This window comes from Leptodactylus fuscus, chromosome 11 (assembly GCF_031893055.1).
Source record: "Leptodactylus fuscus isolate aLepFus1 chromosome 11, aLepFus1.hap2, whole genome shotgun sequence".
NCBI lineage: Eukaryota > Metazoa > Chordata > Amphibia > Anura > Leptodactylidae > Leptodactylus > Leptodactylus fuscus.
This window is the reverse complement of record NC_134275.1, coordinates 37,146,141-37,416,120: the sequence shown is the minus strand read 5'-3', so window position 1 is coordinate 37,416,120 and position 269,980 is coordinate 37,146,141. Positions and strand designations below refer to the sequence as shown.

The following is a 269,980-nucleotide window of genomic DNA, read 5'->3' as shown; positions in this document are numbered from 1 at the left end:
TTGGGCAGAGCAGACTGCGCATGCCCACAGGCCACAAGAAAATGGCCGCTTACAATACTGTGCAAATGGCCATTATCTCGTGGCCTGTGGGCATGTGCAGTCTGCTCTGCCTGAGCCCTTAGAAGTTACAAGCCACCGACGGAAGAAAAGGCTGAAGATGACGCCCGCCCCCAGTGCTACAAGAGAGCTAATTTACATACCAAGAAAAGCTGTGGTTGTAGGCGAACGGCGGCGCGGAGAAGACGACTAAAGGGAGACGAATAGCCTTTCTTAAGGCTATTCCGACGTGGTACCTACAAAAAATTGTGTCTGAATGATAGGATCTCTAACAATAACTAATTTATTGAGATATTGTCATTCCTTAGGGAGAGACCATCATGTAGGTGTGTGGAGTCTTACAGAGTCCTTTTCGCTCCACTGTGGGGGATTATGGGAAAAATATGCAAATTTGTTTCCCAGGATGTAAATAGGGAAACACTGCCTCTTTATGCTGCCCTCTATGGGAAGCTCCCTTGAGCATCATGCCTGACTTTCCAACAAGCCTTTATTGCAATGATGCGGGATTTTGCCAAGTCAGTATCATCTGATGATCTGCTGATGAGATCCAATCAGATCCACAGTTGGGATGATACTGACTTAGCAAAATCCTGCATCATTGCAATTAAAGGCTTGTTGGAAAGTTGGAGCTTCCCATAGAGGGCAGCATACAGAGGCAGTGTTTCCCTATTTACATCCTGGGAAACGTATTTGCATATTCTTCCCTTAACCAGAACTAAGCTACAAAGAGATCATGTGACCCACAAATGTGACATCACATGGCCTGTGAAACAAAAGGGTGTTCATGGGAGTTCTGCAGTTGCTTACAACAGATGGTCTCTGTCAGACCCCGGCCTAACTTATGGTTAGGGTATCAGTATTTTAGTCCTGGAAACCCCCTATAAGCCCAATGCAGATGAATGGGAATGTTGTACCGGTAGAAATGTCTAAAATGTATCTGACACCCTATAAAGTGAAAAATCACTCTATGCTCCTGTTATCAAGATGACATGGTGCAAGAACCAGCTGAAAAAGGAGCACTATAGGGGTACATGCACACAGGACTTATCTGCTGCTGCGGAGGAGCGGAATAACAGCATTGCTCCTGCCGCTGCTGGCTTCATGCAGGGCAGGAGCATAGCAATGTTGCAGGCATCTGTGCTGGCATCTAACCCTCCCCGGCATTCACCTCTCTATTACAGCGGATGCCGGGTCTGTATTGGCGACCCCTTCCCCCCAAAGGGTAAACTACCCCCCCCCCCTTCCAGGCTCGCTCCCGTGCACTTAGCCCCTCCTCCCTCCCCCCTGAGAGCAGGCAGATACATCACTTGACTTATGAGCAGATAAGTCCAGGGATGTGTCAAAAAAAAATGAATAAAGTAAGATGGTGGACAAACAAAGCAGTTTTGTTGAAGCAGTGTATTTAGGAAAAGTCTTACATTCACATTAACAAGCAGTATAGATAGGATCCTTGTGATGGGACAATCCCTTTAATGACATAATGCGGACAGAATTCCTGTATCCCATATCAATCTGTCCTGCAGGGTCTTGTGCAGAAGGTGGATGAGATTTGCTCAGCCTCTGGCCACTTTCCTTCTACAACACATCAGATTATTCACTGGAAAGTCCACTGCACGAATCCACTGAGACAACAGCCCATGTGGACTCCCCTTTACCAAACAAGCACAAGTAGCTGAAGGACTTTCTCTCCCTGAGTATATTCACACATGGCAATTTTTTTGCAAAAATTTCTTGAGCCAAAAATCAATACCATTTACATAAGTGGGAGCAGAACTGCAGTAGCATGACATAGGGACTATACAACCCTCTGTGTCTGACACTGAGTAGATATGCGGGTGGGGGTACCAAGGGCTGGAGCTCCACGTTCTGGGTGATCGAAGGACAGTCTGTATCTTCTATGGACTGAATAGTGACCCACAGCCACCAATCGGCTATCATAGGTAAATTGCGCACCCTGTCTTTAGGATTTGTGGATGCCCCAGCACTTGGATTGACCCCCAGCATTGCAAATATGCTTGCTTGTATGTTTAGTTACATGTGAATTGTGATTCAGATTTAACCTATTCACTTCAGTCTATAGGGTATACATGAGACCCCAAGCAGTAGGGCTATGCTTCAAAATGGCACTTATGTCTGGAGATTTTCTCATCATATGCACTGAATGAAAAGTCCAAATGCGAGCCCCTCCTACCTTGTGGTATTTAGAATAGTAGTATATTTTATGTGGTAGAGGGTCATTTGGGGCCCCCTTAGGGGCCAGGGCACAGTAGGAACTACTACTGCTGCACCTCCTAAAGCTAAACCCTGCCATGACATGATACATTTTTTTTTTTTTTGCATTGAATGCTTTCCCCAGCAATAAGGGACAGTGCTTTGCAATGTCAATTATTAAAGGGGTATTCCCATTACAGACAGTTATAGCATATCCACAGTGTTTGTGATAGGTGCAGGTGTCACCATCTCCAGAATATGAGGCCTCTGACTGCCATTATGTCTGGTGAATGCAGTGGTGGTGAGCATGAGCGACAGTTTCTTTAACTCCGTCTCTGTTTCTGCCCTACATGAAAGTGATGACAGCCATGGAGTTCAAGGGTTGGGGGGACATTCCAGAAGTATGACCTGCACCTATCAGATATTTATGACCTATATTGTAGATATCCCATACAGTTTGGTTATGGGGATGCCTACCACTTTAAAACCAGGAGATGGGACTGCTTACAAGGGATGGATACAGAGGGGCAGAATAACCAGGAAGACCTATAATAGGAGGGCAGAAGAAAGGTAAGCATATGGAAGTAAACCGGAAATGAGCTGGTGGGGAGGAATGAATAGTTTTTTTGAGGTGGGGGTTCTTGGCTGTAGCTCTGAAGAGTACATTTTTGGATTTTGTGGAATGGTGTCAGCGGAACCACCTCTGGACTAATGCTGGGAAGACCAAGGAGATGGTGGTGGACTTTCATAAGTCGACATATGGAACTGAAGACCATGCAGAATATTGTATTAGTGACAAGTGACCACTAGATGGCCCCAGCACCTTTAAAATCACTTTTGGAAATGTTTACAGATTTCAAGTGTGTGTTCCTGGATCCTACACTCAGACATTGACATTGATAGTGATTGATGTCTTTCTGACATATTTGCAGTAACTTAGTAAGCAGATTGGGGATATGATTGACGCTAAAATGTACAAGATGACTGTTCAGACTTGGCACCGAGCTAGACGGAAGAGATTTGTAAACTTATGATGGGAGGTCTTTATATTAGTATATTCTAAGTTATACTTTAGCTCCAGTATGTGAGAATCAGGCAGTAACCTGCAGAATTGAGGGGCTCTAAAGCACTCCCCTCCTTCCCACACAGGCAGATATCCCCAAGGTACAGCACTAACACAGATGTGTCTGGTGACAGAGACAGTGATCCAGGAACCCCTTTGCATTGTAGTACCACAGATGTGACCGGGAGGTCTCCCGCCAGGAGCTGTAAACGAAACGGGTTACTTTACACTGCATTTGCAGGTTGCGGTGGTCAGCCCATCAATACTGCTTGCCTATCTGAGAGTAACACTAGGGGCTCATGCCATGCTTCTAATAACATCACATGTAATGATGACATCATGCTGTATAAGATGTGTACACAGTTTAGCAGTTATTTTTCTGGTATAGGTGCATCTGTTGTATGTGGGGGCATCTCTGTCAATGTAGACATCTGTGGTACTACTACTGCATATGGGGACATCCCTGTCATTCTGTCAGCCGCCGGATATATCTGTGGTATTACATTACATACGGACATATCTGTCACTGTGTCAGTCACCGGATATATCTGTGGTACTACATTACATGGGGAAATCTCTGTGACTGTATCAGTCACTAGATACATCTGTAATACTACTGTACATAGGGACATATCTGTCACTCTGTCAGTCACCCGATACATCTGTAGTACTACTGCACATGGGGACATATCTGTCACTGTGTCAGTCACCCGATACATCTGTACTACTACTGTAAATGGGGACTTGGTGCTAGTGGTAATCTTTATTGTACTCAATTTGTGGGGCATATCTAACATTAGATAGTGGCATTTCTGGTACTATATAGGAACGGTCTGATCATTTCTAGCATTGTGAATGGGAGATAAGATAAAATAATCCTTTAATTGTCCTACCATGGGGAAATTCAGTGTGTTACAGCAGCATGGATAATACAGTAATATATTACAAGAAAAGAGCACATACAAGCCGAGAATAGCAGATAGAGAAAGATACTAGGATTCATAGAAACTAAAAGAAAGAATTCAGGATCATTTAGTTCTCTGTGCGGAGTGATCTCCGCTTAGCCCGATGTTGATTATACAGCCTGACCACGGTTGGGAGGAAGGACCTCTGATAATACTCCTTCTCACACTTGGGGTGAAGCAGTCGGTCACTGACAGTACTGCCCAGTGCTATCACGGCCTCATACATGGGATGGGATTTGTTCTCCAGCATGGAGCTCACCACAGACAGTATCCTTCTGTCACCCACCACCTATACTGGGTCAGGAGGCTCTCCAGGACAGAGCTGGCCCTTCTAACCAGCCTGTCAAGACTTTCTGACCCATGCTGGTATGCTACTCCCCCAGCAGGCCACTCCGAAGTAGATGGCTGATGCTACCACAGAGTTGAAAAAGGCCCTAAGAAGTGTCCTCTGGACTCCAAATGCCCTGATCCTCCTGAGCAGGTAGAGCTTACTGTGGCCCTTTCTATGCAGCACCTCCAGGTGATCAGCCCAGCACACCCAGGTACTGATAGCTGTTGACTATCTCAATGCCTGTCCCCTGGATGTCCACTGGTTTTGGAGCATATATCTGCTGCAAAAGTCCACCACCATCTCCTTTGTCTTCCCAGCATTAATCCTGAGGTGAATCCACTGGGTCCACAAAATCCCAGTTTAAGTTTCTGTATTCCCTGTTGTGTCCATCTGTCATGAGGCCTACTATTGCAGAGTCATCAGAGTACTTATGCATGCAACAGCTAGATGAGTTGCACCTAAAGTCAGCAGTGTACAGTGTGAAGAGGAAAGGGGCAAGGGGGATAGTCACATGTATGATTTTTTGACATTTAAAGGACCATCAAAAATAGGTCATGTCCTATTTTTTCCCGTTTTTACGGTTACCTTGATAAGGTCAAATGTTTTGTGATCTGTGAAAAAGGAGGCCTCTTGGATGCAAAATAGACACGAAAAAAATCTATTTTTTATGGATATTTTGTACCACGTTTGTCTGAACTGTCACTTAACAAGTAGGGAATTGGGTGGGCACAGCAGTATGGGTGCTGAGCATGGCTGTCATACTAGCTCATACATCTGGCGAGTGACATTCTTCTATGAGGCTCGACTCTATGCACATATTGGTTCCAGAGTCCTCCCTAGTCCTCCACTACCATGTGTGACCTCACTACATGCCTGTGCCCAGTAAAGGATCCGTGGAAATTATACTCAATCTTTGGCAACTCTGACATAGCCGTGCGCTTGTAAATGTAAATGAACTTCCAATGTTTCCTACAGACATTACAGTTTTAAAAGGAGAGCCCAGAAAAGTTGTAGAACAAGGAAAACATTCCAGACGTTAATGGCGCGGTTTATTATAGAGACAAGGTACGAGTCTCGAGCTGTCAGAACTGCAAGTTCAGTGTGACCTTGGGGGTTGATTGTATTATGGGATTCCACAGCTGCATTTCCTGGAGGACCCTCTGAAATTAGTTTTCCTATTCCAGGGACCCCCTAACCCTCATTTTGCCCCAAAATAATTGTGCCAGGAATTGGTTAAAGCATTCCATAATTACCATCAAGCGCTAGGCAGCAGCTAAAGCTGACCATACACATTGGAGGTGTATTGTTTAAAGGGTCTTTCCTTAGGATAGGTAATCAATTTCTAGTTGGAAGGGGCTGAGATCTGGGACACTAATAAGTTCTGCGGCCTCTTACATGTGCCAATAGTGTCATGTTCATCGGACACATGATACATCAGCTGCTCAGTCCCATTCAAATAAATGGTGCTGACCTGCAATACTAAACAAAGCCCCCCACGTCATGCTTGGTCTTCAGTGAAGAGGCCGCAGTACTCACCTGAACTCAGCAGCCTCTGGACCCCTGTTTATCACAGATTGATGATCTAATCTAAGGATGATTGATCAATATCTAAGGACCCGTTCACACGGGCACAGAGGGGACGGATTATGACACGGAATCCACGTCATAATCCGCCCCCTCACAATGGTGGTCTATGGAGACCGCTAGCGTTCTTTTTTCCGTTAGCGGCATGTTGCCACTAGTGGAAAAAAGAAGTGAGCTGCCCTTTCTTCAGGCGGAATGCGTGGCTGAATCAGCCGTGGAGTCGACCTCATGGCAGCATGCTCCGGACTAGGCTCATTCATTTGGAAGTCGCAGCAGGAGGATTTTGGCCATATTCTGACGTGGCTTCCCGTGTCGGAATATAGTCAAAATCTGCCCATACGCCTCCCGTGTGAACTAAGCCTCAGTCTCAGAAAGCTCCTTTAGGCTAAGGCCCCACGGGACGACCTGCAGCTATAAAGCCACTGCGGGAAAAAACGTGGTGGGAACACATTGCAGTTCTTCCCGCAGCGCTTTAAATAGAAAGTTCACAGAGTTTTCCTCCGCGGACTTTCTGTTATATCTACAGGTAAGCCACCGGTGTTTCCGTAGATATAATTGACATGCTGTGTTTTCCTAAAACCGTGCCTGAGTTGCCTTTCTTAGTGTTTACCGCAAAGTGGGCATGTGATTCATAAGAATCCCATCCACTTTGCAGTTACTGTAAAACATTGCGATTTTTCCAGCAGCGTTTCCGCCGCTTTCAAATCAAGACCTTTACAGCCCATGGAGCCCCAGCCTTAAAGCCAACAATTTTGACAGGATTTGCAGACTGTCTGATGTGTAGGGGGGGATTCTGAATCTCTGACAAAATCTGCAGAATCAGGCAGTTAAGGACTGGGATTAGCCAGGTGTCTGGCAGTGACTTTCTCCCTTTGCCAGTTTAGTAGAAATGTGCTGCTCAGCTGAGCCAAGTGTGCATGTATATGGGTTAATCGCCAACAGCTAGACCATTAGACGCGAGAGGTATGTTGCTTACTTAAAATGACCCCATCAGCTCCTCATCCAGACACTCTCCATGCATGAACATCCTGCTTAGCCTGTGATAGACTTATCTTTATACACTGCAGCCAATCAGAGGAGGCAGAGTTACAGGAGGCGGAACAGAGCAGCTGCCTGAGCCAATGATGAGGTAGAGGGTGTGTCTCAGGCTACCTCAGACCTTCTAAGGGCTCTGTAGCCACAGGGAGACTTAATGTATGTATATATCAGGGCATACGCTAAGAAAGGCAACTCCACTGCAAAATTAAAACGGGACCCCTTGGCCTCACAAGTACTGAATATTGCCCTTTCACAGCTACCTAATACTCGGCAATACCATTTTCATTGTTTATTTTCAGGTTTTATTGTAAAGCACTATGAAGGTGATGTCTCTTGAATACCATAGGTCCGACTTCTCTCAGTCTACTGGGTATGGTCACCATAACAGACGTCCAGAAAGGTTTCATCCCATTGAGTCATAAGAACCTTCTATATGACTGGACCCGGAAGCTCCTTTGGTTTGGCAGTGTCTGGATTTTTGTTAGGGTTATACTATACTTTACACTATGCAGATGTTTCTGAGATATCTTCATCTCATTTATCTATAGCAAATACTGGGTAACAACCATTAGTGGTAGCCATTACAGTGCCCTTTGGAGTTGTCACTGGATTTTTACATATCTTTAATATGAAGGTACATGGAAAAGGGATGGAAATATGTTAATTTTTAGTGCCTGTTCAAGTATTTTCATCTTAGAAGGTCCTTTGGTCTTTCTACAGTGGCTGGGACAGCCATGATTAGATGATCCCATGGTGCCGGTGAGGGGGACACGGAGCAGCGTGGGATACAGGGATAGTACATTTACAAAAAATTATATGTCTAAGACTGGCATCCCAGCTCAGCTATATATGTCATATGAACACTTGGCATGATACTGCTGGGTTGTGGCTTGTAAGGTTTAGATTTAATGGTTTACAGAATATATGAAGCTTCTGGACTTGGATCTCTTTCTGTAACTACCATTAGAAATAATTAGGAGCAGTAGCTGAGATAGTTCTACAGGGAATGGTACTGGATATACTACTGGTATACACAGGGTGGGCACTCAGCTGGCACAAGCTGTTGTTATCAGCCGGTCACATCATTAGGAACGCTGTGCTGTAAAGTCAATGCAGGAAATACATTAAGACTGGCTTATCATATGCCAAGCCTAATAAAGTTCCTGACTGGCGTATATCACTCTTGAATGATTAATGAGATTGTCTAGACTCTACACATTATTCATACTGATGACCTAACCACTAAGTAGCAGCAGCCTTGCTTCTATTCAGGTAAAGGGGAGCAGAGCTGCACTTCCATATGCCAGCACTACAGTGTAATCTCCCTACACTACAGCGGTGGTGCCTGGAACTTCAGCCCCAATACCAAACACTTGAGCAGAGCTGCTTCCGGCCATTTACTTACTATACGGATTCTGGCAGGAAATTGGGTTTCGGACCCCGACTGATCTGATACCAATGACGTATCCTATCCTTGATAGGTCATCAATATAAAAAATGTTTAAATCTTGGAAAACCCCTTTAAGAGGCCGGCCTCTTAATACATCAGGGACACTTGCATGTGCTACAGTGGAAATCTACACCAGTTCTGAACTGGCATAAATTTAATGTATAACTCACATTAGCTTTCTGGTGTGAGTTAAAAGAAATTTGTCAGCCCCAGGTGTCCCCAAACCAGCATGCCTTACTCTTCGCTAACTTTTGCAAAATGTAGTGAGCAAGGTGCAGAATGTACAATGTGGCATATCTTTGGTGCCAGAAAGGGCCATGTGCTAAAGATATACTGAAATTACTCCCATCTATGCTAGAAAACTGATGTAGATGGGTTCATAAATTCCCCTCAATGTATATAATCCTATAGAACCATGTATCCCCCAATATAGCTAATAAAAAAATCTGTTTGGAATCATTTTCTTAATATCTCTTTTTAGCAGTCAGAGCTATGTTTTTTTTGATAAAGAGCTCCAAATCCACAAATATTATAAAATTCTGATAATTCAGATAAAATTCTGGGTTCTTCCAACCCCCACTAGAGGGAGTTTAGGAGATTACATCATAGTATTTATACATTCAGGGGTTATTCGGGACTTGAGTGTTAATGATGACCTTAGTATATCTTAGTATAGGTCAGCACTATCAGATCAGCGGTGATTGGACTCGCAGAAACCCCACAGACCTGCTGACTGCAGTAGCAGAACCACATTTGTTCATGTGTTCATTCACCAAGTGGTTTGTGTTCACTTAAATGGGACTGAGCTGCAACATCAAGTGAAGCCTCTATACAGTGTATGCCGCTATTCTTGTTGAGAAGTGAAGAGGCTGCAGAACTTGTCTGAATTCTTCAGTCTCTCTGGCACCCTCACTGATCAGATCTTTGTAGAGGTTTCAGCATTTGAACGAGCCTTGTGGCCTCTTACCTTACCAGGCATAGTGCTTGGTATTGCAGATACTAATATATTGATAAATGTGGCGCTAAGTCTTTGTAGTTGGAGCTGTAGATCAGTAAAAGTAATGGAGTTAAAGGTGGACACCAGGCCACATTCCTACTTAGTAAAGGGGTGTTCTGGTATCCACAGTTTAGGGGGTACCTTGCTGATCGGTGGGGTCAGACCACTTGAACCTCAAAAGATCATGAGAAACGGGTTGTTTTGACTCCAGTTTGAACAGAGATAGTGATTGGAAATGTGCATGGCCACCTGCAGGGATAACTGAACACTGTAGTTCAGCTAGGTCCGGCAGTCCCTTTGTCTTGAATGGAGCGGAGTCGCTATTTTCCCAGCACCACCTCTGGTCAATCAGCCCTGGTTTTGTGATTGGTGGTGGTCCCAGCAGTTACAGCAATTTACCCCCTTTCCTGTCTTTTTATGTTGATGGATAATCCTTAAGATAATCAATAACAGATTGGTGGGGGGTGTAATTTCTAATACCCCTGATGGACAACTGATAGAAGGGACCATGGTGCTTGGGCCTCTTTGCTGTATACCATACACAGTACCATAGATTGTACAGAAGATGTGCTAGGTGTTGCACAATGTTAGTGAGCCACCATAAAAACATGTGACTAATTAAGCTGACTCCTTAATTATGAAGCATGGGTGGCAGGGTTTGCCCAAGGGTCATGACCATCAGTGGGAATGCTGAGAGTCAGACCTCCACTAATCTGATATTGGCCTATGCTAAGAATCGGTCAGCAGTATAAAAATCTTTGCATGCCCCTTTAATATCTTGAGATTACGGCTAAGGCCCCACATTGCGGAAATGCAGCTTTTTTGTTGCAGATGATTTTACTGCGGTTTTTTTTTTTTTTTTGGCAAACCTAGTAGTAGTTACAAAGGGAATAGGAAATGTGTAGGAAACTCTTATACTTCTCCCTTCTGCTCAACCCACCCCTGGCTTTGGCTCAAAAAAATACAGTAAAATCTGTAACAAAAAAAAAAGCTGCGTTTCCACAACGTGAGGTTTCAGCCATGCATAGGTTTTGTAAAGGTGAAGACTGAAGACAAAGCTTGGGAACCTTCAGCTAATAACTGTTTGTCTTGGCTCCATGATGCCCACCACTAACCAGGTCATACCTCCCTTCAAAACCTCAGGCACCTGAAGACCACTGCCAGCTTCCTTTCCCAAGAAGTCCTGCTAAAAGCAGTGCATATGTCTGCACTCCTCTGGAGGGAGAGGACCACCCTCTATGTCTCGGGAAAACAAGGTAAGACTGTCTTTGAACATTAAAGAGTTAATTACAGCAAAAAAAAATAAAATGCAAACAGCCACAAAATTACAGATATTAGGACTGACACCCGCAGGAAACTAATCATCAGGTTGCAGAAATAGAGCCATCAAAGGGAAGCTGTTAGATAGTACAGACTAAGCAGTGTGCGCAGCCTGAGCAGGAAAACACCATTGGTATGCTGGGAAAAAAGCAGCTAACTTCAAGATTCCAGGGTGCAAATATCAAAGAAATTTCTAAATCTTTGGATTTACGACAAAACATCAGAGATCAGCCATATATTAAATACCTGCAGATCTAGGGCACATTCAGATTTCTTGTTAAAAGTACCAAGTCCCATAACTCCATGAGTGTATGTGCAGGACATTAAAGACATGTTTCCTCACCCACACTACTTTGCTGACATTTCGTGGTGGACCTAAGACACCTCCTGTGGTTAGTTGTACCCTCTCTGGTCTCCGACTATATACAGCCTGTAATTCATATGTGCGTCATTGCTGGTGGGTTCCCTTCTTTACTAGTTAACCGAGTATGTTTAGAAAGATGTCAAGTTAGATTGGTTTAGACATGTCTTATACTTGTACCTGTACTACAAGAAAGTGCCTGGTTATCAATAAATGGGGTCTGTCCTCTGAGACCCCTGTGGATCATGAAAATGAAGGATCTGCAATTCTGATTTAGAACTTCCTCACAGTTTTTTTTCCTGTACACTGATGCCCCATCTTTTCGCTGCACAGACAATCTGCAGTATGGCCCCAATCAAATTAATGGGGCCACCTAGAGTTCCCACCACAGCTAAGAGGGCAAAAGCACTGCTGCACAGGGAAAGGACCACAGCACTTCAGTCTTAGGATATCTGGGGGTCTTAGAGGTCAGGTGCTCACTAATCATAGAATTGGCTTATCCTAAAATAAGCCACCACTATATGACCTAGGTATACACATACCCAGTGCCAGACTGGTCCACCAGAGTATCAGAGGATCCTCCAGTGTGCCCAGTCTCTTACCCAGTAATGGCCTAACAGAGGATTCCTATGTTTGAAAGGAACTATGGTATATTACTTAGAGATTTCAGGTGGGTGGGCCCCAAAATTATTTTATCTGCTGGGTCTAAGGATCCTTCGTCCAACACTGCATATAACTCATTAGTGAATAATCAGTTAAGGGGGGGGGGGGAAGCCTCATTCAAGACCATCAGAGGAGTCAGAGTAGAGAGCCACTGAAGGACCCAGCATTGCCATACTTTACACAGATAGCCCATTGATTCCAAATGGCAACTTGTAATGCTTCTTTTCCCCTGTGGTAGTGCTGCAGCAAAACGGAACACTTGCTGCCACATTCTTCCAGAGATTACAGCTGATCTAGAATTTTCCCAGGCAGATGTCCCTTTGAGTTTGGAGCAGTGGCGTAACTACCGCCATAGCAGCGGAGGCAGCTGCCACAGGGCCCGGGACATTGGGGGCCCGGTGACAGCCGCTACCACTGCTATTATTATACTCGGGGGTCTTTTTGGACCCCCGAGTATAATGATTGGCGTACCAGGAGAGGTAAGAAACATAAAAAACATGTTACTTACTAGAGATGAGCGAACAGTGTTCTATCGAACTCATGTTCGATCGGATATTAGGCTGTTCGGCATGTTCGAATCGAATCGAACACCGCGTGGTAAAGTGCGCCATTACTCGATTCCCCTCCCACCTTCCCTGGCGCCTTTTTTGCTCCAATAACAGCGCAGGGTAGGTGGGACAGGAACTACGACACCGGTGACATTGAGAAAAGTAGGCAAAACCCATTGGCTGCCGAAAACATGTGACCTCTAATTTAAAAGAACAGCGCCGCCCAGGTTCGCGTCATTCTGAGCTTGCAATTCACCGAGGACGGAGGTTTCCGTCCAGCTAGCTAGGGCTTAGATTCTGGGTAGGCAGGGACAGGCTAGGATAGGAAGGAGAAGACAACCACAACAGCTCTTGTAAGAGCTAAATTCCAGGGAGAAGCTTGTCAGTGTAACGTGGCACTGACGGGCTCAATCGCCGCAACCCAGCTTTCCCAGGATCCTGAATGGAATACACTGTCAGTGTATTCCCGTATACCCGATATATACCCCCGATACCCGTTCCAACGGTGTGCCCCCCCACCTTCACCCCAGAAATACCCTGCAAGTCCCCTAGCAATAGAATTGGGGCTATATACACCCACTATTTTTGCTACTGCCATATAGTGCCATTGTCTGACTGGGAATTCAAAGAATATATTGGGGTTACGTGCACCCACAATTTTTACTACTGGTATACAGTGCCAGTTTCTGACTGGGAATTCAAAGAATATATTGGGGTTATAAATACCCTCATTTCTTGCTACTGCCATATAGTGCCAGTTTCTGACTGGTAATTCAAAGAATATATTGGGGTTATAAATACCCTCATTTCTTGCTACTGGTATATAGTGCCATTGTCTGACTGGGAATTCAAAGAATATATTGGGGTTACGTGCACCCACAATTTTTACTACTGGTATACAGTGCCAGTTTCTGACTGGGAATTCAAAGAATATATTGGGGTTACAAATACCCTCATTTCTTGCTACTGCCATATAGTGCCAGTTTCTGACTGGTAATTCAAAGAATATATTGGGGTTACGTGCACCCACAATTTTTACTACTGGTATACAGTGCCATTGTCTGACTGGGAATTCAAAGAATATATTGGGGTTATAAATACCCTCATTTCTTGCTACTGCCATATAGTGCCAGTTTCTGACTGGGAATTCAAAGAATATATTGGGGTTACGTGCACCCACAATTTTTACTACTGGTATACAGTGCCATTGTCTGACTGGGAATTCAAAGAATATATTGGGGTTATAAATACCCTCATTTCTTGCTACTGGTATATAGTGCCATTGTCTGACTGGGAATTCAAAGAATATATTGGGGTTACGTGCACCCACAATTTTTACTACTGGTATACAGTGCCAGTTTCTGACTGGGAATTCAAAGAATATATTGGGGTTACAAATACCCTCATTTCTTGCTACTGCCATATAGTGCCAGTTTCTGACTGGTAATTCAAAGAATATATTGGGGTTACGTGCACCCACAATTTTTACTACTGGTATACAGTGCCAGTTTCTGACTGGGAATTCAAAGAATATATTGGGGTTACAAATACCCTCATTTCTTGCTACTGCCATATAGTGCCAGTTTCTGACTGGTAATTCAAAGAATATATTGGGGTTACGTGCACCCACAATTTTTACTACTGGTATACAGTGCCAGTTTCTGACTGGGAATTCAAAGAATATATTGGGGTTACAAATACCCTCATTTCTTGCTACTGCCATATAGTGCCAGTTTCTGACTGGTAATTCAAAGAATATATTGGGGTTATAAATACCCTCATTTCTTGCTACTGGTATATAGTGCCATTGTCTGACTGGGAATTCAAAGAATATATTGGGGTTACGTGCACCCACAATTTTTACTACTGGTATACAGTGCCAGTTTCTGACTGGGAATTCAAAGAATATATTGGGGTTACAAATACCCTCATTTCTTGCTACTGCCATATAGTGCCAGTTTCTGACTGGTAATTCAAAGAATATATTGGGGTTACGTGCACCCACAATTTTTACTACTGGTATACAGTGCCATTGTCTGACTGGGAATTCAAAGAATATATTGGGGTTATAAATACCCTCATTTCTTGCTACTGCCATATAGTGCCAGTTTCTGACTGGGAATTCAAAGAATATATTGGGGTTATAAATACCCTCATTTCTTGCTACTGCCATATAGTGCCAGTTTCTGACTGGTAATTCAAAGAATATATTGGGGTTACGTGCACCCACAATTTTTACTACTGGTATACAGTGCCATTGTCTGACTGGGAATTCAAAGAATATATTGGGGTTATAAATACCCTCATTTCTTGCTACTGCCATATAGTGCCAGTTTCTGACTGGTAATTCAAAGAATATATTGGGGTTATAAATACCCTCATTTCTTGCTACTGGTATATAGTGCCATTGTCTGACTGGGAATTCAAAGAATATATTGGGGTTACGTGCACCCACAATTTTTGCTACTGGTATATAGTGCCAATTTCTAACTGGGAATTCAAAATGCGCAAGGCTCCCGGAAAGGGACGTGGACGAGGCCGTGGGCGAGGTCGGGGGAATGGTTCTGGGGAGCAAGGTAGCAGTGAAGCCACAGGGCGTCCCGTGCCTACTCCTGTGGGGCAGCAAGCATTGCGCCACTCCACAGTGCCAGGGTTGCTTGCCACATTAACTAAACTGCAGGGTACAAACCTTAGTAGGCCCGAGAACCAGGAACAGGTCTTGCAATGGCTGTCAGAGAACGCTTACAGCACATTGTCCAGCAGCCAGTCAGACTCTGCCTCCTCTCCTCCTATTACCCAACAGTCTTGTCCTCCTTCCTCCCAAAATTCCCAAGCTTCACAGAACAATAACCCCAACTGTCCCTGCTCCCCAGAGCTGTTCTCCGCTCCTTTCATTGTCCCTCAACCTGCCTCTCCACGTCACGATTCCACGAACCTAACAGAGGACCATCTGTGTCCAGATGCTCAAACACTAGAGTCTCCTCCATCTCCGTTCGATTTGGTGGTGGATGACCAGCAACCCACCCTCATCGACGATGATGTGACGCAGTTGCCGTCAGGGCATCCAGTTGACCGGCGCATTGTGCGGGAGGAGGAGATGAGACAGGAGTTGGAAGAGGAAGTGGTGGATGATGAGGACACTGACCCGACCTGGACAGGGGGGATGTCAAGCGGGGAAAGTAGTGTGGATGTTGAGGCAAGTGCAGCACCAAAAAGGGTAGCTAGAGGCAGAGGCAGAGGTCAGCAGCTTAGGCGAAGCCAGGCCACACCCGGAATCTCCCAAGATGTTCCAGTTCGTACCCAGCCCCGAAAAACTCCCACCTCGAGGGCACGTTTCTCGAAGGTGTGGAGTTTTTTCAAGGAATGCGCCGAGGACAGATATAGTGTTGTCTGCACAATTTGCCTCTCGAAATTGATTAGGGGCTCTGAGAAGAGCAACCTGTCCACCACTTCAATGCGCCGTCATTTGGAATCGGAATCAGTGGCAGGCAGCAACGGCAGGACAAAGGCCGCCTGCCGTTCACGCCACTGCCACTGCCTCTGCCACTGCCTCTGCCACTGCCACTGCTGACTGTGCTGGCGATGCACTCCAGAGGACGAGCCAGGACACCACTTCATCTGCCTCCGCCACTTTGTTGACTTCTCCCTCATCCTCCCCTGTTCCTGTCTTATCTCCTTCTCCTGCACCATCAAAGGCACCATCAGGCGCTTCTTTACAACAACCCACCATCTCTCAGACATTGGAGCGGCGGCAGAAATACACTGCTAACCACCCACACGCGCAAGCCTTGAACGCCAACATCGCTAAACTGCTGGCCCAGGAGATGTTGGCGTTCCGGCTTGTTGAAACTCCCGCCTTCCTGGACCTGATGGCAACTGCGGCACCTCGCTATGCCGTCCCTAGCCGTCACTACTTCTCCCGGTGTGCCGTCCCCGCCTTGCACCAGCACGTGTCACTCAACATCAGGCGGGCCCTTAGTTCCGCGCTTTGCACAAAGGTCCACTTGACCACCGACGCGTGGACAAGTGCATGCGGACAGGGACGCTACATTTCACTGACTGGGTGAATGTAGTTGAGGCTGGGACTGCTTCCCAAACTGGCCCGGTGTACCTCGTCTCCCCGCCTAACATTCCTGGCAGGGACACGAGAAGAACACCCCCCTCCTCCTCCTCCTCTACCGCCTCCTCCTCCGCCACCGCCTCCTCCTCCGCCACCGCCTCCTCCTCCGCTGTTAGATTGACCCTAGCTACGAGTTGGAAACGTTGCAGCACTGGCGTTGGTAGACGTCAGCAGGCTGTGCTGAAGCTGATCAGCTTGGGGGACAGACAGCACACTGCCTCCGAGGTGAGGGATGCCCTCCTCGATGAGACGGCAATATGGTTTGAGCCGCTGCACCTGGGCCCAGGCATGGTCGTTTGTGATAACGGCCGGAACCTGGTAGCAGCTCTGGAGCTTGCCGGACTCCAACATGTTCCATGCCTGGCCCACGTCTTCAACCTAGTGGTGCAACGTTTCCTAAAGAGCTACCCCAATGTTCCAGAGCTACTGGTGAAAGTGCGGCGCATGTGCGCCCACTTTCGCAAGTCGACAGTAGCCGCTGCTAGCTTAAAATCTCTCCAGCAACGCCTGCATGTGCCACAACACCGGCTTTTGTGCGACGTCCCCACACGCTGGAACTCAACGTTTCAGATGTTGAATAGAGTGGTTGAGCAGCAGAGACCTTTGATGGAATACCAGCTACAAAACCCTAGGGTGCCACAAAGTCAGCTGCCTCAGTTTCTCATCCATGAGTGGCCATGGATGAGAGACCTTTGTGACATCCTACGGGTGTTTGAGGAGTCCACAAGGAGGGTGAGCTCTGAGGATGCGATGGTGAGCCTTACAATCCCGCTCTTGTGTGTTCTGAGAGAATCCCTGATTGACATCAGGGATAACTCAGATCACACAGAGGAGTCAGGGATAGCATCCGATCCGTCACAGCTGGAGAGTAGGTCCACACATCTGTCCGCTTCATCGCGTTTAATGGAGGAGGAGGAGGAGGAGGAGGAGGAGGAGGAGGAAGAAGAGTTGTCCGATGATGTGATGGTGATACAGGAGGCTTCCGGGCAACTTCGAATCGTCCCATTGTTGCAGCGCGGATGGGTAGACATGGAGGATGAGGAGGAAATGGAGATTGAACTTTCCGGTGGGGCCAGAGGAGTCATGCCAACTAACACTGTGGCAGACATGGCTGAGTTCATGTTGGGGTGCTTTACAACCGACAAGCGTATTGTCAAAATCATGGAGGACAACCAGTACTGGATCTTTGCTATCCTTGACCCCCGGTATAAAAACAACATCTCGTCTTTTATTCCGGTAGAGGGGAGGGCCAATCGCATCAATGCTTGCCACAGGCAATTGGTGCAGAATATGATGGAGATGTTTCCAGCATGTGACGTTGGCGGCAGGGAGGACAGTTCCTCCAGTAGGCGACCAAGTTCTCACCGGTCCACACAAACGAGGGGCACACTGTCTAAGGTCTGGGACACCTTGATGGCACCCCCTCGCCAAAGTGCCGCCACAGAGGGTCCTAGTGTCACCAGGCGTGAGAAGTATAGGCGCATGTTGCGGGAATACCTTTCCGACCACAGCCCTGTCCTCTCCGACCCCTCTGCGCCCTACACGTATTGGGTGTCGAAGTTGGACCTGTGGCTTGAACTTGCCCTATATGCCTTGGAGGTGCTGTCCTGTCCTGCCGCCAGCGTCCTATCTGAGAGGGTGTTCAGTGCAGCCGGTGGCATCATCACTGACAAGCGCACCCGTCTGTCAGCTGAGAGTGCCGACCGGCTCACTTTGATAAAAATGAACCACCACTGGATAGAGCCTTCATTTTTGTGCCCACCTGTGTAAAGCACCCCAACATGAAACTCCATGTCTGTACTCAACCTCTCCAATTCCTCCGCATCCTCATACTCATCCACCATAAGCGTTGCACAATTCTGCTAATACTAGGCTCCCTCCAACATGATTTCCCCCAACTCTGCTGGTTAGAGGCTCCCTCCACCCTGATTTCCACCAACTCTGCTGGTTAGAGGCTCCCTCCACCCTGCTTTCCCACAACTCTGCTGGTTAGAGGCTCCCTCCACCATGAATTTGCCCAAACTGGGCTGGTTAGAGGCTCCCTCCACCATGAATTGGTCCAAATTGGGGTTTTTAGAGGCTCCCTCCACCATGAATTTGCCCAAACTGGGCTGGTTAGAGGCTCCCTCCACCATGAATTGGTCCAAACTGGGCTGGTTAGAGGCTCCCTCCACCATGAATTGGTCCAAATTGGGGTTTTTAGAGGCTCCCTCCACCATGAATTGGTCCAAACTGGGCTGTTTAGAGGCTCCCTCCACCATGAATTGGTCCAAACTGGGGTTTTTAGAGGCTCCCTCCACCATGAATTGGTCCAAACTGGGCTGGTTAGAGGCTCCCTCCACCATGAATTGGTCCAAACTGGGGTTTTTAGAGGCTCCCTCCACCATGAATTGGTCCAAACTGGGGTTTTTAGAGGCTCCACCATGAATTTGCCCAAACTGGGCTGTTTAGAGGCTCCCTCCACCATGAATTGGTCCAAACTGGGTTTTTTAGAGGCTCCCTCCACCATGAATTGGTCCAAACTGGGGTTTTTAGAGGCTCCCTCCACCATGAATTGGTCCAAACTGGGGTTTTTAGAGGCTCCCTCCACCATGAATTTGCCCAAACTGGGCTGTTTAGAGGCTCCCTCCACCATGAATTGGTCCAAATTGGGGTTTTTAGAGGCTCCCTCCACCATGAATTGGTCCAAACTGGGGTTTTTAGAGGCTCCCTCCACCATGAATTGGTCCAAACTGGGGTTTTTAGAGGCTCCCTCCACCATGAATTGGTCCAAACTGGGTTTTTTAGAGGCTCCCTCCACCATGAATTGGTCCAAACTGGGGTTTTTAGAGGCTCCCTCCACCATGAATTGGTCCAAACTGGGGTTTTTAGAGGCTCCCTCCACCATGAATTTGCCCAAACTGGGCTGTTTAGAGGCTCCCTCCACCATGAATTGGTCCAAATTGGGGTTTTTAGAGGCTCCCTCCACCATGAATTGGTCCAAACTGGGGTTTTTAGAGGCTCCCTCCACCATGAATTTGCCCAAACTGGGCTGTTTAGAGGCTCCCTCCAGCATGAATTGGTCCAAACTGGGGTTTTTAGAGGCTCCACCATGAATTTGCCCAAACTGGGCTGTTTAGAGGCTCCCTCCACCATGAATTGGTCCAAACTGGGTTTTTTAGAGGCTCCCTCCACCATGAATTGGTCCAAACTGGGGTTTTTAGAGGCTCCCTCCACCATGAATTGGTCCAAACTGGGGTTTTTAGAGGCTCCCTCCACCATGAATTTGCCCAAACTGGGCTGTTTAGAGGCTCCCTCCACCATGAATTGGTCCAAATTGGGGTTTTTAGAGGCTCCCTCCACCATGAATTGGTCCAAACTGGGGTTTTTAGAGGCTCCCTCCACCATGAATTGGTCCAAACTGGGCTGTTTAGAGGCTCCCTCCACCATGAATTGGTCCAAACTGGGTTTTTTAGAGGCTCCCTCCACCATGAATTGGTCCAAACTGGGGTTTTTAGAGGCTCCCTCCACCATGAATTTGCCCAAACTGGGCTGTTTAGAGGCTCCCTCCACCATGAATTGGTCCAAATTGGGGTTTTTAGAGGCTCCCTCCACCATGAATTGGTCCAAACTGGGGTTTTTAGAGGCTCCCTCCACCATGAATTTGCCCAAACTGGGCTGTTTAGAGGCTCCCTCCAGCATGAATTGGTCCAAACTGGGGTTTTTAGAGGCTCCCTCCACCATGAATTGGTCCAAACTGGGGTTTTTAGAGGCTCCCTCCACCATGAATTGGTCCAAACTGGGGTTTTTAGAGGCTCCCTCCACCATGAATTTGCCCAAACTGGGCTGTTTAGAGGCTCCCTCCACCATGAATTGGTCCAAATTGGGGTTTTTAGAGGCTCCCTCCACCATGAATTGGTCCAAACTGGGGTTTTTAGAGGCTCCCTCCACCATGAATTGGTCCAAACTGGGGTTTTTAGAGGCTCCCTCCACCATGAATTGGTCCAAACTGGGGTTTTTAGAGGCTCCCTCCACCATGAATTGGTCCAAACTGGGCTGGTTAGAGGCTCCCTCCACCATGAATTTGCCCAAACTGGGCTGTTTAGAGGCTCCCTCCACCATGAATTGGTCCAAACTGGGCTGGTTAGAGGCTCCCTCCACCATGAATTGGTCCAAACTGGGTTTTTTAGAGGCTCCCTCCACCATGAATTGGTCCAAACTGGGGTTTTTAGAGGCTCCCTCCACCATGAATTGGTCCAAACTGGGGTTTTTAGAGGCTCCCTCCACCATGAATTGGTCCAAACTGGGGTTTTTAGAGGCTCCCTCCACCATGAATTTGCCCAAACTGGGCTGTTTAGAGGCTCCCTCCACCATGAATTGGTCCAAACTGGGTTTTTTAGAGGCTCCCTCCACCATGAATTGGTCCAAACTGGGGTTTTTAGAGGCTCCCTCCACCATGAATTGGTCCAAACTGGGGTTTTTAGAGGCTCCCTCCACCATGAATTTGCCCAAACTGGGCTGTTTAGAGGCTCCCTCCACCATGAATTGGTCCAAATTGGGGTTTTTAGAGGCTCCCTCCACCATGAATTTGCCCAAACTGGGCTGGTTAGAGGCTCCCTCCACCATGAATTGGTCCAAACTGGGCTGGTTAGAGGCTCCCTCCACCATGAATTGGTCCAAATTGGGGTTTTTAGAGGCTCCCTCCACCATGAATTGGTCCAAACTGGGCTGTTTAGAGGCTCCCTCCACCATGAATTGGTCCAAACTGGGGTTTTTAGAGGCTCCCTCCACCATGAATTGGTCCAAACTGGGCTGGTTAGAGGCTCCCTCCACCATGAATTGGTCCAAACTGGGTTTTTTAGAGGCTCCCTCCACCATGAATTGGTCCAAACTGGGGTTTTTAGAGGCTCCCTCCACCATGAATTTGCCCAAACTGGGCTGTTTAGAGGCTTCCTCCACCATGAATTGGTCCAAATTGGGGTTTTTAGAGGCTCCCTCCACCATGAATTTGCCCAAACTGGGCTGGTTAGAGGCTCCCTCCACCATGAATTGGTCCAAACTGGGCTGGTTAGAGGCTCCCTCCACCATGAATTGGTCCAAATTGGGATTTTTAGAGGCTCCCTCCACCATGAATTGGTCCAAACTGGGCTGTTTAGAGGCTCCCTCCACCATGAATTGGTCCAAACTGGGGTTTTTAGAGGCTCCCTCCACCATGAATTGGTCCAAACTGGGCTGGTTAGAGGCTCCCTCCACCATGAATTGGTCCAAACTGGGTTTTTTAGAGGCTCCCTCCACCATGAATTGGTCCAAACTGGGGTTTTTAGAGGCTCCCTCCACCATGAATTTGCCCTAACTGGGCTGTTTAGAGGCTCCCTCCACCATGAATTGGTCCAAATTGGGGTTTTTAGAGACTCCCTCCACCATGAATTTGCCCAAACTGGGCTGGTTAGAGGCTCCCTCCACCATGAATTGGTCCAAACTGGGCTGGTTAGAGGCTCCCTCCACCATGAATTGGTCCAAATTGGGGTTTTTAGAGGCTCCCTCCACCATGAATTGGTCCAAACTGGGCTGTTTAGAGGCTCCCTCCACCATGAATTGGTCCAAACTGGGGTTTTTAGAGGCTCCCTCCACCATGAATTGGTCCAAACTGGGCTGGTTAGAGGCTCCCTCCACCATGAATTGGTCCAAACTGGGTTTTTTTAGAGGCTCCCTCCACCATGAATTGGTCCAAACTGGGGTTTTTAGAGGCTCCCTCCACCATGAATTGGTCCAAACTGGGGTTTTTAGAGGCTCCCTCCACCATGAATTGGTCCAAACTGGGGTTTTTAGAGGCTCCCTCCACCATGAATTTGCCCAAACTGGGCTGTTTAGAGGCTCCCTCCACCATGAATTGGTCCAAACTGGGTTTTTTAGAGGCTCCCTCCACCATGAATTGGTCCAAACTGGGGTTTTTAGAGGCTCCCTCCACCATGAATTGGTCCAAACTGGGGTTTTTAGAGGCTCCCTCCACCATGAATTTGCCCAAACTGGGCTGTTTAGAGGCTCCCTCCACCATGAATTGGTCCAAATTGGGGTTTTTAGAGGCTCCCTCCACCATGAATTGGTCCAAACTGGGGTTTTTAGAGGCTCCCTCCACCATGAATTTGCCCAAACTGGGCTGTTTAGAGGCTCCCTCCAGCATGAATTGGTCCAAACTGGGGTTTTTAGAGGCTCCCTCCACCATGAATTGGTCCAAACTGGGGTTTTTAGAGGCTCCCTCCACCATGAATTGGTCCAAACTGGGCTGGTTAGAGGCTCCCTCCACCATGAATTTGCCCAAACTGGGCTGTTTAGAGGCTCCCTCCACCATGAATTGGTCCAAACGGGGGTTTTTAGAGGCTCCCTCCACCATGAATTTGCCCAAACTGGGCTGGTTAGAGGCTCCCTCCACCATGAATTGGTCCAAACTGGGCTGTTTAGAGGCTCCCTCCACCATGAATTTGCCCAAACTGGGCTGTTTAGAGGCTCCCTCCACCATGAACTGGTCCAAACTGGGCTGTTTAGAGGCTCCCTCCACCATGAATTGGTCCAAACTGGGTTTTTTAGAGGCTCCCTCCACCATGAATTGGTCCAAACTGGGGTTTTTAGAGGCTCCCTCCACCATGAATTGGTCCAAACTGGGGTTTTTAGAGGCTCCCTCCACCATGAATTTGCCCAAACTCTGCTGGTTAGAGGCTCAATCCACCCTGATTTTCAAAACAAATGTTGGTGCCAACCTCAACTTACTACAAGGGCCAAATTCACTGCTGGTGACAAGCTCTCCTCACTGCACGTGCCAAATACACATGTTTCAAGGTGTTTTCCTACTGTCAGAGAGGTGGTATTGAGTGTGTAAAGTGTGTAGTTGTTAGGCTGTGATGTTGGGGTAATAGAGGGTCTTTGGTGTGTTAGATGCCCCCAGACATGCTTCTCCTGCTGTCCCAGTGTCATTCCAGAGGTGTTGGCATCATTTCCTGTGGTGTCATAGTGGACTTGGTGACCCTCCAGACACGGATTTGGGTTTCCCCCTTAACGAGTATATGTTCCCCATAGACTATAATGGGGTTCGAAACCCGTTCAAACACACGAACAGTGAGCGGCTGTTCGATTCGAATTTCGAACCTCGAACATTTTAGTGTTCGCTCATCTCTAGTAAGTAACAGTAGTTTTTTTTATGTTTTTCTCCCCCCGGGTCCCCGATTATTATACTCTGGGGTCTGAAAAGACCCCAGAGTATAATAATTGTTTATGGGTGTCCACAGTGGGACATAGTACTGTGTGCGGGGGCAACTATGAGGGATAATACTGTGTGCAGGGGCCACTAAGGGACATAATACTGTGTGCAGGGGCCACTATGGGGGATAATACTGTTTGCAGGGGCCACTAAGGGACATAATACTGTGTGCAGGGGCCACTATGGGGGATAATACTGTGTTAAGGGGATACTATGGGGCATAATAGAACGCACAGAAATGCATAGGAGGGGGGCGGTCGAGGTCTTCGGCGTCGGTCGAGGGGGGCCCATGTCAAAAGTTTGCCACGGGGCCCCGCCATTACTAGTTACGCCACTGATAATGCCTCAACTCAGCACCCACACAGTATTATGCCCTCAGGTACCACACAGTGTTCCCAGTCCCACAAAGTTTAATGTCCCCAAATCCCACACAATATGGGGAGCAGAAAGTGTGTGGTGGAATACTTCTCAATACTTACCACTCTTATGCTAGATTCCCAATAGATTTGGGTTTCCGTTCTTTTGGGTCCAACTTTAAAGGGGTCTGTTGGGTTTCACTTCTCAGACGGAAAAGGGATCCCCCTATAGGAAACTGCTTTTACAGACTAGGACCCAAGGGAGCAAAAAGAAAACATAACTTTTAATAAATATGATTAAAATATCCCAAAAATCATCAGCCCTATGAGTGCTATGATAAATAATCTAGCTGCACTCTCACTTTCAAAATATTCAGAAGCCAAAATGGGAGTAGTCCCCTCAAAAACACAGGGCAATATATTCAATCTGATTCCATATGGCCCAATGTTGATATATACAAAGTCTGGGGGTCTTTAAACAAATGAATCAAGGTGACGCTATAATAAGAATGCATCCCATACAATACTCCTCCTAGGTTAGACAGCCCACACTAATAAATGTCCAAAGGTCAGCCTTGTTACGAATACCGGGGCTCACCATCGGAGCCCCGGGAACTGCGGTTTTCACTGCAAGTTTGTTATTTTCACCGACGATTACTATGCTCCTGATGAACCTAATTATGAATTAGTTAGGGCAAATGCGTTGAGCGATCTTACAGAAATTAGATGTACTCCCTTTGTTTAGTTCCACAGTGGATGTGGGGTGTGCCCTCCTAACAGACCACCAGCTGTAGCAGTCTCCTGGGCACATACAGGTTGATGATAGATGGCATAATAACCCAGTCTCACATTGTTAGTGGAGGTCCTATATGTAGAGCAGTGGTTCTTAACCGGGGTTGAATCGAACCCTAGGCCATACGCACAGTTCATTTTGTGTACCAGTAAAAAAACATATACCTATGTCTTGAATTTGGAAAAAAATCATATTTGATTTATCACTAAAGAAGGGTTCGGTGAATGTGCATATGAAACTGGTGAGATCGGTACCTCAAACAAGGTTAATAACCACTGATCTAGAGTCATGTGGTGGGGACAGACACCATAGGACACCACTGTGTTTTTGTACCATCTGGGGGTATACCTATAGGTATTCATTATATTGACCTATGTTTATTAGTGTGGGCTGTCTAACTTAGGGGGAGTATTGTATGGGATGCATTCTTATTATAGCATCACCTTGATTCATTTGTTTAAAGACCCCCAGACTTTGTATATATAAGTATTGGGCCATATGGGATCAGATTGAATATATAGCCCTGTGTTTTTGAGGGGACTATTCCCATTTTGGCTTCTGAATATTTTGAAAGTAAGAGTGCAGCTAGATTATTTATCTTAGCACTGACGATTAGGGCTGACGATTTTTGGGATATTCTAATCCTATTTATTAAAAGTTATGTTTTATTTTTGTTCTACTGGGACCTAGTCTGTGATAGCAAAATTGACAGAGAGAAAAAGTGCTGGTCACTTACTTTTTTCTCCCTATATTTTAAGTGGAATAGGTGGCAGAGTCCCAGAACGGTCACCCAACGCTGGTGTGACCACGGCTTTAGGACTTTCAGTTCCTTCTCCACTCCTGGCAACTGTGTACACCACATCACATCAACATCACCGAAGAGATGGAGTTTAGAATCCTGAGTGGTGAGTAGTGAGAAGCATACTCTCCTCTTATCCCATGGGCGCTGCTGGTAACCAATGATTGCTTCTATCAGTAGTGATGATTCTTCATCAACATCATTCATGAGAGCGATGGCCAGCATCAGCAAGGTTTTCTATATTTCACACATGACTGTATTACTGAATTGCATTGTACGGGTCTGTAATATGAGGCCCATAATATGTTGTGAATACAAACAGTCCTGCTGTGCATCTCCATATAGATTTTTATTTTTTTTCGCCATTCTGTCAGTCCCATGGAATTGAATGGAGCAGTAGCTGAGCCTGTGCACCACACTTCATTTACATTGGGCACTCTGAGATCCCTATCCTTGGTCAGTCTAAGTAATCCACAGAGGATAAGATAGAGTATAAGTGTTATTACAGGCACAACCCCTATCTAAAAACCAAAGCTGCAATAGCAGAAGAGGGGTATGACTACATTAAACAAGCCTTTTGTGGCCACTGTTACTTCCATCCGTCCATCCAAATGACAATGAGGGGTTTTGAGAACCTCCAACCAGACAAGAGTCCTCTGTTACCAATGAAAAGTTTAAATAAGGAAACATTTTGAAAGTGTCTTGGCACCAAAGTTGACAGCCATGTAATAAAAAACTTGTATGGGCAACTTTTCCCCCATTGTCCCCATTGCTATATGTATGGATGTGGTTGCATTCATCTATAAATACCCTATGTGTGGAGTTACTACACAGTGGCATTATTGTGTCTGCTGCCTGGTATCCCGGCACTGACTGTGTATGATGGGAATTCACAGGAAGGTGTGAGTGACATCAGACACAAGTGGAGAGAAGTGGACTCTGCAGCCTTACAGCATCCTGAAGGTGCTCCAACAAGTCCGGCTAATGACAGGTCTCCATGTACTAAATGCTACGTTGTACTAATGACCCTGGACTTTGAAGTCCATAAATGTAGCACTAGATATGTGTGTGCCCATGGACATGTCTGTCTGCACCAGTAAACACCATCCATGAGCCTTTGTTGCTGAGCAGACAGCAATTACTAAGATACCTTGATGATATGTTGTGTCAAGTCAGTATGAACTGTATGGAAATAGCACTTAGAATCTTAAAGGGGTTATGACTCCTTAGCCCTTTATCACCTTACCACTGGCTAGGTGAACAATGTCTAGTTGCTGGAGGTTCCATCATTGGGACCTCCACCTGTCACTGGACTGACCTGAACCCCACATACATCCGCACTGCATGGATCATGGAGGAGTTTCAATGGTGCCATGATCCAATATGTGCCCTGCCACTCAATTCAATGTCTATGGGGATGATTGTGCACTGAGGAGTAATCATGGGGGTCCCACAGTGATCAGATCCACCAGACATATCATTTATCACCTATTCTGTGGATAATAAATGTCCATTGCAGCACAACCACTTTAAGGTTTATAAGAAAATATTTGGTCAGGTTGAATTGTCCAATATATATATATATATATATATATATATATATATATATATATATATGTTTACAAGTTGGGGTGCGCCAATAATAAATTCGGGATCTGGAGCTTTCCTGCCTGTTCACATAAAGTCTGTTTTATGACAATCTGCAGCTCCATAGGCAGAAATTGGCTGACCGAGTTATAGGGAACACCATCTACTATATCACAGCATTGCTAGTTATGCAGTTTCCTAAGGTCATGTTCACATAATAAAAATGTAACTACATTTTGGCAAGTGTACCATGTTGAAATTTGCCCTGAAATTTGCATCCCATTGATTATAAATTAAATCTGCATTGCCAGTATTGAATTGGATTTCGTGTGGAGGGTTGCCACGCTCCTATAGGCCCCATAAAGGGGCTATTCTGGGTGCAGGTCCAAGTGATTCCTAAATCAATGGGTCTGGCCTGTACGGAGACAGACTTTACTGTACTACCCGCCTGCGCTGCTTGTTGCTAAATTTCAACTTAATTTCTGGATCTACAGCGCTCCGAGCCAGTCCAGAGTTGTCACCCAGCACCCTCATTTTGCAGCTGCTTGAACACAACATAATATAATGCTAATAGTAAATACCATTTTTTCTGGGGTCTTTGTTTTCTAGGATTCTGCCTGAACTTGAATCATTCCAGTGGGAAATTATCTAATGGAGTCAGTCTTCACGACTGTCTCTATCAGCAAGATGGTTGTGCACCCTGGACAGTGTATGCAGGGGTCAGCCCCAGGTTCTAATGTGCACAGGCACTTGTGGGGACCGTAGACCTGGGCCGCATCCCTCAGCACAGGTATTATTCTTGTCGATTATGCTCATTCAAGTTTATGGGTTTGTGGAAAAAAATAGTTATCCGTGTCATCCATGTGCGGTCCATTCTGTTCTTCGTGGAATGTAGCTCTTAAAGAGGTTGTGGAGAAACAAAGCTTAGTAGTTTATTCCCTTGACTGGGTAAACTTTAGTACTAATATATATCCAGGATCCGCAAAGTCCCAATCATTACTTTTACATAAAGCAGCTGGGAAGCCAGAAGTCTTTGTGTGATGTCATCAACTCTGCTCTACTCCTGCTGCAGGTCTGGTCATATGACCAAGAGTTGGAGCATGAGCAGGGGATGTATAGGAACGAGACTTCCCGCCCCCCCTTGCTGCTCTCTGCTAAGGTACTCATCAGGTTTTCAGGGACCTGTGTATATATTATATATTTGTATATTTTAACAAAACCTAGCAGATGGGATTAGATTGATGAGATGGGAGTACTCCTTTAATAAATGGGAAGGAACATTTTTGATTTTGATTTTTGATGTTTGCCTTGTCATTCCCTGTCCTGAACGTTCAAATTCGCCACCATGTGGCCTCAGCCTAAAAGGGATTCTGAGACTTTAGTATTAATGTATTCTTAAACTAGGCCGTCCTTATCAGGTAGGTGGGGGGGTCCAACTCCTGACATCCAGTCAGCTGATTGGAGTGTCTGCCGCAGATTCTTCATTATTAGGCGCAGTGCTGTGGTTGTGCCATGTTCTACACCTAGCTGTGCCCCATTAACTTATATGGGAAGGAGATTCAGCAAACCTTCAATGCTACCGAAATACACAGTAAAATGTAGTGTTGTGGATCCTTCAATCAGCTGATCTGTGGGGCTGGCGGGAGTTGGACCTCTACGTATCTGATACTCACGTCCTATGTATATCTATAGTTACATATATTATAGTTACATATATAAATGTGTGTGCATGTATGTGTATTTATATATGTATATGATGAGTGTGTGCGTATGTATGTACGTATATGTATATATTTTTGATACAGTCCTATGAAAAAGTTTGGGCACCCCTATTAATCTTAATCATTTTTAGTTCTAAATATTTTGGTGTTTGCAACAGCCATTTCAGTTTGATATATCTAATAACTGATGGACACAGTAATATTTCAGGATTGAATGAGGTTTATTGTACTAACAGAAAATGTGCAATATGCATTAAACCAAAATTTGACCGGTGCAAAAGTATGGGCACCTCAACAGAAAAGTGACATTAATATTTAGTAGATCCTCCTTTTGCAAAGATAACAGCCTCTAGTCGCTTCCTGTAGCTTTTAATCAGTTCCTGGATCCTGGATAAAGGTATTTTGGACAAACAATTCAAGTTCAGTTAAGTTAGATGGTCGCCGAGCATGGACAGCCCGCTTCAAATCATCCCACAGATGTTCAATGATATTCAGGTCTGGGGACTGGGATGGCCATTCCAGAACATTGTAATTGTTCCTCTGCATGAATGCCTGAGGATTTGGAGCGGTGTTTTGGATCATTGTCTTGCTGAAATATCCATCCCCGGCGTAACTTCAACTTCGTCACTGATTCTTGAACATTATTCTCAAGAATCTGCTGATACTGAGTGGAATCCATGCGACTCTCAACTTTAACAAGATTCCCGATGCCGGCATTGGCCACACAGCCCCAAAGCATGATGGAACCTCCACCAAATTTTACAGTGGGTAGCATGTGTTTTTCTTGGAATGCTGTTTCTTTTTGGACGCCATGCATAACGCCTTTTTTTATAACCAAACAACTCAATTTTTGTTTCCAAAATGAAGCTGCCTTGTCCAAATGTGCTTTTTCATACCTCAGGCAACTCTATTTGTGGCGTACGTGCAGAAACGGCTTCTTTCTCATCACTCTCCCATACAGCTTCTATTTGTGCAAAGTGCGCTGTATAGTTGACCGATGCACAGTGACACCATCTGCAGCAAGATGATGCTGCAGCTCTTTGGAGGTGGTCTGTGGATTGTCCTTGACTGTTCTCACCATTCTTCTTCTCTGCCTTTCTGATATTTTTCTTGGCCTGCCACTTCTGGGCTTAACAAGAACTGTCCCTGTGCTCTTCCATTTCCTTACTATGTTCCTCACAGTGGAAACTGACAGGTTAAATCTCTGAGACAACTTTTTGTATCCTTCCCCTGAACAACTATGTTGAACAATCTTTGTTTTCAGATCATTTGAGAGTTGTTTTGAGTAGCCCATGATGCCACTCTTCAGAGGAGATTCAAATAGGAGATCAACTTGCAATAGGCCACCTTAAATACCTTTTCTTATGATTGGATACATCTGGCTATGAAGTTCAAAGCTCACTGAGGTTACAAAACCAATTTTGTGCTTCAGTAAGTCAGTAAAAAGTAGTTAGGGGAATTCAAATCAATAAAATGATAAGGGTGCCCATACTTTTGCACCGGTCAAATTTTGGTTTAATGCATATTGCACATTTTCTGTTAGTACAATAAACCTCATTTCAATCCTGAAATATTACTGTGTCCATCAGTTATTAGATATATCAAACTGAAATGGCTGTTGCAAACACCAAAATATTTAGAACAAAAAATGATTAAGATTAATAGGGGTGCCCAAACTTTTTCATAGGACTGTATGTATTTTTAGATGTATTTTTTTTCAGCTTTCAAAGATCACCATTAATGTTACTTAAAGTTGGATGAACTACAACTCTCTTCATCTTCAAAGCCTTGGGACTGCAGGCAGGAAGCATAATCAGTTCTTGACTTCTGTGAAGGTGACTGCCGCTCGGAGCTGTAAGGATGACTTGTGAATGTCTTGTTTGTACACATGCATCCTGCTCACTCCCCTCTGACTGTACCCCTGGAATTAGCCGGTGCCCCCCTCCCACCCTCCTCCTTCCCAGAGGAACCTGTTTGCTTTCCATTCCGTTGTTATGATACGTTTTTGTCTTTTGTATATCCCCAATCCCCTCCGCCTTGATGTTTGCTGCCTCTGTCCACAGACACTGGTACTCCTTGTATTCCTGTATGCCACAAGGACCCTCCCTTTTCGGAGGCAGGATTTTTGCTTATTAGTTAAATGTTTGCACTGAAACCAGATACCTGGTTTTTAAAAAAGGCCCCTCTCATACTGACTGCATCTATTTAAAAGGACAAGGCTAGGTTTATAAGACCCCGCGTCTTCATGTGCCCCTATGACAGGCGCTTCAAAGAGTTTTTTTTTTTTTTTTTTAACTTTTTTCCCCTCGTGCCTTGCTGTGTCAAATGAGCATCCAGCAGGCATACCACTTAGGTACAGCGCACCAGTTTAAGACCAGTGCAAGCGTATAATTTGCCTGTTTCACATCCTTCCCTTGCAGTATCGCTTGAACCTGCCTCTCCAATGACCCAGGAGACACACGGTGCTTTCCGACTCTCTAACCAGGAGTCAATTTAAAACTTCAAAAACAATAATAAATAACACACAAGAAAACAAGGAAAAGAAGCAAGATCTTAGCTGCTGGGACAAATGAATACAAATGAATTTAGGGGCTGGAAGGAGAGATTGTACTTCTCACCAAGCCACCAAGTAAGTGTCATTATATTACCATGAGGTAGCAAGAGCTGAGTTTGTGACTTGACTATGGGAAGCTGCATTGCCTGTGATCTCATACAGAGGACAAACTCAGCCCTGCTACATCTGACTTTTGGAAACGGATTATTTGTGCTTCAAGTGCTAAAATGGGGAAATGCATATTCTTATATTTGACTGGGTAAAACCTGCCACATGGCAAATGATGGGACTTAACAGGGTTAATTTATTGTGTTATAGATATTACTTTGCAGGTATGTAGCAATTTTTTGGAATTTTTCTTTTTATGTTAAATAGGAAACGGCATGGGTTTGATGCTTTACAGGTTACATGGCACTGTGTACATTACATGTTGTGGCACACAATTGCTATATCACATTTTATTTGTGCTATGAAGTAGCGATGAAGGACACAGGAAAATATAATTTGTCGAAAAATGTATTTTGCCTTGCCGTACCTGTCTCCTATATTGTTGTGGATATTGCATTACGGTATATTTAGTATGGGCCGTTATAGCACCAGACACATGTACCGTTCCCTGTCCTCATTAAGACTGGAAATCTGCTTTCCCTGTCTGACGCCTACTGGTTTTAAGGTTCTTCACCCCAGTCCGATCACATGACCTTTCTTTTCTGGGAATCCCATGTATGACGTCCAGTACGCTGCGTGACCGCGCAGGTTTTTCCATGTCTTAGCCTAAGCCTGTAATCCTTACCCCGTATTATTATGCAATCCGATACAGAATCCATCCCTTACATGCCTATGGTAGAATATTGAAAATGTTTTTCCAGATGTGACATAAGGTAGTGTCCTCGGAGACACTGCTTCTTTAGATGTAGAATTGTGCCCTAGACTGTGTGCTCGGCCACTGTGTACTGACCTGAGAAGGTGATATGTGTCAGTAATCCAGTGCATGAGGTTGGTGGAAGCCGCAATGTGAACAGCAGGCTCCTTCAATGGAGTTTTACTACATGATAGCAGATTTGTAATGAATTAGATGGGGAGACTGGTGACTGATCTAATCATTGACTCATACAATCTAATATTTGGGAAGAGGAGGTAAATGGTTAAATCATTGGACGTGTAAACTTAAGGAAAGTGCCGAACAATGTGAGCCTGTATGAGCAGAGCAGAATTAACCTGTCCTACAGGAGACTGACTTGTATGCATAGTGCAGAACAGTGCACAGCTCTGTGTATAGTGCAGAGCGGTGTAATATGTAGATGTATATTGCAGAGCACCGTATATAGTACAAAGCAGTGTAATATTTAGATGTATAGTCCAGAGCGGTGTAATATATAGCTGTATAGTATATTGCAGAGTGGTGTAATATGTAGCTGTATAGTGAAGAGCAATGTTATACGTAGCTGTATAGTGAAGAGCTCTATACATAGCAGTGTACAAAGGGGTGTAATTTGTAGCAGTACATAGAAGTGTAAAGTGATGTAATATATAGTTGTATAGTGCAGAGCGGTTTAATATGTAGATGTATAGTGAAGAGCTCTGTATATAGTGCAGAGCGGTGTAAAATGTAGAAGTATACTGCAGAGCTCTATGTATCGTGCAAAGCGGTGTTCTGTATATATACCTTGTCACCTAGCAAGATATTGTGACTGGTCTATAGATCGGATCCCTTTCAAAAAGTGGTCAATTGGAAAATGAATGAGTACAGCAAAGCAGATGGTCCTGTGAGCATGTACAACGCAGCAAAGTGCCTTTTAGTGTATATGGACATTTATATTGCAGTGTAACATTTCTTCCTGTTTGTATTTGTGCAGTGAGGTGTATTTGTGTAGGAATATAATGTTGTTTCATGTGCAGTGCAGGTGGATTTTCTGCTGTGTGTGCAGGAGCACAGTGCAGAGGAATATCCAGCTGTGTATGCATTGACAAAGGATTATCTGTGATGTGTCCTGCCTTAGATGCAGTGAAGAGGATTCTACTATGTCCTGTGCAATATAGAGGTATGCCCTTTTATATGGGTAGTGCAGTGCTCTGGAATGTTCTATGGTATGTGCAATGTAATGTCCAGCTATATGTAGTGCAGAGAAGTGTCCAGCTAGATGTAGTATGCAGCAGGGAAAGAGCTGTGGCATTAAATCAGAAGATTAATAACCATTATTATGTGCTGTGCTGGGGGTGCACACTGCAGGGGTATGCACTACAATCATTCTATGGTGCTGGGGAATGCCCAGACCTATGTGCAGTGCTGGGGGTGCACACCGCAGGGGTATGCACTACAATCATTCTGTGGTGCAAGGGAATGCCCAGATCTATGTGCTGTGCTGGGGTGCACACTGCAGGGGTATGCACTACAATCATTCTATGGTGCTGGGGAATGCCCAGACCTATATGCAGTGCTGGGGGTGCACACTGCAGGGGTATGCACTACAATCATTCTATGGTGCTGGGGAATGCCCAGACCTGTGTGCAGTGCTGGGGGTGCACACTGCAGGGGTATGCACTATAATAAGTCTGTGATGCAGGGGAATGCCCAGACCTATATGCAGTGCTGGGGGTCCGCACTGCAGGAGTTTTGTACTATAATCAGCCTGTGGTGCTGAGGAATACCTAAACCTATGTGCAGTATATGGCGGGTATTTTAATTACAGCTGTATATGCACTGCCAGGAATCTTCTGGAAATGTCCAGTGCATAGGTGTATATAGATTGCAGAGTAACACCCCTGCTGTACATGCAGTGCACTGGAATGTTCTGTGGTATGTGTAGTGTGGAGGAATGCCCTTGGTGTGTGCAGAGCAGAAGAATGTACAACAGCAGTGCAGGGGAATTTGCAGGCGTATATATATGTACTGCTGAGTAAAAGTCTAAACTATATACAGTGAACTGGAATGTGGGTATGGTGCCATGGTGCAACGCAGTGGAAAGCAGTGAGCTGTTATAAACACAGTGCAGATGAATGCCTTGTCTATGCAGTCCAGAGCAATATTTCATGGTGGCTTGTGGATCTGTGGTCAGAGCAGACCTAAAGCCTTGTTGTCCTACAAAGTACTTGGAATTTGCTAAGGGAGAAATAAGTGACCACATCACATGGTGGTACCTGTGGGTATTCTACACAAGTTCATCCAGTTCATACTTTCCACATACAGAGGATGGCAGCAGACTGATCCACACAGAGGGTCAGCTACAGTCCTGAAATCTGTACTAACTAGTGCTATCTACATGTATGCAGTAATAAACAGTCAGGGGGTTTGTAATAGGGGGCAGTGTTTGGCTGTTTTAATCTCTAGACACTTGCAGTAGGGATTGAAGACTGGCTGGATATAGTAAGGATCAGTGGGCTACTGTTTGGACAAATACCTGTCTGTAGGTAGTAGGGAGCAGTGTCTGGCCATGTGTAGTACAGAGAAATGTAAATCTTTATGTCATAAGTAGCAGTGTCTTGCTTTATGAAGCAATTATCAAGTAGCCTGCCATTGCCTGCTTCATTGTGTAGGGGCTAGTATCAGGTTGTATACAGTCTATAGCTCTGGGGCACTGTCTAACTGCATACAGAAGGAGCAGCCTATGTATCTATGCAGTAGGGATCAGTTCAAAGCTGGTTGCAATTGGGAGCAGTATCTGGCTGCATATAGTAGGAAACAGTATGACAGTGCAGGGCTACAGTAGGGAGCAGTACCTAGTACACATGGGGCTGCAGAGGGAGCAGTACCTAGTCGTATACTACAACAGTATGTGGCTACATGTTGTTATGATCAGTGTCAGGCTGCAGTAGGAAGAAATATCTGGTTACATACAGTAGAGAGCAGTATGTGGTACATGCATAGGCATCAGTGCCAGGCTTCTGTAGGGAACTGTATTTAGTTGTACACATAGCTCTATGCAGTAGGGATCAGTACCAAGCTGCAGCAGGGGGCAGAATGCCTTTGTACACACAGATGCGTTCAGTATGAATCAGTAGTAGGCTGCAGTAGAGATTGGTATCTAGTTATGTACATGGATGCATGTACTAGGGATCAGAGCCAGGCCGCAGTAGGGAGTCGTACCTAGTTGTATACATGGATGTATGCATTAGGGATCAGTGCCAAGCTTCAGTAGGGAGCCATATCTAGTTGTACACATGGTTCCATCTAGTAGGGATCAGTGTCAGACTGGAAAAGGGAGCAGTATCTAGTTGTAAACACAGATGCATGCAGTAGGGATCAGTATCAAGCTGCTGTAGGGAGCAGTCTCTAGTTGTACACATGAATTCATGCAGCAGAAAGCAGTGTTTAGCTGTATACGTGTGTTCATTCAGTAGGGATCAGTATCTGGTTACAAAGCATATAGTATACAGGTTACAGGGTATGAATTCTTCTGTCCTATAGAAGCTATGGCTAGGGCTGTATTTGTTGCTACAGCTGCTATACCTAGAGGTGAGCCTGTATATAATGTCCCCGCTGCTGTTTTAGCAGGGTTTCTTCAGAAGAGTCAATGATGAGAGTCATGACGTGTATATTATGGTTGGACAAGGCCCCCCTTCCCCTCCCCCTCCCTTTACCACACTGCTGTCAAAAATCTCAACTGATTCTAATTAGTAAACATCTGTAAGTAAATCTCCCATTACAGCCATGGCAGTGGTGAGGAGGGGGCCCTGGCAGGTATTGGAGCCACATTCACTAATTTTCTGGCTATCCCAGTGGAAAATCTGGAGCCTGAAGTAAATACAGCCATTAGGATTTATAGGCTGGTTTAGACTGCTGTTTGCTCAGGCCACAAACTAAACAAGGAGGGCAACATGAGAAATGATCATGATGACCAGTATGGATACAGTATGGACTATACTCCCTATAGAAATTCACTGTTATAGTAAATAGCTCCATAGTTAAAGGGATGACACTGAAAAAGTTCATGTAAAAAGTTTGGAGCAGAGAATGCAGCGTGCAGTATGCAGAGCGGCCACTAGAGGGCAGTGGTGGAGCTGAGCGCAGGCTCCCGGCTGTATTATATCCCGTGCATTGCTCTGAACCTTCCTTTCCCTGTGCCTCGGGTCCAGCAGGGAGGAATCTCCGTGTGCAGGCAGGGCAGGGACCCCCCTAAACTAAGAAGAGGGGGTGCACAGGGATCTGCCAGGGCTCAGGCTGCCATGGGTCCCAGCTCACCCCAGACCTGCCCACTGCCCCCCTCCCCAGGTACATGCAGAGTCCCCGGGGGGTGAGTGGCACTAGGTAGCAGGGTGCCCGGAGCGGGACGTGATGGACGTAAAGCCCCCGACCGAAAGAATGAAGTAACCGTGATGGAGCCGGTATCTGCCCCGGGCTCCAGAATCAGAGCAGCCGCGTCCAAGGGGTGAGTACGACCGGCTGGAGGGAGGGGGCGGCATGCTGTGTACAGGGGGCTACACTAACTGCACCGGGGATCCCTGCAGTGTGTGGGACCCCCTCGTGTTACATGGTAGTCTATGCAGTGTCTACTGAGTGCTACTGGCTGTAGGGACCATTCATGATGTAGGTGTGTGAACAGGGACCTATAATGAATGCTACTGTATGGTGTAGGTGAGTGAACAGGGAACTATAATGAATGGTAATATCTATAGGGACGACCATGTATGGTGTAGGGACTTATACTGAATGCTAATGTCTGTAGGGATCATGTATGATGCAGCTGTGTGAACAGGGACCTATACTGAATGATAATGTCTATAGGGGCCATATATGGTGTAGATGTGTAAACTGGGACCTATATTGAATAGGATCAGATTGGGACCATGTATAGAGGAAGCAGTATCTCTATAGTCCTATACTGAATTCACATTGTGTAGGGTCTGAGTAGGACCATGTATATGTAGGTGTGCTTACAGGGTCATTTTTACTGAATGTATACTGTCTGTAGGGTCACTATTTATAGTGTATGTTTTGTCTGTAGCGTCCACTATTGGATTCTGCATTCTGTAGGGAATTGTATGCATTGGTGTGTGAATAGGGTCCTTTACTGAATGCTACAGTGTGTAGGGGCTGACAGCGGGACCTTGTAAAGTGTAGCAGTGTGAATGTATGTAATATCCACTGTTGAATGTTACTGTCTGAGGAGGCGGATTGGTACCATGTATAGTCTAGGTGTGTGCACAAGTCCTATGTTGAGTACTACAGTCTGTAGGATCTGATGGGGTCATACATATAGTGTATGCAGTGTCTATAGGGTACTATACCGAATGCACATATACTATAGAGACTGGTTGGGACCATGTATAGTCTAGGTGTATGCATAGGGCCCATTACTGAGCTCCTGCCATATTGCCAGATGTAATATGCATAGTATGCTTACTGAATACAAACATTAGATGTCTTCCTTATAAAGCGTATATGATGTCCCCTGCAGACTGCACATCTAGGATCTGCACGTGCGCATATTGTAGTTGTCTGCATACTGTATGTACACAGGGAATGTAATATACATATGACTCCTACTGAATGCATACATTAGATCTCTTGCACGAAGAAGATTCCTTTATAAAGTTACAGACTGCACACCTTCTGAGTACTATATGCTGTTAGTATCTGTTTTATACATTCACAGGACCTTCTGTATACTATATACAGTAGGATCCTCTTCTGTATGCCCTCACTGGAACCCATGGATAGTGTAGATATGTGCTTAGGTCTCCTTACTGTTTAGTATTCCTTGCAGACTGTACTCATAGTGCCACTAGTGTTGTATATGTGCTATGTACAGTGAAGACTGATGTGGTCCTGATGGTGTCTATGCATTGGATACTGAATGAATTCATAGGGTCCTATATGTTCCCATGCATTATGATTTCTGAAAGTGTGTTAGACTGAATACTCTAATAGGAATATTATTATGTATATGGATGAATCTCCTATCCAGTGGGAGTATCAGAGGAAAGCGTGAAGGGACAGATGTGCTCACGATGGAAGGGATGTCCTGGATGGCTCATACGGAGGATTACCTCGCTGAATGAGTGATCTGTGCCGCAGCACTATGGGTGCACTGTGTATGTGCTGACCTATCCTGCCAGTGACCATAACAAGACTCATACTGTAAAATGCATTAGCTATATCTGCGTATATCCCAGACTTGGATCTGTACAGGAAATGTGCGAGTGCAGATGGTCAGAGCCCCGTGGACACGCCATAAAAAATCCTTCCCCAACATAAACATCTAAAATCTCCATCAGATACAGCTTTGAACTCTATAATCACGTCTGTAGGGAGCAGGATTAACTTTTTACCCAACCAAGCGCGAGTTACAGTGATCCCCTCAGCCGGCTTTCCCAAGGGGATATCATTGATATTGTCTAGTTCTTATAATTACCCCACAATTACTTCCCTGTGGATGAGATTAACATTGCAGCAGATCTAGCCTGTGTGAACAGTGCCCAGTCCCAGACGAGACGTTGGGTCCAATATCCGCTTAGTCCTCTAATCCCGTGAATATATCCATGTGAAAAAAATCTGTTGATCCTTATTACAGTCCATTAAAGGATCGGGATAAACTTTCTCCCCCTATAGTGGTTTCCTGTTTAATGCTGCATATAGAAGAGCGCTATTGTATATGTTAGTGAACACGACCTCAAATCAAGCGTCTTGGAAGGAGACAGCTGCTCCTTGAGCTTTTATGGAGAGTCCTTTGTATTAAGATGGTGGCAATATTTGTATATAGACACTCCATATAAACAGTATGAATAAAAAGAAACATAGTAAATTCTGTAGGTTGTTTACAGCGAGTCTACAGATGTATACACAAGTGATCGGAACGGGCCCCTTACTCAGTCTAGGTTTATTTGCTATATTTGGCGAAATTCAGAACGGTCGGGTATAAAGAAAAGCAATAGCTTTCAGCAAGGGATGAAGTCGACCATAAATTTATGCAAGTGAAGCCAGAGTGAATGACATGTGTATCCCTTAAAGGAGGAACAGCTAAACCTTAAATTGCACCATAGGCTGTGCTCCAGGGGGCCCGTCTTAGCCCAACAGACATGACTGCAGCAAGAAAGGATCAGTCATTCAACACTTTCCCTAGATGACACATTAATCCTTGCGCTATATGTCAGGATCTGGAAGTGACTGGAGCAGTACGTCTTGGGAATAGCAGACTGTCTGGGAGAGGGTGTCCTATGAAGCGATGCCATGCACTCATAACGGTGGCGGGGGGAGGTTGGTGTCCAGTGCAATACAGGTATAGATATAGCAGAGCTATATTATGTCACAATAAGGCAGGTATGCTCTATCTGATGGGACACTACAACTCCCAGCATTCCCTATCGACCTGCAGCATTTAGGCAATTCAGGGAGTTGCAGTTTACATATGGTTGTAGTCTTTGCTAAAACTGCTCAAATTTCACAAATGACAAACTCAGCTCTGCTACCCTGCCAGGTAACCAGTAGCTGTACAGTGGGTAATTAGCGAATGCCCTGCAGTGATACAGCCGCCCTGGATTGCACACCTAGACTGGAGGGGATCCCACGTCCTGAAGTGTGCCAGACACACCCTTGCCACTACCTGCCCTAACCCCTTTGCACCTGCAGGGCAAGGATTAACCCTTCATTGTGGTATTTTGCCAGTCTGGCCTAGGGATTTCTGCATGTCATTCATATAGACCAGTGTGTCATAGGTCACTACTACCCTGCAGCAGTTCAGGGAAGGGCTTGTTCACATCTGCGCCCGGTCTCCGTTCATGCAGGTTTCCGTTTCCTACACAAAACTGAGCAGGAGACGGAAACCTGCAGGACTCTTTCTAACCCATTCATTTGAATGGGTTTGAAAGATGTCCGGCCGTGAGCGCCGGTGAGCGTGCAGAAGACGGAAAGCTGAGAACGGACTCCAGGCGCTAGTGTGAACCTAGGGGAAGTGCAGCTGAACCTATAGCTCAGTGTCAGTATGTTCTTCCTGTCCTTACTGATCCAGAGTTACATCCTGTATTATACTCCAGAGCTGTGCTCAGAGCTGTGTCTGGTATTACAGCTATGACCCATTGACTTTCATCAGAACAGTATTAACAGGCACAGCCTCTAACAAATATACGGCACCTAATAAACAGTGAAGGGCTTATGGCACTGAGCCGTGTCCTTTTATTCAGCTGATCCCTGGAGGTACCAGGAGATGGAACAAAGTGACCCGATACTGATGTCCTGTCCTAAGGCCATTGACATCTCCCTTTTCCCTAGTGGTAGAAACAAGTAAATGCTCAGAGTATCTGATAATGTGAGGGGCACTGCCAGGCCTCCTAGTAGTTGCATGGTCTTAAATATATGTCTAGTAAAATGGTGTTCACATGTGCCCGTGCCATAGATAGACGTTGTGCCCCTATAACCAGCATAGATTCCCCTTTCATGATATGAATCTATCTCCTGTACCATGTTTAGCCATCGGCTTTTTCTCTGTCATTCCATGTTTTGACTTGGATCTAATTATACTTTGTTTTCTCATTTTCCGAACCAAGGACCCCCCTGGAATGTGTTTCTGGCTCATGCCGTAACTTGTATAACGTATTCAGTACAGTATGGAATAGCCGCATTACCCTATAGAGTGATCTGTGCCTTGTCGTAGGCCATCTGCCTTCCCACATCATCTCATAACAGGATACAAGGGACTTATTTATGAAGGCCGGGCACAGTGCCAGTCTGTATGTCGTCTTTTCCATTGTTTGCATGTTTATGTGCATTCCTGCTAATTGCATGGCATTAGCCTGTGCCCATTATTACTGGTGGCCAGCACCTCTATGCATCACGTTTTTTCATCGATAAACCAGTCATTGTGCTCTACCTTATGTAAATCGGGATAGGCAGTAGCAAACCTGGTAAGCCATTTTGGACGCTAGGTACATGGATTTTTCAGTCATTGAGTCACAGGATGCATACAAGTACACACAGAGGTTTTCCTCTACTCTCCTCTCACCATGTCTTTAGTCTTATATACTGTATATGACAGCTATAGTCAGGGGATAATCATACACATTAGGGAGAGTGTGTGCCTACATAAGCAGTACGGAGACTTACAAGTCATTCCTGCTCCACTAGGGATATATGACAGCCATAGTCATGACTCCTCAAAGTGTAAGAGGAGGAATCCTGGGTGGGACCATACAGAAGAAGTTGATATGGGTTGTACCTGTGGATTTGGGCAGCGAGACGCAGCAATCGGCAAGATTATACAAGATTCCTATACAGAATTTATTTATTTTTTGCTTAACCATGGATTGCGCCCCTTTCAATATAGCTGCATCAAAATCCACTCATTATACGTGCAGGATCTACACCACATTTGTGTCAAAATCTGCCAAGTATGGACCACCCTAACGCTATCCATTGGTCCACAGTCATGGCCTTAGGCAACAATAGTCTGGAGTTGACTCATTGAGGTCTAGGGGAGACCTTTCTAGATGTGCTCTGTGAAGGTTGTAGGAGTGGATAAGCAGTGACCTCACCTGTTGTCAGTGGTGTTATATATAGAGTTGTTATCATCTTTAGCAATCCTGTCTGTGATGTAAATGAGGCAACTGCTGTTAAGAAAAAAAAAAAGACCTACCTATGGAGATGGTAAGTGTCAGCCTATTAATAGGCTTGGTGGCCAGAGTAAAAATTTTAACAAATTGTTGGATTTAGTATTTTTATTTATTTTCTATTTCAATCTATATGGTGACATGGAATTTCTTTTTTTAACAAATATCATTCAAAATTCTTAATTATGTTCCACATGAAAGTGAGTCATTTTCTGGCAACATATTCCCTTTAAAGGGTCAAAAAATAACTGGCTCCATGGCCCCCTAAGCGTCCATTCACACGGAGGAAAACTGTGAGGAATTTAGTTTGGAATTTCAGTGCTAAAAAAAAAAAGCCTCCCATTGAAGTCAATGGGTTCCTTTTTTCTGGAAGAAAAAGAAACCCATTGAAGTCAATGGGAGGCTTTTTTTCAGCACTGAATCTGACGTGGATTCCACACCAAATTCAGCGCCATTTTCCTCCATGTGAATGCACTCTAAGGGTCCATCCACACAGAGTTTTTCGGCGAGGATTTTGGCACTGAATCCGTGTCAGAATCCACATAGAAAAAAAATCTTCCCCTTTGGGGGCATTCACATGGTCTAACGTGTCGCTGATTCTTGCACGATAACTCACGCAAGAATCAGCTCTGCAAAACAGAATCCCATTGACTTCAATGGGTTCCGTTTAACACACGTAACACATTGAAATCAATAGGAGGCTTTTTAACCCATTGATTTCTGCTAGCGGAAAAAAAGCTTCTTTCAGGCGGATTCCGCCTGCAAAAACCAACGCAGTCAATGGGATGCGGAAATCCACGTGGAATTTGCAAATTTCCTAATTCCTGAAGCAGATTTTTTCCTTGCCAAAAACTCAGTGTGAATGCACTCTTATATGTTGTACTAGCCCATGGACTTATCCAGTTCAGCCTCATTTACTTGATTCCGCTGATCAATGGGGGTCTTGGGGTTTGACCCCTCTGATCACACGTTGCTGGCTTAATAAGAGTTCACATTAACTTCTTCCATTCAAGTCCCCTCCCTCCAGAAATGCATGCAAAGACATTGTGAAGATGAAAGAGTCTTCAAAGCTGGTACACAACATCCCCGGAATCATCATTAGACCATCTCAGTGGGTATGCTGGATTCCTAAAAGTTTTTGGCTAAAGGAACCCAAAAGAGAAACAATAGTATAACAAACAGATGTGTCTCACCATTGCCTTCATGTAAAACTTCTTTTCAGCTCTAAAGTTCTGCTAATGAAAGGATTTAGCACAATCTTGTATTGGACGCTATTCACATAAACGTTGGTGGTCGCAGTTTCTGTTGAAAATGACAGAAAAATAGCACAGCGTGCTGCATTATTTTATTGCTAAGTTTTTGAATCCAGTAAAGTACAGACAACATTACATATAACGGGTGCCAGATGGACCCCAATGACTATAAGGGGCCATCAGGTTCCTATCAGTTGGCATGCTATGCTATCTTGTCCAGCATTTTCAACCGGATCCTCAAAGGACCTCCAACACAGAAATTCATTTATACTGAGTTGCAGCCTGAATTATATTCCAGATCAGAATAATTTTATTTTTCTGGTTGTTATGAGAAACCGTCAACATGCTTGTTGTCAGATACGTCCAAGAACTTACCTTTTCCAGATCACTGTACCGTATTTGGGGTGAATACTGCACTTTTAAAACCCCTAGAAAAAAATGGTCTACAGACCTGTAAACAACAATGAATAAAGGCAAATTTGAGCTCTGAAGCCAGCAGAATAGTGAGTGCAGCTCTGGAGTATAAAACAGGATGTAACTCAGGATCAGTACAGGATAAGTAATGTAATGTATGTACACAGTGACTGCACCAGCAGAATAGTGAGTGCAGCTCTGGAGTATAATACAGGATGCAACTAAGGATAAGTAATGCATGTACACAGTAACTGCACCAGCAGAATAGTGAGTGAAGCTCTGGAGTATAATACAGGATGTAACTCAGGATCAGTTCATGATAAGTAATGTAATATATGTACACAGTGACTGCATCAGCAGAATAGTGAGTGCAGCTCTGGAGCATAATACAGGATGCAACTAAGGATAAGTAATGCATGTACACAGTAACTGCACCAGCAGAATAATGAGTGAAGCTCTGGAGTATAATACAGGATGTAACTCAGGATCAGTACAGGATAAGTAATGTAATTTATGTACACAGTGACTGCACCAGCAGTATAGTGAGTGAAGCTCTGGAGTATAATACAGGATGTAACTCAGGATCAGTGCAGGATAAGTAATGTAATGTATTTACACTGACTGTACCAGCAGAATAGTGAGCACAGCTCTGGAGTATAATACAGGATGTAACTCAGGATCAGTACAGGGTAAGTAATGTATTCATAAATTTTGCTTGTTTACATATGCATTGCCTAGTTAGACTTTACCCCACAGCTATAAATGAGTGAGGTTCCTCTGATATCTTGGTTCTCTGTTATTATAAGAGCTGAGATGTGATGTCCTCCTCATTGTCAAACTTTATATTAATTTAATCCGGGCTTTGCTAGATATTCCCTCTCTATGTATTGAGATCCTTTAGAGTTTATGCTGGCTTGGTATACAGAAGCCAATCTATACAAGTAGAGCAACAGTGTAAAGCCTGGGGATGGTGTATCATCGTAGATTTCAGACTTACTTGTCTGTAGGCAGTCAGGTGGCGCTGCTCATGGCGATCTATCATCATTATACCACTTATTATTCCTACTCCATGCGCACATGTATTGTTTAATTAGCAAATTATAAAGCGTCCCGACCTTCAGGTTCCCCTCATGGGCGGCTGCTCTAGTCTAATCCTCATGCTGCCTCCTATAATTTGGCTCATACACTTTGCACACAGCAGATATATGTTGCTGCACCTTGGGGATCTAAAGTTCTGTGAATACATTTCTGTGCCCTTGAGCCTTAACTATAATTGTAAGTTTGAACTTTGCCCAACTTGAACTTTTTAACAAAGTTAGATGCGCATTGAGGTTGCTTCACCAATAGATGGTGCCAAGTAGGACAGAAACCTATAAATCAAATATCTACCCTTGGACCATTGAAAATTGATGTTTGCAGATCAATAAAAGTTCTTAAAAACCGCAGGAATTCTATTTAACCATTGTCATGATGGCAACTTAAGACAGTGCCCGGGTCTTCTTCATCTACCAGCCTGTATGTTTGCATTGAAATGAAATCCCGCTTAGGTATGTGTAAATCTTTGTGTGAAGCAGCAGGGTATTTGCCTTTCACTCCTTCCAGCAGTGTCCTCACACAGGTCTTGTCATGGCCATGTGCTATAAATGGTCGAATTGACAAACACAACAAATCTTGGCTTACTACTTAATGTTTGGTAGTCAGTGGTACACAAGGAGCTGGAGTGACACTGAGATGACACCAGGCCTCAAACTGCGAACCTCCCACTTCAAAGACCTGTGTGTTTGCCATCAGCCATCTCCTCCTTTCCACCATCACCATGTAAAATTTGACACCATTCCCAGCTACGTTCGTATTGCAGTATATTTTCATGAATGAGCGTGTAGGCGTGTGAATAAAGTACTACAATATTTCCTTGTCTTCTAGTGTGACCACTTTTTTTTTTTTATTACTCTATACACTTACTATACAAAGAGTGTGTGGTGTTCACAACCTCCATGGTTATTCATGAAAAATTGGGTAAATGGACAAAACTCATTATGTGTTATACCTATTAATAGAAAAAATTGTTAACCTCAGCTTACCACATTTCATGCAGAAGTACTTCGGGGTGCGGGACCAGACTTTAGGACTTAGAAAGCACAAATATATAGTAGAAAAAAGGGAGTTGCGACCTTCCTTCCCTTTTTTCTGTTATACCTATTGCAGGGACTAAGAGGACAGGACATGACAGGATTCAGAGAATCTCTGTGTTACACTCCATGTTGTGCCTAGAATCTTCCTTCTAAAAAGGTTGTCCCACCATAAGCTATACACAAAATACACTCAGTGGCTAAAAGTCATGGGAAGGTATTGGATGCGCCGTTAATAGCAGGTCCTGATAACTGCAGCAAGACAACGAGCCATGGACTCCACGAGGTGTTGGAAGAGGGATTTTGATCCTTGCAGTGTGCACTGCAGCCCACAATTGGTCCTGTGTAGTTGGCGCTGGGTCCATGAAGCGGACATTGGTATCCACAGCATCCCATAAATGCTCAATGGGGTTGAGGTTGGGTAAGTGGGCAGGTCAATGGAAGGTCATTGGTCTGTTCATTAAGCCAGTCCCGTGCCACCAACGAGTGTTGCATTGTCCTGTTGGTACACAGAATCCCCAGCAGGGAACTCCAGTACCAGAAAGGGTTGCAGATGGTCTGCCATAAATTGCACGTATTGATCACCAGTCATTGATCCCTGCACCCGGACAATGGGGCCCAATTGCGACCATATGAACATGACATGCAGGATCCATGGCTTCATGGGGCATACGCCACACTCTCTCACGCCCATCGGCTCTGTATAACTTGAACTGTTTTTCATCAGACCATGCCACATGCCCCCACTATTCCATGGTCCAATGATGGTCACGGGCCCATACCAGTCTTCAAGTTCTGTGTTGCGGTGTCAGCAAAGGGACATGGGTCGAGCGTCGACTGTTGAAACCTATGCGATGCAATTCTCGTCGTAAAGTCCTGGTGGAATTGAGGTCCTGGCACCCCACATTCAAATTGGCGGCAATTTTACCCACAGTAGACTGTTGAGAGCCCTGTACGACTCTGCGGAGGTGACGTGACGTCCGTTCATCGAACACTTATGGTCAACCGGTGCGCTGGTTTACGCGACTGCCAACGTTGTCTCTGCGATATTGCAGGTCCACCTGAGACACTGTTGACCTCGGAAGCTCAAATTCCCGGGTAATCTCCAAAATGCTATGCCCCATGTGTCTTGTACCGATTATCATCCCACATTCAAAGTCACTTAACTTGCGACGTGCTGCCATGTTCACGAGACACCTGTCTGCATCAGACTGCTAGGATATCCTGGCGACACTAGTGCCATAGGCCACAGCGCATCACACTGTTTGAGCATCATATCCGACACAACCAGCACTGGGACACGCCTTCCCGTGACTTTTGGCCACTGAGTGTAGGCAATACGTGTGTCTGGGACCAACACCTATCACAAGCCTCCTGTTTGAATAGCGTGACACTCCCAGATGTCCATGGGACCGAAAAACATAGCCAAGTGACCTTGGGTGTCCCAGCCCTTATCAGCACTTGGATTCTGTGGATTATGGTGTAACAACCGCTTTAAACGGGTTTTCACGACCCAGCCAAGTTGGGTACTAATGACCATAGTATAGGTCATCAGTATCAGATTGGTCATGGTCCAACACCAGGACCCCATGCTAATCGGCTGTTTCAGCCACCAGAAAAGGTATCTGGCAAGAAGCGGCTATTACTGGCTCCCATTGAAAACAATAGAAGGCAGATTCCAGATGGAATATAGAAGCTGATTTTGTGGCGGAATCTGCCTCAAAGTCAGCTCCAAATTCCTCCTCCTAAAGTGCCCATACACATTAGATAATACTTGTCCAAACCCATATATCATATTGGGCTTATTCTCATTCTCCTTTCCCCATTGTATATACATCTGTACATATTATGCTGTTCAAAAATTCTACTGAGTTCTTTTTTTTTAAAAAAAATAAAAATAAAAAAAGTTGCTCCAGAATTGTTATTTCGATGAAAATACACAGTTTGCCAAAAGGATATGTCAGAAGGGCGGACGGGTCCTCATTAGGCCGCTTTACATGTGACAGATTTGTTGTGACTTTCCCTGTAGGTTTCCCATGGTGGGCTTATTGTTCTTCCATGTTTGTGGTTATGGATTGATCATTGTAGTTGTGCTACAGCGTGTCACTGGTTAATGCGGATTTTGGATGAAATTCTCTCACTTCCCTGACTACCAGATTCTCTGTGCCAGCTGTCATCACCCGCTCCCTCACTTGTAAATCCTGTTCTTGGCCCCTCATCTGTGTCGCCCCTGTCCCTCCTCGCTTTTAGGTCACGGAAATCCTGAAGAGGTTGCCTTTTGTGCGTTCTGCTCCTGCAGCCTTTACAAGTCTTTACAGTGACCAACCGTACGGCTGCCCAGTATATTGTAAAGGTGTAGCACCATTTTTGTGGCCCTCAAGTTTTCTTGTGAAATGGGTATTTAAAGTGTTATGGGGATCTTCATCTTTGTCAGAGTGGTGACACAGAGTGTGTGTTGCTCAAGGAGCTGTCCTGTCCTGCATTACAGAGGTAACCCATTGATTTTAATGGACACTATGTAAGGTGGAATGGGGACCACATCCCATTATCGGTCTAAGAAGCCTATAGAAGGACGACAGTCTGGATAAGTTACTCGTAACCATAGCTTTTTAATATAGATCCGCCTGATGTTGGATTTTCTTCAGGAGCCTGAATATAAGTCTTTCAGCGGTCTCATGTTATGTACATATAAGCCCCTAGGAGTATATACTTCATTTTTAATGTGCCCTGAAATCACATTTACATCCTCACATTTTTAGTCTTAGTCAAACTTACTGGCATGGGTACAGCCTGTGGCGTAAGTACTTAGGTTTGGGCTACATGAAGCTGAGCTGGACTATATAATGTCATGTATGGTTTTATTTTGTCACTATTACCTCCATTTTTTCCATAGACTATAATAGGATTCGATATTCGACCGAGTAGTTTTAGGCTCTACTCGAAACGAATATCGAATCTCGAATATTTAACTACTCGCTCATCTCTACTAGTAATCAGCTGTGCACCTGTGTGCTCATCACATGACCATGGACCGTAAATCACATGACCATGGACAGTAAATCACATGACCATGGACAGACTTTTATCTTCTAGAAGTAACAAAAAGAATTATAGTAAGCAGAGATGTAGAAAACTGAGGAATTGATACAGAAAGTATATTGGAAAATTCAATATCGTTTTATTGTACAAACAATAACATTGGTTTCTCAATATTGTTCTGACAGTGGCCAACCCCTTTAATGTTATATTATTCTGACCTTCTGAGAATAACATGTCCATTTTCCTTCTCCAAAATCATGATATCACTTCCCCCGTGCAGGGGAGGTGCAAACTCCTATCGCAGTTACTGCTGATCTGTAGACAGACACCTCTCATACAGTTATAAGGAAGGCCCTGCTAGATTACGGTGTGTGATCAGAGCAGACAGGAGACTGAACTGCATGGAGATTTTATATACAGTATATATATATATATATATATATATATATATATATATATATATATATATATATATATACACACACACACACACACACATTGGACTGCCAGTTTCAGCAGGACTAGTTGACCATCTAATGTCAAGGCTGAATATTGACAGGTAATTGTATTACTTAATTCTGCTCATCTGGAAAAGTTGCGCACCCTGGCCCTATTTGTAGGGCGGCACATAAATCTGGCCTGCATTAGCATGCTGTCATCAGCCTTCATTGTTCTGGTACCTGTAATTCTCTTGGGGTAAGAGGAGGAAGGAGGGGTGAGGGCTGAACAATGTTCCCAATGAGACCATTACCTCACCGGCTATTTCCACGCTCCGCTCAGAGGTTTCCAAGTGCAATATGGAAGCAATATTGTATGGATGTAGCCAGTGCCTTGTTTGGTTTACACTGATTCAACTTGATGTGCATTTTCCATATTCTTCTCCATTACAAAATCCCACACACACTAAATGCTCTCCTTTGGGAGTGTTGGCCTCATCGGCACATGGCCCCGAGTATCTGAAGCTTGGTGCTTCCTGCACGGTATTTTAACTCAGTGATGAAGAACAAGACCCCGGGGCTGTCCCGTTCCTCTAAACGTCCATATGGAAAAGTCCAGAGATGAAAAGGACTAAAAAGGAACTGTTTATGTTTTACCTTAATGTGAAAGCAACACTTGGATAAAATGTAAATCACAGAGCACTCTGCGCCGGCTCTTGGCAGCCGACACTTGGAGAGAATTAAGAAATTGAGGCCGAGCGGAGGATGCCTTTTGGCTGTTTATAATGACATACACTGGAGAAGTGGAGTGAGTGTACTCCAGGAAGGGACCTCATAGGCTTCCTGTCAGCCCGCTTACCAGATCAGCATCTCGTCCAAGTACTTCTTTATAAATCTATCTGATAGAGCGGGTCCCCCCTGTGTCTGTGACCTTTCATGGGCAAAATAAGTGCGACTTCCTTCCCATTCGTGTGACTCTCTTCCGGTTATTGTGTGGCCGCGTGAGCGTTTCAAGTAATATGTCTCTGACAGCAGATGATCTGATACAAAGCTAAGAAGTTCCTTCATCAGCTGTGGTAGAGGAGGAATTCTGTTAGGTAACATGGCTTTTTGGATAGTCTTTTTTTTAGGCTTTGGTCACGTGACATGAAGGTTGCCATCAGGGCTGTGGAGTTGGAAGGCCAAACCACCGACTTCGACTCTGTTTTTCCACAGCCTGACTCCAACTCCTTTATAAATGGCTGATATCCATGATCTGTCAAAAGAAGTAAAAATCCTGTACTTCATTAAAAAGCCAGTGATTGATTCCTGTGAAAATGTAACAATCCAGAATCAGGAACTTTTCAGAATTGGTCTCTCCACAACCCTGGTTGCGGTGATTGGCAATATGGCCCATAGCATAACCATGATACAAAACTTGTACAGAATCCAAAACTTCTGGCTTTGGCCTTGCAAGTCACCTCAAACTTTGCTGACATGGACCCCAGTGAAAAATACACGAGATGTCTAACAAATCCTATTTCTGAAATAGTCGCACAACAGCAAATTCCAGAACACTTTCACACTGCATAGACCTAGCCGTAGGGGAACAAATGTAACTCCTTTGGTCTCTCTTGGATGGTCACGTCCCTGCCAGGAAAAATGGTCTGTGTATCAGCCAGACTTACTGGCATGAATGTGATTTAGTTCAGCCAAGCCGTGCTTGGGCTGATGAATCTGACCGATACCTAGACACCGCTATGTAAATCAAGCTTAAATGGATTAAAAGTGTTGTCCAGGATATAGTTCGTTACGAGCTGTAAATATCTGATCAGTGTGGGGGCCGGATCCTGTAAGTGGTCCACTTCCAGTGTTTGCACTATATACAACTCAGGGCTGGAAGCCTATATCTCCAGTCCCTGTATAGTAGTCAAAAACAAAGATTCCTTCTTCCAAAAACAGAGCTCCAGGTTGTATGTGGCGTTACGGCCCAACTCTATGCACTTTGATGAAACAAGGCACTGTTTGTAGAGCAAAGTAGCCATGTTATTTCCAATCTTGTACAGGCCCTTTTGCCAAATGTTCCTAATATGTTATTCACATATCCACAACAGCACACATAATAATACTACCATATAGTGACTGAATAATAGGTCTGTATTGACCAGATAGTGCCATACTGTGGCCAGTATATATTGCCAACCTACATTGCCCATATAAAACAAGCATATGTTTGCAAATAAATCCCCGTGTTTAGGCCCCATTCACACAGCCCTTTGACGGAACCTTTCATTTCTATGGGCCCTTACACACAACTGCATTTTTTACAGCCGTGTTTCTGTGCTGTATACAGGGGCTGTAAGTTATGAAGCCACATTTGTGGTGCGGATGAGCCTATTATAGTCTATGGGCACATGCACATTTTGGTAAAGCTATGGTTCACATCTATGGCTTCTCCTCAACTCAGACAGATACGGGGGAAGTCCTTGTTGTGGGTCTGCAACTGCACAGTGGTCTGCAATTGTGGACATTGCGGCAAAGATGTGGATGACTTACTGAAGACCTTCAGATCGCAATTTGCAGACAGTATTTTAACTACGGTCATGTAGCCTAGAGGGCCCCAATAACACTACAATATACAACCTGCCATATTGGTGCCCACATAAAAGAACCTTCTGTAGTGCCTTACAAGTGTGGTCTGCATAATCTTCTACCCCACCTTATGGTGTCTGTATATGTATGAATCTTATGAATCTGCATGTGTTTATGTAGATATATATTTTGCACAAGCATTGAAAGATTGGATGAAGTGCAACCCAGCATTGGAATAGAAGGAGAGAATTCTCTGCATATTCTCAAGACGGTTGGAAAAAGCCATCCATTACCAGCAGACAATTAATACCCTTCATTAGTCACTGACCGGGCATCTCCGAGCTGGATTAAGTTTTTCCACTCTCTTGTTATTCGCTGCCAAAGTGTGTGTTTCAATGTTTTGGCACTTGGCGCTTTGCCAGGAACGTGTAGAGCATGCTCCGTGTTGCGATCCTCTGTTCTGCTCTCACTTCTGGGAAATATTCCCTTTTGCTCAGGCTAAATCAATATGACAATACATTACATAGCTGTCCTGGACAGACTTGTATAGGTTGCTTTCCCTTAGTGTTTCTTTTTTTGTTTTTTTTTGGCTGGATTGTTGCCGATGTTTTATGAATGAACAGAAAGCGTTACATGAGCGACTCTTTGTGGTTTGCAGGAATTTTTAATCTTTGTTGTAATAAGAGTTTTCAAGCCCAGAGATTGTGTAGTTTAGTTGTTGAAGAAATCCCAGGTCAAGGAAAGAAATCGTCCTATCAACCTCTCTACTGTACACAACCTTCATGTGTACCTTTCTCTACATGTATAAGGCAGAGAATGGGGCCTTCAGGCTCGCTCTTGTGTTGTCTCTTTCTGTTTTGCTCTCACACTCTTTTTGCACTCTGTCTGATCTTTTTTTGTCATTGCTTTACATGGGTGGCCCACTGATTTCATTGCAAACTGTGCTATACATTATTTTTACCTGCGCAATACATTACTTGTGGTTGGCTTACTTTATAGATGGATCCAGCAGCAGGACACCATCTTATCAATATATACTTAAGGAAACAGGTAGCTGCCAGACCATGTTACTGAAAATTCACTTGAATGGGAGCTAAGCTGCAGTGACTCGGTTCAGCCTCTAGTCGGAGAACAGTTCTGTCTGCTTCCTGCTCCATTCTCTGTGTATCCGCTGCTGACAACAGCTGAATGGTGAGAGTACTGGGGGTCAGACCTCTATTGATGTGATATAAGTGACCTACACTCACCGGCCACTTTATTAGGTACACCTGTCCAACTGCTCGTTAACACTTAATTTCTAATCAGCCAATCACATGGCGGCAACTCAGTGCATTTAGGCATGTAGACATGGTCAAGACAATCTCCTGCAGTTCAAACCGAGCATCAGTATGGGGAAGAAAGGTGATTTGAGTGCCTTTGAACGTGGCATGGTTGTTGGTGCCAGAAGGGCTGGTCTGAGTATTTCAGAAACTGCTGATCTACTGGGATTTTCACGCACAACCATCTCTAGGGTTTACAGAGAATGGTCCGAAAAAGAAAAAACATCCAGTGAGCGGCAGTTCTGTGGGCGGAAATGCGTTGTTGATGCCAGAGGTCAGAGGAGAATGGCCAGACTGGTTCGAGCTGATAGAAAGGCAACAGTGACTCAAATAGCCACCCGTTACAACCAAGGTAGCCAGAAGAGCATCTCTGAACGCACAGTACGTCGAACTTTGAGGCAGATGGGCTACAGCAGCAGAAGACCACACCGGGTGCCACTCCTTTCAGCTAAGAACAGGAAACTGAGGCTACAATTTGCACAAGCTCATCGAAATTGGACAATTGAAGATTGGAAAAACGTTGCCTGGTCTGATGAGTCTCGATTTCTGCTGCGACATTCGGATGGTAGGGTCAGAATTTGGCGTCAACAACATGAAAGCATGGATCCATCCTGCCTTGTATCAATGGTTCAGGCTGGTGGTGGTGGTGTCATGGTGTGGGGAATATTTTCTTGGCACTCTTTGGGCCCCTTGGTACCAATTGAGCATCGTTGCAACGCCAAAGCCTACCTGAGTATTGTTGCTGACCATGTCCATCCCTTTATGACCACAATGTAGCCAACATCTGATGGCTACTTTCAGCAGGATAATGCGCCATGTCATAAAGCTGGAATCATCTCAGACTGGTTTCTTGAACATGACAATGAGTTCACTGTACTCCAATGGCCTCCACAGTCACCAGATCTCAATCCAATAGAGCATCTTTGGGATGTGGTGGAACGGGAGATTCGCATCATGGATGTGCAGCCGACAAATCTGCGGCAACTGTGTGATGCCATCATGTCAATATGGACCAAAATCTCTGAGGAATGCTTCCAGCACCTTGTTGAATCTATGCCACGAAGAATTGAGGCAGTTCTGAAGGCAAAAGGGGGTCCAACCCGTTGCTAGCATGGTGTACCTAATAAAGTGGCCGGTGAGTGTATGTTTAGGACATCAATATTTCTTCAGTCTGGAAATCCCTTTATTTCCTCTCTAGTGTGGTTTGTGCAGTAGGAGAACGCCTTACGTACATGGTGTAGCCTCTATGAAATTGCTAAAGGAATTGTCCAAGGATTGATTGATTGATTTGTGTTGTAACTTGCTTCTTCCAGGGTTTTTAGATCCATACCCTGGGTCATGTGATTGGAATATAGCATATTACTCATGATGTATAAACCTGAATTGCTATCCCTGCTACATTTTTTTGCTGCTCTATATGTTCTAGTGTCAGTCTTTACTATAGTTTTAGCATTCTCTTTGTGGACCAAGATGAGCAAGAGCTGTACGGGCCCGTAGAGTTACTAGTCCAAACCACCGACTACGACAACGCTTTTTTCCCACAGCCTAACTCTGACTGCCCGACTATGACTACTAGCCTACCCTTTCACTTCTATAGGTAGTTCCAAGAGGAGCAAAGCAAATAGGCATGCTGCGATTTGCAGTTCCACAACAACTGAAGTGCCTAAGGTTGCATGGACTTGAAATCTATACACTGGTAAATAAGTGTTTCACTATTATGGGTATGCTGCGCTCCCTCCATGCCTGCTCTTTATGTGACTTCTGGCATCGCTCCATAAGGACTCCTAATCTGTATAACCCTCATCTGAACCGAACTCTCTAAATGACAAACCCCCATGGTGCCAGGGTAACAATGGATTGTGTTCTGCAGATCTGGTAGGGGTGGGTGTATATTGTCATCATTTTCCAGGGTGCCCTTTGTACTCCTGATGATGTAGTGTAAGCAGCTGTATTAGTAGAATGGACATCTCAGTCTCCGTGACCTTTCTCAGCGGTGACAGTGACTCAGTGTCACAGCCTGTGACCTTCACCACTACTATACCGCGGGTAGTCTACTCATTGTAAGCTACACTGGAAATTTCCAAAGATTTTTACATTACAGGACACTGAATTGCCTATTATGTCTGTAAAATTTGTCCTATAAATGTCAGGATCAGGTTGTACCTAGGTCCCAAGTGCACCCCTACTTCAGGAGGACAGGACCCTCAGCAGTAGTAGCTATACTGGCTATATGTGGAAGCACAATGGCATATGATCACCAACCATGATGTAAGCATGCTATATAGGGTTATCTCATTACACAAGACCATCTGTGCCATCTCTTGACATGTGGTTTTAGCAAACACGTGTATTCCCCATGACTTAACAATTCCAAAGCATTTTTACTTACGATTCTGCATTGTGATTTCCCTCTCTTACTCCTCTTTGAAATATATGAATAATTTGACATATAGGTTTTACCAGTTAGGGTGTAGCAAGACACTCTGACATTATGCAATCTGTGCTGCCAGTGTCAGTTCGGGCAATTCCCCTCTGATAATGGGAATGGTAACTCCCAGTTGTCAATTTCTTAATTTCTAGGAGGAATAACAGAGGAATGGCACAACATATTAAGAAATATAATGTTCATTGCTCATATGGCCTATTTTAATGAAACTGAACCACAATACAAGAATAGCCACTCTGCTTTGTACAGAGCTGTATTCTTTTCAAACAGAGGATCTCGGGTGTTGGACCACTTTATTGGTCTTGTCTTTCTTGCCCTGTGGCCATTACCAAGCATCAATTTCTCACTGATGATTTTGTTCTACCCCGGCTAGTAAAATCAACTTTTTATACATTCATTTCCTTATCAGGTTTCATTGGGCTTGTGCTTCTACACACTGCAGCCAATTTGAATAAGCCGAGCTGCAGTGTAAAGCATGGTCTAGGGATAGAGCTACAGTGTAAAGCCTGATGGTCTAGGGATAATGCTGCAGTATAAAGCATGATAGCCTACAGTAGGGATAGAACTGCAGTATAAAGCTTGGTCTAGAGATAGAGCCTGTCATGAGTGGGATGCTGAGATAGATGCTGTACGTTTTTGTATTTTCTGTAGCATTTTTCTTCATTTTCATGACTTTCTTCTCTTCCAGGAGATCGCTCTTTCTTTGGATTCTTTTATATGTTTCCTGTTGCCTGGATCTTTCTCAGGGAGCAGCTGAAGGTAAATGATTTTGGTTTTCTTACTAATGAATGTGCAGACATGGAGGGTCAGAGGCCTGTACCCTATGAATTGCCCGCTCTTCCCAGGACACAAACAACTGTCTGTCTGTTACATTCTTTTTTTGCACCGTCTGCGCCGTAATTCCCAGGATATTGAATACTGTATTTTAGGGGTTTGTAAGAAAATGGCCACCTCTAATTGCCATAGGAATCAAGGAGGGGAACATAATGCATTTCTTTTGTGATCATAAAAAGTCTCGTCTGGTGGTCCGTCTGAGGGGGCGGGCATGCTGACAAAGGAACCAGACTGGATGAAAGGGGGATAGTGGATATAATGGGGAAGTAAGAAACCCAGTAGTGTTATGCTCATATATTACAGATTAAACTGGGATAACCAAGACCTTTGTTATGTAGACCATATGTCCATTGAGCTCTTATGCGTAGTCATAGACTACAAGGGGGTCTATCTTAAAAATATTGTGCAAGACTATGATATTGATTGCTGTGTCTTCTACACTATTTACCAAGCTCTACAACATCTATAGGCATGGCAACACAGCTCCATTCATTTGTATGGGACTGACAGGTAGCATGGCTATGTGATTGTGATGTCACTGACCTGAGAGAAGGAGCTCAATATCATAGACCCAGACAATCCCTTTAGGCTACCATCAGGCCGGGTTTTTATGGCACAATAACTGCATGAAGCTGAAACCCCACCAATGGCCTAAGAACTTCAAGGGCAAACTGACCTATTACCCAGAGATTTGCCCAATTACCTATTGGTCACCGTGGGTGGTCAGAGTCCTGGCCATGTGTGTTTCCGCACTATGGAAACCTAGCCTTTTGGGCCACAGTCATCCTTCATCCAAGATGCAGCCAACAACACTATGAAGTCATTACCAAGCAACAAGGAATTAACAATCATTTCATTTGCTGCTTGTGCTGATATAGTGTTTTTAGCTGGATAATGGTTTACATCTCAGTTGTGGAACACCTGTCCTGTTCAGGTCTTAGGGTTGGTTCATATTAGCGCTTGTATTCCGTCCGCAAGGAGTCCGCATGGAGACCCCCCCGGACGGAATGCAATCGCAAGCGATGTGCTTGCAAAGCACATGAAGCCCATAGACTATAATGGGCTCCGTGTGCTTGCCGCGCATTGCCCGCCTGAATGAATTGTGCGGGCAGTGCGTGGCAAGCACACAGAGCCCATTATAGTCTATGGGCTCCGTGTGCTTAACTGTGCAGCGCTTGCATTAGCGTTGGTATTCCGTTCGGTGGGGTCTCCATGCGGACTCCTTGCGGACGGAATACAAGCACTAGTGTGAACCAACCCTTAGACAAGCTGAGTGCATGGATCCTGTGCGGTGGCATGCAATTCCTAATGGCACTGTATTGCTCACACATTGGCACTCTCCAAGCCATTACATGGTGACGCTGGTGATGTATTTTCCTGTAGAGTTAGTTCTAGGAAAGAATACCTTCATAAAACAGAAACATATAGGAACATTCCAAATGTGAATCTATAATACAGAATTGTGTATGGACACTTGGGTAACAGCAACTGCAGGGATGTCAGATTTCCCACATCAGCAGAAAGACTTTAGGACTGAAATCCCATAGACCTGTATAGCATGGAGACTAAGCATGTGCACCACTGCTCTGTTCACATTGGGCATTTGCAGACTGCCATTCTGAAGACAGCTGGGGTTCCAGCACTTACCCTACTCCCAGTGATCAGACACTTATCCTCTAATCTGTGGTAAACGTTATTAGTTGGAAAAATCCCTTCACCTCTGATGTCATGGCCTTTATTAATAACAGAAGCCATCATAGAGTGACAGATCTGTCATTGGATTGATCAAAATAATTGCCATCGGATCCCATAAACTTGAATGGAGTCTGTTGGGATTCAGTATATTTGATGCTGCAAACTGCACTATTCTTGTTATTGCCTGAAATGAGGTTTATAATGCAGATGTGAACAGAGCTTTATGCAGATGCTGACAGTGACTTGAACATAAGTGTGTGTGTGTATGTATATATATATATATATATATATATATATATATATATATATATAATAGACATGGAGAACTAACTATCTAGTACATACAAACATAGTCTAGAAATCACACAGTAGAGATAGCGAGGGCGTGCTGCAGGTCCAGGAGGCACTGCCTGACTGTATACTGTGCATAATCAATCTTTCATGTCCATTTTCCATTTTGAGCTCATTCCTTTATCTCTTACATCCTGATACGTGATTGGCATCTTGACCACAATATAGAAGGAAAAGGAAGTCTGAAGGATTGCCTGGGGGCGTCCATACCCCGGGACTGGATCTTGTTAGAGGACAGAAGCAGCCACAGCTGCATGTCAGCCATTCAATAGGATGCACCCTAGGCATGTGAGACTGTGTGTATGTCTGCCTGATGTCTGCTTATCCACCGCCATATAGTTCATCTTTATCACACTTGTTCTGGATACAGTCACAGATCATAACATATTGATGTGTTTGGTTTTCAGATGTGGACGTTCTTCAGAAGTTGGGCCTCATGGGAAGCAAGCCATCCAGCCGCCCAATTCCCGAAGGGGTCATACCAATTAAGTCTGGAGTCATTTTGACACAGCGAGCGCGGATAGAGGCTCCGATCTTCGCCGTCATTCCGCCGAGCTTAGGAACGAATCTCACCTTGGTGCTCAGCCTCTGCTCGCATCGCATTAATGATGCCTTTTTATTCGCTGTCAGAAGCAAAAAGAAAAAACTTGAGCTCGGGTTGCAGTTCATCCCGGGTAAAATTATAGTGTACGTGGGTCACAAGCAATCTGTATATTTTGATTACAATGTCCATGATGGCCGGTGGCACAATATGGCCGTTGATATTCAAGGCCAAAAGGTGACTCTATATACTTCTTGTGGGAAGCAAAGAGTTAATGCCAGTCTGCATATAAAGAAAGATGACACTTTGGATTCTGATGGGGTATTCATGCTGGGTAAGCTGAACCAGCAGACTATACAATTTGAAGGTGCTTTATGCCAGTTTGATATTTATCCTTCCGCCAAGGCAGCTCATAATTACTGTAAATATCTCAAGAAGCAGTGCAGGCAAGCGGATACCTACCGGCCGAACCTGCCGCCTCTGATTCCACTGTTACCCCAGGAAGTCAATTTGCCTCCGATCCATGAGGTATTGCTATCTATACGTACTGTTTCCACCATTGCTACTCAGACAGAGTTGTATAAAGCAAACTTGACCACCAATGCCAAAGTTAAGATTCCTTCTGTGAAGTTAACGACAAAAACGCCAGCTTTGCCACCCTCGACGTCTCCAACTCTACATAAAGCTGACACACAACTTTCTTCAAGCGTCTTAACCAGGACTGCCACAATGGCCCTCAGGATATCCGCCTCTTCTACTGCGCCTCTGCTATCGACAACCAAACTCAGTGGATCACCTGGCCAGAACGCTGCAAAGATCAAGAAGCAGCCGATGCCATTAGAAAAAACCACCAAGCAGACCACCTACCAAAAAACAACCACCAGGCCTCCGACACCAACTGCCTCATCTAAGCAGGTTAAGAAAAGCACCGGAAATCCCAGGAGTACAAATACCACCACCTCAAAGCAAGCATTGGAGAAAAGGACTAGTACGCCGACTCCAAAGCATCACACCATGAGCCCTAAGGTCTACTCAACAGCCACTTCAGTACCCTACACAAAACCGGGATTTGGGTTTCATCACACCACCTCAACACCATTTTCTACCATACCTTTCAATCACGATTACCTGTGGCTCGACCCAACTGCATTTCCTTATTTGATGGGTCCTCCTGGACCCAAAGGGGATATGGGCCCCCCAGTAAGTGGAGCAATGTTTTCTTATGTATGATGCATGTAATAAATATTTCTGTATAGTTTAAATCTTACTAGATAATGCTTGACAGTAAATTGCCAGGGGAGCTGATTTAATGCTGGGTCTCCTTCTAAGTTTTCCCTACATGAAGAGCCTCTGGTAATCCACTGTGCATGGAAAACAGTGAAAGTAATCCAGAGGATCATCACAAATGATAAAATGATGGCATATATAGCGACATGTCACAGTGTAACATGGGAAATCTCTCTTCAATAGAATGTCTTCGAGTGGAGCTTTTAATTGCATTAAAGGGGTATTTCTATCTTAGACAGGAGGCAGACTTGGCTGTTCTGGTAACTCCCATATAAGTGCGTACTGACTGAATTCTGGATAACTACTAGATGATTGGGGGCCTGTGTCAAAGCAAGACTGTGGCCAGGAGAATCAGAGTAGGTTAGCAGTCTGACATGCACTTTGCAGCTCCATTCAACTCTGTGGTAATGTCTAAATAAGCAGAGTATGGTGTTCAGCTATGTCCAGAAGTCCCATACAGTTGAATGGATTGGCACTACAACCAACAGCTCCCCTGGGCCGTAGTCTTAAGGCTAGGGGAACAGGGGACCCCTGTTGTGGCAATCAGTGGGGCTTCCAGTGTTCAGACCGATCCAGTAATCTAACAATTATCACCAATCCAATTGGTTACGGGAATACCATTTAGGGCTAAGGCCCCACAGGACGTCCCACAGCAATAAAGCGCTGTGGGGAATCGGGGTGGGAACGCATCATGGTTCTTCCCACGGCGCTTTAAACAAAGTTTGCGGAGTTTTCTTCCAGCAACTTTCTGTTACAATTATACCTATGGGTAAACCGCCAGCATTTCCATAGATATAATTGACATGTTGCGATTTCCAAAACCGCACCGGTTTTGGAAATAGTGGCATGTCCGCACAGCGTTTTTTTTTACCGCAAAGTGGGCATGAGACTTGCTTGAATCCCATCCACTTTGCCTGTACTGTAAAACACCGCAACTTTTCTGGCCCTTGGAGCCTCGGTCTAAAGGGGTTTTCCAGGACTTGCACATTGGTGACCTCTCCTTAGGGAAGGTCATCGATATATGATCGGTGGGGGTGCACGTCAGATGCAGTGCTAGCCCTCTTATATGTATGGTGCTGTGCTTGGTATTCAGTGGAGTCTACAGCACTCACCTGAACAGTGAAGTTTCTTCAACCAGTGCTGTTCTCTGGACCCCAACTGATCACGTATTTATGTTCTATCCTAAGGATAAGTCATCTATATGTATGTCCAGGAAAACCACTTTAAAGCCTGTTATGGAAAAGACATCAGCAAGTAACTTTTTCAAAACTTCTAATGCCTCTTGTTTCATTGGAAATATTGGGTTTAGGGTCCTCTTTCTACATTGTGTTGGGTGATCTAGTATGCTGTCTGTTATATAGTGCTGTAGGGATCGGCATCTTAAGTTGGTGCCTGGTAGAGATGTTAAGAAAAATCGGAAAGCAGTTACTTTAATGGACTCTTCTTTAATCGAGCAGATGTTACATTTGTGGTCTATAAAGGGATTTAGTTCTTGAGTGAGAGCTAGAAAAAGGGATTATTACTGTGGAGTAAATAACCAGCAGTAGTCAGTGACTGTATCATCAGAAAGGTAATGCGAAAAACATGGGATACATACGGTGTAGAATAGGAAATAGCCCCGACAGATAACTGGTGGTCTCACATCCATTGGGATGCTGTTGGACTACTATAATGTGCATCATGCTTTTGAAAGCCCCGTTGTTTACGGCTTGTTATCAGCAAGGTTTACATAATGATTCCCTGATGATGGACCTGTCAGAATATCCGTAGTGGAATAGCATTTATTTTAGTCTATAGGTTTATGAACCTGCAGCACCATTGAACCCGACACTTGAGCCTAGAGAGCCATACTAGTACTGTGTCCTCTCTTGCTAAGCAGTGGCCCAAATACATGTATTACCAGGACATTGCTTGGCAGCCAGTGTCAATGAAATGAAATGAAAAATTATTCCTTAGGGAATCTTTACTGGCATTGGCTATGAAAAGTGATGTGCACACGTGTGTGTGTGTGTGTGTGGGGGGTGGATTTGTTGTTGCTGCATCTTAATTTCCTATATGTAACTGGGCATGGAAGCCCCTTACGGAAGATATGTGCATAGCATGTTTAGTAGCCACACTATAGAGTCACTATAATAGAAGCCACTGTGGATGCCCATCCATTCTAGTGTAGCAACTCAACTTTCTTGTTCCTTTCCATACAAATGAAAGCCCTTAGATATCAGGAGCATCTATAGTACCTTCTTGTAGCTTCTGAGATTTATTCAGTTAGAGGTCGTTGATCTCTTTTTAGTGTAGTGATGCCCATAGTGAATTGAAAATGTAACTTTTAGAACATGTCCACGTGGGATGTTTCTGCTACCGATTTTTGGAAATAATTTTTCTGAACTCTGCCGTGCAAAAACTGCCCAAAATTCTTCAGAATTCACAGGATAGTCTGAGGATTGGCTGCAACTTTTTCCCTTTGTGTTGCAAAGGCTGAAATTTATGATAAAATACTGCAGCAGAAATTGACTCGCTGTGGCTGGAAAACCTGCAACTTGTGTCAATTTTTTGTAGGCATGTAGTGTAGGCATGAGATCTGTCTAAGAGGTGACACTGATGCATGTATTGTCTCCATATTATAGCTTTGCACCCTGGGTCCGCTAACCAGATCTTGGAGCATCATAGATCAGTTGTGCCAGCTTAGGGGGCGTTCACACTAGTGTCGGTTTCCGACAGCTAGTGTCTGATGCTAATGTCTGCAAAATCTCCTAGGATTTAGCCATCCGCTAGAAAAATCGGACATCTTTGTAAACGGACACTTAAGGACAGACACGGACAGTAAAGGACACTACATGATGTCCCATTTAAAATAATGCAAAATGTAACGGACACAGCTAGTGTCCGATGCTAATGTCCGCGCAAGATTTTGCACGGACATTAGCATCAGACACTAGCTGTCGGACACCGACGCTAGTGTTAACACTGCTTTATAATTCAGAAAGCAGATTTTTGAGTTGTGCATTGCCTCAGATATCACCAAGTCTGCAGCAACTAATCCGTTGTATGTCCCATGTGGACCGCCTCCAAAATGATTTCCGCCGTTGTTGTAAGCAATTATGTAGCCTATATTGGTTGTTCATTTGTTAAGTATACAGTAAACCAATGTAAACGAAATAGGGTTTCGTTACACGTTATTATGTCTATAGGCGAGATGTAGTCTGAAATCCCTAGATGAATTTATAGTTCCGGAGCTCCAGGAAAGTGACTCCATGACAGCGCCGTGAGCCCAGGTGCAGCCATAGTGTCCATCAGTTGACAGAATACAACATAGTGGTGCGCACTGGCCGGGGAGTGACTCACACACATTACTGGCAGCCCATACTGGTGAGATCACAGCTCATTTCCTCCTGGTCTCGACCAAGGAATCACTTTTTTTTGTCAATTGTTCAGCTGTGAACATTAATTCCAGGGAAATCCCTAGTACTTTCCCTCGCTGGGTCCAGAAGAAAACAGCGGCGCTCTTATTAACATTTAATGAGTGTTGTGTAGGAGTACGTACGGGCGTCTGTATGGTATCTGCAATCTCTTATGTTACATTATCAGGCTCCTTTATGATGATCTGCAGATGGATAATAATGGGGGGATTGCAGTTATTGTGCGACGTGCACTGCAGTCTGGAAACTGATAGTCACCCCATATGTTCAGGGTGGTCTGCAGATATTTCACAATACGTTATGCCTAGCGTCTATAGCAGGGGTAGGGAACGTACGGCTCTCCAGCTGTTGCAAAACTACAACTCCCAGCATGCATACTGGCACTGCTGTTCTGGGAACTCCCATGGAAGTGAATGTAGCATGCTGGGAGGTGTAGTTTCACAGCAGCTGGAGAGCCAAAGGTTCCCTACCCCTGGTCTATAGCATCAGTGTGGAACGTATGGCTACCAGCAAAATACTTTCTGTATGTTGACTTTCCAAGTCGCATGTAATGTGAACAATGCGACTTTTTTTTCTTTTGCAGTTTTATTGGTTAATTATTATCATGTGACAGCTGCATTATCATCTATTATATATAGAAGATATAATCTATAGGCTACATTGTAGTTGTGCACTGACTATTTGCAGCCTTTTCTGGTGAGCTACGGCTACATAACCAGAACTTTAAGGGTATGTTCACATGAGGCAGACTTGTTGCAGAATTTTTTGTTACTGTCCCATATACATGAATGATCTACAAAAATCCACATGCAGACTGGTAAATCAACCAAGTTAAGATGTATAGAATGGAGTTTTAGTTGCCGAAATTTGTGCAATAGGTTTTCCATGTGTGAACATACACTTAAAAGTACGGTAACTTCGGGCAATCTCTGATTCATGATAAAACCTACTGTTTGGAAAGGGGCTTGACAATTGCATAAGGGCGTCTCAGCTTTATATATGACCCTGCATTACTGAACAAATCCATCTCGTAAATCGAGGCCATATATAAAGTAGAGAAGGGAATATGTTCCCTACAGCTTAAAGGTGGTGTTGCCATGTGTCTGGGCTCTCAAATCCAGCCTTAAAGGGTCACTACAGGGTAAATGTAGCATTACATGCTGGCCATTCATGTAGTACTAGGACGTGCCAGGTATGACGCGGATCTCCTTTATGGGTTATAGAAGAAAATCCAGGATGGCAGACCCCAATATCCATATACTTGTATAGAGTATGATGGCTAACCCATAAAGTGGTTAGAAATGGGGTTGTTGTAATGGGATAGCACACTTAAAGGGAACCTGTCAGCAGGTCCACAGAATGTACCATGCATGTTTTATAGATACAGTCTCCACCTCTGGGCTCTAGATTGGGCATTAGGTACCTCCGATCCCACAGTCATTGTGAATGGTAAGGTGGCTCTCTCCATTCACTTCTATGGTAGATCTGAGAAGTAACTGAGCATGCTTGTTCTATGGGAACTCCCATAGAAATGAATGGAGAAATGCCATGATGGAATGGAGATCCCTGTCCTCCCCCCCCCATTATTTAACATAGGTGAGGGTCCCAGAGTTGCACATTCATAAGTGTCTGTTTTGAGGTCTGGGATGGGAAGACACCTTTAAGCTTTTAATAATGGGTGACAACCAATATGGCCCATACTATAGTTTCCAGCAACCCAGCTTTCCAGACTGTTACCCCAGAGTTCCTAGCATATACATTTTAACATGGACAAGCGACGTGATGGGGTCATGTTTATTTGTGCATGTTTTGTGGCGCAGTTGACTGAGAGGAATATTCCTTTCAGCTGAGGTGTATTTGTCAATATAGTGCTGCCATATTGATGAATTTGCCACAATCAGCGTAGAAGATTAATACTAGTGAATGGCTCGGGCCATGCTAATATTCGTATGTGTGTCCCAGTATGTGAATGTGTTATCATATTGCCAGGAGTTTTAGTTTTTAATACATTTTCTTTACTATTTTATTTGATTACATTGTAAATGTTCATGACCATCATTGCCTCATGGCTTCTCTATGAGTCTTTTCATTTTGATATATCTCAGTGAATAAATACTTAGGGATAGTCTATGTGATGGACAGAAGTAGAAGAGATATGTAGAACAATATCTGGGCACACAACATAATAAGAATGTTATATTTATTCAGCATTACATAGCTTTGTATGTAAAATGGTGGAGCACCAGCTGAGGTGTTTCCCATGGCAACCAATCAGGATACAGCTTACATATTCCCAGTGCAGGTTTGGCAGTAAGAGAAGTGTTCTAATTGGACGCTGCTCACTGCTGCTCTTTTTGTTGCTGATGGTGTCCTTTACCTCAGGGACTGCAGTGATAAAATGGCTGCCCTCCCTGAGACTTCATTGGTTCAGTTGACTGAACAATTGCATTGATTTGAGTCAGTTCCCTCCTTACATAGTATAGGCATATATTTTTTTTATTCAGTGAGTGAAAAATATTCTAGTTTTATATCACCTCTGACAAAAATGGCAGACGTGAGTCGCAGAGGAAGGAAGTCGTGTAAGCATAAGGGTAAGTATTGAGTAATTTGAATAGGAAATCTCAGTAGTAAGTATACTTCTAAATACTACTAAATTCTTTCATTCAAGCTATATGGCTGCCATTATGGCTACCTGAGGGGATGACTTGGCTTATCTAGAATCCTGAATAGTTATACACTAGGGAATATATCAGGATATTGCTTGGTATATATGTCATTCAGGAGTCACAGGGAAATAAATAATGGAGCTGTTAATGGTGGCCATCTTGGTTGTAACCCAGCTTTTCCAATATCAGAAGGTGCTGAATACAATTGTTTTTTTTTGGTTTTTTTTTGAGGGAATTTATTAAGTAAGGCAAGCCAGAAAATTTGTCAAACTTTTGCGCAAGCAAACCTTTACACAAACAATGTAAGACTTTGCCCCCTGTATGCCCTCTTCAGAAAAGTATGATGAAGGATACTAGCCGTAAGCTATGTTCATGTGAGCCAAATTTTATTTTATTTTTTTTTTAGTGAGTTTATCCGTTCCTCGTGCTTCAGTCACTGGTCCACATACAGATCAAGCCCTATATAATGGGGTTTATCTATGTGTAATTTGGTTTTAGAAAACTATTTTCAGCACAAATACGGTGCCAAGAGAGACCATGTCCAAAGGAACTCCAAAATCCACTTACAGAAACCGTTAGTGTGAACATACCCTTATGTGCTGTGTGCACGAGCCCTGATTATTCTTTGATTTTGAGGTTTCAACATGGTGTCCATTTATCAGGACCAAGCCATTCAATAGACATCTCACCAGAAAAGTCGCTAGCCCCTTCAGTAAGCTATGTGCACTGATATCTACTCCAAGCACTCCACAGGCCACGCTTCACACCAGGTGTGCAAAAAGTGAAAGCTGTGTTTGCATTTTTACATTATAAATACCTATGTGCACGTTTATTGAAGCGCCCGGCACAAGCGGATAAGTGAGCTGTTTAATGCCGCCTCCTCGCACAGACTGTACTACCCTCCCAGTCGCAGATGTTGTGTATTAAATCCATATGTCATAACAAATATTTCCATTTTGTAGTATATCCACAGTCGCAAACTGGCTCCTTTTTTTTTTTCTTTATCCCCGCCGTCTCAGCATTTCACACTTTGAAGAGGGAAAATTCACACATAAGAAAACATGCTGGTTCTGCCCAGTAATGTGCTTTACAAGTATGCCGAGGAGGCGAAGCTGACAAATTACCAAGTCGTGCTGTGAATCATGGCCAGTAGTTTGGCATCACCCAGTGGGGACGTCAGTAACCCAGTAAACTTTTGCCATAAACTGTTGCATAAATAGCGATGCCCTAAAATAATGTTAATGAAATCTTCTCCAGGAGTGATCCATAACTACAGGAACCCATAAGTATAATGGAGTGCATCAGTTTTAAAGAGATCCATATTCCTCCATAGGTTTGCACCAGCATAAGAAAAACATGGCTGCCTTCCTCTAGTTACAGCACCACAGCTGTCCATTGGCCATTTCTGGTATTGCAGCTCCGCTCCATGAAAGTGGAGACAACCTTTCTTGGAAAAGTCCTCTGGATTTCTTATAGTGGTGCAACCCCTTTAACGGATTTATCCCATCTCGGTGACCACTTTTTGTATCACCATCATGACCATTGGAGTTCCTGTTTTTTGGTAAAAAGCTTTACTTACCCATTGGATCCATTTCTGACTTTGGCTCAAAAAGCTGCATCAAAATTGCCAGTAGTGTCCCTCCCCCTCAGATAACACTGTGTTTGCTGGGAGAAATATGGTATATGTAATACATGGTCATACCAAGCCCTCCAAAGTGAAAGCTGCACTTTGCTGTGGTTGCCCTTTGTAAGTAACATATTAGAATCCATTTAAAGAGGTTTGCTTCTCTTTGCATATGTATCCTCTAATTGTAGGAAAGAGTGTAACTATCTGATTGGCGGGGCGCTCACCACCAAGGCCCCTACTGATCCTGAGAATGGGGGTGTTTTACCTCTGTCATGAATTCAGACTGCATACAACCAGGCTGACTATAGGACATGCCCCTTGCTGGACAGGACACATGCACACTTCCATTCACCTAATGGGAGTGCCTGTGAGGGCCGCTATGGATAGAGCATAAATATGCTTTGTGGCTACTCTTCTTTCTGGATGACCCCCATAGGCTTTGCCTCATCCATAGATCTTTCAGCCGACAAGTTATAGGGGCAGCTTGAAGAAGTTGTCCCAAATGGACATTTGGTTAACTGTTGATATTAATCCCTTATAAGGAGGACTGATCAATGACAGTCATGTACCTAAAAATATTCACGGCTATGCCAAGTTCAGTTGAAGCAGTGCGCCAATCCACAGCTATGCAAACTACAAGTCCAAGGCAGGAATCTGAGAGTCAGACACGTGTATCTGCGGCAGCTTATTTTTCAACTTGAAAACCAAACATGTGAACAGACCCTTAATGCTTAGACAGACAGTGCAGTAGTAAAAGGGCAGGAGAGGAGGAGCGCTATTTTATATTATGTTTGGCATCTGCTTGACAACCTATATTGGCCTCAGTAGAAATTGTCAAAACCAACAAAACAGATCACCTGGAAGGAATAGTAAACGTACGACTCCTATCCCTGGAAACATTTTTTTTTCCTTAAAAGGGTGTAGAAACAATTGCTCTTGATGTTACTGCATTCATGTTGTTTGTTCTTGGCACCTATGGCTTTATCCACCGCCTTTAATATAGAAATAATTATGGATTAAGAGTGATTAACATTGGTGTAGTAAGGTGTGGTGTCCACAGTCCTGCGGCAGTACATCTGTACATACACACATCTTACAGCAGGTATGACTAAAATAATCCATCACTTTTTATAGTTTAACCCTTTATTACAGCCCAAGTTACTGATGTCAGAATACACTGCACTTCTTCAGAGGTTGGATTGGTTCCCAGAGGTCAGATTTGAAAGGTCACGGGGCAGAAATAGTAGTCCTGCTGTGGGAGGCAAGGAGGGTACCCAGAGATAAGAGGCTGTATTGCAGACTTGACAGAAGTGTAAGGATGTAGGAATTGAGTAGAAACAGACCCAAACAGAATCTTGGTAAGAGCTGAGGTGTAATATGATAGGAGATAAGATCTCCTGCATCATAGGAGCGAGGGGGAATCTGTGAGTCAAAACAGAGCATGGAGCAAAGATGTGCACTTTGTATATAAGGGAAGATGGTGGCAATGTCATGAGACATCTTCAGTCCTATAACACATAGACAAGGCAGGAATATGTGTCTTCATTGGCCACCATTGATGCTCAACTATAACTTCATATTTATGTAAAGACATTTGATAGAAGGGAAATGCCATAGTAGTTAAACTATAATAAATGGGAATTCCAGCTGCCAGTGATCCCTCATCCATGGGATAGATGGTAAATGTTATCAGTGGAGGTCCCATACAACTAGTTCTCATAGCCCCCACAGAATGGGAGAGTACACGCACCACCACTTCTTCATGCAACACCTCCACCCTAGTGGTTGGGGTTCCACCAGTTGGTCCTCACAAACGTTTATCATCAATGTTAATGGCTGGAGGAATATACCTTACATTTAATCTGGTGTAACCTGTACCCTAAACTTGTGATTGTGACCTAATATACTGAGAATCATGAGAATCAAATTTAGTGCAAAAGAGTAACACATTATGAGCTACTAAATTCATTCAGAAGTGTGTACAGAGAAGCCTGTGCATATTACAACTTTATCTTTAAGGTTTGCATGCAGCAGGGGCTATCGGTGGCCGTCAGGCTGTAGCTTTAGGTCATCACATAGACTTAAGGTTGATACTTATGATAGCTATTGTCTTTAGTGATACATTATAACAACCCTCAGATATAAAAGTAACACTGGGCCCACACTCCAGCATTCTGGTGGTCTTGTCATCTGTCATGTGATTACTGAGGCCAATAGACAAGCAACATTAGGTGCAGAAACTCAATACTACCCGCCTGTATAACTGTCTTTAGGATCGCAGTGGCTGACTTGTGACAATCTGCAGTAAGGTCTAAAGATGTAGCTGCACAAGATGCAACCTTACAAACTCCAAATTATATTATTATATGTATGTATTATATATATGACCATATGGTCATATAATATAATACATATAATAATATAATGTATCACTAAAGACAATAACTATCCCATCTTGGGATTGAAATGACTCTCAGGGGCCAGTATGATCATATTGTTGTGTTATATTCTAAGAATATGAAAAACCAATAAAGAAAGAAATGCAAATTAATGTCCGACTGACATTTGACACTTTCAGACTTTTTTTAATGTAGATTGTGAGCCCCATATAGAGCTCATAATGTACATTTTTTTTCTCCTATCAATATGTCTATGTAATATGGGAGGAAATCTATGCAAACATGGGGAGAACATACAAACTCCTTGCAGATGTTGCCCTTGGCAGGATTGGAACCCAGGACTCCAGAGCTGCAAGGCTGCAGTACTAACCACTGAGCCACCATGTTGCCCCTATCTCATTCTGACTCTTCATGTTTGTTGTATGATTTTTTTTCTTTTACTTGCATTGATCAATTTTATTTTCTTTGCAGGGACCACCTGGCCCATCAGGACTTCCCGGACCATCTGGGAAAAGAGGTCCGAGAGTAAGTAACCATAGTTTCATCCCTTTAAAGTCTGTGTTACTCAGTATTTTACTTATCAGATGTTACTGACAAGTCTGAACTTAGAAAATGTTAATCATGATCTGAATCTTTGCTGTGGGCAGCTTATTTGCCTGCTTTAGTTTCTATGTATGAGATGTAATGAATTATCATCATCAGATGTCTGGCAGAGAAGCAGAAGGATACTGTATGGGTACATACTGTACATGATGACTAACTTATACAGCATTGTAAATGGGAATTTCCCTCTACATCTTGACAATGTATTCAATATGTATCTGTATTATATGGTCACATGAGCTGCACCCTAAATGTACACCAAAAATATGCATCTATCTATCTATCTATCTATCTATCTATCTATCTATCTATCTATCTATATCAGACGTAACTGCCATTGTACTTTGAAAGGAGACTGATAGAGGGTAGATTGCTTAACATGCATTAAGCTGGCCATACTCTGAAGGTGGCTATCGGCTGACAGCTATTCCTTTCAATCCCCTAATACACATCACATGCACACTCAGCTTAGCCAAGTGTTCATATGTATTCTTAAAGGGAGAGTGGATAAGCAGCTGCCAGACATCTCTGGCAGTAACTTATCTTACTAGAGAACAAAAAGCATGTTAAAATCCAACAGCTAGATTCTTCTTTTTGCCAACTTATGCCATTAGGAAAGAGTTGGGAGCCACTCATACACAGATAGTTGACCAGTCTGGATGCATCATATGAAGAAAACGTGACTTGCAACACAATAATGGGTTCTGGAGTTGGTCTGATGTCCTCTCCCCTCCAGAGTTCCACAATGTCTTGTGGTGGGCCCAGGTCTCTGAATCCTATCTACTGTCGACAAGGGGTCCAATGCAGAGGCCCCGTATAATAGACTATATGGAGAGAGGTTATCCTAAATGTACTCTTTTTAAAGGTATTCAGCTTGCAGCAAGTTTAGAGGAACACTCCATGCAAAACTTGTGTAGTTGGTTATGCCAAATCAGGTGATGTATCATACCAAGCCCTCAAGCCTAGGCATAAAGCAGTCGATCAATTTTGTCCAGATTATGAGGGTTATCTTTTTAAGCTAGATGATATCCTTCCACTTGACTCCTGTATAGCTGAAGGGAAGTGTCAGTTCCTTTGAATGCCACATAATGGCTTCACCTATAGATTGGCGCGTAATTAAGCAAAGTTGCATTAATAATAATAAGATTGTGTTGCAAACAATAAGACTTGGCCCAGATCTCACAAATTAATCCACAGCTATGAAATTTCCTCAAATTAACAAACATTAATAAACCATCAATAAGAATAAATGATTTCACTCCTTATTTAGTTTGGCAGATGCATAGAAAATTCCAAAATAACACTGTAGGTTCAATCGCATATTTGTTAAATGGTGCAAACTGTGTGTCGTAATTCACTGATTCACACAATGAGGGGCATTTATAAATGTCAGTGCTGGTAAACACATGGGTGGTGCCAATACATTATAGTTGTCATCTTATTTCTAGTGCAGGCTGGGTAATAAATCAGGCATCTGACTAGTTGCCATTGGTGACTCTACTGTTTTGCCCTTGAACTAGCCTGCATAAATGTCCTCCTTTGTCTCCAAGACCAAGTCATAGACTAAACTTCTTTGTCGTACTGTAAATGAATCTACTACGAAGCCATAAGGTAGAAGAAATATTTAACACATGTGTGCAGGATTCCTGCAGCATGTAGCTGTGTAATATGTCCTTGGTAACGGCCTGTTGTAGCCATGAGTCAGTAGTGGATTCACAGTTCAGTCTTCATCTCCGCTCATAGCATTGGAAAGCTCCCTTGGATGAGTGTGGGGTTTGGAAAGTTTTCTCATAGTTCATGTCCAATGTTTTATTCCCTGGACTTTACTGCAGACATATTGTAAAAGGGTGAGGGGAGAATCAAATCTCAGAGGATGTAGTCCTTGCGTGCAATTTTTATTATGAAGAAAGATGATCTAGTGCATGCAGATGTACACAAGAAAGTGACATTTCTTTATATTTCTTTGTAGTCCTGTGTAAATCCAGTGCACATGCTCAGTCAACACTCTCATTCATTTCTATGAGACAGATTTAGATGGTCATCCTAAAAGTCTCATAGAAGTGTTGGCTGAGCAAGCACCCTACCATGATAACTAAGGTACTCACTCTTCTGATAGGTGGCGCTCCCACCAGTCCGACCCCTCCAACAATGAGACACTGCTTATTGCTGTGGATAGGTGATAAAACAGTTTTCTCACTAATGACACTTAAGGCTGGCCATGCCAATTAGCTTTATGTCGGCCCACCAATTTCATGGTAATCGGTTAACCATTTAATGTTTGTGGGGCCTCCTGACTTTTCCCTTTCCCAGGAGGAAAAGGGACATGTTGGATGTCAGCATGCTCCATCCTGTTGTTGTCGGGGAAGGAAGGGGGGATAAGCCACTGCCAGAGGAGCCTGTTAACGGCTTCTGCCCACTCTCCCAATTTGAAAATACCTGAACGTTCTTCTGAGCCAAGCATGCATGCGTATAATGGACTCTGGAAGAATAGATGTATGGCCAACTTTAGACTAGGGGAGTTGTAGTCTAGTGTTTTGCATTCTGGAAGCTGCGGTGTTTACACCAGACACTGTACTAGACAGTCAAACTATTCCCAACCTTTTAGGAAATTGGCTAAGATGTTGGTAGGTTGTCTGTCTACAAGCTTGTTGACACATTTTGATAACTAGCAGAATTGTGCAGTAGTATGATACAGGCTGTAACTCCAGCGGAGACCATTCTTATTCTAATACCAGAAAACCACTGAAATCTGATCTCAAGCAAAGTAACCAGTCAGAAATTGTTGCAGTTTAGCACATGTGTGTATTTGCTCTTGTTCCTGATATTAAAAAGTGTATACATTTTCTATTTTTTTCTTTTTAGGGTCCTCCTGGCCCTCATGGAAATCCTGGCCCACCTGGATACTCAGGTCCAAAGGTCAGTATTTATTGTCATAAACTTATCTAAGGCAGCAAAAAACATCTATTTACAGTGTATACTATATATTTTCTCTGTGTTATAACAGCCGCCTTCACCTCCTTTCCCATTCAGGTGTTTCCTGGTTACTCTCAACACACAAAAAATGACCACTCAGCCCATCATTTGCTGTAGTCCTGTGAGTGATTTGCTGAGAGGTCCTTTTTTGTTTGTTTTGAATGACCAAAAAATAGATACTGGCAGGGAAAGTGTGAGTATTTATTTATTATTCATTTAAATACGTTTACGTCGGTATCCCATAGGAACAGTGTTTCCAGGCTAGAATACAGTTCATGGCCCCCAGCAGTTGTACTCAACTGCTGTATTCTAAGTAGCTGCTCAGATTTCTGTCCATGAGAACTTTTCTGTTCTCCTAGATAGAAACAATTTATTCCTAAAAATACAAGAGACAAGTGTGCACGTGTTTGTGAGCTGGACATATAGTAGCAACAACAGAAATGTACATTAAGTGAGGTGATGAGCTACTTTTCTATGTAAGGCCCATTCATACAGCATAATCTGCCACTGACTTTTGAGGCAGATTCTATCTCAAAATCAGTGGTAGACTCCATTCTGGTTCGGTCTTTCCCTTGTACCCAATGGGAGGCAGACATTGGAGCAGGACGCTGAATAAATAAGCAGCCCGCTGTTTTAGGCCCATTCATCCTGGTTTAATCTGTGGCAGAAGGCGATGCTCTGCTTTGGCGGAATGCGGGGGGTGATGAAGATTAATTTCAGACTAAAATTCCTCTGCATTTTCCAAAGTATGAACTGGGCCCTAAGTCTTCATGCTTTCATAGAGTATACACACCCTTTTCCCATTGAGAAAAACATGCTGATTTGGCCAAACCGAGTATCCATGTGTATAGGGATGTTAGAAGGAATAGCTGTCAGCTGAACAGAGTCTCCCAGTTTATAATATATAAAGGTGCCATCCAAACCAGGCAAATCCTTTAAAGAGGCCTAAATAATATAGATATACATTAGCCTTCTATAGATTTATGCACAGCATGGATCTTATTCTTCAGACTGGTTTGACCTATCCTGTATGACCATGGAAGTCTCCCAGTCTGTGCAGATCGCCATCTAGTGGAAACCACTGGCTTCTTTCCAGTAGCTCCATTGATCAAGAATGTGCCTGTCAATGTAATGTGTGTGTCAGTGAGTGTGTGCCAGATCTAAGACTCCATTTGTAACATTTTCCCCTTTACCATGTCCATAGACTATTCCCAGTCATCCCCAGCCCTCACAATGTACTCTCCCTGCAGCCAAGTTTAGGTTATAAATTATTGGTGCAGACATAACTTGTCTATTTCAGGAAGGGATCAGTGTGATAAAGCAGGGCTGGTGGCCAGACTTCAGAATGTCTACCAGCTATAGCGTATAGTAAAATCTCAATACACTTCTGTGTCCTCCATCCTGGGGCGTAGGTGGCAGAGATCCGCAGGGTTGTCAGGTTCAAGAAGTGAAGCCATCAGCATGGATTCCTATTATTGTGTGTGCTTTTCAGTCATGTATGTACAGATGTAGCAAACTTTGAGTCTGTTTTGCGATGACGCTATTTATATAATGCTGCCACCCCTTCACTTTGTATGGAAAGTCATACTATGCAATTTGTATAGCAAGCCATCGCGCATTAAAAAAAAAAAAAAAAAAGTCTTTTTGGCATGGAGAATGTTAATTTGGCAAATGCTCCATCTGTATATCAACTTTATTGCAGTTGTTTAATGTGTGGCTTTGAATGATCCCCGGTGTTGAAGATCTTTCGAGTCCAGGCTTTTAATAATTTCCAGTAATTTCCTGAATAAATTGGCTTCTGAACTAGAAACAAGCACAGTCGTCTTTTTTTTTTTTTTCCCGTCTTTGTCCTTACAGTACTTAGGCAGAAAATTAATTGCATGGGGAATCAATAAAGTTCTGTAAATAATGAGGGGGAGGGGGGCGAGCTGGTGTGTATATAAGATTCATCAATTTTTCAAAAGTTGCAAAAATTGTCAGTTTAACTTCTTATGGGGAGAGGGCTGTAGGAAGTGGAGGAGCATCTCAGGACACAAGGGACAAATTTATCAGACATTGGGGCCACACGGTGGCTCAGTGGTTAGCACTGCAGCCTTGCAGCACTGGAGTCCTGGTGTTCAAATCCCGCCAAGGACAGAAAAACCATCTGCAAGGAGTTTGTATGTTCTCCCCATGTTTGCATGGATTTCCATCCCATATTCCAAAGACATACTGATAGGGAAACATGTACATTGTGAGCTCTATGTGGGGCTCACAATCTACAAAAAAAAAAAAAAATTATCAGACATTGCGCAAATTTTTCTACATTTGACAGACATTATGGCAACGCAGGCTCCAGCAAAACTGACTTTAAATGGTCACCTGTCAAGTGATTCATGTCCATTGGTTTGTCTGATTCATTTCACAGCAGCACTGTGGTTTCCATTTGTAATGGAACCCACAACACTGTCCTGGATCTATAGCATGACACCCGCGACACCCAGTGGATCCCACTAACTTACCATGGGGCCCATTGGCAGGAAATATTGTGCCATATGACAACAGTTAATCCCATTAACACAAAAGATGAGAAAAGAAACAACTTATTTTGAATGGGCAATTTCAACATGGACCAGCCCTTGCTTTATCTACTATGAGGGCAAATACCAGAGATGTCTTAAAGCTGCTTATTCCCCTCTTCCCATTAGAAACACATGTATGCACATCTGAGCTGAGCATGCATTCATATGAGGAATTGAAGGAATAGTTTTTGGCTGAGTGATTGTTAGTCCGACATCTTTTGGAGGTGACCTTTACCCTTTTGGCTAAGTTTTCTTGACTGATTGTCTTCTGTAGAGTTTAAGTCTCAAGTGTATCTGTTTCCAGGACCAGTCTCTTTTAAATAAAGGTCCCAACTGCGTGTGTGATATTGGTATGAAAAAGTCATTGACTAAAATAGTCAAGAATATATTCTGATCGCAAAGCTGTTGTGTTATGGGAGTAGGGTTAAAAGTAAGCAAGCTGGAGGACTGGAGTTTTGGACAGGTGCCAAGCAGCGGTGCTCTGATATCAGCAGTCGGCGAGATTACCCATCTGAGCTTGGCAGCGCCCACTGACATTCATTCACAGATATAGTGCATCTGTGTCAAATCATCCTCTGCCTCTTGCTGCTTAGACTCATCCAAGAAAAGCTAATTAACAAGCTCTGGGAGCGTTTATGGGAAGCTGGAAAGATTATAAGCACGTACCTGCTGAGAATGCAGCCCGCAGAGCCGACAACAGCTTTGCTTATCATTCAGATGTGTTACAGACCCACCACCGAGCTTGCTTGGTCTACAGCAGCAGGCAAACGAAAGGGTAGCCAAGAATTGATCATGGATCGGTGATTAACTACTAACACCATGATAGAAATAGAAAGTTTTGCGAACTCTGGCAATTTGTTCTCTGTTCCCACAAGTCTCTGGAGTCTTCATTCGTCCACAGATTTATTGAACAGATGCGGCAAGTGACGGTGTCACTATTCATTTTGCGTCCAGTATATCTTACTCAGTGACTCCAGAGCGAAAACTGTTCATAAGAAAAGAAGCTGATTTCGGCAGTTGTGACTATGACTGTAGTGAGTTACTGTATTCTGTTTGTTAAATGTGGCTCTATACTATGACAGAACTATAAGAACTGAGATTATATAGTGCTTTGACTTAAAGGGGTTTTCTGGGCTAAAGATATTGATGACCTGTCCTAAAGATGAGATCGGTGGGGTTCAGACACCCCCAACAGCTAATATACAGAGAATGGAGTAGGAAGCAGATATCATTGTTCTCTGTTTAGTGGCCAGGCCAGGTACTGCAGATCATCTTGAGAATATATGAATGGCCCTGTACATTTACTGCTCAGAGAACAGTGCAGTCTGCTTCCTCTTCCATTCTCTGTGTCTCAGCAGCTGAGAACAGCTTTTGGTGTTCTTTAGGTCAGATATTTTTCAATCAGCTGTTTGAAGAGGCCCTGTAGGTCAGGGTAAGCGCTGTGCACTCTTCATTCAAGGATACCACATAGTAGTAGCTGTGCTGGGTATTGCCAGAGAAAAGCACAATTCTGTATTACTCCAAACAATCACTACTCTATATTGTGCAGGAGCGCTGCATATAGAGCGCTGTGGCATCTTAAAACAGCTGATCGGTAGTGGTGCTATGAGTTGGACCCCCATTGACCTGATATTTATGGACTATCCTACAGATAGGCAATCAATATTATAAATCCTTTTAAGGGTAACATATTATAGGGGCATGTTTGCCTCCTCCTGCCCCACTTGTCATTGATGGAAGGCTTCTGCTGGAGATGACCGTCAATCACTAGTGCGGTGGACAGAAGGATACAGAGGGACGGAAGTCTGGTGTGTTCTTTAGTAGTTCTTAGTCAAATGTACAGTATTTCTGTGCCCTTTGGTCTACTAGTACAGTGAACCTGTCCTTCAAATATGCTGACAGATTCACTTTAAAGAGATATCCTAGGTACCCTGATTGCAAAAGTCAGGTATCCTCATTGTGCTCAGTAAGGCATGTAATACACCTGTAATCTGTGTAGATGCTTACGTTTTTTTGCCTTTTCAGCGATTTTGAGCATTTTCTCAGTTTGTGCTAGAAACTGCAGCTGCTTTTCTCAGCTTGAACAAAAAATTAGATTTGTCTGTGTGATCCCTCTTATTGACAAGATATGTGAAGGAAGTTTTAATATCTCCCTCTATTAAATGGGCTCTTTAATAGGTTCTTTGCTGAAACTGGGGAGGGTGGAGAGGAGTTTTCATAGGAAAAAAAAAAGTAATCCTGATTTCTAAGGCTAGGGCTACAAGGCGACTTCAGTCGTGTGACATCACATTTAATGGTTTTCAGTGAGGTTGCGTTTTAGCCATCAAATGCTACATGAAAGTTGCACAAAATCCAGTCACTTGCCATACTAGGTTGCACCAAGTCACATGTATTTGCACTTTCCCTGTGACCATGGTCTTGGACTTGATGTTGACTAAGCAAAGTAGTCCTATTGTTCTAGCCTTAAACAGCATCAAACCTGCACTGTGTGAACAAGCTGCTGTGAGCTAGTAATGTTGCTGTTTTTCCCGTTCTAGTTGCATTTCTCGAGCCTTTAGTATAATAAGCCTTTGTTATAGTATTAATATATACTAGTAAGAATGTAATTCTGAGGCATGTAAGCATATATCAGCAAGTGGATAAAGCAAAGTCATTCACACTCCTCCTCTTTCTATTTCTGTTGAATGTTCTATTTCTTGTATTTTCCAGGGACAAAAGGGTGATCCTGGCCTCTCTCCAGGAAAAGCCATGAATGGATTAAAGGTATTCTCATCAACTTATCTCTTTGCTATGTAGTCAAAACCTTGGCAATCGCTTCCAGGAAGTGACACCATGTCCTGCTAATGCCAAGAAGAATTTCCTTTTACTTTATAGTATATACTGTTGTATACTGTTGATACCAAGTGGTTACCTAGCAGTACTGTTTATTGCCTAAACAGCAGTTTAAAGGGATTTTGTCATTAAAGGCAAGAGATAAGTGTCAGATCACTAGGGCTTCAACTGTTAAGACCAACAGCAATCAGGAGAACAGGGGCCCAAAAGTCCTTCTGAATACCTTCTCCATGAAAATGAAATTCAAGTGGTATAATGGAAAATCCCTTTAATATTACTATAGATTTATTATGAGATTGGCTGAGTAACGGCATTAACTGAATTAAAGGAAACCTATTGTTTTATTAATCTGCAGGCAGCATTGTATAGAGCAGGTGGAACTGAGCACATGCGTATATAGCTGTGTTTAAAAATATAAATAAATAAATTCTGTTTAACTTGACATCCATTTTCTAAAAGTCTTCTATATTTGGCACTAAAATGGGTTATAAATTATCCTGCAATGGATAAGCCTTCATACTAACATATATATTGATCCCAGATTATAAGTTTTCAGAGTGCATCGGGCGCTGGTCTCTGCCTGCTGCTGCTCTGTCTCTGCCTGACTTTGCTCTACTCCAGCTGTATGTCTGTAGAGTGGAGTCAGTCATGTGACCTGGAGTCAGAACGACAGCACGGGTAAAGGAACAAGACTTTCATCCTCCCTACTGCAATCTGCACAGGCAATAATCAGGTCTCTGGGTGTCCTAGGTAGAGTGAGTCCTCATAAACCACATTTTCTGTGATGGTTTTCCATACTAGCCATAGTCCTTCAGAAGACCACCTCTCTAGAAGACCTTTATGCAATTTTGGTTGGTCCTTGCAAAGAAGTTTTAGTGTATATATTAGTAATAAAAGTTACCCAGTGCTAAGGATTTTTCTCTCTTTAAGGTACCCCTGGTTATTCCTACTCAAGGACTTGTAGAGTTAATGCTGACAGTTGTTGAGTGGGCTCCTAGTCACAAAATGGCTAGAATTTTAGATCAAAAAGTGACCAATTTACGTAGATCCCTTTCTCCCAAAGCTATATATCCATCTACTAAGCTTCCCCTCCTTAGTAACCTGCTGCCTACAAATTAGACATCAAGTTTACCATGACAGGTTCAGTGTCATGGGAGTGACAGTGGGAGCCTTCCAATAATACAGTTTCAAGTGCCCCACTCCTTCCTGACAATGTATAAATGGACTACAAGCTAAAGAGAAAGAAGCTGGATGGGTGCTGTGGGGGATTCAGATTTTTCCATCAACCTATTCCATTGCTGAATTCCTTCATGCTGACTCTAATAGGAGTGAGCCATTTGTCTTTAACAATGGTAAGGTGCTGCCGCCGACTTCCGTGGGACATATAAATCTCTTGTACATTAGACCAAGTGACATAACATATCAGACCATGAGGCTGAAATTAATAAGGAACATATCTTTTTCTTGGATCAGTCTAGGATGGCTGCCTGCTTTACATTTCCTGTAAGCAATGTACTTATTGTTTTCCTTCTCTAGGGAGACCCTGGATTGGCTGGTCTGACGGGCGTTCCTGGGCCCCTGGGTCGAAAGGTAAGTTGTGTTTCTTTTCAGTTTTATTTTCTAAAAGATAATGAGAGGTGATGTGTGAGGTGCTATTTGGGTGATTTTTTTCTTAACCCATGATGTAGCACCAGTTCTTTTCCAGGTGGGCACTTGAAATCTGTCGCCATCTATTACCTTGGATTGTAGGATCTGGATTAGAGAATGTCTTTGTGACTGTTTGGCCATACACATTAGATAAATGTAGGGTGAACCTTCTGATTACAGTAGGACTGACCAACCACCTAACATGTAAGGATCCTTGTGACTGGGGGTAGAAAACTGTCAGGTATTTCTCCAGGCCCTGTACTTTTGTTCTCAGATAGATTAACCAACGCTAAAGATGTGTGCAATATACTGTGGGATTTACCACTGACGGACAACCTCAGGGGAACAGCAAGTCACATGCTCTGTCTCAAGGTTCTTGTATGTTGTCACATGTCTAAGGTCACTATTTATCTATAGCCTAAGAGTATAGTTACATGTATTGGTATAGATGCAGTATACATGTGGTTTTACGTGTCAACATGTAAACCCAATCTTAGACTGAGGTAGACTGGAATAATTTTTAACTACAGAGTCTCAGATATGGCTGCCACATACTGGTTACTGAGTCCCATAGTGTTCTTTTTATTCTCTCTTATGCAGTCACGCATTCTCAGTAGCTCCTTTACACTGCCCAGACTCTTTTATACACGGGCAGAAAGGATTTGTGCAGTAGAAGTGGGTTCTTCTCACTGCCACTGGACACATTACGTGGTCATTCTTAGGGCATGTTCAAATGGCAGAAAATGGATTCCACGAGTGAACATACCGCGCAGCTAGCTACGACGGAATGCTGATGCAACTAACTAGCAGAAAAAAGAAGCGAGTGGCTCCCATTGAAGTGAATGGGAGCCGTTTTTGGCAGCGGATTTTGAGGCAGATTTCACCTCAAAATCCGCTGCCAAAAAACTCTGTGTGGACTAGCCCTTAGAGGACATATTAAAAACACCAGGGGGCAACATAACCATAAAAGTCTTTTACATTTTTTTTTTAATGATTCCATTTAAAATCTTGTTATGTCTCTATAATAATATTTAATCCTGGGACAACCCCATTTCCAGAAAGCCTGCCTACGCGGAAGATAGAAGTAACAGTGCAGGGAGAGTTGGCAAGGGAGTCAGGGGGGAGGAGACAAGCTCTTGGCTCTGTGTACTCACTACCTTGTGACTGCAGTGACTACCAGGTATTGCGCCTCCAGTGACATGTAATATATTACTGTACAGTCCACAACCTTGGAACGATCATGGCTTTCCATAATCAGCTGTATGTCTTTGTTAGTTGGATGATTATCTTGTGTATTTATTACATATATATCATTCCTTGGCTGTCGGACATTGGGAAGTACAATCCATAAGGGAATTCTTTACTGATTGGAGATGCTGTTTTTGGCTCAAGTAGAAAATTATGAGCACATGGTGGGTTACATTAGTATTTTATTTGGAAGTTTATGTCACGCAAGAGAGAAAACAACACAGACACATACGGTATATTACCAGTGAGGGCTACTAGGAAGAGGGGAAATGTTTGTATACCTTACAGAGTTTTGTGAAGGGCAGTATGACAGGTAGATAGAATATAGATAGAATAATTACCTATGACTACTGCATTGGAAAGTCTGGTACAAGTAACTAGAATTTGCAGAGTGGATTGGGCACCCTTGTGTAGGATACTCTAGGTTTTGGGTTGTCAGACAGGTGTCATTGATGGCATGTAATACATGTAGACAAAGCCTCCTGGAACAATTAAATCATGCGGGAGAACTACAAATTACTGACCTGATGGTTTCGCTGTCCCACCCTCCTTCACAAAATCTATCCCTCGATTTCTGACCATTGTTAGCTCTATGGTATCGCGGAGGGTTCCCTCCTCCACATTTGGTGGGATTGTAGGGAGATCCAGCCTTTCCGGTCTTCCGTGTTTTCCCTGTATGGGAAAGTGTCTGGTCGCATCCTGACCCCTACCCCGCAGATTGCTCTTCTCTCCCTCCTCCCTGGTAGGCTTTCCAGTGTTAAGGGCGATCTCTTGCGCCACTTCCTCACGGCCGCCAGAACGGTTATCCCCCACCATTGGCGCAGCCCCACCCCTCTGTCCCTGCTAGAACGGTTGCAGGAATTCCTGCTTATACGTAGAATGGAGTACCTCATGGCTATGGATTTGCCTGACTCCTCTAAGTTCGAGACCCCCTGGCGGCCGTGGGTGGTGTTTCAAGAATCTTCAGAGTTTTCAGCCCTGTTCTCCTGACTCCCTTGGTGTCAGGAGAACCCTGCTTTTCGTAATCCGCCCCTTTGTCTTTGTGCCCTCCGCCTGTTTTTATGTTCCTCCCCCTCTTACTTGTCTGTTGTCTTGCCCTTTCCTTTTGTCTACCCCTCGTTTCTGGCTCTGCCTTGGTCCTCACCTTTTTGTCTTTTTGATTTGCGGCCTATTGTGAGGCTTTGATTCTCTATTGGGTTTTTTCCCTTCTCATTTTGCGTTATGGCCCTACGTGGCCACCTTGTTGTTATTTGGGATATGTTGTCCCCCTCTTTATTTGTTTGCTTTTCATGTTTGTATCTGTTATACTGTTGTATTCAAAATCTTTAATAAAAATTGATTACACCTACCGTATTTTTCGGACTATAAGACGCACCTAGGTTTTAGAGGAGGAAAATAGGGGAAAAAAATTTTGAAGCAAAAAATGGTAAAATATTTAATATATGGGAGTTGTAGTTTTGCAACAGCTGCAAGGCCACATTGACAGGTGACCCTGCAGCTGTACGGGGACGCATAGAGTGTTTTTTTTTTGCGGGGCCAGCTGTACTTTTGAGTTATTCCATTTTGGGGAATATCTATTGCTTAGATCACCTTGTATTGAAAAAAAACCCGGTGGTTTATGAGATATATATATATATATATATATATATATATATATATATATATATATATATATATATGTATGTGTATATATATATATATTTTTTTTCTAGGGACAGGAGGTGATTTAGAACTTTTATTTATACTTTTAAAGCTTTTTTTTTTTTTTTTTTTTACTATTTTATTCCCCCCCGGGGGCTTGAACCTGCGGTCACTTGATTGCAAGTCCCATAGACGGCAATACAACTGTATTGCCGTCTATGGGACATTCTGTCTATTAGTATTACGGCTGGTCATAGAGACCAGCCGCAATACTAATACAGCAGTGACAGGCCTGGGAGCCTCATTAGGCTCCCGGCTGTCACCCGAACAGGTCGGCTCCTGCGATATCGCCGCGCAGGAGCCGGCCTGCAACTTCAGAGGTACGGGGCCGGTGGGGACCGGCCCCGGGGGAGAAGGGCCAACCGATACTGACCTGGCATCCGCTGTACTAGAGAGGCGGATGCCGGGGAGGGATAGACGCTGGCACAGGTGCCGGGCCTGAGACATCGCTGCGCTCCACTGTATATAGCATCACTCCTGCCGCTGCTGGCTTCATGCAGGGCAGAGGAGCGCAGCGATGTCTCAGGCCCCGGCGTCTATCCCTTACCGGCTTCCGCCTCTCTACTACAGCGGATGCCAGGCGCCACATTCGGACTATAAGACGCACCCTTCTTTCCCCCAAAATTTTTGGGGAAAAAAGTGCGTCTTATAGTCCGAAAAATCATGTGGGAGACTTCTTAATAATGGCTTCTTTGGAGATGACGGGTTGCATGGATTTTGTGTCTTATATAAGTGGTACTGAACATTAAATCTCCATCCTAGCAGCTAGGAAAGCTAACTGTGTAGCCCTGGCCTGGCCTTTGTACATCGACCAAACAGTACTAGGTCCAATAGATGAAGACTTGGTGGTCAATTTATCCATAGAGTATTAAGCTTGGGTCTGTCTGTCAATTGCCATATTATAGATGGATTGTCCCCTAGAAATATTGCTTGTATGGAAGAATACAATGCCGTACAGTGGCACAGGGATTGTCTGTGGTTTTGTGATGTAGAACAATTGAGAACCTTTGTGCTGTTGTAGTAAAATAGCCATGTTAGCTTATGTAGTTATCATTTATTATGATTACTATGATTACTGCTTATGGCCTCCCCTGATAAAGAGGTTAAGAAATGTAGAAAGTTATTAAGCTGCAATTGTCTTTTTCATAGAAAACATACAGCATTTTCAAAGCATATAGAATGGATTACTTGGGAAACTGGATGTGATTGAGTATAATACACCAGCTTTTACTGAACTCTGTCAGTCCCAGAGAGCTGAATGGAGCTCATGATTGTTGTCATATCCAACACCCCCACTGATCAACATGTTGAAGAGGCTGCAGCATTCAGACGAGTGCTGCGATCTATTCACTTACCAAGCACAGTGCTGTATGTATCAGTGCTGTGTACTTGAGCTCAGCTTCATTTGCTTGAATGGGACTCTGCTGTAAACAGGCCACGTGACCAATGAACATGATGACTTCACACGAACTGGAAATTGTAAGTGACCAATCCAAGCACCGCTGACACTTAAGTCAGATGGTCAGACGGGTTGTTGGGTGTCAGACTCTCAGGTTTCTGACACTGAGGACCTGATATTGACGATAGATCACTGAAAAACCCCTTCAATCTTAGCTAGTACAGGACAGCAGCTGTCTTTACATTGAGTATAAACATGAAGAGAGGACTTTGTGCCTCACTAATTTCATGTAGAATCTGCATATGTATATTGGTCTATTATTCAAAATGGCTGCCACGTCCTGATCATGACCTGCTTGCACAGGTGCCAAGAAACTTCTGATACTTTGTGACTTGTACACTTGTGAGACATAGTCAAGATTTTCACCTTTGGGGTCTTGTATATGGCGAAGGATTGTTACATCAGTTGGGTCAAAAAGCCATTATTCTCCATTATATAGTAATTGAAGGATTATGCAGATTTAGGAAGACGTGTCCCCTTGAAGTAATAAGATTTAGAATCACTGATCAAGAATTTATCAAGAACTTTTCGTGACTTCTTATTGACTACTTATATGACCTTGCTTCTTTTTAGGGACAGAAGGGTTATCCCGGACCCCAAGGTCATCCTGGTGAACCGGTAAGATGGGCGTCCTCCGTGTAAATGACAGTCACAGTGCCTTTGTTTCTCAGCTATTTAATACAGGTGACAAGGAGTTTTCGTGAGAGAAAACTCAATTTTACAGAGTAAAAAAAAACAAAAAACTTTCTTGAGATGGTCATGACCTAAAAATACGACTCCTCTGGCGGATTTGGGATTTCTTAGTACCCAGGTCATAAAAGTAGTTTCTAGTATCTTAATGTATGGCTCCTAATCCCATGCAGAGTAGTCTCTTAAGAATCTTTTACTACCTGATCTGTCATGAGCGGCCGCTTCCTTCGCAGGAGTCTGTCTATCCTGTCCCTGGAGTACTCTGATAATGACAGCCAGGAATATTTTCAGAGTTATACAGAATAAATGTGTGTCTTTTTAACGTGACGTTAGTGGAAATCGCCAGCACTCAGTGTTATCCCTAATCCATTCATTAACCCTTCCAGTTCCTCTGCACCACTAGCCAGTGACAGGATTAATGCGCACACTGTAACCCTCTTGTTCCCCGCACTCCCCCCTTCTTGTTTGGATAAGTTCGGCTGCGCAGGGATGGAAATGAATAGTAGGGTTGTTTCAAGAGAGGCCATTGACTCTTTAAAGCCTCTTGGCAGAGAGCGAAGGCCCCCAAACTGTTCCATGTGTTATAGATAAAGATTTAGCTGACACCTTAAAGGAACTCATCTCATTTCAGTCATTTGGCTTAGGAGCTGGCATAGGATCTGGCTGATTCTGTGACATTCAAAGGGTTAAAGTGCCATTTTAATAACCAATGAGTATTCATGAAGCTGCTCTTCATTTTTCTTGCAGGGTGAACAAGGGCCAGAAGGAAGTCCAGGGGCCAAAGGTTATCCTGGCAGGCAGGTGCAGTAAATCTTACCATGCTGTGAGCAGGTTCTCTCTGCAGGGTTCTGGGTGATAGGTAGATATGCATGTAGTTTTGTATATAGATATGTTTTTTTTCTTCTTTTTTTTTTTTTTTTAAAAATCAATGTTAAAAAATAGATTCATTCAGTTTTAATATAACTTGAGTCTCAAGGAATGAGATTTCTGCCTTTGTTTCTTGTTTATTAGTTTAGAAATTCCTTGTGTGCCAGTCCACAATTCATCTGAGGGTACATTACATCTGAATATAAAATACTAAGGCTAGGTTCACACTGTGTTCTTCTTGGTGTTTTTTATTTTAAGAGAAATACTCATGAGAAATACTCATTGGAAAAATCTGATTCTGCTCTTGCCTGTCTCTACTGTAGTTTCCATAGGGATTACACACTGATTATTGCAACTTCAGCATCAAAATCTCAATATTTTGAACTTTTTTTTTTTTTTTTTTTTTTTTTTTTGTATAAACAGTGGTAGGCAGATTGAACCATTTTTAAGCAGATATTGAGGTGGAAAGTGCCTCAAAATCTGCTCCAAAAACAATGTGAACGCACTCTGAAGGTCTATTTATACATGTCAGATTTGGAATTCCTTTCCATTTAGGCTAAAGCCACACCGGACGGATCTGCTGCGGGATTTCCATTGTGGAAATCCTGGAGCAGAAACCCACTGTAGTTGGCTGGTTTCCACCTAGTTTTAATATGCTATTTTCCACGCAAAAACATCCACGGCTTGCTCATACTGTTGCAGGAATGCTTCAGATTTGAACTGTGGATTTCATCATTTTCAGTCTATTGCGGGTAAAAAAAAACTAGCAAATCCACATTTAGGGCTCAGGCAACATGTTGAGCAAAAACTGCTCTTTTTTTTTGTTGCATATTTTTCTGCAGTTTTTTTTTTATTGTTTTGTTTTTTTAGCCAAATCCAAGAGGAATACCTAAAGACTACAAAAAGAATGTGAAATATAAAGGTAGTGCTTATGCTTCCCCATTCTGCTAACTACAGTCTTGGCTTTGGCCCAAAAAAAGTGGAACAAAATCTGCAACAAAAATGCAGCTTTTTTGCCACCTGTGGCCTCAGTCTTAAACCACATAGGCTTAACATCTAGTTTCCCTGAGGACCTACTAAATAAATTAGGCCACTATGGAAACCTGGCATTAGAGGTCCAGGTGGTAAGCCCATAAACAGGACGCTAAAGTACTTCCAAATTTTGCCAATTGGATTGTTGAAGAGGTGTTTAGGAAACAAATATTGCAAGTACAAATGGATTCTCTGTGCATAGTTGTATACACCACCAGTTTACCCCTGCACTGCACTGACACATACACAGAAGTGGACGGAGCGCAGAATTATGGATGGATTTTGGAGGAGTGTCTGCCATGTAAAATAATTGTACAAACTGTTGATGTTTTGTGGGAGAAAAGTGACCTACAAATGCAAAGAACACAATATAGAACAATAGCACAGCTTGATGATCAAGATTTTGCCAATTTCTATTTCCATATCAAATAAAAACAGATGTCCACATAAAGCAGAGCTCAGACAGGATATCTATGTGTCTCTCCAGATTACATTGTATCTCTGCTTGGATAGGCTCCAGAGCAGAATATTTCAGATTTTATAGCAAAGTATGTAGTTTTGAGCATAAAGTATAGATTCTATCATTGCAGCTTGTGACCAACTCTTCTTCTGCTCCATTGTTATTGTAATTGGTCGTTTCAATAACTATGGTGTATGAAGATCTGTCTTATTTACAGCAGACCTGAATAAGTGCCCTATGGATTAGTAGGATGTTGATCTTTGTAGTGGTGAAAACCTGATTTAGATCAGTGATCCAATGCACTTTAAAGTGAATCTGTAAGGTGGTTTCTGGTGATCTATCTGAGGCCAAGATATGATAGAGGGAGAGAAGCTGAGCTCTGTGATATATAGGGTTATATGATGGCGAGAGAAAAGCTGAGCTCTGTGATCCCTGGGCGGTAAGAAACGCCTACTCTGACAGTACAGCACTATGGACTCTACTGTCAGGAGGGGCGTTCCTCACAAACTGTCAGAAACGCCATTCTGACATTGAAGAGCTACAGTAATGGCACCGATAGCTCTTCAGCAGGGGCACATAACAGGAAAGCCGAAAGCTGAATTCAGCGCACTGTCTGCTTTCTAGCGGTGTATAATACTGCATGTGCCCGAGGACATGAAAGGTCTTCTTTAAATTCCTCCCAGGACTCTTAGGAGAGATAGTGAGAGTCCTGATTCAGCCCCCATACACTGATTGCTAGCTCTCCCTTATTAGTGTGTACATAGAAGGCCATCAGTCCTGTGTAAGTAAGTCCGGTGCAGTAATCAGGACTTTCTTCATCTCTGTATGGAGTCCTGTGAGGATTTACTCTGCTTTGTACTTACCGTAGTAATCCGCCTCCAAATCATATAAACCTATATATCACATATAGGATATAGAGTATATCCTTCAAGGATGTCCTGAAGTGGATGGTTAGGAGTATCGTAGAACCTTTTATATCTTTTCTTTGGTTTCCCCTTTCTTTTATGCCTGTTCTCCCTACTCTTGTTAATTTACTTATTTAACAACAAGGAAAGTTTCCAAAACTAGATTTCAGAAATTACTAAAAGGATTTTCTCACGAAGATATTCCCTAAAGTGAAATTGGCTGATCACAGCAGTTTGGCTTCTCTCACCCCCAGCTTTTAGTTGTTATCACTGGGTATAGCTATGGGCAACCACACATTTTCTATGCCACAGCCACCATAGGGTAAATGTAGTATTACAAATGAATGGCCCTCCATCTATTACATGGATGGGCGCCATCTACCTGCAGGAGACATTCTCTGCTCAGAGACGTACAGACTGGTCCCCAGCCTCTCTGGAAGAAGACTGGAAGCTGTAATAGAGGAAAGTAATACTTTTATCTTCTATTTTTTGGATTTTTTGGATTCTGTATAATTTTTCATTTATAAGGAACCAATCATATTCTAGGCAGTTCAGTCATATTGTAGAGCAGGAAGAGCTGAGCAGCTTCTGATTTCTTACTCTTTATTATCTGGATGGCTTATGGTACTCTGTGACAGTTCTGAATGTTTTCCTCTTTCTTTTTATGTCTTTTCTCCAGGGATTACCAGGACCAATAGGAGCTCCCGGACCAAAGGGAAGTCGGGTTAGTGTCATGACCCCCACGTACCCCATTTATAGCCGTCTAAACAGGCATCTCTAGGATAGCACAATGGTTAGATTACACAGTGGAAATTGCAGCCGGCTTGTTAAATTTGATCTATAGATTTTCAGTGTATGGTCATGTTCCTCATGTTGAGCAATAACTGCAGTAATACAGAGTTAGCCATCTGTAAATAACACTGAAACTAAGAAGGAATTGTGTCTACTGGTTTGGGCCCTGAGCCATGTATAGATAATTAGCTGTGTGTATTAGATACATGTCTCAATCCTTGAATTCATGTCTTATTGATATTGTGTGTTTTTATTTCAGTCCTGTTAATGGTTGCCAACATGGACAGATTCTGTAATTACATTAGGTATCGGGAGTCAAGAACTGGATTTCCAATTATAGCCTCTAATCCTGGAAAAAATGTGTTCATCAGAGTTTTTGGTTTGTCTAATAACTTGGAAGTGCAGGGATGTCTTGTAAGATGTCATTGAATTTCTTCAGTATAGTGTAGTCAGACAGTGAGTCTTCAATGTTTTTACTGCCCTCCTGTTCCCTGTTCTTGTCTTCACAATGGTGTGACATGATGTCCATGGTTAAGTCAGCTTTAGGCCCATGTGACCAGTCATGGCATGCCACACTTATGGTATATATTAAGATGTGTTCACTAATATGTGTTGCCTATATGCTGGATAAAGCTCCTGATATATAACCTCCAACAGAAGGGTGTGACCTATCCGGCTATATAGTGGGGTACATTGTCTTAGGGTCACATTGTGAACACAACTTATATTCTCACTTTCCTTTTCTTGTGGAGTTCTGGAACTTTCCCTGACATACACTCAGATACCCATACAACACCAACCGAATGTGAACAGGGCCTTTAAAGGGGTATTCCTGTCTTCGACAAAGATGATATATCCATATCCCAATAGATTCAGGTTTCTACCTCTTATCTCCACACCTATCTTGAGAATTCTGTTGCCCATCCCCCTCTAATTCTGTTCATTTACTTCTATAGGAGATCCAAGAGCAAATAAGCATGATTTCTGCAAAACTGATTTTCTGCACGACTTCCACACCCAATCTTGTCATCATATTTTTCGAATCTCCCTTGTATTATTTTCTGGACTTTTGTAATGCCTGCGTTGCACACAATTGGCCACTACGTTAAAATTACTATACAAAAACTGTGGGTGTTGCCTGTAGTAACCTCTTCTGAACAGATATTAGCTTGGGGCCATTGTCAGTGGTTGCCATGGTTGATTCCTCTATTTTTTTGTTGCATATATGAGACATGTCATATTTCTAGAGAACATATAGTACAAAGCTGTTTTGCTTGTAGTCTTATTTTATATTCTTTCAAGTTGCCTTTTGTATCATCCATAACTTTTTGTTCCTAGAATGGATGATTTCCACGTTCTTCTCCCCAGAAAAGCCCTTTAGATGTTCTACTACTATCCCTTTAATTACACAGATCCACTGGGTTCACAGTTCCTCCACCCAGTCACTCTAGAGACGCTTGTGATGTCAGCTCTTTAATCTAGGGGCAATAATTGTACTCAAAAAACGTGGCTCAGAGAGTTAAGAGACCGTCAACAGAGCAATCAAAACCAAGAAAACATCTTGAGGCCACATGCAAATGAGACTTCGAGGATTTCATCTTCACCCTGATTCATTTCGTAGGGTCTCTGAGACTCTTTTAAAATGAACAGACTGTGCGACTTTTACAAGACATTGCAAAACTGGGCCGAGGTGGTAGTACTTCTACTCCTGTAATGTTAGCTCTGTTGCCTCTGGTGCACTTTAACAGTGGTCAGGCTGCAAGGCAGATGTTCACTCCACACTCGATCTCACATCTTAAAGGGCCAACACTGTTTAAACACATGTAGCATGCAGAAGCAGTTTTTAGATTTAGACGTAAAAGATTCCATATACTTATATATTGTATAGTGACGAGAACAAGTTTTGCTTCTCTTTCATCAGCTGTTGTGCGCAGAATGAAATGTCTTTTAGCTGGAGTTTGCAGCGTATAAGAACATATGGCTATCCACAGCTGCAGTTTTATTGGATGCTATTATATATAGCTATTGAGATGATCTATATTATACAATTATGTGTTTGATAATCTGAACAATGACGGCCCTGTTATATAAGCCAGCTAGTGTTTCCGGATTACAGTAGTTTGCCATAAAGTGCCAATATTCTCCATTGAGCTATTTCATTTGTGTGCACACAGTCAGTATGTGGCGCTAACACAGGCATGAAGGTTGATGGTTAAAAATTATTTAAAAAAAAGAACTTCCCATGATGTATAAGTGAAGCTGCTGCACCTCTTAGCTTAGTTTATGTTTTTATCCCCAAGAACCTTTATGGGATCCATGCTGCAGTTAGGAAACCTTACAGTCATTAAAGGGGCCTGTCTTGTGTTTTAGTGCATCATCATTGCTAAAATCTCTGATTGCTGTCAGTGAACTGGAAAATTTGTGTTTCGATCTATAGATGCAGAAACAAAGATGTGAAAGTTGCTGATCAATTGTAGCACAAGGGGGTAACTCAGGATCCCCACAGATCAGCTGCTTTAAGCAGCAGCGGCATGACATGCGACATCACATTCGTTCGTTGTGTGGCAAACGTTCAGGACTGTGTTTTGTATTCAGTGTAGAGGCCCCTTCAAACAGCTGATTGATGGGGGTCTTGGGTTTCAGATTCCCACTGATCAGATTGTACTCTTGAAAACCTCTTCAATCTGAAATGTGCTAGAGAATGTTGCGATAAATTTAGTATGGGCCGCATGTCTTTTAATAAATTTGTTATATCTTTGGCTGTCCATTTATCACAAAATCAAATAATAACTGGCCTAGAATTGCTGTTAAATTATATTAACTCTGTCATTCAACTACATTCATCAAAATATACAAATATGCAACCCACTTCTTACACATGTGGCATCTGTAAGAAGCAGATCCAGTGCCTAGAAGGTGTGTAACCAATCAAGATCTGCTGGAGTGAGAGCTGCAAGCAAGGTTCTCTCCTCAGTCAGTCTGTCCCCTGTATTTTGGGGGAGCTTCTTATTTCCGTAGCATAAGTCCAGTCTTGAAAATGTAGCGGATAAAGTAAGCCTTTCTCTGCGGTTAATATCAGTGATCTGGAACTTATTACAAATCGATTAAACTGAGAAGTTCTCTAATCTCATCTTCTGATACCCCCAATTTTTTTTTCTCCCATGGATGAACTTGAAGATTAGTTGCAGAACTGAATGGGCTGCCTTGTCCTGCCTTGGTTTATAAACTGACTAAGACATTTAGGGAACATAAAATATCTCTAAATATTCAAGCACTTACTTAATCTCCAGTATAAAGCAGGGAGCAGACGTCTTTTATGTCTCTAGTCTGTGGGGTTATTCTGACGTTATCTGAGCTTGTTTCAGGGTCCACGCTCTTTACTTTGATTTATAAATGTGGTTGGTTTATTATTAGCAGGTGAACTTTTTGCTTCTGTACTGTTGTTTTTTGCTACAACTAACAGAAAGGATGATGTGAACTTTGTCGCCATTAACCCTTAACTAGCATTTATCACTACAGGTCCTTGCAGGCTGCACGCCCCGACTCCCTTCTGCATACCATGGTCCCTGGTGTGAGGGTATGTGCCCTTGGACTACATCGTGGAAGCCAGCACCATGCAGTCCATGGGCATATACACTTGCCTCAAGGTTTATCTCATCACGGAGGGCTGCAGAGCAGCGCTGGAGGAGAAGTGGCCACCGTCAAGAAATTGATGCCCAAGCAGACAAGATGTTAGGTATTTTGACCTTAATCTTACATTGTTTTTTTTTTCTTTGCATCTTAGGGCTATATTGGCCTTCCGGGATTATTTGGCCTACCTGGAGCTGATGGAGAACGTGTAAGTACATTATTGTATTCCAGTAGAATTTGTAGACAACATATTGTATTCTTTATGAAATTTTTCAGTTGCTTGAATCATTCGTTCCATTGAATATTTACTTTATTCTTGCTTGTATCCACTAAGCCTCCTTCTTTACATGGTTATCTTACATTTAAATTTTTTTTAAAATGGCCTGTAAATGGCATAAACTAAAATAAGAATCAGTAAATATCTCTTTTTTTCCCAAGGTGTCCAGCACTGACTCAACAACGATCCTCCTGGAATGTGTTTACTTGTGGACAACATGTAACCATTGCAGCCCGTTAATATGACAAATATCATACTTACTGGCATTGTGGCTGGGTATTGGAAGCCACAGTACCAGCAGGATGACCATGGCTGTACTGGTCACATGCTGTCTGCAAGTGAAGAGAGCCAGCGCTCAATCAGTGAGGGAATGGAATCATTCTTTTTTTTTTAGGTTTTGCCATTTGCAGCTCATTTTACATGATATCCGGGATTTCCAGAAATCAACTATTCAAAGCGTCAGTGGGGCTCAAATGAGCTTTACTTCACAGGGCATTGACAGTCATGTGGTCTGTGTGCAGTTCATTCCCATTTAGGTCTATATTGGTGACCTATTTTAAGAATATGCCATCAATATAAAAGCCCCAGAAAAAAACCTTTAAGGGTATGTTCACATGGAATTTTTTACAGGCTGAAAAAAATTTACTTCAGGAATTAGGAAAATAGGTTTTTTTTTTTTTTTTTAACTTACTCCAGCATACTGTATGGAACTGGAAACTTTAATTTAAAAAAGTTTGCAATCTTTCATGCGGTTTTTGCAAAAACACGTCAAAAAAGTATTGCAGGTTTTTGGTTTTTTTTCAGTTTTCCATTTATTTCAATGCCTTTTTCAAGGTGTAATCTGCCTGAAGATAGGTCATGCCAGCAAGAGAAAAAAATCTGCTACGGACTCCCATTGCAATGAATGGGAGGTGTTTTTTGAGACAAATTCCTCTTCGAAATCTTTCTGCAAAACACACTGTGTGAACTCGAATAAAGGTGCCTGTTCCTGGATGCTGGAATGATCTGACTTATTGACATAAGTTTTTTTTAGGAAGCCCCTTTCAACCAAATGTACATTTACAACCCAATGTGTTACACTATATCTGTGTAGAAAATCTGCCCAAATTGGATCTCTAGATCACTTTCCCAGACAGAGTAAAATATTTGTGTTCCCATGACATTTGGAGGTGCTTTGGGCCTAAATGCAGCTTGAAATTCGCCATTTGCCTGATGTAAGAGGCAAGCTGTGTGATGTTCAAAGGATTATCAGAAGCAAGCCTTTATCCTGCCCTCTAACCCATCAAACGTGTAAATAAACATGACTGCCCAGAATTCCCAAAAGCACCGCAGGCAGGCACCACTCTCCTAGTACACAGACTGGAGATGTTTTGTGGTTGCTGCACCGGTCAGACTGTGGAGAATCGATAACCAAGTGCCTGTTTTATAGATTTGTTTTACTCATGAGGTGTTCAATCACTTTAGAGACTTTTGGGCGCAGCGGGTGAGACTTTTATAGGGCAATCTAACACAAACAGGGAGTGTGTAAATTGAAAAGAGCTCTGCTAAGTGGGCAGGAAGTCATGACCCTCTTTTAAAGAGGCCGAGTCCTCTGAGTAATTCTGCTGGTGTGTCTGTTTATTCTGTTACCATGAGCTACATTCATCAAGTGGTGACAAAAGGATGAGTCTCTATCCAGTAATGCCCGGCAGATGAACAGGGTTGTCTAACCGTAGGAGAATGTGGTTTATTAGAGTTGAAAGACTATGTATATTTATTAATGTCACCATAAATGTTTGAGGCATAGTTATACTACCGAGTGTCAGCCTTTTTGAATCTACACAATGAGTCTACTCCAAATCCCAGAAATGGCCACCACCTTCCCAGATTACCCTGTGCTATAATAGTCTGAGACCGTCTCCACAATTTTGGATGAACTAGACCAAAGATCAAAGGACATTTCTCAGACTGCAAAGCAGAGTAGTCTGTAAGCTGGTGGCCATTTAAAGGGATTTTTCAAGACTAAGATATTGACTATCTATCCATAGGATAGGTCATCATTATCAGATAAGTCGGGGTCTCACACCCAGCCCCACACTGATCAAGTGTTTGAACAGACCACAGCATTCCAACAAGTGCTGCAGCCTTTTCACTACCTGACAAACACTGTGCTGTACGTTGTATCGCAGCTCACCCCCATTCACTTAAATGGGACTGAGCCACAGGCCATGTGACTGATAAATGTGACATCTCATGACTTGTTAAGTGGAAGCGGCACTCACCAGAGCACTGTTGGCATATTTATCACCTACTCTTTGGGGTTTTCCAGCAAGTCTAATATTAATGCTAATCCTAAGGTTAAAACATCAATATTTTTGTTTTTATATATTCCAAAAAGGTTATAAACAAGGGCACCAGGAATTGTAACTACACATTATTCATTTATTATTACATTTTTATTGTAAATCCAAGGGCACAATTATCTGCCAATGTCAAGAAATCTCAGATCAACAAATGTTTCTTAAAGTTGTAAATCCACAAATTGCAGCTTTGTGATACCTTTGTTCTACTAGATCTCTGCCGTTGACTGGGTCCTGACTCCTCTTCATGACTAATATTAACAGTGCAGATATGTACGTTCTAAATGTCCAGTCTGTCGTTTCATGAGTAATCTACCTATCATAGATATTTTGTACATGGGTCTCCTAGCCTGGAAGCGTCTCATAAGCAGCACTGGCACCTGTAATGGTGTGGAACAAACACTACAGAACAGACATTGTGGGTAATGACTTACATTTATTGAGACTGTGTAATATTTAGACTATGCACATGGTTGGTTTATACTTCAGCATTATTTGCACCCTTGGATTTTCCCATATCACAGACTCAGCCCTCCTATACAGAGAGGCGGGGTTTTCTTTCAGGACCTATTATGTTGTAGTGGATGTGCAACCTCTTCTATCATTTTCTTTTTATTGCCTTTCCACATAGATGTCTTTGTGAACTTGTAACCTTAGTCGTCTTCTTCTATTTCCACACAGGGTTTGCCTGGAGTTCCCGGGAAGAGGGGCACGATGGGTAGGCCGGTAAAGTTTTTCCTTGTCTACTTTGCAGTCCTAGTGTAATGAAATGGGAAACCAAGTCTTCCTACTGCTAAATGTAATAGCGTGTATTTTCCCTGTGTGCAGCAGATTATTAACAAGATGTGTTCATGTCCGTGATAGCCCTTGTGATGTCTTCCAGTCGTCTTCTCATTTCTGTCTAACCTGCCTCACAGACAAAGATAGTGCTATTCATGCTCCCAGGGAAGAATGCACAATAGCAGTAGGCAATCCAAAACTCCCAGCATGCAGCAATAAAAGGGGCCATAAGTAACCTACCCTTTTGTTGAAGAAACACAAAAAGCACATTTATTAAATGGAAATGTCCCTAAATAGCCCTATTTAACAATCACCATGAACTATTATTGCATCACATTACACAGCTATGAATTTAATGTCTATCATAAGCAAAATCCCATATAAATAGTGCAGAGGAAAGCTTCAGCACAGATTCAGCTTCTTAAATTGGTTACTTAAATATTAAAGGGGCATTTCAGTTATTACAAGTTACCCTGTATCCAAAGTATTGGGGTTAACATGCTGACTGGTAGGGATTCTACTGCTGGGACCCCACAGATCACAAGAATGGATGTGAATGGCCCCTCAAAGGAATGGTGTCTCTGGTCACACACGTATGAGGCTACTTTGTTCACATCTTTGGGACTGCCGTAGATAGCCAGTCTCCAGCAGTTCTATAGAGAATGAACATACACTTGAGCTGCCACTCCATTCAAGTAAGCATAGTAAATAAAAATAAATTCAGACAAGTAGATTAGATCACCATTCTTGTGATCGGTGGGGACTGAGCAATCTGCCCTTATGGATAACGTGAAATTAATGGAAAAAATAGTTGTCTGGTATAGAAAACCTATTAAAAAAATCTGTTGGGGAATACTGCATTAATAGAGAGAAGTCCTCCGTTCAGGACTTTCATCTATTAGCAATAAGCTCTGGAGGTCCTGCTAAGTCCTTACATTAAACAATCATCAAATTGCTTTCTGTGGGACTAGTATTCACCTGTGGAGGCGCTGCGGTTGTTGAGTATATGCTGCTGGGTTCCATCCCAGATTACAGCTGTTCTCTGAGGGTTCTGCAACTATTGCAGACAATTCAACCACCATACCGCCAAGAGTTTATGAAGATACTGTAAAATAACTCTATATTGCCTCAGATTATATGGTGCAGTGGTGGTGCAACTTTCTGCCATACCTCTACAGGTAGATTCTTACGTGGTGTTTTCATACCTCATATACCGTATTTGTTCACAGTAAATGACCAAAATCCACTAATTCTGCAACAGATCCACACTGAGATCTGCTGTCGAATTTGCTGAAGCGATATCCATGGCATAAAATTATGCCACGTCTGAACCCAGCCTTAGTCTTTACGAGACTCAATTTTGTTTTGTTTTCTTTTAAATCTAATTCTAAAACAGCTTGCGATCTCTGCAAATGCTAGACATACTTATACTTTTATGTCATGTGGATATGACTCTAAATAAAGTAGCGCAACCTGTATCTTCAAAAAGACAGCAATCTTTTAGATCTTCTGTATATAAGTGGTCACAGACAGCAATTTATGGTGCTGGCATAGAACCCAGAACATTACGTTTCTTACTGTTAGAGCCTTTCACATGGTGCATTATCCTGGCAGAGCCAGGAACACTGTATCCTACCACAGATGTTCAGAGCAGTAAATACATAAAACCTGCTCCAAATCATATAGACCTATATATCTCCGAGCTCAGGTTCACTCCCTCTATCATATAAACCTTTTTATTTGAGAGCTCAGCTTCTCTCCCTCAATCATATAACTTTGTACGTCACAGAGCTCAGCTTCTCTTCTCTATCATATAATCCTATAGATCAGAGCTCAGCTTCTCTCTCTCAATCTTATAATGTTGTACATCACAGAGCTCAGCTTCTCTCCTCTATCATATAACCCTATATATCACAGAGCTCAGCTTCTCTCCCTATACCATATAACCCTATATATCACAGAGCTCAGCTTCTCTCCCTATACCATATAACCCTATATGTCACAGAACTCATTTTTTCTCTTCCTCTATCAGATGCACCACGTGACAACCCGGATATATAGGTTTATATGAATGTGTTATGGTCACACTTCCCTGATCTCCTCAGGTCCTATTGAACTGAACTTAGATAGGACTCTAAGTTGGGTTCAGTAGAATGACAGCAGTGGGCCATAATACAGCAGTATCATAACAAGATTGAAGAATCCAGTATCAGTAGACATGCAGAATTTGTTATTTATATTACATCTTTTTGTTTGTTTTTTTGGATTTCAGTTTTGCTTTACGTATAGTGTGGGATAACGGCATTGTGACCACTTTATATCATCTTTATCACTTCTGTATTCAGGTTGTATGATTCACATGTTTGTCATCAATTTTGGGGTATCTTTCTCAGATACATGATCCTCCTGATTTTAATTGTATTTTGTTGTTTTATTTGTGCTACGTATGTGTGATATTCAGTTCACCTGTGGTAGATACTATTTAACATACGTGAGTGTAGTGGACGTTTGGACTATGACTAAGGCACTTACGTGCTGAAACGCGTCAGTCAACGCCATTTTTTGTATCTCGGTGTGAAGGGGTGGGGATCACCTCTGGTCTAATGGACTGTCATGTGTTTTAAAATTTGGACCTAATAAAGTATTGTGAATTTTTACCGATCGTGGATGCTGGATTCTTCAATTTTGTATGGACTGCTCCGAGTCGACGGGGAATTTACTTCCGGGCACCCGATACATGTATCTTCTGAACCGTGAGTGTGAATGCGACCTACAGATGCGTTTTTGATAAATGTATGACACAGAAACATCTTATCCAGCGTGTGGATTTAATGGGACGATTTGTACATCTGTGGTTGTCATCTCGCATATAAATTTCTTAACGCAAAATTGTTGCACTACTGATTAAGTAATGCGTGGAAAAAGTTTTTGCCTGGGCTGTGTACTCCCTTTTCCCTATATCCTTTACTAAGCTGTATCATAACAAGGCCTCTCTTAAGCCATGAATAAGCAGGCACACGCAGCCATTTGGCTATTTGAAGGTTCCTTTTGCTAACTTTTTACAGAGCTGAACTTGCTATGTGATCCGTATTGGCAAAGCTCTTGTGGTTTGTATATTGTGCCTTGTTTATGGTTGGCAACTTCTGCAGGGTAACTATTCCTAAATCATTCTTCAATAAAATCTAGCTGTGGTATTGAGGAATGTGCAGACAAGGAGTAGTTGTAGAAAACTGCTACAAACCCATTTGAAGACCATGCAATGCAGGCCGAATTGCCTAGAAAGTGGTAAAAATTTATGAGTCAATAACCTATTATAAATCTATGTGTCTTTCCAGATCATGGCTGTCCAAACCGCTGGTAGCTTGGCTCCTCTGCCAGGGTTCTTGGAGTTGTATTGTACTCCTTTGTATTGTGCATGGCTCCATGCTCAGGACATTCAGACCTTATGGTATAGCTTTGTGTACCCATAGGTATATTTGCTGCTGGATATTATCTTTACGAGGCACAGTATTCTTCTCTAGAATCAGCGCTTCCCTAGGATAATCTCTCCCTAATACAGCATTCATTACAGCATGCCATATGTTTTTTTCTTAGCAGTTAGTGGGTGCCTTCTTACAGATCCATACATAGTGTCACTGCGTATATAAGCTCTAAATTTGTTTCTTACCTAAAGTAGTACACTTCGAGTATTGATAATAGAGTTTTCCAGAACTTGCATATTGGCCACTTATCTTTAGGGACAGATCATCATTACCAGATCATAGAGTATCCAACACCTAAGACCCCAGCAGATCCTAAAGACCAGATTGTTTGAATGAGAGTTGCACAGGGGTTGTGTTTGTTACTGCAGCTCAGCCTCATTCAGTTATGGCAAATGAACAGAATGTCACTGACCTGCAAAGTGGAAGTGGTGCTCACCTGAGTCCTGCCGCTTCTGTTGTGGCTTTCTGCTACTGCTTTGCATAGATGATTGGGCTTTAATCAGTGGGGAATCATGCTGTGGAATCTGCGGTAAGATTGAGAAGGGCACTTATTTTTTTCAGCATCCTGCTGCAATTTCTGCCACCCATTTGATAACTATGGGAGGCAGAATCGGAGTGGAGTGTGCTGCAAAATCAGCGGCAGATTCAGCCATGTGAACAGGGCCTTGTGCAAGATTTGTAAACCGTAACCAATAGGAACTAGGTTTTATAAATGTAACAGCGGGAGTGTGATACCAATACAACAGAATCTTGTATTGTTTTTTTTGTAAATGTGGTATCTTTTCCATTTTGTGTGTTTATACCAAATTTCTGCACCAGTCTTCAGAGTAATAGTTTAGTTTCTTAGGGTAAGAGTTGGCCTCTTCTGTTTACAAGGTAGCCTCAAAGGCCATAGTAGGATGCAATCATTATGGAGGCAAAGCTATTGAAAATTCAGTCAGTTACCATACTAGAAATTTTATAGAGACATGGACGTGGAGAATTACATCATCCATCTCCCCTAGTATTTTCCATCCCAAGTTCCTACTCAGCATTTACAACATTCATAACTTTGCTGAAAGCGAGCCAGAAAATGTAAAGCATTCTGAAACCACTTGAGAAGATCCTAACTCTCATGCTCTGGGTTTCTGCCAGGGCTGTCAGTGATTTTTAGAACATATATTATATCCAATCTTTGGACCTAGTAATCATATCTGAAGGCAGCGTGGACAGACAAATTTCATTTCAAGTTGCTGTTTCTTATTTGAAGAAAATTTCCGCTGTACTCAAAATGCACAAAACTGCCACAAGAAAATTCTGACATACTGTGTTTTATAGAAAATATGCTTTGGCCTCAGTTTAATGGAGATGTCTGTAAGGTTAGAACAAGATAAAGGCATATGTTTCAATATCATCACATAGTCACATCACATTCTAGTAACTAACCATTGCATTGTATTGGGTACTTGAATTTTTATCAGAAGTTGAAATATATATCTACAGGGTCTTGCTGGATATTCAGTTATCTGGCTGCGTAAGCCTATATATGGGATGTCCTATCATTTATATTTGTTGCAAATAGCCCCATTATATCTGCAGCACATTTTTCATTTCTCTCAGAGGCAGGGGCATGTGCAATACACCATCCCCTATTCATTATTACTATCACTGGTTTATTTACATGTAATCCTGCCAAGAGTAACTGTACATTAGGAAATATCGAGCTGAGAAAAACTCAAGTAACCATAATATTCATCTATGGACACTGGACTGTAAATCCATGTTATGATGTAGCTTTAAAGATCCCTGACATAAAAAAAGAAAAATCTGAGCATAATTCAGAAAGCTGACTAACACCCCATCAGAAATAACACAAGCAGCTAGACAAAAGTAAATAGATTCTTCTTAGGCAGGGTTCACACTACCATTGAATTCCGTTATGAAGGTGTCTGTTATTAAAAAAAAAAAAAAAAAAAAACAACAAAAAACGGACACCTATCACAACAGACACTAACTGATGTTAATGTGTTGGTTTTTTAACCGGTCCATTCTTTAAATTTAATTTAAAAAAAAAAAAAAAAAAATGGACACACTACCATCAGTTTACTGTCAGTGTCTTTTTTTTTTGTTTCTGTTTTCTGAGCATGCGCTGAAAAAAACGGACACAAAATAACGGATAGTAACTGATGGCTATCAGTTACTGTCCATTATAAGTCCTTTGCCCATAGACTTCAATGTTAAAATAATAACGGACACTTGCCGTCCGTCAAGAATACGCTTTTTCAAACTGACACAAAAGTCCTGCATGTAGGATTTTTTTAAAAAATTCTTTATATATAACAAAAATAAACAGAAAAACAAGACATAATGAACAAGACAGAACACACAATAAGAAGGTCCACAAATAAAACAAACCACAACAAACGAAGACAATGCAGGGTAAATCATGCATCAAAATTAGAAAAAGAAAACAGGGAATTCCCGGCAAGAAAGGGGGAAGAAGGGGGAGCGAAGAGAAGGAGGGAGGACCAAACAACAAAGCGGTATAACAGGCAAAAAGAAGAAAAAAAAAAAGGGGGGGGGTGTAGGAAGGTGAGCAACTCCATCCACCAGAGACAAGGATGCGACCAGTCCCGTGGCTTCAGCACATCAGGTCAGGTAGGCCTCCATCCCCTGGAAAAGTATCCACGGAGTCCAAGCATCCATGAAAGCCCCACGAGCATCACGAAGGGAAGCCGTAAGGTCCTCCATGGTATGGATATCCTCCACCTGACGGAAATTCGAAAGGTGGAGCAGGAAGAAGGCAGGGGTGTAAGAGATAGGGGTCTGAAAAATCTGACTGAGTAATCTGTGAACACCATCCCAAACTCCCCTCTGCACCGAAAAACTCCAGAAGACATGCAGGAGTATTCCCTCCGCCAAGCCACAGCACCAACAGATAGAGGAGGAGGACGCTAAAAACCTGTGCAACCTGGATGGAACATGGTACCGCTTGGTGAAGATTTTATAACCCGCCTTCTGATACTTGCAAGCTATTGAACTCTTGTGAGCAAACTCAAGAATTCTAGCACATTGCGAATCTGTGAAAGACAGGTCCAAGTTCGCCTTCCACTTAGAAAAGGAGGGGGGTCTGTGGCCTGGAGGAGGGGAGACCAAAAGCAGGTAAAAATGTGAGAGAGAATCCCGGGTCAGACCAGAGCCAGAACAGGCCTTCTCGAAACTCGTAAGAGTCCTGTCAAATTCCGTGGAGATGGGGATTGATGAGATAAAATGTGAGAGCTGCAAAACTCGCCAAAGACCCAAAAGAGGAAGATCTGGATCTGAAAGGAGATCTCGGTAGGAGCACCAAGAACCCCAAGTATGAAAATGCATAGCCCTCTGCCTGCCTCCCACCACCGCCAGAATGGCCCCAGGGAGAGGCCTGCCGGGAAGGCTGGGTTGCCCAAGATAGGATACATAGGAGAGGGGGATGAAGATACCTGCTCCTTCCGAAAGAGGAATTTTCACACTGGCAGAGTGGGCCCTATAGTGGGGTGAGACCGCAAGGGGGCAGGGAACGCAAAGTCCAGCCAGGAGAGCCGGAGAATCACTTTCCAAGGTGACCCTCTGCTGCATGTAGGATTTTTTTGTCCACACGGATTTCTGATGGATTGGGTTTAAATGGCACAAGATAAAATCCCATTGAAATGAATGGAAATTTTAATGGATTACTGATGGTTCAGCTAGTGTCCGTTGCTAAAATCTTGTAATGGACTATAGCTATGGACACTGCTGACGGTCACCAACGGTAGTGTGAACGCCCCCTTACACTCGCTGTGAGCTGTGTACAGTGTATAGTCAGGAGATGCTGTGTGTAAACATGAAGAGGCTGTGAATAGAGACCTGCCCTTCCCCCTCTGTTTTCTGTGTTCACATCTTGAGCTTGTTGGTTTCTAAAGATGGACAAACTAAGAAAGCTCTTATGACCCTTCTATATCTAATAAGATAATGTTCTAGCACTGTACATAAAGAAGCAATAAATTCATAACTAGATGGGAGCAGCCTTCTCCACTCCTCTCCATAGACTTCTCTGTGTGAGGCTTTATAGAAGTGCTATTGGAGGTAAAAGTCTGAGTGTATGGATGGAAGGAAATAATCTTCATATCACTACTCATGTATGGAAAGTTGTTTTAGCACTGGAGGTATGCATACATGTTAGTGTAACCATCAACCACCGTCTGTCTAACTTACCCATACACATTTTAGTCCATAAGGGCCATAACAGTCTGTCCTAACACTGGTGGTGCTAAAGGCACAGTTCTCTATGTCTTTGAAAGCTAATTTGTCTAAAAAATTTCCCAGAGGAATATTCCATGGACTGTAAGACTCTTTACACCTTCATGGCACCCTCCCTCTGGAGAAACAGTAGCCCTAGATCTACTCTAGGATAAACGTGGTAGGCCATGTCCTACCAAATTATGGAGATCATCAGTCATGTTCCCTTTAGATGGATCTCCGCAACCAGTGGTCAGCCTTCTGTTTCATAGTATTGAATGTTATCTTACATTACAATCTTGAAATTTGCCAAAGGTTTTCCACTTTAGTTCAAGACCAAAGTAAGCATGAACTTGACCTGTAGAGTGTCGTCCTCCAGCTGCTGTGAGACAGTCCTTCCCATTCACCAGAGTGCTTCCAAGCAGCACGTCATAGTTGATCTGACACCATCCTTATGTCTTCTGACTTCTATTGTGATTCATTTAGAAGAAATTATTGGAAATGGTTTTCTCCGACTTATATGGGAGTTTGATGATTCATTTTTGTAACCTTAGCAGGAACTGTGCAGAGGAGGCCTGGCAACTACGCAACTGTCCTGTCCTAGTCTAAGCACACAGTGGACTGTGCAGGATTGCAGGCAGGCCTGGCCAGGGTCTGATGCTTGCGATGAACAAGCTGTTCTTCTCATCTGAGGGGGGATTCTTTCATAATTTAGGGGAAGTTAGGCAAACACTGATATATCTGCTGGCGGAGAAGACATTTACATAGTTCTTTCCAATGCAAATCATCATTTTGAAATCTTTTTTCCTTGTAAGATCCTGTAGCCTTTAATCAGAGGTCATGTCTCATTTATGCATTCCCCACATGTAGGTGTCGCCATCTTGTTTATTTCACGTACTTCAATGCAACCAGAGGTTTATGCAACTCATTTATCTCAGCATATTTGTTGCTCTGTAACAAGTGGGCTTTATTAGGATCTGTGTATACTGTCAGAGCCCTCTAGCAAATACTTCAGAAGAAGCTGTCTGTGACAGGGCTACTTTAACCATAGGGCAAACAGTGCAAAAGAGGTAAATTATGGGCTCACCAACTGATCTGATCTTGCAAATCCCATCCCCACTTTGCAGAAAAATAGGACACACTGCGATTGCCAAAACTGCCAGCGGTTTCCATATAGGTGTATAATTGAAGTAGAATATCCGAACCTCTGCATACTTTTTGTGAAAAGCGCTGCGGGATACTACGTGGGGCCTTAGTCTAAGAGTGTTTAGTGTAGCAGATTGTATATTCGTTTTTGTTCAGGTTTAAAATGTATGTGTTGCATAGTAATGGCTTTGGTGAATTTATCCTGTGTCGGGTTGTATTTAGTACAGAGAGAAGCTTATCGTTCCTACTGCCAAGACTACAGTACAGTTAAAGTTTGTGGTTGCAAGAAATGTGCCCTGTCTGGGCAATCATTTTGAAGATCGGGATTTTATTAAGCGCAGGAAATGGGTTAACAGATTCAGGGCTACAGCGCCCCATTAGGGAATTGGATCAGTCGCGCCTTCATCTTTAACAAATACAATGTAAAGAAATGTTTTATTCTTACACAATAAATGTTCACCTGGATTAAGCCAGCTGGCACGCTGCACGCATTTCACGTACAAGACTGGAAGGCTGACTGGGTAATCGCCTACCCCTGAGCCAGCAGGAAAACGCAGGCCTATTTCTGGATCCTGATTGTATTGGCAAAGTCCATTGTAGCATCTGCCAGATTAGCCATTCCTCCAGCCTTCAGAGAGGGAGCATTAAACAGAATCAGATGTTTCTCCATACACACAGCTCATCCTGTACTCAGGACCGCACTACCCTGTAGTGTAGGACACGTGCCCTTTTCTGAGGCCTTTGATCACTACTTTATGTTAGAAGTGTGTTTCATTATTCTTCAGGAAGGCCCAAACTACTGTCTCAGGGTTGGTGGCTTGTGAAGTGTGTTTCATATTATGTTTTATTATCTTCCGGTTTGGTTAGGTATAAATTTGTGATATCATGTAAAATGAAATCCTTTTATTGTGCTTAGCAAATTACATCCATATAGATAAATCATGAAAGGGCTTTCTCATCTCATAAAGTAATGGTATATCCCACTGATATACCATCATAACTTTGTGGTTTGTCCTACCTCTCAGACACCAATTGGGATTGAAGCTTTGCAGATCCTCCTCTGTTATTCTGTTCATGCGGTTGCTTTCACTTATAATTGTGATGCAGTTTCACAGTGTACAGTATGGCTTAGTAGCTGCAGTATTTGTGTGTTTTTGTTTCTCTCCATAGACTTCAATATTAAATGTATTTCAGCCTGATAAATGTAGAACAAACAATATTTCTTTAATATGAAGATGTGTTAAGGAAGTTTTATAGTATCATTAGAGATACACTTTAACAGGATTTTTCTTAGCTAAAATTCTTGATGACCTATCCTAAAGATGGACTTTTACTAATCTGATATTGATGACCTGACACCCAGCAGCTCCTCAGATCAACTGTTATAAATTAGACAGCTTAGGGAGCGTTCACACTACCGTCGGTGTCCGATAGCTAGAGTCCAATTCTAATGTCTGCGCAAAATCTTGCACGGACATTAGCAGCGGACACTAGCTGTGTCCGTTACATTTTGCATTGATTTAATTGGACATTGGATGGGTTCTTTTACTGTCCGTGGGTGTCCTTAACTGTCCGTTCACAAAGATGTCCGATGACCGCTTGAAAAATTGGACATCTTTGTGAACGGACAGTTAAGGACACCCACGGACAGTAAAAGAACCCATCCAATGTCCATTTAAATCAATGCAAAATGTAACGGACACAGCTAGTGTCCGCTGCTAATGTCCATGCAAGATTTTGCGCAGACATTAGCATTGGACTCTAGCTATCGGACACCGACGGTAGTGTGAACGCCCCCTAAGACACCAGTTCTGCCAACAGCTATTCCTCCCAACTTTTAGACTGGTTAGGGTTCTACACCCGGCATCTACTATATCATATTGGTTAGGGTTCTACACCCAGCATCTTCATTGATCAGCTGTTCTCAGCAGCAGATACACAACAATACAACAGGAAGCAGACAGCGCTGTTCTCTATGTAGTGGCCAACTGAGTATCACAGTTCAGCTTCCATTTACCTGAACCTCCATTGCTTAGGATAGATCATCAATAATTTCAGCCAAGAAAAACCACTTGAAGAGGTATTCCCACGAACATAACCCTTTTTAAATTTGTAGATAATTAAAAGTTAAACATTTTTGCATTTTGCAGAGTTGTAAAGATTTTCTCTAAATATCTAGTGGTGACAAGTTGTTGTCTTGATCAGTTGCCAGTGGATACGACCATGAATACAGGAACTTTCTAAGGTCAGAAAATCAGCCATGGCTTCCTTATTGTGACTGGGATATCTTCTCATACATGTAGTGTCTCTGCCTCATAACTCATCTGCAATAAGAAAATCATGGCTTGGTTTCTGACGTGTCCCAGACTACAGAAAGCTTCTGTATTTGTGGTCGTATCCTTTGGCAACCGATCAAGACAGCAACTTGTGATCTAAGATTTTTAGAGAAAATCTTAGAAACCCTGCAGAACTTTTAATTACTTATATTTACAAAAATATGTAACTTTTAATTATCTGCAAATATAGTAATGTAATAAGTAATTATGTTCATTGGAATACCCCTTTAAGGGCTCTTGACCTTCATGGACTATCCTTAGTAGAGGCCATCAATTTATGAGCTAAGTGATTGTGGCCTCTTAATACAGTAACACACCCACCATCCATGGGGGTCTGGAGGGGTCTGCGAGTGCACCATGGCTGCATTATTCTGTTTTGATCCACTTATAAATCCTTCAAGCTATAATGAAAGGTAATATTATAGTAAAACTGCTGTAATATAGTATTATTAGGATCTAATCTAATAAGTATATAAAATATTCATATAGGAATATAAAGCCTTGACTAAAGCAGGTAAATGCCAATACATAATACCACAATTTTCTTATCAGAGTCCTCTCCTAAAGGGTACAGTACTCTCTGCTCAGTTCTCGGATTCTGGTCTTGTGAAATTCTGAATGATCAAGACATTTCATTGCCAGATTATCACAATGTGCAGACGTTATTCATTGAATATTTTCAACACATATCCCATATTGTTGCTGACACCTCATTTTAGAAGAATTGCCTTTTGTCTTCATTAGTTTGTTTCATGAGTTCACATCTCATGTTTGGCATGAGCCCCAAGATGTACTCTGTAGGACTGTTATGTATCTGGAGAAGGTAGTATCATCAGTCTGCCTCCTGGCTGTCCGTGACAGATTTCTATATAGAAAACGGCAGGGGTGTCCAATGCATCTCCGTCTTACCATCACAACATTATACTGTGCTACATTTTATAATCCCTGGGTCCCGGATCACTTGCCTGATTTATGACAAGGGGCGCAGGTGTGTAATAGGGGCATAAACTGGTGACAATAAATGGCTCCACTCACCACAACCCCCCTCATTTTTTATGGAAAGTGGCAAGAGCTGTACAAAAATGTCACTTGTGACATATTTAGACACACAAAAAAAACAACAACAAAAAACAAAACAGTTTTATTTTATTTCATATCAATTCAAATCCATTCCAGCCCAGTATATTGACCCAAGTTTTGTGACTTTTATACCTCAAAACCGGTGGTGGAGATTAGTACCTCAGATTGGGCACAACTATCCTGCTGACAGGTTACCATTCATAAACACCATATACGGAAATACACAAAAAATGCGACAAATTGCTCCCACCCCCCAAGTGCTGCTTAAAGCAGCTGATCTGTAAGGACTTAGCTACCCAAGAATAGGTTAGCAATGTTAGCATATATATATATCCACTACCAAAGGTCAGTTTCCAGTCATTTTCTTATATGCATATATAATATACATAATTGCAATACAGCCTATTCTAGCTTCCAGGAAAAAAATCCTCTGCAACACATCTGCTGAGGGAGTCGGGATCTTGGAGTTCTTCCTGCTGTATAGAAAGGAGGAAAAGTGCATAGACAGGAAGTCGAGCCGTCATATGTCACATACGTTTGGATGTATAGTGATGGCGAAATCTGGTCAGAGTTAGATGCACCAGAGATGACCTGACGTAACCTGATGTGTAATGTGTAGAGCTCCAAAAATCTGCTGTAAATGTCCGTTGTGCTAGATTATAAAGAGGTTGTTTTTTTTTTCTAGTTTGCAGCCATTATTTGACTTTGTGTTTCCTTTTAGCATTTTTTTCCCCAAAAAACTGAGGAAGCCTCATGAAATGACTGGTCCACTGCCAATGAATGTTTTACTGCTGGATGCCCCTACCGATTTATCTAACCTGAAGGGAGTTGAAGCAACAGGACACTACAAATCATGATAATCTAGAAATCTATTTAGTTTGTATATATGTGGCTGTTTATGTGAAAAGGGCCCACATTGTCGATATGGAGTTCTTGGTATCATTGTAACGGTTATGGTGTAACATTGTCCGAAACAGCAAAAATTTTTTTATTGAAAGCACAATTACGAGAAAAAAAGTGAAAAACACAACATACCACAAGAAAGTCAATTTCGAGAAATTTGTTTTGGACTATTTTCTCTATAATTAGTATCGACGATCTGGGCCCTTTTCACGTAAACAGCCACATATAGTAACACCCAGTGATAACATTGTAGTATCTGTTGTCACCACTATGGGGCAGTGCAATAGTCTCAGCCACGAGATACTTCAGTGGTCCATTAGTTTTTATAGGTGGATTTCCACAGATGAAAGACGTCATCCATTAAAACAAACCAGTAAAAAGTAATGGTAATTTGGATTATATTGCCTTTTGCTGTCTAGCTGTAGGTAATATGACCTTTGCACATTGTGCTGGTGACGTCTTCTAGATCTAAGGCCGAATCACTGTCCTTCCCATAAAAATGACGACTTTGACTTAATCCTAGTCATTCCAGAAGAAACATATGTAAACCCCAACAAGACCTTCATATCATTGCCTGCCAATAGTGTACACTAGGCTGAGCCAGCTGGCAGAGAGGGGGTTAATGATGCGCAGCTCATTAAGTAAGACATAATTGCTGTCACGCTGAGTTTTTGATGCCTTTTTCCATTCCAGTTTCTCAATCTGATGTTTTTGTGTTAATAACCCCAGCGTTACTTTCTTCTCATCTCATTAGTCGACGCCCCCTCCTGGCAGATTAATTACCCACCAAAGATTTGTTAAAATTACTTTGCGCAATTACAAAAAAAAAAGGAGGGGGCAAGGGGACAGGATAATATGTAATTGGGCCATCTGAACAGCAACTAGAACAGGTGGCTGCATCTTCATTCCATGGAAGTATCTCATGATGAGGTTCTGTATGTTGACTTAAGAGATGATGTCATCGGCCAAAGATGACATCACTGCAATTTTGCCATTGCAATGACTTCCAGTAACACTGCTCTCTGGATTTCCTACTCCTCTTCCATGGAACATTACCATACAAATGTGAAGACATTGTCCGTCTTGGGATCTTGTTCACACGCTCACATCAGGGCTGCTGAGTGTCGGCTGACAAAATGAGTTAGCTTAGCCAGCCAGCCCAAGAGGCCTTGTGGGCTTAAGTAAATACTCTGACATGGTGACTCTGAATTAAGCCCTAAACTATGTTGATACATACAGTCGTGTACCTGGCAGACTTACTACTCGGCTCAAGGAAGGAAATTTTTAGTTCTGTTGACGTGAACTGCTAAGAGTTGATCGGTAGGCTGTTGTCTGATCTAACATGTCATAGAATACAGCACTGTGGGGAAAAAATGGCCAGGAGCCGGTTAAGGCTGCGTTCACACGGTGCAGTTAAAACAGTATCTGAAAATGCTTCATGCCGTTTTTAAATTTATAGGAAAACCCATTTACTTAAATATACTAAGATATTGATGAAATATTATTGGGATAAGTCATCAATATCAGGTTGGTGGGGGTCAGACAGCTGGCACCCTACCGATCAGCTCATCCGTATTGTTCAGGTGAACACTGCAGTGACTTCACTGCTTACCTAGTACTGTATTGTACATTGAATAGTCGCTGTGCTTGGTATTGTTGGCCTAATATTAAAAGTCAAAAAGTGCACCTATCTGCACCATATGAATGTACCTTAGTATCGTATTTAAAGCAGTGCATAGATCTGTTGTTCATTCGCAGTTACTGGACAATATAGTGGATCAGTATATAGCAACAATGTCCAGTATTGATATATATTATATATACGTTATGCAGGAAGAGACAAGGTATACAAAAGGATATGCTGCAGGCCCCACACAGACGTGTGACCTCTACACAGGGGTGACCTCAGTGATGTTAAGAGTTATATTGTATTCTAGTGTTCAGAGAGGTCCTTTAAACATTTTTAGGTCCTAGGTCCAAACCCTTTTTAACCCCTTCATGCACCGTAATATAACATAAGGATAAGAGAGAATTCTTCTAGATCGCTGGCGTGAGTGTGGCTGTGTATTACTGCACTCCCACTGCAGCATTGACCAAGGGGGGGCATTTGTGCTAACCTGCTCTGACCATCCCTTTTTATCTATTAAGAATAGCTGATTGATGAGGATGTCGGTGACAGATCCTCACCAGTATGGTTATAGATGATCTATCCTTAGTAACAGTATCTAAATACATGTAAGACGTTGGGGGGAGTAGTTGCTGGCAGAATGGGTCTTCTACTGACAGCTGTCTAATGTATATTATGACCTTAGAACTGACATGAAGCCAGTAGGTCAACAATTGAATACATGTTTCCAGGACCGCTGCATTTCTACTTGTCACCTTTTGAGCTGCCTGATATAATCCAGGGCAGATAATCGTCAGACATGGAAAAGTCTAATTGAGCCATTAACTTCTATGAAGAGCAGATGTGCAGCGCGTAGAGAACACATCGGAGATCATCACACCAATAGACAGAATAGGAGATATAGCAAAGAACTGACTGTATTACTACACTACATGTTCTATATCCACTGGAACTAGAAGGGTTACAAGATTAGACTATATATTAATATATACAGTGTTAAACCTACAAGTGTGATCCAAATTTTGTTTCTAAATCTGTTTTCTTTTTGTCCTGAATTTTTAGGGGGGGGCTGTATAATTGCTCACCTCATTTGAAGTGCACCCCCTTTTCCTAAAACAAAGAGCTTTTTGTCTGTATTACATATGGCCCACGTGCATGTGTGTTACAAGCCAGCTCAGAGCTTTCCAAGACACTGGGAGAGAGTGTGAGGGGCCAGGAAAAGCAGCGTGTTGGCTGCTTCCCATTTTTCCATCCGTCTATTTTGAACTCTTTCAGCCTCTGCCAGTGGAGAGGAAGAGGCCTGACCCGAATCAGCAGTGTACCCCACTTTTTACTGGCATACTGACCTCTATAGTAAACTTTAATGGCCTGTAGTGGGTTTATCAGGGGAGGTCATATTTTGGTTTTGTTCTGCATTATTAGGATAAGGTTACGCCTTCATTCACACTTCAGTATTAGATTAGTATTACTTAGCTGTTTTCTTTAAAGCCAAAACCAGAATTGGATCCTAACTAGAGAGAAAATATAATGGAAACACTTCTTATTTTCTTTCTTGAATCCACTCCTGATCTTGGCTTTAAAAAAAAAAAAAAAAAAAAAAAAATCGTTATTAGATAGTGACTTGGGAAATGATGCCTGTGACTTAATAAATGGAGTCTATCACCAGAAAACTCAATACAAGACCAGCCATGGTGCTATGCAGGTAGCATTATACTGAGCACCATCATACAAGTAGATTCAACATTTCCTTAAAAACATTTTTTTTAATGAATATGCAAATGAGGCTCAAGTACAATGGATTGTGCCAGCATCACAGATGGTCAATCCTGAATACAGAGCCCTTGGAGGATCAGGCATGGCCCTGGTGACTGACAAACTTCCTATCCCCACCCCCCCAAACATATTCAATGTGTCCATGGCATACATTACAGTGCTAAATAATATACCGGTACCTTTATTATGTATGTTTTGTAGATTTGGAGAAAACCAACTTGGCAGTCTTTTGCGAATAAGGCAGTTTGTGCACTAGGGGCGGGCTTACAGCTCCTTGGAGCATTGGTCTTGCCACTTAGACCCCTTCCATCTCCTTCCTATGTCACACAATGCAGTGAGAGGCGATCCTACCACAGCTATGACATCACACATCCTACTTGAGCAGCAGGAGTAGTAGACTGCCCTTAGTGCACCAAATGCTTCATTTGTATAAGACTTCATAGTTGTTTCTCTCAAAATCTACAAAAGTAACCTAAACGAGGAAAAATATTATATGGTAGGCAGCATTTGTGCAATATGTCATGTCAGGCAAAAGTTCTTGACAGGCAGATCAGATTCTGGTAACAAACCAAGATATACACTAGAGAATATAAAATGCCTTCACTGGGTCTAGGAACCTTGTTGCTTAGGGAGTCTCAATGGGGGAAGGTGACTTAAATAGTCCTTAGGTGCAGGAGAAAATGGCTGGCACAAGACTACAAGTGTCTTCAATGGTGGTCACACCCTACCAGAACCATAAGGCCTCATGAATATGACTGAGCATGCTTTCTGAGGGGGCTTCCGATGCTTTGTTCTGATGGTCCTACCCTGCTCTATAAAGTCTGAATGGATATGAACCCCCCCCATTGAAATCATGAAAGTCATTTGAGTATGAGTGTGTTGTGCAAAAAAAAAAAAAAAAAATTTGACCACCCCTCGACCTGCACAAACTGTCATATGCATGAAGCCTTAGGCCCCGTTCCCACGGAGTAACGCGCCGCTCATTCTGACACGTAAACAGGTGTCAGAGTGAGCGCTTCAAAACAGATCCCATTGACTTCAATGGGGACCGGCTTACGCGCGCTACACATTGAAATCAATGGGTTAAAAAGCCTCCCATTGATTTCAATGTGTAGCGCGTGTAAGCCGGCATCCATTGAAGTCAATGGGATCTGTTGTGAAGCGCCTCACTCTGACACGTGTTTACGTGTCAGAATGAGCGCCGCGTTACTCTGTGGGAACGGGGCCTTAAGAGGGCCATAAAGTGTCTCTTCACAATATGAGGAGACCAGTGCTATAACAATACACTAAAGGGGTGGAGGTTCTGGTAAACATTTTGCATTTCAGCCCAGGGTCTTCATGTTACTACATTGTTGTCTACTGCTTATATACCATCACTATTCTGTAGCTGTGTGTACCCAATGTGCACTCACAACCGTATCCACCAGATAGTAATATAGAGTTGGTGAGCCTATCATAATAAGAAGGATGATTTTGGAGTGTGTGAAAACTCATGTATTGGATAATATTTTGCATGTCAATGTCATCTTTAAACCCATGACCCCAGGAATACGTGCCCTCCTCCCTAAGTCATGCTCCAACCCTTTTGACCTAAAAAGATGCATGATGGAACAGATCTGATGTGTGATGTAAGGGGGCTGTAGGTTTGCTTGGCTAATATTGTTAAATGTGCATCATAAATATAATATAACTATGGCCTTGTTCCCATTACTAACTGGCCTTGATGTTTGCATCTAGTCCATGAAGGTTTTTTGGCAATGTACACCCCAGTATTGTTCAACAGGTTTTCATACATCAGTGAAATGAATAACAGACTGCAGGAACGAGTAACTGGAAATCGTAACCAATAAAAGCAAATTTCAGACTATAAAGCAGGTTGATAGGGGTGAGCGTCGCCATATGAACAACATACTTGTTCTGTTCTCTCTAAGGCACCGTTCACATCTGCCTTGGAGTCTCCATTGCAGATTCCATCACATTTACTTGGGGATATAACACCACATGCAGACCTGTATTTTCTGGCAACATGATCGACACTTCAAGGAATCCTGCAAGTCAATGGGGTCGACTTCTGGTGTCTGCCTGAATTATTAGATTCAGTGGTACAAGTACTTTTACTAACTAGTGAGGACTGAAATACAGCATTTTTTTGTATTTTATTTTTGAGCTAGGATCTGATGTGGTGTCCCTAAACCCTTAAAAATGGGAGGAACCCCTATAGTTGAATAAAGTTTTATTTATTCCATATTACTATTACTGTCCAAGAAAACTAAAACCTGGCATTAGTGATCTGAGGTCTGCAAGCAATATATTTATCATCAGGAAAAGCTTACTATCCCCAGCGGTTGGAAATAAATGGAAAATGTTTTTTTTTTGTTTGGTTTTCTTTTTTTTACCAGTAATCCACAAAAGTTCTGTATAACGTGGCTAGATGTAATGGACATGTATTGATGCTTAGTACTTGTAAAATTTCTATTGTTTTGGGTAGAGTTACCAAGGTAAAATGTGAAAGTAGAGTATAACACAGAGACCTGGTCATCTACGGATAGTAGAAGATGAGACTGACTTTATCATGCAATGATATTTGAAGCATAACTTTAAGGCCCATGGACATGGGGCAATCCGGACACAAAAAAATGTATGAATCATGCCGACCGTAGAGCTTGCAAGGAGGCATCACAGATGATGACTATGTAGGGAGTCCTGTCTCCTGACAAGGTTCGGACTGGGAAGTACAACTAATGTATGCACTGGATTTTCAAGTCCAGATAGCCCTATGTGCGTAGGACCTAAAGGGAATTTTGACTCCTTGACTATGGAGTTGGATCTGTCAGCACCATACTTTAGAGCAGAAGGAGCTGAACAGATTGATATCTAGTTTATGGCAATTCATTCATTCATTCATTCATTCATTCATTCATTCATTCATTATGGGTTATAATTTATTGAGTGAAATCTCTACCCAGGAGTCCAGTGGGCGATCCAAATCAGTGATTGACAGAAAGCTGGCAGTCATTATGGAGACTATAAATTGCCCTCACAGAACACATATACTGACACCTAATGCACCTAGGACAACCATGGGCCTCCAGCACCCTACATGACAGGTGCTTCTATAAGTGCACCTGTCTGGCAAATCCAGACAACCCTGTTAACCATCTTATAGGTGGATGAACTTTTCAGAACTATAGTCCTACAAATCCCCTTCAGCATTAATCTGATATTTCCTCCAATACAAATTGTAATGTTGTGTTGGAAATTCTCAGTAAATTAAATCTCTAATCTGCTAAAAGGGTTAAAACACTTTCCCTTGTTTCTTCAGAGCGTAGGTCATCACAGTATCTGTACAGTACTGTCCAGTTGCTGCCTATGTTGTGTATTCTGTATGTTGTCGTTTTGTGCAGTACTTATTGTTCTTTCTGTATGACATAATATAGCTGTATGGGATTTGTCTATATGTTTTTATTCTCTTCCTTTTTAAAGGGCTTCCCTGGTGACTTTGGAGAGAGAGGTCCCCCAGGACTTGATGGCAACCCTGTGAGTAATATGTAGTCCAACACAAGAACCATTGTCATGAAATGAGGTGTCTAATTTTTTGCAGGAGGCTATTAAATGGGATCTAGCAATAAGGAATGTTCTTAGTCACGCCGTGCATGAAGAAAGCATATAAATATTACTGATCCGCAGTGCAGTATAAATAAATGAGGAGGCATATTCGCTTAAAATAGAATTTGGAATTAGGTTGGACATGTAGAGAAGTGTAAAATGAGAGATTTCTGACTTTTAACCCCTTGTTTACATTCTGGGAGTTGCAGTGCTCACTTGCCGTGTTTTTCATAGTGGCCATTATGAGTACTGCATCAGTGTCTCACTCAATTGTATAGGACTGCTGCTGTAAATAGACAGCAAGTGAACACTACAGCTCTCCTCATATAAACAATACTGGGAGTAGTGGTCCTGTGAAAACAGTTGACCTGCAGTGTGCCTGACAATATCACTGATCTAAAATCGGTGGCCTAATTTAAGGATTGGCCATCAGTCTTATAGATTGTTGTCAGCTGAACCCACCGATTTTGCCAAGAGTGGCCAACTATCTAATATGTGGACTCTTCCCCAACATTATTTGTGAATTTTAACACCCTCTCCTTGGCTGGAGGTAAGTTGCTACTTTCTCTCCATTAAAAACATATGCTTGCTTCGACAAACCAAGCATATGTGCGTATGGAGCAGCATGGAGAGAATAGTCTAAAGTGTATGACTGAAAATGCCTCAAACTCCAATCAGATTAATCGGCTCTTTAAGATTTTATACAAACTCTTTATTCACTTAAATCTGTAACTTACAAGATGACTATCAATGGGTTGTTTAAGATCACATCTGAGGCCCCATTCTACTCAAAAATCGGTGAAAGTTGTGTATTCTAACTCCTATCACCTTCAAATCTGCTTCGATGAAAAAAAAAATTGACATGTCATTTCTTTTGGAAGTATACAGTGGACCAAAACCAACCAGGATGGTGGAGTGGAATGATTAGCGCTAACCCAAATGGCTGTCAAGTAATCCTTTGTTATTGGTGCCAAACACAACGCGTTTTGAGGTGTAACTACCTCTTTACCAAGTGTAAAATATAGGCATGAACATGGCTTACAAACAGGCATCTTTATATAGGCAGCCTAAGATGTTAAGAAACACCTAGTGGGTATGTCTCCACATCTGCACAGCAAACTCACAATACCAAAGATAGAAATAAAATTACATGTACTACAGTGGAGTGAAAAGAGTTAATAACTACTAATTATTATAGGTAAGAATTGTGGGAATTAAGTAACTGATACTGGCATTGTCTTGCAATTAATTTGCGTGTCCAAGGATAAATACTGCCACTATAAAGTTATGAAGCAGCTGGACAAAACTAGCTTGTTTATGCAGGTGCAGGACATGAATGTGGCCAGCTGATGCTCTGGCCATTCTAGGAGAGATGCCACTTGTCTGCGTTGGTACCAAAGCCTTGCGCAGGTGCAGCCAGTATTACTGAACAATGCCCCGGTTAGCAGGTGAGCTCACTGCTGAAACCGGGGAGCGCCTGCGCTGATGAAAGAAGTTTGCTAAGGTGCTCTCGTACCCTAGCACCTTGCTATGCTGAAGAAGAGCGATGTAACAAATAAATAAGCCAAGGACTATGTAAATAGATGGATAAATGAGATGGGTGGCTTATACTAAATGTACAGTACTGAGGAGTAGATGGGTGTATATTTGCTTATGGTACTTGAAATATAAACTGATAAAAACAGATGTGAGTGGTGTATGAGGATGTATAACAAAAGATCAGAATACCGCATATACTCGCGTATAAGCCGAATTTTTCAGCACATTTTTCGGCTTATACTCGGGTCAGCAAAAAAAAAAAAAAAAAAAATTATTTAGGAAGGGGGGGGGTCTATGACCAGCCGCAATATCGATGTATAGAATAGAATCTCCCATGAAATAGTGGGAAAAAAAGAAGCTTTAAAATAAAGTTGTAAATCACTCTTTTCCCTAGAATACCGTAACTATATTGGCTGGTGAAATTGAATAATAATAATAATAGAGAATAGTGTATATAAAACCTATAGATTGTATATGACAGGACACATATAAGAATAAATAATAAATCTATTTATATTACATAACACTTTTGGTAATGCATGCCTATATTTTACACTTGATAAAAAAGTAGTTGCAGGTCGGTACGCGTTGTGTGTGTTTGGCACCAATAACAAAGGACTACTTGACCCATCCATGTGGGTACATGCTGATCATTCCACTCCACCATCCTGGTTGGTTTGGTCCACTGTATCCAATTCTTTAGGCAGTGTCTGTGCAGAAAGTGTTGTAGGTAGCCACATGGAAATAAACCCTGAAAAGGGCACTAATGTGAGAGCTGCAAAACTGTGGCAGAAATCTTCACTGATTTTCTGGGTCAGATTTTTTTTCTTCTTTTGGTGTTTTGTGTACATGCTCTTAATCATTAAAATGAACCAAATATACCTTCTAATGGTTGTCCATGATTAGAAAAACATGGCTGCTTTCTTACAGAGACAGCATCACACCTATCCATAGGTTGTCAGGTATTGCAGTTTAGCCCCTTTTCAATAGGGTCAATCTGCAATACCAGACAAAACCCACAGATGTGGCGCTGTTCCTGGAAGAAAGTAGCCAAGTATTTCTCTTCCTGAACATCTCTTTTTGAAATGCATATTCATTTGGAATAAAAACTTTGACTTGGGGTCTATAGTGGAAAGTGTCTATGTAAAGGGAGAAGTTTACTAACCAAGCTACTGCAGTTTTCTGGTGTAGATGGGTGTAAGTTAACCCTTTCTTTGGTGCACGGTTCCTTCTTGCACTACGGGTGAGCCACATTGTTCTTTCTACGCCCCGCTTGTCATGTCTTGCAAAAATGGGTGGAGACCAAGGTGGAGATGTCAAATAGATTTACTATAACTCACACCAGAAAGCATGAGTTATACCTGAAATCCACTAGTTCCTGAATAGTGTAGATTTCTATTCTGGCTCACAGGATTGAATTCATTAGTAATAATTGACGTCAATGTATAGAGCGCCAGTTTCAAAAATTACCGCTTAATATATTAGGTTTGATTTTCTAAAAAAAGTGTTTTCTTTCCATCATTATAGGGTGAGTTGGGTCCCCCAGGTCCTGCTGGTGTCCCTGGATTCATTGTAAGTACTGTGTCCAAATAACATGTCTCCTTACCAATATTTGTTGGTGTGTTCCCCTCCAGGCGCTGCTGTAAAGTGCTTGCCTTACAAAAAGTTACTTCATTATTTATTAATCTGTCCTTGAATTAATTTTCTTTTACCCACACTGAGCTTGCGAGTCTTTACTCCTAGCAAAGGAGGTGTTTATAGCCCATGTTTCCATCATAAAATACCAAGTATTTTAATTAAGGAAGCCTTGTATCCGCCTCAAGCGCGGGGCAGTGGGCGTCATTGTGGGTATAGACTTTCATGGTTCTTTAGAGGTCGGTAGTATTCTCCATAGTCTTTTGAATGTTAGTTTATTTATTTTCATACATTCTGTTGGCAGCTTTCCACCAAAGAAGTGGCTGCCGGAGTTTTCTTCTACAGTACGATAGGTTCAAATATTTATAGTCGTGGCGCTTGGCGGCATACGTTTAGTGAAATCTAATAGCTGTGCATAGCAAGGCATGTTATGAAATCACCCATTTTGATAGTAAATGGGCACGGGTGCTAATGCCTGCCTCCTGAAGGAAGTCTAGTGTTCCCTTATGTCAAGCCATTTTTGAGGTGGGGAGTGGCGGACTGTGGTGTCCTTGATTGTCATTAGTGACTGTAAGCCTTGAAGAGGTTTTACTCATGGCTGTCCACATTTTTCCCCATGACATGACTTGTGGCGATGAGGTATATGGTGCATAAAACCCCAACATATACCATTGTGCTGTATAGTAACATCTACCTGTCTCTGACACCCAAAGAGCACACATGTGCCTTTTTTTCATGGAATCCCTTTGTATTAAAAATAGAGTAGCTTAACTATCTTTAGCAGGCCAATAGAGGTGGAGTGCGACACTCCTGCCTGATCTTCAACACCATTCATGGTGGAAACCCTTTTCTTATGATCAGTGGGGGGTCCCAGTGATCAGAAGTCAAGTTATCACCCTACTTTTGAATAGGATTCATAACTTGGCCCAACCCTTTTAGATGTGAGGGCCATTTCTATCTAATGTTAGGTTTACACTGAGTTGTTTTTTTTTTGTTTGTTTTTTTATAAAGGCAGATTTTTGAGGCGTAATCTGCCTCCAGAAATGCCTCCCTATTCATTTCAATGAGCTTTGCAAGGCTAGAGAATAAAATCTCAAAATCCACCTAAAGAAAATTTAGGGTGAGCTTTTCTTTAAGCATTTATGGCATAGCCACAGGAATGGCCAAATCAGATGGCAGTATCTGTGTAAGCTGTATGCTGACAGCCCAGATTCAGGTGCAACACTGTGCTGCCCAGGGAAAGAATATGCAAACACATTTCTTTAATGCCTGTTTTTTAAGAAATCTTTTGATAGTATCTTGGATTACAGTCAAATCAGAATATCAATATATCCTCCAAAAGGAAGAGAGACCTGTCCACAGGCAACGGTTTCAGGATTATTACTCCTTATCAGAGCAAAGCAAGCTACTGGATGACTGGGTGAGATATACTGTATATGTGAGGTCAAAAAGGGTATTATGTCTCCCTAAGGAGACTGACCTCATCCATGATGTCTCGCCTAGCCAACCAGTACCTTGCATCATGCTAACCTTGAAACAGCTGTCTGTGGATGAGCCTCTCTTCCTTTTGGAGGAGATATTCAGGTTTGGCCTTAATGCCAAATCATGTCAAAAGGTTTCTTGGTTCATGGATCTATGGAGCTACTTTCTAGAAGGTGGCACTAGAGTGAGTCTTCCTTTTTCATCAAGGAGAATTTATTTACATATTCTTTCTTCAGAATTCTTAGCAGAGTAAGGGCTGGTTCACACCTGCACCCAGTCTTCGCTTTCGGGTTTCCGTCGAAACTGGACAGGAGACGGAAACCTGGCGGTCAGTTTTCAAATCCATTCACTCAACCCGAAAGCGGAGACCGGGCGCAGGTGTGAACCTGCCCTAAGCACAGTCTGTCCAAAAGGTTGCCTGCAAATGAAGTGTCCTTTATGCTGTGAAGAAAATTTATCTTCTATCCATAGGATGGATAACTGAACGATGGGGGTCTTACCACTGAGACGCCACTGACTGTACCCATTGCTAGACAAGATACATCTTCATTTCCATTCACTTAAATGGGAGTACCAGATATAACCAAAGTACAGCACTTGGTTATCGCCGACGTTTCCATTCAAGTGAATGAGCATGTGGATTCACTACATTCAGGCTGAATTCACAACAGGAGCAAAATACCCCTGTTTTCAGTTTCATGGAGGAATCTCAGGAGCCAGACCCCTCCTCCCTCACAATCAGATATTAAGGCTGTATCCTATGAATGGAAGATAAACATTCTTTGTGCCATCATCCCTTTAAAGAGATCTGGTAGCCCTTCTGACCACCAGTGTGGCACCTTTGATGCACAGCTTTTCAGCGTCTTTTTTTTTTTTTTTTTTTTTTTTTAAGAAAAAAACATTTTGGATATGTTCACACTAGCACATGTACAGTGGATTTCCCATACCAATTTGCAGCAAAGTTTCGCCAAAACTCATCTGGATACTGCAAATGAAACCCAAGCATATATTATCAAATACTGAATCCACCACAAAATCTGCATATAATAATGTTTAAAGGGATTTTACCATTAAACTACCTTTTTTTCTAATTACCACGTCGGAATAGCCTTAAGAAAGGCTATTCGTCTCCTACCTTTAGATGTGGTCTCCGCCGCGCCGTTCCATAGAAATACCGGTTTTAACCGGTATGCAAATGAGCTCTCCGCAGCAATGAGGGCGGGCCCCAGCACTGAAAGGCCGATGAGCGCATCCCTATTGCTGCCCGAGAGCTCTTTCCTGCGCCGCCTCCTTCTTCTGCAGCAACTCCGCCTCTTCTGGCTTCTCTTGCTCTTGTAGTTCTATAGAGGAGCATAGAGAGGCCACCCCAAAATGGCCGCTGGCCAGCTTCTGTATTGAACTGCAAGAGCGGGTGGCCTCTCTATGCTCCTGTATAGAACTACAAGAGCAAGAGCCCTTCAGTGCTGGGGCCCGCCCTCATTGCTGCGGAGAGCTCATTTGCATACTGGTTAAAACCGGTATTTCTACGGAACGGCGCGGCGGAGACCACGTCTAAAGGTAGGAGACGAATAGCCTTTCTTAAGGCTATTCCGACGTGGTAATTAGAAAAAAAGGTAGTTTAATGGTAGAATCCCTTTAACCAGTACGTGTGGACATAGGTTTAATGTTTCCTAGAGCTGAGAGAGATCTGAACCTATTGCACCCGCCTGCACTGATGCAGGACTTCTCTAAGGAACTTTTGTATGTAGTTGTCAGTCTTGAAAAATGTCCCGAGAACTCTATAATAAGGATACAGAATCCACTGCAAAAGAAAAAAAAATATTGTCAGGAAATTGTACCTCGAGTCTTGGTTGGAATTTATTGCCTCAACTCTGAAGTTAACCACATGGAAAAATATTCCTTTCCCTCAGAAGCCCTTTCATCCCTTGATAAGCAGTCAGGAAAGGGGACCTCACATTTTTGGAAGTGTTTTTGGATATCCAGTGCCTATAACGTGTAAATGACTGGGGAATACACGTACCTTCTCATTTCTAGGTTTCCATATTATTTGGTTTTTTTCAATCTTTTTCTTCTTTCTTTTGAACACTGGCTTTATTGCCCTCATCCTAGGCTAGTGGTTGTCTTATACATTGTTCCCATCATGTCAAAAATTATTTAGAAATATTGTTTGTAAGTTTGTGAATCCTAAACCGATGAATAGTAGTCATTTTTGTATACAGACTCAGTGAGCAAGGCCGCCCACTGGACTCCTTATGTCAGGTTCACTGATAGAGTATTGCTAGGATATGCCATCACTTCATGATTGTAGAGGGTCTAACCCCTGAGCACTCCTACTAATCCGGAGAATGCCACAGTGGTGCAGTTCTGCATACCCTTTATTTTTCTCTACTCCATTTCTCTCTGGCTATTGATAATTGATTACCTTGTATGTCATCATTATGAGTTAGCCATTAAAAAAGGTATCATCTACTGAAGACTCTCAAGTTTTTTTTGTTTTTTTTTTATATTCCATACCTTTCCTAAGTGATAGGTCATCAATTTAAAAGTCCCAGAAAAATACCCCCCCACCCAATTATGGTTCACAAGTGCAGCATGGTTGTTCCCATTCAACAAATACAAATCTTTTTACAACTTGCATACTGCCATGTATACGTGGGGGTATAGATGCATTTGACTTTTTGGATCCATAAAAGGTCCCCATGTCCACACTGCATGTGACAGAAATAAGAAGGAATACACATGAATAGACTAGTCAGTAGTGCAGCCTCAGGCAATGAAGCTATAGCTTTAAGTTCAGCATGGCGATGGCTATTAAAAAACATGTTTTAGTGTTCACGGACCGTGTAGGCGAATCTGAAGAAAAGACTAGTCTAAAGGTTATGACCTGAACCCATTAATAGTTATAGCTACATAGAGAAGCAGCATCACAGATTGATATGTTGTGTCCTTGGTCAGACCTAAAACTATATGGAAAATGCACAAGTAGTTTACAGTAACTGCTGTGGACCGTCCCCAGGCAGTGCAGTCTGGTTTACAGTACCTGAGAGAGGACTATATCTATCAGAAAATAACTGTACAGGCTATGGGCAGGCTCATACTCCATTGATGCTAGAAATTCTTTACGACTGGAGGACTGACCACCCAGCAACGGGGACCGAGGTCAATATTATAAGGGAGGACCCACACACACAGCACACAAAAATCTTATGCTGTTAGATGAGATGAAAGATAATGCCCACAATCTGGATAGTAGCAACAATTTTGTATGTGCTACCATACAAATGGTCAGTCATGCTGGGCCTGCTAGTCCTAGAGCTTGAAGTGACTACCTTCCAGTGCACGTGTATCTATACAGTGAAACTACTGTATGTTGTATAGGATCCATATACATATTTAGTATAAATATTCAACATGAACATCAGGTCGGTAGGGGATCAGACTCCTGCTTCACCCCCCACAGCGATCATCTGATTCAAGCAGTCACTACTATCACCTCCTTACTAAGGAGTCCTTAGGTCACATGGCCTTTTTGTAGCTCACTCTCATTCAAGTGTTGCAGTACACAGCCGCTGCACAGGTGATCAGATTGGTAGTAGTATATGAACAAGTTACCTGGGTGGTGCCACCTGGGTCTTTCTCTGCACATGCTCTGACACCCTTTGACATTAGTTGACACCCATTTGTCAGTATTTTCATACTATGTTTCCAGTAAGAATAATGGGAACAATAGAAAACACAATTCTATGTAAAAATCCTCGAGAATTATGTATGTAGTATGATACTCCTTACAGATGATACCTGTTGGGTTCTTAGCTTTATGTGCAAATAATAGATTAGGTTGCATTCCTATAGGGCAGATTTGATGCTAGTTTGGGGGATTTTTTTTTTTTTATTTTACTGCTGAAACATCAAGTATATGTTTTAAAATTAAGAAATGGTGTATGTATTTTTTTTTCCTGGGCAGTTCTAACTGCACCATTTGAATGCTCCCTTAGCCTCAAGCTTCCCTCAAGCCCCTTTAGCCTTTAGCTTCTTCACAAATTGAGTTAAATGTACATTTATCTTTCCCTTTACCACACTTGTAGATGAAATAAATCCTGTTTTTATACAGAAAATCGATCACTTCCTCCGTTAATGTAAGAAATTAATAAACCTAGAGCCAGAGGGGAGGAATAAAGAAAATAGGGCCGTGTATATAAACACAGGAGTCAATGGGCTTTGTGCTGGTCATTACCATGTGTTATTTCTGTCCATTAAATATTCATTTTCTTCATGCCTATGGTAATGAAGGGCGCAGGGCTCCTGTTTCACAAATATTGGCACAAGCCCCTCCATCGTTGATTTGGGTGACAGTTCGTGCAATGTCTCTGAGGCTGAATTCCATTTGTCCTAGGCATTTGTGGATGTCCGCAGGTGGCTTATTCCCGAAAAAAATCTTATTAAAGGGCAGCAATTGGTGTAACATGAGCCTTGTGTGGTTGTAAATAGCTGGGGTCTGTCCTGTATAAACAGAAGCCTGAAGAGGTCTTTATATGAGGCAGTACAAAGAGCAGGCTTGTTGTAACATCCACCCCGAGCTGCTTCCCTGGCTCTGTGCACTGGAGCTCAGAAGTTTGGCTCAGCCCTGTAACTTTCCCTGGACTCCGGGTGATTCACAAAGCTTCGCACTGTGATTCACAGGATGATATTGGACAGCGCTGCCTTTACCTGCACTCTTGATGTGCGTAAAAATGCAATATTAATAGTTATTTATGGATATTCTCTCCATGATGTGCTGTAACCTTACAGTTGCCTTAGGGCCTACTTATACTGCAGCAATCAATACTGTGTCTTACCATTAGGTCCCATGTACCTAGCGAGGCTCACAATATTTGTCCTTTAGGTCCAGTTTCCTAAGTAACCAATATAGGCTGTGTTCACATCACATTAAAAGCCTTTGTATACACCTGTAAAATTAAAGGATTTATCCCATAAAGGCCAAAAGACTGACCTATTGGCCTCCATGGCCTGGGAAACAGCAGACTGCATTATTCCATACAAAGGTATACAGTAACACAAATACCATGCAATATATATTGGGAAGCCTAAGGGCATCATATCCAACTGTATGTCTGTACAGAGAGATACATTGCAGCTTTGCATCAGAGGATCTCCTGATATATACCACCAACTTAGGCTCCAAATAGTTTCTTAGAGTAGCAAACTGAAATACCTGGAGGTGTCCAAACAGAGAGCGTACATGTATGTTCCTCCTTACTTTTCCGCTTGGCTGGGCATGTCTTGAGATTAACAATTTGTCTAGACAATATTGTTTCATGACATTGTGTCACAAATTGATATGCTATAGGTGTCTGTCTGGGGCCACCCAGTGGTTGTGTTGTACATTTACAACCTTTTAGGCTTTTTGTTAGCATGTTACTATATTGTATTGAATAGGTTAAATGAGAAACTGGAGAGCTTAAAGGATCTCATCCGCGAGTCAACAGTTGATAACTTCTCCTTTAAATATCCTCAATATCCGATCTGTGGGGATCCAGTGCTCAGGAATATTGCTTGAAGAGAGAAGAGCCTTTGGGTTAGTGCTGCAGCCCTTTCTCTACTTACCAAGTACAAACCATATCTCAGCTAGTGGCTGTGGTTAGTGTTGCAGCTCACATTCCCTTGAATTGGGGCTGAACTGTAAACTGGCCATGTGATGAGAGAACATGAGCTGCGCTCAATCAAGTGTCATTTCCACTTCAAGTATCTGATTTTTGGGGGTCCTGGATATTGGTCCTCCAGAGTCGCATATTGATGACAAAATTCAACCCTTTCAACGGGTACAATAATAGTACATTCCTGACCCCATACCTGCAGAGATCTTAAGCCTTACCTTTGGTGATATTTTATCACACATCGCTTTCCTTACCTGTCAGGTCTGAATACCAGCCACCCTGTAGGATAGTATTAACCTAAAAACATGAAATGCTCAGAAGCTTTAACCCTACTATATGTCAGAGGACTTGCTTGCGTGATCCATTACTTAAATATTTTGTCTGAAAAGCCATTCATAGTCAACTTCCCATCAATCCCTGCTAACCACATCAGAGGAAGATAAAGTAGCTCACTTCATCGGTACTGATGCAAATAATATCACAGCTGGAAGCGTGCGAGCCTGCAGAGTGTTCCACGTCGAGACAGTCCCAAACCTTTCAGTAGATCAAGTCTCCGGTACAATACTGGGTCTACTGATTCTATCTGTCCCAGTCTTGTTGAAAAATGAATGGGCACAGCTCCTGTTTCTTTGATCTTTTGCCTCTCCTGCTCCGCTTCAGTTCCTACTAGTCAGCAGCAGTCGAGCCAGGTAGCGACCAGACAAGAGGAGCCTTCTACACTGGTCATAGGAAGCTCTTTCAGCTACTTACAGAATATGAACTATCCTTGGCGTTCAGCCCGTCCTCAAGCCACTGTACACAGATGGGAAGATCTCCGGTGCTGATAAAATAATAGTTGGAGACCTCACTTACCACTGAGCTGTAGGAAATGCATAGATGGGATTGAGAGATACTGTTTAACCATTGAATTGCCTCTTTACTGTATTCTTGTGCACTTCATTGGGTTGAATAGGTTGCGCTTTCCATTGATTTTCAGTTGTTTTCCCAAGTTGTCTATTTTTTACAAGGATAAAAAATGGTTGCTTTTGGTAATATCAGTTTAGACTTGTATGATTTTAAGACGTTTTTGGCTACTTTGTGGTGAGGTGCAGCAGTTTTATCAAGAAGGTATGGTCAGGAGAGACTTGGATTCATTGGGCTCTTAAGCTTCTCCCTTCCAGTACCCTGCTAAAGTGGGGTTTACTGAGATACAACAGCCATTTACCCCAAATTATCTAATTGTTATGCTATGTATATACACTGTTTCACAATCAATCTCTTTCATGGCCTTCCATGTTACTCCTGGACACGAGAGGTTACTTATACCATGATGGCAGTGGCAACTTACTTTACCTTTCACTGATAACTTGCTGCCTATTTTTTGTTTATATGTCACTTTGCGTTGAGGTTTGTTAAGTATTGACACCCATGTTGGCCTATATTAGACCTGAATTATTTGTACAGGTCATCACTCAGTTGGACACACATTCATTATTATTTGTTGATATCTGGTGCACTTCAAAGGTCATTGTCCTTTATCTCCCTGATCATAGTTAACATTTTTAAATCTAAAGCTGGCCATATACTTAATTGATTACCTATTTTTAGAATAGGTCATTAGTTGAAGATTTGTGGGAGCCCAACACCCAGGACCCGCGTGACCAGCTGATGGAATCCACAGCAGTGCTGCTTTGGCTTTACAGACCATGTGACGTCATGTTCATTGGTCACATGACCTGATTGCAGCTGAGCCACGATACCAAGCACAGCCGCTATACAAACGCAGCCCCTTAAAACAGTTGATCGTCTGAGAACCTGGGTTTCAGGCTCCAGTTGATCTTTAATTGATGACCTATCCTAATGATAAATCCTCAATTATAAACCTGGAACAACCCTTTAGGATGTAAGCCTGCAGCCATTTTTCCCATCCCTCTCGTTCACACTCTGCTGAACTGGGCATACATGTGTTCTCTGTAAGAGAAGGGATGAAGTTAACATAGGCCACCCTTGTCAGTAGCTTACCCAATACTATTGTTCTTGGAGAGAGATGTTCTAATCCAAGTGCCTGATCTGTATTTCCCCCATCACTAAGTCACTGCACACATTAGACAGTCAATTGGTTCTGTTGGAGTTCATTGAACATTCATGGAATATGTACAATATGGTCAGCTTTATCCAGTTATACTACAGAACTAGTAATTATCTGATGTGCTTTATTGTGTCTGTTTTATACTTAGCAACTCTTTTCTGAAAAGGTTATTATTTCCTACTCTTTCAGGGTGACATGGGTGCTGTTGGACCTATAGGTTTTATGGGACCCAAAGGTTTAAAGGTAAGCTCCCCATTATAAATCATTCACTGCTGGCCCACAAATAAGCAGATACATCTCTATGTAATGATGTACACTGAACTTTCCACAGTGCATTTCTTCAATGCACCTCCTCTGTATGGGGACTGACCTCCTCCTAACATGGCAATGTGTGTCAGGACAAATCTATTATTTACTTATCTTAGAACTTAATACCGCCTGTAGTAATGCCAGCCTGCCTTCCCACTTAGGAACTATAGAGATTATTACTGGAATTCCTGGTGGTATACAGTAATAAAGAAATTGATTCTTGGTCTTGAATAGTAAAGTGGTAGTCCTCATTCCTGGTGGTCTAAGGGAGTGGGGTTAAAGGGCTAATACCTTGTATCCAGTGGGATGATAGCCACCCCACACACGAGTCTGCAAAATCTGAGCTGAAGCAAAACACAGTGTTCTTATCATGAACATCTCAGAGCTTTGTGAAGGTCAGGGATGGAGAGCACTATGCAGCTCTAATGCTGCTGCACAGTTTTCTCTGTGACTGGGAAGGCTGCTTCTTGCAGACTCAGGATTGGTAGGTCTGGCACTGCCAGATCTGCTAGACCTCAGAGACTTGCACAGATCTTTTACCCAGTCATGTGGATGGCTCTGTATCAGGATCACTAAAGTAAATGTAGGTTTCAATATCTCTTTGCTGATTAGGTTTTCATATTGGCTCTCCTACTGTTTTGCAGGGGCTGCCGGGGAACTCAGGAGAATCTGGACTGAAAGGTGATAAGGTGACCAGAATACTCCCTTACTGCATTGTGTTTTGCATGCAATAAATCCGGTATCTTTGCCCCTCTCTCTTACATATTTCTATCCAGTAGACTGTGTATAAAATTACATCTGACCTCAACAGGTAAAAGTGTGCATAAATGACATCCCCCTTCCCCCCAAGAGAGTTCTTGGAGTACTGGCTTATTTTATGGCCTATTAAATAATACAGATTTAAGTTGGACAAGCCATGGAGAATGGTAGCGGTTAAAGAATAAACCATACCCATCCATTAAATTTCGCCCCCTCTGCTACATCATTCACATGACCACATGATGCCTGCATGTTCAGCACATGATCAATACGGCCAGTGATTGGTTGCAGCTGTTACAGAAATTATGTCATTGCTGGACGACTGACAGGGACAACCAGAGCAGAGACGCTGGCGAGCAATGGGAGGATTTAAAGGCAGTCTACAATTTACTCTTTAATTTATTCCCTTGTAGGATAATTTTTATAAAAACCTGGAAAGCCCCTTTAAGGCAATGTGTATATCTCATTTTTATGTCTAGGCTATATATACATTCAGCTTCTACATGTATGTTGTGATATTATTTAAGAAAATAAGAATTTGCCTTGAGGCTATTTATATTGCTAAATTTAAATGCACCCACATGAGACTGATATACTGCAGTTGTCCACACAGAACTGATATACTGCAGTTGTCCACACAGAACTGATATACTGCAGTTGTCCACATTGGACTGACATACTGCAGTTGGTCCACACGGGACTGATATACTGCAGTTTGTCCACATGGGACTGATATACCGCAGTATATCCTCAGGGGACTGATATATTGCAGTATGTCCTCAGGGGACTGATATATTGCAGTATATCCTCAGGGGACTGATATATTGCAGTTTGTCCACATGGGACTGATATACTGCAGTATGTCCTCAGGGGACTGATATATTGCAGTTTGTCCTCAGAGGACTGATATAATGCAGTTTGTCCACATGGTCCTGATATACTGCTGCAGTATTTCTGCAGTAGTAAGGGGGCATTCACACTTGCGCCCATGTCTGCCCGCTGGGTCTCCTTCCTATTCCCCAGTGAAACTGGATAGGGGACGGCTACCTGGCAGGCAATTTAAAAACACATTAATTTAATGGCTTTTTAAAGCAAACCGCTGATGTCCGTATGCAGCCTCTCTGCAGGGAAACAGTTTTTTTTGCGGGGATGGACACAAAGTCTTTCATGTCTGGCTTTGTGTCTGTGCAAAAAAAAAACAGTTTCCCCCGCAGAGAGTCTGCATACGGACACCGATGGTTTGCTTTAAAAACCCATTCAAATCAATGGGTTTTTAAAACTGACCACCGGGAAGCCGTCCCCTATCCAGTTAACCCCGGGAATGGGACAGAGGCCCAGTGGGGGAAACACGGGCACAAGTCTGAACGCCCCCTAAATCTGCAAAAAATGTACCAAATGGATTTGTTATTGCTAAAGGTTTATGACTTTCTGCATACTGCAGAAAATCTACAGCAAGTCTGCTTCATGTTTTCCTGTAAAAATATTACCCCAGCAGTTTGTAGGAAAATTTTTAAAAATCATACTCTCCTTTCACAAATCCACTACTTATCTTAATTGACACTACCCAGTCCTTGCTTGACCTGACTTTCTGGTGTCTCTTGATATACAGGGCAATACCCAACAGTGCTTGCTCAGCCAATCACTGACTGCAGCAATGACCCGCCTCAGTCAGTGATTGGCTGACCTGCCATGTTCCGGTGTTTCCTGTATGTGTTAAGACGATCGACAATAGATCCATATACATGAGGAGATCAGGCGGTAATCCTTACTGGTCTAGTGGATGATTGGTTAGAGATGGGTTTGGCTTTTTCTTATTTTATTTTTTTCTGTAACCTGCTGGATACATTTAATCACTTTTTTCTGGACATTCCCTTTAAGTGTGCATCTAAAATTCAGTTGCTGGTAAATACATTTGCAAAGAGGACTAGAAACTGTTTTGTTTTGTTTTTTGTTTCCATTATGTCAGTTAATTTCTTAAAGGATTTCTGTCAGCAGGAAAATTGGTATGAAACGAAGGACAGTAGCTTATAAGGTGGCTTCTAGACTACACTTCTAGACTGCACATGTTTAATTCCAAAAATATTGAAGTAGATACTCCTCATACTTTACTTTTGGTTTTGAAGTTAAGGCAAAGGTGACCTACTGTGTAATTGGGAACAGTGCCAGGGAACCTGCATAGTTGGTGTAGTATATAGTGTACACTGGTGAACGAATAGGCGCTCTCTTAGCAGATGACGTACAAGATACTCTCGTAAAATACTTTGGACTATTTTGGACAACATCCAGAGTTTGATGTTCTTGTTCAAAAGCACATGAGAATTTTTGAGGCCTGTTGTGGTTTGTTTTCAGCTTTTCGTTCTCTCTGATCTTTGCCTACCAGCAAATTGTGAGCATAAACTAGTCCCTCTTCCTTCTTGTACAGCTTATTCTGTAAGGCACAGTAGGGTCACCCAGTTTTTTATGTGGCCAGTCACTGTGGTTGATACACCCAGAACACACACTGCTAAAAATAATTGTGACATTTATTGCTGTGTAAAATCACAAGTAAAAATATGGCGATTTTCTTCTCCATTCAACAAGTCTTGTTGGGCTCTTAAAGCTTGATGCTGGGTCATTTAAATCAATGACAAAAATATAGGATTGTAAAAAAAAAGGGGAATTTCTAGGAATTAGGTTTTTATGGACTATCCTTGGGGTAAGATAGGTGGGGGTCCTATAGGTAGTACCCGCACAGATCAGCATTGCAGGGTCTGTACTGTACCTAACACTGGGCCGGAAGCCATAGTGTCTGGCCATCAATACTGCAGCTCAACTCCCATTGACTTCAATAGGAGCTAAGTTTCAGTACAGGTGTCCGACCATTAAACAAAGATCAGAGCTTTGTCATCCCAGCCCAGTGCTGTGAATAGTATGGTTGCCAGAAGCAGCACCATATAGCTGAGCCATTCAGTGGCTGCTGGTTGGACCCCCACTTATCTTAATGATAGTACATAACAACCTAAATCCTGGTCAACCCTCTTAAAAATTTACCAGACCAGATTACTTTACACAGTGAACAACGCTGTCTTCTTCTAGCTCCATTGTCTGTGTATTGGCTGCTGGAAATGGCTGTTTTCCGGTTCACACATATAGGTCTTCAATATCAGACTAGTGGAGATATGAGACCTGGAGTCCCCGCTGATCTGATATTGATATACTATATACAGTCCTATGAAAAAGTTAGGGCACCCCTATTAATCTTAATCATTTTTAGTTGTAAATATTTTGGTATTTGCAACAGCCATTTCAGTTTGATATATCTAATAACTGATGGACACAGTAATATTTCAGGATTGAAATGAGGTTTATTGTACTAACAGAAAATGTGCAATATGCATTAAACCAAAATTTGACCGGTGCAAAAGTATGGGCACCTCAACAGAAAAGTGACATTAATATTTAGTAGATCCTCCTTTTGCAAAGAGAACAGCCTCTAGTCGCTTCCTGTAGCTTTTAATCAGTTCCTGGATCCTGGATAAAGGTATTTTGGACAAACAATTCAAGTTCAGTTAAGTTAGATGGTCGCCGAGCATGGACAGCCCGCTTCAAATCATCCCACAGATGTTCAATGATATTCAGGTCTGGGGACTGGGATGGCCATTCCAGAACATTGTAATTGTTCCTCTGCATGAATGCCTGAGGATTTGGAGCGGTGTTTTGGATCATTGTCTTGCTGAAATCTCCATCCCCGGCGTAACTTCAACTTCGTCACTGATTCTTGAACATTATTCTCAAGAATCTGCTGATACTGAGTGGAATCCATGCGACTCTCAACTTTAACAAGATTCCCGATGCCGGCATTGGCCACACAGCCCCAAAGCATGATGGAACCTCCCCCAAATTTTACAGTGGGTAGCATGTGTTTTTCTTGGAATGCTGTTTCTTTTTGGACGCCATGCATAACGCCTTTTTTTATAACCAAACAACTCAATTTTTGTTTCCAAAATGAAGCTGCCTTGTCCAAATGTGCTTTTTCATACCTCAGGCAACTCTATTTGTGGCGTACGTGCAGAAACGGCTTCTTTCTCATCACTCTCCCATACAGCTTCTATTTGTGCAAAGTGCGCTGTATAGTTGACCGATGCACAGTGACACCATCTGCAGCAAGATGATGCTGCAGCTCTTTGGAGGTGGTCTGTGGATTGTCCTTGACTGTTCTCACCATTCTTCTTCTCTGCCTTTCTGATATTTTTCTTGGCCTGCCACTTCTGGGCTTAACAAGAACTGTCCCTGTGGTCTTCCATTTCCTTACTATGTTCCTCACAGTGGAAACTGACAGGTTAAATCTCTGAGACAACTTTTTGTATCCTTCCCCTGAACAACTATGTTGAACAATCTTTGTTTTCAGATCATTTGAGAGTTGTTTTGAGTAGCCCATGATGCCACTCTTCAGAGGAGATTCAAATAGGAGATCAACTTGCAATTGGCCACCTTAAATACCTTTTCTTATGATTGGATACATCTGGCTATGAAGTTCAAAGCTCACTGAGGTTACAAAACCAATTTTGTGCTTCAGTAAGTCAGTAAAAAGTAGTTAGGGGAATTCAAATCAATAAAATGATAAGGGTACCCATACCCATTTCTTTCTACAAAACAATTCAAGTTCAGTTAAGTTTGATGGTCGCCGAACATGGACAGCCCGCTCTCAAATGATCTGAAAACAAAGATTGTTCAACATAGTTGTTCAGGGGAAGGATACAAAACGTTGTCTCAGAGATTTAACCTGTCAGTTTCCACTGTGAGGAACATAGTAAGGAAATGGAAGACCACAGGGACAGTTCTTGTTAAGCCCAGAAGTGGCAGGCCAAGAAAAATATCAGAAAGGCAGAGAAGAAGAATGGTGAGAACAGTCAAGGACAATCCACAGACCACCTCCAAAGAGCTGCAGCATCATCTTGCTGCAGATGGTGTCACTGTGCATCGGTCAACTATACAGCGCACTTTGCACAAATAGAAGCTGTATGGGAGAGTGATGAGAAAGAAGCCGTTTCTGCACGTACGCCACAAATAGAGTTGCCTGAGGTATGAAAAAGCACATTTGGACAAGGCAGCTTCATTTTGGAAACAAAAATTGAGTTGTTTGGTTATAAAAAAAGGCGTTATGCATGGCGTCCAAAAAGAAACAGCATTCCAAGAAAAACACATGCTACCCACTGTAAAATTTGGGGGAGGTTCCATCATGCTTTGGGGCTGTGTGGCCAATTCCGGCATCGGGAATCTTGTTAAAGTTGAGGGTCGCATGGATTCCACTCAGTATCAGCAGATTCTTGAGAATAATGTTCAAGAATCAGTGACGAAGTTGAAGTTACGCCGGGGATGGATATTTCAGCAAGACAATGATCCAAAACACCGCTCCAAATCCTCAGGCATTCATGCAGAGGAACAATTACAATGTTCTGGAATGGCCATCCCAGTCCCCAGACCTGAATATTATTGAACATCTGTGGGATGATTTGAAGCGGGCTGTCCATGCTCGGCGACCATCTAACTTAACTGAACTTGAATTGTTTGTCCAAAATACCTATATCCAGGATCCAGGAATTGATTAAAAGCTACAGGAAGCGACTAGAGGCTGTTATCTTTGCAAAAGGAGGATCTACTAAATATTAATGTCACTTTTCTGTTGAGGTGCCCATACTTTTGCACCGGTCAAATTTTGGTTTAATGCATATTGCACATTTTCTGTTAGTACAATAAACCTCATTTCAATCCTGAAATATTACTGTGTCCATCAGTTATTAGATATATCAAACTGAAATGGCTGTTGCAAACAACAAAATATTTAGAACAAAAAATGATTAAGAGTAATAGGGGTGCCCAAACTTTTTCATAGGACTGTATGTTTAACCAAGAAAATCCCTTTAACTGCACACAAACACTCCATCTGAATTGATCATGAATTCAGCAGTGAGGTTTATGTTGCAGTGGGACAGACCCCTGTAAAGATCATTTAGTGAAATCAGATGGAGGGTGGCCCTCCATAACTTTTTCCATGTGATGGCCCTTGCTGACTGTCATGGATTTGGAGATAATTACGGGTCTTTTACTATTCCACATCTCTGGCTTGTGCTTCTGGCACTTCTTGTTGTTTTCCTATCTAAGGGTCCGTGGCCTATGTTCTTATAACTTTGCACATCTCAACTAGTAGCGGTAATCTAGAAAGCAAGTATAAGTCCTCCCTTACAAAGATCGACTTTTTACAAAGCTGCCAATAGAGAGGAGGAAAAGGGCAGCTCCTTAATCCAATTTTTCCCCCTTTTAACCATGAATCATGTCTTGGTTGTTCGCTTTCAATTGGATACAAATGTGAGACAGAATCAAACAAGTAAAAATGTACTATAGAGAGTTATAACACATACTGAACCGACATCTGCCGAGCAGCTAATTGGGAAGGCATTTTGCGCTAATGTTTACCAGCCGGTACAGTCATAGTGACTAACACATATTTTAATATATTTCAATTATTTACAATCTCTATCATCTATCATGAGTCCAGTCAAGTTGTAGGTCATGCTTGAGATTATCTCTTCACATTTGAGGTTTAGCATGCACTTTTTGAAGCCAAAACCATGAGCAGAGTTTTACAGTATCAGCAAAGTGAATGCAGCGAGTTATTTTACCTTTGATTGCTGCAAAAATGAGGGAGGTATAAATAGAAACTGCAGCATTTTGTTTTTTTCTAAGGCAGTGTCCTGTAGCTACACTACCAGCACCTGGCCTATCCAGCATCACTGAACTCTTCCTGCCTGGTTCTGACACATGGTCATGCCACCCGTGTCTCTCCTTCATATTGCCTGGTGTGATGAGGCTGACTCGTTAACTGGAACCCGTTGAAGTCAAAGAGAGTCTTTTTTTCAGCGCTGATTCTTTACTCGAGTTATTGTGGCAAAATCAGCACCACAAAACTCTGTGTAAATGCACCCTTAGAGTCCAGACACAGTGTCCACAGATCCTTAGAATCTGTTCACACAGTTTTTTGCCAACGTATTTTGACGCGGAATCCACCTCAAAATCCGTCTGCAAAAACGCCTCCCATTGAAATGAATGGGTGCTAACTTCTTTTTTTTTTCCGCTAGTGTTTTTTTTTCTTTTCAGCTAGCGGAAAAAAAAAGCAACATGACCTATCTTTAGGCGGATTCCGCCTAGAGAAACCCATTGAAGTCAATGTGAGATGCATTTTTTTGGCGTGGTTTTTGACGCGTTTTTTTCAAAATCCGCTAGCGTTTTTCAAAGCGAAGTTTCCTGGTCCATACACTGTGCTGGAGCAAAAAAACCCCAAAAAACTAAAAACACCTCAAACAACGCCTCATGTTAAAAAAAACCTTTCCTAATCCTGAAGCAAATTTTTTGTTGCGCCACGGATGCACGGGAAGAAGGGGCATGTCGCTTCTTTCTTTCCGCTACTAGCTAACAGAAAAAAGAAGCGAGCAGCTCCCATTGAGGTCAATGGGAGCCATTTTTGGCAGCGGATTTTGAGGCGGATTCTGCATCAAAATCCGTTGCCAAAAAACTGTGTGTGAACTAGCCCTAAGAGTGACATTTCCAGACAGGCTGCCCTATGTATGTACATGTGGAGTAACACTATTTATGGCCATTGTATGGTTAGTGTTCTTCATATTCCAGATTCTGTCATGGTCAGTCTTGGGAGGCCAACACTGGTTTATAAGAGATTTCAGATTGAGTGAAGAGATAAGGAGAAAGAAGGAAAACTGCCTTTGAAGTAAAGAAAGCTTTTTTTGTTCTGATCAGATATATTACAGTTTCTTACGTCTGTACTATTGATCTTTGCAAGGTTTATTGTAAACTTAGTGACTATTTGAAATGAGAATGGACCATGAGATGGGTTGTAACTCCAGATCAGTGCAAGATAAGTCAATGAAATGTATTTATATACTAACTATATATATCATTTTAAAGTTATATCTACAATAAATTATAAAATGATGCACAAATTGTAAGTGGATACAAGACCGGATACAATACTTAGGAGCTGAGCAGTTGTGCAGAGTATTTCATCCTTTTCATAAACTGAACTCTTTGGTATTCTCACTGTTTATGCCAGAATATTTGTAGGAAAGCTAGATAAGAAGCCTGTACTGTGCAAGCCGACATGTTTAGTTGAAAGGGGCATTGAAGAGCCAGCTGTATTACTTTTAGCTCTGATGGAAAAGGAACGCCGACCACAACGTTTGTCTAATTAATAGGTCATTATAGAATATAAAGGGACAAATACAGCGCACCCTGTGTTATTAGCAGAGTAGTGCAGCCTGTTCTAAGGAGTGAGACTTCTATTAGTCACTGTTTGTTTTAAGCTTTTTGGGTGGGAGAAAGGGGGATAAAACTGAGAGCACATATTTGTATTTGGTCTCTACTTTGGAGGAAAATTTTGCAGCCCGTAGGTTCTTCTTCTTTACAAATGGTGCTACATGAGTGTTTCAGGAAACTGACCAAGAAAAGCAAGTCTTGTATTCGTTCAAGTTAATATGACAATTTTATAAAACAGATTCCTCTTTGAGCTTCCAAAAAAAGAAATAAGAAGCTGACACATTTTCAGTGTTATTCCTGTTCACACCATTAGTTTTCTTTTGGTACAATTTAATAAAATATCCTTGACCAAATATAAATCATATCGAAATGATGATTTCAAGGTATGTACACCTTATAAAATATTATTTTTGTTAAATTTCACCTATTTTTGGGCTAATAGGTTTCCAATGAAAAATTCTGAACAATTTTTATGTTGCAGCCTGCATAAGTTATCCAGACAGTGCGGACTGTCCTGTTCATTGAAGCCCTTCTGCTATCCTAGGGGAGTTCTAAACATTCATTACAAGAATGATAAGCATTCAGCTGCGTTATTTGTTGCAGGTTTTGCTGCCATTTTTTCAGCCAAAACTTCTAAAGGAATGGGAAATAGAAAGAAAGCAGCAAAAACTGCAACAAACTATAGCTTTTCTGCAACTTGTGGCTCCACTTTCAATGAGCCCTCATGAGTACCTTTTATTTGTTAGTCCTCCCAACTGTTTTTGAATTAGCCCACTTTTATGGATATGCCGATTAGCCCCCTCGGAGCACTCTGGAAGTTCACTGAGCGCTATGTGTAAACAGGGGGGAGGTGAGAGCAGGGAAGGCTGATGAGTCACATTTAGCAGCAGCAGCTTTGGCTGCTCTCACCTCCCCTTGTTTACACACAGTGGTGCTCAGTGAACATCCGGTGCTCCGTGGAGGCTAATTAGCATATCAATAAAAGTGGGCTAATTCAAAAACAGTTGGGAGGACTAACAAATAAAAGGTATGTCTGGAATAGCCATTCGAAAGACTATGCAAATAATTGCTTAGTTAAAAATGAGTTTTCCCATTGATAGAATCCCTTTAAGACTAGTGGTTTAACCTTCCTGTGTCTACACCCTACCTTTACTTCAAATATTGTATAGATGCATAATGACATCCTGCTGATAATCTGTTACATCTTACCATGCATTTTGTAACCTGTCTTGCTAATGTGCATTTAGGGCATTCAGGGATTTCCAGGGATACCCGGAGAAGTGGGATTTCAAGGCGACAAGGTGAGAACTGGTTACATTTCTTGGTGCAGAAGAGCTCTGTTATTTAGTTGCATCTTGGAGGTTTGTACTATTGCCCTGCAGCGCTGGGGTCTTTGGTTTAACCTAGAGCAACATCTGTTTGGATTTTGTATGTTCACCCTACATTTCATTAGAGTTCCCTCGAGTATTCTGGTTTCCTCCCACACTATAATAACATATGGATAGGTTTATTAAGGTTTTTGATTGTGAGCCTCAATGGGGGCAAGATCCAATGTCACTGATGACAGTCTCTGTACCACACTGAGGAATATGTTGGAGTTATATAAAAAAATATATATATTTGGAAAAGTGGTTTGAAGTGGTTTTCTGTTTATATAGCACTGACATATTCTACAGGTAGATGATAAATATATACAGTCCTATGAAAAAGTTTGGGCACCCCTATTAATTTTAATCATTTTTAGTTCTAAATATTTTGGTGTTTGCAACAGCCATTTCAGTTTGATATATCTAATAACTGATGGACACAGTAATATTTCAGGATTTAAATGAGGTTTATTGTACTAACAGAAAATGCGCAATATGCATTAAACCAAAATTTGACCGGTGCAAAAATATGGGCACCTCAACAGAAAAGTGACATTAATATTTAGTACATCCTCCTTTTGCAAAGATAACAGCCTCTAGTCGCTTCCTGTAGCTTTTAATCAGTTCCTGGATCCTGGATGAAGGTATTTTGGACCATTTCTTTCTACAAAACAATTCAAGTTCAGTTAAGTTTGATGGTCGCCGAACATGGACAGCCCGCTCTCAAATGATCTGAAAACAAAGATTGTTCAACATAGTTGTTCAGGGGAAGGATACAAAACGTTGTCTCAGAGATTTAACCTGTCAGTTTCCACTGTGAGGAACATAGTAAGGAAATGGAAGACCACAGGGACAGTTCTTGTTAAGCCCAGAAGTGGCAGGCCAAGAAAAATATCAGAAAGGCAGAGAAGAAGAATGGTGAGAACAGTCAAGGACAATCCACAGACCACCTCCAAAGAGCTGCAGCATCATCTTGCTGCAGATGGTGTCACTGTGCATCGGTCAACTATACAGCGCACTTTGCACAAATAGAAGCTGTATGGGAGAGTGATGAGAAAGAAGCCGTTTCTGCACGTACGCCACAAATAGAGTTGCCTGAGGTATGAAAAAGCACATTTGGACAAGGCAGCTTCATTTTGGAAACAAAAATTGAGTTGTTTGGTTATAAAAAAAGGCGTTATGCATGGCGTCCAAAAAGAAACAGCATTCCAAGAAAAACACATGCTACCCACTGTAAAATTTGGGGGAGGTTCCATCATGCTTTGGGGCTGTGTGGCCAATTCCGGCATCGGGAATCTTGTTAAAGTTGAGGGTCGCATGGATTCCACTCAGTATCAGCAGATTCTTGAGAATAATGTTCAAGAATCAGTGACGAAGTTGAAGTTACGCCGGGGATGGATATTTCAGCAAGACAATGATCCAAAACACCGCTCCAAATCCTCAGGCATTCATGCAGAGGAACAATTACAATGTTCTGGAATGGCCATCCCAGTCCCCAGACCTGAATATTATTGAACATCTGTGGGATGATTTGAAGCGGGCTGTCCATGCTCGGCGACCATCTAACTTAACTGAACTTGAATTGTTTGTCCAAAATACCTATATCCAGGATCCAGGAATTGATTAAAAGCTACAGGAAGCGACTAGAGGCTGTTATCTTTGCAAAAGGAGGATCTACTAAATATTAATGTCACTTTTCTGTTGAGGTGCCCATACTTTTGCACCGGTCAAATTTTGGTTTAATGCATATTGCACATTTTCTGTTAGTACAATAAACCTCATTTCAATCCTGAAATATTACTGTGTCCATCAGTTATTAGATATATCAAACTGAAATGGCTGTTGCAAATACCAAAATATTTAGAACTAAAAATGATTAAGATTAATAGGGGTGCCCAAACTTTTTCATAGGACTGTATATATATTTATTTGTACATATATATTCTAGCAGAAGTATCCGACTTTACACAGGTATATTTCTTTTTTTTTTTTTATTTTGTGTAGTGGCCCCATAAGAATTGCCCAGTTTTGCACTGGTGTATTTTGTATTGTGTGTGTGCGTGTGTTTGTATGTTCATAAGCGTCATGTGATCATGTGTGTCTCAGTTTGAATATCAGTGAAAAACCTGCAGTTGTTTATGGAAACCTGGAGTAAAGCTGTGTGTATGTGGCCTTGTGTAACTGTGTCATCCACAGCGCCCTGCCCCTTTACAGTTCACCTACAGCAATGAAGAAAAATGGCTGGGTTGTTATGTAAACCTGGAGTAAAACTGTGAATGTTTAGACTAAGCACCGGTGAGCTTCTATTAGCTGATAAGGGACATGTGACCGTGTGTATGCTGTGCGAATATGATTGAAAATTTGCAGGCTTCTATTGGCTAGTGCAGGTCATTGTTTTGGGAATACTGTATCTCAGGAATGGTACGTTCTAGAGAGCTGAGACCTGGTCTAAAACTTTCCCGGACACATGATATACAGTCCTATGAAAAAGTTTGGGCACCCCTATTAATTTTAATCATTTTTATTTCTAAATATTTTGGTGTTTGCAGCAGCCATTTTAGTTTGATATATCTAATAACTGATAGACACAGTAATATTTCATGATTGAAATGAGGTTTATTGTACTAACAGAAAATGTGCAATATGCATTAAACCAAAATTTGACTGGTGCAAAAGTATGGGCACCCCCACAGAAAAGTGACATTAATATTTAGTAGATCCTCCTTTTGCAAAGATAACAGCCTCTAGTCGCTTCCTGTAGCTTTCAATCAGTTCCTGGATCCTGGATGAAGGTATTTTGGACCATTCCTCTTTACAAAATAATTCAAGTTCAGTCAAGTTTGATGGTCGCCGAGCATGGGCAGACTGCTCTCAAATGATCTGAAAACAAAGATTGTTCAACATAATTGTTCATGGGAAGGATACAAAAAGTTGTCTCAGAGATTTAACCTGTCAGTTTCCACTGTGAGGAACATAGTAAGGAAATAGAAGACCACAGGGACAGTTCTTGTTAAGCCCAGAAGTGGCAGGCCAAGAAAAATATCAGAAAGGCAGAGAAGAAGAATGGTGAGAACAGTCAAGGACAATCCACAGACCACCTCCAAAGAGCTGCAGCATCATCTTGCTGCAGATGGTGTCACTGTGCATCGGTTAACAATACAGCGCACTTTGCACAAGGAGAAGCTGTATGGGAGAGTGATGAGAAAGAAGCCATTTCTGCAAGCACGCCACAAACAGAGTCGCCTGAGGTATGCAAAAGCACATTTGGTCAAGCCAGCTTCATTTTGGAAGAAGGTCCTGTGGACTGATGAAACAAAGATTGAGTTGTTTGGTCATACAAAAAGGCGTTATGCATGGCGTCCAAAAAAAACAGCATTCCAAGAAAAACGCTTGCTACCCACTGTAAAATTTGGTGGAGGTTCCATCATGCTTTGGGGCTGTGTGGCCAATGCCGGCACCGGGAATCTTGTTAAAGTTGAGGGTCGCATGGATTCCACTCAGTATCAGCAGATTCTTGAGAATAATGTTCAAGAATCAGTGACGAAGTTGAAGTTACGCCGGGGATGGAGATTTCAGCAAGACAATGATCCAAAACACCGCTCCAAATCGACTCAGGCATTCATGCAGAGGAACAATTACAATGTTCTGGAATGGCCATCCCAGTCCCCAGACTTGAATATCATTGAACATCTGTGGGATGATTTGAAGTGGGCTGTCCATGCTCGGCGACCATCAAACTTAACTGAACTTGAATTGTTTTGTAAAGAGGAATGGTCCAAAATACCTTCATCCAGGATCCAGGAACTGAATAAAAGCTACAGGAAGCGACTAGAGGCCGTTATCTTTGCAAAAGGAGGATCTACTAAATATTAATGTCACTTTTCTGTTGAGGTGCCCATACTTTTGCACCGGTCAAATTTTGGTTTAATGCATATTGCACATTTTCTGTTAGTACAATAAACCTCATTTCAATCCTGAAATATTACTGTGTCCATTAGTTATTAGATATATCAAACTGAAATGGCTGCTGCAAACACCAAAATATTTAGAACTGAAAATGATTAAGATTAATAGGGGTGCCCAAACTTTTTCATAGGACTGTATCTGTGTGACAAATTTGGTGAGGATCAGTCGAGTCGTTTGGTCGTGCATGAGGAACAGACAGACAAAAAATTCATATATATATATATATATATATATATATATATATATATATATATATATATATATATATATATATAGCGACACATTCATCCTCTTACGTCAGTCCTTGTGTCCACTAGAGTCATAATTTAAGTTAATATGTCTTAAAGTGAAAATGCAAGCTGTATAAGGATGTTGCCTTTGTCAGAGTTCAGTCCAGTGCTACCCGCCCAGCTGCCATGCCATTTCTAAGTATAGATAGCTCTTCTGTGATGACCTGTATTAGTCACTATCACATTAAAGAAATTGTCCAGCGGGATAAAGTTAAATCGGTGAAGTATTGCTGCTTCTTATTCTGTTATGTATGTATTTATTTTTAAATAAAGGGGTTCTCTGTTACTTAAATATTGTTGACCTATCTTTCGGATAAGGTCATCAGCATCTGATTGGTGGACATCCAACCCCCTGGACTCTTCTGCAGGTCAGATGCATGATCAAGGTAGCAGTGGCACTCTGGCCAGGGTCACTTCTGCTTCACAAACAAACAATCCTTTTTTTTTTTTTTATAAAGTACTTACTGGACAACCCCTTTAAGAGCTTTCTATACACAACTCTCTTGTTTGTCATATTAGTGGCTCCGGCAGCAAAATACCTATTACTCCATGAAGTCATGAGACTTGGTGATCTATCATTGTCCAGGTTGAATATGCCAAATAAATTCTGCACCAATAAACGTACAGTACCATGATTTCTAATGTCAGTTGATAATTCCCCCGACTTTTTACCTTTGTTGCAGGGCAGCCATGGTCTCCCAGGGCCACCAGGACTGCGAGGAAAGACAGGACCTGTGGTAAGATCTGCTTTTTTAATCACCGGAGGTTAAAATATTGTCCTTACATTACCTCCTTCTTTTTTCTGTTAATACAGTCCACATTATTACATTGCGAAATTCTCCACTAGGCTTCCACTCCTGGTGCAATGTTAAATATAAACCACTGAGGTTCTTGTCATTTTTTCCAATGTCTTGTTAGAATAAACACAGCACAACAGAATGAGAAATCTTCATTAAACTGATGTGGCGGTGGCATACCTCAGCAATAAATAAAGCATAATAGCCACTTATTGTTGTGCGTTTGGTCAGGGTTATTGTGGATGAGACATTTCAGATTGTTGGCAGATGGAGAGATGCAGTTCTGCATTACTCCGGGATATTTTGTGGTGGTGCCATAGCTTCTTATTACTACTGCATGAGCCTCGCCAGCCAATGTTCAAGTACATATCCCAGTATTCTGTGCAGACTGGAGACAATGCAGATGATCAGGTATGTTGCGTGTTGTAATAGGGTTCAGATAGCAGAGTACCCACACTTGGTAATATGCTGACCTTAAAGATTTGGGAGGAAGGTTGAGGCACAGGCTTTACATGTCATTCATATGCCATATGAGGCTGTATGGACACATCCCATGTCTGCAAAATAACCCTCCAGTGTCTGCTTTACTCTAATGATCAACTCTCATTGACTACAATTAAAAGTGAACCTGACAGATGAGTTTGGGGTGTGGGACCAGTTAAAAATTTTATGAAGAGATGTATACCTCACCTGAAGTAACGGGATTGGGGTTTTACAATTTCTAATTAATTGGGGCTCCCAATAACTATGCCATTAAGGTTAATGGTAGGAAAACCCCTTTTTATGGGAAAATCCCATAGCCTGTTACATTATGGCTGTATTTTTATATACTGTAGAATATTTTATTCTATATGCTTTATGCAAAACTGATTATAGATAACACAAGTTGTTTTTTTGTTTTTTTTAGGGTAAACTGGGTGACAAAGGATTTCCTGGGGTTCCAGGTCCTCCGGGTCCTGAGGTATGTTGTGTCTAATGACTGTAAGGACAGGAAGTGTGTGAGCTGTTTCTTATCAAGTTGCTTCTTTTATTTCTTATTAATTTGTTATCACTAAGGAAGTTTGAAGGTCCTGTATAATCGATCAAGAAAGGGTTTTAACAGAATCCAGGGGTCTCATGGTAGGATATACCAGGATATGAGTACCAGCACGGCATTATCATGGATTACATTGGTCAGTCTATGGTGTGGTGTCAGTGGTGCAGGATATTGCCTTTTTGTTGGATGAATCTGAAACACCCTGCACTGCTGCCATGAAGGTAGATAGATCAATGTAATCAGGGCTGCAGAGTTCGGCCAAGTGCTGCAGCCCCTTTAAATAGCTGATAGTCAGGGATACCTAGAGTCGATCACTAATCTGATATAATGGCTTATACTAATGGTAGACCCTTTAATACTCCCCTTAATATACTGTTTCCATTGATCTGCGCTTTCAGTTTCAGTAACCTCTTGTTCTAACCCCAGACTACCGATAAAAGACCTTAGCTAGACTAATACAACAATCAGGGCATAAACCTAATATTTCATAGCTTCCTTTATCACATTTGGAGATTTAGCACAATGGATGGACTTATTTCTACTTGACAACAGACTGCCTGTGACTGTGGGATGCCCTAAATTCAGTAGTAGATGGTTTCTTTATCTACAAGGTCAATTTTAAAGGTATAGTATCATGCATCAGTTGCTAGTGGAGAAAATATCACATATGTCCACAGAAGTTTGGGTTCTCTATAGATGGCATTGGTTGACAGAGGTTAGCAGGTTCATTTCCAGTCTCCACATATGATGCTATTAGCTGGCAGGTCCGCGACTCCATTACTGTACAGGGAGTAGACTGGGAAGAGCCAATGGAAAGGAAGATGTTTACTGCAGAATGACGACACTATATGGTGAGACTGGATCTTCTGGGCAGTATGTATAAAACCAATTTAAGGTGTTTAGTTTGGACATGTCGGTGACATAAGATGTGACACTGAGTCATCAGCTCTTGGGGGGGGGGGGGGGGGGGGGTACTGTGTAAATCTCTGTAACCCTACTGCCCCAGTATAGTGCTCAGTGATGTAGCAGAGGCACAGCGGCAGCCAGCGGATTGTAAAAATGTATTATTGTGATTTGTCCACACACCAGAGCCAGAAACGGTTAGATCATGGGCTTGGCAGACTGCATTGTGTTGTGTACATTGAAGTTGGACGTCATTCTTTAAAGGACTATCCTGTTACAAGAGAACAGCCTCTGCCCTTTCCAAATTCATATTTCTTTATGCTTTTTAGCATAGTGAAATTAAAATTAAGCTTTTAAACCCAACAAACAATGAAAAGAAAGCAAATCTGCAAATTCAATGCCTACTCTCCAGTATATGGGCATGTGTACATTTTTTGAATATTTTTGGACCTTAAATTTTCCTATAATCATGTATGCAGTATGTTATTTTATTTTTGGATGCATATGCCATTCTTCTTTAGTATTTATCAATATGAAGTCCAGAAATTGTCATAAAAATATGCAGAACATACAGCGACAAGTATATGATAACGGTAATTCCTCTCTGGATTTCTATGTCTAGGGCTGTCTGGCAGTTCATAGCACATGCTTGCTCTAATCCATTGCATTACATGGCAGTGATATATCATTTTTAACATAATCTTATGGAGCAGCATGAAAAAGTATTCCAAACTGATATTCCATAACTATGCGAACCCCAATTAAAAGGTGGCTGTGTATTTGCAGGGGTTAAAGGGGTTGTGCAGGACTCGAAAACATGACTGCTTTCTTCTTCTTCTCAAGAAGTAACATCATGTACATTGGTCAAATAGCCATAATGCTGCTCAGTCCCATTTATTTTAATGGAACGGAGATGTGGTATTGCCACAAAGATGGACTTTCATCCCATTGAGGTATCAGGTTATGTGGTGACCATAGAAGTCAATGGAAAGGGGTTGAGCAGGAGGTGGAGCTGGTGGAGAGAGACCAAGACAATTCTGCTGATTTTAGTAAGAGTACCTCACCACAGTGCTGTATTCTTAGCTATAGTACCCAATACTGCTGCATAATGTCCTTCCTACTGCTGCCGCGTCTGTGCTACAGAGAGTTACAGGAGCACAATCTCCTCATTGTGCAGTGTATGGGAAACAACATAGCGGCCAGCTCAGAAAAAGCTGAGAATTAGAGAGAACCTGCAGAGATTCTGGTGATCTATGCCATGTATATGGATACAAGTCATATAATGGCCAGAAATAGTGTTAGTCCTCATGTACACAGAACACCTTATTCTGAACATTCAGCCCAAACACCGGGTATGCTTTAAAACTTCTGGTATGTCTTCTTAATAAAAAAAAGAAATAATCCTCAGAAACCACTGATCATAAATTGTTATAGTATTTTATATGTATTATAGCACCAGTTGTATATGCACATACAGGTTCCTTTTATCCTGGCTATATTACAGCCATCATTAATATTTCATGCCAGATACTCTATTTTAGGGCAGACACAAGTTCTTTTTACTCTTAGATGTTGTATTTGGAATGCACCATTACATAAACAACCATCATACAGGTGGTTTATTTTATTTCTGTCTCATGCAGGGCTTTCCAGGAGACATTGGACCTCCAGGACAAAACGGACCGGAAGGATTAAAGGTGAGATGTCCTCATCATGGCATGTACCCGTGTCCCTAGCTGCTATCGAAAAAGAAAACGGAAAGTGAGATTCCTGGAGATTGTATTGGCAGAACCCACTTCTCGACTGTTTGTATTGAGGCTCCTCCAAAACTCTCTCTTCCATGAAATTGATATTGGATGCCGTCCCATGGCAGAACTGAACTGGCGCTCCATCACTTCACTCTCTTGCTCGTCTGAAGGGATCCTAAGGGATTTGTCCTTATTTTTATGAGACCCTCATTCTTTTTGTTGGTTTACAGGGAAAGCCAGGGGCAAGAGGTTTCCCGGGACCCAGAGGACAGCCTGGGCTAGAGGTGAGTCATTTCTAATAGACATGTTTGGTATGGTAATAGATATGTTCAGAGAATGGTTGTAGTGCCTGTACACTATAGATATGGTACCATGATGGCTAGGTGACTACTTCATGGAAACATTTTCCTGTAACTCTGTTATGCTTCCTAGAGATTTATGAAGAAATTGACAGCTGGTTGTACCAGTGGGGGGGGATGTGTCTCTACACTGTCTGATACTATCCAATCAGGGCTGACAGTATTAGATTATGTAGGGACACATTGACAATTGTCAATTTAGCCATAAATTTCTAGGAAGATTATTCTATTTCAGTTTTCATGTATTTTTTGAGACTTTATTCTAGAATAAAACAGGCCTAACCATTGTCAAGAAGTCTTCATATTTTATATATATACTTTTTTTCAACAGGTGTAGCAAAGTTTAGCTTGACACTGATATCTTATTATATAATACAACAAAAGTTATTGAAAAAGTTGAGCAAGTAGTTAGCGGTTTTCCATGCTAGATAATTGATGACCTTTATTTAGGATAGGTCATGAATTAATGATCAGCAGGGGTCTCACAGCCTGGCCCCTGGCCAGTCAGCTATTTGAAGAGGCTGCAGCATTTGGATGCAGCGTCTACATTTTTTATCAAGCACAGCGCCGTATATTTGTATAACAGCTAACATTGGTGGTGCAGCTCAACCCATTCGTGTAAATTTGACTGAATTGTGATCCATGTGTCTATTGAACGTGATGTGACATAATATGTGAAGACGCTGCCACTTCAAACAGCTGATCTGCATGGGTCCTGGGCATTGAACACCCACGTATCTTTTATTGATAGCGCCTCAAAAAAAAAAAAAAAAATCTCCCAAAACACCCCTTTAAAATAATGTTAAACTTTGCCACATCTGAACATTCTCTTAAATGTATGCCTGTGTTTTTATGTTGTTCCAATATATTAATCCCAGCCCTGGTCCAAGACTTTTATTTCCATCAAGTGAATGATTACATGTAGTATGTGGTGTAAAGTGGGTTTGGACGAAGTGCCTTGCATGCAGAGCCAATAATGGCTTTTAGCCACAACTTGCTTGAGGAATCTCAAGATATCTTTGCAGAAATAATCTTTGTCAGATTTCAATTTTTATGGAAAAAATAGCTCTTCACATTGTGCTATTTTTGCTGTCAAAAGTACTGTAAACCCAGATGGAGACCTTTAAAGGGATATTGTAGCTCAGAAATGCTGGCTAGGATATCAATTTAAGGAGTTTTCCCACAAAATAAAGCTATTGCCCATCCATAAGATAGGGAATACCTTGATTTGTGGGGGTCCAGCTGGGCACCTAGCAAGTCAGCTATTGTGTACGTCTTCTTCAGTTGTTACCAAGCACATCGCCTGCTATCTCAGGGGCTCCCACTGAAGTGAATTAAATGCACATTCTGCCCAACCTCCACACCATTCAGGGCGGGGGAAGAAAGCCACTGGTTCTCCTGAATAGTGGGGGTCTAAACAGTCGGACCACCACTGATTTGGAAGTTATCCCCAATCCTGTGGATAGGGAATAACTTGTTTTGTAGGGAAAAATCCTTTAAAGGAGTATTCCAGTGATGTAAAATTTATTTTAACAGAGCTTACAATGGGCATGTGATACCCCACATCTGTGGTTCAGAAGTTTTACAGGTCCCCACAATCCTACACTTCAAATAAATGGTTGATGGTACCCACTCCGTTACCACAATGGTGACCACTGCAGCTAATGAATAAATATATTTATTTGCTGTAAAACACCTATGATGATCAGTTTGGGTCTGACATCAGGGACCCTCAGTGAACCTGAAAGTGTTAGGGATATGACTCCATACACTTCCCTGTACAACACCACACTGGTACACCTTATTTGTAGGGATGCGGCAGCACAGCTCCATTCAAGTGGTTGGGTAGCCAAGACCACTGCTGTGCAGAAGAAAACAGTAAGGCTAACATGGAATGTGCAATAGCAGCAAAGAGTAACTACACAATGCAATAAAAAAAACAGGAAGCCACAGCATGTCAATGTATCTAGCCATCCTTCACCGTCAATTCTGCCACAAAAGCCCCCACTTTGGGTGCTTTTGCTGTGTTGGAATTCTGATCAAATCCACCATCCAAAAGGAAAGTTTCCATAGTTCTATATAGCTTGATGGAAATTTTTGTTTTTTTATATATTGCATTTCATGTGTCAATTTTTGTATCTGATATATATATATATATATATATATATATATATATATATATATGGATGGAAGTGGCTTCTTACGGAGGAGGAGAAGGTGTAATTTTTCATATTTTATTTTAGAGACCTTCCCATATCTGACATATCCTGTGTGCATGCACTGAGAATAAATCGTGTTCCTTCCTTGGCACTTGTGTTATAATAACATGCTGTCATATATAACCTGTGCGGGTAGGTGTCATCATTCCTTCTAACCTGTCATTTTGTTTCCCTTTTAGGGAGAGGAAGGGCCAATTGGACCACCAGGATCTCCCGGTCTGGAGGTACAAATTTAAGATGTTACTCAATTAACCTGTTTAGTATTTGTAGACATCAGCAGGAAATGAAGCATTTTCCTGCTGAATGTTTTTCTAGCCTAATATATAACAGCCACGCCACCTACGGGAGATGACACCAGTCAGGATGAAATCAAGGCAGAAATAGAAGCCCCTTTATGTCTGGAGGGTTGCTGTCACCTCACTCGAAAGGGTGCTGAACAGAGTACATGGCTGTCCCTTATGTCCTGCTGGAAACCTGTCTGCATCTCCCTCTATAGTCCACATAGTCTGCCCCACCTGCTGTCACCAGGCGCCTGCTGATTCTCTGTAACTCTTAGATTTTGGCTTCTTTAACAGTTCATCTTTGATGGCTCATTTTGTGTAATAATTTAGACTCCCCTTTTAATAAATAAATTTGTAACTATGCAATTTACTACTGACCCCCGCCCATGTCTTCAGCTGTGGGAGGCCACCCTGCTGGTGTCTATTAAAGACAAAAGATGTCAACTTCAGTGAATACTAGATGATTTCATTGAGTAGTCAGTAATTCTTTGTATTCTTCTTTGCAACACTGCTTGTAAAGTGAGCCTATACTGTACGTTACAGTTCCCACATCAATAGCAGCTGGTGTTGCAGACTCCAGGGAGTCATACCCGAAATCACGGGGAGTTGGCAGGAACACATAGTCAAAGCTGGCTGCCCTTGTGTGTCCACAAACCTGTAGTCTGCTTACCACACAGGAAGGACAAATTGCAAAGTCCTGGTTACTCCATGATTTACTTTATTACAAGAAGTCATGTTCATTCACTTCACATTTTTTAGAGCTTTCCCACCACAATCCCAAATTTCAATTTACAGGATGGGTGGGTATGGTTTAGGAAGTGAGATCCTGGAGTTCTCTATGTGCACATACATGACCATCGCACCATTTAGTTCTGTGGAACGGTCAGAGACATCAGAATACAGCACACTACCAGTCCCATAGAAGTGAGTGGTCATACAAGCATTCTACTGCTCCATTCACACAGGAAATTTGGGGAATCCAGTTCTCATAACTGCTGGTATTCGCAGATCAGACACTTATTCCCTATCCTGTGGATATGGGATTAGTAATGTTTGTGGAAAAATTAGTTAAAGAGGACCAGTGACCTTTTCTAAAATGCCTCTTTCCTGATATAACAATTCAGAACCATGTAAACTCTGCATTGTGCTGTTCCTCTGTTATTCTTCTTAGAAATGTATGTATAAATTTACTGTACAGCTTGGCGTTACCAGTAGGGGGTGTCTCTGCCAGTGTCCAATCAGCACTGACCATTTTAGACTGTATATTTGCCAAGGGGAGAGGTAACACCCAGATCCCCAAAAGAGTGTTCTAAGAGAAGATACTGCAAAATTGTTGTTTTGTGGGAATACAACATCTCCTCTTTAAGGATAAGGCTGCACCTTGTTAAAAAAAAAAAAAAAAAAAGTCTCGTTGTAGAAGTGTATTTCATTACGTATTTGCTATGTCCTACAGCATTTCCACATATCTTCCTCACTCCTTAAAAGTCAAAGGGGAAAAAAAAACAGTGATTTTCAAAAATGCCTAATGCTGTGTTTTCTGCATTGTGTGGATAAGGTTAAATTTCATACACTTTGCTGGGAATGTAAAACCACAGCGGGGGTGATTTATTATTTTATGTATACAGTTTTGCACCTTTTTGTTGGCATGCCCTCTTTTTATGCCTCAGCATTTCGTGCACCTAATTTATTAAAAAAGTGCAATAAATTTTGCACTAAATTCCAAAGCTGTCAGACATGTTGGATTTATTCAACCCTTTTTTTTTTTTTTTTGCAGTGTAAAATATTACTCCAGATAATCTGCACCCACATTCCCCAACAAAATAGCAAAGTGAATGGTGTAAAAGTCTTAAAGGGGCTCTACCATTGGAAAAAAGTCTTTTTTTACTAATCACATCCTTGCATAGCCTTTAGAAAGGTTATTCCACATGTACCTTTTGTATGTAAATTGCCTCAGTAGATTTCGAATAAGTCCGTTTTTATTCATAGGCTAATTAGTTTCTCGGTGCACCCCAGAAGTCTTTTGTATATACAGCACAGGCTGCTGCTGACTCCTCCTCCCTGCTCTCACACATAGCACACAGAGTATAGGGGGGCTGACAACTTTCTGTGCACCGAGAAGGCAATTTAAATACTAAATGTAGGTGAAGAATAGCCTTTCTAAAGGATGTGATTAGTTAAAAATGACTTTTTGCCAATAATAGAGCCCCTTTAAAACACATGATAATCTTGAGCACACAGCATAAATCCCCAAATAGAACCAGAATTAGAAGAAAACAGCTACAAAAGGCTTGGTAAATGCCGCCCACTTTTTTTCTGCTGCATTGGGTATTTCCATTTCATTATTTTATGGCACGCTAAAAGGATTACACCTGTTATCCCCATACACCTCATAGGATGGAGCAGCAACTGCAGCCACTTCAGCACCAAAATGGATGCGATAGGCTCCCTCCTTGCTTCAGCAAGTATGTCTGTGCATTTATGGAATACTTTGTGTATACCCCTTTTATAGATAGTTAAAAGTCTGGTACATTCTCCTATGTATAACTCCCAATGTTTATCAGGTGAAGATATTGTGCATTAGAAGGCTGCCATGTAATGATATTAAGTGTACATTTTTCTAAGGTCTGTTTATTTCTAGGGGTATCCAGGCAGAAAGGGATTTCCAGGTATACCGGGAGCAGAAGGACTAAAGGTAAGAGAGGGTGGTACATAGTACTGCCCTATGGGTTCACGGCACATAGTGAATCTGCTCAGAGTTGAGTTGATTTTGCAGCATTTAGAATCTCGCTTTACTTCTCCGGACACTGAATGAAAAGGAAACAAGCGGGCTTTACAACTGAAGTGCACATGTATCATTGAGAGGAATCGCTGAGAAAAAAAAAGTCTGTGTGTTTTGAGTCTTTTCTGCTGGCCCTTGTGCTGCGTGTAACAAAGAGTTTCTTTTCTTTGGCGCTCATTGTTAGTCTGGGAGGTTTGTAACTCTTCAGACCTGGCACTTGTTCCTGGCGTTACTCGAGGGTGAAGAGAAATGCCACAAACTGACTCAGATTTTTACACATCCTATTTCCATATGTGCGACAAGTAAATCCTGCCGATCACTTCCAGCTCACACCAACAAATTATACGCGTATGATACAACACAGCAGCAGCCAAGGGCGGATTAAGGCTTCGCTTCAGGCCCCTCCATCACATAGGCCCATCTATGTCTGTCCATGAATCAAGGCCTTATGCCGATTTGTTATTTTGGGTTTTTTCCTAATATGCTGATTTTTCATAGATTTTTTTTCCCTTACTTTCAGTGTATAAATTTCTTTCCATTTTAAGATGGCATGGTATTCATGAAATAAACCAAGATAGTAATTATTTCTAAACTGTTTTCATATCCGTATGAATACCATCTCATTCATGTTATTTTTACCATTTTGGGAGGATTAGAAAGCATCTTCCAGGAGTAGCGCCTCTCTTGCTCAATATCTAGTATTACAGCTCTGCTTTATTGCTTATATCTGCTCTATACTTGCAAGAGTGTGTTATTTCTGTAAGTGAACAGACATGTTCTCATATAACCCCTTTAATACCATATAGCTCTATATAGACATTCAAGCTTTAATTTTCCCCTTGATAAACCTTAAAGGGGTAAAGGCTAAAAATTTTGAAGACCTATCCTAAGGATAAGTCATCAGTATCAGATTGTTAGTGAATCGGTACCTGTCCTCTTGACCACTCGGCTGTTCTCAGTAGGTGATACACAGAGAATGGAGCAGGAAGCAGACAGCGTCGTTCTCTGTATAGTGGACAGACTAGGCTACTACAGCTTAGCTCCCACTCAAGTGGAGTTTTTCACATTTCTGCCATGCTGCTTTTATTTCATTCAATTTTAAGATATCTGTTTGCTGTCAGTACTTTGGAATAAAGTCTCAAATATACAGAATGCTAAATGCTAGAAGTATTGCACTATACTCAGCAGAACTTTGGGGTGTATAATATGTAACCAAAAATAAATTGATATATCTGTCTCATGTACAGTCCAGTATGGCACAGCATAAATAAGTATGGGATGGGGCTAGAGACAAACAATAGCGCTCCTCACCAGTAACTGATAATGCAGTTATTTTGGATAGAAACAATGTCTCTTAGTGATTCATTAAAGGGATCCTATCATTCAAAAGTAATTTTTTGTCCCTAACACGTCAGAATAGCCTTAAGAAAAGCTATTTGTCTCCTACCTTTAGATGTCTTCTTGGCCCCGCCGTTCCATAGAAATACCGTTTTTTGCCAGTATGCAAATGAGTTCTCTTGCAGCACTGGGGGCGTCCCCAATGCTGCAAGAGAAATCTCCAGCGCCACCTCCATCTTCTTCAGGAACGTCTTCTTCCAGCGCAGGCTTTGAAAATTGTAGGCCTCGGGCAGAGCCTACTATGCACGCCCACAAGCCACAAGAAAATGGCTGCTTACTTACTGTGTAAGTAAGTTCTCTGGCAGCATTGGGGACGCCCCCAGTGCTGTTTGAGCGCTGGGGCCCGATTAGCACTGTTTTTTTCACGTAAAGATTTGTAATGTGCATTACAGAAAAAAATGAGCATGTGCATACTTGGAGAGTAATCTGCACGGAATTTGTAGAAGGTAACCACAGGCAGATTAAATGGTGTTAATCTGCATTTGGATCCATGGTATATCAATCTGCAAATCTTGACAAGGGTCAGCCTCATATTTCTGACACAGATTTTTGTTGGCCTAGTATTTTGCCTGAACAAGCCCTTTATTAGCATAGGAAAATGGCTAAAAAAAATGAAAAAAACAATAAGGGTCAGTTCAGACATGGTGGTTTAATTTCTAATTTGCCATGCAGATTTTTCCTTAGTATGCTGTGGATACTATGCTGCATACAAAAGCTTCTGTGCCGTCACATTGTATCAGGTCTCCGCAGGATGTTTTGTTGCTATATTTTGATCCTCACCCCATATAGTGCTGGTAGGTAATATCCACCCGTGCTATAAATCTCATCCCCCAAAAAGGAATATGGTTTAAAGGGCTTTTCCAATCTAAAAACTATTGATGTTCAAGTCTAAAATTATGTCTCTCTCATCAAATCTTTGAGGTTCTGACACTTGTACCCCTATCAATTTGCTGTACCCGGCAGCTGATTCACAGAAATTGTAAGCTCTTGCGAGCAGGACCCTCAATCCCATTGTGGGAAATTACTTTCTTTGTAATGTATCTTTCTGTCTGTATTTGAATCCTACAAATTGTTCAGCGCTGCGGAATATGTTGGCGCTATGTAAATAAAATTTATTATTATTATTAAAAGGAAACAGCTCTGTTCTCTATGTAGTGGCTAAGCTGAGTCAATGCCGATTAGATCCCATTCAAATGAATGAGCGCTGATTTGCAGTACCTGGTCTTGCCGCTACATAGAGAAAAGAGCTGTCTGTTTCTTGCTTAGTTCTCTTTCTATCAGCTGCTTAGAACAGCTGAATGGTGGGGGTGTCTGTTGTCAGACCTCCACACATCTGTTATTGATGATCTATCCTTAGTATAGGTCATCAATATTTGTAGCCTACAAAACCCCTTTAAGGATTTAATTGTGCCAGCACCCACTGGATGTCCATGTTTGCCTAGTAAGCTTCATTCAGTATGTAGAAAGATGTGATTTACAATGTGAGATCAGAGCTTTGTGAGTGACGGTGTTCCTATCTTTTCCTTATTTCAGGGTGAGCCAGGAGACACAGGAAGAGCCGGGAAGATTGGTGAACAGGTGTTGTAAATAGTTTTACCATTGCTCAAGACTGTGTTCTGCATATCACCATAAAGCTGCACTACTGTCACCATGAATAATTTAGTATAAACAGCCTCCGTATCTGGCTTCTGAGACCTCCGTCACTAGCCAGCATAGCTCCAAACTTTTCCACCTGACTTTCCTTTTAAGTGCTGAATTGCAACCATTGATCCAAATCCATTGGATCATTCAAGTCAATGTAGCTGGACAATGATATACAGTAGATGTCATGGCATTTGCTTGTGGTTTGAAGAAACCTATACAATGTTTGGGGCATGTGATGAATAGAGGATTTGTACTTATTTCAGTATAATTTCAATACAGGGACTTCCAGGATTTATTGGTCCTGTCGGGGAGACTGGAATTCCAGGTGAAAAGGTAAGGGTAATGATATGTAGACAGGGAGCGCTGACTACATCACATTATAAATGTCTAGTATAATATTTTGGAAGTCCTGTACTAGTGATACTTTGTTTTTTTGGGTTTTTTTAGGGAGATCGAGGCAGTATTGGGGCTCCAGGACCTCCAGGAGAGAAAGGAACAACGGTAAGCATCAATCCATTACTGAAGCTTTTACTAGATTTTACAGAATAAGAATACATCCTGTGCGTGTACTTGTATGTACACATTGTGCAGATATTACTCCCATAAGACATACAGCAGGCTGTGTAGTGTGTATGTTACGTAAACCTCAATCCAAAACACAGTTCAAGGCGGGATCTCCCTATAATTCCCAAAATAAATGGTATGAAAGTTGGCAATGTATCACTCTGGGTACATGGCCTTTAATTGCAGGTTTACATATAGTAACCACAAGTGCATGCTGGTAAATTCACACGTGTGATGTCTGCCGCTCACTGCTGTCATTCTTCTCTGGTAGCCATGTGCTTGGTTGGATTCCCTCTCAGAGAGCGTCTGTCCATGTGTTTGGATAGCTCTGGCCTCGTGTGTTTGGCTTTCTCTGTTTTCTTTAGGGGAGTGTATTTTTCTAGTGCGGTTGGATACCTGTGTGCCCTGACGTCTGCACCAACGAAGTATTACAGGGGCTTCTGTTTACCATAATTACCCTGGCTTTTTACCCCCGCCCTGTCTGTTTATGTGTATTTGAACCAGGTATTTCCTGCGTGGACAAGGCTTCCACTGAAATGCACTATTTAAAGCCCCACTTGGATGAGCCACAGGGTGTAATCTAAAAGAGGCCGTCCACCAAATAGACGCAGTGAATGTACCCATTTTACAAAATAGCCTTAGTCTTGTTGTTGGAGAAAGCCCTTTGGCAATCTTTGTGCTTGGAAAGAAATGAAGAGTACGACCATGTACAAAAATGATAGTCAATGAAGGGTCAGTCTTTCTCAAAAGCTATTAAAAATTCACGATCAGAAAGGACTAAAAATTATAGAGGCAACAAGCGTACTCCAGACCTGGTGCTGAGGGGCCCATGGATTATAAATGATACACAGCAGGTGGAGGGACCCAGTTCAGACTGGGATCCGGGAACCCCAGTATTGGTAAATAATCTAGTGATGTCCCATCCAGATATGTAGGATAGTAAATATTTCACTTAATTTTGGAGAATACGAGTGTTTTACTTACTTCTAGAGATGCAAATCTGTTTTTAATCTATTTTTTAACTAGCCACATAAGGTTTTCATGATAATAAAAATGTAGTTAAAAATTCCATTACCTATTGCTGCTCAGTAGCTACTTTCTGCATAGTAACCCCACCAGATGTCCTGCTGCAACTACATGATATGATAGCACCGCATCAGAGTGCCCTGCCCACAGCAGTACACATCTTTGTCACAATGACCACTATAGAAGGAGATTTTTTTTAATTTGACAGAGCTTCATCTGAAAAGACCGACTAGTTGATAGGGTATTGTCCATACGGGACATACTCGCAGTGGACTAGCCACCACACAGTTTCGGGCATAATCCTCTATCTTGTACAGTATCATCCAAGTGGATGAGATTAAAGGCTGTTTTTATTTGGAACTTAAATATTGATGACCTATCCTTAGGATACCTCACCATTCAGCTTTTTTGTAGTGACTGTCATGTTAGGATCAGCGCTGTGCCTTCTCCTCTGCTTACTTAGCACAGTGCCGTATTTTGTGTAGTGGCTATGCTTGGTATTGCAGTTCGGCAAAAAAAACATGTCACTAATAAATGTGATGTCACTGGCCTTTAAAGAGCAAGCTAGTTCCAACAGTTGACCTGTGGGGGTGCCGGGTGTCGGACCCCCATCAGTCTGATAACTATGACTTATCCTAAGAATAGGTCATCAATATTTTAGTCCTGGAAAACTTCTTTAAACAGATTTTATTTATCGTCTACTGGAAAATCAAAAACTGTCCTTCCTTTGTGGATGTATTCTTAAAGGGTTTGTACCATCTCAAGGATCCTATCTATACTGGTAGCTTATGTAAATTGAAGACTTTTCCTAAATATATTGCTTTAGGAATGCTGCTTTGTTTGCCTGCTATATGAACTTATTGTTTACATATCATTACCATAACCACAGACCATTTGGTTAAGTGATGTCACTTACCACTCTTGCTGTTTAGCTAATTGCAGTCTGCTGATAAAGCCCAGTCTGTTTTCTCTCTTTGTAAACACACAGATAACACTGAGTCCTAGACAACAAGTATGTGCATAGTATCTGATCTGCAGAAGTATTGTGATCCTTCTCGGGCCAGTTCAGCAAGAGGGAGGTGGAGGGAAAAATACAGGAAGTGAGAAGAAGAGACTGCAGGCAGACTGCTGAAACAGATGGGAAAACCCCTTTAATGTTTACATGTTCATTAGACTGGTTTGATAATGATAATGTTCCTCATAAAGATGCAAATAGAGAGCATGCTGGAACCAGATCTACTCAGCATAATATTTCTTTCATTCCACTCTTCATTTCATCCACTATTAAGTAACACAGGATATGTTACATTTATAAAATATGTGCAAGCTTATCAAACCCTTCTTTACAATTTTAGGGTCACACTGGTAATCCAGGGCCACCAGGTCCTCCGGGTCCTCCAGGACCACCGGTAAGTGTTCTCTTTGTCTTATTCCTTGCCATAAACCACCGTAGTAGGTTCAACCATTTTAATGGATGATATGGTCAATTATTCCGAATGGTCAGTCATTGAAAGTGGATTCCAAATGGAAACAATATAGCTGAGTATTGGCTGGAGAGCCACATCATATACAGGATCATTAGATTAGGTAAACACAAGCACCTTATAGTCCACCAAATTCGGTATCTGTTGTCTGTTCCCTGTGTGGCAGTGAACAGACACCTGTGTGTACATTATCATGTACATTTATTCTACAATATACGTATATTTTGATGCATTTCCAAATGTGTTTCATCAAGCCTTTGTTCTGTCCTCATGTTTTTTAACAGGGTTTGCCTGGATCACGTGGGTCTCCAGGTATACGAGGTCCAAAAGGCCGAAGGGTAAGTGGAAGTATTATTTTTCTATTCACTTGTTGGAAGATTGTTTGATTACTGATTTTCTTGCTGGGAACATGAAATAAATAGATCATTGCACTGCTGAAATCCTCTGTAGTGAAAATATTGTGGAACTTTATTTACCTATATACAATGTTTTCATCCCACGTGTGTGTGTGTGTGTGTGTATATATATATATATATATATATATATATATATATATATATATATATATTATTTATTTATATATATGGTACAGCAACTTCTTTTAGTGTGCTCACTCAAAGTAGTTAGATTGGCAAAGACCAGCTGATCATTCATTTCCAGTGGACACTGCTTATGTCTCATAGGCCAATAAAGTGGCTGTTTGCTGCTCAATCCAATCCAAGTGAATGGAGCCGAGCTGCAGTACCAAGCATAGCCAATGTAAAATGTGTAAAAGGAAGAGGCCATAGTGCCCATTCTTTGACCTCTTCAAACAACTGATCAGTGTGGGTGCCAGGAGTCAGACCCTGACCATCGATGACGTATCCTTAGAATCTGCATCTCATATGCAAGTCTGAAAACCCCTTTAAGAATATTCCTTTCTTTCTTCATCCAGAAAACTCACTTCTGGGTCCTGGGAACGCTGTTTCTTGGTAAAGATTTTATAAGAGTGCTGACCACAGACATGACAGGTCTTTACCACCACCACCCCCACTTTCCATGACTACATGAGTCATCTCTGCACACTTTAGCTACTTTGGATAAAACTTGTGATTGGAAAAAACCTAATGAAATGAAACCCAAATCTGCAAAAAGGACAGCTTGTATTTACATGGTTTGGCAAATAGAAAACCAATGGGATTCCAAACATGTAGGGGTGGATGGGGATGCCGCCAGCGAATGTTTTCATGGGATACTAATGAAACCATATTAAGTAGGGTGTGTTTATAGTGTCCACTGTAATTGCCCTGTTTCTCTTTATATCTGTGATTGGCAGTGACATAAAGGAGTTCTTTGGGAATATCTAAACACAGCTTACTGGATGTACACGTATTTCCTGTTACACACAATAGTAAAATTCACTGGATGGGAACATTGACTGAATTCATACGTAGATCTGTTTGGAAGGATCTAATGTTTGAAGATATGTTAAAGGGGGATGTCCCACAATGACACCTTCTCACCTATTCACAGTCTATGGGACTGCTGCTGAGTGCATTGCTTTTCTATCTTGGTCCATAAAGATTGAATGGAGTGTCAGCTTTTATGCATAACTTCTGGTCCATTCACATGGGAAACACAAGACCATGTTCAAAGAATGATTGCGCACAAGATGTTTCACAGTCTCAATGAAACTGGCATAGCCGAGTGCAGTGCTTGACTATGTTAGTTAATCCCATAGGGAATAAATTCAGCATGAGCATACATGCACAGCTGTCTGTTCATTCAATTGGAGGACTCAGGACCATCATTCTCATTATCAGTGGGGTCCCAGTGGTGGCTACCCTTTAATTCATTGTCAATCCATTAAAACCATTGTAGCCTGCTTAAGGATATCAACCTATCAGCTGTGTCCGAGTTCTTGTTCCTCGCTTGTAGAGAGTAGAGTTACGGTTTCCTGCATCGGGTTTAGACTTAGATGCATCTCCTGGAAGGTGCTGGTTCCACTAGAGAGATTGTGAGGTAATTTGGACTCTATTGCTACCTGCTATCTGTAGTTTGCTCTGTAGTTATCATGTATTTCTCTTTCATGTTCTACATGTATTGCATTTTTCATGTAATCTGTTTTTCAGTAACCAATGACATTTGGCAGTAAATAAGCTCATATCACATAATTATCCTGTCTTGTTCACAGGATAAAAAAGGAGGAAGTAATCCAGCAATGTTACATAAATAGATTAGATACATGTTTCAATGCAGATTGGCTGGTATGGGCTTTTATCAGAGCATTTGGCCAGGGCCCACTTTGCTTGGAACAATAATATTGGAGTAATAAAAGAGAGAATCCTGACTATTGTTTTTCCTCAATGTTTCTTGGACCACTGGCACACCACCAAAAATAAAAAGAAAGAACTGTAAAGCCTAGTCTTCCATATGCCCCTAACCAATGGTTATTAAATCACTAGTGTTAATCTGAATGTATTTTTATTTATTAAAGGGTCACAATCTTTTTATATTTCAATGGTATAAAATGCCTCTTGCTTCTCTTAATTGTCTCCTTTTCTCCTCCCCCTACCTCTTTAACTCTTAATCACTCTGAAATCTCCTGAATCTGTCCTGGTCTGTCCCCAAGACAGAATGCAGCTCCTTGAGGTTTATAGAAAGGGGAGAAGAGGCTGAGTCGAAGAAAGGCAGAGGCAAACACATACTTCTTGCTATTAGCAGTACATTTTCAGTACTTTATTTACATTAGTAGTATTAAGTACCGCTGTTTAATGTCCTCCATGCAGCTTCTGTGCGAGTGAGTTATGGAGCAGAATCTCCTGTGCCGTCTATGGTAGACACTGTAGCAGCTAGTCTGCACCACCAGAGAGTGAGCCTGCAGAGGGGAGAAGTGCTAAAGAAAAATGCAGGATACAAATCATATCGTGGCCAGATTGTCATCACACATGGCAGATTATCCTAGCAAGTCACTTTAACTAAAATAAAACCCCATCAACATTCAGAGTCGACACACAGGTATTGTATCTCAGTCTTCTGCAGCAAAGAGCCATGTGGTTGGTAAAAATATGCTGGATGGTTAATAGAGTAAACTACAGTGTTCTGGGAACTGATAAGGCCAAGCACTTCACCCATTTCATCAAGATACAAACTTGTGTTTAGTTGAACATCCCTTTAATCTTCCTTATAACTGTTACCCAGAAAGACCTCAGGAGATGGAGTGATTCAGAGCTTTTATGGACACATCACAAGCGCCAAAGACACACTCAGCCAGTTACGACTCAATGTAAAAGCGGAGGGTTATTTAGGTTTAATGTTTTGCTCAAAAATTCTTGAGCATGAAGCCACATAAAGGGAGGCTGTTAAAGAGGTATTAGACTGCAGACTCCTTTCCAGAGACTTTAAGAGTGGATTATTCTGAGCAGGACTCTTTAAAGATGATATCTGCTCCTGACCCATCATGGGCTCTGTTCTTCTGTCCATTCTTCAGTGCTTTACACTGCAGCTCTGCCTGTTTACCAAAAGCCTTGAGGAAACCTATAGTGGTCAAGTTCAGACTTAAAGGAACACTAAGCCTAAAAATGTATATGTAAATGTAAGTTATACTTGCTTTCACATTTTCTGCATTGTTCTGACACAGTCTTGTAGAAGTCCAGGGTTAACCTCCTGCTGATCAGTTCAGTCTGTGGCAGAGGTTGGGCTTGGCAAAAGTAGGATTTGATGATCTATTAACAAGGCAGATGAGGGGAGGCTCCTGCTGCAGCTAGTCTTACAGCCACTCGCAGGGTACATAACTGAGCTCCTGGAACACACAAAGAAGATTTTTTTTGTACAAATAAATATATATATATATATATATTTCTTAACTTTAACTGTAATATATAATATTTATTTTTTTGTTGCGTTAGTGGTGGGCAATCTGTTGCCAAATATGACAACTCGCTAAACTAAAGATAAAGAGACAAAGTTAGCTTGCGCTAGCATTTGGCTTCAGGTTCCTGAGGGTTAGTGGTGTAGATCATGATTTGTAGTAATATACAGTTTCAGCCAGCAGCTGAATATAATTTACCCAGCAATCTTTTCATGCCTGAATAACCGGTATATAAAACCGGTTTTAGACAGTAGCGTCCCTCTGGATCCAGGTGGACAGACGTGCTGCAGATAACATCCATCACCCACACACAAAATATGATTAAAGCATACCACAGAATTGGCTAGGATGTGGTACAGTAGTTGGCTCAGGCCAGAAGATATGACAGATTTACGACTAACAAAGATTAATCCGGATGAGAACTTCTTAGGACATCAGTATTTTAGAAGGTGCATACTGATTGTAAGTAACCTAATCCAGGCAATGCAAGATCCATCAGAAAAGTCCTGGACAGTACATTTTATGAGGAGGTATTAGATTGATGGCCTATGTACCAAATCTTTGTGCAAAGCAGCATCTTAAACCAGTGCCAAAATGATGGACAAGGCTGTCTTCACACTAAAGCTGTGACAGAAACCACAAGAAATTGCTGTGTCCACCCAGTAGCAACAGGGCTCATCATGGTGTCTCTCATTTTGACAACAGGAATAATGCTGCATGCTGTACATGTGACTGTTCCACTTTGAAGGGAGTGTGAACCTACCTGGAATGGAGCCAGAGCAAGGGCAATGACCCTTTGCAAGGATTGCCTTCTAATTTTCAGGATCCCTTAAAGGGACATGGCAAGAGTGTGCAGGGGATGGGACATTGGCCCCTGCCAGATTTTATAATCATTTACAACAGAAATCGGAGGTAAATGATGCTGGAAATCTATGCCAGCTGCGAGCGGATTTCCCTTCAGGCGCAGGGCCTGGGGGGGAGGGTGTCGTACCAGATTTATAAGGAAATGTGCATCTTATTTGAAGTGCACTTTCTGTTGGTGATGGCATTATATTGTTACAGACAATGGCAGTCTTTAGGAATCTCCACCATTGACTTCATTAGTTATTTGGACATAGCTACTCTGGGATAAAGACCCTGCTCATATTTAGAACTAAAATGATTCCTCGGCACACATTTAGTAGTCTCTCGCTGTGGCGGTCTGTGCTTGGTTTATGAGGTGTCATCCATGTTAGTCAACACAGCAGGGGCTGGCTTAGTATTGAACACCTAAGGAACACTTAAGCACTAACTCACATAGCTCTTCACATGTCCTTTGCTAAGGTAAGCGGTGCTAGTCAGGATCTATAGTTATAAGAATAGAAAGGTACATGCTTGTCGTTCATCATGGTGTGAACAAGAGGTTCCCTTTAGGACCATCTTCCCCCTGTTGCTTTGGACATTTCCTTATGTAACTACGCCAGAGTCTGTCTTGCTGTGTTTTCTTACCCTGATGTTATCTAGATACCATAGTTACGTCCCACCTTTACAATGTTTTTATAACTTTAATCGCATACCTGCTGTGAATCACTTCAAAAGGCTGAAACCACCAAGATGGCTGCTGAGACGATAATACTGGATATTCTGGGTGTTTCAAGAGTGAAAAGTTAGAAGGAAATGCTGGAATTTAAGCCATCATTTCCCTCTTTGTGCTATTTCAACTTTTCTGAAGTTCTCCTAGAATGACAAGAAGTATCATCAGTCATAGTATTACTGATCTCATATTGTCATCAGATGGTCGTCTGTCATCACACTGGCTGCTCTGCATCACAGACAAGAGTCAGAACAGTACTTCATTCACTAGAATGGCTGTCAGGGCTTTCATACAGCTTTCTAACTGCTTGGATTCATACATAGTGACATAATAGAACTAAAGAATAGTGGCACATAGTGAGATTTGTAATTGGGTAAATTGGTGGTCTTAAAGGGGTTTTTTCCTATACACAGGATAACATGAGTAGGGGCCCCAATTCTCTTTTGTGAATGAAGCTGTTATGCCTTAGATCACCATCATTCCATTTACATCTGTGGGACTGAGGGAGTACTGACAGCCAATTTAACTCTTATAATACCTACTTTCCTGTGTGGTGGTGCTAAGGAAAAATTGCTTGCCAATTCCCACACAGAATACAGCCGTTCACTGGGCACCCTCTTTGTAAGGACGCTTTCCTATCTGGGGTTTGGATGGCATTACCTGTGGGTCCTATCTTGAAAATGGGGGTCCCTGGCCCATTATGGAACTGCAGTAATCTGTTGCCAAATATGAGTACACCACACTGCAGATCTCTTCTTCCACTTCTAAGAATAGCCAAAATAGAAAATCTCTTGAAGATCCCATCCACTGGGACCCCCACCGATCATGAGAGTTGAGGTGCTTTACTATCTGACCTGTCACTTCTTCCATTTGAATGGGACTGTTTTTTGGCTATTTGCTGTGGTCCCGTTGAAATTAATGGATCGGCATATGGTGTCCAACCTGCCACTCTATTTAAAACTAGGATGCAAGGCACCTCATTTCTCATGATTGGTGGGAATCCCAGCAGTTGGACCCCTAAGAATCTGAAAGTTACCTTGCTGAGAAACTTTCTTTGACTGGAGTACCCTTTAACCCCTTAGCGACCCTTGACGTAACTGTACGTCATGGGTCGCATGGGGATGTATGGAGCGAGCTCACACGCTGAGCTCGCTCCATACACGGCAGATGCCGGCTGTATAATACAGCCAGGATCTGCCACTAACAGCAGCAGTCGGTGCCCGAGCCGATCGCTGCTGTTAACCCTTTACACACTGCGGTCAAACGTGACCGCAGTGTGTAAACGGCGCCGGCGGCATGGGCGCCGCCATGTTTTGCCGATCGCCGCCCTCCTGAACGTCACAAGAGGGCGGTGATCGGTTGCTATGACAGCCGGAAGCCTATTGAAGGCTTCCAGGCTTGTCTCTGCCCGAGATCTATTAGACGATGCCAGAGGCCAGAGGCATCGTCTAATAGAAGTGCTGCGATTTTCCTATTCACTGCAATACTGTAGTATTGCAGTGAATAGTATGAGCGATCAGACTCCCTAGGTTTCAAGGTACCTAAGGGGTCTGATCATAAATGTAACAGAAGAAAAAAAAAAGTTTTTAAAAGTATTAAAAAAATATAAAAGTTCAAATCACCCCCCTTTCCCTAGATCAGCTATAAAAGTAATTAAAGAACATTAAACATAAACATATTAGGTATCCCTGCGCTCCAAAATGCCTGAACTATTAGAATATTAAAACATTTATCCCGTACTGCGAACGGCGTAGCGGCAAAAAAAATAAAAACAGCCAAAAAGCGTTTTTTTCAACACTTTGCCTCCTATAAAAAATTGAATAAAAAGTGATCAAACCATCGGATCTTTCCCCAAATGGTATCAATAGAAACGTCATCTTGTCCCGCATAAAAAGACACCACAACCAGCTCCATACATGGAAATATGAAAAAGTTACAGGTGTTAGAACATGATGACACAAATTTTTTTTTCTATTTTGCAAAGTTTATCATTTTTTAAAAGTATCAAAAAATTTCAAATACTATATAAATTTGGTATCACCGCGTTCGTACTGACACGTAGAACACAGGTAACATGTCATTTGTACCAAACAGTGAATGCTGTAAAAATTAAACCCATAAGAAAATGGCGCAAATGCATTTTTTCTCCAATTGCGCCTCATTCTGAATTTTTTTCCAGCTTCCCAGTACATTGCACAGCATATTGAATGGTGCCATTACAAAGTACAATTTGTCCCGCAAACAATAAGCTATCATGTGACTCTGTGAACTGAAAAATGAAAAAGTTATGGCTCTTGAAATGTGAGGAGGGAAAAACGAAAATGCGAAACCAAAAAATGGCCTGGTCCTTAAGGGGTTAAGGGAAACTGCAATGAATTGACAGCTGTTTTTTTTTTTTTTTTTTTTTTTTGTTTGGATCGGTTCTGCTTGCAAACCAGCCAAACTGAAGTGAAATTGGATTACGTGCAAGCTCCTAATATAATTTTATTAGTTCCCTCCACTCTAAATGATCTGCACTTACCAGATTATAAGTTTGGTCTCCCTAAGCCATCCTGGACATTTGATAGCCTCAGCGGGTTTCTAGCCCTGCCACCCCTAGAAAAGGCCCGTGAGGCTTTGCCGAGTAAGAAAACCAGACCTTGATAGGTTCTTAGCATGACTCATTGTAACTTTGCATCTATAAATAGATTTATAGCTCCTGTTATTTTTGGTGATTCTTTCCCTGGCTCCCGACCAGAGGATAGTACTGACTAAATTACAGTGGGAATAGAAAAAAAAAAAAACTCAGCAGAAATGTTGTAATAGAATCTTTGCTGATTCTTCTAAGAGCTGACGAATCCGTCCATGCCTCCCACACATTGCTTGAGCCGGCTCCAGGCTTTTAACACGTTATGCAATGTTCTGGACGCGGCCCACGTACAGTGACAGGGATCTGTTTAGTTCTCCACACCGGGCAGGCGACCACAGCATAAAGGCTACTGTGCAGCAATACACCCAGGCTTTTCATTCTGCATCCAAACCAGTTCGTGTTTACTGGAACGCTTATATTTTTGCAGGGTTGTTGATGGATCCCAGACGGAAAGACATAGTTTATGACATTAGCCAGGTTTATTTTGGAGCTTGCTTTAGGTGTGGCTGTTTGCATACCAGTTTTCAATGTTTTTGGCTAATTTTTTTCCATTTGGTAGATTAGGTTTGATAGCCTAGCAACTGGGCAGCCATTGTGTGGCTTCAATTCAGAAGCCTAACACAGGGCAACTCAGGATCCGTGTCTGGGAAGTGTTTGTCATGTGGATGAGTAACTCCACAGAGTAAGTGATTCAGTAGTGATTCACAAAATCTCTTCACCTGTCTAACCAAAACTCAGTAGATGAAATCACTTTATTATTACCAGACGTGGAAAAAAAAACTAGTATATTGTGCTGAGCCAGCTTATCTGGTTCCCATTGTTTTATGAGGCTGCAGACATGCTAATGCTATGGCATGCAATGGGCGCTCTGCCCACCTGCGTTTGCCCATGATGCCATGATTTTGAATACCTCAGACTTGGCCAGATATAGCATCCCTCACAGTCATTTGTACAGCTAGGTGAATCCTTACACTCTCCTATATAGCAGAACTCAGTACTGTGGCTATATTTGATATCCTTGGCATTGTGTTCTCTGTAGATAAAGGGCTGGCTACTTTTAATACCCCATACACACGGCTGAGAGTGCTTCCGATGTGGGGCCAAGTTTGCAGCGGAATGCAGCCAGATGACACTTGGAATGACACCCAAGTTTTGTCAGAGTACATTCTGGGGGCTTCTGATCTTTTCCAATGGCACGGATAATTATAAAGCAAAATCCTGCTGTGTGTCCATAGGAATGAATCGGAAGCCCCCATAGACTTAAATGCATCACAGAATATACTCTGATGTCTTTCAGAGCTTCATCCAACTGCATCTGCTACAAACTGGGAAACGCACTTAGTTGGGGTTTGAAAGATGTAAAACTTTACTATAGCCTATGCTAGAAGACTAGGTAACTGACTAACTACCCTCTCCTGGTAACTATGTTGTACTGCACAATCTTCTTTTTGGGCTTAGTATGCTGTACTATAGAATTAGTTGTTCGGTGTTGCACCATGTCTTCAACTCTAAACCTATTTACAGGATTGATAAGTGGTGATTAGTTCAAATCTGACTGTTGGGACCCTACCAGTAACGTGAATGGGGGGGGTCTGTGTCTCCTGTATAAATGGAGCCACAGGTTGAGCTTGTCCACTGTTACAATATTCATATTTAAAGGATTTCCAAATATGGTGGAATACCTCTATTTCGCTGTCCCATAGCGAACACAGTGCGGTAGCACACATAACTGAACTGCCACTGCATATGGCGAAATATGGGGCTCCCTTTTCTGTGATTGCTGGGGGTCTGACCTCTTGGACTTATCCTATGGATAAGCTCCTACTAGTACTTTGAGGTGTAAACCAGGGATGTCATAGCAGGACTAGAACTTGGTACCAGTGAGAAAACCGTATTAATACTAGGTGAGAGCCATATTAAATGGTCACATCTAGTGCTGACCACACTAAAAGCCATAGATAATGAAGTAAGCATGTAAAGTATACCAGTGATGATACATAGTAGATGAGGTTGGATAAAGACATTAGTCCATCAAGTCCAACCTATAACCCTACAATCTCTACAGTGTAGATCCAGGGGAAGGCAAAAAACCCCATAAGGCTCATGCCAATTGCCCTATTTCAGGGGAAAAAATTCCTTCCCGACTCCAAATCTGGCAGTCAGTATAAAAACCCTGGATCAACGTGTCCTTAAAATCTAGAGTCCATAACCTGATATATTGTTCTCTTCAAGAAAGGCATCCAGGCCCTCTTTGAACTTGTTTTATGAATCCGCCATCACCACTTCCTGGGGCAGAGAGTTCCAGAGCCTCGCTGTTCTTACTGTGAAGAATCCCCTTCTATGTTTCTGGTGAAACCTTCTCTCCTCCACACGTAGAGGATGTCCTCTTGTCATTGTCACTGGCCTAGGAGTAAAAATATCCTTAGAAAGTTCTTTGTATTGTCCCTTCATGTATTTGTACATTGTTATTAGATCTCCCTGTAGACGTCTTTTCTCTAAACTAAATAACCCCAAGTTTGTTAATCTATCGTTGTCCTCCAGTCCACCCATTCCCCTAATCATTTTGGTTGCCCGTCTTTGCACTTTTTCAAGTTCACTTACGTCTTTCTTGTATATCGGGGCCCAAAATTGCGCACAATATTCTAAGTGTGTCCGTACCAGTGATTTGTATAGAGGCATAACCATGTCCTTGTCATGAGAATCTAGACCTCTTTTGATGCATCCCATAATTTTATTTGCTTTGGCAGCAGCTGCCTGGCACTGGTCAGTAAAGGTAAGCTTGCTGTCCACCAAAATCCCCAAATCTTTTTCATTGGCAGTCTTACCCAGTAATTTACTATTAAGTACATAGTCATATATTTTATTACGTCGCCCAAAGTCCATTACCTTACATTTGTCAACATTAAACTTCATTTGCCAAGTCTCCGCCCATGCTTCCAGTTTCCTTAGATCCCCTTGTAATATTCTACTATCCTCCTCATTATTGATTACCCTACAAAGTTTATCATCTGCAAATATAGACACCCTGCTTTGTAAACCCTCTACCAGGTCATTAATAAAGATATTAAACAAGAGAGGACCTAATACTGACCCTTGCGGCACCCCACTGGTGACTGTGGCCCAGTCTGAATATTTACCATTAACAAGTACCCTCTGTTTTCTATCAGTGATCCAGTTGCTAACCCAAATGCATATGTTTTCCCCCAGTCCAAACAGTCTCATTTTGCATACCAACCATTTATGTGGAACAGTATCAAAAGCCTTTAAAAAGTCCAGGTACACCACGTCTACTGCATCACCCATGTCCAGGTACACCACGTCTACTGCATTACCCATGTCCAGGTACACCACGTCTACTGCATCACCCATGTCCAGGTACACCACGTCTACTGCATTACCCTTGTCCAGGTACACCACGTCTACTGCATTACCCATGTCCAGGTACACCACGTCTACTGCATTATCCATGTCCAGATACACCACGTCTACTGCATTACCCATGTCCAGGTACACCACGTCTACTGCATTACCCATGTCCAGGTCCACCACGTCTGCTGCATCACCCATGTCCAGGTACACCACGTCTACTGCATTACCCATGTCCAGGTACACCACGTCTACTGCATTACCCATGTCCAGTCTTGAACTGACCTCTTCATAGAAGCTGATCAAATTAGTCTGACAGGACCGATTCCTCATAAACCCATGCTGATTGGGTGTTATAAGATTATTTACATTGAGATACTCCAGGATAGCATCTCTTAGAAAGCCCTCAAATATCTTTCCCACCACAGAAGTTAAACTTACTGGCCTATAGCTTCATAGATCATAGTTTCTGCATGAACATAGTTGCTCTCTAGTGACAGGTCTAGAGAGTCCAGCCAGGAGACTGCGACAGCGGTCACTCGAGCAGAGAGGATGGCTATCGGTGCACATAGAAAGCTTTATTACTCTAAATGCTTTAAACTACACTTTGCTTTCCTCTTGGTGGCACATTTCCTGTGGTTATCAATATGCTATTTTATTGGGCATGTTTAAGATGAGAAAAACACAGCTTTAGATGCAGCGCCATTCTTGTCCATGGGCTATTTGTGGTATTACAGTTAAACCCCATTTAATTGATGACTGTGATTCCACACAAAGGCAATGGACAAGGGACTCCATTTAGAAGATGAAATGGAGTTCTGCGCTCTCGTCTTTGGGTGTTGTGCATGGTGGATTTTGATTGGCCAGTGGTTGTATAGCTGTTTCTTTTAATGTGGACCCGTGCATAGTTCTTATCCAGCATCCACGGCTATGAAGAACACGGTGTCCGGGCCATAGCGCTGGCTCGAGGTCACACAGTACATTCCAGTCATGCTTCAGAAAATTCAGACTTCAGACATCTCCAAACCCCCCTGAGGCTACTGTAAGCGCAGGGCATGGAAACAGTCACTTCTCTAGAATTACATTTTCAAAGTCTCTTATTCCCAGGAACAACTTAAATGCCACATGCAATAAAGAGGCATTCACGAGCTGAGGAAAGCCGTTTCAGCACCAACAAAGCCTTCTCTACTGTAATGGTAGCCCTAGCTACTAACTAAGCATCTACTGACTGACCATAATGAGAAATGGGGGTAAACTCTCCAACATGAGCAACACAAATATACAAATTTATAAATAACAGTAGTTCTAGCATCTGTATTGAAGATTGCTTTCTGCAGAAACACTGCCACTCCTGTTCACGGACTGAGTCTGGTATTGCAGTAGCGTTCCAAACAAGTGAATGCAATACCAGGCACATGCAATGGACAGCAGTGGTACTATTTATTGTTTATAAAGATAATAAAGATGTAGTCCATTATTTTAATATTGATGGATACTTTAGAATAGGACGTTAGTATTAGATCAGTGAGGGTCCTACTCTTAGTACCCCCAACTGATCTGCTGATTTAGGGGCTGCATTGCTTGTGGCAGTGACATCTTCACTTTATACCAGGCAGAGCACCATACATTGTATACATTGTATAGCAGCTGTGTCTGGTAAATGGGACTGAGCTGCAGAAGAATCCAAAGCTCCTTAAGGGTCCATTTACACGGAGTAAACACACCCTCATTTTGGCAAAATACACGAGTAAAGAATACGCGTGTAAAAATAAGACTCCCATTGACTTCAATGACATTTTTTTTACACGTGTAAAAAAAAAAAAAAAACCGCATCAAAAAAACGGGTTGCGTTTTTGGGGCCTTTTTTACATGTGTAAAAAATGTCGTTGAAGCCAATGGGAGTCTTATTTTTACATGCATATTCTTTACACATGTATTTTGCCAAAATGAGCACGCGTTTACTCCGTGTAAATGGGCCCTTAGTTGGATGATCAGCGGGTGTATGTGAACTGCAGCTCCTTCAAGTGGCTGATGAGCAGGTGTATGTAATCTGCACATCCTCTAGTTCCTTTACGGGCTGCAGTTCTTGGCTGAGCATAGTGGCGTCTTCACTGTATACCAGACACAATAGCATACATTGTGTAGTAGCTGTGCCTGGTAAATAGTGAGCTGCAGAAGAACCCACAGCTTTTTCAGTCGGCTGATTAGCAGGTGTATGTGATTTTCAGTGCCTTTACTTGGCTGACTAGTGATTGTATGTAAATTGCAGTTCCTTTAGTTGGCTGATCAGAAAGTATATGTGGCGTTCAGCTCCTTTGGTTGCCTGGGTGTAGGTGAAGTGCAAAGGTTTTATACATTACTTTAAGCTAAGTTGTAACTTAAAGGGGTTATCCCAAAATCAGAATTTATCTCCTGTCTACTGGTGGGAATCCTACTACAAGAATGAGGGTCCTCTACCCCAAATTTGAATGGAGAATCAATTGTGACTCTGGCACAACCCTTTTTAAGATCAGTACAATATAAGTAAAGCAAAGCATTATCTCAGATGCACAACATTATATGTACGGTAAGTTTTATCTAATGGATTCTGATGTTTTTATATGTTTTATCTGTAGTGTACGATAGTGCTTTAGTTTATGGTTTCTACCGATTTGGGCTCAGTACTCTTAATATTACTACTGCTTCTGTGGAGTGAGAAACCGGCGGCTTGTACATCATGATTCTTTCCAAGAAGACTAGTCAGCGGTAGTTGATACTTGGCAGCATTAATTTAAAATAAAGGATTTTGCTTCTCGGAGGAAGCGGAGATCTCATCTTTGGCCCGTCCACTAATGAAAAAATCCTTGGAGACGTGCACATTAGATCTGCAATTTCTGGAGGCTCCTGGATGTCACACAACTGACTTTACTAATCGAGCCGAAATACTTCCTAGCTTGTCAGTTAGTCCATTGTTTCGGTGTATGTACGTCTGGATGTGGAGTTGTCCTGTACAATGGACAAGTATGGAGAAGTAGAAATAGCCCTTCGAGGCAGTGCTGTTTGAAGGTTCAGAAAGCGTTTTCCTACCTACAACATGCTACGACTTCTACTCCATGTCTCACTGCCATTGTGTACATTCAGTATTTTTTATATGCACAAAAATGATCCTGTTATAATGGTAGGCCATGCCTGTGGTAGGCCATATTCTTAACTAATGGACATCAGAAGTCAGGCTTACATGGACAAAGCTGATAAGTTGCTGACTGAGTCCTGAAGACCATAAACTTTGAGGTGAGAGTTGGGCCTCTTTATGTCAGTACTAAGTTAGCCGGTCACTGAAACAAAAGCTTTGTCTACTCTGACCACCAGCAAGTTTCTGCATTTAGAACCAAGTGTTCCTGGAAGGAGATCTCTTAGTGAGAAGATGTGGACCAAAGATGGGCATAACAGCAAATTTAACAAATGATTTCATGGAGGTTCTTCAGAATACTCCAGATACAGGTGCAAAACCAAAAAGACTCGGCATCAAAGAAGTTGTTAATCCAGTACTGGCAAGATGCAATGGGCAGCTAGAGATGAGCGAACAGTAAAATATTCAATATTTGTTTCAAATAGCAGGTCAATATTCGACTATTCAAACGAATATCAAACCCCATTATAGTCTATGGGGAAAAATGCTTAGTTTCAGGGGATCCCACCATTCGACTCAGGAGAGTCACCAAGTCCACTATGACACCCCAGGAAATGATGGATGAAGCATGTCTGGGGGCATCTAACATGCTCAAGTCACTGTATTATGTCAGGATCCCTGTCCGCTTGCGATATGCGCGAGCTGACTTTTTCCCATAGGAATGCATTGACCAGCGTTGATTGGCCGAATGCCATACAGAGTACGGCATTCGGCCAATCAACGCTGGTTCTTCCGGAGGCTCGTCTGTGGAGGCGGAGTCTAAGATCGGACCAGAATGGAGACTGCTGTGGACCGCTCTTAGACTCCGCCTCCACCATCAGAACCAGCGTTGATTGGCTATAGCATTCGGCCAATCAACGCTGGTTAATGCATTCCTATGCGGAGATGTAGCAGTGCTGGCACTGCTACACCAGAGATTTAGCAGAGCTGAGTGTGCGCTGAACCCTGCTGCACACTCAGCTCTGCTGCATTGGACTGCTACATCGGCCAGCACTACTACATCGGGCCGTGTGCTCAGCTCGGCTACTCCGGATATGCAGCCAAGCAGAGCGCACGCCCAGCACTGCTACATCAGAGATGAAGCAGAGCTGGCTGTTGGTTGAGCTCGGCTACTCCGGAGTAGTCAAGCTGAGCGCACGGCCCGATGTAGCAGTGCTGGCCAATGTAGCAGTGTCCGATGTAGCAGAGCTAAGTGTGCAGCAGGGTTTAGCTGAACCTGCTGCACACTTAGCTCTGCTGCATCAGACTGCTACATCGGACACTGCTACATCGGCCAGCACTGCTACATCGGGCCTTGCGCTCAGCTCAGCTACTTCGGAGATTGCAGCCAAGCAGAACGCACGCCCAGCACTGCTACATCAGAGATCGGACCACAATGGAAACTGCTGTGGAGGGATCTTAGACTCCGCCTCCTCCGGCAGAACCAGCGTTGATTGGCCGAATGCTGTAGTCTTTATGGCATTCGGCCAATCAACACTGGTCAATGCATTCCTATGGGAAAAAGTCAGCTCGCACACATCGCAAGCTGACCGGGATCCCGACCAGATAGAGCCCCAAAGAGCTGGGTGAGTAATATTCCCCCCTAAATAAAGGTTATCCCTAGCTAACTCTGCCAGTACATCTATCCCTGTCTCACAGTCACATAGTTCACAGTCCCAAATTAATCGAATGTTAAATCCACCATTCGTCTAAATTGGAGGTCACCTGATTTCGGCCGCCAATTCCTTTCTCCGATTTTTTTTCGATGCCTCCGTTGTCGTAGTTCCTGTCCCACCTCCCCTGCGGAGTTATTGGTGCAAAAAACGCGCCAGGGAAGGTGGGAGGGGATACAAATTTTTACTGCGTTTGCCTCGTGGTATTCGATTGGAATCGAATACCTCGAACGGCCTGATATTCGATCGAATATCTATTCGAATGAACGGTGTTCGCTCATCTCTATGGGCAGCTAATGACGTGGTAGGGAAATGTACCACTAGGAGATACTTTGAGGGCCCCCAAGCTCCAAACTTTTGTTTACCAGGCTGACATCGTACATTGTGTAACGGCTATGTCTGGTATTGTAGCAGATCACATTCACATCATTGGGATCAATCTACACGGATCATCCAGATGACTGATGGACGTGATATCACAGTTAGGAACAAGAGGCAATGAAGAGGGATATGTGTATTGACCCTTCAAACAGCAGATTAGTGGGGTGCTAGGTGTCAGCCCACACCGATCTCATATTGATGACCTATCCCAAAGAAAGGTCATTACTGTAGTACTAATGTTCATAAATACCCATTAAATGTTCCTCCCAACGCATAGGAAATGAGTCAGGCACTGAGGCAGGTTACTGCTGAGGACAGTGGTCATTTTCTGTAAATGAAGAGGGAGCAGGCAGTAGACTTCAGCAGAGGACGTGTGAGACTTTGGAACTGGAGCAGCAGGTGACCAGACAACCCATTTAATAGTGGCCCTAAAATATTAATAACCTTTCATAAGAACAGTGTGACTTCTCATGATAGTCCTCCTACTGAATTCTTACTATGTGAAGGCGAGCTTTACCAGAGCCCATTACTGTGTTATACCTAGAGTGTAGGAAGTTTTGGGAGAGTGTCAGCTTCTCTTCCAAACATGTCACATCCTGCACGAAGCTCCAAGACCTCACTAGCGATGACAGCTGGCACTAAGTCTTTAATTCCCTTTGTATCCGCTTCTGCTTATAATGAAAGCTTTCTGTTATTCTAAATCCTATTCCCTTACATTATATAGTACTGGAGCTCCCCCTCTCCCCATAGTGGATGTCTGCTGTGTGTTACGTTGATACCTCTGTAGTAGCCAGTGGGACACCTGTGGGATAAGGCATCACTTTCCAGGTGGTGGTCACTGCTTTATACCACAACACCTCTCTAGTAGGTCTATTATAAACCTCTCTAGGCACTGCTGTATGCGGACCAATTAGCACATCAGTCATTATGACAAGCTCACAGAAAACACTGCCGACTGGGAAGACATCCGACAATTAAGTAAATCTTCAGGACTTGTGTGTATATAACCTTATCTGCTATCACTCAACATTTGTGCAAATTTTTCGCTTCTTCAAGGGATTTTGCATTCATGATCGTATCTGATCCACCCACTGGATCCCCTAGTTATATTGAGAGCAGGATGTTCCCTGCCCCTTGTAGAGGTGGTGCACTTCTGTGGCCACTGGTTCGATCACTTTAACCTGTCCCTTTAAAAGTGAATGGGCACACATTGGTGCCACTATTGCAATCACATGGAACAACTAGGAAACTTGTGAATACCCATTCTTCTGGTGCAATAGGGCATAAGTGTCTACAGTTAGGGGCAGCATGGTGGCTCAGTGCTTGCAGCTCTGGGTCTGTGTTTGTATGTAATTCCCATGTTTGCTTGGGTTTCCTCTCGGTAATGCTGCCTTCCTCCAACATGCCAAAAATATATTGATAGGTAAATTGGCTTTTTGTAAAACACCGAGTGTTGGGGATGAGCACCTATTTGGCAGCCACTAACTCCCTTACTCCACAATTCTCCCTGTGCTTTGAGTCTCCATGAAAAACGTCCACTACAAATGTTTGTCATAGTCATAAAGTGGGAGCCATATAGGAAAAGAAAAAGAGGATTAATTTCATTAAAATGGCATCTATCCACAGCTGAGGTGTTATACCATGTAAATGGACAGGTGTCACACTGTTAAAGGTTGTTAGAATTGCCTGCACTACTGATTTATGTAAGGTTTGTTAGTAACCTTACCTCTGTGGCCATTGGTAGAAGAAGACTAACAGAGAAACTTCCAAGTGCCCAGTGGACATTTCCAAGCATAGCAAGGACGCTGGCTGTCCTCACAGAACCCTCCGCAATGCTTCCATCTTGATGTTGGTTGACGGCTCCAACATGGTGCTTCATTACATTATTGTATACAGCACAGGATGCTGAGACATACCTGCAGGGAAGCTTTGTGAAAGGTTCAGTGAGCAGAGTCAGAGCGATTTACATGCCCACTAGGCACTTGGGAGATCATTTGCATGTGAAGGTAAAATTCACTTTCTATGCAGGTCTACCTCTATTAGTTGTTTCCACCTCAGAGATTCTATTTGCAGGAGGGTTGGAACTGAATTTGCTAGGCCATAGAATGAAATCTTATAGGCTGGCTCACCCCAATCCTTTAAATTTAACAGTATTCTTTTTGCATGTCTGTATAGTAGCTGTCATGGCTCTTAGAGCCCTTTGTGTACCATGTATTGTATTTGCTTAACCCCTTTCTATGCAATATGGCTCCTGCTGTGTGTGGGCAGGTGAGATATAATATCCTGTCATTTTAACTACTAGATGGCCAGAAAACATAACTATTCCAATATCTCGTTCACGTTTTCTCACGACCTTTAGGCATTCCTCTTAATGAGATCTATTGTAAGGGCAGTTGTCATGTGACCTGTCTGTAATATTGTCTATAGGAAGGTTAAATTCTTTGAGAACCTTCCTTAACCTTAATCCTAAGCACAGACAAAGGATCCTTCAGAGCAAAATTAATATTTTACTATTTATTTCCACTTGGCTGATCTCACCCGATATCCAGACTTTTGTGATGTCCGCCATCTTAAGTGAGAGAGAAGGCTACCATGAACAGAAATGTGTATTTTTACAGGTACCGCAGGGTATGACATACGGAGGTGGTGGGAGCAATTCAATAAAAGCAAAGATAGTACATGCAGTCCCCTCTGTCCTGGGAGAAGTATTAGGCTTTTATGTGTTTTTAGAAATTGTCTATTTTCTACAGCAGATGAAGCTATAGAAAATAATGATGCATCTACAATATCATTGATGGGCATCATGTGCTAGACACCCATGCAGTGCACAGTGTTATTCAGTGGAGGCCACTGCTGGATAATCACATGCCCCTCCATTAGCAGCCATCTTGAGAGGGGAGAGTCGGGAAGTCAGGGCCGCAGACGGTATTACACAGGGGCAATAGTGCTCTGCTTGAGACAACCACCATGGTGGCCTTTCTACAGTATATTATCCTAGTGCTGTTTTCAGCAAGTCTGTAAAAGTTAGTCTGAAGTTTGTTTTGAAGATATCATCTGTCCATATGTCCTATTAGGTCATATAGATGTCATAGAGGGGCATCCCCTACTCTGTGGGCCACAACAGGGAGCCATTTTGTCTTTTTAGAGGTCTTGAGCTTCCCTCACATCACATGAATGGTCATTCCTCAGTGAACGCCATGCAATACTATATCTCACCTGCAGGGGCTGCTGCAGGAAAAATGCCTTGCTGGGATTCTCTTTCCTGCAGCGTCAGCTGTTTTCCTGGGGTGTCAGGACTTGCAGCCACATTTTGTAAAGAGTTGTATCTGGTCCCATTTAACCCTTTCCTGTTCCATGTAGAAAATATGTTGTGGATGGCTGTCAGGTGTTGCACCATGATGTACATTTTTGTAAAGATTGCAGCTTGCAGATGACTCTGCAGTTAACCTCTTCAGTCCTGTGGTCAAACTTGATTGTAGCTCCTTAAATTAAAGGGAGGCATTAGGACATAATTCTAGACCACTATCCTCTCAAAACCTACTAGGCTAAGAAGAATATTACTCGGTTCTAGTACCAGACTAAGAGCTATATGGCGGACATCTATTACCAAGCTAAGAACCATATGACTTGCATCTAATACCAGGCTAAGAACTGTATGGTTGGCATCTAATACCAGGCTAAGAGCTATATGACTGGCATCTAGTACCAAGCTAAGAACTATATGACTGGTATCTAATTCAAGCTAAGAGCCATAACATTGACATCTAATACCAGGCTAAGAACCATAACATTGACATCTAATACCAGGCTAAGAACCATAAGACTGGCACTTAGTTCCCGAGTCATATAGCAGACTCTTGGCACTACTGGCAGCAATGTAAGCTTAGACCTTGCTCTAGCACAGTATCACTGACACTTGGCATTGTTCACCCAAAATGTTTTTGCTTTGTGATTTCATGTGTTCTGGTTGTAATTATTATGAATGTGGCTTCTCGTCTCCTGTTACACTGAGTTACATAGGGCAGTGCTCAGTGATTATCATTGCTTGTCTGAAAATGGGTTTGATTTGCAATATTGTGATTGCTCCACAACAGTGCCACCTTGAGGCCAACATAGAAACTTTACATAAAAACTTTGATTTCACTTTATTTACAACGTACAGACTTTGGAAGCAAATTATATTGGGGCTAGAGTCTAAATGTAAACCTCAAATTGAAATGGAAGCAAATACAAGAATCCTATAGTAGCACTTCAGTATAAATGGACTGCCCTTTTGGGCCAGCAGTCATTCCTCATCACATATAGGGGATTCCTGTTTATGGCTGATACATGCCCAATGGACTCTATATTTGCAGTTCTCATGCAAGTGCATGCAGACACTTGTGCATGCTTAGGATAGGTCATCAATATTGGATTAGTTGGGATGTGATACTCAGGACCCCTACAAGTTGGTTGCATGGACCACGGTCTTTCATCACATAGCCTGTTTGGCTCAACAGGTTATTGGTGTATAGAGTGGTGATATCCGCAAATATATATTACTAAACCACAAGTGAGAAAAAGATTATCGGGTATCTGCAAAATTAAACTGCGGCAAATGAGGTTTAGTAAGGGTAAGCCTGGAGTGTCGCTGTAATTTTCACCAAATGTTTTTGCATTTATTAATGCAAAGGTTTGTGTTAAAGTAAAAACTTTTTGATTTTCTGGCAGGACTTGTGCCATTAATAAATTGTGCAATGTACTTCATTAACACATTTTGGTTCTTTTCTGGGCAATACTGGACTGCTTTATTTTTTCCTTTATTTCTGTATTGAGAGCTGAGATGTGTACGCTGCTTTCACTAGATGTAGGAGTGTACGGGCTCTTGTATAATGCAGGTAAGCTGAGCCCGGCGGGGATGTTCACTTTAAAATGCTATATCTCTGGCATATCAAACCAATTTTTAGTGTCATATGAAAGATGAGATTCTCAACTTTCATATGACACCAAGATCTCAGTTCTACCTGTAAAAGTTGGAAAAACAACCAGTTGAACACAGTCAGAATTGGCATTTATTTATTTGCAGTTGCTCCCATGGCCAACACTTTAAACTCTCTAGAAAAAAATGCAAGAAATGTGATATTAAATCTGAGGATTTTATGTTTCATACAATTCTAGAATCACTGTTCTACATCTTATAGTGCCTAATATATAACTCTAAAGTGACTTCGAGGGACAAGTGAACAGATTTGGATTAAACTGGATTTGACCCAAATTTTCCAAAAGTTCAGGTTCATTAGACACTAAATACTATTATACCCTCTGTGCAGCTATGGAGAACCAGCATGCAGATTTCAGCTCTCCATTCAAAAACAAGGGATAGAATTTAAAAAAAAAAAAAAACACTGAATTTCACAGAGAGAGACATTTGGTAAAGTATGTTACAAAATGTATTATTGACTCAAATACTGCCAGAAAACAAAGTATGAAAAGTTAGTTACGGTATACTGTATTTGGTTAGGAATTACTGTGTAAATATATTACCTATGCTGTACCCATTTTAATTAACAGCCTGTATTATTCACTACAACTGTAGTCTCATTATTGCAGGCTTCAGTGCTGAAATCTCCCAGCATTGCTTGCTGCTTATATGTCTTGTGGTGGTTTGTATTCTGAGAGGTGATCTGTAATCTGATAGTAGATAAAATATACCGCTTTGTCTGATGTACTGTCTCCAGTAACTAGCAGAATTGTGCATGCAGCTCTGGGTTATAATGCAAACTAAGAATCTGTGAACGAGAAGCACTGCATGTATTTACAAACTTTTACATATCTATATTTATAACTTTGGTGCTCAAAGATGCACAAACCCTTTATGTTGACAAAGGTTTATGTGCAAATATCTTTTGAAATATTTAATAGAATTCCTGGCAGCTGCCAGGAAGGAAATCTCCCTCCCAAAATTTGGGAATGTGTTCTGAAAAGAAGGAATTCTGTCATCCACTGACAAAGAAGAGGTTGTCTGGAGTGGCTGAGTTTTCTTGAGCTTCCTTGGTCCTGATAGGAGATGTTTCTATCAGGAAAAGCTTCTGCTGTGTGTTTGTTTTTGCTCGGCCTTGAATGATGACTTTTTAGTGTGCACACAGGCCCAGTGATGAATGGGTGTGAGGCCGGGCGCTGCGGACAGGCTCTAAACACGGAGCTTCTTGTCTCACCTCCTCATCAGCCTCTTCCTGCGACTGCCTTGCACTCGCCATTGCTGAAGAATTGTTCCTTTGTCAAAGCAGCCTGAACCTCATTCATATACAGCAGGGACTCTGCTGAAAGCCTGAGTGCGGCACCTTCAGAAACTCAAGCTGTTCAAATCTGCATCTGCTTTACTCCTTGTGTACAGTAGCCACACGAAAGGTGATGGCCCAACACATCTTTAAACATTATCTCACTGCTTTGGACATGATCGTTGTGATATGTATAAATATCTTGAACACGCTTTTCCATGCTTATAGGGTATGTCCACAGGGGGGGATCTCCAGATATTTTGTGCTGCATTTTATTTGCAAAGCTTGTGGATGCTATCTGTCTAAATGTCACATTGCTGCTACTTTTCATCATGATGGATTAGATTCACAGGCACTAATCTGGCACAAGTACATCTAGAGAAATTGCCTCAACAGGTTTTTAGGGCTAAAAAATATTGAAGACCTATCCTAAGGATAACACTTCGCTGTGGGTCTACTTGTCCTAAGGATGTCAGATAATCAGATTGGTGGGGGTCTGATACCCAGCACCCCATTGGTCATCTGTTCTCAGCAGCTGATATAGAGAATAAAGCAGGAAGCAGACAACGCCGTTCTCTGTGTAGTGGCCAGGGCAGGGTATTGCAGATCAACTCCCATTCATTTGAACTGGAGCTAAACTGCAGTAATTCGATTTTACCACTACACAGACAACAGCGCTGTCTGCTTCCTGCTCCATTCTCTACTGAGATTTGGTAATCGACGTGGGATGCCACATGTTAGACCCCCACAGACAGCGCCGCACCTCCCATGAGGCGACCTGAAGCGAGCGCTTCAGGCGGCACTATGTCAGGACCCCCGGGAGGGCGGCATTTTTGATTACCTAAGCCAGTCCAGGACAAGCTGTCCTGGACTGGCTTAGCACCGAGCGGTGGTTTGGGGAGGCCACTGGAGCAGCGCTGTTCCAGCAGCCTCCCCTTACGCTCAGGCAGAAAGCAGGTTCTCTCCGTGCCTGCTCTCTTCCTGCGAACGGCGCTAAGCCCCGCCCCCTTCGCTTCACCACGCCCCCTCCACCTCGCCTCGGGCGGCGAAAGGGGTAGGTTCACCCCTGCCCACAGATCTGTCGCCTATCTTTAGAATAGGTCATATAAATATTTTTAGTCTGGAAAACTCCTTTAATTGCACCCAGGCATATTGTCTGAATACATCCTGACAGTTTAGGCCAGTGATGGCGAAGCTTTTAGAGGCCAAGCGCCCAAACTGGAACCCAAAACCCACTAAATTATCGCAAAGTGTCAACACGGCAATTTAACCTTAAAGGGATTCTACCACTAAAACAACATCCGGGAGGAGCGAAGGGGGGGGGGGGGGGCGTGGCGGAGCAGCGTTAGTAGGCAGGAGAGGACCTGCTGTCTGCCTGAGCGTCAGAGGAGGCCGGTGGAGCAGCGCTGCGTTCACAGGGCCTCCCCAATCCACCGCTCGCTTCCCATGTCGGGCTGCCAAGATGGTGACACTAAGCCAGTCCAGGACAGTTTGTCCTGGACTGGCTTAGGTAAGCAAAAATGCCGCCCAAACCTACCCCCCCCCCCATGCCGGGGCCCTGGCATAGCGCCACCTGAAGCACCTCATGGGAGGTGCGGTGCTGTCTCACAGCAATGGGGGCGGGTCCCAGAGCTCAAACAGCAATGGGGACGTCCCCACTGCTGCCAGAGAACTCTCTCCAGCGACGCCTCCATCTTCAGCTGCATCCTTCCCTTCTCTCATCGTCTGGGTCAACTCCGATGCCTGCGCAGTCGGCTCAACTTGTGTCTCACTGGCAGAGCTCTGACTCCACAGTAGGCCCCCTACACAGTATTATATACTTCACAGTAGGCCCCCTACACAGTATTATATACGCCACAGTAGGCCTCCACACAGTATTATATGCTACTTACCCCGTATGCAGTCCCACAAAGAGCGTCCTCTTTTTTTTTTTTTTTTCTTCTGTGTGTGCATTTGCACATACACCTGAAAGCAGCGATTGCTCACTAACGGGGAATCCTGTACTAGATCAGCCAACAGAGAGGGTCCTGCGTGCCATAGATTCGCCATCACGGTTCTAGGCAGACTTAGACCACCATGAAAAAGGCTGCTAGGACAGCCTTTCCACCAACCATTGATGTTGGACCCTCTAAAGTATAGCAAAGAAACTATAGCTCAAAATGTTATAAAATTCCTTTACTATGACCTCTAAGAATCTGAATAATCTCTGTCTGGTATGTGTCCCAGTCCAGGATTATATCCATCTCCATAAAGATAATCCCACAAAATGAAGTCGATGCTACCGAGTGCCAAAACAAATCAGTAATAAATGTCATCCTGCATCATTCACCTTTCATTCCTTTTGGTGTCGCTAATGGAAAAACAACTAGCACCCCCTGCTGGCACCAGAAATTTCTGTCATTTGATAGTGATAGTCATTTGATGATCTAAAATGTTTGGTAATCCAGAACCTGTTTGCAAATCAGTGACCTGTTAAAAATCTATTTTCATAGCCAATGAGTTGTAAATTTCCATCCCAAGATGTGACCTTAGTAGTAAAGTACAGCTGCAAGTGTACACCATCATCTGGTTTTGTAGCAGCTGATAGACGATTGAAGGTTGGCTGCGCTTCCACTGTATAAAACAATGAATACAAATGTCAGAATTCCTAGACATTTACGTTGAAAATTATTAGAAGATACTGCACAGACAGACAGCCTGGCCTATCTCCTGGATGCTAGTCTCCAGGCCCATATAGGGCTTTCTTGTTGTACTTGTGGGCTAGGATCCTCTAAGGGCAAGTTTACACAGAGGAACTTGGAGAGGAATTTGAGGTGGTCTTCCAGCTGAACCCGCGGCGGAAAGCTAAAGCAAAGCTTCCTGCACCCTGTTTAGCCTCCTATACAATGGGGTTATTGAGTGTGAACTTCACACCACAGAAACCTTGTGAGGATTGAGTAGGACGCTACTTCTTTTTCAGCATGGACAAAAAATAACGCATCAGCCATTGACATGTTGAATTTAGAGCTGATTTTGAAGCAAATTCCTCCATTTGAATTAACCCCGAGGGTTCTAACCGAACAATGAGAGAAGTCCAAAGATAAGTTTCCCGTTCTTTCCTACCCCTTACAGCAATGTATCTGGATACAGTTTCCATTCATAGTAACATAGTAGATGAGGTTGGATGTAGACAAAGGTCCATCAAGTCCAACCTATAAGCCTACAGTGTTGATCCAGAGGAAGGCAAAAAAATAAACCCATGGGGCAGATGCCAATTGTCCCATGTCCGGGGAAAAATTCTTCTCAACTCTAAATCTGGCAATCTGTATAAAACCCTGGATCAACTTGTCTTTACCAAAATGTAAAACCCGTAAGTCTTAATTTTCTGTTCAAGAAAGGCATCCAGGCCCTCTATGAACTGGATGTGTTGGATTTGACAGTCCGCATTGCATAAAGGTGAATGAGAATCTCTACACACATCTCTGCATTCCGGTAACACATGACATTTTTTTCCCCACAGGTTACTAGCCAAGGAGTAGCCCCACATATGCGTGAATAGACTTTAAACTGCCCCCCCGTTTTAAAATAAAACCCTAAAAAAGAATGTTATCTACTTACGCATCGTGCACACTGGGCGGGCATTCAGGGTGTGTCTTCCTCTTCATCCACGCCTCTTCTTCCTCCGATGTCCTCGGGTCCCGTCCTCCTCCGGCGCTCGCGAACTGACACTGATATAAAAAAAAATGGCCTGGGCGCATGCACAGTAGCATGCGGCTACTGCGCAGGCGCCCAGGCCATTTTTTTTTTTTTATCAGTGTCAGTTCGCGAGCTCCGGAGGAGGACGGGACCCAAGGACATCGGAGGAAGAAGAGGTGTGGATGAAGAAGACGGCGCAGCGTGCACGATGCGTAAGTAGATAACATTCTTTTTTACGGTTTTATTTTAAAACGGGGGGGGTAGTTTAATATAGCATTTATGCTGCCTGAATAGCCTTTTCAAAGGCTATTCACGCATATGTGGGGCTCTATCAGCATGATTTTGCTGATAGAGCCCCATTAAATGATAACAGGGCTAATCCTTGTTTAGACCCTTCACTTTAAACTACACGTCCGCAACAGAAATCCAAGTCCTAGCCTTGGGTTTCTAGTAAATGCATGTTGGATTAAACATGACATGTGTGAACATACCCTTAGCACTGACTATATATATATTAGTGTGCAGTGGTGTAACTAGAAATGGCGGGGCCCCGTGGCAAACCCTTGACAGCTCCCCCCCCCCCCCCCGCACGCGCATTCCTACGTGCTCTATTATGCCCTATAGTAGCCCCTACAGACAGCATTAAGCCCCTGCACACACTATTACGCCCCATAGTGGCCCCTGCACACAATATTACGCCTCATAGTGGCCCCTGCACTTCATACCATGCCCCATAGTGGCCCCTATACACAGTATTTTGCCCCATTGTGAACAGCCAAGAACAATTATTATACTCTGGGGTCTTTTCAGTGCCCAGAATAGTATAATCCGGGGAGAGGGAAACAAACATAAAAAACAGTCACTTACCTATCTCCGGCTCTGCTGCACTCCTCGGTGGTGTCGGCCATCTTCAATGACGTGCGGGACGTCACATGACCTGGGACGCATGTCCCGGTCATGTGATGTCATGGACGTCACACAACTAGGCCCAAAGCCTGTCCGGAGAGGTAAGTAACATTTGTTTTTTATGTTCTCTTACTGCTCCTGGGCCTCCGATCATTATACTCAGGGGTTTGAAAAGACCCCTGAGTATAATAATAGTGTTTGTGGGGCTCGCGACATCACTTACTGATCCCGGCCCCTGTCAGGATCCGTAAGTAAATAGGGCCCATTACTCCAGCCAGTAACAGCCTATTAAGAAAAAAAAAAATGCAGCGGTAGCGGCTGTCACTGGGCCCCTAATGTCCCGGGCCCTGTGGAAGCCACTACCCTGGTAGTTACGCCCCTGTTAATGTGGTAATGATGTAACTTCTATGTCTTCTAAGCTAGTTATATCATCCAAACACCCCGATGCCAAGAGCACTGTAGTGCCATGGGTGCATACTTCAGGAGCAACACTTAGAACAGGCAACCAGTCCGATACTAGCTTTCAGCTGGAGAAGTATATTAGAGGTGTGACGCACACAGAGCACTATTAGTTAGCCCCATCCGATCATTCTTTCCATGTGTTAAAGGATGAACCTATGTTTTTAACAGCGTCCAGGCATACATGGGTTGGCATTTGTATTTTGCAGGAAAAGATGAGGTGACGGCCCTTGTACATTTTCCTACTTCGAAGGCTACTACTAGGAATTGCGCGAGTGTAATCTCCCTGACCCCAGAATATATCCGTCAGCTTTATGTAAGTGCAAATCCTTGTTCCCGTGTAGACACGGACGACTCATGCTTTCCATGAAGCACTCACAGCTTACAGAATCCAAATGTTACCAACTTTGTATGGGAAGGAAACCAGCAGACTAGTAGAAATTAGGCCCTTATCCCTGAAAAGCATCTTGTAACCCTTCCACCGCTGCAGGGAATATTGCACTTACAGACCACCTGCAAGTCAGACAGACCTGTCAGTGAAATGTCACAGTTCAATATGTTGCCCTGTGGGCTGGAAATTTTATACCGCACAATAATACTTCAAGGTTTGAGCTCGTATGCTGTGTATTGAGACAGAACAGAATCCATGCAGATGTTTATAAAGAGAATATTTCATTGTTGTCCGGAGATTGATAGGATTATCCAGCCAGCTGGACGGGAATAGGTTCTACAGACCACCATTCTCCAGCACATATCCAATAAGGAAGTGAGTCTACATGGATGTTCATGGGTTAGGAAGCACTCTAGTCTTCAGCCAGGCAGAAGACTAAGTCTTATCATTTGTTTTAAGCTGAACGTACATCAGAGATTTCTGGTGCTGTGTTGAGCTTGTGGTCCTGAACGCCAAATTAACAATCAAGCTGTGGCCCAGGAGTCTAAGGGGGCCCTTAAAGTGTCACATTCCTGATATGAGGAAACCAGTACTATGAAGGATACATTATCGTTGGTTGGACTGATGCAGATTTAACATTGTGGCCCAGGAGATATGTTACACCTCTGGGGATCATTGTGGCCCAGGAGATATGTTACACCTCTGGGGATCATTGTGGCCCAGGAGATATGTTACACCTCTGGGGATCATTGTGGCCCAGGAGATATGTTACACCTCTGGGGATCATTGTGGACTAAGCGATATGTTACACCTCTGAGGATCATTGTGGCCTAAGCGATATGTTACACCTCTGAGGATCATTGTGGCCTAAGAGATATGTTATACCTCTGAGGATCATTGTGGCCTAAGAGATATGTTACATCTCTGAGGATCATTGTGGCCTAAGAGATATGTTACATCTCTGAGGATCATTGTGGCCTAAGAGATATTTTACACCTCTGGGGATCATTGTGGCCCAGGAGGTATGTTACACCTCTGAGGATCATTGTGGCCTAAGAGATATGTTACATCTCTGAGGATCATTGTGGCCTAAGAGATATGTTACACCTCTGGGGATCATTGTGGCCTAAGAGATATATTACACCTCTGAGGATCATTGTGGCCTAAGAGATATGTTACACCTCTGGGGATCATTGTGGCCTAAGAGATATGTTACACCTCTGAGGATCATTGTGGCCTAAGAGATATGTTACACCTCTGGGGATCATTGTGGCCCAGGAGATATGTTACACCTCTGGGGATCATTGTGGCCTAAGAGATATGTTACACCTCTGAGGATCATTGTGGCCTAAGAGATATGTTACATCTCTGTGGATCATTGTGGCCTAATTGATATGTTACACCTCTGGGGATCATTGTGGCCTAATTGATATGTTACACCTCTGGGGATCATTGTGGCCCAGGAGATATGTTACACCTCTGGGGATCATTGTGGCCTAAGAGATATGTTACACCTCTGGGGATCATTGTGGCCTAAGAGATATGTTACACCTCTGAGGATCATTGTGGCCTAAGAGATATGTTACACCTCTGGGGATCATTGTGGCCCAGGAGATATGTTACACCTCTGGGGATCATTGTGGCCCAGGAGATATGTTACACCTCTGGGGATCATTGTGGCCCAGGAGATATGTTACACCTCTGAGGATCATTGTGGCCCAAGAGATATGTTACACCTCTGGGGATCATTGTGGCCCAGGAGATATGTTACACCTCTGGGGATGATTGTGGCCCAAGAGATATGTTACACCTCTGAGGATCATTGTGGCCTAAGAGATATGTTACATCTCTGTGGATCATTGTGGCCTAATTGATATGTTACACCTCTGGGGATGATTGTGGCCTAATTGATATGTTACACCTCTGGGGATCATTGTGGCCCAGGAGATATGTTACACCTCTGGGGATCATTGTGGCCTAAGAGATATGTTACACCTCTGGGGATCATTGTGGCCTAAGAGATATGTTACACCTCTGAGGATCATTGTGGCCTAAGAGATATGTTACACCTCTGGGGATCATTGTGGCCCAGGAGATATGTTACACCTCTGGGGATCATTGTGGCCCAGGAGATATGTTACACCTCTGAGGATCATTGTGGCCCAAGAGATATGTTACACCTCTGGGGATCATTGTGGCCCAGGAGATATGTTACACCTCTGGGGATCATTGTGGCCCAAGAGATATGTTACACCTCTGGGGATCATTGTGGCCTAAGAGATATGTTAGATCTCTGTGGATCATTATGGCCTAATTGATATGTTACACCTCTGGGGATCATTGTGGCCCAGGAGATATGTTACACCTCTGGGGATCATTGTGGCCTAAGAGATATGTTACACTTCTGAGGATCATTGTGGCCTAAGAGATATGTTACACCTCTGGGGATCATTGTGGCCCAGGAGATATGTTACACCTCTGAGGATCATTGTGGCCCAGGAGATATGTTACATCTCTGTGGATCATTGGTTGATACGCAACTAACTGATTCAGGTATTACATAGTAAGCACAACACCTGAAGAAATATTTCAGGAGTAACTACAAGGATTTATTTTGTCTTCTTTTTTTGTCCCCAACACGATGGTGCCTGAGCTAAAGGTTCCTAGCTTGTAATTTATTCTTGCTACTATGTTTGACCCGTCTGTCTATTTGACTTTGATGCTGTTTGGCCTGCCCTGAACTCTGTCTGTGTATATATTAATTATGTACATCTACCCTGACCCATTGCCTATATATTGTCTTGAATGTACTCTGCCTGCCCTGATCTCAAAATAACCTTTGCCTATGTCTTTGCCTTTCCTCTCAATGCTATACAGTGCCATCTCTTGATCTGCCTGGGACATTTGACACTAAGTTGGGGCTACTCCTATAGGTAGCGGTGGTCCCCCTGGTGTTCCCCTCAGCGTAGTCCATAGGGGTTAAAGGGTGAATACCAGCGGGCCATTTACTCAGTATCCTCAAGAGTAGCTTAAGTGAAGCCGATGTAGTGGCACAGCGTGTCCACACCTACGTTGTTGCAACAGGAAATACACAATGGCTGACTGTACTAACATAATATTATAAGAGGAGCAACTCTCTGGAGCATATACTGCAACACTTGCAAGGTGGACTATAGCTTTCTTGTGGGTAATTCTTTCTTGAAGAAGTTTTTCCATTGTTTCTTAGTATCTTAGTACAGTGAGTCCGACCACTTGGATTTCCCCCCATCTCCACCCCAAGTATCACAATAATGGAGGTCCTGAGTTGCCTTGTGAAAACAGTGGTAGTGCACATGGTTGGCCATGGTTTCATTCACTTCTGTGGGACATCAGTTCTATAGACATGAATGAAGTGGTGACAAAGGGCACTCCTTGACTCTTGTTCTCGCTATCATTGGGGTCCCAATGATCAGACTTTTATTAGTGGAAAACCGCTCTAAGTCCTGGTCTCTGATCCAGCTGCCCGCTGTATTTGTGCACTCAGTTTGCTGTATGCTGATGTATTCCAGCAAAGAACCTGCAATGTATTATTCAGGCCCCCCAGGCGTGGAGCAGCGTGTCACATTCTCACTTGTGTCATTAATTACTCGGGGCTTTGTGTTCTCCATTTCTTTCATTCTTCGCTACATAATAATTGACTGGTTACTTGTGGAATAATGGGCGGCTGTCTTTCTAGACTTAAGTGAGGTTTTTCCTTCCAATGTGGCATTCTTGTATACATTACATAGTACCGATCTACACTTGGATCTTGTGAAATGTCCTGACAGTCTGCTGGAGTTGTAGCTGCATCAGCAACTTAGGAACCACATGGAAACCGCCATCCAGTCTGCAGGTTACAGATCAGGAGAAGCTGAGCAGACTTACTGAATCTCTTCTCACAAATCTCTATATAACTTGTCACTTATTCATTCAAACCTTGGGTAATGCTGGGCTTAGGGGCCGTCCTATTCCTCCATATATTCCACTGGACTCCTAAGTACAGAATGTTCTTTATGAATGAAATAAAACTATGTACCAATCCACTCAGCAATTTTTGCTGTGTAACATGTCTGCACTTCTATGTATCTTGTTATTGTTACGTTAGATCCTTGACACTATACGGCTTTATCATACAACCTTCTTTTTCTTGGTTCGCATTCTTCTACAAGTCCTAGTAAATGTCGAGAAGTGTCTCCAGCACTCACTATTTCTATTAACTTTACTGGAAGGCATTTCCATCATGGTGGTACTATGCCACTTTAAACTGGATGCCTGGCTATTGGGCTCTGCAAATGAGAACAGACCCGTTATATCAGTCATGCTCAGGTTTATTACTATGTCATTTTGAGAACTGTCTCGGTGACACCTTTTACTTATTGATATTAGGCCTGGTAAGCCTGACCTGTGCCAATAAGTCCCAGTCTTCACAGTCTCCTTTCTATGTGATGCAGATTGGGAGAAGACTGAGGCTCAAAGCCTGGGTTAGTGAGAAAGCTGTGATCAGGGGCCGGCCGCAGGATGAGAGTAAAAGGACACAGCTGTTTGTTTTCCTGAAAGTTTTTTTTTCTTTTTTCGCCCCTCTCCAAGCAGGCTGAGGGGAAAGGAGTGGGGGAGGAGTGTTAAGCGCCTGGGTTACAAGTGGGAGGATAGCAGGACAAGGGGGCTTTTGAGTTGGGCCCCATGTAAAGCAGTTTTGAGTAGAACACGGGAGACACCTGCTGATCACTTTTCATATTGCATCTCATCTCTCCTCTTTTTCAGGGTGCCAGAGGCCCTGATGGACCAACGGGAGGATCTGGGATACCAGGTACCAAGGTAAGTGCCCTTTCAGGTGCCACCAGTTTCCTAAAATGCACCAGAGATTGTTGATTTATGAATATTACCTGTATCCATTATGTATAATATATATTTAACCCCCTTTTTTTTTAACCTATATGAGCCATTAGCTTTCCTGTAATTCTAGTGAACGTGTGTACATCTCTTACTGTTGTTCTACTGCACCTCCCATCGTGCTTAGCTATTGAACATGGTAAAAGGTGTAGTAGTCTATGCCAACTCCACAGATTATACCACCGAGATGCCTCTTGTAACTAATATTCAAGCCCTCTATTTAGAACAAGGACCTGTTCACAGGACTTCAGATGCCTGCCAGTAGAAATAGGACTGAATGTTTATTTCAGACGCCTTAGAAAAAAAAAAAAAAGAAAGAAAGAACGCTTTTCCATTTATGGGACCGAGCCGGCAGCTATTACTGTACAGGGGTAAACACTGCGCTGGCAGATATGAGGCAACTGCATGCTTTTTCTGGCCCTGCCATGGGTTGAAGTAGGGATTTAGGGGACGTGACAGTAATATTATGTTTTGATTGCATTGCATAATTTTGTCTTCGCCTGTCTGTGTCTACTGAGGATCACAATGAGCCGACTTGTATGCATTTGATTATGCAGAAGTACAATGACATGCTAGTGCACACGGCACAGAGCCTACTACTACTGTTGTTTCACTGGTTTGCTATTTGGTCAAGTCTGTAGCGGAAATTCACAATGCCGTATGTTTGACATCTACTGTGCATGTCTAGTGTCAGCACAGGACTCTCTCACTTAAGATATTCAGGATTACACAAACCAAATTATGATGCATCTAGAGCCGACCGCCGCCTGAATTAATACACAGAGCACTTGCATGGGAAAGGGGGCCACAGTGAATTGGGGAACCAAACCCAATAGTTGTTCTGTCCTTCATTATGCATCTACAGTATGTCCATGGATGTTGTAGGATTAAACCAGCAACTAGAGATAAGTCCAATTTAGATTTTTGATTTGGAGTCTACAGGAGAACCCCTATTATGGGTAGCAGGTAACCAAACATTTCCATTCATGTCCGTGCAGTCACCGATCTGTCATTGCAAGAACTCTGCCAAATAGTTATGCTTCCTGAACACTGCATTGTGCTATTCCTCTATTATTCCTCCTAGAAATTGATGACAAATGGGTGTGTCCCTACAGAGTCTACAACTGATTGGACTGTGCAGTTATGCAAGATACACCCCCAGCTAGTAACACCCAGTTGTTAATGTATTCACTCATTTCTAGGAGGAATAACAGAGGAACAGTCCAAAGCAAGAATTTAAGAAAAGATGCTGATCTACTATGTAATTGTGCTCCAGGATTATTATTTTATGGGGGAAAGTACCGGTATTCACTAAGATAGGCAAGTCAGGAGAGGGTGACAGGTGCTCTTTAGTGTAAATTCACATAGTGAAATTTTTGCTTCAGAATCCAGTACAATAATTCCACCTCTTATTCATTTCAGTCAGAGGCAGACACTTCATTTTCCACTAGCTAGAAAAATATGTTTTCTGCTGTTCAGGTGTATTCCGCCTCAATCTCTTATTGAATTGAATGGGAGTAGGAAATATTTCTGCAGTCAGCGGGGAGATTTCTATGACAGATTTTGAATGGTGGGTCCTGCTACAAAATCAGTTGTGTGAACGGCACGGTGGCTCAGTGGTTAGCGCTGCAGCCTTGCAGCACTGCAGTCCTGGGTTCAAATCCAACTCAGGACAACATCTGCAAGGAGTTTCTATGTTCTTCCCATGTTTGTGTGGGCTTCCTCCCACACTCCAAATACATACTGATAGGAGAAAAAAAAAATCTGTCGTGTGGACCTGTCCCTAGCCTGTCTAGTCAAACTGTCTCTGACTTTGCTTTCCAGATCCCATCATGTAATTTGGAGGCAAGACATAGTGCCTGTATATAGTGACACTCACAGCCCCTATGGGTCCTTGTTATTGTGACTTGTAGGCTTCTGTGTGAAATCTGGTATCATGGACCATCATGTATGAGAGTAATGGATCTATGCAAGACTCCTACCAGAGTCCAATTTATGCAGATGAGATTAGTATCACTTCTAAATCGGTCACCTGTCTGCAGATATTAGATTCTGACTCCTTTTATTCAGAGCATTGTTGTGGTCACACATCACTAATATCTGTGTACATTTGTTAATTACATGTCACAAATGACCACTACTTATGAAGGGAATTCCCATGACTGTCTATCAGTAAGTGCTCAAGGAGACCTTCAGCTGCTTCCAGATTCCTTCCATTCCATCCCTCTGTCGTGCAACCAGGCTTCCAGCACTGTAGGCTACTGTCCCTAACCTGATGAGGAATCATTAACAGGCCTCCTCTAAAAATGTTTTCCTATATACCTAGCCCACATGATAGGGTGATAAATGAATGATAGCTGGGACCTCCAGTGCTCATGCCACTATGTGAATGGAGCAGCAGTATACATGTCCACCACTCCATTAACTTCTGTAGGACTCACTGAGTTAGCCAAATGCAGCACCCAGCCAGTCCCATAGAAGTAAATAGAGTTGCATTGATGGTGGTTTCACATGCATACCACCATTCAAATTCACACAGGGAGTTAGGTAAACTGTGGGAATCCCAGGGGTCAGACACCCAGCGATCCTACATTGACCTCCTATCTTTTGAATTGGTGATATATGTTGTTTATGGGGAAACCCCTTACATGTATGGCTATAAAAATTTTCTCATCCAAAACAAATCAGGACATTGGGGTGCTCCATCAATATATAGTGCCCCTGAAGCCTTTCCCGTGACCTTCCCTGGAGGGTGGTCCTCAGTCTTCACATGTAAATTTTCCCCTCACAAGTGTTCTCTTGTCAGGGCTTATCCATAAAAGCAGTAGATCCATGACTTGTCACAGCCCAGGTATAAATGCTTGAACTTATTCGGGAGCCAGTTATCTGATGGTACCAATGCCCATATAGCTTTATCAACACAGATCCATTTTTCACAGCACTACATTTGCTATTTCCACCCCACAGACCATTCCCCAAGCCGCCCTTTTCTGTTAACATGCAATTTCCATTTAGGCGCACTTTGGGAAATCTGAGCGACATCCATTATGGCTGATGTTCACACAGCGGTTGTCATCCAGCTTTTTCAGACATCTGCATGCCAAATATAGCTCATTATGCAGAATTAGATGCCCCCACTCCTAAAAGCAGTTTGAGAAAACTATGTGCCACCCATTCATAGAAATGTGCCAACCTATTGATGTCTCTTCAGCCATTGTAGTAGCTGTGTGTCTCGCTCACTTCATGAATTGAGTATTGTGGAAGAACTTAGCCCTGTGACCCGACGCTTTTCCTGAATAGCCCGTCAGAATGCCCCTAGTGAATGGCACCTGCTACATGAAAGTTGTGCTACGCAGACTGCTGTGCTTGGTCAGGTTGATTTATAAGTACAGACAGCAGCCAGACAACATGCGGATACAAGTATAGTACCTTCTCCCATGTGGAGTAGTAAATTTTACATTCCAGCCCGGGTGGGATGTTGCAGAATTGTATTATCCGTGACCAAGCAGATCTTGCGTGCCGTCGTTTGGGAGGGGTCTGTGTATAGAGGACATGGCAAAGGTCTCCCAGCTTCCTGTTCCCACAGAGGTGTTGTTCTTTGTCATTGACTTGCTAAGCCACCCGCAGACAGTCTGTATGACACTATGATGCCTTCAGGCAGACTGAGTCATGCTGGTGACAAGCATTTTATCTGCAGTAATAGTCACCTCTGACCCCCAGAACACACACTGACTACCCGGTACCTTCCAGCTCTGCTGCATCCTGGAGCAGGGGCCATCTCTCTAAATCTAAAGCTATTCATGAACTCTGTAGGTATGAAAAGATCACCCCATATAAAACCTCTTGTATAACATGTTATAGGTATCTATGGATTATTGAACTTGCCTGCAAATGTCAGGTTGTGTGTACTGTAGACATTTCACCATGATGCTTTCTATGAAATTAACTTATTACATTACCTGTTGATAGGGACCTCAAGGCGTACGGGGCAAGGAAGGACCAGTGGGGCAGCAGGTATGTAGTGCATGTAAAGCTGCTGTTTGGTAACGAAAAACCATAATTGGGCACAAAATTTATTATTTATCATTGATCATGAGGCACTCAGTCAGATGTTTGTACATTCAGGGCAAGATGGGAGAAAGAGGACCTGTTGGGCCACGTGGTTTTCCAGTAAGTGACTACACAGTGACATTCATTCTGATTGTTTGTTTGCTTTTTCAGTCTTATTCACATAGACTATTGTTACAGGGTATTCCAGGACCCTCTGGATCACCTGGGGAAAAGGGAATTTCAGGGAATCCGGTAAGAGTCCCGCACATTTTAGTACACTTCCTTCAAGTCTTGGCCAAACTTTAAGTTCCTGTATGTATTATTACAGTCTTCTTGGAGAAGGCCACTCTTACTTACGCAGTTCAATTTATGGGTTTTCAATGTATCAGTGTGGTATTATGCTGCAGATTCCCACTGCGGATCTACACCAAATATGCCACAGAATTCACTGCATTACAAGTGGTGAAATCCACGGCACAAATTCTTTTTATTATTTTCCTTCAGCTCCTGGATGACATTTGTTAAAATCTCATTAACTCTGGTTGCAAAATCCACTCAGAAAATCCACATCATGTTCTCCACACTTGGAAATACCGTAAAAGAGCAGGTTATGTCCATGGGAGTCATCTTGTGACAAATTGCAACAGATCCTTACCATTTTGGGCAGTTTCTTGAATCATTGTATATGTAGTTCCTCTATGGTTGTGTTTCTTAATGGGTCACCCAGGGGCTGCTTCTTCCTCCTGCCTGTTTATTACACTTGTCAGGTCATATATGAAGGTCTAGTGTGTAACTACCTAGAATACTAAATATTGGTACTACCAAACTCAACACTTTTATGTTTTAGGGACCACCAGGACCACAAGGACCTGTCGGGGCTATGGGTGAAATTGGACATAAGGTATGCCATAAAATGTATTTAACGCTTAACTTGTCTTTAAAAGCAAATATTTCAGAGATCAGCCTCATTCTGCTGTTAACCCATTGTTTTAGTCGACGACTGTTACGCTGACACCGTCTTCAGAGAGATTTCTCAAATGGTAGTTAGTGGAAAGGAAAAATGGAGACATTTGCCTTAAACTAGTTTTGATAAATTTCCCCAAGTGTTGCCAGCTTTACCTACTTTCACATCCAGGTGACCAGTTTACATACCATATAATATATACCAAATCCTTCCTGCCGACATAATCTTCTATGCCTGGACACATGGTTGGCTTGGTATGGTCTGGAGCGTAGTTTCAGCATTCTTGAGTTTATCCAAAATAATCTGAACTTACAAAACAAATGTTAAAACCATTATAAACTCATTACATTTTGGAAATTCAGCCCAAAAAGGCAATTTGGGGTCAAGAACTAAAATCTGGCTCAGAGTTTTGGCTTCAGTACAAGTTGTATGAACTTCCTCTGTAGCTGAAGCATTAAGATAGGATGAGAGCCCATGAGCTGAGCTGGGTAGATCTGGACCTCATGTCTGGGTGAAGATCATGTACAGACCAGATCTGTTCCCTCTCAAAAAGGGCTGATTTTTATGGGGCAATGTTATAGACTAATGTTGTGAAGTATTAGACTAGGAAGTGGTGCAGAAGAAAACTTCACTGTAATAAGCAGCATGTTTACCTCTTCTGTTTTAAGAAACAAGACCCTTTGCTGGGTCAACAGGATAGCTCAGTGGTTAGCACTGCAGCCTTGCAGCGCTGGAGTCCTGGGTTCGAAACGCGCCAGCAACAACATCTGCAAGGAGTTTGTATGTACTCCCCATGTTTGCGTGGATTTCCTCCCATTCTACAAAGACATACTGATAGGAGAAAAAAAAATATGTACATTGTGATCCCTATATGGGGCTCACAATCTACATAAAAAAAAGACCCAGTGCCTGCAGTGTACATACTACGGTCTGATCACGTTTCTAGGCATAACATACATTGTCTTCCAATGTCCAGTATGATGAGCAGGTTATACAGGCTTGGATTGACGCACCAGTGTTCATCTGGTGTCCCAGGTTCTGACATAGTAACTCCAGTTTTCAACAACTGACTTGGTTGGGAAACTCTGCCTGCGGATTGGCAGAATATGTCACTTGTAATGTGGCTGAAGCTGAAACATGCTGCGTTTAATTCTATAGAGCCGCATTCAGACAAGTAAATATAACTGATAGATGGACAGTGTTTTCTGGCCTGAACTAGGCCATGTGAAACCGGCCTAGTCAATAGAAGACTGCCCTGTTTGGAGTCAGTGACAGTGAAGTTCTATTTCTTATGTTTTGGTTTACAATAACCTGTTCCCATGTTTATGAAGTTAACAATACAATATAAAGTTAATGTAGAAATGTTCTATAGATCAATGGTGGATCTATGAATGAAGTGCAAGATTTCCATGCAAGGTGTATTGGAATTTGCAGTTATTACTACATGAATAATAATAATTTACCATCCTTTATTCATTTTAGGGACCTCCAGGGGCAAAGGGAGAACCAGGACCACCAGGGGAACTAGGCATGAAGGTGAGATCATCATTGTTGAAGTCTATTGTACTAGTAGGTCTGACAAGCCAAATAGTTTCTGCAAGTTATAAAGTGCAGTGCGTCAAAAAATTGTAAAAATTAAGCAACTTTGTCAATAGCCTACATTTAAAATATGGTGGTTTTTTTCTGTACACAAACGTATGTGTCTCCCTGGTTACAGACTACAAACAGACTGTGTGTAGTCTGATCCTGCAGTAATACTCCCTACCATCTCTCCCCTTCGTCTTACAAACTTGTATTTAGCAAAGAGTAAGAGACAAATAATAGAGAGCAACAAAAAACTGCAATGTCAGTCTCCTCATTGGGTGTCTATGGAGTCTGTAACCTTGGAGACACATAGGTTTGCATAGGAGCTGTTGATTGATTATTTTTTTAATCAAGACTATTTGCAAAGTTGTTCCAAAGTTGATGCACTGAGTTTTGCAAGGTTTTGTAACCATGTATGACCAAGTCAAACCTACCCAAACAGTATACATTTTTTTGTCTTGTCTTAAGCCATTTCTGGAGGTGACAAGGGCAGCTTAACAAACAGGGGATCCAGAGCAGCTGGAGGCCATTGTGAGTGTCCGTCAGATCTAATTTTGGTCCTCTCCCAAAGCATTTTTGCTTTAATGTCATCCTGTTTATTTTGGAGGGTACATCTAGCTTTCCTACTTCTTATTGTGTCCCTGCAATTTATGTTAGCCCCCCACGTCATTGTTTTTGGCAAGTCATCCTTGAGCTCATGACAGAAGCTACTGTTCCCCTTTTATGACAGAGGTGAAACTTAAACCGTTCTTCTCCCCTGTCCTTTTCTTTGGGAACAAACCCTCATTGATGTGCGCCGTCCTGCCATTCGGAAATGCAAGGCTCACAGTAGCTGACATGTCAGCGGCTGCCAGCGTGTGGCTTTTATCTCAGCTGGACAGAGGACGAGCTCTGGTTATATTGCACAAGCTCCCTCCACCTCTGTGCACTGCGCATTTACATGAACTGCATAGTTTGAGACTTTGGACACAGATGTCTTTCCCAAGCGAGTTCCCTGTGTCTAACAGCAGTAGTTTGTTTTCTGAACAAAGGGTCACAGCTTCACAAGCAACAAACCAAGGAATATTTATAGAATAAAACAGGAAGAAAGAGAAGTCTGGATTTGGACCTGTGCTTTAAAATAGAAAATTACATGTAACATGAACCCATGCCCGGAATGGCGCTCCAGCTGTTCGCAAAACTCCACTCTGCCTCATTATACTTAATGGGAAGAATGTCTCTTTTCTATACTGTATTATTGTGAATTATTTCCTAAAGGGACACTAAACCCCCAGAACAATTTACATAAACGAGCTGCAGATTATTCAGCCATAGATATTGGGCAGGTTGTGCAGCCGACAGCTATTCCTCCTGACCCGCCCATATACATGCATGCTCAATTTACACATGTGAGGAAGCTGCTGTTGGACACCTCTAGCAGTTACTAATATCCCCAAAGGAAAAAAAAAAAAAAAAAAAGTCATGTTGAAATCCAAAAGTCCAATCTCCAAACGTCTGCCATCGGGGAGTTTCGGGAGTCCTCCCATACCCGTTAGATGATTGGCTGGTCCCACCATAATTGGCATGTTTGGACAGTATTAATGTGAGGTATGTACCTTGCTATAAAGTAGTCATGGTATTAGCAGACATTGTCCTGTCAGTATTCATTTTGAAAAAAACAAAAAATAGACAGCACTGCGCTGTATATAGTGTAGTAAATGTGGATGGTGAGGGAAAATCCTAATTCAGAATCGCTCTCACCTGATTGGGTTGTGAGGATCACAACTACCGTCAGGGTTCTGGAACTGTTTGACAGGGGGGCGCTCCCTGGGTGAGTTCTGAGCTGCAGTACCCAATCACCGGTGGTGTAAAGATAAGTGCCAAGGACTGTTATCAAAGGACCGCGCCTCACCCATACGGTTTAAGAAAACTTCATGCGATTTTATTAAGGTTCACAACACCGCGTTTCGGGACTGCTGACCTTTTCTCAAGTGTACAAGAACTGTTTAAAACAAATACAAAAGCAAGCAAAGACACATCTCAGCATTGACATATGCAATCACAGGTTAAGATATATCTCAGCATTGACATATGCAAGCACAGGTTAAGATATTGGGTTGAAAAAAACATTTAATTGCAATGTCCAAATTCCTACAATTAATACTAGTGTGTAAAAAAAGGAACATTTCCAAGAATCTAGGATAATAAGTGGGCTAAGTGAAGCGGAGTGGCTGTTAGTTCACATGCCTTAGATAGTATCCTTGTCACTAGATGGATCATAGTCTCTAGAAGGAAAGTCATTTTCCAAAGCTATAAGTAAGTAAAAAAGATGCTGATAGCCAACTATTAGAAGTTCGGGTTATTAGTAAATTAGAATGTACTCTTTAAGGTGAAAATAGTAATAAGCATGGTGGCTTACCTTTTGCCGTTGGCTGGACGTGCCAGCTGTCCGGCAGAAAGCATAATTAAGCCATTGGTGGGAGTGGTTCCAGTGCTTCCCGCACTGTTGAGAATCACGAACGCGCAATAAGGATGCACGTGCGTCTCTTCCCTGGTTTCACTTTGGCGTCCGTGGAGGTGTAATGCGCATGTGCAGGGGCGCCGGCCCGCGCCCGCCGGCCATATGTAGCAGTCGACTTCAGAGCTGCTGCTGTGAGCATGCATGTGCATCAGTGCCTTAGCTCGTGCTACGAGCTGTCAGATTTTATAGTTGCCGATACACCCGCCGGCCATATGTAGCTGTCGGCTTCAGAGCTCCTGGTCTGAGCGCGCATGCGCATCAGTGCCTTAGCTCGTGCTACGAGCTTCCAGATTTTTTGGTTGCCGATACGCACCTGCGTTGTGTTGTGAACCTTAATAACATCGCATGAAGTTTTCCTAAACCTTATGGGTGAAGCGCGGTCCTTTGATAACGTTCCTTGGCAAGTATTCATTTTGAGGAACACTACATTCCTCCTCTCCCTAGCCTGAAATGCCTAATAACAGGGAACAATGATTCACACTCATATACTCAATAAATGCAAAGTTTAACATTTGGGTTTGCAGATCATAATGAGTAAATGTATGTAGATGCTGATAACCTCTATATGTTCATCATCAGGGAGATATTGGTCCACTGGGAATACCCGGAGAACAAGGTCTCATAGGCCAGAGAGTGAGTATACCTGAATAATGGCATGTCATGTATTAATAGGATTTGATATTCCTTCTCGAGTGTTACCTGCTTGGCCATTTTTATAGATGGAGTGAAAATTAGGTTGTTACATGTCTGCATCACCCTATTGTTTCCTCCAAAACATTTTTAGGAAATAATTTTTGCTCCATCTGTAATGTCATGTAACTATCATGTTCTGAAAACTGATTTACATGCATGTTAGTAGTCCTACAGTGCCCCCTGCAGGCCAATGTTTATTTGGGAATCCAACTAAGCACAAGGTTGCCGTTATTAATACTTTGCACCAGGACAGTGTTTAGACTGTGTTTAAAGAGGTTTTAAGTTTTGAAGTTATCCCCTACCTATAGGGTAGAGGATGAAGTTATAATATGCTCTCTGGGACTTCCACCAATATTGGAAATGGCTTCCAGTTCCACAGTCCTAATGAAGCATCACGCCTAGCATCATGTGCCCTACTGGTCCATTCTTTCTCTATGGGAACGTTAGAGAAAGACAAGTGGCGCAGCAGGGTGTATATGCTCATCAATATGGGGGAACCAGAGTCCTCTGGAGCTGTGGGGGTCCAGGCAATCGGAAGTTATTCCCTAGTGTATTGGTAGAGGATAACTTCAAAATGTACAACTCCTTTAATCTTAACCTGTCAGGAGATTTCTTCAGCCCTATAAGATCAGGATATGACAGAGGGAGAGAAGCTGAGCTCTGTGATATGTAGACTTATATGATAGAAGAGAGAAGCTGAGCTCTGTGATATATAGGGTTATATGATAGAGGAGATAAGCTGAGCTCTGATATATAGGTTTATATGATAGAGGGAGAAAAGCTGAGTTCTGTGATATGTAGACTTATATGATAGAAGAGAGAAGCTGAGCTCTGTGATATGTAGACTTATACAGTCCTATGAAAAAGTATGGGCACCCTTATCATTTTATTGATTTGAATTCCCCTAACTACTTTTTACTGACTTACTGAAGCACAAAATTGGTTTTGTAACCTCAGTGAGCTTTGAACTTCATAGCCAGATGTATCCAATCATAAGAAAAGGTATTTAAGGTGGCCAATTGCAAGTTGATCTCCTATTTGAATCTCCTCTGACGAGTGGCATCATGGGCTACTCAAAACAACTCTCAAATGATCTGAAAACAAAGATTGTTCAACATAGTTGTTCAGGGGAAGGATACAAAAAGTTGTCTCAGAGATTTAACCTGTCAGTTTCCACTGTGAGGAACATAGTAAGGAAATGGAAGACCACAGGGACAGTTCTTGTTAAGCCCAGAAGTGGCAGGCCAAGAAAAATATCAGAAAGGCAGAGAAGAAGAATGGTGAGAACAGTCAAGGATAATCCACAGACCACCTCCAAAGAGCTGCAGCATCATCTTGCTGCAGATGGTGTCACTGTGCATCGGTCAACTATACAGCGCACTTTGCACAAATAGAAGCTGTATGGGAGAGTGATGAGAAAGAAGCCGTTTCTGCACGTACGCCACAAATAGAGTTGCCTGAGGTATGAAAAAGCACATTTGGACAAGGCAGCTTCATTTTGGAAACAAAAATTGAGTTGTTTGGTTATAAAAAAAAAAAGGCGTTATGCATGGCGTCCAAAAAGAAACAGCATTCCAAGAAAAACACATGCTACCCACTGTAAAATTTGGTGGAGGTTCCATCATGCTTTGGGGCTGTGTGGCCAATGCCGGCATCGGGAATCTTGTTAAAGTTGAGAGTCGCATGGATTCCACTCAGTATCAGCAGATTCTTGAGAATAATGTTCAAGAATCAGTGACGAAGTTGAAGTTACGCCGGGGATGGAGATTTCAGCAAGACAATGATCCAAAACACCGCTCCAAATCCTCAGGCATTCATGCAGAGGAACAATTACAATGTTCTGGAATGGCCATCCCAGTCCCCAGACCTGAATATCATTGAACATCTGTGGGATGATTTGAAGCGGGCTGTCCATGCTCGGCGACCATCTAACTTAACTGAACTTGAATTGTTTGTCCAAAATACCTTTATCCAGGATCCAGGAACTGATTAAAAGCTACAGGAAGCGACTAGAGGCTGTTATCTTTGCAAAAGGAGGATCTACTAAATATTAATGTCACTTTTCTGTTGAGGTGCCCATACTTTTGCACCGGTCAAATTTTGGTTTAATGCATATTGCACATTTTCTGTTAGTACAATAAACCTCATTTCAATCCTGAAATATTACTGTGTCCATCAGTTATTAGATATATCAAACTGAAATGGCTGTTATAAACACCAAAATATTTAGAACTAAAAATGATTAAGATTAATAGGGGTGCCCAAACTTTTTCATAGGACTGTATGATAGAAGAGAGAAGCTCATCTGAGCTCAGCTTCTCTCCTCTATCATATAACTCTATATATCACAGAGCTCAGCTTCTCTCCTCCATCATATAAACCTATATATCACAGAGCTCAGCTTCTCTTCTTTATAATATAACCCTATATATCACAGAGCTCAGCTTTTCTATCATATAATCCTATATATCACAGATCACAGCTTCTCTCCTATCATATACAGTAATCCTATATATCACAGAGCTCAGTTTCTGTCCCCTATCATATAATCTTGTATATCACAGAGCTCAGCTTCTCTCCTCCATCATATAATCCTATATATCACAGAGCTCATCTTCTCTCCTCTATCATATAACCCTATATATCACAGAGCTCAGCTTCTCTCCTCTATCATATAACCCTATATATCCCAGAGCTCAGCTTCTCTCCGCTATCATATAACCCTATATATCCCAGAGCTCAGCTTCTCTCCTCTATCATATAACCCTATATATCATAGAGCTCAGCTTATGTCCCCTATCATATAATCTTGTATATCACAGAGCTCAGCTTCTCTCCTCTATCATATAACCCTATATATCACAGAGCTCAGCTTCTCTCCTCTATCATATAACCCTATATATCATAGAGCTCAGCTTCTGTCCCCTATCATATAATCTTGTATATCACAGAGCTCAGCTTCTCTCCTCTATCATATAACCCTATATATCATAGAGCTCAGCTTCTGTCCCCTATCATATAATCTTGTATATCACAGAGCTCAGCTTCTCTGCTATATATCACAGTTCAGCTTCTCTCCCACTATCTTATAACCCTATATATCATAGAGCTCACCTTCTCTCTTCTATCATATACCCCTATATATCACAGAGCTCAACTTCTCTCCCTTTATCTTTTCCTAATCTCAAACAATGCAACAGCATCAACCAACATTGTCACTTTAAGCTAAAGACAATAACATGTTCCCCTTTGCAGTTCATAGTCCCATATTCAGTTTATATCCAAGTTGTTGCCATTATACAGTTATCATTACTATTTTTCATGTTATATTTTCCCACTCACAATGATCTGTATCTGCAGGGTGAGCCAGGCCTTGAAGGGGACAGTGGATTGATGGGCCCTGATGGACTGAAGGTGAGTGCTCGTAGCATGGACTTAAGATGGGATTCATTGTTCTTGAAGGCCAGTTGTATTTGCTGAAGACACTTCATTGCAGAAACATTTCATTCACCAGTAAGAGCATGTCCTTTTGTAATAATGAGGAAACTCTGGAAAGTCCAATCCCCCTGTGATGTAGTCTGCATTCTGACTGATACAGATATCGCACGTGCAGATGTCTGCTTAGAATTTAATCCGTTTAATGACTAGTACGGGTTACATGGACATGTACGATAACACCATACAGAGTTCTGGAATGACATCAGACATGCACCTTGCAGAACTCTTGCTAGGAAATACTCCCAGTGTATACATTAACAATTCCATAAGGCCCCCAATCTACAAGCAGATGCCAGGAGGACACCTTTTTTTTGGCCTCCTCATGGCCTCTTTGTATCAACATAACATGTTTCATCTGTATAGAAAAGCACAGCAGAATGCTCTACCATACAAAGGGCCTTCATGTACTATAAGCATTTTATAGTGGGAACTTATGGGAGACAGAAGCCACTGAATGGTATCAGTCATCGTAGGACATATATGTCCTGAGAGTATACCCACCACAGCAGGCTCAAACACTTTGTATACACAGCCTTACTTATGATAAGGTCTGACATATCAGGGGCTAATTCATTGCATTTATTTAGTATATTGTTAGAATTGCCTATAAAAGTTGAGAGATGTCAGCTTAACACTAGATTTAGGATTACATGCACATACCTGTGGTTCATGGGAAGATGGTGAATGTACATTTTATTTTCACGCAATTGTCACATAACTAAAATTCTGTAGAGGGTGAGACATTGGGTGGAAAAAAAAAAAAACATGTTGCATCCTAAAACTGCAGATGTCTCGTGTCTGTACATACCATTTTGGTCTGCTCAGTGTTTTTTCTTATGCAGCAGTTTGTGCTTCAGAGCTGCTGTTATTCCATAGCCATCGTATAGTCAGCTATTCTGTAGTTAATGCAAGGTGATTCTTCTGGCTGTCCAGTCACTCACCGCTAGTGTCTGGACCCAGGATCTGAAACAATAATGGCCAAACAGAAGATACCCAAATTAGAAGGATACTTTGGTGTATTTCTTTGAGGCTGTTGGAGAGTGGGCCCCAGAATCATTTTATCTCTCCAGCCCTCTTGCCATGGCTGTATATATTGCATATGTTGGAAAACAGGATCTGTCATGTCCTCTGACTTCTGCAAGCTTTAGATGAGTGCCACTGCAGTGAGTCTGCTGCTGTGGGTGGTCCGCCACTACCTGGCAATGATGTTGAACACTACAAAACTGTGTAACTGTCAAGTGGGCGGTCCTCCAATGCCTAGCAAATATGTTAAGCAGTCATGGACAGCCCTCTTCTATATGTTGCTGAAAGTAATGGCACCTATATCTTTGCTCAGACAATCAGAGGATTTGATAGGACCTTTTGAAGTTATGACAGATACAGTCTGAGAGAAACCAGCGTACAATTTTAGCTAAAAAGCATTACCATTTTAATAACATATATTTCATTATATAGGAATATCCAAAAAGAACATAAAATGGCATGTATACTTATCTGGATTTGTTATATATGGCACTAGGGTGAAAAGGGCGAGCCAGGGCCTGATGGAGAGCAGGGAGAAAAAGGCACTGTTGGCTTAATAGGAAAAGATGGACCTCCCGGTGTCAACGGCATCCCAGGCGTCAGAGTGAGTACTTCTAGTGATGGAATAGATTTCCACCCCACCATTATTGCTCCATCTCAATATAGGTGACACCCTACAAACAAGCTACCGGCCTAGGACGTGCAGTTAGTGCTACAGCTTTCAGTTATAAATCTCGCCTTATCTTCACTTCATGTGATGAGATGTTGGATTATGATTCTGAGCAGAGGTATTATTAATGGGAAACTGCTGGGATACTTTCCCTTTAATTCTCATGTATCCAACCCCATGGTGTGTGTGGGAGAGACTTATCTGTAATAAATCTCAATGGAAATCTGGCTAGCTATTAATGACTGCAGGGACAGCAGACGGTCCAGGGGCCACACTGTATGGTTTCATCAAGCTTCACGCTGCTGACAGACAAGTAACATCTGAATAAGACATCACAGGCATTTCACAGCTGTACCGATATTGCACAAAATCTGACAGAGCAGCTGGGGACCCCTCCCCTCTTACCCACCTCCCCCCAGGCATCTGTATGTCTCAAGCACAGTCTTCTGTGTCCGTCCCATTGTCCATTGCACACAGCCATTCACACGCCTAAGCTCTGTAAACTTGCAAATTAAAAGTAGTTTTATTTGGCAGGCATGTAGGATGATCTAAATCTGCTCAGTGCCCAGGACATCATTGTAAAAACTGTTTATTCAGAGAAAAATCAGAATCAGAGCTGAATATATGCAGAATTTATGCATGTTCAGTGTCACCGACCCCAAATTACTAGAGCTGGGATCAGCTACAAGTGGGGCCACAACTCACAGCATGCCTGAATAGCTGTTGTTCTGCTTCACACGGGTGGGTTTGGTCCATGAGATAAGTTAGATTGACTCCCAGTATCATGCTTGTCATCTGCTGTCCCATACACATACCAATTTCCAGCATGGCTGATCTGTTTAAGACTAAAGTCAGATTTTTGGCTGTTGGTTTGATGCAATAGATAAATCAGTCTAATGTGTATGACCATCTTAAGCCCAAAGATATAGATGACAAATTATCCTGAAACTTTTCTCTTCTCTGCTCCTCCTGCTCTGTAACATGCTGCCTGTATATTGGATGACATTTTCCATGTGACAGGTTTCCATGATTCCTTTAATGGCTGCTGTACAAAAGTTTACAGTATGGAGCTTTCTGTTATGAATCCCCATACAATGGTAACTATATGACCTATAAGCCTATATTTGGCAGCAGAGCAGATGCGTCATTGAATTTCACTTTGGAGCAGTACACAGCCGCTATACTGTCCAGTGCAACCCACATGGTCTGTGATTTAAAAAAAAAGCAAAATCCTTCTATTATTGAGCATGTGGGCCTCAAAAATGGACAATCTCATAAAAGCCCTGTATGAAGTAATCTGACCCTTCACCACATCAGTCTTCAGTGATATAATACAGACCTCAGACTTCAGCTTCACTCAGACCCGGCGGCGCAGATGGCTCTGTAAACACCACAACTTGTTTCTATAGATAGGCCAATAACCTGCGGCTGGAGATGGCCACATTACACCTCACGGTACACAGAGGTCAGAGGTTACCAATGCCACTTAGCTCTTAGGAGAATTCTTCATGGCATGTCCTAGGTGTCAGGGTCTGTGGTGTTATCTCATATTACCATATGGAGTGGCCTTTGGGCATGTTGTCCCGTAGGGTCACAGCATAATATCCTTACATCATACAGACAGGCTGGGACCAGTTTCATAGTAACCTACCAATTAACTTGTAATGCATTCTGGAGTGTGGAGGTCAATTGGACAACCCTATGGAAATTTAGGCGGTCATATGATCCAGGTGGTGCCATGTACAGGATCAGCCAGGATTAATGGATATGCCACCAGCACTATGTGCTGTATACAGGGTTGTCCCACATTGGCTCAACCCACTGATCACTAGAATGGGGGAACCCAGGCCCCCATTCCTCCTCACTACATAATTGCATTGGCTGAGCATGCATGCTGTTTTTCTTTTAAGTGACTATGGAGCTGACAGAAACATCATCATCGTACTTGGCAAATTTTGACTGTCCCATAGCCATTGAATAGAGTGTCATGGCGCATGCCTGACCACCACTCAATTCAGACTCCTCCTCACTGCACTTGTGGGCTCAGGACCCCACTAATATCATGTGTCCTGCAGATTACTATGAAAACATGCAGTCACAGCTATCATGTGTGCTACATATTACTGGTGAAGCATGGCACTCACAGAGTTAAGTAGCCGTCTGCTCTGTCCAAAGTCGAGCCAGCTGGCGAGAGGTCTAGCGCTCAGTTCCAGCAGCTCTGCAGAGTGATTTTTTGGTCTCAGGACAAGTCAGAGATTGGGTATCAGTTCCAGGAAAGTCATCCTAGAGTGTGTGAGAAATCGGAGCCTGACTTATGGAATCCCTCTCTTACAAGCAGCCCCTACCCAAGATGTTATAAGAAGGGTGCTCAGAGGGGTGTGACTGGTGCGCACCTTGCACTGTGTCAGTCACTGTCACTGGGTGCTCCACCATTATGGTATCACCATGTCTTGATAGTCTATATGGCAGTTGCCAGACACTGTCAATGACTTGGCGCAAGACACTGTAACAATTGCTGCTTTCTAAGAACCGTAACTGTTTACTTCTATTGTTCTGTATCCATCAACCACCAAACAAACAAGACTGATGAAAGTGTAGAGAGACGTGACTGCAGTGGTCAGAGGAGGACATGTGCTGGCCATTTACCACCTACTAAGAGGCAGCCACTCTGGTGCCTCAGCTTTGGGCACTATATTGGCACCTCTCTGTGCCTATGTATATGGACATGTAGGACTGTTGTATATTTCCCCCCTACTCTCAACTGCTGTTAAAGGGGTATTCTGGTATTACCACTGGGTAAGATACTGGGCGCCCACCAGTCAACAGAGTGGGGTTCCTTGTCCTCAGTATCTTTACACCCCACGTCCCCTGTATTATACATTTTATGCTAGTTTATATACAATATATGATAGAAGTCTCTTTGTGTGGTAAAAGTGGGAGGGGGCAGGACTGTGCAGCTTAACAAAAATTAACATTATTTGCATTAAAAAAACAGGTACCAATAATGGATGAAATCTACACCAGATCCTAACTGGAGATGCACCAAAATGATGATGATTGATTATATATAATATTAATAATTTTGTGCATCTGGTACCAGTAGCGATGACAAACTCCCCAGTGATTTTTATGTCTGGATAAAAGATGTGTTGTGATATGATGGGCTATAAAGCTTTTCAAATAGTCATTGCTACATGTAAAGCTCTGGAACTCTTGAGATGGTCACTTGATAGTGAATAGCCCCCGCACTTAAGAATATGGGTTCAATCCAAAGACTGAATGCTGAGAGTGGTAACCTAATTCCCTCCTGAATCAGCCGGGATAGGTCACAGTCCTTTTTCTATTCACATAGGCCGGAAATGATCCCTTGGAGATTTTGGCTCCAGTTGGGCGCAGCAGTTGCTGCCGTGGTGTGAAGTGGTTCCTGTGTGTCTGGCAGCTTCTCTGCAGCGTCAGCTCAAACTCTATTAATTCACTCTGACTTGGCTGCAGATATGTATATATAATGTTATTAAGGTCATGCTATAGTCTGCCTTATATGCTATGTGCTTCATCTGTTGAATATATACGTGTGATGTGAAATGGATTTCTGATCGCTGTGTGGTGCGGTATATCCTGCCCTCACACGGATAGTCCACTATATGGATGTGTTATAGTCTGCTAATTCTATGGGCACCCAGTGTGTATGTGCCAGGTATCTGATGCCCTGGTGGTTTAGTTTCTTATCATTTATAGTCAGTAGTAGGATGTAACCACAAGGCACATGTAAAACCACTTAGCCAGAAACCAGCAATAAATGTGATTAAAAGCACCAAGTGCACACCATAGCATATGGTAGTAATGGATTATATGGCAGCACCTTATTGGAAATCAGTACCATAAATACAGACAGTACTGCAGCATAAAGCATGGACATAGGGACAGTAGTAGTCAGAACATCTGAAGTATTAGGGAAGAGTTAAAGGGATTTTCAGCCCTAAATGGATTTTTCATACAATTTGTTGAATCTCATCCACTTCACTGCTACTGTACATTACAGCAGTCTGGCTACCGGCTCATCCGTGGTGGTTAGTTTGCTGTGAATAAATCCGATGTGGACGTGTCTTAACTAGAATTTGTTGGTTAATATGGAAAACCTCTTCAAAGCCATTGGCCCAAAAACTCCATGGGAATGATTGGTTGATAAGCAGAACAAGAGTGTTTTTTTGTTTTTTTTCTTTCAGAGGCTTTGTACATGTGACCGATGTTTTCATTGCTGACTCAGTAAACCACCAAGGGCTGTATTTGACTTGGAGCAATGGTCTTGATCTAGTTCCCTGTGTGTGGAAATTGGCGACAATACCCGGCATGTTCAGTGCAGCTCTGTGCAGATTCTGTATCATCAGCAGTACAGTGATTGTGTTGTATCACACACCGCACAGCGGCTCATCACTCTGCATACCACTGTGGCGCAGTACCACACTGCATAGCCACAGACAGCAGCTGGCTTTTTCACATGGTTCTCGGAAAGCCGGGCACAGGACAGAATGTTTCTCATAAATTTGCGGTGTTTGGAGTTCAAGCGCAGTCTTTGTAATCCTTCAAATTTCCTGCCCCTTACCCGTTGTATGTTGGACAGTGGCACAAGTCAATGTTTAATACATGGAGACATTTCTGTGTCTGTGGGAAGGAATGTCCTGTGGTTTGCTCGCGCTGTGCTTGTCTTGTCGTCTTTTGCAACTATTTTTCTGTCTGTGTTTAGCTTCTGTTCTTTATTGGTGGCAAATATACAACACTGTACAAGGATGACAGTCATACCTGGGGTGCCGAGATCTCGAACACTCCTGAAGATGTGTGAAGGTGGTCAGAAACACACAGTCATTCTGATCAATTGTTCCAATATAGACCAACAATTATGGGTTACATGACTCACATGGCTTAATTGTCTATAGTAATGGTTGTCATGGGGCAGAAATGCAATATAGTATGGACAGTATGCACTTTGGACAATACTTTTATATCCTTTACAAATAGAAAGGCCAAGATTGCTTTCTCCAAGTAGTCTTCATTGTAACATAGTAATGTGCCTTTATTCTAATTTACAGGGAGTGGAAGGGAAACCAGGAAAACAAGGGGAAAAGGGCAAGCCAGGACGCAAGGTAAGGCACAAGGAAGGCAGACGTACCCATTATCGGTCCTGGTAGAAGACTAGCTGGTGTTAAATGGAAACCGTCACCTTGTTTTTCAGGGAAGCAAAGGTTTTCAGGGTCACCTTGGAGAGACCGGTCCTCCAGGTAAACCAGGACCACCAGGAAATCAAGGGCCCAAGGGAAGTAGAGGCACGCTGGGGCCAGTGGTGAGTACAGAGCTTGTATATCCCATGACATTTGTGCTATAACCATTAGAGGGTTACCTTGGCATTATCTGTGTGGAAGGTTCTCACTAAAAGTTGACCTGAAAGAATTTTTCCCCCTCTAGCAATCCACCTGATAGACCTTTTAAAAGGAAGTCTCCCTCCACCAAAACCCCCTTATACAGCTGTTGGGGTGGTTAGTGATATAGTGGACATAGCTTATTTTGTGTCAAAGTGCGATCTTGCTACCAAGATCATCAGCTTGTAAAGTGTATGCGCATAAACTGTTTGGTACAACTGGGGTGTGACCACAATTGACCAGGCCCTTGTTTTCGCTTGTGATCGCCGCACATCAGGACTTGCCATGAAACAGACCTGTCATACTGAATGTGTGTAGTCCTGTCTGCAGGTAGCATATTGCAGCCATGGGAGCTGAGCAGATAGATGTATATATTTGTGGTAAAGGATTCAATCATTTACATTGTATTGAGCTAAACTTCTGCTCGTCCTGAGCTTAGGGGTCTGTAAGCGGTCATGCTCAGTCACTGACAGTAATCTCTGTAGGCACACTGGCAGAGGCATCAGAACTTGAAGCTGCTGGGCCCAATGCAAAATCTGTAATGGAGCCTCCACCAACCATGCCCTGCACACTGGGAAAGACTGTCGGTCACTGAGCTGGACACCCACTTGTATGAAACTGTACATGGAATCTTTTCCAGAAAGGCTATACATCAGTCTGCTCAGCTCCTCCTACTCTATAATATGCCGCCTGCACAGGTTCTCTTTACTATTTCTATCCTAAAAAGAACTGATTCTTCTGTTATTTAGGATTGAGGTCTGCTTAGAAGGCCTCATGTCTAGCCATACTCTATACAAATGTTTATGTCATTGGCTCTGCTGCTCCTGACCAATTCTTCTCCACCACTAGGGCTCTCCTGGCAGAATGGGTGCCCAAGGAGAACCAGGAATTCCTGGCTATCAGGTAAAACTCCCAACAAGATTATCAGACTAAAATGGTGACTACAGTTTACAATATGTATGATAGGACTGAGATGTGCATATAGCTGAGGAAGCCATATTGGAAATGTAGACAGAAGCTTTGTGGAAAAGATATTGTTTGGCTAAACTTTGTTTTTTGCCTCACATTAGGGACATGCAGGCCCCCCAGGTCCTGTTGGGCCCCCTGGAATAAAAGGTGAAAAGGTATGTGGATATTACCCAGAGTGGGATGGAAATGCAAACTATTCTGCCGCTAGTATAAATGTGTGATTGTGATTGTAGATTGCGTTGTAAAAGTAATTGGCAAAAACCTCCCTCAAACGATTTCCAGTTCTATAAAACTGATGGGACCAGTATCAGACTGGTGAGAACCCAACTCTCGGCAACTCTGCCAATCAGCTGTATAGGTCAGCTCTGACTTCTGCATTGTTTACATTGCTCCATACATTAACTACCTACCTGCTGGGTACTGCAGTTTTGCCCCATGGGAACAAAGATGAAAGCCCAGTAAGCTTAGAAGCCCAGTAGGCTTGTGTCTAAACATAATGGTAGGTAGTGTGTGTTAAAATCCTTGCTTAGCCAAAGTAGGCTCTGCACTAGGGGGTTACGCATTGTTACCATGTTGTCATGCAAATCTGATCTCCTCCAGAAAAAAAGAAAACTCAGAAACCACATTGTCTACCAATGGGTGTCTGTAGTTTGGCTCATAACCGTAGTCCCCTCTCTGAAAGCCTTGTCACAGGGTTGACACTTATCAGCCTGCCACGTAGGGGATCGCACATCCCATGTTTATATATGGTCACACATGCTCACTGCTGCTCCATTTGTACAGGGTACATGTGATGGCCTACTCCATGACCAGTGGTTCTCACAGTGTTTGGTCTCTCAGTGATGAGACACTTAATGCCTGTCCTGTGGAAAGGTTATACATGGAGATCTTAAAGCAGCCCTTTTAATATATCAGACAGGCTTATAGGGCTGCTACTTACAAGTATTAGGAAGACCAGTTTCTTCCCATCTACTTTTTCCCAGGAAACAGTCTGTAAGACTCCCTACACCAGCTGAATCCTTAGCAAAGATAACCGGCACCTTATAAGGGCTTCCTACTATATTTAGGACCTACAAAAATGTCTGAGCCAAAATATCCCAATAAATACTGAATTATTAATTACATGGATAAGATTTAGCAAAATGCAGGGTCACTACTGACTTGTACCTGTAGTTTAGTGTAAACCTATATACAAAAAACATCATGCGGCAATAAGATATAGGCAAAGAGTAGTATTAAGGTATATCAGCAAACACATCAAGGTCCTCATAACCGTCCTAAATATCAGTGACCCCACACACACACATTCACCTGGCTTCCTTAGCAAGTCCATGGGAAGGAGAATAAATCCTCATTTCTAGTGTTGCATGTACGGTGTCAGTATTAAAGCATGCGGTAACTCCTTGTTCCACTTGATTTCCTGCCATTTTGGCCTCTAAGCGATAAAACAAATAGTTTTATCTTTTAACTCTTTGTCTAGAACTGTAAATGTAGCAGAATGCAGAGAGCCCGAGCTGTGGCTCTAAACCCCTCTGACCATGATGGGAGATCCCATTGAATCCTGGATCTTAACTGGGGCAAGTCAAGAAAATTCACATTAAATACATTTCATGGTAACCAAAATCCCTACAAAAAGGAACCTTGATCAGTCAGAGACCTACAGCAACAGAAGCCAGTGTGCAGGGTGTTCTTTTTCTCTTGGCCCATCCTAGACTCGCTGGAGGCCATTCTCTAAAACCACCACACAAAATAACTCCACACAGTGCTTATTCTCTTATATGGCCCTTACTCAGCTCAGCAATAGCCAGAGGGGCACAGAACATAACAAAACACCAGAGCCCCTTGGTTATAGCGTTCTGTGGGGGATTGAGACGCTACACACAGTGTCTGCCCAGTAGGGACCATACCCATCTCATAGGGATATCTTGTGGCCATTGTTGCGGAGTATGTGGAGACATTTGTTACAGGCTATAATTCATTTTTATCATGGAAAACTTCATTCCCATTAATGGGATATTGCCCTGTCCAGAGGATATCCCACCTCTAGGTCACTCTTCTAGTGGTCGTACCCGCTTCTGGCTGTGATGGAGAACACTGCATAGACTTGTGGCCTTCTTTCCATTTACAGTAGTTCATTTGGGGACAGCAGCTGCACAAAACTGGCAAAAGAAAATCACATGATAATATGCCAAACACTGAGGGTCCCTGTCCCTATTGCACTGTAGATATGCCAAAACTGTATAAAATGGGAATACCCCTTTAAGTGATAATACGCACACTATTAAACATTATCTGTACATTAGACTGAATACAGCATTCCTGCGGTTTTATTCAGGAACATGTGTGTCAGCAGATTCCCACCGAGCGGTAATAGACCCCAGCAGACCATAAGCATGTTCATGAGTCACCTGACCCCATGAGGTCATGCTTGTAAATATATACGGCTCCTCTGCAAATTCGCTTGTCTCTTTTGATCACATTTTCTTGACCGCTTTGTGGTTCTTGCCACCTGGACACTGTCTGGTTTGGCAAGAACTTTGTGCAGGTTCTTTGTAACTTATTACATCATTGTAGTCTGTGGCTATTTACCCATATCAAATCCATCGGCAAGAAAGAAAACCCCTTAGGTCAGGGCTACAGTGCACTGCATTATGTGTCCATTTAAAGGGAACCCGTGACACTCTATGTGGGTTATAGCGATGTAGAAATGACCCTGTCAAGTCTCTGTGCAGTGTTAGGGCTAGTTCACACGGGGACATGGAGGAGGATTTTGACAGCGAAATCTACGTCATAATCCTCCTCCATAAAATGGTGGTCTATGTAGACTGCTAGTTGTTTTTTTTCTGCTAGCAGAGAAAAAGAATCAACATGACCTTTCTTCAGGCGTTTTCTGCCTGAAGAAAGCAATAGAAGTGAATGAGAAACGTTTTTTACTGTGCGTTTTTGGGGGTTTTTTTGCAAAAAAAACGTGTGGCAGTTTTTGCAAAAAAAACCGCTGGTAAAAAAAGTGATGCGTTTTTTGCGGCCCATTTTCTTCAAGGATGGGAAAACTGCCTGGAAGCGGTTTTTACAAAAAAAAAACGCTCCACAAAAAGCGTGCCAAGGTCAAAAAAACTCTTCCTAATTAGGAAGCGTTTTTTTCCGGTGCCAAAATAAGCCACATGTTATTTACGTGTGAACTAAGCCTTAGCTATAAAAAAAGACAGCATGCACTGAATGTAAATTTCCAGAGACGAGTCCTACGACATCTGGCGTTTTACCGTATACCACTGAACTCTATTCTGGATGAATACATCATCAGTATCATACAAACCAATGACCCTCACACAATCAGCTGTTCCAGGTGGTGCCAAAACTTATATACAGGGGATGATTCTGGAAGCAGAAAGCTCTGCCTCTGTATAGTGGCCGTGCTGCCATTCAGGTGAACAGGAGCAGATCAGAAGTACGTTGGCTTAGCCACTATACACAGTACAGAGACTTTACTTCCACTTCTGGTGTCAGAAGTTCCCTGGAACAGCTGATTTGTGCTCTGTTAGACTAACATCCCCCATCCTAAAGACTGATCAACAGTATCAGAAACAGCCCCCAGCCAAGAAAACACAGCCATATTGTAGATCTCTATAGAGAACCACGATGCAGCTCCCATACCTTCATATGCCTCCATTTCTATATGGAGACACTGAGAGGTTCTCTCACTGATTCCACATCCCGTATTTGACATAGTGGGGGTGGGGGGTGGATTCATTGTTTCTACACCAGTGTTCTGGTGTAAAATAATCACTGACAAGAAGGACATAAAGGGTGGCATACAATTACCTGCATTAGGGAGAATATATTGGCACATTAAGTGTCTACTACTACAATACATACCTAGTACCAATGATCTGTGAGTACACACAACAGTACCATGTGCGCAGGTCCTAAAGCAGGTTGATGCTTAAAGAGGTAATCCAAGGATGACTGGCTATCATCAATCCACAAGATTTGTGATGTGTGTGGTTGGTGAGGGTCAGACTGCTAGGGTGCCTACCAAGCATGAGAACGGGGATCCCCAAGTCCACTGTGTGAATGGAACAGCTGTTGAGCATACACATACTGCTCCATTCATCTGTATAGGGCTGACAAAGAGGAGCAGAGTACAACAATTACCTATCTCTGGCAGTCCATAGAGTTGAATGGAGAAGCAGCGCACATACTTTACAGTGTACCAGGACTCCATCTGGTGTACATTGTAAGGGGTCTAGTCACTGCAAGGTCATTGTTACAGGTTGTAGAAAAGGTCTCGCACCTACTGGATAAATCACATTAGTAATTAATACACTCCTGTCCAGAATCCTCAGTCAGGGGGTGTCAGGTTAACAGAGACCCCCTCAAATATGGTCCCCTTTCTTTAATGTGCTGACTCAGCTCACTGGTAACCAGTTCAGGCTAGAATATGACTCATGTTTTTGGCTGGGGGCTCAAGCGTCGCTTTCTACGAACACTGCGCCTGGGTCCAGCTGGACTGGGCTGCTCTTTTATTGTTCCTGAGGCCAATTGTCCGGCAGCCCGAGAGGAATCTCCTGCATCTGAGAACAGGGAGAAATCAGGACAGAGATCACAGAGGAAATACTACAAAATACATACACAGAGGTGACCTCCAATTCTTTGCTGTTACAGTCATATAAATGGCTGTGCTCCTGTGTCATGCTCCCTGTGTTCCTAGGCAAAGTCATACAGGTTTGCATGATTATATGGAAATGAAGTCCATGGCCAAGGTCCAGTAACTGAACACCTTCATATCTGACACAGCACTCAGTGTCCTATATTATGCAGGATGATCTAAAAGGAAGTTGTGCATGTGGTGTGAGAAGTTCCCATCCACTTGGGATCCTCCAGATGCGCGGTTTAAGTATATGAATGTATCTGTGCGTGGGCTGCCAGCCAAATACAACACACCCGTCTTTCTCTAGGCTTTGCGCATTTGTAACTTCAGATGTTTACTTTCTGGCCCCTCTTCCATGCATTTTTACTTGTCACTTCCCATTGCTCTTTTTCTCCCTCATTCATGTAAGCTAAACATAAATTATACTTTCGCCCTCCCACACAAGTTAACTGTTTGCTGTGAGGGCTGCACATAGCACAGCGGTGCACCCAAGATCTCCAGGCATGGAAGAAGATAGTGGCACCAACATCTTCCAGCTAGTAGTTTGCAGTGTGGGATACATATTGACAACTGCAGGGTCAGATTGTGGTACATCATTACTATATGTATATCATCACTGGCATGTAATATTTCATTTCATTTGATTACAGGGAGAACAAGGGGAGGATGGTAAAACAGAAGGTGCCCCTGGTGCTCCTGGAGATAGAGTAAGCCATGTTCATACTAGTCACAGGACTAGATCCCACTTTACAACCTGGCTATGGCACAGCATTTGCTGTACCTACCTCTACATCTGGAATTGGTTGACCAGGAGATGCAGTTTGAGGGACTTCATTTCCTAGTCTCTGTTCCTGGTCAACCAACCCTTTTGCTGCTGCTCTGCACTGTGCCTATACATGATGTATTCTATATATATGACCTATTGGGTGGGAACGTTATCTCATCTGTTAAAACTGCAGAAGTGTTTGTGTAGACAATGGTATACTGAAGTGTGTGATGTAGAACAGTATAGGATATGTTATAATGCACTACCATCATTGTCTAGGGACCTGTAGGTGACCGCGGAGACAGAGGAGAACCAGGAGACCCAGGATATTCTGTAAGTTTATGTTCATTATGTGCTTTACTCTCTCTAGTTATAAATTACCGATCGGTAGGAGATTGGCCTGACCTACACTATATCCTACATCTGTCCTCTGTAAAATGTGTAGAGCAGACATATGTGACCTTTCATAGACTACATTTAGGTTTCTGTAGAACTCAGTAGGTCCAGATATTCATTTAGCTACCACTAGAGGGAGCCCTCTGCTTATATTTATACTGTGTGCAGTGAGCTCATGAGCTCCCCCTAGTGGTGGCTACATGCAGCAGATTTGTATTTATCTATCAATCTAGGGGATTTGGAACCTGTTGCCCAGATACAACTAGGAATGTTGCCCTCATGTCTTGTGATCAAATCATGTTAGAAGTGTTAGGGAATTCTCGGGCCAATATTAACCAATATTTGACTCTCATACAGGGTCAAGAAGGACCAGAAGGCCCCAGAGGAAAAGCAGGACAACAAGGCTTACCAGTAAGTAACTGCATGCATCTACTTATCAGTTGTGACTAATGACTAGGGGAATATTTGCAGTTTGGGGTCAGGGTGCTTATACATGTGCACTACTGTTCCTGAACTTCTTATCATTTGGATTTTGGCCACATTTCATCTACAGCTGACACAAGTAATTCCAACGTACTTGATCTGTTGAAAACATGTGCCCAAAATCACTATTCTAAAGGGGATGGGGGGGGGGGGGGGAGAGTGACACTGCCACATTCATCACATCTGAAATCGTGACCACCCATTGTGGCCAGGGGTTGCAAGTGAAGCCTCAATTTGGCCATCACGGGAGAACAGGACTTCAGACCTTCAACCACACATAATGAAAGAACGCTGAAGTTTTTTGATCAATTTTCCACAGCAATCATTTTTTCTTGCAGGGCCATGCCGGACCACCAGGTTTTCAGGGCTTAAAGGGATCCAAAGGTGCTATGGTAGGTTGTTCTGATTTTAGGCATCTAGCTACCATGCAAGGAGTATGTCATCCCGCAAGTGTTAGAAATGATATTTGGTATATACTTATCCTACGGACACGATGACACAAGGCTTCATCGGTATGTGCAGTATATATGGTGGTGTCAGATACTCCTCCTGAGTATTTAGCATTGGACAGATTTTCCAGGTTTTACTAATAGCTGATGCTTTAGGCTTTGGGTGTTTAGTTTTCCTTGTAACCAGAGATTACACCATCTGCTGCACAGTCCACTTTTCTTCAGTAAATTGTCAGATCTAGTGATAAGGGGAGGGGGCTGTCACTAGTTCTTATCTTTACTATTAAGATCTAGGAAGAAATGGGTCGCTGTGTAAACCATCAGAGGAATTGATCTACCAGTAATAAATTTTGGATCAGCTCATATAAAATGTCATTTAATTTTACTTTTTAGGGCTTAAAGGGCAAATCGGGAAAATCCGGAGAACCTGGCGCTCGTGGTCCACCTGTGAGTATAGTTCGTCAAAAGAAAAGCCTTAGGTCAACCAACAATTCTACACATGTTTTCATAGGGAAAACCATGCAATTCAACCTCACTATTTTCCCCTTGGAGGATCCCTACACTTATCCCAAGCCAGCTTTAACAGTGACAGATGTTGTGATCTTGTGGGAGATCCCTAGCCCCATTCTGAAGAAGCCAGGGCTGCAAACAACTGTCCAATTGCTGGCTGCATTAGGATTATGGCCTTTGTAGTAAATTAAAGTCTCCCTTTCCTTTCAGAAAACCTTTGACGTAGTATAATTTTGGTCTGGCGAGGGTTCACATACTGAAACCCACCATGCTTCTGATGTGATGTCTCTGCTCAGCTCATCTTCAGAATTATTGTCTATGAGCCTTTCCATCCAAATGCATTCAGTGCTCTCCCTCTTTATCAGTGAATGGTGGCGGTCTCAGCAGCAGACTATTAGTGATAAAGACATGGCACGTGTTCACAAACAATAGGTAGCCTTTCATGGAATGTGCCCATCACTGAAGGCTGACCCCAGAGTCTTAAGCAGGGTTCACACTAGCGTCGGTGTCCGACAGCTAGTGTCCGATGCTAATGCCCGCAGAAGATTTTAGCATCGGACACTAGCTGCGTCCGTTCACAATTTGCATTGTTTTAAATGGGACACCATGTACATGTAGGATTTTGCTGTCCGCTTGAAAAATCGGACATCTTTGCAAACGGACACTTAAGGACACCCATGAACACTACATGGTGTACCATTTAAAACAATGCAAATTGTGAACAGGCACAGCTAGTGTCCGATGCTAAAATCTTCCGTGGACACTAGCTGTCTGACACCAACGCTAGTGTGAACGCCCCCTTACACGATCCACTTACATACAACCTACTAGTCAGTGATCACATAGAAGAGTTCCATTCATTGATAGAGACTTGTATATTTGTATATGACATACACTGGAAATAGTATTTGTCATCATATAAAGACTGGGTGGGTTCTATCAAACTGTTACTACATTGCACTTAGTGAACGGGGTCACATTGGGACCTGTAAGGTGTTAAAACTTGCCTTGACATTCACCGGAAATCCAACCCTGCTGGATTTCTGCACCATTGCATTTACTAACATTAGTTACAATTGGCAGCATGACATTTGCAATCTTATTGTTGTATGGCCAAAAGTGGTTGTGTAGCCCTAGTCAAAAACTAGTTGTTCATGGATGGAGTCAGAAATTCGTGAAAGGAAGTCAATGTTACAAGCAGAGACCAAATGTTGTGACTTTGTGTTCCAGCTTGCTTATAGGTCTGTATTAACTTGTTTTTAGGGAGCAGTAGGGATGGCTGGACCCCGGGGAGTGGTAGGAAGACAAGGCCAAGAGGGTCCCCCAGGACCAGACGGAATTCCAGGGAAAGATGGCACTGCTGGACTCAAAGTAAGTGTCCTTTAGATGTATAAAGCTTCTATAATCCATGAGATGAAAGATGATCCATTAATATTTGTTTTCCTTCCTAGGGAGAACAAGGAGATGATGGAGAGATCGGATCTACCGGCATGTCTGGAAAACGTGGAAACACTGGTGTGCCAGGATTACCTGGGGCTCAGGGACCATTTGGACTCAGGGTAATGTCTGTGTATTGTTACATCATCTTTTCTAGTGAATTGTACAGTATTTGGGTGGGTGTTCCATGTGCCCAATGTTACTTTAGGAGTCAGGTCAGGTCAGTAGAGTCCATTATGCGGTTTATTGTGCCCCTGCTTGGTTTGATTGATAATTCCTTCCCTTTTTGCATATATGGAGAGATCTGTCAGTCAAGTGTGGTGGGAAGAAGCAGCACAGCAGTCTCCTATCCCCATGCCTGGACTTATCCACTAAGCTGCAGCTAAAACATAGCTGTCTGTCATGACAGACCCTGTCGTGATTTCACACTGCTGGCAGTTGGGGCAGCCTGACCCTGATGACAGATTCCCTATAACATTGTCAGTTTGGAGCCATATTACAGTTTGTTAGAGCTGCATACATCATATTAGATTTTCAGTTATTGGTTGAATGGTAGTATCCCGGTTATTACATAGAACCAGAGAGCGCCATGACAAAACCCTGATGTAACTGACTGTCCAGGGTTAGCCTGGAGTTCAGCGGCAACAGATAGAAGCTGGAAAATGGTATTAGGATGGAGTACAGACTGAAGCTCCAGTGATGGGATTTCTAGTATATTTCTGTAATATACATTGGGTTCTTTTCTTCCGGTTAGCTAGTCTGGCTATTTGTACATACCAACAATATCTAATATACTGTGCCTCACCCCATACACCCATTACTGTTGCATCCTGCATGTAGTTTAGGGAGAGTGTAGTTATAAATGTGCTATCATCATGTATCAGGTTGTTTTACTGAGCTTATGTCCGCTATCTCTGCCGAGACGCATTACATGAGATGTTTTATGTTATTTGTCCCCAGTCCGGATGAGCAGAGTTAAGGATCCAGTATTATGTCTGTCCGCCTTGTCCAGGTGGAGCAAATCTGACTCATGTTAAAGTGTAAAGCAGCCATTATCAGCTCCTCTGGGCTTTAGTCTGCACTTAGCCTGGTCCTCACAGGTCATGTGACCCACACAACACCAGACCTTCATTTGATTCATCTGAATCCTATGGTATTACACTATGCCAAAAGAATCTAAACTGGATGACCCAGTCATAACTTACATTATTATCTGCTGCCCTCTAGTGGTTAAGATCCATAAAAGCTGGAAATGGCCTTTCATAGTGACTGCTATTGTTTTACAACAATGTACAGTTCGGATATGTGTTACCCCCTTGGAGAAAGAATAAACCTTTCCATATTGTGCTGCAGTTTGTGCACATTCAGCAGATGTCTCCTCATGAGTGCCGCATTCTCCCTGTGGGATCTCTTCTGGCCGGAGGTGTATGCACAGCTGCTTGGAGCTTGGGAATGTCAGCTCTGGCCACAGATAAATAGTTGCAGATTTCTTTCATTTCAGTGTTTTTATTCACTTCATCCAGAAATGCAAAATAAAAAATTCAACTGCTAATAAAAATGAAGATTCTTCATTTTATAAGGGGGAGAGCTCATCTGAGTATGTGGCTCGAGCACTCCTATTTTGGGCAGGTGCTGTACTCTACAGTATTGCATTGTTGTAGGCTCATATTGCTTATGCTTTCTTAAAGCAAACCTATAATAGTTGGTGGTCCAACCCCGTGGGACCCCCGGAAATCTCAACTATGAGGGCCCAAAAGATCACGTGAATGCAGCAGTGCGGTTCCATGGCCAGAGTGCCAGAGATCCCTTATTCTGTGGAGACAACCCCTTTAAAGTGCCCTGGCAGGTGATTTGGAGAAGACAGGACTGTGAAATTGGTAGGCCAAATCACCGTCTCAGACTCCTTTATAAACGACTGGCGGTAGATGCTAGAATGGAGCAGGTATGGTATAGCAGGCTTAGTCTACCAGCTCGTCACAGCTAACCTGCCTGAAGCTGAGGCAGCGCCACCTACTGGATTCACAACACACCAATGTACCCTACTCCATTCTAGCCTCAACCATGGTCAAACAGAAGCAATAGTTCCTCTAATTTAGGGGGGAAAAAAACTAGTAATTGAATTCCTAAAAAAGTAAATAAACTATAAATCTAATTACAAAATATTAATAATTATATAAATTAGTGTATTTATTTTGATGTCTGAGTCGCAAACTTTTGACCAAGCAAATAACCTTCAAGGCACTAACTTTTGACCGACTCCCAACTTTACAGCCCTGGAGCTGAGAAAAGAAGCTGAGCTCCATGATATATATACACACGCGGACAAAATTTTTGGTACCCCTCATTTAATGAAAAAACTTGAATCTGACAAAGTGGACTTTGCCAAACTACATGCTGACAAGTCACAAAGCTTCTGGGAGAATGTCCTATGAACAGATGAGACAAAAATCGTACTTTTAGCAAAGCACATTAGCTCTATGTTCACAGACGGAAAAATGAAGCATATCTTGAAAAGAACACTGTCCCTACTATGAGACATGGAGGAGGCCCTGTTATGTTCTGGGACTGCTTTGCTGCATCTGGTACAGGGTGTCTTGAATCTGAGCAGGGTACAATGAAATCTCAAGACTATCAAGGGTTTCTAGAGAGATGTGCTGGCCAGTGTCAGAAAGCTTGGTCTCAGTCACAGATCAACAGGATAATTGGCGAGCTGAGTTAAGGCCAAAAAGCTCAATTTTTGTCTCATCTGACCACGGCACCTTCTCCAAATCACTCACAGAATCATCCAGACTGGTCAGATGAGACAAAAATTGAGCTCTTCGGCATTACCTCAACTCGCCGTGTTTGGAGGAAGAGAAATGCTGCCTATGACCCAAAGAACACCTTCCCCACTGCCAGACATGGAGGTGGAAACATTATGTTTTGGAAGTGTTTCTCTGCTAAGGGCACAGAACTACTTCACTGAGAGAATGGATGGAACCATATGCCATAAAATCCTAAGCGGCAACCTCCTTCTCTCCGCCAGGACATAAAAATGGGTCGTGGCTGGGTCTTCCAGCAGGACAAGGACCCAAAACATACAGCCAAGACAAGAAAGGAGGGGCTCAAAAAGAAGCACATTAAGGTCATGGAGTGGCCTAGCCAGTCTCCAGACCTTAATTTCATAGAAAACTTATGGAGGGAACTGAAGCTCCGAGTTGCCAAGTGACAGCCTCAAAATCTTAATGATTTAGAGATGATCTGCAAAGAGGAGTGGCCCAAAATTCCTCCTGACATGTGTGCAAACCTCATCAACTACAAAAAACGTCTGACTGCTGTGCGCACCAACAAGGGTTTTGCCAACAAGTATTAAAGGGATCCTATCATTCACACACTATTTTTTCTAGGTACCACGTCGGAATAGCCTTAAGAAAGGCTATTCGTCTCCTACCTTTCGTTGTCTTCTCCGTGCCGCCATTCGCCTACAATCCCAGTTCTTGTTGATATGCAAATTAGCTCTCTCGCAGCACTGGGGGCGGGCTCCAGTGCTCAAACAGCACTGGGGGCATCCCCAGTGCTGCCAGAGAACTCTCTCCAGCGCCGCTTCCATCTTCGTCAGGAGCGTTCTCTTCAGCCTGTTCTTCCTGCGGTGGCTTGTAACTTCTAGGTCTTGGGCAGAGCAGACTGCGCATGGCCACAGGCCACAGTATTGTAAGCGGCCATTTTCTTATGGCCTGTGGACATGCACAGTTTGCTCTGCTCGAGGCCTAGAAGTTACAAGCCACCACCGGAAGAACAGGCTGAAGAGGACGCTCCTGACGAAGATGGAGGTGGCGCTGGAGAGAATTCTCTGGCAGCATTGGGGACGCCCCCAGTGCTGCAACAGAGCTAATTTGCATACCGACAAGAACCGGGATTGTAGGCGAACGGCGGAACGGAGAACACAATGAAAGGTAGGAGACGAATAGCCTTTCTTAAAGCTATTCCGACATGGTACCTTAAAAAAAAAATAGTGTGTGAATGATAGGATCCCTTTGCCAGAGGGCTCAAATACTTATTTCTCTATATGAAATGCAAATACATTTATACAATGTGATTTTCTGGATTTTATTTTTGATATGTTAAAATTAACCTACCCTTATAATTAGACATGTCTTTGTCAGTGGGCAAACTTACAAAATCAGCAACGGATAAAATACTTATTTCCTTCACTGTGTATATGGTTATATGACAGGAGAGAAGCTAAGCTCTGAAATATATATAGGATTATATGATAGAGGGAGAGAATCTGAGCTCTGCAACATATAGGGTTATAAATCAGAGCTTGGCTTCTCTCCTCCATCATATACGGTTATATGATAGAGTATGGCTGATTTCGCACTATTTTTTTCTTTAAATGTTTTTAATAGCTCACAAGCATTTTATTATGGTCTTTTCCAAGAAGAAAAAGGAATGCAAAAACTTTGTAGGGAATTCATTAAGACTGGTTTACACAACGTTCCCAGAATGGAAATCTTCGACAGATGGTAGATTTGTTGGGCTGAAAAAAACCTAAAGGTGTTCCATAACTATCCATAACGATCAGTTGGTTTGCAACACTGAGGCAGCAGCTGACTTCCTAATTACATCGTGGAAGACAGATTTGCATATTCTTCCCATGGTCCCTTGCGAAGTGGAGTGCTAAAGGCTTAATAAGTCTCCACACACCTATATGGTGGTCTCTCCCCAAGGAGTGACAATATCCCCTTAACCCTATCCCGAACTAAACCATTGTGAAAGTCGCCTTAATTCTGTGTTCTAGGAGAGGTGTCTGTCCTGACCTCAACGCCCACATTTGATCCCATCAGCAATTGATTGGACACATTGTAGATGATCATTGTCGTGTGTATGGGCGGCTTGTGAATGTGGTGTCAGATTTTCAATAATAGATGCATATAGCCTGTTACTGGATGGGAATAGAGGCCCTAGATAAGGTTCATGGAAGGGTCATTCCGTGTCAAGTGAATGATTTTTTCCCTCTATATTTTTAATTCTTTTGAGATTTTGTTATTTGGTAATAGTGTGTCAGAGAATGCAAAATGTGAAGAAAAAAAAAATTCTATAAATTTTTTTTGATTTTTAATTGATTTTCAAAGTTCAGAAAAAGTGTGAATTTCTGTGTTGCCTGCCTTTACATTTCTCCTCATAACTTAGGCTAGAAAAAAGATAGAGAAACAAAAAAAACGCCATTCTACTCAGAACTATACAGGCTTTCACCAAATATGTCACAAGAGTATCTTTGTTAATATTTTACCCATGTGAACACAAACGCAAAATTTTAAAACACATTTCTGAAAAAAACGTTTCATTTAAAAATTTTTAAAAAAAATGCACATGGGCCTGCTATGCCCTTAGCCACATCTGTACCAAAATTCAAGTTGGGATCGCGATGGAATAATATTTTAAAATATAACTATTACAGTGTCATTCCGAAAATCTTGAATTCAGATCTGTTCAGCCTGTGGTCTAAAAGTGTGGGGTCTATATGTGAGATATGTACAGAGAATGAGCCACCTCACAAAATTGTAATGTTACCTAGTGTCAGACTAGCAGTATACAGGTCCTGTAATCTGACACTAGAGTGGGACCATCTCTCAGAGGTGTGTTTCTGGTAGGACACTTATTGTAGTTCACCTCAGATAACCACAAGAAGGGAGGTTCCAATCTTCATGTTTGATGCATGTCCCTTATTATTAAAGGTAGAGTAGAGTAATTAATACAGAAGTCATGTTATGTTCTCATATTGCATTGCTCAGTATATGTTGATGCAGTCACTGATGTAAGGAATGACTGAGGACATGATGCTAATGTACAATTACTAGGTAGTATGGAAGGACAAGATTACATTTCACTCACTAGAAAGGACAAATTGATGATAAAAGGCCAGTAGTTTAAAAATGTCCTATTAATTGTTTGATTAGTTCATATTTTATAGAATGAGGATTTATCTACTGGACTATTTTTCTTAATAAATTACATGTTTAGTGATATAATAAAAAACAATTGTTACATGTAGAAATATGTGTTACAAATATTGGTTCTTGTACTCTTGTTAACATATAATTAGGATGAGACTATTTAGAAAATCCCACTTTAGGATATGAGCAGCTTTTTTCTTTCGGTTTGTTCAATGCATTCAGGTTGAAAATGCTGGACAAGTTGTGTTATGATGATAAGATGTATTTATTCTGGCACTTACAGTATTTGTTTATGTTTTTTTTATTCTTGCATATAAATGTTGAATTCAGCAAATTGTAATTTGAAAAGGAAGAAGCTCACACAAACATAAAATCAGATGATTCAAGGCTTAAAAAAAAAAATTAAAAAAAATTGCTCCCAATTTGGTCCCAAGTTGAAAACCTGTACAAATATAACCAAGAACACAAGTAACACAAATGCATTTTTTCACAATTTTAAGACATACGTTTTTTTTCACAATTGCGCATCAGAATTTTGAATTTGATTTCTCCAAAACAAAATATAAAGAAACATCGTCTTGTGACATATCAAATGAAAGCCGGTACCGTTCTGAGAAAAATGATGCCTCTCCCACCTATTTATCTTAATTCTAGCCCAAGATATGTTAAAAAATGTAAAGCCATACCAGGCCAAAATTCACACTTTTTCAAAACTTTAAAAGTCTATAAAAAATTAACTGATGAAGAAAAAAATTCAAAACTTTTTATTTGTAATTAACTTAAAGTTGTACTTCATAAAAAATAAAAAAAAATCTAAAGACGTCAGGTAAAAAAAATATTCCTATTTGGATCACTTGATATGGAATGACCCGGAAGCAAAATATCTATAAAGTTATAGCCTGGTATAGCCTGGAAATCAATAGAATAGATGTATAACAGAGGGAGGATGGGCACATTTAGTTGTCTTTTTAATATTTTTTGGTTTTTTGTAGTTTGTCTTAAAAAGAAAATATAAATAATATAATAGAGATGTATCACTGTGTCTCCTACTAATAATATAAATCTCCTCTCCTATACTTACTATACTATACTAATACTAAATTTATTTTTATTTATTTATTTATTATTATTATTATTTTATTTTTTTTATTTTACTAAAGGATTGGGCTCAGATTTTGCACATACCGAGATATTTGTCAGGGCTCGTTCACATCTGCGTTGTTCGGTCCTTATTGCAGGTTTCCGTTTCCTGCATAAAACAGATGCAGGAGACGGAAGCCTGCAGGAGACTTTCTCACCCATTCATTTGAATGGGTGAGAAAGCTGTCCGGCCGTGCGCGGCAGTGAGCGTTTTGCGCTCTCCGCCGCGAAACCGGGTTTTATAATCCGGACACAGAGTCGGACATGCAGTACTCTGTGTCCGGATAAAAAAAATCCGGTTTCGCGGCGGAGAGCCTAAAACGCTCACCGCCGCGCACGGCCGGACCCGGTCTATGGTTTCCGTCTTCTGCCATGCAGAAGACGGAAACCATAGTACGGAGACCCTGAACGCAGGTGTGAACCCAGCGTCAGGAAGGAAACATAGGCTACATGGCAAGCCGCGCACTCCGCCGACAGGCCCACCGTGACCGGTGAAACAGAGCCCCTGCTCTGCTGCAGGACCTGGATGCCGTCATCACAGGTCTGTCAGCGGGATCCGATTGGTGTGCAGCAGCCTGGGGGCGGGCCAGTGCAGAAGCGTCGCGGTCCGATACATCCGCGCCAGTCTGAGGGGGTTCCGATGTGCGAGCCAGCCAACATGGCGGATGTTAGCAGCGCCGCCGCCTGCCTCTGTGGGGCCCGACGAGGCCATCGGCAGCTCACGCAACGAACAGGACACGCAGCTAAACTCGTCGGAGTAGAGAACAGCACTTGGCTGTGGCAGCTGGGTAAGTACCCCGGCTGCCTCCAGAGCGCAGGTACGGCTTCCCAAACGAGTGTCCGTGGCCAGGGTGTGCAGGGGGCCAGGGCGCCACGGGTCTTGGCTGTGCCAGCTGGGTAAGTACCCCGCCAGATTGTAGGGTGCAGCTACGGCGGCCCAACCCTGGGGCCACAGTCAAGGTGTGCAGGGGGCCTGGCCAGCGCCGCAGGACTGTACAATTTTGGGCGCTGGGCCAAAAGGCAAGACATTTGGGGGCTTAGGGTGCACGCAAGAGGCTGCTGCGCAGGACCGCGTTTCGGGGGGTACAAGGAGAGTGCCCAGTCCCGCGGGGCACAGAGGGCAGGGCAGTAGGCTTTCCGCGGGAGCGCAGGGGTGTGGATGTAGGATAGGCCGCGGGAGGAGGGCCCAGAGGAGGTTTTGGGGGCCGCCGCAGAGTGGGGGGGGGGGGGTCGCAGGAGGAGGGGGGGTCACGGTAAATGCAAGGGGAGGGGGTCCGCCTTGGCCCACGGCGCATCTTCTCCACCAATACAACACCTGTACGCGGTTCCACGCCACCGCCAACCCGCAGACGAAGTCGCGGGCAGATGCTTATACATATATATAACAGAATGCACTTTGCATTCTTTCGTCCTCCATCGCTTTCCGTTCCGTTTCAATCTGTTTTCATGGAGCAGGATAAGACTTGCTCTATAAATCCCAGAAAGGAGCATAACGCTCCCCTTTGAAAGATCCTTGGGGTGCACCATCGGCAGTGTGTATGAGACTGAAGTTCTACATCTAAATACCAGTTTGCTGCACGAATCAACACCACTGGGGAAAAAAAAAAAAAAGAAGACTACAGGACATATGCGCTGTATGTAATTCTACAAATTGGCCAATAGAGGGAGCTCAGAACATTAGCTCTGTGATTAAAGTTTACTCTGGGTGAAAAAAGCAAGTGGTTATCAGCTGCTGAGACTTATCACTTCTTAACCTTTTGACTGAAATCTTCCCAGTTGTCTTTGTTACATCATAAGGTTCAGCGGAGTGCTAGTTTACATTGAAGCCTTATTTACAAGCATTGCTCCATGGGAAGAAAAAGTATGCTAATTAGTTCAGAACGTTAGACCAGAGACCCATCTGTAGACTGCAGTCACTCAGGGTTCGGAGCAGGGGACTGCTTGGCTGAATGAAATGCCTCACGTTCACACCAGCGCCTGAACTCCGTGCATGCAGAAGACGGAAACCTGTCATGCCGAGATTGGCCGTGTGCGCCGGTGAGCATTTTATGCTCTCCGCAGCGAAAGTTTTGTTTTTTTTTAAACTGGACACAGAGTGCTGCATGTCCGACTTTGTGTCCGGTTTTAAAAAAAACGGTTTCGCCGTGGAGCGCATAAAACGCTCATCGGCGCACACTGCCGGAGACTTTTCGAACCCATTCAAATTAATGGGATTGAAAGCTGCCGGCAGGTTTCGGTCTCCTGCCCCTGTTTTGTGCACAAAACGGAAATCTGCAGAACAGATATGGATATGTGTCTGATAGCTGGGGGTGCGACCTTTGGGGCTCTCAAGCAATAACGAGAATGATGACCTTTGTGAATGGAGCAGTAGTATACAGGTGTGGTCACCGCTCCATTCATGTCTACACCATGCCACAGATCCTATAGAGGGGAATGCAGCACTTGTAGACCTGTCTATGGATAGAAAATTGCTATTTTTTAAATCCCCAACAACACTTTTGTGCCATAAAATAGTCACAACTTGACACCACTTGCTGGCCAGTGCCAACACCATATTCTTTGTTGTTTATTCCACAAAAGTACCGTAACATAAATGACACCACAATGTGTGGCATCCCAGGGCTGCCATCAATTTGCACCTAATCCATGAGAAGGCACTGTCTCCGCATGAAGAGCGCCCTCCGCTGGTGCAGCCACACTAATGATTTCGATGTGGCTAACAGGCCAACAAAATATAGAAGATGTAACTTTGTGCATTTTCATGGCTCCCTCTATAGACCATGATGTATCCTTCATAAGTCGATCAATGAACTGTGAAAACTATTCTCAGACAAATATAAGATGCAAGTGGAAAAGATGGATTGTGTTGTCAGTTTATCACGTCCATTTTGCCCCACAGTCTTGTGACTAGAACCCAAAGAAATGCATAGATAACATGGAAGATTTACAGATGGCAACAAATGAGAGCTGGGGACATTAGTTGACTGAAACAAAGTGCTCATATTTTTATAGTCTGAGCCATTTTGGTTGTTCTTTCATCTTGGTGGAAATCCCTATTGTATTGTGTGTAGTGTATTATGTTGTGTATCCATACAAGATACAGACTTGTGCACATGCAGACCTACAGACAGCTGGGTCAGAGATAGTAACCAGGACTTGCCCACCACTACAGATATCTCCATGTGTTGTGCAGCCTCCTGACATCTGACTGAGCTGGGGCTAATAATAACTGGCACGTCCTGCACACAGCTCAGGTAATGTCTATGCACACATGATGGAGCACATGAGGCACTTAGGACTGGTTCCTGATACTTGTGCTCACATGAACCTTACAACATTACCAACATATCTTACCCTGCAGAAGGAAAAAAAACATCTCTAAAGCTTTAGGGCACTTTCACACAAAACTACGGGTAGAAAATTCACTACCTTTACATAAAAAATGCATAAAATTCAGCAGCATGTCAATTTATGCAGCAGATTTTGCAGAGTGTGGCAAATCTAGAACAATTGCACGTGAAATTTGCAAAAAAAATAATAATTTGTGGCATTTGTGTAAAACTCCATATTTATTCTTTTTATGTTTTTTTTCTAGGGAGAAAGAGGATTGCCTGGTCAGGTGGGAGTCCCAGGTAAACGTGGCATGGAGGGCGGCATGGGACTTCCTGGAGCTAAAGGAGAGCCAGGGACAAAAGGCCAGCCAGTGAGTAATGGACAAAGGTCGGCCATGCTGCTGCTAAATGGCAATATAATAGTTAAAATAAATGTAAAAGAAATGTGATGCCGTCTGTCCGCTACTGAGGTCACCGCTCACATTCTTCTCTTATCAATCATACTGTATGTGTGGGCCGGGGTCACATGTAGCATTTGCCATGACTATTGATTTTTTTTCATAATTACAATAAAATATGCTAAAAAAGTGAGAAAAATAAACATGGCTCCATGGCAATAACTCACACTGATGCGCTTGTATTAAATCACACAGCGATATGTTTTTGTAAAGTGAGATCCACAGCAGTTAAATCTTCCACATATGAAATGTAGAGGGCATGAGAGTTCACAGCATGCCCAAAAAAGCTAGTTCATCAATATGGGATTGTGGGGACACTGGGTGTTGGAACCCCTCTGATCATCTTTAAAGTGGCTATTACACCTTAGAATCTGTGTTCAGCTGACAGTTATATACTTAGACTTTCCCCATTTATTTCATACTAGATTTGGCCAAGTGTGCATGTAGGAGTAGGAGAGGAGCTGCATTTTCACAGACCACCTATAATGCCGTGATCCTTTCTATTTTAGGGTGACCCTGGGGAGACTGGATTTCCTGGCATGGCAGGCCTATTTGGACCAAAGGTACCTATTCTGTAGTGTGAAAACTTTTGTGATCCTCACCCCAGCACATAGACTCTACTACATAGCTGGGTGTTAGTGAAATGAATCAGACTCTTGTAATGAGGGAGAGGTAAACATGGAGGTTTCCCAATGACAGCACCTTGTGGTGTGTTGTGTGGTTGTGGGCATGGGTTGGCTGATCATGTAATAATGGGCAGTCCCTCATTATGTGGCTACTGGACATCATGTATTGGTTATTATGCTAATCTCTGCAGGGACCTCCCGGTGACATTGGCTATAAGGGCATTCAAGGACCTAAAGGACCTCCAGGTCTAATGGTAAGTTGTACTCCCTTCCATACAACAGTTTGGTCCACATATTCTTCGCACCATTGTCAGCAGCCCACTCCTATTTATAGGGGAAGATGTGCTGCTGACAATTGTCAGAATACAGGAAGCATAAAGCATACAGAAGTAGCCGGCTGATCACAGGGCCTTTTACATCAACCAGTGATTGAGCCATTTTACCGCCAATTGTCAGTCTATGTAAATGACCCTTAGGCTGAGCCCTCGCATTGCAGTAACGCAGCTTTTTGTGTTGCAGATTTTGCTGCAGTTTTTTGAGCCATAGCCAAGAATCACTAGAAAAGGAATGGGCAATACATAGGACGTGCTTATACTTCACTCTTTTAGTCAGCTGATCCATCTGTCTCTGAGGGCTGGAAACAGCTCTCCTACTGATGTAATGGGCAGAGAGCTGCAGTAACCACTATACCAGGAATAGGGAACCTTCGGCTCTCCAGCTGCTGTGAAACTATAACTCCCATCATGCTCCATTCACTTCCATGGGAGTTCCCAGAACAGCAGTGCCAGTATGCATGCTGGGAGTTGTAGTTTTGCAACAGCTGGAGAGCCGTACTTTCCCTACCCCTGCACTATACAGTGGACAAGCTCTGCCTATTACTTACATGGAGCAGAAGTGCTTACAGAGCCGTGTCCTGTGAAGTGGCTTCTAGGGCCTGGAGACAGTCAGTTTAGCTGATTGTTTTGGACTGCCACCAATTGGATACTGCTGGCCTATCTTGTGGGCCTCTTTTGGTCCTGGACAACTCCTTTAAGGGCTCAGCATCCTGATACTGCTGTGCATACATACAGAGCTATGATGTGTAAAATAGAGCCATAATATGGTTGTGTACGAGACCTCCATCAAGGCTTGAGACTTCTTCCACAGATTAATCAAGGAATTTTTACATTGCAGAGAAGAAATAAGTACAACTACTGTAAGATTACATATATATATATATATATATATATATCCGCTATGGTGGTTATGAGAATGCTTTTTTTAGAGGTCTGTCTAGCTTCAGTGTAATATCTTCATACATTTATGCATCTACAGATCAGCCATAATTTTTCACAGCTTCAGTCTAACATTACCAGCCCCACTTTTGTGATTTTTTTTTTTTTTTTTTTTTACTCTAGGGAAATGTAGGAGTCATTGGACCAGTGGGCATTGTTGGGCCTCCTGGAAACACAGTAAGTAAGATTTTTCATTCAGATTTAGCAGGCATGTTTCTGCTCAGATTGAGAATGTTACACTATAAGTCACCATATCAATTAAAAGTATACTAAGAAGATCTTTGGAGTAATGAGAATGCCCTCATTGCTCCAAAGATGTAAGCGGCATTGCCCTTATTGCTCCAAAGAGCTCATTTGCAGATCGACAGAAACAGCAATATCTTGGCAACAGAGGAAGCAATTCACATGGGGGAAAACTGTTGGATTCAGGGGATCCTAATCTACCTATCTGGGCGGTTGGGTTCATATCCTGGTGCTGGCAATAGGACATGCAAAAACATTGGCTCAAACAAAAGCCGGCCATTTAATTAAGACAGCCATCTGGCCCGATTCCTCCATACCCAACTCGGCCAAGCAATACATGTGCACTGAAATGGGGAAGTGGAGAAAGTCTGACAACAACTTAATAACCCCAAAGAATAAAAGAATCAAGAAGAGTCAGGAGGGCCTAGTATATATTACATGGTCGACCAATCCTGTCAAAATCAGCATGTAAAGTGTATGACCAGATATAGCGATGTCCACACCTAGATGCAAGACGGAGAATAGAACTGAGTAGTAAATGTACTATATTTGTTCTATGTAAAGTAGCCGCTTCCCTGCATCTGGGCCGTGGGAATATTATGTGTGCCCCGAGCTAATCATATGATGTGGGCGACATATTATAATTGCTGTTGTAGAACGGCGTCTGTCCTTACAATAATGTAACCCCGCACATTAACCCAGCCTGCAGAATAAAACCGGTCTGTGCTGTGTTTTCTGTGTCTGGACCTTGTATACATTAGTTGCTGCTTTCAGCTGGAAATATCTTGCTTCAAAAAGTAAAAATAACCCCAAACAGACAAACCTGACTGGTTTCTTCTGCGTGGTCCTCTGATGAGAGGTGTATGAGTGTGTAATTTCTGCTTCTGTGAGTATCACCTGAAAGTGACAGATGCCGTGTCCCCCACTACAGTGGCCACTCATCACTCTTCTTTTCTATTAGGGTCCTATAGGAGACAAAGGAACACAAGGGGATACAGTAAGTACATTGTATTTGTAGTCTGCAGGTCGCCTCATAAAGCCGCAGGCAGACATAATGTCTGGTTTTTACATACAGTTTATTAATATTATCTTTCTCTCTCATATTTCTCAGGGATTACCTGGACCTCGGGTAAGTCCAGTTATAAGAATGTGTAAGACAGGGTAGGAATATATTACTACACTCCGAGGTGTAACTTCTCCTGACATCATTTATCATACATTACATAGGTTACTTTCTGGAGTAAAATGCATGATAGAAGTTGCAAATTTTTGTACATGGCCATTTTTGCATACAAATTTGCAACTTTTGGCACATTTGCCTCCTGCACAGCACTTTTCTGAAGAGTGGGCAGATCAGGGGTGGACCCAAATCTACTCTAGCTGCTATCTATTGTGGGGGTGCAGGAGATGGATTAGGAGCATCTTCACTCCAGCACCCAGAGGATGAAACACCAGACTTAATAAGATGTTTATCATGTAGCAGAGGGGACTTTGGGGCTCACCCAGGCTCCTGTAATACATGCTGCAGCCATTCATGTGATGGCCAGCCCATTATTCTTGTGGTTTGTAATAATTTTCTCTCTTTGTAGGGCCCTCCTGGTCCACGTGGGAAGCCTGGACCACCGGTAAGAAAGATATCCGACAACTAGCCGTTGTGTTATATGTACGGACATGACTTTAATAGCTAAAGCTGGATACAGCACTGACCAGCTATTACTATTAGCTTACAGTATTCAGGCTTATTAGTCATCCTAGATGGTTTAATGTAATAGGAGGAACAATATACATCAGTCAGTGTGGATATATAACAGCAGCCCATACTATGTGCTCAGCATGGGCCAATATTCTGCATATTGAGTAGGTTGACTTGTATATGGGCAGAAAGGAGGACTCCAATTTATATGGATTCAGAGATAACACACATTTTCTTCAGTTCATGTTTTTCTCACAGTGCAGGAAACATTTTGCTATACATATAAGATATTGGTCAGGTAAAAGTTCATTCTGCTGCCCCCCTGCCCTGTACATGCATTGTGAAAGGGGGGAGGTAGGTAAACTGCAGCTGTATACCTCAGATTAGGAACCTCGGCTCTATAAGAACATGTGTACTGTAATAAATCCATGAGAAGATGTAGACAGTTCTGTTCAACTAAACCTATGGACATAACCAGAAACACCTAGAGAACACTCTGTAAGAGCTCATTCAGACTGTCAGAATGTGACTGTAATATGAGGTCTGTATTACAGCTTCAGATCCAGTCCCAGACACGTTTAGGCTGGGTTCACACAGGGATTTTTGGGCTGGATTTTGATGTGGAATCCGTGTCAAAATTTGGCTCAAAAAAACTCCTCCCATTGACTTCAATGGGACTCGTTCACTTTTTTCTGCTATCAGTTTTGTGCTGCTCGCGGAAAAGAAAAGCGACCTGCCCTTTCTTGCCGTGGATTCCGCTACGAACACTCCCTCCCAACCAGGCCCAGTTATTTGGGCCTAATCCAAAGCGGAGCAGAGCACCGCAACTGGCCATTTTTTGGACCAGATTCTGAGGTGGCCTCTGCCTCAAAATCCGGTCCAAAAAAAACCCCTTGTGAACCCAACCTTAATGGTTAGTTCAGATTATGGCCAGGACAGAGGATTTGGCTATAATACAGACTGTACAGTACAACAGGTAGTCAATGAATTGGGCAATAGAATCAGTCACTGTATGCGAGTTTCGCATTCGAGTATGTTCACACCATTGCTGTCATCTAGACATTACATGACAGATGCAGATGGAGCCTCCCCTCATCCCCCATCTGTGTCCATTTCTATTGACCATCATGTAGGGCTTACTTTTTTTTTTTTTTTTTCCAATCAGGAAAGTAGAAAATAAAAAAGCATGACTGAAGGTTTAGAGAAGTCACTTGATAGAGACATTAGATGGACCGATGACGTTGCTGCTGCTTATTATGTGGCTGGACAATAACTGCTTATGTAGAGACACGACCAAGTACCGTATTTTTCGGACTATAAGACGCACTTTTTTCCCCCCAAATTTGGGGGGAAAAGAAGGGTGCATCTTATAGGCCGAATGTGGCGCCTGGCACCCGCTCTAATAGAGAGGCGGAAGCCAGCAAGTGATAGACGCCATTACAGGTGCCGGGGCCTGAGACATCGCTGCCCTGCCCTGCATGAAGCCAGCAGCAGGGGCGATGCTATTCCGCTCCTCCGTCCCCCCCGCCGCTGGCTTCATGCAGAGCAGGGCAGCGATGTCTCAGGCCCCGGCGTCTATCCCTCCCCGGCATCCGCCTCTCTAGTACAGTGGATGCCGGGTCAGTATCAGCGGCCCCTTCTCCCCCGGGGCCGGTCCCCACCGGCCCCGTACCTGTAAAGATGCAGGCCGGCTCCTGCGCGGCGATATCGCAGGAGCCGACCTGTTCGGGTGACAGCCGGGAGCCTAATGAGGCTCCCGGGCCTGTCACTGCTGTATTAGTATTGCGGCTAGTAAAAAAAAAAAAAAAAAAAAGCTTTAAAAATATATAATAAAAATATGAAATAAATAAAAGTTCTAAATCACCTCCTCTCCCTAGAATATATATATAAAAGTAGAAAATCATATATCATAAACCACCGGGTTTTTTTTTTTCAATAAAAGGTGATCTAAGCAATAGATATTCCCCAAAATGGTATAACTAAAAAGTACTTCTGGACCCGCAAAAAAAACACTATGCATCCCCGTACAGCTGCAGGGTCACCTGTCAATGTAGCCTTGCAGCTGTTGCAAAACTACAACTCCCATATATTAAATATTTTACCAGTTTTTGCTTCAAAATTTTTTTTCCCTATTTTCTTCCTCTAAAACCTGGGTGCGTCTTATAGTCCGAAAAATACGGTAATTGAGGCTCAAGAACATTAAATACAAGTAGTGGCACTAATGGTTATCCCTGCAGTCCTGGGTAATGATGGCCTCTGTCTCTGCTGCCATCCTTTAATATCAGGTCTAAGACCTAGAGACAAACTGGTGTCATTTTCACACACACCAGTATTAAGGCCTACTACTAAGCATGCTACCTTCATGTCATCCGCTGTAAGAGTATACAGGAAAAAGGGGAGGTGCTCATAGCACCTTAATTTAAATGTAGGCGACTTCTGCTGCCCTTTTGGACAGGAGAGTACAATAAGGGAGGAGAAGCTGATGAGCTGTGTGATATATAGGGTTATATGATTGGAGAGAAGCTGAGCTGTGTGATATATAGGGTTATATGATTGGAGAGAAGCTGAGCTGTGTGATATATAGGGTTATATGATAGCAGAGAGAAGCTGAGCTCTGTGATATATAGGGTTATATGATGGAGGAGAGAAGCTGAGCTCTGTGATATATAGGCTTATATGATAGAGGAGAGAAGCTGAGCTCTGTGATATATAGGGTTATATGATAGCGGAGAGAAGCTGAGCTTTGTTATATATATAGGCTTATATGATAGAGGAGAGAAGCTGAGCTCTGTGATATATAGGGTTATATGATACAGGAGAGAAGCTGAGCTCTGTGATATATAGGCTTATATGATAGAGGAGAGAAGCTGAGCTCTGTGATATATAGGGTTATATGATACAGGAGAGAAGCTGAGCTCTGTGATATATAGGGTTATATGATAGCGGAGAGAAGCTGAGCTCTGTGATATATAGGGTTATATGATAGCGGAGAGAAGCTGAGCTCTGTGATATATAGGGTTATATGATAGGGGAGAGAAGCTGAGCTTTGTGATATATAGGCTTATATGATAGAGGGAGAGAAGCTGAGCTCTGTGATATATAGGGTTATATGATAGCGGAGAGAAGCTGAGCTCTGTGATATATAAGGTTACATGATAGAGGAGAGAAGTTGAGCTTTGTGATACATAGGGTTATATGATAGAGGGAGAGAAGCTGAGCTCTGTGATATATAGGGTTATATGATACAGGAGAGAAGCTGAGCTCTGTGATATATCAGGTTATACCATAGCTGAGCTTCTCTCGCAGTAGCATTGCAGTTTCATTACTGTGACTTCTTGTCCAGTCCATTATAAACAAGGACAACACAAGGGACTTATTCACACAGCTGTGTTGTTCATCTAACACTAGTAAATGTGATGCCTTCAGACAGTAATATCGCCTCTTCCATCTCTTCCAGGGAGCGTCTGTCTTCTTGGAATCATTTGTAAGTATTTCAGATCTCTGCCACAATATCCATAAACTGATGAGGAATTAGGTAACAGTAACTGATACACCTGGAAAAGTCTAAATGGCCCTATTTGGGTTGGGGTGAGGTGGCCCCCAGGGTGGCACATTACCAAAAAGGTTACATCACTTATATGGTTTCCTTGTCATGAATGCTCAGTGGAAACACTATATTTTAGCTGTAATTGAAGACCTACATATCATTGGGACTTGCAATGAACCACTATTGACCAATATGTATTGTAATGAGGAAGATGATACAGGAAGAACTGTGCTGAATATTGTAAATGTCTAAATCTGATTGTATCAAAAGGAGATTTGATATGTACTAAATTAATAAAACAAAAACCCAACACTGATGAGCGAGATCTTTGTTACTGTTACTACAGACTAGGAGGTAACTTTTGCTTTGCTAATACCAGCTCAGATGCGGCTATCAGTGGGGCCGCCCATCATTGGGTTACCCCACATAACTGAGTCATCTCACATAGTGAACCCATCTCAGAATGGAACCCCCCGATGAAATCTGTGTAGCATGGAAGGCAGTCACGTCATCACAGTGCCTTTCATTAAACTCAGAACCCCCTCGGCCTGCTCACTTGTCACGTGTATGAGACATAATCGATACTAGTTTGTTCCCTTTAGCAGAACTATTGATTTATTTAAAAAAAAAAATAAGTAAAATTTTACTTTAAAAGCAAAAGTTCAAATCCAAGTGACTGCCCAGTTATTGTTGTATTATAGACCTAGTACACGGAGTATTCTGTTATTTTTGTAATATTTTTCTGTATTTCCACTTTCAGAGGACAGAAGACTTCAGTGAATCTTACCAAGCCCTAATGGACTCCAGTGGACCGGTACTAACCCATTCCCTAAATATTAACTGCATATGATAGTAGATAGTATACTATGGCTAGGAATTATAGCAGGAGGTTAGATGTGTGAACGTCTGTGATACCTCCATGGGTATTAAAGCACCATCTATAACGCCTGTACGTCCCATTCTCTGCACCCACCATTCATTTTAACGGTGAACAATCAGTCTGCTGTCTCCATATTGTATGGGATGAAAACAAGTGACTATTGCAGGGACCCCATGCTGTTTAACCCTATATTGATGACATACAACATTGTCACATATACAGTCCTATGAAAAAGTTTGGGCACCCCTATTAATCTTAATCATTTTTAGTTCTAAATATTTTGGTGTTTGCAACAGCCATTTCAGTTTGATATATCTAATAACTGATGGACACAGGAATATTTCAGGATTGAAATGAGGTTTATTGTACTAACAGAAAATGCGCAATATGCATTAAACCAAAATTTGACCGGTGCAAAAATATGGGCACCTCAACAGAAAAGTGACATTAATATTTAGTACATCCTCCTTTTGCAAAGATAACAGCCTCTAGTCGCTTCCTGTAGCTTTTAATCAGTTCCTGGATGAAGGTATTTTGGACCATTTCTTTCTACAAAACAATTCAAGTTCAGTTAAGTTTGATGGTCGCCGAACATGGACAGCCGCTCTCAAATGATCTGAAAACAAAGATTGTTCAACATAGTTGTTCAGGGGAAGGATACAAAAAGTTGTCTCAGAGATTTAACCTGTCAGTTTCCACTGTGAGGAACATAGTAAGGAAATGGAAGACCACAGGGACAGTTCTTGTTAAGCCCAGAAGTGGCAGGCCAAGAAAAATATCAGAAAGGCAGAGAAGAAGAATGGTGAGAACAGTCAAGGACAATCCACAGACCACCTCCAAAGAGCTGCAGCATCATCTTGCTGCAGATGGTGTCACTGTGCATCGGTAACAATACAGCGCACTTTGCACAAAGAGAAGCTGTATGGGAGAGTGATGAGAAAGAAGCCGTTTCTGCACGTACGCCACAAATAGAGTTGCCTGAGGTATGCAAAAGCACATTTGGAGAAGCCAACTTCATTTTGGAAACAAAGATTGAGTTGTTTGGTTATAAAAAAAAAAAGGCGTTATGCATAGCGTCCAAAAAGAAACAGCATTCCAAGAAAAACACTTGCTACCCACTGTAAAATTTGGTGGAGGTTCCATCATGCTTTGGGGCTGTGTGGCCAATGCCGGCACCGGGAATCTTGTTAAAGTTGAGGGTCGCATGGATTCCACTCAGTATCAGCAGATTCTTGAGAATAATGTTCAAGAATCAGTGACGAAGTTGAAGTTACGCCGGGGATGGAGATTTCAGCAAGACAATGATCCAAAACACTGCTCCAAATCAACTCCGGCATTCATGCAGAGGAACAATTACAATGTTCTGGAATGGCCATCCCAGTCCCCAGACCTGAATATCATTGAACATCTGTGGGATGATTTGAAGCGGGATGTCCATGCTCGGCGACCATCTAACTTAACTGAACTTGAATTGTTTGTCCAAAATACCTTTATCCAGGAACTGATTAAAAGCTACAGGAAGCGACTAGAGGCTGTTATCTTTGCAAAAGGAGGATCTACTAAATATTAATGTCACTTTTCTGTTGAGGTGCCCATACTTTTGCACCGGTCAAATTTTGGTTTAATGCATATTGCACATTTTCTGTTAGTACAATAAACCTCATTTCAATCCTGAAATATTACTGTGTCCATCAGTTATTAGATATATCAAACTGAAATGGCTGTTGCAAATACCAAAATATTTAGAACTAAAAATGATTAAGATTAATAGGGGTGCCCAAACTTTTTCATAGGACTGTATATACACATGTGTATATATATATATATATATATATATGTACATGCTGTATATATGTCACATATACAGTATCTCTGTATGTGTAATTTAAAGAGGTTGTTCAGTTTAAGTGTTGATGACTTATACTAAAGATAGGACATCAATATAGGATGGATGAACGTCCAACAGTTGGTATCCCCTTGCTCAACTTTTTTCAGCAGTCGATTCACAGAGAATGGGGCAGGAAGCAGACAGCTCAGCTCTCTGTGTAGTGGCCAGACCAGGGTATTACAGATCAGTTCCCAATCACTTGAATGGGAGATGAACTTTAATGACTTTGTCCAGACACTACACTAAGAACGAGCAGTCTGCTTCTTGCCCAGCTCAGGTGAGGTACCATGTGTCACCCATGTGATATTGATGACCTATCCTAAGGAATGGGTGTACCTGTTAAGGATCCTTGTCTATTGGCTGGACCTTTTACAAAGAGCATGTCTTGCTATGAAGGACCCACCTGAATCTGTATTACACAGACAACTAAGGGGGTGTTCACACTTGCGTCCGGTGTGCATTCTGCCGGGTTTCTGTCCTCAGCCCCAGCGAAACTGAACAGGGGACGGAAACCCAGTGGTCAGCTTTAAAACCCCTTCACTTGAGTGGGTTTGTAAAGGTGTCCACCTGCGGCTTGTCCTGCATGTCCGACTTTGTGTCTGGCTAAAAAAAAACAAAAAAAAACGGTTTCCCCGCAGACAGGCCGCAGGTGGACGCAGACAGGCCGCAGGTGGACACAGATAGTCACCTTTACAAACCTATTCAGATGGCAAACACTTGACAGGGGCTCAAGTGTGAATGAAGCATTGCTGGTAAACTCATTACATCCCAGAATCCACAATGGAAAATCTGTCTCAATAAATCAACACTGCTACATATTACTGCCAGCCAATCTATCCAGATGGCAGCACTGTTTATTGATGGCCACCAAGTTTGCTGTAAAGGCAACGATTTCAGCTTGATTTCTGTGTTATTTTGTGTAGTCCTACCGAAGTACTGATTATATGTTTGTGGACCATGGAGGAGAAATTTTTAAGACCCTACACTACCTCAGTAGCCTCATCCAAAGTATCAAAAATCCACTGGGCACTAAAGACAACCCTGCCCGAATCTGCAGAGATCTGATGAACTGCCAGCAAAAGATGGGAGATGGTAAGTAGGTGATGCATCCTGTTCTCTACCTCCGGAGTAGCACCATACACACACTCATGACTCTGGGCTTCCTTTACAGGCACTTATTGGATTGATCCCAATGTTGGTTGTTCTTCTGATACCATAGAAGTCACCTGTAACTTTACACAAGGTGGTCAGACGTGTCTTAGGCCGCTCACTGCATCCAAGGTAAAAAAAAAAAAAACTCTACTAAAACAATTGTGCAACTAGAGTTGAATCTTCGCTAAAATCAACAGGCACCTACATATGTTTGAGGATGTTCAGGAGGGTTTTTTGAGCATTAAAGGGGATGTCCGTGGTGTTTAAATTCACTTAGCTGATGCAGCAGATGATGATAGGTCCAGGGGTTCCGGTTTCATCATAACCTCCAGGTCACATGACCAGAAGTAGTGTGCCTTTCCAAATTTCAGAGGTCATTAATTACCTGTTAGATAGAGAAAACAAGGAGGAGGCACTGCTTCCAATCACATGACCTGGCGTTCCTGAAAAGGCCCGAAACCCCTGGTCCATTATTATCCTCCGCTGGATCAGGTAAGTAAATGTATTAACAGTAATGTCATTATCACTAGACTGTGAGGATAGATTGGTTATAAGGGTGAGAAGACTATTGAAATGCTGGAAATCTGCAACAGAAAAACACACTAAAAGGAATGAAGTGTTTGCTCAAATTTCATTTCAGGAAATGTGGCAGATCTTCTACAGATTTCTCTCTTTGTAAGGCTGCATGTAGCCAGGCTGTGATTAAATGGCATCAGTGTACTGGCTGGATATAGGACCTGTCTTTGCCTTGGGCTCATGGACACATACAAGAGCATCTATGTGGCCATAGAAATGAATGAAAGAGCGCTGTAGGCCGCCATCTCCGCCAGGCCCTTAGTGATGAATGCAGTGGCAGTGTGCACATGTAACCTGTGCTCCATTCATACAGGGGATCCACTCTGTAATCTGTATGGGTACAAACTCTCAGATCTCTACAGTTGTAGCATTTATTTCCTATGCAGTGGATAATGTGTAACTACTGGAATATCCCTTTAATAAATAGCCTTTTGCATTCAGAATAGATTTCTTATCACATTTGTGCTTGCATAGTGCATAAATCCCATAGGCTGGAATAATAGCAGTGCATGTCATACACGCATCACCTGATCGCCTTTCTAGCTCCAACATTCTAGGCTAATTCATTTCATGTATCTCTAGAATGGATCAGGCTCTATTTTCTTCATACAGTGCTGCAAATCCCCCATAAGGATGTAGTTAGAGGGGATTTGGAGTTTGGGTTTAGTAAAACAGATCTTTGACCATCATACTGTAAATGATACATTAAGTGTGCCATAAAACTCCCGTCCCTGTGTATGCAGGACATTCTTCCTATGTAGACGGTGTACTAGGAGCCAGTTTATGTCCCACTCAGCTTTCTAACCTAGAAGTTGTCTATGACTTTATTATTGATGATCTATAGTCTGTCTCCCAGCAACCCTTTTGATCACCTGTTTAAAGAGTTTTTTGGGCTAAAATATTCATGACCAATCTTTAGGATTGGATATCAATATTCATTTGGCAGAACCCCTGCAGATCAGTTAAGTTGTGACCTCACATTCATTAGTCACATGACTTGTTGCAGCACAGTCCCATTCCATTGAATGTGGTTGAGCTTGAATACCAAAAATAACCACATATGTGCTATGCTTGGTAGGTAGTCAAGAAGCTACAGAGCTTTTGTGGATGCTGCAGCCTCTTCAGACCCCGACTTATCTGATATTGATTAGCTATCCTTGGCCCCCGGAAAGCTCCTTTAACATCTATAGGACTAAGCTTACCTTTGCCAGATACTACAGACTGTACAGAGCTGTATAGTCCCAAGACACTACAGCTGATTAAGGAGGTTTCTGGTAGCTGAACTCCCGCCCATCTACTATTGAAGTCATTAAGGATAAAGTCATGGACGGCCCCTTTAAGCTACCTGCCCTTTCTTTTTGCAGCTGGTGTTTGAAGTTGGCAGAGTCCAGATGAATTTCCTCCATCTCTTGAGTTCAGAAGCCGTACAGCACATAACCGTCCACTGCCTGAATGTCCCTGTGTGGGGCGCCTCATCAAACAAACCTTCCCAGAATGCTGTGCGATTCAAGGCCTGGAATGGACAGATATTTGAAGGCGGAGGCCAGTATCAACCTGAGGTTACTGTGGATGATTGCAGGGTAAGACCACGGACTACTAACACCTAGTGTACAAAATGGTTAACATGTTAGTATTCTCAGGGGCAGTGACACCGTACCCCAAGGTCTGATCAGCTGTATGGAGCGGCTTTCAGCACCAGTCATGTAACCAATACAGGGCTGGAAGCAGAAAGTTCCATTTGTTGCATAGCGGCCAGGCGTCTTCACTGCATCTCAGCTCCCTCTGACTTCACTGGGTGCTAAACTGCAGTGATGGTGCCAGGCTGCTAGACAACGGACAGAGCTCTCTGCTTCTGGCCCTGTATTGTGTACTGGATGGGTAATGCAAGCTACTGCAAACAGGTGATTGGGCCCCCTATCCATAATATATTTATGGCCTATCCTGAGAATAGATCATAGTAAAATGAGCATAGACAACCCCTTTAATTCTAATCTTGACACCCCTAACCATCAGCCAGTAGCATGCTGCACTGTAGAAACCCCATCTGTTAAATGAATAGAATTTAAATGTTAGAATTTAGGTATTTACCTAAAACTAGAAATAGAAACTGATCCTACTCAAAACTGCAACTGAAGCAAAACTGCATGCAAATGTGGCACCCCCGCCCCCCAAATTATTGACTTGAGGTGTTTCAGCTACACGATTCCAAACAGGAACGTTAAATCAAGCACCCAGTGACGTCTCCATAGACTCTATTTCAGGGAGTTGCGATCAGCTCTCTGTTCCTCCTTTGGAATGAACTGAAGTTTTAATGTTTAGTGATCAGACCTTCTAATCTACCATCCACGTCTGAACTCCTAAACGCCATTTTAGATCAATAGGAACGAGTTCCGACAGACCTACATGAAATCTTAGTCTTCTCTTATACCAGAGGCAGCTGCTAAAGCCCCCAAAGGTTACCCAGCTCCATATTAATGGCATGTCCAACAAGCTGATATGTGATGGTTGTGTGTCTGCCTACATCAGCCATATGGTGGACATTTATTTATTACTACAGTTGTGCGTAAGTGTACCACAAGTGTTTAACCACTATAGGTAGATCACTCAGGATTGTGGAGATGTGTCATTCTGTCTGAGATGGGAAAGCCCTTTCATGGGGTTCTCTCGCTTTTTGATGTTGATGGCCTATTCATAGGTGATGTGTAGTGTCTGCGCCGTATTGCTGCAGCTCTCCAATGAGCAGAGTTGTAGTAATACAACACAGGCACCACACAGTGGACGGAGATGTCTGCTTCTGCCTCATTACACAGTGTAGTGTGCGTGCCAGGTGTTGGATTGTCACTGATCTGATAATGATGACATATCCAAGGATGGATCATCAATATCAAAAGGTAGGGAGACAGGTGCAGCCCGGCAGATACAGGGCTCATGTGATTACCCGCATTTGTGGGGCTGCACCCATCCTGCTTTCTTGCTTCAGACAGAAAGTACAAGTGCATCTTAGAACTTAGTACGTGGTGCATACAGGGTTATCTGCTTTTTAGTTTTGATGGTGTATCCTCAGATCTGCAAGGATCTGACACCTGGGAACTCCACAGGTCAGTTGTACCAGGAAAGTGTGGCTCTCAGTTTACATTGCAGGAGCTGCACCCCTCAAACACCATACAAAGTGTAGCAGCGGATGTAGGTACTGCAGTTTGTATAGTGAGTGAGCAGCATGGCTCCTGGAGGATAGACCATCAATAGTAGAAACTCAAGAACCACTCTAAGTGTTGTGAAATCATGGACCTCTACCTTCAGTGGATATTGTGAATGGGGCTGGAGCAGGTCCCTGGCAGTAGAAACAGGTTATTTACTAGCAATCCACTGTGAGTATAGAGTTTATAGCTGTTTATAGAGTTTACACAAGAACAACAGAGCCTTACTTTATAGGAAGGCCGGGAGACCTCACTGTACTAAACTTATAGAATTTAGCTCCAGTTAGTTCTCGTCTCTTCCAGTGTTATTTGCCTTCTAATTGATCACATGCCCTGATATCAGAAAGAAATGGAACAAAGTAAAGTGAATTCTGAAATCCGCCAGGGTGAGCGGGCGTAGCCCTACATCATAAACTAGCTTTATGTGCACCTGGTTATAGAGCAATTACAAGTTATTGTTAGTATAGATTTACCATCATTTACCTCCTCTTTAGTGCTTTGTTATCTGGTTGCCATGGTTCTTAAAGGGATCATTTCATTAGTTTAAAAAACAAAAACACACACACACACACACATTAGGGGAGTTTTGTCAGTTTCTCTCTACTAGTTTTGGCATAGAAGGATGATATTGCGGCACATCCCCATTTCACACTTTGTTTGACTTAGGAGCCCCCTAAGTCATCTATCTGAAGAGAGTGATATTCCAGCGTGTGCACTACAGCAGGCATGTCAAACATGCAGCCCTTTACAGGCATACAGTCCTATGAAAAAGTTTGGGCACCCCTATTAATCTTAATCATTTTTTGTTCTAAATATTTTGGTGTTTGCAACAGCCATTTCAGTTTGATATATCTAATAACTGATGGACACAGTAATATTTCAGGATTGAAATGAGGTTTATTGTACTAACAGAAAATGTGCAATATGCATTAAACAAAAATTTGACCGGTGCAGAAGTATGGGCACCCTTATCATTTTATTGATTTGAATTCTCCTAACTACTTTTTACTGACTTACTGAAGCACAAAATTGGTTTTGTAACCTCAGTGAGCTTTGAACTTCATAGCCAGATGTATCCAATCATAAGAAAAGGTATTTAAGGTGGCCAATTGCAAGTTGATCTCCTATTTGAATCTCCTCTGAAGAGTGGCATCATGGGCTACTCAAAACAACTCTCAAATGATCTGAAAACAAAGATTGTTCAACATAGTTGTTCAGGGGAAGGATACAAAAAGTTGTCTCAGAGATTTAACCTGTCAGTTTCCACTGTGAGGAACATAGTAAGGAAATGGAAGAGCACAGGGACAGTTCTTGTTAAGCCCAGAAGTGGCAGGCCAAGAAAAATATCAGAAAGGCAGAGAAGAAGAATGGTGAGAACAGTCAAGGACAATCCACAGACCACCTCCAAAGAGCTGCAGCAACATCTTGCTGCAGATGGTGTCACTGTGCATCGGTCAACTATACAGCGCACTTTGCACAAATAGAAGCTGTATGGGAGAGTGATGAGAAAGAAGCCGTTTCTGCACGTACGCCACAAATAGAGTTGCCTGAGGTATGAAAAAGCACATTTGGACAAGGCAGCTTCATTTTGGAAACAAAAATTGAGTTGTTTGGTTATAAAAAAAAGGCGTTATGCATGGCGTCCAAAAAGAAACAGCATTCCAAGAAAAACACATGCTACCCACTGTAAAATTTGGTGGAGGTTCCATCATGCTTTGGGGCTGTGTGGCCAATGCCGGCATCGGGAATCTTGTTAAAGTTGAGAGTCGCATGGATTCCACTCAGTATCAGCAGATTCTTGAGAATAATGTTCAAGAATCAGTGACGAAGTTGAAGTTACACCGGGGATGGAGATTTCAGCAAGACAATGATCCAAAACACCGCTCCAAATCCTCAGGCATTCATGCAGAGGAACAATTACAATGTTCTGGAATGGCCATCCCAGTCCCCAGACCTGAATATCATTGAACATCTGTGGGATGATTTGAAGCGGGCTGTCCATGCTCGGCGACCATCTAACTTAACTGAACTTGAATTGTTTGTCCAAAATACCTTTATCCAGGATCCAGGAACTGATTAAAAGCTACAGGAAGCGACTAGAGGCTGTTATCTTTGCAAAAGGAGGATCTACTAAATATTAATGTCACTTTTCTGTTGAGGTGCCCATACTTTTGCACCGGTCAAATTTTGGTTTAATGCATATTGCACATTTTCTGTTAGTACAATAAACCTCATTTCAATCCTGAAATATTACTGTGTCCATCAGTTATTAGATATATCAAACTGAAATGGCTGTTATAAACACCAAAATAAATGATTAAGATTAATAGGGGTGCCCAAACTTTTTCATAGGACTGTATCTGCAGCCCGCACAAAAGTCTCAAACTTTGTCTCTAAGAGACAAAGTTTGAGACTTTTGTGCGGGCCGCAGAGGTGCAATACTCACGCGGCTACTCGCTGCTGTGTAGACGTGATGTGACGTGATGACGTCACATCGCGTCTAAATCTTCGGGTTGAGCCGCGCGGCTTCCGCCCCCGGCAGCTCCCTTCTATGTCGGCTCATTCATTTGAGCCGACAGCGGAGGGGAAAGCCGCGACCGCGGCAGGCGGGAGAGAGAGAGAGTGCGGCGGGGGAGCGAGGACTCGGAGTCGTCGGAGAAGGTAAGTTTAATGTGTGTATGTATGCATAGAGGTGGAACGTGAAACAGGGCAGTTGAAGGAGGGGATGGCATGACACTGGGGACAGAGATGTGGAGAGATGAATCTGGGGGCAGAGATGGGGGACATGACACTGGGGGCAGAGATGGAGGGACATGAATCTGGGGGCAGAGATGGGGGGACATGAATCTGGGGGCAGAGATGGGGGACATGAATCTGGGGCAGAGATGGGGGAGACATGAATCTGGGGAAGAGATGGGGGAGACATGAATCTGGGGAAGAGATGGGGGAGACATGAATCTGGGGAAGAGGTGGGGGAGACATGAATCTGGGGGCAGAGATGGAGGGGACATGAATCGGGGGCAGAGATGGAGGGGACATGAATCTGGGGGCAGAGATGGGGGGACATGAATCTGGGGGCAGATATGGGGGGACATGAATCTGGGGGCAGAGATGAGGGACATGAATCTGGGGGCAGAGATGGGGGACATGAATCTGGGGGCAGAGATGGGGGGGACATGAATCTGGGGACAGAGATGTGGAGGCATGAATCTGGGGGCAGAGATGGGGGGGCATGAATCTGGGGGCAGAGATGGGGGGGACATGAATCTGGGGACAGAGATGTGGAGACATGAATCTGGGGGCAGAGATGGGGGGGCATGAATCTGGGGGCAGAGATGGGGGGCATGAATCTGGGGGCAGAGATGGAGGGGACATGAATCGGGGGCAGAGATGGGGGACATGAATCTGGGGCAGAGATGGGGACATGAATCTGGGGGCAGAGATGAGGGACATGAATCTGGGGGCAGAGATGGGGGACATGAATCTGGGGGCAGAGATGGGGGGGACATGAATCTGGGGACAGAGATGTGGAGACATGAATCTGGGGGCAGAGATGGGGGGGCATGAATCTGGGGGCAGAGATGGGGGGGACATGAATCTGGGGACAGAGATGTGGAGACATGAATCTGGGGGCAGAGATGGGGGGGCATGAATCTGGGGGCAGAGATGGGGGGCATGAATCTGGGGGCAGAGATGGAGGGGACATGAATCGGGGGCAGAGATGGGGGACATGAATCTGGAGGCAGAGATGGGGGGACATGAATCTGGGGCAGAGATGGGGACATGAATCTGGGGCAGAGATGGGGGACATGAATCTGGGGCAGAGATGGGGGACATGAATCTGGGGGCAGATATGGGGGGACATGAATCTGGGGGCAGAGATGGGGGGACATGAATCTGGGGGCAGATATGGGGGGACATGAATCTGGGGGCAGATGAAGGGTGTATATGTAAATAGATAATTTTCTTTTATGAAACTAACAAAATCTTCTCAGAGAACAAGGCTGACTGATCACCACTTATAATCTAAAAAAAGATTGAAAAAAATGATAGCAAATAAATGTTTAGTTTTTAATTGCTGTATTTTTGTTAAATATATGTTGCTGTTACATATTACTACTTCATATCTTGTTTTCATGACTGCTGTTAAAATACGTGCGTGACATTAGCTGCTGTTTGTGGCCCTCGCAACAACCTTTTGTTACTCATGTGGCCCTCGGGGTACCCTGAGTTTGACATGCCTGCACTACAGGATCCTCATCTCGCAGAATCCCTTGTTAATTCATTCCCAAAAAAACATGCCTACAACATGCCTGGAATATTGAAGGCCAGAACTCAGATGCCGCCACATTTTTTTTTTATGTCAGACAAAAAATAATTAAAAAAAAAAAAAAAAAAAAAGTTGTCAAAGGCCAGGGCCCTAGGAAACACCGCAGCATTTTACAGCACCAGCAAAGTGGTAATCTCATCCACACATTGCAGGAAAAGATCCGTAGTGAAAATGCTGAAATTTCAAATTTGCAGCCTGTGAATTATACCTATAGGGAGACAGTCGGTGTTTCTGTAGGTATAATAGAACCAGAAAGTCCTCAGAGGAAAACTCTGCAGACTTTTTGTGAAAAGCGCTGCAAGAAAAACTCCTGAAACACCTAATAAATGTAATGCACAGCATGTGGACCAGTTTTTCAGGACAAATTAAGGCGATGTTCACATTTGCATCGGAGACTCCATCACAATGTCCACCTGAAATCAGCAGCCAGAAATGTCCTGCATGGACGGCTTTTTCCCCTGCCCCTTTTAGTTTTAAAATGACAGATACCCAATGTGGTCCATTAGGCTCTGCATGTAGCTGCTATATAGCGGTCCGCCTAGCCATTGTTCTCCAATGGCTGAGGACAACTGAGAGCCAACACTGATGTGAACTTGGCAAAAGTCAGAATTCGGCTGCATTTGGATTAGTAAATGTGAATAAAATGACAATTCTTTGACTATACAATATAATATAATATAATACAATATAATTATTTGCCTTTCCAGTTGCAAGACGGACGTTGGCATCAAACCATCTTTACTTTTCGGACACAAGACCCAACTCAGTTACCGATCATCGATGTGTTAAATCTCCCTCCATCTAGACCTGGCAAGAACCTTCACTTGGAGGTGGGGAGCGTTTGCTTCTTGTGAGGAGTTATGTTAGTTCTGCATCCATTGGACCCAGAATACCTTCTTATCCTGAGTGGATGGAGGTGCCAAATGACTTGCAAACATAGAGCTAATCGCAGATACCTGCGCCCCCTCCCAATCCATTGTTTCAGAGAACTGAAAACTGAGGGGATACCAGCAAGTCCCCCCCTACACCGCTGTACAATGGAATTTGAGGGGAAAGGAAAAACAATTATTGTCCCCAGAGCTGACAGTCCCGGAAAAGGAGTGTTAGCTAAAGGAATATGGAAGATACGTAATCTACCAGTCACCCGCCTGAGAGACGACAAACCAAAAAATAAAGTTAAACGTTACCCTCCCCGTCTGCCAGGGAGCTGGTGACAGAAGAGCATTATGGGTAATACAGGCAGAAAGCATTGTGAAGTGCAATATAAAATAACATATAAAAAAATAATAATATAAATGTTATTTAATGAGAGAAAGTATATACATCCCACCTTCATTCCTGCAACAAAAACGAAAGAGACGTGACTGGCTCAACAAGGCGAGAGGCGACCGGTGTGACCCCCACTGTGAAAATCTCTGGTGCTTTGAAGCTTTTTTTTTTTTTTTTTTTTTTTTTTTATGAATTATTTTTATTTGAAGCTATTTAAGATTTCTGAAGGTGCTGATGCCTTTCCACACACGTCTGTGGGACGACACCCGGCTTTAGGATTTTATTTTTTGTAATGGAAGGAAGCAATAGTGGCTTCCTGCTGTACAGAGACCCCTTCACTCCTGAGACACATTATGTGGACGGCTCTCGTATGATAAGTCTAATCTCTGGGAATCTCTTATGTTACAGGAAGAAGTCTGCGCTACCACGAGTCGCACTGCAGAGGTTTAGTTACCAGCGTATAATGGAGTGCACTGAACCAGGCCCCTGTGCTATAGGATAGTCCTAGTCATTCCACCCTATACATACTGTTTCTGGCTTGTTGGTCTCCATCTGCCAGGGTTTTCCATAACAAAAATTAAAATTTGCCACTCCATTCAAACTGGTATACAAGAGACCCACCAATCTACAACGTATATCGTCTGCATCATTTCATAATATAAAATATATAGGGGTGTTCTGTTTTACTGAGTAAAAATGTATAGAATTATGGCTGTGTGCAGCCACCACTAGGGGGAGCTAGCTGCATACAGATAATATGCCACTGTATACAGCCATCTCCACCTTGGTGATCACTGTAATATAAGCAAAAGCAGTTCCAGGCCAGTCCGTATACCACCTGTGTACCCCGCCATGGAGGCTGGGCATGTTAGTTTGTCCATAATTTGGACCAAGGATATATGGAGCAGGAAATGGGGAGAATAGAGACCCCATAATGTACAATATGGTGGCTTTTGGTTCATTTTAATAATAAATTCCAGAATTGAAAAGTCACCTTTCGCTCATTCATTCCCTATGTGTTATATTTTGGTAACCTAAACCCTGCAGTGATTCTGGCATAATGTAACTCATGGCTGAAGGGGTAAAAAAAAAATTCTAAAATAAATGATAAATTAAGAAAAAAAAGTTAATTTAAAAAATGTGTTTATATATTTTAAGGGAATATTTTTGTAGGCTTGCGTCCTGGTGAAATTTGTACCAAAGTAATGTTTATTCCTATATGCCTTTGTAGATTTCATTTTTCACTGCTTGGTTGTATAAATTGCTTTTAAAACTGTATGAGGATTTTTTTTTTTTTTTTTTAAACAAAGGAATTGGCCAAATGTGTAGTGCTGCTGTTGCCCGTGCGTTTCCATCTCCGCCTGGTATCTCACACCAGGGACGGAGAAAGTCATTTTAATTTAAGACTTCCTATATCCCCCTCCCCATCCCTTTCCAAGTCTAATGCCCCTTCCCACCACCTTCCACCTTTCTCTTTGCTTTTCTTTAAAGAGATTCTTGTTGCTTTGAGACCCAACTGGCTTTGGAGTACATTCTGTAGAAATGTAGTACATTCTATGTGTAAATTTGGAGCTAAAGATGATTATGTATCTGTTATGTTCTATATTATATTGTAATCTAGGCTGTACTGTACTGAGAATACCATGTTCTATGTTTAGAAACGTCTGTTTTTTGTGAACGTCTTTATATTTCGGGGTTTTTTTTGTTTTATTAGTTGTTTCTTCTTCCTCCATTTCCATATTTCATGAAAGTGATTCTTCCAAATACCTCAACATGTGACGGTGGGGCCTTCTGTCCAGTTCCCTATGGGGTGCATAGTATATACTACGTCTCCTGTATAGTCCCTGCATCACTGCCCTCTCTCGTTTCTTCTCCTCATTCTACTCTCTTTCAGCCTCATCGTCATTAACCTGTTTCAGGGTGTTGAAATTTTATTCACATTCACATTGTTGTAAAAAAAATTTCAAAAAAAGGGAAAAAAAAACACAACAAAAATAAACCTTTCAGAATGAGGCCGTGCAGAGGGGTCTGGTGTGTTATTTATTACGTCCTGCTTTTCCCTCTCGGCTCTTGTATAGACAGGTGTTGTGCTCATCCTATACAGAAGCAAAAAAAAGACAAAAAGGTGGCACTGCTATGTGAGTAGCATACAACTTATGTGAGAAAAAATCATGGAGCGTGGCATTATGCTTCAATCTGTATGGTGGTGCTCTATAGTTCAAAAAAGCTGGATACAAGAATAGCTCACATAGACAAGTAGTTTTCTACGTGAGCTCATCCCATACAGACTCTGCTATCCTATAAAATGTAAGTTGTGACATGGCTTCATGGATCTCTGCCTTGTCAACTTCCCAACATGGACAGTTTCACTGACACACTGACCAGCATTGTAGAATTTATCTAACTTGGTCACTAACTTTCCAACAAGCATTGCATAAGTTAATGGAGAAAATAGCATTTTTTTTTGTCTCCTAAATTCCCTATTCACTCAGAAACTTCTGTTGAATCCTGTCTTGGCGTCTCAAGACAGACTGATAGCTCACAGAGTTATCAAGTTACATGTGTCCATAGAAAAATATGAAAAAGGGGAAGAGACAGAAGCAAAGATATACAGGCTGCTGAAGCTAATAGACACTATCTCACCCAATTCTTTATTCACAACAGTAAGGCCCAGTACTTCTCTGTAATCACTGGCGTAACTTAAGTCTTGTGGGCCCTAGTGCAAACCTTTGCCCGGGGCCTCCCTACAGCAAATGCTTGATAATTACAGGACCCCACACAGTATAATATGCTCCCCACAGTGGCCCCCCACACAATATTATATGCTCCAACAGCATGTATAGCAGTCGGGGAACCAAACTTTCCCCCGACCACTGTCATAGTGGTCTGGGGCACTGGCCATCCCCAGCTGGCCCCATACCCCAGCAGGCCCAGTTGTGATCGCAACCCTGCGACCACAATGCCACTGTCTGTAACGTCCTATGTAATGCTGCCATGAGTGAACAAGACTGGTTAACGTAAGTGTTTTTGTAAGGCAGATTCAAAAGTGGAAAGATATACAGAGAAATTATAATGAGAAGATCTGCCAGTCTTCTGGGGTTTGCCTTGCAAAGTACTGACTGTGACAAGGAACAGAATCTCCTGTTTTCTCCATGTGTTATGTATGGTAGGGAGTCTCTAATTCTCTCATTTCTCCATGAGCTGGTGAGTACAGGTGTATTCAGTTGTTTTTGTAGGCTCTATGTCATAGTAGTGTTGCTCATGAAAGTTTAACAAAAAGGTTAGGCATGCTTTAAAGGGGTTGTCCCAGACTTCATAATGAAGGCCTATCCTTAGGATAAGTCATTGATATGAAATCAGTAGGACTCACCATTCAGCTAATATTTGCACAGTATACAGAGCCAGTAGCAGATGACTCCATACACTATGTGACAAGCATGCCGCACAGTTCCTATTAAAGTGAGAAATTTTTATGAAGCAGTATTCATATCTTAAGGAGGACCAGTCACCATGTGCAAAAAGCCCAATGCCATACATCATTTGCTAGACACCGTCACCCTGAGCATTTTGGTGTTTTATCTAAATCAATTCAGCCATTACAAAGATAAAAGCCCTGTTGGTGTTGATACAAAATAGGGTTTACTAGCCAATATGTGTGAACCCCATGACCTCCATTTGCTGATTCACGATCACCAGGATCTTCTACATAAGAGTGGTGGCCTCTCCACTGCATGCTCGGTCTATGAGGTTACAGATTATAAAATGTCTGCTTGCTCAGCTCTAACAAAAAGCCCCCCATCTCCCCCCACCCAACTTTCTAAATAGCATTTGTTATATTTTTTTTGTTTAGCTTTACTGCAATATGTGTAGGTCATGTGACGTCACTGGAAGGAAGCCCCCCCCCCCCTTCACTCACTAAAGGGGCGTTCACACTACCGTCGGTGTCCGACAGGTAGTGTCCGCTCAAAATCTGGCACAGACCTTAGGAGCGGACACTAGCTGTGTCCGTGACACCTGTCATTCACTTAAATGGGCATCGGGTGCATTCTTTTGCACTCCGTGCCTGTCCTTCCCTGTCCACAAGTGAAGATGTCCGACTTCTTAAGCGGACAGAAGAACCCTACATGTCGGGTTTTTCTGTCCGCTTGAGAAGTCGGACATTGCATGTGACGGCCATTCACACATGCGCCATACAATGGGTGGCCAGTACATATCACAAATGGGGTGTGTCAGATATTGAGGACATCACAGGGCTGAGTGGGAAGAAAAGGAAGGCAGCTCAAAGAGAAGGACCATTGTGGAACAGGGGCCACTGTGGAGCATTACACTGTTTATAGAATTGATTGCTTTCCTGAAGCTTTCTCTGTGTGACAATAACGATGATATACGGAGGCAATTACAATATTACAACCAAAGGAGAAGGTTACTGAGCGAGAACTAGGAGCCTAAAGATGGCTGCTGAGGGTGTAGTGGGCAGGCTAGCTGGGGAAACAGGGAGGGGGTAGAGAGAGGGACAGAACTGGAAACTACACCATGTAAACAAATGCAAAAGATGTCAGAAGCTCCGAGAGAACCCCAGAAATCATTCAAAACACTGCTAAAAGGTATATGTGCATTTGTTAACCTATTAATAGCACTAGCAGACCTTTTTTGCAAAATGATTTTTTATTTTTTATTTTTTTTCCAGAAAATCCAGAAAGCAAAAAATACTAAAGGCCCCACTTTGTGGAAACGCAGCTTTTTTTGTTGCACTATTTTGAACCAAAGCCAAGAATGGCTGCAAATGGAATGGGAAATCTATAGGAAGTTGTTATACTTCAGCCACACTGTTAAATCCACTCCATGTTTTTGACATAGGTTATGATATTAGGCAGTGGCGTAACTACCTCCATAGCAGCGGAGGCGGCTGCCACAGGGCCCGGGACATTGGGGGCCCGGTGACAGCCGCTACCGCTGCTATCATTATACTCGGGGGGTCTTTGCAGACCCCCGAGTATAATGATCGGTGGACCGGGAGAGGTAAGAAACATAAAAAACATGTTACTTACTTCTCCACGATCCTGCCTGATGTTCTTTCTGACATCACATGAACCCGGCCTGCGCCCCGGGTCATGTGACGTCAGACGTCATTAAACAAGGACGGCAGAGGAAAGGCAGCGGAGAAGACAGCGTAGGAGCCGGAGACAGGTAAGTAACAGTAGTTTTTTATGTTTTTCTCCCCCCCTGGGTCTCCGATTATTATACTCTGGGGTCTCCTGTCCAGGGCCTCCAGGAGGCGCCACACATTACTTCCTGACGCTGACCATTGCCTGCTGACTGATTCCAGTCTCCTGCTGCCATTTAGTTCAAATCGAAACAAAAAGCAAAAGGCGGCCCTAGACAGGATGGTAATGTGAATATTGTCCATTACCTGTTGGTGTAATGCAGTAAGTAGTGGCCTAATGTGCCACTGCGGGGGCCAGTATATTGTGTAGTGGCCAATAAAAAGGGCAATATACTGTATGGGGGGGGGGGGGGATACACAGAAGCTGGCTATGGGTCCTGTCTTTCCTAATTACGCCCTGCTTAAGGGCCTTTTCCACATGCCATTGATGATCAGCTGTGGGTCAGTTTCTTCCGGATCAGTGCCCAGTGTAAAAGTTCTTGTCCCTCCCGTTCTCTGAGAATTCTGGTCATTGACTGTGATAAATATCAGACACTTTATTAAACGTACATTAGTTTCATATAAACTGATTTTATCAAATCACTGGTAAAAATACACCTGCCCATAGCAGGAAGGGTTTCGTCAGCTGGTATTGCCCTCCCTGACCCCCTTATCACAATACACATGATGGCTTTAGCTTGTTGTAACAAAGTAAACATTGCAAATACAGTGCGGGCTTTGGCTGTCAGCCCAGCAGAGTCCTGTGACCACAGAGTATCAGCAGAGTCTGTATCTGCACATGAGCAAGGTCTCCACGTGAAGCTCTCACTGTTCTCGGGGAGTGTTAAAATCAACAACTTCCTAGGCCCTTCATTGCTTTCTAAGAACAGTTTAGCATTTACACTATAAATGAGGAATCAAAATAAAAAATACCAAGAAGCCGAAGTCATAACAAGACAGATGCTTGTTGTGTGCCAGAACACAAGAGGGTACACAGAAAGGGTGAATCAAATCGACTATGCAACACCACGGATACAGCTACTACTGTCACTCATCTTCTCTGACTCACAAGGACAAAAACCACAATGGCAGCAAATGAAGGACTAGCTCAGGTTGTCCCTAAACTGAAAAAGGAAGGACTCACGGTCATCAACACATCATCGGGGGACAAATCAGATTTGTATAAGGCAGGGGTCTCAAACTCAATTTACCCCGAGGCCGCTGGAGGTAGAGTCTGGGTGAGGCTGGGCCGCATCAGGTTTTCACAATTTTTTTTTCTAAAAGTCGCCATATTCTGTACGGGGATGCATAGGGTGTCTTTTTTTGCGGGGCCGGGTGTACTTTTTAGTTCTACCATTTTTGGCAAATGCTATTGCTTTGATCACTTTTTATTCAAATTTTTATCAGAATCAAAACAGTGAAAAAAAAACGCGATTTGGCACTTTTGACTATTTTTCCCACTATGGCATTTACCGTACAGGAAAAATATTTTTATAGATTTGTAGAGCAGGCGATTTCGGACACGGGGATACCTAACATGTATGTGTTTCACAGTATTTAAATACTTTTATATGTGTTCTAGGGAAAGGGGGGTGATTTGAATTAATACTTTTTTTTTTTTTTTTTTTTTTTTTTTGCATTTATTAGACCCCCTAGGGGTGTTGAACCCCAGGGGGTCTGTTCACTAATGCAATGCATTACAATGCTAATGCATTGCAATAAATCATCATTTCTTTTGCAGGCTGCATAGAGCAGCCTGCAAAAGAAAGAGATTGCAGACAAGCCTAGGAGCCTTGTAAAGGCTCCCAGCTGTCATGGCAACATGATGTCGGCCCTGGAGCTTGCTCCAGGCGCCGGCGATCACCGGCAAAATGGCAGCGCCCATGCGCCGCTGAGAAAATGGCGCCTCGTGGCGCCGGAGGGGTTAAAGCCTCCGATCGGTCCCGGGACCGATCAGAGACATTAGCGCCGGTTGTCTACTGCTTAAAGCAGTAGACACCCGGCGGCTATGGCCAGGGGTGAACCTGCCTGTTTCGCCGCCCAAGGCAGGTTTTAGAATCATATCTTCTATCTCGTATTTGTCATCCATTTTTCTCTAGCAAAGATATGTAGTCTTGTCTCAAAAGGAATTGGTTAGACTAATTAACATGGAGATGCTATGGGCTACCAGGAAATGGAATGCTAATGAATCCTTATCTAGCTGATTGACTTCAGAGTTGCACCTTTGTGTCAAGAGTGTGTAACTCAGGATGTCTATAGAACCCTGAAAGTTAGATCCAAGAAGTGACACCAGGCCTTTGATCTCTAATTATCTCCGGAGCCTTGAGATACACATATACAATGACTGGGGTGGGGGTTAGCTTCCTGGTGGAATGTAATGCTTTAGCCAATGGATAGAGGCTACCATTCCACATCCAATCCTGGTATGTTATGTTATGTCATAAGTCCAACCTGCTTTTGTCTGTATAAATATTGACTCTCTGTAACAATAAATCAGAACTCACTTGATACACTATCAGCTGCGTGTGTGTGTGTCTTCTCCAGGCCCAATGGGTGGTAGCCCATCTAGGCCTGTTAATTAATTATTAATTTGGAACTCTGCAACATACTCTTATGAGGACCCTTTAATGTCCCCAACAAATTGGCGCTTCCAACGTGCGGCTTGAGAAATAAGGAGACGGTTTACTGATCCCCCGGACGACCAGTGATTACAGAAGTTCCTGGAACTACAGATCCAAAGTCAGTGCTGCAGGTAAGAACTTTTATCTTACCAATCTGATCTGTGTTTCTAAGGACTTTTTGTACTCCTGTCCGAGTGTGAGGTAAACACATATGTTCCTTATATAGATATCTCAAGCTTTTTGCAAAGAACCTAAGAGCAGTATGTTGTATGAGTGTTGCTAGATAGAAACTTGGGCTGAAATTGTTAGCTGATCTGTTGTGGTATTGTATTCATTTGTGTTCTGTGGAAAGTAAGTAGTCACGTGACAAAGGGACATAGTGATCCCTAAAAACCCTCCATCTGACCTTAATTAGTCACTTTTGATTTAGATACAGTAGTATCTTGGAAAAAAAGGGCAGGAAAAAGGCAGAGGGACCTTAAAAGTCACTTTTGATTTAGATACAGTATATATAGTGTGCTGTATCTTGGAAAAAAAGGACAGAAGGGAAGGAGGAAATCCTCTAAACTGATCTTGAAAGTCTCCATTGAATAGGAATTTGGGGCAGGAAGAGACAGTGTGTAGTAGGAAAGCACGCAGAACAGAATGGGAGGAGTGCAAAGTCAGCCAGTATGGAAATCGGCCCAAGAGATAGTTAGAGAAAGAGCAGGGAAGAGAGCAGTTGGAAGAGGATGCAATAAACTGTTGAAGAAAGCAAAATGTAGTGCAAATGGAGTGTTAAACAGCAGCCATTGGGAAAGATTTGCTTCTCAATACAGAGGCTGGGTTCAGGATCACAAGCTAGGTGAGATATTGGATAATTGGACGCAGGTAAGCAGGGAAATAGAAAGGGAGGGGTATAGAAATAAGGAACATGAGGGAGTCATGTATTATGCTCCCCCTGAGAAAAACCCATCTCCCTATGGGCAAAACTCTGCACCATCTGCTCCAGGTAATCCTGATGGATGGACATGTGCTAGATGTGGTCAGGAAAGAGCCTGTAAACCAAAATGGCGGCATAGTGAAGCCCCTGCCTTATTACAAGCTGCCAAGGGCCTTGAGTTAGATCACAGGTCTGAGAAGGAGAAAAAGGTATTGCTTGCCTTCAATAATAAAAACTCTGGCCAGAGAACTCACAACAGACAAGGAGGCAAACAAAAACACAATTACAAGTGTTATCACTGTGGGAAGCCAGGCCATTTTAGGAAGGACTGTAGGTCCCTAAAAGCTGGAAACCCCCCCAGCTCAGGGCACTGACCAATGTGCCAACACCCCTCAATGAGGAGTTGGCAACCCTGTACCAGTCCTCCCTGCAAAAACATCAGAAGAAGGTGTGGCAATAATACATAAAAGGGGAGGTATTGGGGGAAGAAATCCCCTTCTTAGTGGATACAGGGGCTGCCATTTCTGTTGTTAAAGGATGCCACATACCTTATGAGCTGAGGACTGATCAATTTCAATCTTGTGTTGGATTAGGAGGAAAAAGAATCATTTTAAAAGAAACAATGCCACTCAATCTGAAGTTTAGAGGGAAAAATGTCACCAAATTGCTTGTTAGCGACGATGTGCCAACATCTCTTATTGGTACTGAGGTGTTAACGGTGCTTGGTGCAAATATAAAATTTGATCCTAGTGGGGAGGTACAAGTGGAAACAGCAGCTATTACCACTGATGAATTTTGTATGCTGGCTGTCTCATTGTCTGAGTCATTTCCTGTTTCTGTACTAACTCAGGAGGAATCCACCCAGCTTTCCCAGGTACCAGATAAATTCACAATGAGTGTCAGGCCCCTCCCCCACCTCCTATTGTCCTCTGTATATCCACAGCAGAGGTATCATGGTATGCAGGTTTGGTAGAAGTCAGCAAGAAGGGGGAGGGGGAGAGGAAGGGGAGACAGCAGGTGGCTAAGTTGTCAGCTATAAGTGAAATTGTAACATTGTAACACCACTGGTATAATGTATGGACAATTAGGAATATATGGTTTAATAATTTATAACTTTATAGTGTAAGCTGTTTTCAGTCAATGCCAGTATTTGATTTTGTGTAAGATTATTGTGATGTTACGGTGGTAACAACTTTGATTGGAATCTTGTAAAGGAAAGTGGTAATTAGATGAGTGGGGTTTGCCATGGAAATATTCAAAAACTGCACAGAAATATTAATATGTAATGTTGGTATTAGTATTAGCGGTTTAAATCATATTTAATGTCTTTAGAATTGGATTAATGTCATAAATTTTAGATTATCATTATTATGTTTATTTTCCAGTGATATACACATTGATGAGAAGACGAAGTCATCTAATGACATGTTTTGTTTATTTTTCTTCAATATTCAGCTGTGCAGGAATTATAACTAACCCTGTGATTATTTGTAGGAAAAGAAGAATAAGATGATATCACTGTACAAAATATATGAAAACTTGACAAGTTCTTTATGACTTAATGGATGTGTGTTGTCTGGAGCTCCAGTGTGAAGTTTGCATGTATGTATGGAAATGAATGGGCCCATATGTGTTACATGTATTTGCTATATGTACATGCTCTGTTTGTTCATGTTTATATTGCTACATTTTCAGTCTCCACAGGGAGCAGATGAAGAAATTGAATGCTGATAACCCCACAGAGGGTGGTTATAAGTAGATATGAAAAGGAGACATAAATTCTTTCCATCGTTGAATATATATATATGTCTTCTGGTGAATATGAGATGTACTTGATATACCATGTACATGTACTAGGTACTCAGTGTTTATTGGTTATGAGTTTATACTATAAGCCCATGAATGTTAACAATCGGGAATTATTTTGTGAAAAAGTTGTATCTAATACTTGGACAATGTTATTGGTCATTTCTATTCAGATTGATCCTTCTGATATGGGATTAGGCACCATAAAGGGGTAGGCAATGCATGTGAGCTATCTTAATATGTACACGCAGGTAAAGATAAATCGTAGTTTTGCAAAACAAAAAGTGGTATTTCTGCGGCATTGTTTGCTACAAGGTGATAGACATCTGACTAAGTAGATCAGAAGTCACTCGGATATCTGCTCTGTAATGTGTTTTTGTGTATAAATTCTTGTTATGACGGGGGAGGGGGAAGATAGATTGATCCCTTAAAGTTTTTGCCTTCTCTGCTGATATATTTTGAGCATTTAATGAATTAGTTATAATTCTGGAATAATTAGAAGTTGTAGAGAATTGAATTTACTTAGGATTGTATAAATAAGTCTGAATACAGGTTTGGCAAGTTTTAGCCAGCCAGCCACTTACAATGGCTGGACCCTTAGACTACAGTGTCTTAATTAGTGTCTTAATTAGGTCTCAAAAGTCCTATTGTATAACTGCTAAAGGGGAAATAGAGTATTGTACTGCCCTGTATAGCTTAAAAGTGAGACACTGGAAATCTAATTAGAAGTGTCTGGTATCACCTTAACTAAAAGAAGTGATAGCAAAAACCACCAGTGTATGAAAAAGATTAGACAAATGTTTTATGGGAAATTAAGTGAATATTATTGTGATATGTTGATAATTTTAATTTTTATTCTTTGTGCCACAGATAGACAGACATGAACCTGATGTGTTTTCCTCTATCAGAACGGTGGTAAGGCAATCCTCACACAGATAGACAGATGTCATATTTCTTTGGCAAGATAGAGCAACATGGAATTTGCTCTACAATCCTCCTCAAAACATCTCATTTCAGTGTTATTTGACTTTTGAATCCTGCAACTCTTATACCAGTAGGAGTTCATGATTCAAAAGGGGGAGTAGATAATGAGATATTTAGTAGATGAGATATTTTTAAACTCCCTCTCAGAAGAGGCGGCTTTAGTCATGTCACTGATGCCCCATTGGAGAATCCTGACTATGAGATGTTTGTGGACGGTTCCAGGTACCTAACAGAAAAAGGCAAATTTGAATACAGGGTATGCTGTAGTCATTATACATGACACCATAGTATAAGAAGCCCTTCCACCACACATGTCAGTATAAGAGGCTGACCTTATAGAAGCCTGATAGCACAGCAAACATTTACACTGACTCCAGGTATACGTTTGGCATTGCACATGGTTATGGTCCAATATGGAGGTCCAGGAACTTCCTGACGGCACAGGGCAAACCAATTAAGAATGGAAACTTAGTAAGTCAGTTGAGATATGGCCATATTGCTCCCTAAGCAGTTGGCAATTGTAAAAGTCAGAGCTCACACAAAGGGAAGAGACCCTGAGAGTATTGGAAATAAAATGGCTGATTAAGCAGCGGCACTACTGCCATGGAAGGGTCTCAACCAGGTGAGACTTTGACCTAGCAGACCCCAAGGGGCTGTACTCTAAGGTGACTGGTGCCAGAGAATGTGAAGGAATGTGAAAATGGGGGATAAATCAGTGTACCCCCAAATGGCTGGTTTGGCCCACGGTAAGGTGCATGCCTCTTGAAATGCCATGGAGTCATTAGTGGGTAAACTATAGTTTGCCTCAGGGTTTGGAAGGGCTGCAGGGAATCACGTAAAAGCATGTCACATATGTGCTCTACACAATCCAGGGCAGGTAGTTAAGACACACCGCATGCACACAAAAACCCCTGTATCCATTACATACAATTGCCTGAATCTGAACGTACAAATATGTGTTGGTCTGTGTGTATTTGTTCTCAGGTTGGATCAGCCGAGCAACGACACAGGTAACTGCCAAGAAATTGATATCTGAGCTTGTGTGTAGATTGGGGATACCTGAGATGATAGAGTCTGATAGAGGGACACATTTCACAGGTGAAATAATGAATAAAATAATGTATGTATTTCGGATTGAGCAGAGTTCATGAAAAGTTTCTTTGAGTAGAAGTAGCCATGTGTGACCCGGTGAGCGGAGGATGGGTGGCTGCAGGATTTAGTATCACTACTGACAGATATATGTGAGCCTGCATGGCATGTCGTAAATGAAAAGTGTCTTTGAGCCAGGCCCAGAGCCCTTGTACCTGCTCCAGGGATTGCAGGATAACTATATGCTATAACTATAACTTTAGTAAATACTAAAGGTGAGACGGTATAAGTACGTGCTTGTGTGTATAGTGATTTCTCTTCAGGATGGCCTGGGGCATATCTGGTGAAAAAAGCCATCACAAGTGGGCTGCAGATAAACGGCTATTGAAAGATGTAGTGTGTCACTTGTATTTGTATTTTCTGTAAGGTACCCTCCTGACAGAAGAATTGGTTTTAGCCCATATCAAACTTTCTTTGGGTCAGCCCCTAGGTTAGGGTTATATTATGGTGTACTGACTGACTATGTGATGTCTTGGCAAAAACATCTGACTAATGTATAGTTTTGAGTTTTCTCCTCCCTCTCAGATTTTAAGTTAGTGGACGGGACCTAGTCATTTGAGCCAAGAGATTGATGACACGTGAGAAATCCTCTTGAACCAAGATTTGATGATTCTCTCCAAGTGCTGCTAACTACTAATACTTCTATGAAACTTGAAGGACAGAGTAACTGTATCCATGCTTCACATTGCAAAGAAGTCTCTACACAAACAGCGATGAAGATTCACCTGATGTTACTGTTATAGATTATTCTGGCGATAAGCCTGAATAGAACATTTGACAATGAGTGGGACAATAAGTTTTTTCTTTAAAACATCATATGATCTTGATCTGAATGTGTCAGACTGTAGGATATAGCCCCATATTAGCCTCAGTCATGTTATATAGCTGTTTTCATAACACAACAGGAAGTAATGATACATAGTATAAGCAAGTGAATGTATAATCAGACTGAAAATAACAGGCCAGAACTATGATTGAGATTAATTTGGAATACAGGAATATATATAAGGGGAATCTGGGAAGGTCCAGCAGTAGACGTTAAGTCACTGAAGTACCTAAATATGAATTCCTGTATCCAATTATCTCAAAATGGGGAAATTGTTAGAATCATATCTTCTATCTCGTATTTGTCATCCATTTTTCTCTAGCAAAGATATGTAGTCTTGTCTCAAAAGGAATTGGTTAGACTAATTAACATGGAGATGCTATGGGCTACCAGGAAATGGAATGCTAATGAATCCT

General features: G+C 42.6%; 1 protein-coding gene across 1 annotated transcript; it reads left to right on the top strand.

Moving 5' to 3' along the window:
* The first annotated feature begins 36,816 nt into the window (after window positions 1–36,816).
* COL27A1 (collagen type XXVII alpha 1 chain) lies at window positions 36,817–256,667 on the top strand. Its single transcript, XM_075259238.1, has 61 exons — window positions 36,817–37,115; window positions 56,585–56,655; window positions 59,184–60,517; window positions 71,184–71,237; window positions 74,178–74,231; window positions 79,559–79,612; window positions 81,218–81,271; window positions 86,310–86,354; window positions 87,174–87,227; window positions 90,370–90,414; window positions 94,267–94,320; window positions 97,410–97,454; window positions 117,572–117,625; window positions 120,761–120,805; window positions 130,262–130,315; window positions 131,026–131,070; window positions 140,692–140,745; window positions 145,751–145,804; window positions 146,772–146,825; window positions 149,447–149,500; window positions 149,782–149,835; window positions 152,309–152,353; window positions 155,049–155,102; window positions 158,121–158,165; window positions 158,511–158,564; window positions 158,679–158,732; window positions 161,177–161,230; window positions 161,590–161,643; window positions 194,393–194,446; window positions 198,491–198,535; window positions 198,647–198,691; window positions 198,770–198,823; window positions 199,419–199,472; window positions 201,018–201,071; window positions 204,199–204,252; window positions 207,673–207,726; window positions 209,330–209,437; window positions 214,588–214,641; window positions 214,731–214,838; window positions 215,764–215,817; window positions 215,985–216,038; window positions 221,182–221,238; window positions 221,577–221,630; window positions 222,051–222,104; window positions 222,515–222,568; window positions 223,019–223,072; window positions 224,399–224,506; window positions 224,587–224,694; window positions 235,244–235,351; window positions 235,948–236,001; window positions 236,256–236,318; window positions 237,462–237,515; window positions 238,543–238,578; window positions 238,693–238,710; window positions 239,171–239,206; window positions 242,732–242,758; window positions 243,582–243,635; window positions 246,513–246,681; window positions 246,761–246,870; window positions 248,682–248,897; window positions 255,552–256,667. The coding sequence occupies exons 1-61, from the start codon at window positions 37,063–37,065 to the stop codon at window positions 255,696–255,698; spliced, it is 5,118 nt and encodes a 1,705-aa protein (XP_075115339.1). The 5' UTR covers window positions 36,817–37,062; the 3' UTR covers window positions 255,699–256,667.
* Window positions 256,668–269,980: the final 13,313 nt, after the last annotated feature.

Coding starts and splice junctions, on each gene's coding strand:
- COL27A1 (XM_075259238.1), top strand. CDS start 37,063: ATGGAGCCGGTATCTGCCCCGGGCTCCAGAATCAGAGCAGCCGCGTCC. Junction 158,733..161,176: donor CAGGAGAGAAAGGAACAACG/GTAAGCATCAAT, acceptor TTACAATTTTAG/GGTCACACTGGTAATCCAGG. Junction 198,692..198,769: donor TTGGGCCACGTGGTTTTCCA/GTAAGTGACTAC, acceptor CTATTGTTACAG/GGTATTCCAGGACCCTCTGG.